A 230,974-nucleotide genomic window follows, 5' to 3' on the forward strand; every position below is an offset into this window, starting at 1 on the left:
AATCCTGTGTTAATTATCTATGGTTTTTACCTTCAGTTTATTTCTCCAGCACAGAGACTCTGGAGAAGCATTAGCATTAGCCGCTAAACGCACTTTTGTCGTTCAGAGGTAAGTATATTATTGGCCTGTAGCCTGCTGTTAACCCTGGCTAGCACCAGAGGCATCGCCTGGCCTGGACTTCCGGGGCTTTAGCCCCGAATCATTTTCTAGCAGCCCCGAATCATTTCGCTTAGCTCGGCTGTATTATTAATGAGGACACAGGCCATTGGCCGTGTGTGAATAAAAAAATCTCTAAATGCCAATCATAGAGCCAGTTCAAGGATCAAGTTCTGCCTTTCAGGAGAAACAGCCAATCAGCTTGCTTGTTTTGCGGAGTGTAGTGGAGAGGATTTTTGAGTTCGTACAGCGGGATCAGCGCTGATGTTACAACTAATCTGCATATACGTCAGTTTTTAACGGAGCTAACAGAGGTAATGTAGCTTACCATGTAAACTATGATGAGATTGTTTCTGATAGGTGGTTAAAAAGACATGAATCAAAACACACAGATGAAAACCCACTGTGTGATTAATAAATTACATCCTGTGACAGTCAGTTAGCATTAGAATTAGCTAGCTTAGATAGATAGTCAAGGTTTGACCAAAACAAACGATATATTTTTAACTTGCCCTGATGTGCCTGATCAGCCAATAACCATTTAATTTTTAAAATTGTTTTTATTAAATATATCATATAGCTATAATTTCGAAAATTAATTTAGCTAACCTGTTAGCTAGAAGCTGGATGTTGTGGATTTAGTACTGATTAACTGGGCTGAGCCCCAGATCTTTACATACCCAGGCAACTCCCCTGGCTAGCACTGCTGGAGCAGCATTAGCACTAGCTTTTTCACTGTGATCTGCACCTTTACCATGTAGATTTTTGAACAATTATCAAAATGTATAATCAATAAGAGGTTATTTAATTTACCATATACTGAATAATGGGTCCATTTTATCTACTTTCTACAAGTATCTATTTTTTTATATGAGCCATTATGCAACAGAGTACAATGTGTTTTTAAAAAATATTCTAAACTGATCAGAGGGACCCTCAAAATAGGCAAAATTTTTTTTTTTTTTTGTCCACTGTGAAAAGGGGTTAAAGAATCATTGCACACTTTCTGTCCTATACAATCCTATAAACTTAATTTTACTTCTCAGATATCACTGTGTTTACCTGCTATGTAATATATATATATATATATATATATATATATATATATATATATATATATATATATATATATATATATATATATATATTTTTTTTTTTTTTTTTTATAACTAAAATGGCTGATCTGGACACTGATTGAATGAATGAATTGTAGTTAATAAACTTTAATCCAGTCTGTAAAAGTATTATAAATGTTTATAATAAATAATCTAAAGATTGTAAATCATAGACACGTGCATAAATGATGAAGCTTTATTTAAAAGTATAAAATGGACACTGCATACTATATACAGGAATAATTTACCTCCATATTTTCAGCCAGAGTGGAAAATAGAGAATCATTTTATTTGTACATGAGGGTAGTTCATTGAAAAAAAAGAAGAAAATAGTAAATAAACGTAAATAAAATAATTTAGAAATTGAAAATAAAACAAAAAAAAACAAAAAACTCAAAATAAATATCAAAGTTCAAATGTAATACATACAAACAGATTAATGATGCAAATCATGATAGTTTGATTAATCTAAGCCTAGGTTTGCTGCCTTTCTTGTCTGTATTTACAATCACTATTGAATATAGAGCAGTTTAGATTTACGCCTCAAACTTACCAGAACTAAACTTTTGTCTGCGCTTGCCCATTAAAAAACAAACGAATCTCATCACTAACTCCTCCTCATCCTCGTTCCTACAGTACGAATAAACAATGCCAAGCTCTAGCTCCTTATAGACACTACTGTAACTACAGTTAATATAACTAAGATTCTTCCACCATTCGACCAGTTAAACCAGTTCACTCAACCTTAACATCCACAATTTACAATTAACACGTTTAAATCATTTGGAGCAGCAAATCTCATCCAGACTCTTCTCTCGGTTTATTATAGGCAAGTGTGTTCAAGAGCATTGGGTAAAATTCCTATGTGCGTTCATGGTAAATAGCTTTAAGGACTGTCTGAGCGCTTATAATATATAATATATACTTTCAATAGATCAAAATAGATATATATTTATATTTATATAGTCATGTGTAAAATATAGAGAATAATTTAACCTGTTCAGCCCAGAAGGCCGCATACAGCATACACAGAATACAACAACCAAAAAGTACCCACTTAGTCAAGATGCTATGCTCACTGGGTTTGGACGGTGTGTTTGGACAGAAATGGGAAATGGAAAGGGACCAGGAGACAATACTATTGTCCTACAGACAATAAGGATGTCCTCTTTTGTTTTTTTTGTTTTTTTGTGTGTGCAGGGACATGATAAGAGGGGATTCACAGGTGGCGCTAATATCCTCGGTGTGTGATACAGAAAGTAGTAGCCTAAAGACTGTGAAAGCTGTGTTCAGACTGCAGGTAAATCAAATCAGATTTGTTTCTGAAAATAGTCTAAAATTTGGATTCAATCTAGATTTAACCAAAAAAAAAAATGGATTTATGGAGCTATGAGTGGCTTAATAGAAAAAGACACACACATTTTTATAGCCCAAAAATTGCTTGTTGTTCGAATTCTGGATCATGCTGCCTTAGCATCAGCAGCCAGAGTCAGAGAGAGAGAGAGAGAGAGAGAGAGGGCACAATTGGTGCGCTCTCCACTCATCACTACTAGTGTGGTTTTGGTCAGTAAAGGCATCTGGTAAAGGCATCTGGTCCACAAAAAATATATAAAAAATAACAGCTTTCATGTGTTTTTATCCTGTCCAGATTATTTAAAAATAATTAAAAATAAATCTGAATAAAATTAAGCATATAAAATTGATGTTGCTGCTGTCCAATGAAAAACAGGTATCTCATGTTTTGTTATTATTTAGTTTTTAGCATTAATTAAACCATGTAGCTGCTCAGTATACTGTGTAAATAGTTCTGGAATAATAAAAATAATATTAATTTTGAAAAACATCAACCTTCTCTGTTTCTTTTTGGAGATGCATGTTTTTCATTGGGCAGCGATGGTATGGACTTGGACTGGCAGTCTGAACATAGCCTATTCAGATTGCATAGGGCTGTAATACAGTATAATATGTATGATTATATAAAATATAAAAAATAAAGAAGCCTATCAGTTTTTGGCAGGTGCTAAGATTTGTATAAAAACACTGGGCCTCAATTCGCCGCTATAGTTTTAAGAATGTTCCTAAATTTGTTCTTGAGAAATAATAAAATAATAAAAAAGTTTCTCAGCTCTTATTTATCTGCTCCAAAAATGATGGATCCCTTTGTAAACTGAACAAATCCCAAATAAGAAAACGTATTTGTTAAGTGTCAGAATCTTTGTTAAAAACTGCATAAATGGGGGTTAAGTAGGGATGCATGGCTGAAATCGAACTAAATTAAACATTTAGCCCAATAATGAATAGGTTTTCATTCATTTTACCACTTTTTTTCACCACTGTCACCAATAAAACTAGCCTAAATGTTAGCAGTCTTCCTTTTTAAGGAAAAGGCAATTATAAAATTACAATAAAATAAAATGTAGTCTACGGAATTCTTAACCTTTTTAATATCCTTTTTATATTTTTAATATGTCTTTTTAACAGACATACCGACATTGGGCCTCATTTATTAAGTATCTCATGATAAAAGTACTGATCAAAGATCACCTCTTATTAGCTATCTAGTAGAATTCAGACTTTAATTTTTCCAAAAATCAACAGTGTGCCTTATAATAAATCCTATAAATCCTTATGTATGAATTTTACCAGTCAGGTACAGCGTTATAAAGAAGTTTTAGTGAAGTTTCTCCAGGCTGGAGCAGTATTAGCATTAGCCGCTAACCGTGCTAAGCTGCTAATGCTAATGCTGCTGCACCCAGCCTTAGTGTAAATCTGGAAATCTAAGCTTACTGTAAATAAACAGAAGGGCTTTACTTGCTCAAATAAACAGTCTTCAGGAATTAAAATCTGTGTAGATTAACATCCAGCTCTCAATTGACTTTAAAAGAAAATGTTTTTTCTTGTAAGAATCACAGTTTTGTTTACTTAGCTTAGCTTTACTTTAGTTAACTGAATTAGAATTACAAGGAAAACTAGTGTAGCATAATAAGATTTATAATCTGTTGCGTCTTAAAATAGACCAGAAAATTGATAGTGTTTCTTATAATGTAAAAAAAAAAATATGGTACTCCTGGATCAGCGTTCTTACTCAGAGAAGTTTGATAAATATGTGCCAATGTTCAGTACAAGTTGTTTAGCCTATCCAGTCGAATGGCAGGCTTTTCTGGTGATTATCTACATTTAGTTTAAATTAAAACTTTAACTGCACTAAGCTTCTAATGCTAATGCTGCTGCACCTGAATCTGGAAATCAAATTTTACTGTAAATAAATGGTAGGGCTTTACTCGCTCAAATAAACAGTTTTCAGGAGAGAAATCTGTGTAGATTAACATCCAGCGCTCGTTTGACTTTAAAAGAAAATGTTTTTTTTATAAGCGTTACAGTTTTGCTTACTTAGCTAAGCTCTAATTTGATTAAGCCCCCCCCCCCCCCAACCCAGAGGTGAGACCTGCTGAATTAGAAGGAAAACATGGCAACACCTCTGTTCCTTACTATAGTGTGTAAAATAAGGTAATCCTGGATCAGCATTCTTACGCCGAGAATTTGATAAATATGGGCCAATGTAATATTTAGCCTAGCAAAAAAAAATGGCATAATTATTTGGTGATTATCTACATTTAGATTAAAATAAAAAAACAATTCTATAAAATAGCTGGTGAATGAGGCTCAGTGCTTTTTAGTCAAAGTAAGAAAAGGCAACAGCTTGGATTCAACAGCATTTGTTCACAGCATTTTGAAAGATCACCACTAGATGTCAGAATAAAGCACAAAAGAGCTGTTTTTGTCAGTTTTCTTAAAATATCTGAAGCAAACGGAAACAATGAAATTAAAGCCGAATCCCTAATGAGGAACTGAAAGTATGTGGGGAAGTTGTGGGGAAGCAATGAATGGCTTCCTCTTAACAGGAAGTGAGAAATGTGGGCACAAGGCTGGGAGTTTTGGGGTTTTTCAGAATGCCTCTGAAATTTATTAAAAAAAAAAAGCACACTGAGGTTACGACATATGGCAAACAGAGCATCTGTGACATTTGCAGTCAGTTGTGAGGATTTTTTTTTCCTCACCCACACACACACACACACACACACACACACACACACACACACACACACACACACACATACTGTCTAAAATCCATTGAAATATAGTCAGTTTATAACCAATAACCAATCACGACCAAGCCAGACGTACAACCCTGTGAATACTGATATATTACACATATGCTTTTACAATCCATACGACAATATTACCACAATATTAGCAACATTAGCATCTGTGTGAGCCAACAAAAATAGCACTGGTTCACCATGAACACTGCTAACCAGCGGAGCTGACAAACTGACTGACTGACGGACTGACTGATTAATTGATGAATTAATCAAATAAGCAAAATGGCGAATCATCTCAATCAGACTCTGATAGCTGATTACATAGTTGAAAAAGAAATCTTTGAGTAAAACTGAGCTGAAACAGACTCATCACAAGGTCACTACTCCCAAGATATGTACGTCATGCCCTAAAACCGTGTAAAACACAGAGATAAAGTCGCACACAAACAATAGAAAACTACAAACGGACACGTAAGAAGGACATGTATAAAACAACGTGAAAGGATATACAAAAAATTAAAATTAAAATAAAACAAAAGTATGCTAAAAGCACAGCAGTAGCCCACCGAGCCCAGGCTAGGCTAGGCTAGGCTAGCAGCGAGCTACACAGCAGCACAGTCGTCCCCCAGCGCTCTACACTACCGAGTACTGGAGGAGAAGGAACAGTCATAGCCACTTGGGTAAAAGACAATCCTGACCACAAGTATTACATTTCTACAAAAGCTACGTTTAAACAGCAGGTAAAACCTAGAATTTGTGGAGGAAACCAGCAAGTAATAAGGGTTTAAGGTGGTAAGTAAAAGTGGTAGGATAATGAATTAAATGAGAAAAGGCACATCATTTGACAATAGTTCAGCATTTCCTTTAAGAAATGTCTGGACATGGCTGCAGCTTCAAGAGTATAAATATGAATATGTTCAGCTTAAAATATAATTTAAATTAGATTATTAGTAGTTGATTATAGTAAAATGGCAAACAATGTGTCAGTTTTACAGTGAGCTGAAAAGGCATTCTCAGTGATGAGCCCAGCTGTCAGTCACTGAAGCTCCTGCGATAATTGAGAAGATGAAACTGAAACTTCATGTGAAGCTCTGCTCAAAGGATTTGGTGTAAAAAAAATTAAAAATTAAAAAAATGATTTAGATCTTTTATTATCAGATTTAGGTCACTTTACCTGCTGTTTGAACATAACATAAAACCCTGTTTACACCTGGTCACTTCATGTGTATTGTCTTAAAACAAGCCAAATTATGAGGATTTCTATTCAAGCATTACATAAAAAGCTTTCATGTTTGATAAGGAACATTACTAAAAAGCATAATTGTAATTGTAACGGAAGTATATAAAAATATTGTCAAAATATAATGAATAAAATCATAAAATTGGCATAAAATTTTCCTGAACTTCATTTTAAAATCAGTATTTTCCTGAATACAAATCAAACAGTTTATGTTCTACAAACTTTTAGTTTCGTAATGTTTTTGTCTAGTTTTTTAGGCATGCAGATTATTAAGTGGAGTAGAGAGAAAGTGAACAGGCAGCTTCTCCAAGTTTCCTGTAGGAGATTTAAAAGAAAGCCCTCAAAATTACAGTATGTAAATAAAGTTATTTTACTGCAGACAAAAAGGGTTTTGTATCACCTACACCTGCAGCCTGTATACAGGACAAGACAGTTTAAGGGGTTAAAGAAGATCATTTAAAACGGATACAAATCTGATCACTCAAACCACTTCTAACAGTGTAAACGCATCCGTCTCTCCAAGATGCAGTGCACACTGAAACTCCTTAAAGTAAAGGTTTGCTGTGCAATGAGCAAATTTACATAATTCATCACTTTTCAGTCTGACTAACTGGAGACGCATTTGATTACAATGTGTAAATGCATTTGGCTTCAGTCTTATCAAATCCAGATTCTTATCACATGATGTGAACAGGTGTAAACAGAGTCTAAAACTAATAATAGTCACAAAACAAAAGCTTTTAAATCAGCTTATTTTTTGGACGTTCTTTGTCGGTTTAGAAGTTTAGGACTGAACATTGGATTTGGTAAAAAAAAAATTAAATGTAAAAAAAATCAGATTTAGGCCTCTTCACCTGCTGTGTGAACATAACGTAACATAAGACCCTGTTCACATCTGGTCACTTCATGTGTCTTGTCTTAAGATGATCATTTAAATCGAATACAAATCTTTTCAGTCTGATTGAATAGAGACGCATTTAACTACAAGTTGTAAATGCATGCGGCTTCAGTCTTATCAGATCCAGATACAATTCACATGATGTGAACAGGTGTAAACGGAGTCTAAAACTAATACAAATGTTTTAAATCAGCTTTTTTTTTTTTTTTGGACGTGATTAAAAGAAACGCCTCAGCTCAAGTCAAGTCAGGACGGTCAGGATTGTCTTCACCCAAGAGTCTGCGTCGAAATTTCAAAGTATTTATTGGTGATTATAAACATTTAATCGGGGGGTTCCCAACACCGGCAGTGCCAGCTCTCGTGACGTAGCAGTAGGAATGCTTTCTAAACGGACGGAATTCTCAGAAATTGTGAAACTGTTGTCGGATGGTGTTTTCTCATTCGTGAGGCCGTAGCTTAGGTTCTGTAATATACAGGTAATAATGGACTTGCATTACTTTGCCAAGGCAGCTTCCATAATCTCTATATCCAATATGGATTACCTACCATTCATTATGGCGCTGGTGAGGAAAAACTGGGAAAGGCGTATCTTTTATTCAAGATATCTGAACTCAATGTACCCTTGAACTCTTGCTATCGGTGGATAACACTGGATGAAGGGTTAGTCTTATTGGGAGCTGCGTTTGTTCCATAGCCTGGGCTGCAGTCCTCAGTATGACTTACAGGGGTTGGACAATGAGACTCAAAGACCTGTTGTCATTTTAGTGTGGGAGGTTTCATGGGTTAATTGCACATTGCACCAGTAAGAGCAGAGTGTGAAGGTTCAATTAGCAGGGTAAGAGCACAGTTCTGCTCAAAATATTGCAATGCACACAACATTATTTGTCCTATGTCTTTATTTATCTCAACAAGTGCTTCTGTAGTATTGAACTGTTGTTAATAAACAGCTATTTAAAAGTAAGTGCTATTCAAAAAAGTTCCTGTTGAAATTGCTGAGCAAAGGCCGTCGCACGCCGGATGCACCGTGCCATGAAGCACGCCAAAGTGCGAACACCATTATGTCTAACCATTCGATTATATTAAAGGTAGTATTTTTGTAAAGTAATCAAACAACATGTTATGGTGAAAGGCTGTGAAGACTTTTCATGAACACGTGAACAAGTTAGGAGTTAAGTCCTTTACTTTATATAAAGTACGTATTTTTCGGACTATAAAGTGCATTTAAAGCCACTCCGCTGAAGTAGCTAGAGCGTTATAAGGGTGAGTTTTCAGTGAAGTTTCTCCAGCACTAGGGCTGGGAGCAGCAGCATTAGCATTAGCCACTAACCACAGCACTAGCTCTGTCACTCACCTCTTTCGCTGTTTAGAGGTGAGCATATTGGACTGTAGTCTGCATCAAATATCACTCAAAGTATCCTGTCTATTCATTTACTTGTGCTAACCACAGCTAGCTAAGCGCTTGCTATCCGCGGCTAGCACTCACCCTTGGACAAAATATTGGAAATCTAAGCTTACTGTAAATAAAAGGAAGCGCTTGACTCACCCAAATAAACAGTTTTTTTTAGGAGAGAAATCTGTGTAGATTAACTGTAGATAAACCAGCGCTCGTTTGAGTTTAAAAGTAAAAAAATACAGTTTTGTTCACTTAGACGCTTCCCCATTAGAAGGGAAACATGGCGACACCCTTGCTCACTTCTATGTAGGCATCCTTGCTAGTGTCGCTTAACGCGCCTTATAATTCAGTGGACCTTATAGTCCAAAAATTCGGTACTTCAAATATTTAGCAAATGATAATATTCGTTTAGAATTGGCAAAAAAGTACTTGCAGGGTTTGGTCAAATAAGTTAAAAGACTGAATAATTAATTATTCAAAACAGTACTTTGCAACTTTTATGTTTTGGTATGTCTTTGTCCAACACAAATATGGTAAACATGGATGAATGGTTGTCTTATCTTGTCTTTTCTTGCCCCACTTCCATTAAAATCAATGGATGTGAATTTTACTGCTGCACAGTGCACCCGTAATGCGACGGCCTTAAAAAAAGCTACTAGGCTTTGTTGACTCAGTTGTGTAAACTGGGTAAAGTAAAGGACGTGTCCTTTAAGGTGGCTAGAAGGCATCTAAAACTCCCCTGCTGCTGTAGTTTCTACTCTTCACCAGTTCATGAACAGTTTCTTATGTCCCTTAAGTATTAAAGAAGGAGATTACGGGACCTAATCTCAGTGCTGAAACCGTGTTTCGTCTCTGTACGAGGCTGCCGGTATATAAAAGTTCAAATGAAAAGCTAGCTGATAGAGTTTGTGCTTATTAAGCTGTTGCAGACAGAGCAACAGAAGACGTAGAAAAAACATACGCATAATATAATATAACAAGAATATAGAATAGTCAATGATCTATAATGATAATATATATATATCTATATCTATATAAAGTTACTCTCTGATGTAAAACGTTAAGATACCACAGGCATCAGAGCTATCACAGACTGCCATGGCAGGTTCAATCAAGTACTTATAATAATCCCACTTTCAGCAAGTCTCGTCTCTGCTAAGTCTCAGTCTGGGCGGAGCGAGAACGAAGATGCCAGCATGCCCTGCCGGTGCCGGAGGTGTTTAGAGCACAGTGCACGGACGACGTAGAAAGGTGTGTGCTTTCGTGTTTGTGTGTGTGTGTGTGTTTTTTTGTGTGTTTGTGTCTTAGGGCATTTTCACACTAGCCATTTTTTTTTTTTATCTTTGGTCCTCCTGAAACCGGTGGTCTGTCGGTTCAATTCAAGAGGACTCTCAAACTCAGGTTTGATAGCTATCCGCTCCCTGTGCAGAGTGTAGGGTTGCGGGATTGGTTCTTTTTGTAATGTGACTGCTGCTGACTGTGTCTGATTCATCATGTTACTCCCCGTTCTATCAGTATATCCTAATAAAGCCACACTTTGATTGGACTAGAGGGTACTGCAATAAGCTTAGCATGGTGATAAATGCTTGTCTTGCTTTGGTCTGCATGGACACAAATCTTCTCTTATCAGAATGGTGCAATTGGTTTGCTGCATGTTTGGAAGCTGTCTGCTCCCTTTGCAGAGTGTAGGGTTGCGTGATTGGTTCATTTTTTAAATGTGGCTGCTGCTGACTATGTCTGACTGTGTCTGACTTATCATGTTACTTCTTTTTCCATCAGTATATCCTAATAAAGCCACACTGTGATTGGATTAGAGCAAGGGTACTGTAATAAGCTCGGCTTTGTGGAGCTTTGTGAATGCGGGTACAGACAGCATGGTGATAAAATGGTGTGTAAATGCTCGTGAAAATCGCTCTGGCCTGCATGGATACAAATCTTCTCTTATTAGAATGGTGCAATTGGTTCGATGCTGGTGTGGAATCTATCTGCTCCCTGTGCAGAGTGTAGGGTTGCATAATTGTTTTTTTTTTTTTGTAATGTGACCATGCTCCTGCATGGTGAAATGCAAGGCATCTAGTGTGAAAATACCCTTTTTTTTATGTGTGTGTGTGTGTTAAGGTGTGTATGTGTGAACGAGAGACATAGAAACAAAGAGAGGGAGAGAGAGAGAGAGAACGAGAGAGGGAGAGAGAGAAATAGTGAGAAGATTCAACACAGTCTACAGTCACAAAGAGTCAGCCTCCCTCCTCCCACCCCACCCCCTCGAGTCCGATCTCTGAGGTCCTCCTCAGTCGTGGGTCTGGCGGACGCCTCTACGACGCGGCGGAGAACGGCGGGGATGCCGGGCTGTGGTTGTTGGACTTGACTATGGTGATGACGCTGGTGGCGGCGGCGGCCACCTTGCCGGGCGAGAGCGGCCCACGGGCCACAGTCCGGGCGAAGCACTGCAGGGCCTCGTATTTGGCGCGCAGGGCGTCCAGCTCCAGCCGCATGCTGGCGTTCTCTCTCGCCAGCTTGTCTACCTCATGCTGCAGCTCCGTCTTCTGCCTCTCCAGCTCCTCCTTCTGCGTGACGCGCTTGATGCGGCAGCTGGCGGCGTAGCCCCGGTTCTTCAGCGTGCGCCGCCGCTGCTTCAGCCGCACCATGTCCTCCTTGGTGAGGCCGCGCAGGTGCTGGTTCAGCTCCCGCACCGACATGGCCACCAGCTCATCGTCGCTGAGCGCTGGCGCATTCTCACCCGCCTCCTTCTTTACCTGCAGACGGAGAGGCAGAGAGTGTGGGTACGAACTGCATGTGGGGACTATATAATATATCAATATGTATGTGTATAGCTTTGGGAAAAAAAAAAACCCTTAAAAATTATGAGTTTCTTTGATCTTACCAAATTTTAACCTGGAATTTAATCTAGAGGAAGATGGAAGATCACAAGCCATCAAACCAAACTGAACTGCTTGACTTTTTGCACCAGGAGTAAAGGCATAAAGTTATCCAAAAGCAGTGTGTAAGACTGGTGGAGGAGAACATGATGCCAAGATGCAAGAAAACTGTGATTAAAAACCAACCAGGGTTATTCCACCAAATATTGATTTCTGAACTCTTAAAACTTTATGAATATGAACTTGTTTGTTTCCTTTGCATTATTTGAGGTCTGAAAGCTCTGCATCTTTTTTGTTATTTTTAGCAATTTCTCATTTTCTGCAAATAAATGCTCTAAATGACAGAGAAACTGATTCAGAAACTGAAGTGTTCTCTTATTTTTTTCCCAGAGCTGTATATTGATATATTGAAGTATTGCAATATTATTTTTTTGCAGTATTGTACCGATTCTTACAAATACAAATTCTTACATACTCAATTTGTCTCTCTCTCTCACACTATTGCTGTCTGTGTCACACTCTCTCTACCCTGAGATATTATAATACAGTAAAAAAGATTCAGACTGCCTGACCTAAACAACACTACACTATTATTACTGTGCCCCTCTTAAAAATACAGGGAACTAGCACGATTAATGATTGAGTGACTGACACAACCAATATAAATATAAGTAAATTTTGCCAATTTAATATGATATTTCTTAAAACAACTGTTAACAGTTGTTGAATAAATACTGCATATTGTGTAAGAATAATTATTGTTTTTTTTGTATGTATAAAAAAGGTATCGAAAAAAGTACTGTTTAGGTATCGGTATCTAATTCAAAGTATTAAACCCATTCCGATATAAAAAAAATGTAAACAATACCCAGGCGTAGACCCAATATATTGCAAACTGTAAACATGGATCAAATTTGGGGAAAACTGTAATTTTATTTAAAAAAAAAAATAGAGCAGTGCTATCTATCAACACTGTGTTTTTGAGAAGCGTAATCGTAAATCGTAATATTGCGATACTTCATTCTATGGCTATTTTCTAACACCCCTAGCTGCGTGTGGAGGCAGGTTCTCAGACAGGGCTTAAGCTTGGCTTTAGAGCTTAAATAGTATTATTGCGTGAGTGTTTATGTTTTTGCTTTTTTTAGGAAAATCCTTTTTATGCTTAAGCTTAATCTGGGCCTGGGAAAGTGTGGAACGGCACTGAAAGAGCACTGGGAACAAAACGCTTACCTTTAAAGCTTTGCTCGGTTTGAAATGAGTCGTCATACCCTGCATACAGGCAGCTGGTCAGAAACTCTTAAGAAATGCCTGCAGAGAGAAAACGAGGGAGAATGAGGAGAGACAGGAGGACACAACGCAAACATGCAAACATGCTGATTCATTTACTTATGGTTACTTCTGGTGTTAATTTCTGTATTTTTTTTAATATTGCAACTAGATGTGAGAATCACAGGGCATCTCACAATATGCTGCTCATAATAACAATATTTTCACTTTAATACTGGTATTCTGCAATACTCGATATCAATATAACATACTTCACCGCACGTTTATCCTATTCATTTGATTAGCTTCACAACATGATATACAGGGGTTGGACAATGAAACCGAAACACCTGGTTTTAGACCACAATAATTTATTGTGGCGACGGACAGTTCTGTTTTTTTTTTTCATACAATCCGGGTTAGCACCCGAACATCCCTTTCAGACAGCTTCCTCTTACAGCATCCACAGTTAATCCTGTTGGATGTGGTTGGTCCTTCTTGGTGGTATGCTGACATTACCCTGGATACCGTGGCTCTTGACACATCACAAAGACTTGCTGTCTTGGTCACAGATGCTCCAGCAAGACGTGCACCAACAATTTGTCCTCTTTTGAACTCTGGTATGTCACACATAATGTTGTGTGCATTGCAATATTTAGAGCAGAACTGTGCTCTTACCCTGCTAATTGAACCTTCACAGTCTGCTCTTACTGGTGCAATGTGCAATTAATGAAGATTGGCCACTAAGCTGCTCCAATTTAGCCATGAAACCTCCCACACTAAAATGACAGGTGTTTCAATTTCATTGTCCAACCGCTGTAATGCAGCAGGAACTTTAGCAAGACAAACTGAGGCGTGACTCTTAAGGAGTTTAGAGCTCCTATGTTTAAAAAAAAAAATCATATTTGACGCTTTGATATGATATAAAGATATGATACGATCAAAATGATACAATATATATTGTAATATTGATATACCTAATTGCAATACGCATGTCAAGAAAAATATACATATATACAGTACCAGACAAAAGTTTGCACACACCATAAATTCAGCATTTTACGGAAATTATAATGTGTTGAATACTAAAGTCATCCAAACTATAAAAGAAAAACTATGTGGAATTATTTAGGAAACATATTATTGCATATTATGCCAATAACTGCTCAACTTTACTCAAGTAAAGAAAAAAAATATTAAAAAAAATTAAGGTCAGTCAATCCAAAACTGAAACATTTCAAGTGCAGTCACAAAGACCATCAAAAACGTTATGATGATGAAACTGGCCCTCATCAGGACCATTCCAGGAGAGCAAGAATAAGCACAGAATAAGTTCATCAGAGTTACCGGCCTCAGAAACTGCAAGTTAACAGTTACCATACAAATATTTATTTTTTATGAGTAATATTTAAAAGACCATCATCAAGATTTAGTGCGGCATCATGCTCTTAATTACCATTAGGAATAAAGGTTAGTAGGTAAAACGTGATGTTGGTTTAAGATCACACACCTGGATTTATTAGTGGTTACATCATACAGTTTGGATAGTGAACGGAGTGATGATACTGTACCACAGTGCTACTACTACAGTAGCAGTCAAAAGTTTGGACACACCTTCTCGTTCAATGTTTTTATTTTTGTATTTTTCTTCTTACATTGTAAATGAATACTGAAGTGATCCAGACTATGAAGGAACACATAAGGAATCATGTAGTAACTTAAAAAAAAAAACAAGAGCTGTTAACTTGCGGCAACTTATTCTGTACCACAGTGGGCACTCTTGCTATTCCGTTCCTGGAGCGGTCCTGATGAGTGCCAGTTTCATCATTGTTATGTCATTTTTTTGTCTTTACATATTTGAGTAGTTCTTGCTTCTCGTAATATATGGATTAGAACATTACTCAAATAGAGATATTCACTGTATTTTACCAACTCTACCTCTTCACTACTTTACATCTGATGCTCTCAAACCTTAATAAAGAGACAAGAAATTCAAGTAATTAACTCTTGAGGAGTTCAGCACAGCTTTTAACTTAAAGCCTGGATTCAAGTTGACTCTACCTCATAAAGCTGACTGAGAAAACTTTTTCTTCATAGTTTGGATTACTTTTTTAGTGTTAATCTACAATGCAACACTGAATTTAATGTCAAAAGTTTTGCTTGGTACTGTATAAATCAAATAATGCACAATGCCACATACTGTACATGAATTAAACCTGGATTAAACACAACTGTCTCATTAAGGCCACAGTAACAGAGATCAATGTAATCCAGTGTTTTAGATGAAAGAAACAGTCCTAAATAAAGTAAAGTAAAATCAGCCCACACTTCTTCACACATTCCACCAGAGGTCCCCACTACTCCACAAATAACCGAGCTCCCGAGCTCCCCAGACAAGGGCAGCCCTGTTTACTTGCTGAGGGAAGCGTTCCCACAATGTAGTTCACTAGACCATTGCGAGGACAATAATAGAAGCAGGTCAGCCTCAACACAGGGCTTTGTCTGATCTCTGCGCTCAAGCTCCCCGCGCCAGCTTATTTTTACTCAGGCTAGCTTTAAAAATGCCTTTCTAAACCGAGGACCTCGTGCTCCCCACTGCCAAAACAAGAGAAAAGGTGACGAGCAAACAAAACAAACAAAAAAAAAAAACACAGCCTGTGTTTCAGAGGAGATCTCACCCAGCATCAGAATGTGCTGGGAAGCAGGAGGGCTGGCACACTGCTGCCCTGGAGACGCCCTGGGTGATGGGTGTGGGAGTGCTTGCTGGTCACATGAGCAGGCCAATGGTAAACAAGCTTCATTCATAAGGCCCAGCACACACACACACACACACACACACACACACACACACACACACACACGGTGGGCGACCTCCTCAATAACCCCAGTATACGACTCCCCGATGAGGGGAAATATGCGGGGGATACTCACGCAATGCCAGAGTTTACGCAAACAGTTCAGCAGAAATGCCACCGATTATTTTTAGGACCCAGTTTGAGTTTGTGAGAGTCGGAATGATGCATATCTCATTCATGTAGATCAGGGGTATTTAATTACAATTCACTACGGCCCACTACGGTGATTTAGTGCTATATCCTGTATTCTTAAGAAGCCTAGTAGTGCTGTCATTATGTCAGTGTTTTATGTCATCAACAAATTACAAATACTGTTCAGTATAATTCAACAATATGTATTGTTTTAAATATACATGTCACAATAATCACATTATCGACTTATCATACAATAAATGGAAACACCCTCAATAATTTAACTTATCGAGTCTATTAATGTGAATCTGTATGTCAACTTCTATTCAAAATGCTTTATTTATTCTATTTGATTTTATTTATATTAGATTTAGGCCTGCCTGTCATGATAATTATATTAAAATGACAAATCGTACAGTATATAAAGAAACGTTCGCTGAACAGAATATCAGCTTTGTTTAAAAACAGCAGTTTAATATTATTTAATATTATTACTGTTATGCTTTGCCTGTGTGAGCTCCTCTGTGCTCCTGAATCTGCACAGATCTGATTGGCAGAGGAGAGCGTTTGGTGATCTTACAGCACACGTGATTGGTCTGTTTGTGAGTTTACTGCGCCGCATTAAAGCATGTTTACCGTAAAGACAAGAAAAGTTCTGCCGCTTTAAATAAACACTGTCAGAATTAAATCATTCTCAGTAGTTTATCGGTTTGGGTCCGGACCCGGACTGCAGTCTTCTGCATCGCCTAAACCTGCAGACCAACTGCAGCATTAACACCAGATCATTTATTTACTTAAATCCAGGTAGAGACTTCTTTTTTTGGCCAGGCAGTGTATTATTTTAACTTTTAAGCAATATCAGTCAGTCTAGGAAAAGTTACTCAGCATTCACAATGGCAGAGCAATAGGCGTCCATTCTGATTTTGGACATAGCAAATAGGTCGATTTCTGATCTTTATGTTTTAAATGATACATTCTTGAACAAATACAGATACTATTTTACAAAAACGTAAGCTTGGAAGAAAGTAGCGGATGGCTCAATAGGTAGCTTGCTAGCATGCTAACCGGCCACGCCAGTACAACTCCCACTTTCAACAATGCAAACAGCCTGCAACACACCCACAACAGACAAACCTGGGGCGACACAAGCGACGTATCCCCTGCCAGTGTGAATGCAGGGTTACAAGAACATATCAAAGCATTTTCAGGTTGCCATTCCCTCAGTTCCCCAGTTCCTAAGATATAAAATACCAAGAAACATTTCAGAGAGCTGCTCATAGGATTGCCAGAAAGTCAAATCCCCTGCTTGACCCAAAAAGACCTTGGGGAAGATTTAGCAGACTCGGTATACTGCTAAAGTATCAATATTCATTTCTAACACCAAAAACATAGCATTAAAATATCCTCAAAAGTATTGGATTGAGCTACATCATTTCAGTGCTTAAAGGTTCATGTTTATCTGCTCCAGACGGTCTTATTCTATTGGCAATCTATTTGTGTGGATGCATCTGCACATCTGTCTGAGCAATGGAAGCAGCAACTTAAGGAAGCTGAATAAAGCAGTCCTTTTAGGGAGTTTCCACAAACATTTGGCCATATAGAGTTTTTTGAATTTGTATTTATTAGGTTTTTATTGGACGGACCCTTGACGTTTTGTCCACAATATTAATTTCTAATACTAATACGTATCCCTGCACATCAAACGTAAGCTACAGCAAACAGTGCGATATGCAGAATAGATCATTGGCTGTCGGCAAACCACGCTTGAAGATCTCTACTCTTCTAGAATAAAGAAGAGGGCAACAAAGATTATAGCTGACCCATCACACCATGGTTACTCTCTCTTTCAGCGGCTTCCATCTTTGCGGAAACCAAAATTGAGGGCTCTAAAGTCTCGGACCAACCGCCACCTTCATAGCTTCTTTCCCCAGGCCATTACTCTCTTAAATAAGGACCCGTCTCACATCGCATTACTTTTACTGCACTTTATTATACCATTTTATAGTATACTACATTGTATCATATAATTTGTATAAACTACTGTATAATTTACTGTCTTTTACAGCGTTACTGTATTCAGCGCATAATACACTTTATCATATATTTTTTATACATTTTGTATACTTAAATTGTATTGTATATTTTATTTTATTTTAATGTTTATATATGCACCAGGAAAAAATCCTTGTAATTTTGGTACTTGGCGAATAAAGATTCTGATTCTGATTCTAAGACAGCAGTCTCAGAAAATGATTTTTTTTTTCTTATAAAATAACAAAATGTTCCAAATGCTATTCCCCAGTTTCCCTATTGGGCCTGACCAATCAGAGAGTCCCTGGCCTCCCCAGGCCCACTCGCGGCGAAGCGCCTGCACATTACGCGTTAAAACCACGGATGACCTCGTTCTGCTAACGAACAAACATTACCTCACCCTGAAAAAGGAGAAGAGAGAAGTGCAGAAGTCAGGAGACGCAGGTCACGCAGCTTTTTTTGGAGCGTGTTGGGATCCGTCTGCGCCGAGCCCAGACCATACTGTACTTTTCTGTGCGGGAGATACGCGGAACATTCCTGAAGGCATTGTCACCCGCGAATAGTTTCCCTTACACAGTCACTGGTATATTTTTGTTTTCAGACAATGTAGTTTATCAGCTTTAGAAGAGAGAGAGCTGCTGACTGCAGACTGGATTCTGTTACACCGGGCTTTCCTGGCTCGCTTCATGCCCTTATTTAACTCTGCGGGATATATTTAGCTGCGTGTGCTGACCATCAAATTCTGCCAACAATGCAATTTAGGTGGAAATGTGATGAGTGATCCTTCATTAACAGGGAAAAGACTGCAGGTCCAGCCGTGGCCACGCTCTCACCAGTGACTATCAGGAGGAAGAGAGCGATTATTCCCCCAGGTTGTTAATCCTCTATTCGGGGGAAAACATCCGTTCCTGAGCCGCCTCGTATCTCTTCCTCGTAATGCGAGTTATCTGCCATTCTGCTGGTGTCCCAACATTCCTCAGTCCTTATTCACATCTTCCGAACCCTTTTCAAAAGGCCAGGCTGTTTAGGATGTGTCTCTATGGGCTGAAGTTTCGTTGCTGGTTGCCAGAGTTCAACCTTGCCTAACACTTAGGCTGATTAGCCTAGGCCTGCCACGATAAAAAAAAATTGTGACCAATATATTTTGTCCCAGAAATGATTGCGATAAACAATATTGTTGGAATTTTTAGACCACTAATTTGGCATTAATAAAGTGATAATATAATATCATAACAAAGGAATTAACCCTTTTAAGACAATAAACTTTCCGTTCCTGTTCACGCACCTAATTTTGCGAAGTGCGGAGGCAGGGAAACCGTGAGTCCGCCCCGCCCCGCCCCACACCATGACGTGCAGCCCCAGTCTGTCCCAGCTGGCCCGTCTTGAACAGACATAAAGACCCTCTCTCAGCCTTCACTCCAGATACACTACTGCTGAATGGAAGGCTGAGGCAACACGAGCCTAAGACACTACAATTAAGCAACTAGAGCCGCACTGGGCCGTTATTATGTTTTTATTATGTATTATTTGCACTGATTAGCATGGTAGTGGTGTGTGAGGTGTTACTGTGGGTTGTGCTGGTACAGTGATTGGATCAGAGGCAGCAGTAAAGCTGGAGTTCTTAAACACCTCAGATTACTGGTGTGCCAGTTATCGTATCGTATGCAATAATATCGCAAAAAATCTCTCAATATTCTTTCAATTTTGTATTTTTATTTACTGTATTTACTTTATATGGTTTGTTTGCAGTTAATATACATGCACTAAATGTGCTGCACATTTGTGGTAGATATATGTTGTTGTTTTACTTTGTTATTTTTTTGTTGTTTTACTTCATTTATATAAAATCAGGGTATTGGTGAGTTACTTTTAAGGAAGTAGACAAACTTTATATATATATATATATATATATATATATATATATATATATATATATATATATATATTTTTTTTTTTTTTTTTTTTTACTAAAATGAAATCTTCTTAAAATTATATCGATATTGCCTCCACCCCTACCTCAGGGTCACTGCTGGACTGAGAGTAGTCCACCAACCAGCAGTGTCCCATGGGCAGCTTCCTATGACCACTGATGTGAAGGACCAAAGGATGACCACCACTGTAAACTGTGCAGCAACAGATTCAGATCTTCTCTCTTTTTTCTGACTTTATTTTATCTACAGGGTGTTTCAGCTGTAGGTAGGAGTGTGTAATAGGAGAGTGGAGGACAGTGAGTGATGATTAAACACAGTGTTTAAAAACTCCAGCAGCACTGCTGCACTGGGGCTGATCCACATATACAAGCATAACGCACACCGATAGTGGGTTTTCGAGCTGGATGGGACATTTACTGGAACATGTGTGTCCCAGGAATACATCATAGAAGGCTTTACCACCCACAGTGGACAGCACAGTTATCTTGGAATGGGAATTGTCCATGAAAACAGGAAAGTGACTCTGGCAGAAATCACATCCACATTCAACACAGGAGACCCCACACACACATCCCACTGATCAAGCTTTCCTTTTTTTCTAAGACATGACAAAAATCAGCGAAATATCCAGGTCTTTTTTGCTTTTTTACAGTAAACCGGATCCCACAAGGAATGTAAAGGAAATGTGCAGCTATTAAACTGTGACACTGAAGGTTTTTTATGTGACAAGTGATTCTACACTGAGTAGCCCGCAGACGCGCAGGTTTGGGCCATGATTGTAAGCTCTTAGTCAGTGGTGTGGTTAGTTTTAGTGAGGCTCACCTGCCATGCATTATCCGGTGGTCTGAATGGTTTGGCCATGACGGGATCAAAGCCAGTAGTTTGGGGATCCTCGGTCAGGTTCAGCATAGATAATGAACCGCACTGTTGAAACTTTACGCCACATGAGAGGTCCGCTTAGTCTTGATTCATACCACCTGGCCTAGTGCTCAGCGTAAGGTCCCGCAGGGGGCAGGAGACACTTTTCATTCAGATAATGGAAACAGAAAAGCATAAAGCTAGAGACGAGACAATATGGCCCAATCCCATTTCATTTCTTGCCCCTAGCACTTAGTCCTGCCTCTCAGTTTTATGCATTCATGCCTAGGGATCTTGATTCTTGTTGGGATAGAGGGGTAGGCAAGACAGTGGAACAAGTGACCGAAGAAACCAAAATCTCTATATACAAATCAGAACAGCCTTTCATCTGTTTGAATGGGAATCAAACAAAATAGAACATCATTTAAGTTACCAATAAAATCTAACCAAAACTTTTTGAAAACATTTTGAAGCATTCAGCTCAATTATCCACACAAAAAGCCTGATTTTTCAGTTAGGTATGGCTGCTGCTCTTGCGCAGATCTCCGTATCAAGGGGAGCTTTCCCCACTTGCACACGACCCTTCTCCACTCACAGCTTAAACAGCATTTTGTGCATTGTTTATCAATAGCTCTTTTCCCTAAAGAAACTGTACTTTTTCCTGAAACGGATGCTGGGCTGAGCATTGCGAGAACTCCCAATTGTTAATGTTGTGTTGTGTATTATGGCACTTTTTTCATAACAAGAACAAATGGCTTGTAGTGAAGTCTATGCTATGTTCTTGCTAAATTTTCTGTTCCTCCTTAAATGGTGCAGTAACAGACAACATGATTTAAGGTGGAACAGAAAAAAATTGACATAAGATAACTTCAGCTGAGGTAGCTGAACTTTACAGCTCCTCCGCAACAGTTTCCCACCCATCTACTGTTTCAGAACATGGAAAAAAGTTAGTAAAATTTTACAACTGTCTTTAAGGGTTAATGCCTTGTGGACATGTTTTTTTGGCGTTTGTATGGGCAAAACTATGCAAACTTTTGAACTTTTATCGCTAACAGTGCTAACCTGGACTAAGAAATGTAATTGATCCTAAAAATATCAGCAAAACGATGCAGCTTTCAGAGATTTATATAGCTAAACTGAAGTTTCAACAGTCAGTAATGGTCTAGAGAGACCAAAGTGGCGAGACCTGCTGAATTAGAAGGAAAACATGGCAACACCCCTGTTCCTTACTAGTATAGCATAATGGGCCTTATAATCCGGTGCACCTTAAGTATGAAAAATAGACCAGAAAATAGACAATTGTTAATAGTGAGCCTTGTAAACTGGTCCACCTTATAGTGCGAAAAATATGGTAAAATCATGGTGGATTAGACAGCTGTAAAGTAAGTATTTATGTCTCTCTATTATATCTATTTGTGGACATGATTTTATGGAGTTTGTATGTGCAAAACACTGCAAAAATGGGTTGTTATTAACTTTAATCGCCAACAATGCTAACCTGGACTAAGACATGTAATCTGGCCTAAAAATATCAGCAAAACGATACAGCTTTTAGAGCCTTATATAGCTAAACTGCGAATATTAGCGGTGGTATGCGTGCACGAGATGACGACATTCCCTTGTGCTTTGCGTTTCCCACCCATCTCCTGTTTCGGATCATGAAAAACGCAGGAAAATGGGACAGCTGCACCGTCCCCAAGGGTTAATGCCACAAAGACGAAGTTATGTGACAAATGACGCAAAGCCGAAGAGCAGCGACGAGAAGAGCATTCCTAGACAGCATGCAGGCTCGCAGTGGCTGCTTTTAAAAGGGCTGCGTCAAGGGGGGAGCCCCTGCTTTTCTTTCCAGGGAAGACCATGGAATCAAATGGAAAAGACGGACCCCCCGCAACCTCCCCCAGCCCCCTCCGTAAGGCCTCCGCGGGGCCTCTACCCTTTCAGCTCTCACTCTCACACACATCCAGAGTGAATTTCCTTCAAATTCCAGCGGCGTGTGGTCGCCCCAGCGTTTCCATTTGCAGTGGGAAGTGAAGTGACCTGACCGATCGGAGCGGGGCCCCCTCTTCCTCCTCAGCTCGGCTAAATAGGAAAAGCCCTGGCATCCCAAGGCCACGTTTTCATCATCTCTACAGCAGAACAACGGGCGCATTTTCACCCCCCGCCCCTCCGGCCTTGCCGCTGCCTTTGGCGACGCACGTTCTGCGGGCTGAGGAAACACTGGAGCTCTTATTCTGGCTATCAAGAGCCGGGCTAGCAAAACAGAAAAACATGTCACAGGGAAAAAGCCCTGGGAGGGAAGCCACGGAGAGAGAGAGAGAGCATAAAGTGGGGATAACAGAGCCACATTCCTCACTATACACACACACACACACATACTGCACCAGGTTTAAGGGGCCCCCGCTTTCCATTTGGAAAAGCTGCATACTTAATGTCTTTCCTGCAAAAAGGTTCTCACTTTCAGATGTATTGTTGATGAAAAGTTACTTCATTTCAGTAATTTAGTACAAAATGTGAAAACTATATATTATATAGATGTATTACACACAGACTGATCTACTATAAGTGTTTATTTATTTTTTTATGTAGATGATTATGGCTTACAGCCAATGAAAACCCAAAAATCAGTGTCTCAGAATATTATATTCTAATAATAGACCAATTGGTACTTTTGGCAGTATGGGCAGTGTGCCCAGTCCTGCTGGAAAATGAACTCCACATGGTTGGGAAGCATGAAGTGTAATGCAATGTAAGAATTTTGTGGGAAACCTCTGCACTCACTTTAGACTTGATGATAAAACACAGTGGATCAACACCAGCAGATGACATGTCTCTCCAAACCATCACTGATCATCAGTAAATTTTACATTTCATTTGTAAATCAAGGGAGCAGAGTCTGGAGGAAGAGTGGAGAGACATACAGTCCAAACTGCTCGAGGTCTAGAGTGAAGTTTCCACCAATCAGTGATGGTTTGGAGAGACCAAAGCGGTAAGACCTGCTGAATTAGAAGGAAAACATGGCGACACCCCTGTTCCTTACTAGTGTCGCAAATGCGCCTTATAATCCAGTGAGCCTTATGTATGAGAATTCAGCTTCCTGCCAAAAAACATCCCCCCCTGTAACTTTCTTTCTTCTGTTGACCCAAAAATTAAATTTACTTTTAAGTTAAGTTAAAGTGGATCATCTCCACTTTTATCAAGTATACGATGCATACGCGCTCCCAACAAGGGTGCTTTTTTTTAGTATTTTATAGTATTTTTTATATTGCAGGTTTCAGCACTACTATGGTGCCGAATTAAGCACCCCTGCCAGGAAAAGCACCCCCTCAAAGGAGAGGATACTAAAAAAAAAAAAAAAAAAAATTTTACGAGTCAGTGTAGCTTAGAAAAGTATCTTAGGTATTTCCATTTTCTAAGTAAAGTCAAAGCCGAGAGAGGGTGCTTTTCCTGGCGGGGGTGCTGAATTTGGCACAACACCGGTTACACAATGGAGGAAAATCGCCATATATACATATAAACCAAAATAGAACTTTTATGTACTCCATTTCATGTTATATTAGGTACCAATCCTATCATATTGTAATCCAATAGTCATTTTAAATGCAAGTCTGCTTAGAAAGATATAGCTTTTTGTATAGTTTTGTTATAAAGTTAGTAAAGACACAAGTTTAATATCACTTTATATCTATTCACATGCATCAACCAGTGTTTCATCCGGCTACGTCTAAAGCCCCGGGCGTGCTGCCGAACTCTGATATCATGCAAAAGTGAGTCAGTCAGTGAGTTATCACCCTGATTACAGCATGAGGTGTTCATCATTGCATTCATCAATCCGTCGGGTCATCATGATCACGGCTTTCGTCAGGAATGTCAAATTCTAAACAACATTTTTCTAGAATTCATATTATTTATCTATCACTCCTGTAGCAGACAGATGTTTATCAGAGTTTGTAATAATCACATTACTGTGGACTGTAAATATGTTATGACACTCTTGCGCAAAGTGAAATGACATACGTTACTTTGAACCCCTGAGGAGACAACAGCTTATTGCACCACATGCTAATGGCTGCGGTAGATCTGCTCGTTGCCCATCGTGATAACAGATACAGTATCATGATATCCATCATGTAATAGCAGTCGTACTGATTAAATCTGACAAAGAAATCAACAGAGCAGAAGACAAACTGTGGGTAAAGTTAGATATAATCAGTGCTGTTTCCCAAAATCACAAACAGCGTTTTAGACAGTACGACATTTTAGCGACACTGCAAAAATCAACCAATTAATTAATTAGCAGTACTAACAACATAATGTCTCAAATAATTAAGACGTTATTAATCATTATAATGTGTTTAACTATAATGCACACCTGATTATAAGGCACACTATAAATAAATGTCACTATAAATAAATAAATTTTCTGGTCTATTTTCATACATAAGGCGCACTGAATTTTAAGGTGCATTATGCAACACTAGTAAGGAACAGGGGTGTCACCATGTTTTCCTTCTAATTCAGCAGGTCTCGCCACCCAATGGCTAAAATGTAACGGCAATGGTAAAGCTAAGCTAATTTACGTAAACAAAACTGTAATTAAAAAAATATATATATATTTATATATATATATATATATATATATATATATATATATATATATATATATATATATATATATATTTTAAAGACAAATGTGTGCTGGATGTACTGGCTTTACAACTGGTAAAATTCATACAAAAGGTGAACCAGATTATAAGGTGCCCTGATAATTTTTGGGTAAAATTAAAGGATTTTAAGTGCGCCTTATAATGCCGAAAAAGTAGTAATGTCTCAATTCATTATGATTAGTAATAAACATCAAAGTAAATCAAAGAAACATTGTATTTTCAACACAACTTCCAACTTTTATAGACTGTAGATTCTCTGCTGTGTAAAAGTAAAAGCTAAATGAATATCAGGGCTGCTGCTAAAGGATAAAACAGAAGTGAAAGTTTTCAGGAATCACAAGGTTAAGATGATCATCCCCCTGTGTTTAATCTGTAGGTGGTGTCATGAGGATATTAGTCACTGGATCATCAGAAACAGCCGATCACAGTCATTAATGCAGTTGTTGTGAAGATGTCTGAGCAGTGCTGAGTTTCACAAAAAGGAAAAATCCCTTCTGTGAGCAAGTTCCCCACCAGTTCCTCAACACTTTCCATTATTTACGGCGATGTGAAGCGCTACAGGACTCTGCGTCATGCTCACTGGCATGACTTCATTTGATCCCTATAAAACAAAGCAGTAGAATTGTTTACGACTAAATCTCCGTCCAGCAGTAATAATATTTACCAAGCGTTACATGGTTCTGCTTTAATGGCTGTACAATAGTTTTTTTTTTTTTCGTTTTTTTTTTGGGCAAAATTAAATCGGCCAATTCATCATTTAATTTGGACATACTCTAAATTAAAATAGTCAAAAATTAAAAACAAGCCAAATTGGAGTCTCATCCAGCTGCAAATTAAAAACAGAAAAAGTTGGAACCGTGAGAAAAAAGCTAACAATTTTTTTGTGTGTGTTTCTTATATATTTACTCAGGCTTTAATTTGTTTGCAGACAGTATAAAGCCAAGATCTAAGATCTCAATGTGCTTTTTTTGCATTAATGCTGCATCACAGCAATATACAGTAGTTGGTTAGCTGCACTACTTATGGTTTAAAGCTCCCGTGGCAGGGCTGGGTGATATTGTAAAAATAAATAAATAAAATCTAGATTTTTTTCAAAGATATGAGCAAATCTTTACAGGTTTGTGATAGAAACATAAATGTATCTGGCATGATGATGATGGTGTATAAGGTGTTAATGTGTGTTGTGCTGATATAATTGGATCAGATACAGATGCAGCAGTGCTGCTGGAGTTTTTAAACATATCAGTGTCACTGCTGGACTGAGAATGGTTCACTAATCAGAAAATTCAGCCAACAGCAGGATCCTATGGCCCTGTGAGCAGCATCTTATGGGCAGTGCACTGTGAGCACTGATGAAGGACCGGAGGAATATGTGTTGTGCCACCACATATTCAGAGCTTTTGTCTCTGACTTTTCTGTCTCTGACATCAAATGAATCCCCTAGCACTACTGTTTAGTTGACAGTGTTGGAGTGTTTTGGTGTTTATTAGTTCTGGTATACTGATGGGGGTATTCAGTTTTCACATACCACCATACCACTACAGGCACTGCAGAGCGCCGTGTAGAACAGCACTGCCAAAGAGCATACTGGCACAGCTTGCTATCTAATGCTAGCCAGTTATCATAACACACTGAAGTAAAGGTAGCTCTGCTCTGTGGAGTAAAACACTCGTCCTGCTGCTCTGTCCTACCTAGGGAGAAATGAGAACAGCACTTTATCTGAGGAGCTCCTGCTACTGTTCCTTGCAATATAAGTGTTTATATCCGTGTAAAATAGAAAAATAATAGCAAACAGCAATTATTCACTCAATGGAATGGAATTGCACAATCGATCAACAGCTCGGAGTACAGAATCATTTATTCAGCATAAGAGATAAAACTAATGCTAATGAAGTCTGATTTCTTCCATATATTGTTATTTTTTTCTTTCCTGATGGCACAGGCTTATTCCAAGATGACAATTCCAGGATTCATGGGACTGGAATTGTGAAAGAGTGATACAGGGAGCATGAGATCATCATTTTCACACATGGATTGAGAGAGAGAGTTCACCACAGAGTCCAGACCTTAACCTCATTGAGAATCTTTGGGATGTGCTGGATGGAGAAGAGCTGCTTTGTGCAGCGGTTGGTCAGACTCTACCATCATCAATGCTGCAAGATCTTGGTGAAAAATTAATTCAGCAACACTAGATTGAAATAAATCTTGTGACATTGCAGAAGCTTACTGAAACAATGCCACAGTGAGTGTGTTCCGCAATCAAAGCTAAAGATGTTTCAATCAAATAGAGTGTGTGAACTTTTTTTTTGGTGGCGACGTTTTTTTTTGGAAAGTCAGTGTATATAAAAGCCATAAAGTAATGCAAAAATAAATAAATAATTTATTTAAATACATTAATAAATAATAATAATTAAATATAATTATTAAAAATACTGTGAAACCGTCCGTATCTTGAAAAATACAGTGATAAACATGTTTGGTCATACCGCCCAGGACTAGTGTTTATGTTGTTGTGAACTGTTGTGAATCTGTCGTGTTTCAGCAAAGAGAGTTCAACTCAAGTCAACTCAACTCAAGTTCAAAGCCTCTGAGCTTTCAGAGCTGCAGTTGTGAAAGGTAACTTATTAGAGTAGACCCGGGGCGATGTCAAACAGCACTTCAAAGCACCTGCTTCAACCCCGACGTGATAAACGGCACGCCGGCCTGCCCTCTCTCTGTTTGTTTTGCTATCTCTCTCTACCCTCTAGTTAACTGTGCAGACTCGGCATGCCGGCGGTGCTGAGAGGACCGGTTTCAGACGGTTCTGGCTCCTCCCTGCTCCGGAGTCTGGGCTGTGTTTTTCACAGGGAGGTGAAGAGGCCCGTCTGCTCCGGACCCTGCCCACCGTGCTCCACAGCGCTGCAGCGGCGGGGTATTATGTAAAGGAAACGGAGAGCATAGCTGAGTGGTGAGTCACGCTGTTTACTGGTAAGAGCGAGGACGAGCGGCAGGGAATCACACCCTCCCAAACTGACGTTTCCTGGAAAATCCCGTTGTTTCGTGGGGCGGAAGGAAAAGTATGAGGGAACGGGGCTGGCGTGACCGCCGGAACTTTCTGCGGATAGGGAGGAGAGGTGGATATCTGAGCAAAGCTCATTTTTTCCCAACTTTGGGACGCAGGGATTTGGAGAAATGCGAAGCACGCACAAAACAAAGACCAGCCCGTCCAGTATGTGCGGCAGGAAGCTATTACGGCGTGGGTAAACCAGTAGAAAGCGAGGAACACAATCCCTAAAGGAAGGAACATGTGGAGCCCAACTATTTTCAGCTGTCCTGCAGACCCAGCACATTGTACAGGTGTTTGAGATGGGCTGGTTAAATAACTGCAGGCAGGCAATCTGAGAGCTACTTGAATATGCAGGCCTCTATTTTGTGGAGAGATTGACAGTTGTTTGAGCTGTATTTTTTCACAAAACAGCAGGATTTCTTTTCTCAATTAGCCAGATAAATATAAGCTTTAAACGTTTACCTTTAAAGACATTTGGCTTACAACCTTATCAAAAGTGACACAGGGAGTTTTTACCTCCACAACACTTTTAAGCTTGCCCTGATCTGAGTCAGTTAGTTAGTGAGTTTGTGTATTTGGTGAGTTTTCCCCTTGCCTGGGATTGGTTTGGTTTAGTTGGGTTTGGATTCACACAGTGTAAAAAACCCCAAACTCACACAGCTGCATTACAACAAACAGCATAATAAGCATGTTCTCTTTGCTACTTTGTCAGATACAGAGTAGAAGAGACAGCAAGAAAGTAAATACAAAAGCAAGGTCCTATATTCTAGGCTAAAGCACTCATTTCAGTGCAATTTAGCCTGCTGCAAGAGCACATTTTAACACTTTACTCATAGCTGAAGTAATTTTATGACTAATATACCAGTTTTAACAACACCTGCAGAGCTGAAAGTTGGTTAAGATCGAGGTCACATCATGTTCTCACCACAAAAAAAAGAAACGATTCTAGAGTTCATTCAGGACAAGAATGCGATTGCCGTGCTTAAGCAGTGGTAAAAAAAATAAACACTTACAGTTTATTTGAATCTTGTTGCAAATATTTATAAGAATATAGAGATGTGAGTCTTGGCCAAGACTGTAACAGATTTCTCAGATTCCTTTCATTTCTGTATATAAATTAGGGTTAATCTACAGTTACAGTAGATACAGGAATCAACAATGTAATCTGTTAGACTGGTTCTTTTTCTTCTTCTATTGTTTAATAGGTGATGGTAGCCTGCATCAACTTCCTGTATTTTTTTCCTGAAAAAGGCTGAGCCATCAAAAAAGTTTTTCACACTGCAAATGAACCCGACAATGGTTTTGTTGAGCTGGACCGAGTCTACCTGTTCGGACCACGTTTTGGACTTTGGTCTTGCTTTTTGGGTTTGGTTTGGACCAAATTGAAAAGTCACAAGGTCCAGAGCAAAGAAAGTGTGTTTTTGCTCACTACGCTACACCAACCACAACCACAGTCATGTTTATCCACATTTGCATTTATGGCATTTGTCTGATGCTTTTCTCCAGAGCAACTTGGATAATGTTGGAAAATGTTAGGAGACTTTCCCAGGTTCTCATATTAGTTTAGTAGTGTTTTAGTAGTGGGTTTTTCCAGACAGGGTATCAAAACCTATTCTGCCACAGGTTGAGCACTGTTATCCACTATGCTACACATTTACACATCTACAGCATCGTTTGTGTTCCTCATGTGCTTATCCAGAGTAACGAACTTGTGAATCACAAGTTACACATGTATGAAAGGACAACCCACAACGCTGTCGTCAATAACTCGGTGCTCTACCTGCTGAGCCACTACTGTTCCTGTCAGTGTGCCACAGGGTGGGTGGTGTTAACCACTACACTGCGCTACATTTACGTTGAGTGACGGAAATGCTTATCCAGAGTGGCATACTGTAATTTTGAATCATGTTCACACACAGGTAGGAGAATGTAGAGTTTTTTTAACTACAGGTGTAGCCAAGGAACTGAACCCTAGCCTACCACATGGAAGTCAGTGTTGTTATCCACTTCACTCCACCAACCACCAACCATTTATTTATCCAGCAGGATGATGAGGTGTAACAGCCATTCTCATTGCACAATCCTCACATTAGCTTTATATTGTCCAGTTTTCTGAGAAACAGTGCTTTGTGAAATCCATCAGCACTTCTTACAGGCATAAACATCGAATCACCCAAATGGGTTCTGAGCTCCAGACAGCATATCCACAGCCCAAAACCACAGTGTGGCGTGCTCTCTCCTCTCAGATCCAGGAACTGGTGCGAGTAACTGGAAAAGGGCAGGGAGCAGTTCGCACATTGTGGCTCAAAAACACCCCCACAGCGCTCTCAGTGGGACCTGGAAAGATCTAATGCACACCCTGCCCACTTTAATCGAGAGACATTATCAGGCTAATACTACACCCATGCTGACTGACTGTCTAAGCTCTTGTTTACTGAACGAAGTTGTCAGATATTGGTCAGCCTGATGACTGTATTTATAATCTTGTACAGCCCAACCCCTCTTTAAAAAGTGAAATCAGCTCTGGAAAAAAATAAGAGAACACTTAAAAATGATGAGTTTCCTTGATTTTATCAAATTGAAAACTTCTGGAATATAATAATCAAGAGGAAGATGGATGATCACAAGCCATCAAACCAAACTGAACTGCTTGAATTTTTTTGGACCAGGAGTAAAGCAGCATAAAGTTATCCAAAAGCAGTGTGTAAGACTGGTGGAGGACAATATGCCAAGATGCATGAAACTGTGATTAAAAACAGGATTATTCCACCAAATATTGATTTCTTGGAATCATTTCTCATTTTCTGCAAATAAATGCTCTAAATGACAATATTTTTATTTGTAATTTGGGAGAAATGTTGTCTGTAGTTTATAAAATAAAACAACAATGTTCATTTTACTCAAGATATACATAAATAGCAAAATCAGAAAAACTGATTCAGAAATTGAAGTGGTCTCTTTATTTTTTACAGAGCTGTATATACCTCTGCCCATCTCCATTTATCACTGACAAAACTAGTCTAGTTTATACACTTATAGTTTGCTATATCGTAAGGAGACAGGGCTACACTTAGAAATTAACCACCAGTCTGACTCCGCCTCGGTTTTCCATTGCACAGACTCTGGTTGCGAATCTGACAACATTCTAAACATTTTTGGCTTCATTTTTGTAGATCAGAAAGGAATGGATCTTGTATGGGTTGAATACTGTATGTTTGTATGTTCAGACTGCAGGTTGAAATGACTATTTGCGTGGGTTGCTGTAGTATGAAAGTCGACGCTCTTTTTGGACCCCCACACATTCGTCACTCTGGATTTAATGATGTCATGGTCGCATTGTGACTCAAAGGCACCCTGAAATCTGATTAGAGAGTGCAGACTGAGTACCATGTACACATATGTACAAATCAGGTTGTGATCACAAGTGCTGCCTCTATTATCGGGAGATCGCTGGTTCGAATCCTGGTTATGCAGCTTGCCATCAGCTGCCAGAGCCCCGAGAGAGCACAATTGTCCCTAGTCTCTCTGGGTGGGTACAGTAGTAGATGGCACTCTTTACCCTCATCACTCCTAGGGTGATGTCGATCAGCACAAGGCTGCATCTGTGAGCTGATGTATCAGAACCGAGTCGCTGCGCTTTCCTCCGCGTACGCTCTGATGCTGCTCGGCAGAGATGCATCAGCAGCAGTTGGAAAAGAGGCGGTAGCTGACTTCACATGTGTCCGAGGAGGCATGTGCTTGTCTTTACCCTCAGCTGAATGGTTGAGACAATACTCTCAATTTGAGAACCGCTGATCTAGATATGCCAAAAATCTGATTTTGGCTGCCAGTCTGAACACTAAGCTTGATCAAATCGTGCTTATCAATAATTGGCAGGATTCTGCAAGAACAAATCTGACCCCTGACCAGATGGAAGCAAAATGAACCATCATTTCATGATGACTTGGGCTAATATTGACCCGTTACTCATTTAGAAAGTTTCAGGCTTTTGGAGTTCCCAGTGTTTCGCTCTGAGTCATTAATCTACCAGCCGCCACTGTTTCATTCACTTTCACAGTCTGCTCTGCAAAACCACAAAGAGTACAGTAAGCATCCGCTACCCTTTTACACAGATGCATCGCCAGCTCTCACCACAGCCCTTTGTCAGCCTTCCTGCGCCCTATTTGGCACGCACTTATCTGCTGTTGACAAATATCACGCCTCTGATTTTCCCCTGACCTCCAGCAAAGCGCAGCGAGGCATGGCCGAGGCGAGTCATGTGACCCGACCCCTGGCCATCCACAGGGCTGCGTGAGTGCAGGCCGCCGCCACTAACGGCAAATAGGGGAGCGGGTCGCATGCGTGGGCCTCGCTGGTGACCGACCCACGTGTGCATCTTATGATTGAGACGAGCACGCGCTTCCTCTCAGCTTCTAAAACAGGCAGGCATGCGACGCAATAGGTGTGGGAGGTCAGCGCCACAAACACCTCAGCCTGTGTGAGTCAGACAAACCCTCAGACGAGGTCACGCTGCCTGCCTGCTGCCTGCCTGCGTACAGTATGACATAAAGAGGAGCAGCGGGTGGACCTCCTCCAAGCTTTTCCACATAAATCACCAGGCCAAAGGTCAACCATGAGCTAATGAGCTCAGTTCCTTCTCTGAGACGTTTGCACTTGGCAGCGAAATAGGAAGTGTGCTGTAGGTCTGAGCAATATATCGTAAATTATACGGTAAATATATCGTTATAGTCTAGAGGTAATAAACACAATGAATGAATACCCTATTCTGCCTCGCCCTGTCTCGCTCTACCTCACTCTAACTTTCACTACCTCGCTCTATCTTATTCTACCTTTTGCTGCCTCTTTCTACCTCACTCAACTTCATTCTACCTCACTTATCCTTGCTCTGCCTCTCTCTATCTCTCTATACTTCCTTCTACTCTACCTTTTGCACCTCTCTCTATCTTGTTCTGCCTCTCTCTACTTCATTCTACCTCTCGCTGCCTCTATCTACCTCACTTTGCTACTGTCTACCTCTCTCTGCCTGTCTACCTTGTTCTACCTCTCTCTCCACCTCACTCTACTATATTCTGTTTCTCTCTTCTTCATTCTACCTCACTCTTCCTCGCTCTGCCTCTCTCCACCTCTCGCTACTTCATTCTACCTTACTCTACCTGTTGTCGCCTCTCTCTACCTTGCTCTACCTCTGTCTACCTCGTATTGACTCTATCTACCTCCTTCTACCTCCTTCTGCCTTCATCTACCACTTTGCTTTGCTCTGCCTCTGTCTATCTCACTCTCCCTTACTCTGCCTGTCTACCTCTCTCTGCCTCTCTCCACCTCTCTCTACTTCATTCTACCTAAGTCTACCTCTCTTTACCTCACTCTGCCTCTGTCTATCTCAATCTTTCTACTTCGCTCTCCCTCTTTCTGCCTCTATCCACCTCACTCTGCTTCATTCTACCTTACTCTAAATCACTTTACCTCTCACTACCTGCGTAATATCAGAGGCATTATTATTTTAGCTGCTAATTCTTGATTAGAACTTAGAACCATTTGTTAGATGTTTCTAGAATCAAGAATATATATATATATATATATATATATATATATATATATATATATATATATATATATATATATATTTAAAATGCTTGAATTCTTAAGCTTTATTTAACTTTTTTAAATTACATATCAGCATCATATCAATGAGATTATGTGTCAGCTTTTAAGTATTTTGTTACTCATAGGTGCCTAATGTCAAGTCGTGAGCGTAATCTCAGCCCCGCAACTGTTTCCTTTTAGTGTTTGTGTGGAAAAATTAATGAAGTCATCATTGCTAAAGCTCATCACTGCTATCACTACCATCACTGCTACACAGGCCAGGCCAGCAGACAGCATTACATCAGGGTCTCATAGGAGGTAGAGCTCCTAATTCATAGCAGCAGAACTCGTAGAGAACTTACGCCGAGAGTCTCAGTGCAATGATTTTACCTCAAGAGCCAAAGCCAAAGTATTACGATACTGACTAAACACCAAAGCTGGAGAGAAGAGCAGCCCTCCACTGAATGTAAGTGAATGCAAGTGAATAGTGACCCTTTTTAAATTCTCCATAAATGATCATGTTTCAGACATAACATACCCAGTCTGTTCCTGACACTCGGCATTAGAGAGTAACAGAAAGAAAGAACTCCCTTTGAAGGTTCTAATGACAACTCTCCTTTTTTTAATATAATCACATGTGGAAATGAATCACATTATCCACTCATGACTCACTTTTCCTACGAGGGCGTAGCTCTAGTACTCTCGCCACCCCACAAAATGGACTATTGTCCAATGTTCCTGAATGTGAACAGTCTGCAGATTAACTGACTGCACACTCAGGAACATTCTAGCAGGGCTCAATGAGATACAGTAAAATAAGGGGACACATATAGAACAGAAACAGCACCATATTAATACAGTATTAATAATATTAATACTGATATTAATAGCACAATTTACAGAGAATGTTATGGGTTAGACTAAACAATTAATGCAAAAAGGTCAAACCCTCCAATTCCCTACTGTGGCTATAATATAACTAGTATTTTAATAATACTGCTTCCGTGATATGAGTTTTTTTATGAATAATTAATTAAATCAAACAAGCTGTGATATCGTCATGAATAACAGCAACCTCAAACTGTGTTTATCCACATGCAGCAACAGAGGGAGCTCTACAGGCGGCAGACTGTGTTCATGTGACATAACGAGGCTGGAGGTAGAGTGAGGCTGAGCAAGGCGGAGCAAGGTACATTAGGGTAGTGTAAAAGAGTGAGGCAGAGCAAAGTAAAGTGAGGTAGAGCGAGGTGTAGTGCGATGCAGATTGAGGCAGTTTAATATAGAGCAAAGTAGAATGAAGTCAGAGTGAGGTATAATTAGGAGTAGAGTGAGGAGTAGAGCAGAGGCAGAGCAAAGTGGATTGAGGTAGAGCAGGTAGCAAGACTTAGAGCAAAGTAGAGTAAGGAGAATGAGAAAGAGTGGGGTAAAGTGATGCAGTTTGAGGCAGAGCAAGGTAGAATGAGGCAGAGTAAAGTACAGTGAGGTAGAGTAAGGTAGAATGAGGCAAAGTAAAGTATAGGGGAATGAGAGAGTGGGGTGAAGTGATGCAGATTGAGGCAGTTTGAGGTACAGCAAGGCAAAATGAGGCAGAGTGAAGTACAGTGAGGTAGAGCAAGGTAGAATGAGGCAAAGTAGAGTAAGGAGAATGAGAAAGAGTGGGGTGAAGTGATGCAGATTGAGGCAGTTTGAGGTACAGCAAGGCAGAATAAGGCAGAGAGTTAAGTACAGTGAGGTAGAGCAAGGTAGAATGAGGCAAAGTAAAGGAAGGAGAAAGAGGCAGGCAAAGTTTGAGGCAGACAAAGTGAGGTGTAAAATTAGGCAGTTACAGGTAGCGTGAGGCAGAACAAAGTGGAGTAAGAAAGAGGGAAAAAGAGCAAGGTAAAGTGATGCAGAGTGAGGTAGAATGAGGCAAAGTGATCTTCAGAGTGATGCAGTTTAAGGTAGAGTTAGGCAGAGTAGGTAAAGTGAGGTAGAGTCAGGTAGAAAAACATAATCAGTAATATCGAGATCAGGAAAAATGATTGAGGTAATTTTAATATATTGTACTTCTAGTCATTAATACAATTGTCATAACTGGCCAACCTCCAATCGCATTAATTTTTCTTATGCAATTAAATAATGGTAAGAATAATTTGAGGTAATATTGCTTAGCACTAGAATGTTCAGCGATGTGTTTAAAAAGTTCTGTTAAGGTTAGACTGAAATGTTATAGAAATAATGTTCCAGGAATTTTCTTTAAAAAAGTGTGATGTAATAATTAATTGTAATAATTAATGGTCTGCATCATGCTATAAAATGTTATTGAATGTTATTAAAATGTTATTACAACATTCCTCACACATTGTTCCCTGTCCAAATGTCTTTCTAAACGTTATGGCTAAAAACTTTCAGTTTGTGAATCAACTTATTTCTACCTCACTCTACCTCTCTCTACTTTATTCTGCCTCTCTTTCATTATTACCTCACTCTACCTCTCTCTACTTTATTGTACCTCACTCTACCTCATTCTACCTCTTTCTACTTCATTCTACCTTGCTCTGCCTCACTCTACAATGATTTACTAAATGTTATAACAAAAAAGTTACATTTGTATTTTCCAGATGTTCAGAATGGTCTTATTTCTTTTCAGATTTCATACGCATATTTCAAAAAATAACGGAAGATAACAAGTTATATATATATATATATATATATATATATATATATATATATATATATATATATATATATATATATATATATATATATATATTTTTTTTTTTTTTTTTTTTTATAAACAGGGTTTATATGACTGTGTTAATGCCACATTTATTACATTGTATTGGGACGCTTTTGTGTGGGAAACGTTCTAACAATGTTGGAAAGTGATGGACACTTTTACTATTACGTCACACGACTTCAAAGCATTCCTGGAACGTTATTTCTGTAGCTTTACAGATTTACTAACCCTTCCTGGAAGCCTCTTCTTCTTAAAGGCGCTGTTCTAACGTTTCCCTGTGATAGCTTTGGGAAACGCGGGGCTGCGTTAATGACCTTTTTTTTCGTAAGCGAGCGAAAAACACGCGCTCACTCCCACATCTCTGGCATGACGTCACCCTGAACTCTGCCCAGCGTCTGGCCACTACAGAGCGCAGCGCAGCGTAGCTACGCAAACAGCGTGGAGGAATAACGCGGTGTTTACCTCGCGCTAGCGCGCGCTTTAATGTGTCACACTGTGTGATGTTAGATGTGCCCGGAGGAGCGGGGTAAGATCAGGAGCTGACCACAGCGCCCTTTGTCCCACAAATCCTACAGGACACACACCACGTGCTCTGTTTCTCCTCATGTCGTAACGTTAGATAAGTAATTTACTTAACGTTACAGAGAATAGTTACGTATAAAAGAGATAAATAACAAAAACACGCAGCTAAAATGTTAGGTCAAAAACGTGTTTAAAAGAGATAAAAAAAAACAATTAAACAATATATTACGAGCTTTTATTAAGACTAAATATGAATTCTAAAGAGAAATATCAAAATATGACGTGCTATAATACGAGATAACTGCCAAAACAGTCAATTAGAACCTTATATTAGGCTAAATACACATTTTAAGAAGAAAACACAACTTACATCACGTCAAAAACATGCTCAAAAGGTGATATAACGATTAAATAATACAATACTCATAACAAATACAGTAAATACAATAATACAAACTCCAAACAAGAAAATGCAAACTATGCAACATCTAAAATCGCGATCAAATATGAGATAACAATAAATTACGACCTCCAATTAGAGTAAATGTGGATTTTAAAGAGAAATACATATTATTTGACGTCGGAATCATGCTACAATTTTAGATAACTGTCAAAACACTTAAAAACAACCTTATAGTAGGCTACTTTTTATATTTTAACAAGAAAATCGCCTCACATCACGTCAAAACCATGCTTAAAAAGTGAGATAACGAATAAATAATACAATATTAATAATAAATACAGTAATACAAACTACAAACAATAAAATGCAACTATGCAACATCTAAAATCGTGATCAAATATGAGATAATAACAAATTACGACCTCCAATTAGACTAAAATGAATTTTAAAGCCAAAAAACTTGCTTAAATGTAAACTTACGATTAAATAATACAAATAAGAACGTGTAAACTATATTTATAGAAATCATGCTTAAATGTCATAATCGTGCTATAATATAAGTCCATTACAACTTTATATTAGGATAAATACACACTTAAAAAACGAATTACAATCGGTACACTGAAATAAATACAAAATAAATACTCCATTACGTCAACATAGTGCTTACACGTGGGATACTAATCGAACTACGACCTCTCTTTTTTTGACTAAGTACGGATTTTAAACAGTAAACGCATGATAAAACAGGTCAACATCGTGATAAACACTCAATTACAACCTTATTTTAGACTACATAAAGAATTTTAACCAGTAAATGCGAAGTACATTGAGTCAAAACATGCTCAAACATGACACTAGATTAAATTGTGTATTTTTTTAAACAAGAAAACACTATATTAAAAATTGTATTAGCTCCATAATCATGATGTCAAGAAGACATTAAAACCTAAAACCTTTTTTTTATTTAATAAAGTAAAAAATAAAAACAAAAGTAAACTATATATGCTAGTCTGTATAACGCTTTGCTTGCTTGTTTTATTGCTTGCTTGTCGTTTACACACATACACACACCACACACACACACACACAGACGCACGTGTCCACATTACTATTATAATACCTTATTATTGTTGTTAGTTAGTTTTATACTAATATAACAGCTATAAACCTATAATAAATCTAAATATACCCGTGTTAAAATGTTGGAAGTGATGATAAAAGGAATAAAAACAATATATAAAGGTGTGGGATACTTTATAAAAGGTTAATACAGCTGTTTTGCGCTGTATTAGTTATATGTTGGTAATCCAGGTTCAGAAAGTGTATGATTCGCACCGTGATTTCGTTTCGACCGCCTGGGCGGCTCCGCTGCAGCCGAGCTACAGCGCAGTCGCCCAGGCGGTCGAAACGAAACCCCGAAGCGAATCTTCCACTTTCTGAACCTGGATCGCACGCATCTAGTAATAAGGCGCAGATTCCTCCGCGATTCCAGCAGGAATTTTTAAAGCGTGTCCCCGAGCTCGTGCGGGCAACGCGCGTTCACCGCCTCTTACCTCGTGAGCGCGGAATTCCTCGCCGGGAGCGCGCACTCCCAAACACCGGGTTTTTTTATTATCCAGCAGCAGCAGGCGCGCGTCTCCGTGGCCGGTCGCGGACCTGGGGGCTCCGAGCGTGTGTCCCGCAGCCGAGCCGAGAAACGGAGCCGCCAACTACACAACGCTAAACTACAAAAACAACAACAGTGTAACCAACATTCCACTCCGCGCTTCCGCAAGCACGCGCGTCACCAGCTCCTCGTGACCGCCCCCTCCATTCATGAAAATAACTTTCTGCTGACGTCAGACAGGCGGGAAAAAAACGGACGACGGCGAGGGGAGGCCAGAAATAGACGCAGCTGGTGAATTCTTTCAGAGAGAGAGCGGGAGAGATAGAGAGAGCTGACCAATGAGATTACATAGCTTATAATAATTACATAGCTTATAATAAGACTTATAATAATAAAAAGCACAGAAAACTATGTAGAAACACATAAGGATTCATATAGAAAACTTTCTCCCAGGGCGGTCCTGATGAGTGCCACTTCCATCATTACATTTATTTAACTTTGGTCTGTACAAATTTACTTGAGAGTACTTTAGTTCCAGCCATAGTATGGATTAGAACATATACACTCAAATAGGGTTATTCACTGTATACCTGTAACTCTATCTCTTCACAACTTTACAACTAATGCTCTCAAACACATTAAGAGACAAGAAATTCAAGTGATTAACTCTTGACAAGTTCTGCACAGCTGATTGAGAAAATGAGAATCTATAATATAAAACATATTCTGGTTTGTTTAACACTTCTTTTGTTTTTGCCATCAAGCTGCCAGCGCTCAGAGGGAGCACAATTGGCCTTGCTTCCCCCCGGGTGAGTAGATGGCGCTCTCTCCCCGCATCACTAAAACGGTGATGTCTGCAGCACAGGGCGTCTGTGAGCTGATGTAGCGGAACCTAGTTGCTGCGCTTTTCTCCGAGCGTGCTGTGGTGCTACTCGGTAATGCTGCATCAGCAGCAGCTCGAAAAGAAGCGGTGGCTGACTTCACACGTATGGGAGGAGGCATGTGCTGGTCTTTACCCTCCTGGTGAGTTGGGGCATTACTAGTGATAGCAGGAGTCCTAATAAATGGGATGGGTAATTGGCTGTGCAAAATTGGGGAGAAAATGGGAAAAATAATGTTTGCTAAATAATAATTCCATATGTTTTTCTTCATAGTTTGGATGATATTAGTATTAATCTACAATGCAGAACATTTTAAATAATGAAAAAAACTTTAAAAAATTTAAATTTATAGTCTATAGCCTTTATTAATAAGACGTAAACTTCATATTATAGTAAAATTCTCATCACTTACCAATTGGCGATGAGTCAGGAATCGTGGAGATTAGTTCAGTGAAGGTTCATGTTGAAAAGTTATTAAAATTGTAACATTTTAGGCATAATGCCATTATTATAAAGGAGTATAATCAAATGGTCTGATCAACTGAGGGTGTAGGCGATTTAACCACCGGCGGCTGTGCAGCATCATGAAGGTGGAAAGCATCAAGACATTTTAATAATGTGTCTTAATAATACCCATCTATGCGTTTCCTTCTGCCCTTTCAGTAGAAAATGGTACAGAAAATAGGATGACAATGGGATGCTGCCCTGAATAGGGTTTTCCTAGGTGCCACACCAGTGGATTAAATATTATGCGGTGCCGAATAGGAGCCCTCACAATGGGATAAAGTCTATTGGTACCACTTTAAAATAAGACTACCTTTATAAAGGGTTTATAAATGGTTTACAATTAGTTTATTGATGGTTACTAATTAGTTTGTAAATGCCTTAAAATCATTAATAATCAGTTATAACACATACATAGAAAGGGCAACAATGACCTGTTGTTTGTTAAATAGTGAACCCACAGCTATCTATTTTGTTGGCCCTTCGACGTATGTGTTATTACTGATTATTAATGATTTTAAGGCACTTACAACCTAAGAAGTAACTGTTTATAAACTATTAGTAAACCATTTATAAACCCTTTATAAAGGTAGTATTATTTTAAAGTGGGACCAGTCTATTTGATGATACAAGACAAAATGCTTCGTTGTGATGGAACAAAGTTTAAAGCATCTGGGGGGCAATTTCTTTAATTCATTTCTTCCCCTCCTTCCCTCCTCTATCACAGTATTTCCATTTGGCCTTCTTTATGCCCGGTCTTAATTTTTCTTTGTTACCTTGAACTTCTATGTCATTTATTACTAAATGTACATAATTATTGTAAGTCGCTTTGGACAAAAGCATCTGCCAAATGTAATGTAATGGGCCTTTGAATTTAGTCCACAAGTTCCATGTTTGCCCCACATATAGATAGATGCCCACAAGGGTCAATGATTAGACCAGCCATTGGCCTCAACTGGGTTGTACACTGCATGTGGGCTTAGATGGACCCATATAAGATTAAGGTGGGGTCCAATGATGGGGTCCAATGGGAAGCCCAACTAGGTTCCAGTAGGATCACACTTACAAACCCTTCTTTCAGAGTCCATGCCCACCTGAAACCCACACATGAGCATATAGGCTGATTCATTAACGTCTAAACTGCTCTGTCTCTGCTTTGTCTAAATCATTACTGATAGTTATATGTCTTAAAAGTGCCAAGTTCTCCAGTCCTCACATCTTACTCAACTCCCAAGCTCCACTCTGTAGTGTGTGTACCGATAGTAGCAGTGTGTGGTCTGATGTTTGAGTGGAAAGAAAAAGGGAGGCAACAGCTCCCTCTGTCTGTAGTTACCAGCATCAGGGCTGTAATAACATGGCTGTTGGAAATGCTTGCCATATTTCTGAGGCCTCTGCATTCCACAGTTCCAACCAGCTGCGTATTACAAGGCAGGGGAATCCAGCCTGTAACTATGTCTAACATCAGCAAACCACCAAAGTCTATCTGCACTGTTTACATAGTGTTGTTTATGGCATTAAAGTGCTATATATAAATGTATGTCCTTATAAAGTTATGATCCTTATGTCATTATACTCATGACCTTTTGGTATAATGTAAAGGTTGTAGCTTATCTTTACATTTTGTCATCATTTCATGGTGAGTGGATCAATTGAAATGCTTGAAAAACCATGTAATAAAATATAGCTATGGAAAAAAAAATAAGAGACCACTTAAAAATTATGGATTTCTTTGATTTTGCCAAATTGAAAACCTCTGGAATATAATCAAGAGGAAGATGGATGATCACAAACCATCAAACCAAACTGAACTGCTTGAATTTTTGCACTAGGAGTAAATGCATAAAGTTATCAAAAAGCAGTGTGTAAGACTGGTGGAGGAGAACATGATGCCAAGATGCATGAAAATTGTGATTAAAAACCAGGGTTATCCCACCAAATACTGATTGTCATTTAGAACATTTATTTGCAGAAAAATGGCTGAAATAACAAAAAAGATGCAGAGCTTTCAGGCCTCAAATAATGCAAAGAAAACAAGTTCGTATTTATCAAGTTTTAAGAGTTCAGAAATCAACAGTTTTATGCATTTTGGCATGTTCTCCTCCATCAGTCTTACACACTGCTTTTGGATAACTTTATGCCTTTACTTCTGGTGCAAAAATTCAAGCAGTTCAGCTTGGTTTGATGGCTTGTGAACATCAATCTTCCTCTTGATTATATTCCAGAGGTTTTCAATTTGGTAAAATCAAAGAAACTCATCATTTTCCAGAGCTGAATGTATAAAGAGTTCTACATGGTGTATCTTACAAATAGTCATGACATTTAATATAACTTACAAGCAAATATACTTATTTATATTTACACTCTTTTATTTAACTGTAGTATTCTTATTACATCCTTATTACACACTAGGATTTTTATACATTATGAACTGAATGAGGCTCCTGACCCCTTATAGGGTTAAAGCAATACATTTCCTCAAGCAAATCCTGGATCTGAACCCATTAGCAAATATATACCAAACTGCCATCTCACTTCCCTCCAGAGGAACTGAGTAAGTGTACGCTGGATCCTCTGTGGCTGAGGGCATCATGCCAAGTCCGCTGGCTCATACTCTTCTCCTGCTGAACAGTCCTGCCACTGAGTGACTCAACACACGTGCATTCTCCTCCGAGGAGACATATGGATCCAATCTCTCGCTGGTGTGCTGGGTTGCTTCATGCACATCCTATGTGGAGAGCTGGTTGGCGGAGTAATCTGATGAGCAATCATGCTAGCATTTTGGGTGGCTTTATGCTGCAGAATGATCGGAAACACTTGCAGATATGGGTCTGAGAGAGAGAACAGTTCAGCAGGAAGCTTCTGGAACTTTTCTGAAATAGGAGTTTTCTTGTTCGGGCCTAGAAAATGCATTAGCATACAGCTAAACCAGGTAACCTGATTGGTATCAACAGAAAATGCAGCTTTGGAATAGTTGAAAGGGATAAATTAACCATATCAAATTTTGCACAGAACATTTCTGGAGTTGTATAACCTGAAGTGTGAGAAAAATATTTTCTGAGTTTATTCTCTAAGACAGACTACAGCTTGAGTTTACAGGCACTCCTGGTGGGCGAAGGGCGCCGGTAGGAGGGCCAGCAAAGCACAGTGCTTCCTATCCCATGGTACATTGCAAGTTTTATCTGTAATTAATGTTCTGAATATAATAAGAGTAATGTATTTTTCGCACTATAGGCACACTTAAAATCATTATAATCCTTATAAACATTATGTATGAATTCTACCAGTCAGGTATTAAGAAGCAGTAAAGCCACTCCACTGAAGTACAGTGATATGCAGGAGTTTCAGTTTAGTTCTCCAGCAGTATTAGCATTAGCCGCTAAGCACGCTATGTACTACCTCTTTGGCTGTCCAGAGGTGAGTATTATTGGCCTGTACCCTGCTGCTAACCCTGGCTAGCACTGTTGGAGCAGCATTAGCCTAAGCTGCTAACCACGCTAAGCACTCTTTGGCTGTTCAAATGCGAGTATATCTGATGGAAGCCTGCGTGTTTACCATGTTAAAACAAGCTACGTGGGATGAACCGCTAGCTGATAATGCCCTGGCTTACTGGAAAACACTCAGTGGGTTCCTCAGTGTAGCTCTGTCGGGTGGCATTAGCCACTAACCGCTAGCAAAACCAGCTGAATTGGATGAAAAACTTGGTGACACTCCGTTCCTACTACTAGTTACTATATTTTTACTAGTTACTTATAATCTGGTGTGCCTTATGTTTGAAAATAGACCAGAAAATAGACATTGCAATTAATAGTGCGCCTTATAATCTGATGCGCCTTATAGAGTGAAAAATAAGAAATGTTGGTATGTATGGTTTTGGATGTTGGGTGTTGTGTTGTGGGAATGTTTAAGTACCTAAGCTAATTCACATCGGTTTCAGGTTTTGCACTGTTTGGTTCATCATGTGCTTTTATGATAAGTAACTGTGCGATAAACACAATATCAATCTCAAGATCAAGGGAGTGTGTTTTAACTCTTTTTGTGCAGTAGCCAAAACAAGCTGAAACATTGTGTTTTTTGTGAATTGTTGAGTCAAAAGTTACAAAATGTTTCCCAGCAGTTCCTAGTATTTTGGTGTGCCCCAAACTAGATAGGAGGCTTGTCTCATATGACTGGAGATAACTGCCTGACATTGTTGCAGGGACGACCGCAGACTTGCCTATAAAATGTTAAGTGCTTTATTTATCAGCTAGTGAGTAAGGTTTCAGTATTGCTATTCTGTTTATTCTCTAACTGTCTGTCATTCCCAAACCCTGAAACTGCATTACTAATCCTGAAACCTACTGCTGCCTGAAACCACAGCAGTCCACAGCGCACCATTATCCCCCCTCAACCAAACTTTACAGTTGGCACAATGCAGTCTGGCAAGTACTGTTCTTCTGGAAACCGGCAAACCCAGACTTGGGTTTTAGTCCTCATATACAGCCAACATGCATCCATACATCCATAAGTCAACGTCTTTAAATCCTAGATGAATTGTGCATGCTAAATTGCTACGGTTAATGCTACATACACATTAGTTAAAGCCACATTGGTCAAATCCGATTTTTTTTTTAAAATCAGATTTGGCTATATTGACACATTCACATTCACAAATATAAGTGAAGTGACCTGTTTCTATGTGTAATGTGAACGAATCTGAATCCCTTAAATGCCACAGGTGGCACATTGATATGTGTATAAACGACACCTTCTTCACCAACAAACAAAAAAACTCATATTTGAGAGACGACTTGTAGCTTTATAAAGGGAAATGGATGCGTTTGTTAGCAGCTCATATGTGGAGCATCTTTTGCTGGAGTGGAGAGTAAGGTGGTGAGGACGTGAAAAAAGGTCAAGCGGTTTGCTTTTGCTGTTTTTTTTTTCAAGCTATAGCTGCACAGCTGCACCAAGAGATGTGTGGGTATGGGAGAGAAGCACCTAGCGCTAATGCTAATGCGTAAAAGCAAAAAAACAACAAAAAAAAACACATGAATTCCAATTTGACCATTCACATTCATGTCGCATGTTCATGGATCCGGTGCGTATTCGATTTAGGAACACATATGGAAGTGAATCAAATCTGATTTAAAAAAAAAAATGGCCAAAATAGCCATGAAAAAATCATATCTGAGCCACTTTGAGCAAAAAAAAAATCATATCTGAGCCACTTCAGCCTGGTAATGTAAACGCAATCTAAGTGTATGAGTGAATTGGTATGTGTGGTTCCCTGTAATGGACTGGCATCCTGTTCAAGGGGTATTCCTGCATTGGTCTCTGACCCACCACAAACCTATAAGCAGCTAAAAAAATGAAAAGAAAAATGGCATCACAGAGCTCTGCTTTGGTGTGGTGCCATCTCAGTAGCGCTCTTACTAATTCCCTAAACTAGCGCTATCATTCCCTAAAGCTGTGACATTTGGCCGTCACATGGTATCCAGATCAACAGCTCATTTCAGCGCTATCCACAGGGAAAGCTTGCAAAACGAGGGAAAAAACAACAGAAATGTAAATCACAGTGAAACCCTAACGTTCAGAGGGAGAGATTCCGATGTTTTGGAAGTTTTCTTCCTCAAAAACACTGAGTCATAACCGCATGAGAGCGGTTTGGGGAGAAACGGCTTATTTGCAAAATATTCCTGCAGGTTTATGGACTTCCCTCGTAACACGGCCTTTAAATCTGGAGCCTTGACTAAGCATTCCACTGACCTCATCGAAAAATGCTTAATATGAAAAACACTTTATGTAACGAGTTGGTGTGGCGCAGACAGATGGCGGAGTGCTCTTTTCTCGCATGGCTGCTTTTAGTTACACTCAGTTACCAAAAGTGGGGTGGGGTGAAGGGGGGGGGGGTGTTAATGCTTACTTTAGGACGCTATTTAAAAGCAGGCCTTCATCTGAAGCACATGATACATTTTGCTTTTAACTTCTTAACCTTAACCTCCTTACAAACCTTACTCCAAAAACCTTGATTTTTCAGATTTCATTTGAATATTCATGTAGTATATATGTACAGTCATATTCCCGAGTTTGCAGGAAACAAACTATTCAAACTAATGGGAATGGTGTCCTGTAACATCTAATGTATTTATTCTAAAAACAAAAGAGGTCTGGTAGGTTTGTTGGATGTAATTGCTGTACATTTAATATTTGGTATTTTAAAAATGGACACAACCAATGAATGTTGGACCCTTAAGCAAAGCCCTTAACCCACACTGCACCGTAGGGATGGCTGCTCATCACTTTGGACATGTCTGCTCACTGTAAGTCGCTGAGGATGTGTACTCACTAGTGTGTGTGTGTGTGTGTGTGTGTGTGTGTGTGTTTACTGCACGGATAAGTTAAAGGTGGAGGACACATTCCACAAGTATGATGAACATGTCTGTCTTGTCTTGCCTCACTGAAAGTCAGACAGTTCACTCTGCCTTGTCATGAGCACACTGGCCAGTGTTCAACCTCTCTCACAAGATAACACCTCACAACTTATACAGAAAAGCACATGAATAAGGCCTCTTCTGAGATATCCTAACACATTTCATAGTGTTTAATCAGTGCAGCAATGCAAACATAGCAACTTCTTAACTTACACTGGAAGTCAATGTACACTGTAAAAAGTGTAGCCCTGCTCAAATTAAAAAAATTGATGTCCATTTGTTGCATCTAAACTATTTGACTTCACTCAATCTAAATAAAGTCAATTGTTACAACCTGATTATTTTATTTTGACATAAACCATATTACTTCACTCGACCCAATATTAATTATTCACCTTGATCCAAGTTAAATTCTTTACATTTCAGTTTCGGAACCAAACTAATACATTTAAATTGAACCGAACTTAAAAAAAAAAACATGGCAGCATATTCAGAAGTTCCAGAAGTTACTGTGGCGTGGAAGAGGACGGATTACCAGCGAGATTCGTTTCAGTGCTCTCTTGCTCTTTTTATTTTGCTCTGAGGAGGACACTAAGAGCTGGATTTACATGGGATTCCACTTTTGAAAGTGAAACTAACTACAGCTCCAACGCAGCTAACCCCACTCCCACACACAGAAAACACACAAAGGGTGAGGCACTTACACAAAACAACAACATAACTGATAACTACATGAATAATACTAGAACAGTGATAATAAAACATGACATGAAACTCTGGGATAAACAGTAACATAAACATGCAGAAATACACCCACTTCCCCCAACAGGGTGAGCTCCCATAATTCCTTCCGCCCCCCCTCCAGTCCCGACGCCACAATACCATAAGCATGCGTTGCTATCTCGCGAGCGCGTTCAGGCACTTTCTCCCTCTCTCATTCTCTCTCTCGCGAGCGCGTTCAGGCACTTTCTCCCTCTCTCCCTCAGTGCTCTGAAGCACTTCTCTACAACTTCTCCCGTGCTCCACAGTGCGCATGCGCATGTTTGATTCAAATTAAAAATATTACATCCTTATCTCTTTTCTTCGAGTATGATTTCAGTGGAACCAAAACATTTGGTTTATTTCCTTCAGAATTGTAATTAATTTAGTCTGAATCAAAATTGACACATCAAAATTCAAAAAGGTTGAGTTTCACAATAAAGTCAATAATTGTACTATGTGTTCAATCATATTTATTAGCTTGAATGAACAGCTCCATGCTTCACTTTTTACAGTGTAAACTGATTGAAAAGGGTAAAGTAAATGTAATTTTAGTTTACATCAAAAAGTAAAAATTGGGGACCAGTGAAGTCAAGCAGATTAGAGCTTAGATCGGGCCAAAAAATCCAGAACAGCCCTACCCAAGCCTGCGCAGGTTCTGTTCGCGCCCAACCCGACCCTCCACATAAACTGTTATTAAGAGCCCAACATTTGTTTTAGCAATTAGAGCATTAAAAACTGAGCTTTTTAGCTACAATTCCTAGTTGTTTTAATGAGAAAAATCTGTGTAGTATGATGTCAGTGAACAGCGCAACATGGAAGAACAGGCCTATTGGTGTGGCACAGTGGCTAACACCACTACCTGCTTGTGAGCTACTAAATTACATGAGAGACTGGGGTTCAATTCCTGGTCTGGGTGACTTAATGCTTTGCTACACCAATAGGTGTCCTTGGGCAAGACTCCTAACACTACATTGGTCCACCTCTGTAATAGGAATAACCTTGTAAATCAGCTAAATGCCATATATGCAATGTAAATTTAAGAATTCTGTTCATTAAGAATTCCGGTATAATGCTATATTGTTATTATCACGCCATAACTTTATATAAAATAAAAAAACAAAACAAAATCTCAGACTATTTTCTTGAGCCTGATCCATTCAGGGCCCGAGGAAAGTGCTGGGGCTCAGGCAGAGAACCTGAATTGTATACCTCTCTATTATCCAAGGATTGCCTGTTTGAATCCCTGATGCTTCGACATCAGCAGCCTGAGTTCGAGAGAGCACAGTTAGCCATGCTTTATCTGGGTGGGTATAGTAGATGGCGCTCTCTCCAACAACGATTTGGGAAGCCGTGTTTTTTTGTGTTTTTTGGATACAATCCGAGTTAGCACCTGAACAGCCCTTTCAGACAGCTTCCTCTTACAGCGTCCACAGTTAATCCTGTTGGATGTGGTTGGTCCTTCTTGGTGGTATGCTGACATTACCCTGGATACCGTGGCTCTTGATGCATCACAAAGACTTGCTGTCTTGGTCACAGATGCTCCAGCAAGACGTGCACCAACAATTTGTCCTCTTTTGAACTCTGGTATGTCACCCATAATGTTGTGTGCATTGCAATATTTTCAGTAAAAATGTGCTCTTACCCTGCTAACTGAACCTTCACACTCTGCTCTTACTGGTGCAATGTGCAATTAATGAAGATTGGCCACCAGGCTGCTCCAATTTTGCCATGGAACCTTCTACACTAAATTGACAGGTGTTTTTTAGTTTCATTGTCCAACCCCTTGTATGTATGTCTATGTTATTTTTTAGTTCAGTGATGGCGGCGCTCGGAGCTGAAGCTCACGTTATAGGATGGGAAAATCGATTTATCGGGGCAGATTAGGCCCCATGTCAACTAGTCTAAAGGGTGTTGGGACAAACTGTTACAATTTCTGGATCTCTGAACGCTGTGGGAGAACAGAGCTGTTTTACTACATCAAAAGTCCATTTTACACCGGAGTTTTCCTTTAATCCCTCTCAGTGAAACTTCTCCACAGAGTTTTAAGGGTTAATATCTCCTCCTCATTGATAGAATAGGCCTACAAGGAGTGGGAAACTGTGCTGTGGTCATCTCTTGGTAATGTAGTGTAACGGGAGACCGGACGCACAGTATGGTGATGTTATTGGGGGGCTTTTATTAAGGCTGTCACTGAAAAGGCCAAAAGGATAGTCCCATTCTCTGTGCTTTTGCAGGACAGAGGGATACATTACCGCTATATAGTATACATGCCACTGTAGCCAGGCCTGTGTGTGTATGTGTGTGTAAGTGTGTGTGTGAGTGTGTGTGTGTTTTCACACCAGGGATCAGGTTACAGCACATGTTGTTTTGAGCAGCAGGGCCTTTACTGTGTATGTGTGTTCTGTGGTGTTCTCTTCTGGGTGAAAGTTCTGTTTTCTTTTGTCTGGCAGGCACATGTAATGTCTGTTTCCATGCCTGACATCATTTTGTAATGTGAGGATTCTTGGAAGCCGCGTTCCTCGCAGCTCTCAGAGTGTTCCAGTGTGGCAACAGTGCCACCCAGCCCTGCTCCGTTTACCAGAAACACTGGCGTATGAGGCTGCTGTACGTAATTTTCTTAGTGTGTTGTTAATTATATAAAAAATAGAAGAATCCAGAGTAAACGTGACTTTTTTTGTGACTCTTCGGCTTCTCGAGAAAACAGCCTAATTCAGTGTCTCCAGAAGAGCTCCAGTCATGGTTTATTCAGCAGGAGGTTAAGCTGATCAACTGGAATCAGAGCACTGCTGACTAACGTTTGGTAAAAACAGCAGTAGGGAACAGTTAGTTCAGGGGGGCAGCAATACACACCACTGTTTACTGAGGAGATGGGGTGTGGTGGGGTGTTTAGGGTGGGGTTTATGGGTTTTCTCAGTAATCCTCCTCTGGAAACAGCATGAAAATATATTGTAATCAAGCCATCCCTTGTGAAAAGGAAGTATACTTAAGAGCATTAAAAATATGTTTAAATCAGGTAAAGAATACTAAAAGTACATGTTTTAATTTAATATACTTTCTCTGTTTAATATAAATTCTGCTGTGTTTATGTAAGTTTCTAGATGTATGTTAGTTTCTGCACCTCTAATAGCACCCAAATGACCAGGGCCCAAATAAATAGTAAAATATCAAGCCAACCCTTGTAAAAAGGAATTATAGTTAAGAGTATTAAAAGTACTTTTAATACTCTTAATATAATTCCTGTTTACAAGGGTTGGCTTTATTTAGGTAAAGAATATTAAAAGTATTTTTTTATTTCATATACTTTACGAAAAAACACATATGTACTCTCTCTGTATTTCTGTAAAATGTATTTTTAAGCAATATGCTTTCAATTATATGCTGTGTTGACTGAAAACATATTGGCATTAAATACTGCTTAAAGTGCAATTTAGTGTATTTTCCCCAATTGTTTCCCAATGTCATTAAGGTATACACAATATGTGCATCAATATGCAAATTAGTACATTTACCATATACTTCAAGTGCATTAAAAAGGTGTTAAAAACACATACTTCAATCTACTTAAGTTTGCAGAAGTTATATAAAAAAAGCCGCACTCAAAAGCACAATCTAATGCTTTCATGTTGTATTTAAATATAGCTTAATTACAACTGAAATATACTTAAGTTGCAATAATTTGTTTCAAAATAGTCCATTTAGTATTTAATTTTAAACAGTATGTACTTTTTCATGTTAAGGATACTTTTAAAAAATATACTTAATACACTTATATTTTACAAGGGCATGTATAGTATAGTTATGTTGCTTGATTTTAGCAGTTTTTAATTAAAAAGTAAAAACTGGGGCTTTGACTGTCCAGCAAAATTACTATATTTCAGTAATTCAGTTCAAAATGTGAAACTCATATATTATATAGATGTATTACACAGTGTGATCTATTTTAAGCGTGTATTTCCTATAGTGTTGATGATTTAAAAAAAACTGTGTCTCAGAAAATTTTTATATTATATAAGACCAATTGGTACTTTTGGCAGTGTGGGCAGTGTGCCAAGTCCTGCTGGAAAATGAAATCCACATCTCCTCACATGGTCCCTTGATTTCCAAATGAAATATGAAATGTAAAATTTACTGATGGTCACTGATGGTTTGGAGAGCCATGTCATCTGCTGGTCAACTTTTTTTATGGAGATGCAGATTTCATTTTCCAGCAGGACTTGGCACACTGCCAAACGTATCAGTTGGTCTCCTATAATATTATAATTTTCTGAGACACTGATTTTTGGGTTTTCATTGGCTCTAAGGCTTAAAATAGATTACTCAGTGTGTAATACATCTGTTTAATATAGGAGTTTCACATTTCGATCTGAATTACTGAAATAATGCAACTTTTCACTGATAATTATTTATTTTTTGAGATGCACCTGTATACGGTAGTGTGGGGAGCTCCTGATCAGCAGGGGGAGGTAGTTGGTAGCCGGTAGCCGGTAGCTGCTCGCTGCTCTCAGGCTCTGGATTAAAGACAGCGCTGTTGTTATGATGGAGGAGCGGCTCTGAGACAGAGTGAGTTATTATTATTAAAATTACTGATTATTTCATATTAACTGCAGCTCTGAATCTGTATTGAGTTATTAATAAGTGGAGCAGGGCTGTAATGTGGGAATTTAGCTGTGTTACGGGCTCTTATTCTACAGTATTGTGCTGGAAACTCCTGCTAATGCTAATGCTAGTGCTAACCTAGCTAACGTCTCAATGAACTAACCTACTACAGTGAAGCTAGGTTAGCTAAGCTAAGCTAAGCTGCGTTAGCATGATTATTCTACAGACTTAAACACTTAATATAAGCCATATGATTAATTATTAGCTAATATATCTATGTTTCAACACCCAGACTATTAACTAGCTGCACATTATTGTTAAAATTGTATTATAGCCAAATATCCCAGCAAACACACAGCAAAACGGGCTAAGCTAACTAAGCTAGCTAAACTCTTAACCTACCTAATGTAAACATGCCACAAAAAGCAAGGGCTTTTGAGTTTGTTAGTTAGATTTGGTACTTCCTTGTTGTAACTGCTCCTTTATATAATACATCTTATACATTTTTAAAGCCTGTTAATTTCTATTTGAAATAAAACAACATTTGTAAGGAACATTAATTTGTAAGATGAGCAGCAGAGCTAAATATGTGGGTTATGCCCATGAAAAAAACTGCCAAATCTGCTTTGCCAGATCTAATATAAGTTAATATAAATTCTGCTGTGTTTATGTAAGTTTTTAGATGTATGTTAGTTTCTGCACCTCTAAAAACTCTCCTTAATAAAGAGGAGGTCTAGAACTTAGGACTGTATATTCGTCATCTTTGTCATCTCTAAATATGTAATATATCAAGTCACCTCTTGTAAAAAGGATTTATACTTAGGAGTATTAAAAGTATGTTCAAATTGGGTAAACAATACTAAAAGTATTTTTTTTATTTCATTTACTTTATGAAAACACATATGTACTTTTTAAATATTTCCATAAAATGTATTTTTAAGTAATAAGCTTTGAATTATACGTTGTGTTGATGGAAAAATAAGAAGTGACATTAAATACTGCTGAAGGATAAATAAGGTTGTCCACAACTCTTGGATTAACGGATTAAAATGTCATGCAAGTAAAGTGTCCTGTATTAAGTAACATTTTCTAGATGTTTTTGAATCTCTAAAATCTTCCTCATAGTAAGAGTTATTACACTGTTACAAAGTTATGAATACTCTGCCTCCTATCCGAGACACATTTTTATTATAGTTTTGAGAAGAATTTGGGTCTGAAACCTCTTCTTAAAATCAAATATAATTTAAATATTGGACTAACACCTGCAGAGCTTATTGCAACAATTTAATAAGGGTCTGCAAAGACAAGGTATTTGTTCATGCATGTCCACATTAATCCAAAGAAGAGTGTCTGGCATCCCCTCTCAGCTTATTATTTTCTGATGTAACTTCTGATTCTCCAGTTTTATTGCTTTAAACTCTCCAGAGTCGTTCAGATAATCATCGTGTTCGGGTGATCAGTGCTCTGAAGGGTGCTTCATGTACTATTCCTAGTGTTGTAGTATTCTCCATTTTAATGTTACGAAACTATATTGTCATGTAATACATGTTTATTTGTATTTCAGTTCTTAGAAGTTGAGCATCATACTGAAGTCATGAATCGACCAAAGCCAACCGGCATCAGGCGCCCGAGCGGGGCCAAAACATCAGGTACGTGATATGAGTTAGTTATGCAAATACAGTAAGAAGTAGTGAGTGTTTTGAGTCTGTATGTTATACATTTATACTGAATGATCTCCTCTGCTGCTCTTTAGGTCATCCTCCTCCAGGAGACTTCATAGCTCTGGGGGCTAAGAGCCAGGCCAGTGAGGCCAAGGCGAATCCAGCACTGCTGAAACCAGCTGCTGCGGGTTTACCGGCAGACCGCAAGAGAGAGGCTTCCTCAGCTCTGCCGTCCTCCTCAGGCCTGTCCAGCCTGGCTAAACGGCCGAAACACTCCTCCACCCCTCCCAGCGCTCTCTCACGACTGGCTGAAGTAGCTGCTGTTGACAAACGGGCAATATCTCCCTCCATCAAGGAGCCGTCTGTTGTGCCTATTGAGGGTGAGGCATTCTAGCATTTGCATTATTGCATTTTATTGCATTCAATGAGTCTAAAACTGAAATATCCACCTCATTCCACATGAACTGTCTGAACTGTAGTCTGAACTGCAAGTAGCTAAACTATCCCAGAATTCCAACAGAATATTCATTATTTAAAAAAAAAAAAAAAAAAAAAAAAAAAAAAATCATGACTACATAATTAGCTTTACAACACAGCACAGCAACATAACACAGAGTGCTGGATATAATATATTGAATATATCGAAGGAGTGATAAAATAAGCAGTGAATTTTTTTTGTAGATTGACATTAGGATAATATAATTTAATTGATGTAAATAGTTTGGCTGTATGTTTTAATTTTTTAATTATTGGGTGGTGATTCCACAACCTCAGTTATGTTAAATGCAGTAAAATAATGTAAAAAAATAAATGGTGCATAATGATGTTATACTAGACATTTCACATTAATTCATTGAGATCACATTAATCAAACCACGTCTTTGTACCATTTGTGAATGCTTGGATATCTCTGTTGCCATAGGCATTTGGAGATGCACTGTATGTCCAAATGTCTATGCACACCTCTTTAAATAAAGATAATTAAATAGATACTGGCACATGACACATAGAGTACCAGTCAAAAGTTTGGATCCATCACTCATACTCAGTGTATTGTAGATTAATACTTAAGTCGTATGAAGAAAAACACATAGAATTTTTTAGAAACTAAAAATGTTAAAAAAACAGAATATGTTTTATACTTTACGTTCTTCAAAGTAGCACCTTGTCCGTAGATACAGACAGTTTTGCACATCTTGGCTGGATTTTCTCAGTCAGCTTTATGAGGTAGAGTCACCTGGAATTCAGGCTGTCAGCTAAACTCATCAAGAGTTAATTACTTGAATTTCTTGTGTTTTAATGTGTTTGAGCGCATTAAGTGTAAAGTTGTGAAGAGGTAGAGTTGGTATACAGGGAAAAGCTCTATTTGAGTAATGTTCTAATCCAGATTATGACAAAATCTACTCAACCAAGTAAGAGAAATAAGGGTCAGTCAATCTGAAATTTCTGAAATAAAAAATTTAAAAGGATCCTCAAGTGCAGTCCCAGAGCACATCAAAAACGTTATGGTGAAACTGGTTCTCATCAGGACTGCCACAGGAAAGGAAGAACAAGAGTTTCCTCTGTTGTAAAGGATAAGTTCTTTTTTTTTTAATTACCAGCCTCAGAAACAACAAATTAACAGCTCTCCATATAAAAGCACCTAAATGCTTCACAGAGTATAGTTTTGGTTTGTTCAACACTTTAAAGTTACTACAAAGTTTAGATTGCTACTTTAAGTGCAAATGCACACACACACATCTTGTCTAGTCCCTGTAGAGAAGTGCTGCCACTAGAATAGGCCTCTGTATTTGTACTAAGCTCTGTGATCTTACTGCAGTTCCTCCTGCTGTGCTCCTGGATGAGATCGAAGCAGCAGAGTCTGAAGGCAACGATGATCGCATTGAGGGAGTTCTCTGTGGGGCCGTCAAGCAGCTGAAGATGAACCGGGCCAAGCCTGACGTCACCCTGTACCTCAGCCTGATGTTCCTGGCTAAGATTAAGCCCAACTTGTTTGCTACAGAAGGAGTGATTGAGGTTTGTTTTGTGTTTGTAGCGTTACTGTTTATCTGTTCTCTGGATCAACCAGTTTATTTATTTAATGTTTCTTTTTTGGTGTATTGGGACAGGCCCTGTGCAGCCTTCTTCGCCGGGATGCCTCCATTAACTTTAAAGCAAAGGGTAACAGCCTGGTGTCCGTTCTGGCCTGTAACCTTCTCATGGCAGCTTATGAAGAGGATGAGAACTGGCCTGAGATCTTTGTAAAAGTGAGAATCCAAACATTGTTCATTTAGTGATCTTACTAGTGCGTTTTGAAAAGTTTCTTTACTTCAGTAATTCAGTTCAAAATGTGAAACTCATATTTGATACAATGAAAACCCAAAAAATCAATGTCAGACAATTTGAACATTATATAAGACTTTTACGTACTTTTGGCAGTGTGGGCAGTGTGCCAAGTCCTGCTGGAAAATGAAACCCGCATCTTCATAAAAGTTGTCAGCAGAGAGAAGCATGAAGTTATCATTAGATGCACTTGTATTTGTAGTGTAAATTTTAAATGACTATGCCAAAAATGTCTAATTAATGTTTTTCCTATGCCAGTATCTGTAATAATATTGGTTTGATTTCAGGTATATATCGAAGATTCTCTTGGGGAGCGAATCTGGGTGGATAGTTCACACTGTAAAACCTTCGTAGACAACATTCAGACAGCTTTCACCACCAAGATGCCCCCGAAGAGTATGCTGCTTCAGACTGAGACTGGACGCCCTGGAGGGGATCTCAGTGCTGGTATGTTTTAAAGACTTAAGGAGTATTTAAAGCAGCACTAGGAAGGATTTCCTTGATTTTTTATCTTTTTAAAGAAGTAAAATTACAGCTTGAAACTCACTGCAGCGCTGCATTGAGGTGTAATAGGAGGAATAGCGGTGCTCTCGTGTCTGTGCCGGAGCTCCTCTGAGCTCAAACCAGACTCTGTAAGTTTTCCGAGGCGGCCGCGACCAACGCTCGTGAGAACTGCGACCTGCTTTCAGACCTTTAGTTCTAACAGTTCTAAAAGGACTACTGGTTCATTCTTTACAAACTAACATGCAGACACTGGCAGAAGCTGAAAAGAGACCGAATATGTCTGTGAAAGCCAGAAAACGAGAAAGAGAAACGAATCCGCCTGAAACATTTATTACACTCTGCAACTGTAGGGGGAGCCCCCGAGCACAAAATCTCAATCCTACCTAGTGGAGCTTTAAATATGTATTTGATTCAAAGAGTAATGTTTAAAAATACGAATGTACACAGAAACTGTTTTCGTTTTTAGGTAACAGCCCTCATCCTTCCACTCCTGATGAAGATGATAATCAGACTGAACTTCTGATCGCTGAGGAGAAACTCAGTCCAGAGGAAGAAGAGCAGGTCATGCCCAGGTACTGAATTATCGTGTGATCCAAACTAGCTCATCATAGTTTGTTTTATATGTAATATGACACATAAACAGTTCTATAGGTGTTTATATCCCTTAAAAAGACATATTATACCTCTTTTTACACAAGTTAGAATAGGGCTATAGGCTCTACCAAATATGTTCATTAAGGTCTTTGCACAAAATTACTCTTACACAGAAATCACCAGCTTCTTTCCAGCTTTAGTCCCTTTCAGAATGAGCTGAAGCAGAAGGGCTCTGACACTTTTATGCAAATAAGCTGTTGCTGGCCACGTCTCATGTGTGACTTTCCTTTGCCTGTAGCCATAGTGCTCAGCTCTTATGCACAGTGCTTTAAAATCATTAGACCGAAGTGGTAGTTCTTCAACTAATAAAGTGGGAGGGGCTTTGGTGGGTGGGAGGGGCTTAGGTGGGTGGGAGGGGCTTAGGTGGGTGGGAGGGACTCTGATGTTAGAATAAGCTCGCCTTCCAAATGGCTCATAGAAGCACATGATTCCTGACACAAAAGTTTTTCAGCTGATTCACAAAAAATAGGTGGCTGCAAAAAGTGAGTTTTGCATAAAATGTTCCCTTTAAATCAATATTTTTTTTTACATTTGCATTTTTTTTTCTTTGCCACAACCATAGTCTAATTAAGACAAGTAACTAACAGTAAGAGACAAGTGTTCCAGATATTTTTAAATGTGAAAGATTTTTTGAGATATTTTATGATGGGTTATTAATATCTAAGAAAGTAAATGTTTGACTAACTATATAAAATGGGGAGGGGGAAGAAATTGACTTGAGTATGATACGCAATAGTTTGGCAGTCACAAAACAAAATTATATATATATATATATATATATATATATATATATATATATATACATATATATAAGAACCCTAGAATCTGTCACCACATAGTACAGTAAATGGAGTATAACCTTACTAAGCATAAAAATCTAAGGATATACTTTGTATCAAATAAGTAATGGAGCTGATCATTGAGTTTGTTAGAAAATGGTCTGGTTTTTGGTAAATTTCTATTTTTATCAAAAACTTAATTAACTAATCTAACTAAAACTCCATTAACTAATCAGGCAGCTTTCAGGCAGCTCCTTTAATTGACTCTGTTCACTGTGTGTGTTCAGGTATGATGAGCTGGCGGAGAGCGTGGAGGACTATGTGCTGGACATGTTGAAGGACCAGCTGAACCGCAGACAGCCAATGGACAACGTGTCCAGGAACCTGCTGCGTCTGCTCACGGCCACCTGCGGCTACAAGGAGGTGCGGCTGATGGCCGTGCAGAGGCTGGAGATGTGGCTGCAGAATCCTAAGGTAAGAGACCGGAGTGGGCGGGGTCTGTTTTTTTTTTTTTTTTTTTTTTTTTTTTTTTTTTTTTGATGTGCATATTGTCATATTTCTGTTCACACACAATCACACACACACATACAGTAGTGTTGTCTACATTAACGCGTTAATGCAGTAAAATATGCAATTAATCTCCAAACTTTAAAATTTTAATCATGTGACTAAGTGTAAAGGGCCTGGGAAAGCATTATTGGTTTTATTTATTGATGTAAAAACACAGCATCCCTATTGTTGAGTACTGTTGAGAAAGTAGATTACTTTTTATTTATGCTGAAATCTATGCTTTAGTGGTTTTATTTGTCAATATTTATCGATATAAGCATTTAAAATCTATGCTCTCCCTTGGACCTCCCTCTCTTTCTTTCTGTTTCATCTTTTCAAGACGTTGAATGTGGAATATGGAGCTAAACTAGCGTACATTTCCTCTGTTAAAGATCTCTGTTAAATTCTGTAACTCAGCGCATTAAAATATAGTAAATTAAAAAGCATCAAAACTACCCTGAGATATATTAACAGTTAAAAAGGATAAAAAAAGACCAGAGATACAGAGAACTAACAATTATTAAAAGCTTGATCAAAAGAAGAAAAAAAATAATTAATTATAAATAATAACAGAATTCTGTTTTTTTTTTTTTTTATCGATTGACACCACAAAAAAAGGTTATTTTTTGGTTGAGATTTTATTATGTTTCAGATCATAACCTTTAGGATCAGTAGAAAAAATGAAAATTTATTATCAAATAAAAGTAAATTGCCTTTTTCTCTCCTCTCTGTATAATATTACCAAAGTTGACGAGACCAGCGCAGGACCTCCTCATGTCTCTGTGTATGAACTGCAGAACTCACGGATCCGACGACATGGAGGTGATCTCCAACCTCATCAAGATCCGTCTGAAGCCCAAAGTGCTGCTGAACCACTACATGCTGTGTGTCAGGTCTGCTGTGCTCCTCCTGCTGCTCTGTGTTTGTGTGTTTCTGTAGCTGTGTTCAGATCTTATATCTGGTATTGTCTGTTATTATTCTTCTCACAGGGAGCTCCTGAATGCGCACAGAGACAACCTGGGCACCATGGTTAAATTTGTGATATTTAACGAACTGTCCAATGCCAGAAATCCTAACAACATGCAGGTGCTTCATACAGTCCTGCAGCACAGCCCAGAGCAAGCGCCCAAGGTCAGCTTCTTACATTTCACACTGTCGCAGATTTGTTGTAGCTAATTATGATGTACAGGTGCATCTCAAAAAATTTGAATATGATTGAAAAATTACTTAATTTAAGTTATTTAAGTTCAAAATGTGAAACTCATATTATATAGATGTATTAAACACAGAGTGATCTATTTTAAGTGTTTTTCTTTCTTTAATTGTTGATGATTATGGCTTACAGCCAATAAAAACCCAAAAATCAGTTAGAATATTATATAGGAAGACCGATTATTACTTTTGGCAGTGTGGGCAGTGTGCCAAGTCCTGCTGGAAAATGAAATCTGTATCTTCATAAAAGGTGTGATAAAACACAGTGGACCAACACCAGCAGATGACATGTCTCTCCAAACCATCACTGATTGGTGGAAACTTCAAACAAGACCTCAAGCAGCTTGAACAGCTTGAACTCCACTCTTCCTCCAGACTCTGCTCCCTTGATTTACAAATGAAATGTAAAATTTACTGATGATCAGTGATGGTTTGGAGAGACATGTCATCTGCTGGTGTTGATCCACTGTGTTTTATTATCAAGTCCAAAGTCAGTGCAGTTTTGTTTTCCCGCAAAATCTTACAGCACTTCATGCTTCCCTCTGCTACTGACAACTTTTATGGAGATGCGGATTTCATTTTCCAGCAGGACTTGGCACACTGCCCACACTGCCAAAAGTACCAATTGGCCGTATATAATATTCTAATTTTCTGAGACACTGATTTTTGGGTTTTTGTTGGCTGTAAGCCATAATCATTAACAATAAAAGAATTAATCTCTTAAAATAGATCACTCTGTGTGTAATACATCTATACAATATGAGTTTCACATTTTAAACTGAATTACTGAAATAAAGTAACTTTCCAATGATATTCTCATTTTTGAGATGCATATTTTACTATATTTACGTGTAACTTATGATTTTAGGGTCTGTGTGTGTTAAAATATTGCAAAGATGGCGGTACACAAAACAAGGGCTGTGTCCTAAATCACACAGAATCACACTAAATAATGTGATTAAAATAGTGCACCATCATTAGATATGTAGGAAGCAAAGCAAAGAAGTGGGAATTAGGACACAGGAATGAATTTTGCCAAACAAAATATATACCAGTATTTTTAAAAGCAGTACCAGTTACAATTTTGGACACAGCCCTTTTCATTTAATCTGTTTTCTTTTTTTTTATGATTTTATTTTTACATTGTAAATGTAATATTGAAGACTAAATTAAAGCTATACAGGAACACATGCTGAATTATTTTTTAGTAAACAAAAAGTGTTAAATAAATCAGAATATGTTTTATATTTTAGATTCTTCTAAGTAGGCCATTTATATTGAGGACAGATCTGCACACTCTTGGTATTTTAATCTCAGTGTCTTCATGAGGGAGATTCACTTGGAATAGTTTTCTCAGCGTCTTGAAGGAAGGAGTTCCTGGAGGTGCTGAACAATAGTTGCTGCTTTTCCTTCACGCTGTGAAGCTCCAGCTCATCCCAATTAAATCACCTCAAATCACCATCCCAGTTCATCAGGTTTAGATCAGGGATTTTTTTGTTTTACTGTTTACTATATAATTCCATATGTGTCACTTTATTGTTTTTATGTCTTTAATGTTAATCTAAAATGTAGAAAATAAATTAAACATTGAATGAGAAGGTGTGTACATTGAGCGCATCAAGTAGTACAGAATTGAATTAAAATTCTAGGTCAAAACTGTGAAATCTCTACTCGTTTCTCTTTCTCTGTCCAGTTCCTGGCCATGGTGTTCCAGGACCTGCTGACCAATAAGGATGATTATCTGCGAGCATCACGTGCCCTGCTGAGGGAGATCATCAAGCAGACCAAGCACGAGATCAACTTCCAGTCCTTCTGCCTGGGACTCATGCAGGAGAGGAAGGAGGCCACCTATGTGGACATGGAGTTTAAAGTAAGCAGCTTTCTGCTCCAACCATTCATCAAACCCATAGCCCTCACAGAGCAACTGCTCAAAATAATATACAGTATTATTAAAAAGGTTTGGCACCCTTGATAATTTTCATGATTTTCCTTTATAAATCATTGGTTGTTCAGATCAGCAATTTTAGTTAAATACAGTTTATCATATAGCAGATGAACACAGTGATATTTGAGAAGTGAAATGAAGTTTATAGGATTTACAGAAAGTGTGCAATAATTCATGCTGGATACTTCAACAAGACAACGACCCTAAACACTGCTCAAAATCTACTAAAGCATTTATTCATGCAGAGAAACAAATACAATGTTTTGGAATGATCAACTCAATCCCAAAACCTGAATATTATTGAAGTATAATCTGTGGTGTGATTTAAATCGGGCTGTTCATGATCAGAAATCATCAAACCTGACTGAACTGGAGATGTTGGAGTTTTGTAAAGAAGAATGGTCCAAAATACCTTCAACCAGAAGCAAAATCAGACTCTAATTGGAAGCTATAGGAAGAGTTTAGAGGCTGTTATTTCTGCAAAAGGAGGATCTACTAAATATAGATGTAATTTTTCTGTTGGGGTGCTCAAAATTTATGCACCTGCCTAATTTTATCTAAATAATCCACTATATAAACTTTATTCCACTTCTTAAATATCACTGTGTTCATCTGCTATATGATATATTTAACTGAAATTGCTGATCTGAACAACCAATGATTTATAAAGGAAAAACATGAAAATGAAAATTATCAGGGGTGCCAAAACTTTTTCATACCACTGTAGTACCTGACGAGCAACCATTAAGCAACACCAAAGCAACCACTTAGCATTTAGCAACTACATAGCAACCAATCAGCAATGAAGAATTACCTTGAAATTATGGCATGGCAAGATAAAAGGTGAAACAAATGCATGCATAGGACTACTGGCATTTAATAATTTTAATTTTTATATATTTTAATTGCAGTATGGTTCTTTTCTTTTACACAGGAGCGATTTGTTATCCAGGTAACAGATCTGCTGACCGTGTCCATGATGCTGGGCATCACAGCACAGGTCAAAGAAGCTGGCATTGCCTGGGACAAAGGAGAGAAGAAGAGTAAGAGGGCTATTATCTAAAAAAAATATATATATATAATAATAACAAAATGGATTTCCTAACCATTCTAATGTTTCTCATCTTGACACGACTGTGTGTGTTTTTGCTTTTGGAACAGATCTGGAGGTTCTCAGATCCTTTCAGAACCAGATCGCTGCCATCCAGAGAGATGCTGTGTGGTGGCTGCACACTGTGGTTCCTACCATCAGCAAACTGGGGCCTAAAGACTATGTGCACTGGTAAGTGATTGGCAGAAGCAGACATTTATCAACAATTAGTATAGCGTTGTTTCTATGGCTGAGCGATTCGGTGCTTGGGCAGTTTCTCTATGTCAGAGCTCCAGAATCTGCTCTATATCAATGGCACATGCTTTGACCGGTGTTCTGTCGATTTGTGCTACCTTGTCAAACCATGCTTCCCTAGTGTATATTTAAGGTCTTGTTAAAAAAAAAAACAGAGTCAACTGGAGATCCGATTTAAACCTACAGTTTACAAGATAGCTAAACAGAGCTGTAAGCTCTTTAGATGACGAGAGACGGTGTCAGCTCTGCTGCAGCCTGAGTTCAGCGCTGTCTGGTGGGCGAGGCTATGAATTCACGAGTTGACGTAGACACAGTGCTTTTCCTGATCGACTTGTTTTTCTGAACATTTTCTTTTCTTAGCTACTACAGACAATGGAGTCTAAAAAACAAGAACTAGTGGATTTTAGCTGAAGGAGACATTTAAAATAAATCACTCTGTTTGTAATACTTCCAAATAATATGAGTTTAACATTTTGAACTGAATTTTTAAGATGCACCTGCATTAGTGTAAACAACACAAATGACACTATTTAGTGTAAACAGTACTAATTGCATGTTCATTCTAATTTCACAGAGGATTAAACCTTTTACAGCACAGTACTATAAATAAAAATGAAAATTCTGTTTAATTTTAAATATTTTGGATTGTATTGTATGTTTGTCTGCTCTCCTCAGCCTCCACAAAGTGCTGTTCACAGAGCAGCCTGAGACATACTACAAGTGGGATAACTGGCCTCCTGAAAGCGACAGGAAGTAAGCGCTCATTCTTTTGGGTTTATATTATTGTCACTGTGTTAAAATGAATGTATCTGATAAAAATAAAAATCTCTCTCTCTTTTTTTTTTTCTCTTTCTCTGCTTAGTTTCTTCCTGCGTCTGTGCTCGGAGGTTCCTCTGCTGGAGGACACACTGATGCGCATTTTGGTGATCGGCCTGTCGAGAGACCTGCCTCTGGGCCCGGCTGATGCCATGGAGCTGGCTGATCACTTGGTAAAAAGAGCTGCAGGGGTCCAGTCTGATGGTAGGATGCTGTTTTTTACTCAGTGGTTTGGGGTCTTCAGATTTGGTACTGGAACGACAGAGTAGAGGTCTATAGACCCATGAGAATTATTTGCGAGGCGGGACAGAATAGTTTGAAGTGTTATTGGTGGAAGCGGGAGTTTAATCAATCCAGGCGATGCAAGAGGACCACATATACATGTAGAAAAATTCATTCATAGGTACATAAATAAATTTCAAGCACAACATTTATTTTTTGCAATTTATATTAGGACTGCGGGCAGGAGCAGCAGAAATGTGTATGTGACGGGCAATATAAAACAAGCGTTTTTTGGCGGGAGGGGGTGGTAACAGGACTAAAACAAGAGTTTTTTGGCTGGAGCGGGCGGTAACAGGACTAAAACAAGCGATTTTTGGGTGGGAGCAGGCGATAACGACTAAAACAAGTGATTTTTAGTAAGAGCGGACGGTAACAGGACTAAATCAAGTGATTTTTGGCAGGAGCAGGCGGTAACAGGACTAAAACAAGTGATTTTTAGTGGGAGCGGGCGGTAATTTTTTTTTTTTTTTAAAGCAGTCCCATGCAGACTGGACTCCCATGTCAGAGTCCAGTATTTCCCTGCACAAATACACCTGATCCAGTTGATTAGCTATAATTACTTTGTTTAATAGTGTCTCATTATTATGGCAGTGTGAGATTGTGAGCTGTATCTCTGATTGTGTTTAGATCTGAACGTGTTGCGTGTGGAGAGGATTCAGCTGATTGATGCTGTGCTGAACTTGTGTACATACCATCATCCAGAGAACATCCAGCTTCCTGCAGGGTAACAGCCATCCTTACCTGTTCTTTCCCTTTGCTCTTTACTTTGTAATCTTACTTTATTACGTTTATTAATGAGTTCTGCTTGCTCAAAATTCTTCTTTATCCTGTTCTTGAAGTAGTGTGACTGTCTTCTGCTCCATTCACTGACTATTATGCTAAAATGTGACTGTTGTTGATTGTGGAGAGCAGCTCATTACCTCCAGACTTTGCAAGTAATAGAAATACTGGTTACTACATGATCTGGGCCTTGATAATGGCTTTTCTGGTTCCATTGTCCTCCGAAGAGGCCATGGGAACAAGGCCCACTATAAAGATAAAGCGGGGAAAGCAAACAGGCATTTGTATTAGGCTAAAAGCTAACATTGATCTATTTCTCCCCCAGAAACAAACTGAACTACTTGAGTTGAACCAAACTGGAGCTAAACACACTAAACACCAACTAGCTGTTATACCAGTAAGACTTGAAATGTCAGAATTAGAGATAGGCTAGGCTAAAAGCTAACAGGCTACTATCTCTTGAGTTGCTAACAGCACATTGCTATTAGAGAACACAAGAGGCACCAGTGTAACAGTTATAAAAATGTGCTATAATATGTGATTTTTAAAAGCTGTTGACAGTCATCTAAACCAGCCAATAAAATGTTTTCATAATAACAGACTTGCTGAAGTCTGAAATCTGATCATTTTTTCACTCCAACCAAAGTCAAACTCAATAAATTAATTCTGTGCCACGGTAAAGCTGAATCAGGCAGGTTAGGAGAGGGAAAACACTCTAAAAAGCTCTACAGTGGACAGGGTTGTGAAACTATTGTCAGCTAGTTTGTGGGAATAACACAGCCTCCATGTTCTTTTGTGGTCTGTCTGGCTGGCAGTGTTGCTCAGTACCCACACTACGGTCAGATTGTGTTGACTGAGGTTGTACTAAAATAATACTGCCCATTCCATTACAGATACCAGCCTCCAAATCTGGCCATATCTACTCTTTACTGGAAGGCCTGGCTGCTGTTGCTTGTGGTAGCCGCCTTCAACCCGCAGAAAATCGGTGAGAGTTTTACAGTTCTTCAGTTCTCATAATTTATAAACACCTCAGAACTCTGACTCACGTAAATCTGCTGTTGATTTGCAGGTCTTGCTGCCTGGGATGGATATCCCACTCTCAAAATGCTGATGGAGATGGTCATGACCAAGTAAGGAAATATATATATATATATATATATATATATATATATATATATATATATATATATATATGTGTGTGTGTGTGTAAAATAGGGACTTTGGGCACACTGTTGTAAAATAATATTGTACATACATTTTATTTCAAGTAATAAAAAGTAATAAATAAATAAATAAATAAAGTAATAAGTAAACTATTAAACTATGCAGAGGTTTAACATAAATAATGTTCTCTTTTCTATTAGCAACTACTCCTACCCTCCGTGCACGGTGGCTGATGAGGAAACTAAGACGGAGATGATCAGCCGTGAGCTGCAGGTCTCTCAGAAGGAGCGTCAGGAGATCCTGGCCTTCGAGAGCCACCTGGCAGCGGCCTCCACCAAGCAGACCATCACAGAGAGCAATAGCCTCCTGCTCTCTCAGCTCACGAGCCTGGAGCCAAAGTATGAGTCTGGGTGCAAATGCATGAGATTTCATTCACAATGGTGGTAACAGGACTAAAACAAGCGATTTTTGGTGGGAACGGGCGGTAACAGGACCAAAATAAGTGATTTTTGGTGGGAACAGGTGGTAACAGGACTAAAACAAGCGCTTTTTGGCGGAAACGGGCGGTAACAGGACTAAAACAAGTGATTTTTAGCAAGAGCGGGCGGTAACAGGACTAAAACAAGTGATTTTTGGTGGGAATGGGCGGTAACAGGACTAAAACAAGCAATTTTTGGTGGGAACAGGTGGTAACAGGACTAAAACAAGCGATTTTTGGTGGGAATGTCCGGTAACCGGATTAAAACAAGCGATTATTGGTGGGAACGGGTGGTAACAGGACTAAACAAGCGATTTTTAGCGGGAACAGGTGGTAACAGGACTAAAACAAGCGATTTTTAGTGGGAGCGGGCAGTAACAGGAATACAACAAGCGATTTTTGGCGGGAGCAGGCAGTAACAGGACTAAAACAAGCGATTTTTAGTGGGAACAGGTGGTAACAGGACTAAAACAAGCAATTTTCGGCGGGAACGGGCAGTAACAGGTCTAAAACAAGCGATTCTTGGCGGGAGCAGGCGGTAACAGGACTAAAACAAGCGATTTTTGGCGGGAACAGGTGGTAACAGGACTAAAACAGGCGATTTTTGGCGGGAACAGGTGGTAACAGGATTAAAACAAGCGATTTTTGGCGGGAGCGGGCGGTAACAGGACTAAAACAAGCGATTTTTGGCGGGAGCGGGCGAGCCTGGAGCCAAAGTACGAGTCTGGGTGCAAATGCATGAGATTTCATTCACAATTAAAAGTTTTAACAGCGCTAGCAATTTTGATGGCTTAAGTAAACTCACCAAATCATTGCTATAGTCTTATGCCTAAATTAGTAGAGCTTATGTTGTGCTTGTGTTTCCGCTCATCTCAGAGGGCCTCCACGCAGACCCCCGCCCCACGTTCAGGAGCAGGTGAAGAGTCTGAACCAGTCCCTGCGCCTGGGCCACCTGCTGTGCCGCAGCCGCAACCCGGACTTCCTGCTCAACATCATCCAGAGACAGGTAGGCCACCTCCCACATGTTCACTATTAGTGATAAAAATGATAATATTAATACTATACAGGAATATTCACATAAGGCATCTTTACTTGTAATTAATCATTTATTTATTTAGTTAGTTAATTACAGTATCAGTCAAAAGTCTGCACTGATTCATTGTGTTTTCTATCTCTTAATGATTGTTAACATTGTAAATTTAAAATTGAAGCTTTACAGTGGGGGTGTGCGATTTATGGCCCTAAAAAAATCACAATATTTCTTGGTATTTTCGCGATAACGATGACAAAACACTGAATTTAAAAAATGATTTCAAGAATACATTACTGCAACAAAATATAAATTAAATTTTATTATTGCATACAGTATGATATGGCACATGTCTAACTGAGATATTAAAACATACAAGGATTTTATCAGATTTGTAACAGAAGTCAATGATCCAGAATGTCATGATACTAATAATGCACTTTAAATATCTCCATATATCCAGGATTAAAGTAAAATAAATAATACTGGAGAGATATAATCTGTCTTTAGTAGATAAATAATTGGAAATGAGAACAGTGTGATTCTTTTTGCTAAAAAAAAAAAAAAAAAAAAAGAGTATCCTGATGTGAAAATTAGGGGTGGCTGATATGGCACAATATTTCAGGATATCCTTCACGATATTCAAAAATATTGGCGATATTATTGCATACGATGCGATATGATACACTCCTGCTATACAGAAACAGATGTAAAATTATTCTGTAAACAAAAAGGTGTTAAATAATCCAGAATATGTTTTATACTTTTAAATTTTCTGAGTAGCACATTTATCTTTGAGGACAGATCTGCCCACTCTCTTGGTATTTTAATCTCAGTGTCTTCATGAGGGAGAGTAACCTGGAATAGTTTTCCCAGCATCTTGAAGGAAGGAGATTCTGGAGGTGCTGAACAATAGTTGCTGCTTTTAAATCACCTTAAATCACCATCTCAGTTCATCAGGTTTAGATCAGGGGATTAATGTGGAGAACATATTATTAATTCCATATTATTAATGAATCTACAATGTAGAAAATAAATGAAATAAAGAGATAAAGAAAAACATTTAGAGAAAAGGTGTGCCCAAACCTTTGACTGGTACAGTATTTATTAATTACTTATTTTTAATTGTTTTGTTTGTGCTTGGCTTCATTGGTTTATTAGTTAAAACACTGTTTCTCTGCATTTTTTCAGGCATCCTCCCAGTCCATGCCATGGCTGGCTGACCTGGTACAGTCCAGTGAGGGGTCTTTGGATGTGTTGCCAGTTCAGTGCCTGTGTGAATTCCTCCTCCATGATGCAGCTGATGAAACTCCCTCTGCTGATGATGAAGAAGAAGGAGAGAGCAAAGAGCAGAGGGCAAAGAAAAGACAGGTACAGTCATTTTAGTTCTGTTTTAAAATAAAAAAGGTATAAATACAAAAATCAATACAATCTAATCAGTAAATGCATCAAGGTTGTAATAGTTTTGAATTTTTCCTTATAGTTTAATTTTATTTTGTCTTTGTTTTATTTAGTTTTTGGAATGGGCTTGCTAGTTTTTATTGTTTTTTATTTTTTTTATTAGTGCTTAGTTTTAGTTACTTATTATTAATTCTAGTATTGGTTCTAGCTTTTTTCTTATTAAAAATGTTCAGTTACTGTCAAACAACCAACTGTCCACAAAAACTGTAACAAAACACCGCCCGCTGTAAAACTGATGGAGGGGAAATAAATTAACAAACACGAAAACGAAGGGTATTTTTTATGTAGTTCATTCATTTTAGTTAGTTTTATAAACTCTCAATACAGTTCCAGTTCATTACCATTCTTTATTTTAAATACCGTTTCTATTGGTTTAAGTTAACAAATGTTTTTTCACTTTCAGTTTTCGTTATTTTGTTCATTTTTTTAACAATAATAACCTTGATTTGCATCATCGTACATCTACAATGGTCTGCATGGTTTCATAAGATGAACTGTACTTTCCTGGTTAAATTCAACCACATTTATAACGCTATAAAACAAGCTCCAACTCTGAGAACCATGAATTTCTCTGTAAAACTGCACTGTGAAGTTCTGTGTCGTAAGCAGTGTTTGTTAGCTCTGCTGAAATTCACTTTACTGGCCTGACTCTCAAGAGGGGTATACAGTTAGTAAAGTAAAAAGGCCCTGGTACAGTCCAGTGAGGGGTCTTTTGGATGTGTTGCCAGTTCAGTGCCTGTGTGAATTCCTCCTCCATGATGCAGCTGATGAAATTCCCTCTGCTGAGGATGAAGAAGAGGGATGATGCTGAAGTTCACTTTACTGGCCGGACTCTCAAAAGGGATATACAGTTAGTAAAGTAAAAAGGCCCACTTTTCCTCCCTGAGGCATGTTAGTCTTACACTTTCTACAAATGTATATGTTCAAGTCAGTCAGTAACTGTAAAAAAGATTCAGCTCTCGATAACATTTATTTCCATCTTGGCTTTAATGTTGTTCTGTGCGCGTTCCTTAGATTTGTGTAAACAAGTCAATTCTTTTCTCCCTTTTCTGAAAAAAACAGAGGCAGCAGAAGCAGAGGCAGCTCCTGGGCCGGCTTCAGGACCTGCTGTTGGGGCCTAAGGCAGATGAGCAGACCACCCATGAAGTGCTGGACTACTTCTTGCGTCGACTTAGCTCCTCTCAGGTGGCATCCAGAGTTCTCGCTATGAAGGTACAGAAGAAACAACCCAGACAGACTGTAGATGTCTGTAGATATGTCTTGAAATTCATATTTTTCCTGAATTTTCCTAATTTTTAAAACACAACTGATGATATACACTAAATGGGTGAAAGTATTGGGTCACCTGCTCATGTAGAGTTTATTATAAAATCATGGATATTAAAAAGGGGGCTATCTTGCTTTTGTTGGAGTAACTGTCTGTACTCTCTAGGCAAGGCATTTTCTACCAGGTTTTAGTAAATTGCTGTGAGGATTTAATTGTCCCACCTCATCTCCAACATCATAAAGTATTGGGTGGAGCTTAATCATTCCAGAGAACACAGCTGCACTGCTCCACAGCTAAATACTGGGCGGCTTTATAACCCTCTTGCCCACATCTGGCATTAGGCAAAGTGCCGATATGTCCATTTAAAATGGCTAAATGCTTTATTACAAGGGGTGTCCACAAACATTTGGACATATAGTGTATTTGCATGTATTTTACATACTTAAATGAAAGCGTTATAATCCCTTTCTGTACTGGATTAGTTTCTCACGGGGGGTCTATGAAAAATATTTCACACTTATACTTATTGATAAAAGTCTTGCAATTGAAAAAACAGTCACATGACATCGCGTTCAGTAGCTCCTCCATTTCCACTCGCTGTTGTCTTTACGTAGATCTCTGTGGAAACGCTTGCCCAAAGTGTAATTACGGTGCGTGGCAGTGGACAAATAGCTATTTTATTAAACTCAAGGTGACAAAACTTGGAGAGAATCATCAGCAGCAGTTCAAAAAGAGCCGGTGGCTGACTTCACATGTATTGGAGGAGGCATGTGCTAGTCCTCACCGTCTTGTTGTTACTAGTGGCCATTACTAGTGATAGGGGTGAGTCCTAATGAGTGGGTTGGGCAGTTGGCCTTGTAAGTTTGGGAGAAAATAGGATAAAAAAAAAGTTACGATAAAAAATAAAAAGTGTCGTGATTATTTGAAAATATCAAGCTCATGCATTAAACATTTGTCTTTGTTGTTGTTGTTGTTGTCTTTGGGCATTAGGCAATAGTTTATTGTCTCGCTTTGTTGTTTCACTAACCAGACAGACAGTTTTGCCTCATACACTGTTATGTTAACACCAGTTGATCTTGTAAATATTTAATATCACGCCCACACGGTATTCATGAAACTAAGGTTTTATTAAAAACGTGCTGTACTCGTACTTAAACTGTGCTCTCTGATGTTAATTGGCGTAGGGCTATGAGCTAATGTAGTCGTGTTGTGGTTGCCTCTGCGTTGCATCAGTGTGTGTTATTGCTGGGCTTGCAGGGTCTGTCTCTGGTGCTGACTGAAGGTGGGCTGAAGGACGGAGAGGAGCGGGATCAGCCCATGGAGGAGGATTCCAGGGATGCTGAGTTGCTGCCAGCTTACCAGTGGCTCCTGCAGGACATGCCCAAACTGCCACTGTTCGACAGTGTGAGGAGCATGACGGCCAGCGCCCTGCAGCAGGTCAGTCGTCCTGTCTTGAGTGTAGGCCTGTCATTGTCATGGTAGGGGTGTAGGAGGAGCCAAGTGCAGAGATATAACGAAAAGGGTTTTACTATAATTGTGTGTGCATAAAAGAAAAAGGGGAAAATAAACAAGAGAATGCCCTTTCGGTGCAAAAAAAGCTAACTAAATAATGCCTCTGTTTGAAATAAAATAAAGACAGAAATAGAAACAGAAATCAAGAAAATAGAATTATTTTCTTTTCCCCTCAGCCTTGCAGGCTTTCCCTTATCTTTTCTTTCTTGCCTGGCAAGCTTTCTTTTATTTTCTCTTATTTTGTTTTCTTTTCTTCCTTTTCTTTTCCCCTTTTCAGCCTTGCAAGCTTTCTTTTATTTCTTTTCAGCCTTGCAGGCTTTCTTCTTTTATATATTTATTTATTCTCTCTTTTCAGCTTTGCAAGCTTTCTTTTATTTCTTTTCTTTTCAGCCTTGCAGGCTTTCTTTTCTTTTTTTCTTTTCAGCCTTGCAGGCTTTCTTTTCTTTTTTTCTTTTCAGCCTTGCAGGCTTTCTTTTCTTTTTTTCTTTTCAGCCTTGCAGGCTTTCTTTTATTTTTTCTTTTCAGCTTTGCTCCGTGGATCTACCGTTTACCGGTCACAGGGCATGAAGTCTGCGACATCAGTCTGCTGGAAGCTCGCCTTTTTAAAGACGGTGCCACAGCTGAGGCTGATGACGCGTTGTTGGCTTCAGGTGGCCTTAATGATCCCTGTTCTAATGAACTCTCGGCCGGTTCCCTTCTTACCACCTTGGTGGGTTTATGGCAGCCTCTGGTGGCCGCTGCGGGAACTGGCTGAGCCCTAACAGTCATGATGCTAAAATTTTCGGGACGATATATTGTTTCATAAATTATTGCGATAAACGATAATATTGTCATTTTAAAGCGCCACTATAGATTTTTTTTTCCCTGCTTCTGGCCTCCCCAGACAATGTGCCACAGTGATGATATACTAGCATTATACTACTACACCCTTTAAAAGTGAAACAAAAAAAATTCTAATCATTGGTATATCGTGCATCCTATGCAGGGCTCCAGACATACTTTTTCACAACCGTCCCATCCCAAAGTTGTTGTTTTTTCTGTTGTATTTATTTTTGTATTTTTTTTTTTACAACCAAAAAATAAAGTCTTGCCGTGTTGTAAGCAGTGTTTGTTAGCTCTGCTGATTCTCACTATACCCGACTGACTCTGGGGTATCCAGTTAGTGGTGTAAAAAATGCTTCACTCTGTTTCCTCCATAAGGCATGTTAGTCTTACACATTCTACGAACATATCAGTAAGCCAGAAACTGTAAAAAACATTCTGCTTTTGACAGATTTAATAGGGTCTAGCAGTCATGCAAAAATCATGATATATAAACTGCTTTCTTCCTGTTCTGGAACAGAGGCAGCAGAAGCAGAGTCCTGAAGCTTCCCGAAGCCTTTTTTTTGTAATTAATTGTGTATTTTTCTATTTTTCTACAACCAAAGTGTCATCAGTTGTTTGTAATATCTTGACTATATTAGACTTCTCCTCTTTCTGCACAGATTCACCATCCCAAAAGCATCCCAAAAGACCTTTAATATCATCCCATTAGCTATTTTTACTGTCCCTGGGACGGTGGGATCATGTTAGTCTGGAGCCCTGCCCTATATAATAATTCATTCAATGTAATGGTGTTTTTTTATTATTATTATTTTTTTTTTTTTAAGGCCGTTCACATGGAGACAGATCCTCAGACCATCAGCGCTTATCTCATCTACCTCTCCCAGCATGCACCAGTGGAGGAGCAGAGCTTGCATAACGATTTGGCACTTGTAAGGAAATTTGTATTTATTTATTTTAATTATTTAATTATGTGGTATTTTTTTTTTATTGATTTTTCATTCTAACATCTAAACTAAGTCCAAACTTATCCTGTGTGGTGTGTGTTTTTGGTATATTAGGACGTGGCCAGGCTGATCGTGGAGCGCTCCACCATCATGAACAGTCTGTTCTCTAAGCACTCCTTCAGGCCGGAGTCCGACGCCGTGCTCGCCGCCCTCATCTCCATTTTCTCCACCTACATTCGCCGCATGAGGAAGACGAAGGAGGGCGAGGACCTGTACAGCTGGGTCAGCACGCTGCAGCTCCTCTCGGTTCCTGATACGCTCCTGCTGTAATTCTGTAGGATTTAAGCTGATTCTTCTGTTTTATGTTGATCTTCACAGTCGGAGTCTCAGGACCAGGTGTTTCTGCGCTGGACCTCGGGTGAAACGGCTACTATGCACATTTTGGTGGTTCATGCTATGGTCATTCTGCTCACACTGGGGCCACCCAAAGGTATGAAGCAGAGTCCTGCTGCCCCCTGCCTCAGGCCATTAAATTCTACAGTCATGGTACTAATTTATGTGTCAGTCTGGGTGATCTTTGATGAAGCTGTAGTGTTTATTTGAGATGTCAAGATTTCTTTCTTTCTTTCTTTCTTTTAGCAGATAATCTTGTTTCAACAGAATAATATAACAAAAAGAGTTCAAAAGTTAATGTAAAAAAAATATTTTAATTAATTTTTGGATCATTTGTAATTGTAAGGACAAACACTCCGTGTTAAAACAAGATACGTGGGACAAATCACTAGCTGATAGCGTAACACTGAGTGTTTCTCAGTCTAGAGCTATCTGTAATCTGTGTAGATTAACATCCAGCGCTCTTTTGACTTTGAACTAATTATTTTTTTTTTTTTAAGAATTACAGTTTCCCCCAGGAAACATGGCATCCTTACTAGTGTCTCTTAATGCGCCTTTCTTGTGTTCAGGTGAAAGTGACTTCTTCACCCTGCTGGATATCTGGTTCCCAGATAAGAAGCCCCTTCCCACTGCTTTCTTGGTGGACACATCTGAAGAGGCGCTTCTGTTGCCTGATTGGCTGAAGCTACGGATGATTCGCTCTGAGGTCTCCCGATTGGTTGATGCAGGTAAGTAGATAGTATATCTATTTTTACTTTAATAATATCATTAATAAAAATTATTAATAATAAAACTATTATTACTATAGAAACATTGTTAATATATCACATTTTTTGCATAAAATGCAACTGAAAGTGCTTCTTACAGGTAATAAAACAGCAATTAATAATAAAAACAGCAGAAGAAAAGGTCTATAACGTGTAAAATTGAATAAGAAGCAAATATAAGAGTAAAATTATGATAAAAATATTAGGGGTGCGAATCTCTGTGTCTGGCGATTCGATTCGTTTCCGATTTTTGGGGTCACGATTCGATTCAGAAACGATTTTCGATTCTAGAACGATTTTTCAATTCAAATGGCCTATAAATTTTGTTTAAATTATGTGAGAAGACAAAAAGATTAAAGGACAATTTAAACAAATAGAACATTTATTTAAAACAATAAACTTGGGTTCTTTACTGTATTAAATCTTTTTGCAACATACTGTACCGCGGAGCTCGCATACTGTCGCACGAAGCTTATACTGTCCTGCAGAGCTGTGTAACAGTTAAAGAGCTCCGCAGGACAGTTAGAGTTCCACGGTACAGTAGCTTCACCCAAAAAAAAATGTTTTTGAAAATGAGAATTGATTCTGAATCGTTCAATGTTAGAATCGCGATTCGAGCTCGAATCGATTTTTTTCCTGCACCCCTAAACAATATTATAGAAAATAGAGCTAGAAAATAAATAAAAAATAGATAAGACAAGGATAAAAGCAAGTACATCTAAAATAATCAATTTCTTAAAAAAAAAAAAAAAAACACAGAATTAAATAAATAAATTCTTCTCTCTCTGTGGTTGCAGCACTGCAGGATCTGGAGCCGCAGCAGCTGCTGCTGTTTGTGCAGTCGTTCGGCATCCCTGTGTCCAGCATGAGCAAACTGCTGCAGTACCTGGACCAGGCCGTCTCCCACGACCCGCAGACGCTGGAGCAGAACATCATGGACAAGAGTGAGGAACCTTTTTGGCTCCTGTCTGATAGTTTATTCATGAACCAATGAAATCAAAATCCCTCTCTCTCTATCTCTCTCTGTCTCTCTCTCTGTCTCTCTCTCTGTCTCAGGGAAATGCATTTAATTTTTGAATTAAATAAATATTTAAAATGAGCGATGGCTTAAGAGGATAGTTTATCACAAGCAACCAAGCGACAGAATTAACCAGAAAAAAATCCTAATTCAATATTTATTAAAAAATTGATTAAAAGGTGGAAAACTTAAAGAGAGAATGTTAATATTTTAACATTTTAACAGCCACACATTGTACAGAATTTCTAGCAAACGCTAACTTTATAGACTTAAAATGCAGACTAAAAATGCATACTAATAAAACTCAATAACACTTAAAGAAGCCGATAGCCTTTATTAATGAGAAGTAAACTTTTTATAATAGTAAAAAGCTCATCACTTCCTGATTGGGGACGAGCCCTGTATGGTAGAGATTAGTTCAGTGAGGGTAGTTCACCTGGGAATGTTATTAAATTTGCCTTAAAAATAAAAAGTCACATTTTATTTTGATTAGGAGTAAGGCCAATATCCTAAAGCAGTAGATTATGAATGATCTGATCAGCTGATATTGTAAAAGATGAGATTATTTGTGATTAACACAGAATATTGTTGTAATTGGTCTTGATTGTTATTTGAATTAGCAATTGACACTGCTGGTAAATAATGTTAAAAAATAAAATAAAAAAAAGGTTAATTTTTAAGAAACTAATCATTGGTTAAAAATTATAGTTGAGCTAAAGCAATAAAAGTAATTGCTCAGACAATATGTATTATTTTTGTTACCATGGATATTATCAGTGCTTAAAGAACACTGGCTCAATTGCAGTATATTTTGAAAAATAGTATGAATAGTGATTTCTTGAATAGTGTTTTCTAAGGCTGTGTCATTACTAGTACAATATAACTTGATCACATGTCTAATAATAAATATTTTGTATGGAGGAAGTTTCTTTGTGTTTTTTTTTTGTCTCTCACTGCTGTGTCTCTGTGTTTAGACTACATGGCTCATCTTGTGGAGGTGCAGCATGAGAGAGGAGCCACCGGAGGGCACACTTTCCACAGCTTACTCAGCGCCTCACTTCCTCCCCGCAGAGGTGAGTTACCTAGAGTTCCTACACAAGTATGGGAAGCATGGGAAGCATGGGAAAGTATAGAATTTGATTTGGTCTGGAAAACTATGTAGGAAATTGGAAAAATATTTATGTTTCAAAGACTAGACTTGATAACAGTCCTGTTCTAAATTCGAAAACATTAAGAATATATTAAAAAAAAAAAAAACATATATAATAATTGATTTTTCAAAGTGTTTGGCAGTACAGTTCTAGGTGAATTGACCAGCCCTCTGGCTCTTAGCTTCCTCAAACACTCTTTAAGTCCTGCCCAGATGTCATCAAGTTTCACTGCTGCTTAGACAGGCAGCTGATGTTTATATATATATATATGAAGAGTTTGATTCCAAAACGCGATAAACGCCATTTTAAAAAAAAAATGAGTTAGAGCCAGAATCAGAATGTTATGTGGCCACTCTAGAAAAGCCAAGGGGGGGGGGGGGGGGGTTATGCCGGCTGTCATCTGCAGTTCACACACACACACACACACACACACACTATAGCACATGAATGTAATGTGATTTTGGGGATTTTATAGTCTTAATGTCTTGTTCTTTAATGGAATTTTGCACTTTTTCGAAAAGAAATGTTTTGAAATTTGTGTTTTTAGGCCCAATGGTCAAACTATTATATTCAGATGTACAGTTTACTGTTATTTATTATTGTATTTTGCACATTTTTAGTAAAAAAAAAAAAATTCGATTGATGCCAAAGGATATATAAGACATTTTGGAAAAAAAAAACATGGCATGGATTTATTGCGTTTTGCGGAAAAACTAATTATTTTTTTAAATAAATCTTTAAATATTAAAATCTTGATTTGATTTTTTTGTGTTATTTTAACCTTAGTAAGGTATTTGATAGTTTGAAACAGAAAACGGTGGTTTTCAGCCTACCACTTTCTTGCTAAAGAAAACCCTTTTTTTAAATTGATAAAAAATTGATTTATAGCGTTTTGGAACCAAACTCTTCATATATATATATATATATATATATAAAATGGCATGTAATACATTACATTACATTTCTTGATTAATTCGAAATCTGTAACGCAGTATTTTTTAATTACGCCACCAAGTTTGACCCTAACTTCTGCTGCAATCTGCCCCACCCCCACGCCCACCCAACACAGATTTTTTTTTCTGGCTGTGTCTATTTATAACGATCTGGAGCCAGTCTCGGTTTTGACTTCCTGCTCCGACCCTGATAAACAGATATGGAGCAAATTGGACAGTCTGACTTGCTCTGGCAGTATCCCACTTACTTTTTAGTTCAAACATTAACTAATCAACACCAAAACACATTTATGGCGTTACTGACTTGCATCTTAAGAAGAACACGTGCGATTAATTGCAGTTAATCACAGAATTAACTGCAATTGCAACTGCACAGAATTGTTGTTTTTAATCTGATAAACTTTTTTAATCGATTGACACCACTTATATTTACTGCAAAGGCACAAATTATTGAATTTTCTTCAATAATTCCAGAAATATGGAAATTAAGCTTTGGAAAATGTATGGAATTTAGAAATGTGGATTAAAGACCTGAACACTTATTAATTATTGTATATCCAGCCTGCTGGACGGATTGATTCTGTATTTATAGTGCTGTTCTGGTCTGGTTTGATGTCCTGCAGACAGTGCAGAGGTGAGCAGGGCTAAAGTCACAGTGGAGACGCCCCACGGCTCAGTGAAGATGAGGAGCTTGGGTCAGGTGCCCGTCATTGGACCTGAAGATGACCTCGCTGGTGTCCTGCTACAGGTGTGTATTATCCATTATTGAACTGAGAGGCTGTCGGCCTTGTAACACTGAAGATCTTATTAAATTAATTTAAATCAGCCTTTTATTCAACCCTTTTTTCCAGTTGTGATTCAGCAGAGAAAGCACACAACAGTGAGGGCCGGATTTGGTTTTAGCTTTAAAATCTGAAAAACATAGATCATCCTCTGCTTACATTACCCACAAATAAAACCCTATAATGTACTGCTTTGTAGTGATATTAGTGATATTAAATCTCCACAAGTCAAATTATCAAAATGTGTTGACCTCAGGTGGTACTTTCTGTTACATTGTATGGGCTTTCAGGGTAATAATAAATAAAAATATGTACCAAAATGTAATAGTACAATACAATTTTATTTCTATTAGCTCTTTTTACAACAAAAGTTGTCACAAAGCCGCTTTACAGAGAAAAACAGGTCCATGCCTCTTATAAGCAGAACCACAGAGATGCCAATTATTGTGGTGACAAGAGTGGCAAGGTAAAACTCCCTTTAAGAGGTAGAAACCTTGGAATGAACCAAGACTTAGTCCGAGGAACCCATCCTACTCGGGTTGACCCGCTCAGTACAAACAAACAAATAACAAACAACAAACAAATAACAGAACAAAATAACAGTACAGAGAGATAATTTGAACTAGGGGTGGGCGATATGGCTCTAAAATAATATCACGATATTTCAGGGTATTTTTGCGATAACGTTATACTTGGCGATATAGGAAAACAGAAAAATAATTTGTTAATATCAGGAATATAGTATAATAGTATAACAGTATAATCATAATGTGGCAAAATAAATAATATAGCATAAAATAATATAATGCAGCAAAAAATATTGCAGAAGATTTAGTGCATGCATATAAACTGCAAACTAAAACAATTATACAATAAATTATACACCTAAAGCTTCACAGTAAATAATAGACTACTTTTAGACAGAACAGCCCTATTATCACAATATGGATATTTAATATCATGATATTTCTGTGCCACGATATATTGTATACGATATAATATTGCCCACCCCTAATTTGAACTCTAGCTAACATAACAGGTACTGATTTATAAACATAAAAAATGTGATGGACACATAATGGAGAGATATGGATAATGTAGAAACGGGTTCTGAGTTATGAGTGTAAAAAGGTGATGAGCACGCAATTGATAATGAAGAGCTATGGCTAATATAGAAACAGATTCTGAGTGTGTTAATGTTAATCAGTGCAGGGTTGAGCCGGAGTACAACACAGCGGGCAGTGGAGAGCCAGGCTGGACAACAATCAGGAAAAGGGCATCTCCATACATGTAAAAGAGATAGATAGAGAAAACAGAAAGGCAGAGAGATTAAATTATTTTTAACTGGATTAAAAAAAAACTGAGAATATAAAACATTATCAGAGTGTGGCTAATGACTGGTCGATTTGAATAAAACAGTAATACAAATGCTTGTTTAGAGATTAGCTTTAAAAATTGATGCAAACATTTACAGTGTTCACAATAAACTGTCTCAATGCAGTTTTAGATCAGACTATGTTACTGCATTCTTTCTTTTAGATAAATTACAGGTAAGCTAACAGTTAAGTACAGTCTTCCACACCATCACAACGTTTGTTATACAGCACAAGTCAAACATTTGGATACACCTTCTTATTCAATGATTTTATTTTTATTTATTTCCTACACTGTAAATGAATAGTAAAGTGATCCAGACTATGAAGGAAAACATAATGAATCATGTAGTAACTTAAAAGTGTTAAACAAACCAAAATACTCTCTGAAGCATTTAGGTGCTCTTGTTTGGGGTGCTGTTTCTGAGGGTGGTAACTCTAGTGAACTCTAGTGAACCTCTCCTGGGGCGGTCCTAATGAGAGCCAGTTTCATCATAACATTTTTTAAAGGTCTTAGCAGTGACTGCACTTAAGGATACTTTTAAAGTCTTTATAATGTTTTATATTGATTGACCTTCATTTCTTAAGGTATTGTTTTTTTTCTTTACTGAGTTGAGTATATCTTGCTTTTCATAATATGGATTAGAACATTACTCAAATAGAGCTATTATTCACTGTATACCAACTCTATGCTGATGCTCTCAAACATATTAAGAGGCAAGAAATTCAAGTAATTATGTCTTGTAGCTCAGTTTTATACTTGACCTGGTTTCAGCCACACATAAAAGACTTGTAGCTGCAATTTGGCGATTCAAGTTATTAAAGTTAACACAAGTTTTTGATTCCTCTGTGTGCAGCTGTTCCCTCTGAAGGTGGACCCGCGCTGGCCCACACCCCCTGCCCGTCCTCTGGCTCTGGCCCTGCAACAGACTCTGGCTCAGGAGGTCCTGCGTGCTCGGCAGGGACACGGCCAGCAGGGCGGCGTTGCTGCGCGCCTCCTCCAGGCCCTGGCTGCCCTGCTGAGCTCCTCCCATGCTGGACCTCTGCTCTTGGCAATGCACCAGAGCCACGCCATCTCCTGTCCTCTGCTGCGCCAGCTGCACCTGTACCAGGTAAATAAGCTCCACATACAGACACTGTATTCTGCTATACTTTATCTTTTCTTAATATCGTATAGTGCTTTTTTTTTTTACTGTTTTAAACACGTTTTTTACACTGAGGTCATTGGAATTAGTATATTTTTACATATATGACCTGTCAGACAATCAACTCTCAAGCCTGAAAGTGTAGATACACTTAGCTGTCTTTCAGAAACCTGTAAACATGTGTCAGTGATTCTCATATTTTACACTTTTCCTTAATTAACATGTATAGCAGCTTCTTATAATGTTTAAGGAAGCTCTGTGCAATTCTTTAAATATAGAAACCTGCGTAGAACCTTCCTGACACCACCCCTCACCTGCCAACCAGTGTTGGGCACGTTACTTTGAAAAAGTAATTAGTTATAGTTACTCGTTACTTCTCCAAAAAAGTAACTGAGTTACTAACGGAGTTACTCCACTATAAAAGTAATTAGTTACCAGTAAAAGTAACTATCCCGTTACTTTTTATTATTCGCCCCTCAAAAAAAGGAAATCAATTATGCATTTACTATTATTATTAGAAAAATAACAAAAAATAACTAACGAAAATAAACCCAAAATGTTGACAAAAATATAATCTAACGAATTTCAAAAAAATAAAACGAAATTCTCCACACAACCAAAGAAATTTACTAAAACTTGTAATACTGAAAAAAGCGGAAAAACGCGTCTGGGGATGAAATTTAACAAACCAAGCCACACTCAAAAGAAATATGTATATATAAAACAAAATAATGGACAAAAACAACAATTTAATGCCCGTTAAAATGGTATTAATATAACAGCTTCACCAAAAGAGAATAGAGCTTAGATCGTGCCCAAAAAATCCGACCCAGCCGGAGCCCGTGCACATTCTGCCCAAGCCCGAACCATGAACTGTCATTATGAGCCTGACCCGATCCGCCCCATAAACTGTTTTCGGGCTGATTGAATGAGCGAAATATAATCAGAATTATGTTAATTAACACTGTAACATAGAAGCATAGAACTATTATTTAATTTAAATGATTTTTTAAGAACAGCTACACACAATGCTGCAAGTCAAACGCGGAGGCGTTCACGTGCGCCCAGAGCTACGTGATTACAGTTTTCATTTTTATTACAGTTTAATTTTATTTTGTTTTTATTTTTTCTGTTCATTTTAGGGTGGGCTTGCTAGCGCGAGCGCTTTACACAAGAACTAACGGACCACGAGTGCCGCGCGCTCGGCACAACAACTCCCGCTGTACAACTCCGCTGTACAACAGCGCTTATAAATAAATTAAACACAAAAATGAGGGTATTCTATCAGTAATTTCAGTTCGTTTTAGTTAGTTTTATAAACACAAAATACAGTTCGAGATAGTTATGTATTTCCTTTTAATTACCGTTTTTATTAGATTCAGTTAACACAAATGTTTTTCACTTTCAATTTTCGCTATTTCGTTCGCTTTAGTGAACAATAATAATTGGTTACTTAGCAACATTGTGATTATCACACCAGAGCTTTATATAAAATAAAAATAGGAGCCTGATTTCGGGTCGGTCCTCAGGTCAGGTGTGATTCGGGCAGAGAATCTAAGCTCTAAAATAGAAAGCAGCAGCACCACAAAAACCGGAGCAGCTAAAAAGAGCTTAACGTCCTTAATTCGGAACTTGGCCTGTCCACGGCAATCACTGAATTGATTAGAGCACGCAAATCGTCACAATTGTGCCTCACTTCACCACGCCAAACCACAGGCACAGCGGCCAGAATCTCAAGTTCACCGGACAGAGGAGGGGTTAACCAGGGCAAAGCGAAATAAAAAAAAAAAAGTTCATAGAGCTGCTAAAGTAACGTGCAGTAACGGGGTGTCGGAAATGGTAACGGCGTTATAGTTACAGTCATAGTAATTAGTTAGATTACTCGTTACTGAAAAAAAGTAACGGCGTTAGTAACGCCGTTAGTTTTAACGCCGTTACTCCCAACACTGCTGCCAACCCCCATCAGAGCCCCACCCACAAGATCAATTGAAGAAAATAATTTCGATCACCTCAGACAGTACACAGCAGGATTAGCCAGCAGACTTTGTCTGAGTGAGGGATCTGTACCTAATGTTTGCCATTTAGCACAAGCTAACACTATTGTGTAAAAAATGCTTAGAATAAACAAGGCATGTGGTCAGCAACAGCTTATGTGCTTAAAAGTGACAGAGCCCTTAAATGGCTCATTCTGAAAGGGACTGAAAATTACAAGAATAGAGCTGGAGGGATCTCTTTATGTGAGAGTAATTTTGTGCAAAGAACCTCATGAACATAATTTGTTGTATAGTCCAAAGACCTGTTTTAACCTGTGTAAAAGAGGTATAATATGTTCCTTTAAAAAAATGCTACATCAAAGTTTTTTATATTGATATCATACAAGTTTAATTGTGCATGCATTGTTTTTTTTCCCTAAAAAAGTAAATAAATAGATAAATGAATACATTATATAAATAAATAAACAAATACACACAGCTCTAGACAAAAATAAGAGACCAACTAAAAATGGTGAGTTTCTTTGATTTCACCAAATTGAAAACCTCTGGAAAATAATCAAGAGGAAGATGGATGATCACAAGCCATCAAACCAAACTGAACTGCTTGAATTTTTGCACCAGGAGTAAAGGCATAACGTATTCCAAAAGCAGTGTGTAAGACTGGTGGAGGAGAACATGCAATGATGCTTTAAACTGTGAATAAAAACCAAGGTTATTCCAGCAAATATTGATTTCTGAACTATGAATATGAACTTGTTTTCTTTGCATTATTTAAGGTCTGAAAGCTCTGCATCTTTTTTGTTATTTCAGCCATTTTTCATTTTCTGCAAATAAATGCTCTAAATGAGAATATTTTTATTTGGAATTTGGGAGAAATGTTGTCTGTAGTTTATAGAATAAAACAACAATGTTCATTTTACTCAAACATAAACCTATAAATAGCAAAATCAGAGAAACTGATTCAGAAACTGATTGAGAAACTGATTCAGAAACTAAAGTGTTTTCTTTGCTTTATATATAGTCTGACTAATATTTTACAATGGCACCCAGCCCTGGTATCATTTATTTTTTTTTTTTACTTTTCTGTGGCTCTCTCTTCCTCTAGCGGCTGATGTCTCAGGACGTGGCGTTCGCCTCGCTCTTCTTTAAGGTGCTGATGCAGATGTTGACCTGGTTGGAGAGCTCGACGGTGGAGCCGGGACCCCTCAACACCCTGCTGAAGTCTCTGGCTGCCCAGTACTCTCACAAGCACCGCATCACTGACGGTGATTACTCCAGATTAATAGCTCACGTCTGTGCACATACTGTACACTTTACTATACTGTACTGTACACACTATTCTGTGTTTCCACATGCTTGTGGACACCCTTTCTAATACCTGCAGATTCAGCTACTTTAAGTTGCACCTGTTGCAACTGACAAAGATGTGAATAAGCAGACTTCATTTATGAACACTCCCTTCCCTTGTCCGTGTTTTCTGCTGTGATTGTTTCAGTGCGTTCAGGCTTCCTGCACCTGGCTGAGGCTCTGGCGTACAGACGGGACTCAGAAGTGCCGGTGAGGGGAGTCATCGCCTCGCTGAAGGCTGGAGAGAGATGCAACGCTGAGCCTGAGCTCATCATTAAAGGTAGATTACCCATAATGTGTTGTCTGTGGCAACTTGTATATGTTGGTAAACTTTGAAAACGTGCTACGTCCCTCATCGTAGCAAAAAAAACACAATAATTACAAATGAAATAAAGAAAGTATAGAATTTGAAGGTTTTTTTTTTTCTTGTTGAATGTGTCTTGGAGAGACAGATTTGTTCAGACTGCTGGAACGTGGCTCAGTTGCAACTCACCTCCCCTCCTGACTTTGTCAAATAGCCCACCTCCATTCACTCCCAGAATTATAGCTGAAATATACAGCACTTTTAGCCGATAGTCCCAACATGTTTTCAATACTAACGATGGGGGCATAGCCATAGCCATGCAAATAATAAACTAATTCAGTTGAAATCCGTGGATTGCAGATGTTGCTGATATCTCCATAATATGCATTTCCACAGAATTAATTATGTAATCTGTTTCTTTTTTTTTTCTTTTTTTAACACCTTCATTTAAGGAGAATTCACAAATACAAAAATTACACTATATTTAAAGCACAAGATTCACTTAATCCAAAAAAAACGAAAAAGTTCAAGTTTTAGGGGGAGTTGAATCCATTTATATGTTTAAAGTAGTCTATATTTCTTTGTCTTTGAAAAGAGTATTTAAAGTCTGTTGTTGTTTCAGTTCTGTCATGATACTTGAAACATTTTCACTCGACACAAAGACAAAAAAACTTTCTTTCTTAGTAATCTTCTCTTTAAAAAAAAACATAGAAAACAGAATTAGTTCATTTTAAGACCTAATTTATGTTCCATTAATTCCCATACTTCTTTGGCCCTATAACAATCTAATAAAAAGTGATCTAAAGATTCAGTGGCATTACAGGACATACATTCTTAACTAAACAGCTCCACTTTACTACTGCTCTAACTGGCAGTGTGTGCATCACTATTAACCAGGAATATTTTTCAGATACATTTTCATTTAATAAATGAATAAAACATTCTTCACTCTCAGTATACGTTAAGTATTTAAAATCAACTTTGTTCTCATAGATTTTATCTAATATTTTATTATATATATCTTTGTTAGATTCATCAGCGCAATCTATATTTTTATATTAACTTATCACTATCACTTAGTCACTATAAATTAATTTATGATATGGAACTGTAGATCTTGCCCTATATTTTTTGCAATCTGGTTCCCTATTCTACCTATGTGTTTGTGCTCATCAATAGACTAGTAGCCCGGGAAACTACCTGAAGGCACTGTGTGTATAAACAGTGTTTTTAATAAACTATCTGTAAACTTTCTCAGTGCCTAATTTTAAATGTCAGGGCTCTCAGAATTCTACATATGAAGTGTGTTTTGAAATTTTGCTTATTAATGGTGTAAAGAAATAGCCATGTCTTTGCATGGGCAACACTGTTAATATAACTATTTCTATACTATCGCTACCACTATAAAATATAAGCCTGTTGGGAGCTTTGGATAAATAATGCTGTATTTTGGAATGCCAAAGGTAAATGAAGGAGGGGTATTTGACAAAAGTTTGTACTAGTTATCATATTTCACTCAAACTAAAGTCCATTTCACACCAGATTTTCTACTTTAAGTGCGTCTCAGATCACCTCCTAGAGACACGGCATGAGACAATGCAATAACAGTGCTGTACACACATAGAATTTGGCTTCCGCTTTTAACCCAGATCACCTCCTAAAGTGGTTTGAGTGATTTAGATTTGTATCTTCTTTAAATGCGCCTTCGGTGTGATTTACACTGGGTGCCGTTTTTATGTCTTTTCTCTAGGGGTGTGCCATATCGTATCGTTGGTGATGAGATCGCCAAAACTTTCAAATATCATGAACGATATTATACCCTGAAATATCGTGCCACATCACCCACCCCTAGTTATCACATCAGGGTGCTACTTTTTTTGCAGTTTTTAGCAAAAGAAAAATTCACACTGTTCATTTCCCATTATATATCTACTAGAGATAGATTATATCTGTCCAGTATCATTTATTTTACTTTAATCCTGGATATATGGAGATATTTGGAGTGCATTATTATTATTATCATGACATTCTGGATCATTCAGTTCTGTTACAAATCTGATAAAATATATATTTTTAATATCTCAGTTAGCTATATCATATTGCATGCAATAATAAAATTCTAAATAATTTTTCTAATTCAGTGTTTAGTCATATCGCCTAAAGTATCATTATTGTGAAAATACCATGAAATATCATGATATTATTTTGGAGCCATATTGCCCATCCCTACTTTTCGCCTTGTACAGATATAATGCTAATATTCATGATGCACAGGTGTAAAAAAAAAAGACCAGGTGTAAACAGGGTCTAAATATTTGTGTTGTAATATTTGGGTCAGGGCAGCGTTTAATCATTTCTTTAAAGACGAAGAATCTCTGGTGGCTAAATTAAACCATATTCTGTGTGGACTGCCTAAAGACTGTGTTGAGAAAAGCTGTGTCGACAGTTAAGGCTTATTGAGAAGAAAGTTTCCCAGAATTCTGCAGCTTCAAGTTTCTGAAATTCCTCAAAAGATGGAACTGTGAGTACCAGTCTTTTAGCTGACCTGACCCTGACACGACACTGTTTCTGGGAAGCCTGCTCTATATTCATTAAGCTTATTAGATCTGACATCGGTAGTGCTAGTTAGGCATGCCTGGGGTTCCTGCAATTCTTGGGAGGCGGAGTCTGCCACATGTGTGGTTTTGGTACCAGTTTCTTTGGAACAGCTTGTGCTTAGCGAGGCAAGTTTTAGCCTCTCCAGCTAAACCTTCTGAAGAAGAGCCTCCGCAGACTGTGCAGGGTCTTCACAGAAAACAGCTTCGCTCCATGTGTTTGTGCTGGAGCTGCTGAGCGTTACTCAGCTCCTCCAGACTGCTGTGTTTATCTGTTTCATGACTTTAGTGTGTGTCATCTGAAACACAACCAGAGCAGAGATCAAAGCAGCCGCACGCGGGGAAACGGCCGACCTCCTCAGACCAGTTCAGACTTGTTTACGTCCAGCGGGAGCCGCGTTGGCCTTTGATACAGACCGAGATCTCCGCTTTAAAAGTGGCGTTGTGGAAAGGCTGGGGGCCGTGCGAGGTTTACTGGAGAACACAATTATGGCGGTTTCTGCTTTTATTATGTGGGATTGGCATTGGCTTGTGTTTTTTCGCTGGATTGTTTTTCAGTCTGGAGCGCAGAACTCACTGTTTCACAAGAGGAGATTGAGAAACAGCAGAACGTTTGATGGTGTTATATACTACCAGTCAAAAGTTTTAGAACATCAGGCCAAGTAAAAAAAAAACAAAAGTTTAAACATCTCAAACTTAAACTGACAGAGTTTTTAAGAAAGAAAAATGAACTGAAAACTAAAAAATAACGTAAATTGTAAAACAAACAATGGCCTTTTAAGGGACAATGCCTCTAATAGGCGGCATACATTCATAGGGCGCACTGTATTATAATATACACTGTCGATTTTTGAGAAAATTTAAATCTTATTGTCCAAAAATACAGTATTGTGTTTTTTCTATAGTGAGGGACCTAGCACATATGCTTCTCACTCACCTCTCTCGCACTTTCTCTCCTTCTCTCAAGCTGTCTTTATCTCTTGTGCTGTCTTTCCCTCTCTCGCACTGTCTTTCCCTCTTTCACCCTGTCTCTCCCTCTCTCAAGCTGTCTCCATCTCTCACACTTTTTCGCCCCCTCTCTTACTGTTTCTCCCTCTCTCGCACTGTCTATCCCTCTCTCAAGCTGTCTTCATGTCTTGCACTTTCTCTCCCCCTATTGCACCTTCTCTCCCCCTCTTGCACTGTCTCTCTCGCACTGTCTCTCCTTCTCTCACACTTTCTCCTACTTACTAGCGAGAACGAAGTATCGACCTGGATGAGGTGTTAGACACTCTCGTGCTTGTTCATTTGCACTGTCTCTCCCTCTCTTAAGCTGTCTCAATCTCTCGCACTGTCTCACACTCTCTGAAGCTGTCTCTATCTCTTGCACTTTCTCTCTTCCTCTCTAGCACTGTCTCTCCCTCCCTCTCGCACTGTCTCTCACTCTCTCAAGCTGTCTCTATCTCTTGCACTTTCTCTCTCCCTCTCTCGCACTGTCTCTCCCTCTCTCAAGCTGTCTCTATCTTCTGCACTTTCTCTCTCCCTCTCTCGCACTGTCTCTCCCTCTCTCAAGCTGTCTCTATCTTCTGCACTTTCTCTCTCCCTCTCTCGCACTGTCTCTCCCTCTCTCAAGCTGTCTCTATCTTCTGCACTTTCTCTCTCCCTCTCTTGCACTGTCTCTCCCTCTCTCAAGCTGTCTCTATCTTTTGCACTTTCTCTCTCCCTCTCTCGCACTGTCTCTCCCTCTCTCTCGCACTGTCTCTCTCCCTCTCTCGCAGTCTCTCCTGGTCTCACGCTCACTCCACTTTTCTTATTGAAGCTCCATATGCTCATTGATATTGAAAAAAGTATTGTTTTGTAATGGTAAAATAAGAAAATATAAGTATCCGCAATTTGTATATATATATGTGTGTGTGTGTGTGTGTGTGACCTCACCAGTTCTGCAGGGTCTGATGGAGATGAAGTCTCCATATCTGGAGGAGCTGCTGTCTCTGCTGATGACCGCGGGCACAGAGACGGGGGCGCCCGGCAGCACCGCCAGCCTGGTAGCCATGCTGATCTCTCTGCTGCTGCAGGAGACGGAGGAGAGGGGGGTGAAGGTGGAGGCGGAGTCTAAAGTGTAAGAGATACTGAGTGAAATCACACTGATAGGTTTCCTTCCAGGTGTTCTCTAAGCAGGTGACCCCTGTGTTGAACTGGATGAGCTGGTTTATCTCTTTTAACACTCTCACTGTGTTTGTTTGATTGTTTAATAATCGATTAGATAGATATTGGGAAACCTATTCATTCAGTTTCTTCAGAAAACAGTGCTGTTAAAAGGTGTTTAACCTCTTTTTGTTGGGGTGCTCACTAACTCACTAACTCATCCCAACAGTTTTAGATGGAGCGCCATCATTCCAGGCAACACAGTTAGTTCCACTGCTCCACAGCTCAAACCTACGCAAGGCATTTGTAATGGTGCCAATAGGTTCATTTTTATTTGCTTCAGAGAGTCCTTATTCTACAGCTCTGGAAAAATTAAGAGATCACTTCAGTTTCTGAATCAGTTTCTCTGATTTTGCTATTTATAGATATATCTTTGAGTAAAATGAACATTGTTGTTTTATTCTACAGAATACAGACAACATTTCTCCCAAATTCAAAATAAAAATATTGTCATTTAGAGCATTTGAAAGAGAGCATGAGAAATGGCTAAAATATCAAAAAATAGGCTGAGCTTTCAGACCTCAAATAATGCAGGGAAAACAAGTTCATATTTATAAAAAGTTTTAAGAGTTCAGAAATCAATATTTGGTGGAATAACCCTGGATTTTAATCACAGGTTTCATTAGTCATGACATGACTCCTCCACCAGTCTTTCACACTGCTTTTGGATAACTTTATGCCGCCACTCCTGGTGCAAAAATTCAAGCAGTTCAGTTTGGTTTGATGGTTTGTGATCATCCATCTTCCTCTTAATTATATTCCAGAGGATTTCAATTTGGTAAAATCAAAGAAACTCATAATTTTAGGTGGTGTCATATTTGTTTTTCAGAGCTGTATTGGCAGTACTTCTCTACAGGGGCTAGACAAGCTGGGTGTGTGTGTTTGCACATCTGTGTCACTTTGCTCTGCACAAAAATATGCATTTAGTCCAAAACTAAAAAGAGTTTATCCTGCTTTTGTGGGGGTACCTCTTTCTAATGCCCATGTAAATCTTTTGTACTGTATTTTGGACTATTGTGCACTGACTGTATTAGTGAAGTTGGGAAGATCATATAATATATTTTACACTTCACACCACTAGGTGGCATACTTATAAAACTATGGTGCGTGTTTGTGTGTTTTCCCTACCAATAGAGTTTAACCTCAGTATTAAACCACTTATGACAAAGGTATTAAAGTGTGCTGAGTTACATAGAGCTTATCTGCTTTATAATGGATAATGTTTTTGTCTGTGTGTGTATGCAACAGGAGTTCCGAGGGTAAAAGAACCGGTTCTAGTTCAGGGCTGTTGGTGGACTGGCTTGAGCTGCTCGACCCTGAGGTGACCTCTGTCTGCTCAGACCTCCAGCAAAAGCTGCTCTTCTCTTTAAATAAGGTACAGTGCCTCTGTCAGGGTTTACCTGTCAGACATCACATGTGGTTTTATAATATTTAATATTTTATTTAGCATTAGGGCTGAGCCATATGACTAAAAACCTCATATCGCAGTTTTCTTTGACATCACTTAATTGACAACTCATTCTTTTTTTTTTAATTATCATTTGATAATTTAGTTTCTTTTAAGAGCCCATACCCACTTTTGAATATTGATACCAAATTCAAAATTCAGTGAGCAACTTATTCATGTTGATTTCTTATTATTCTTATTTTTCTTATTTTAAGGTTAAAATCCTGATGTAACACAAACAAACACAACAACAATTTCATTTGTATTTTAAAATGTTGTTCTAGAGCAGGTGTTAGACCTAGTTCTAGGTAACTTAAAAGCTTTAATTAAAGTGCTTGAATGATTAATTGGTTGGAACAGACCTGTAAAAGCAAAAAAGACACTTTTAAAGGCAGCTAGAACTAGAAAACTAAGGTTAACGGAGAGCTAACTCATGTTATCAGCGAGCTAGCTAACATAATAACATTAGCTGCAAGTTAGCTAGCTACGTTAGTGAGGAGAGAACTAAGGTTAGCGAAGCGCTAACTAACATAGTAACATTAGCGGCGAGCTAGCTATATGCTAACATAATAATGTTAGTGGCAATTACTACATTACCAGGGAGAGAACTAAGGTTAGGTGAGAGCTAGCTAACGTAGTAATATTAGCGGTAAGCTAGCTACATGCTAACATATTAATGTTAGCGGCAATTATCTACATTACCAGGGAGAGAACTAAGGATAGGTGAGAGCTAGCTAACGTAGTAATATTAGCGGTAAGCTAGCTACATGCTAACATATTAATGTTAGCGGCAATTATCTACATTACCAGGGAGAGAACTAAGGATAGGTGAGAGCAAGCTAATATAGTAACATTAGCGGTGAGCTAGCTATTTGCTAACATAATAATGTTAGCGGCAATTATCTACATTACCAGGGAGAGAACTAAGGTTAGGTGAGAGCTAGCTAACATAGTAACATTAGCGACAAGCTAGCTTACATGAAAACAGCGGCGAGTTAGCTACGTTACCGGGGAGAGAACTAAGGTTAGGTGAGAGCTAGCTAACATAGTAACATTAGCGACAAGCTAGCTTACATGAAAACAGCGGCGAGTTAGCTACGTTACCGGGGAGAGAACTAAGGTTAGCAGAGAGCTAGCTAACATACTAATGTACTGGGGCGAGAACTAAGGTTAGTGGCAAGCTAGCTAACATAGTTACAGTAGCAGCGAGTTAGCTACGTTAAGTTTTGATTTCTAATAAAAACAAATTATTTTCTACTAAAGAAATTATGACTGCATTTTTGGGTCTTATGTTATATTAATTGTCTTTAGTTTTATCTCCAGGACTAACCATAAAGCACTCTTACATTGCGTTAATAAGCTGTAATGCTCTCAGGATGTTCAGTATATGTCACTTTTGGGCTGCATGAGTTAAAGTAAAGAGAACCAAGTACTGCAAGGAACATTCTACATCTTTTATAGTATCAGTGAAGGTTTAAATCATTTGCTGTACAATCTGACTTAATCAATAAGCAGCATTGTTTATCTTATTTTACAACCTCTTTCAGTCAGTCTTGAGTTTTTCTTAATGTTTATTTTGGAATAAAATCATCTGTGTTACTGATTATTCAGAACAGTTTGCTTATGTTATCTCAGGAGGAATGCTATTATATGATATGATATCATATATTAAAACCATAAGAGCATAATGTTAATGTATTAATATTTATTTATTTGATTATAACATCAAATAAATGTATTTGTTTATAGCACCCTGTATTTTTAAATGCTGAATATTTAACTGTATATTTCATATATTTCCTTTTTTATTAAAACGTAAGACACTTTCACTCCTTTAATACATTATATTGTTTTTTTTAATTATTTATTTATCCTATAAAAAGTTTTAAATATGTATAGATATTTATGATATATTTCCCAGCCCTGCTTATTATACATTTTTATTTTTATTTTGTGTGTGAATGTGTGTGTGTGTTCCAGCAGAGTAAAGCTGGAGGAGTGTGTGTAGCCCCCTCATACAGACCCTACCTGCTGGCCCTGCTCACTCACCAGTCTAACTGGAGCACTTTACACCAGTGCATCAGCTCACTGCTCAACAGACCCAGAGAGCACAGGTGAGAGAGCTGAGTGCTCAACATCCACCTGAACCCACCTGAACCCCACCTTAATGCTTTATATCAGACACTGAGTGACGTGATTGATCTTTGATCCACAGGGTGGACCCCTCCTCAGCTCTGGACTTCCTGTGGGCCTGCAGTCACATTCCTCGTATCTGGCAGGGCAGAGACCAGAAAACTCCACAGGTAAGACTTAGATAAAACACTTAAGAGCACAAAACCCATATAGCAAAAAGTTAAAGAAATCATTAGGTTGGAACTATGTATGCAAAAGTTTGATATGTTGAAGGCAGTAGTAATAATCAATAATACTATGGTTATAATAAGGTTTATAGTAGGAATATTATTTTGTCACAAAGCAGCTTTACAGAAATGTGGTAGCAGAACAGAATCTGACAAAACATTAAACCTACAACACTAAACCTCCAGTGAGCAACAGAGGCCAGAAAAAAACACTCTCAGACAGGATTCCTGCGGGTCATTACATTTTTTTTTAAATGTCTTAAATTGTCTTAAATTTACTGAAAGTATTTGTTGTAAGTAATACATTTTCAGACGGTGAGTTTAAAGCCGGTGGGAAAGCACATGCTAACTTTAGCGGTGAGCTAATTAATGTTTCCAGGGAAAGAACTAAGGTTAACAGAGAGCTAACGCACATTACAAGCGAGCTAGCTAACCGGCTGCTAATGTTATGTTAGCTAGCTCGCTTTTAACGTGCGTTAGCTCTACGTTAACCTTAGTTCTCTGCTTGGTAACATTAACTACGTTAGTGAGGAGAGAACTAAGGTTAGGTGAGAGCTAGCTAACATAGTAACATTAGCGACAAGCTAGCTTACGTGCTTACATGATAACAGCGGCGAGTTAGCTACGTAACCGGGGAGAGAACTAAGGTTAGCAGAGAGCTAGCTAACATAGTAATGTACTAGGGTGAGAACTAAGGCTAGTGGCAAGCTTGCTTACATAGTTACAGTAGCAGCGAGTTAGCTACGTTAAGTTTTGATTTCTAATAAAACAAATTATTTTCTACTAAAGTTATGACTACATTTTTGGGTCTTATGTTATATTAATTGCGCTCAGAAAAAGGTCTTAAAAAGCATTAAATTTGACTTTTAAAATGATGCAAGAACCCTGTCAGAGCTGGAGGAGGACAAAACCTTAGGAGGAACCAAGGCTCACATATACCTTCTACTATTAAATGTACCATCAAGGCGAATGTCTAAGGGCGGACCCATCCTCCTTTGGTCAGACAGCTTATAAATGAAAAGTAAATTCTTAAGTAAATAAGTAAGTAAATCATTTATTAATTCTTCTATCCTCACAGAAGCGCACAGAGAAGTTTGTGTTGAAGCTCTCCGCTGATGAGCTGATCAGTCTGGTGGATCTGATTCTGTGCGAGTCAGAGCTGAGCTGGAGGGACACGGGTCAGGCTAAAGACACTCTGGACCAGGCCTCGTGCTCCCTAATCCAGTCTCGCTTACCCCTGCTCCAGAGCTGCTGCCATGGGGACCTGCAGAGCGTCCGCAAGGTCTCCGAGTACCTCATCAACTGCGTCAAGAAGTGGGGAGACAGGTATGTCTGATTGGGTGGCATTTATTAGGACTTGCCCTGTAACTAGCAATGCCCTCTGCAATAGGAGGGTGAAGACTAGCGCATGCCTCTTTTGATACATACAGTATGAAGGCAGCCCCTTTTTTCCAGCTGCCATTAATGCTGCATCACTAGGCAATTGGTTGTTCTCTCTCGGATTCCAGCAGCTGATGCGAAACGAAAATGTCTCCTTTAATGAAAATGAGTTTAAGTACATAAAGCACAATGACCATTCAGGGCTGAAGAAGACACTTGGGACAAAATTGGTACATTGTATTCTGGATTATTTAGGTTCCATATGAAAACATCAAATTCAGAAGAAAATGTAAATGTTAATGTAACAATAAAATAAATAACGCCTGTTATTTTTGGAGTTTAAAATATGAGTATGGATGTTGGTGATAGGCCTGTGCCATATCGTATCGTACTCAAACTTTTTGATATTACAGTCTGAAATATTGTGCCATATTACCAACCCTTAATTATCACATCAGGGTACTACTTTTTTTTTGCTGTTTTTAGCAAAAGAAAAATTCACACTGTCCTCATTTCCCATTATATATCTACTAGAGCCAGATTATATCTGTCCACTATCATTTATTTTACTTTAATATGGAGTGCATTATTAATATTGTTAGTATCATGAGTATCATTCTGGATCATTGACCTCTGTTACAAATCTGATAAAATTCTTGTATTTTTTAATATCTTAGTTAGGGGTGTGCCATATCATATCGTATTCAATAATAAAATAAAATTTTTCATTTTGTTGCAGTAGTGTATTCTAAATATATATATATATATATATATATATATATATATATATATATATATATATATATATATATCAATGTTTTGTCATATTGCCAAGATATACCATGAAATATTGTGATAATATTTAAGGGCCATATCGCACACGCCTACTGGGGTAGTTGGTCGTTCTCTCTCGGACTCTGGCTACTGATGCCAACAAAAATGTCTCCTTTAATGAAAATGGAGTTTTTTTTTTCTCTCCATATTAAGAGCAGCTTCATCTGTGTAACACACATTAAACCTTAATACTATTGCAGACCATACGTCTACAGAGACTCACACCAGAGACTCACTCCCTTGCCCTCCTTTAACATAGCAGCTACAACTCACACGCCTCCGTTCTCCTCGTTTGTGAACGCCCAGCTCTGCGTAATTAGCTCTTGTGGTGTGAATTGAGAATGCAGAACAGTTGCCCCTCGCTCTGATCTTGGGGGGCCAGCTTGCTCACTGCAGGCTGATGAAGGCGCGGTGGTGGTGTGGGGTGGGGGGGTGGATGTGGGGGCTCGAGCTTGTGCTGTGTTGGTTCTGGAAGGCGGCCTGTCGGAGATCACAGGCCGGCCCCTCTTTGCGAAGGCCGGCCCCTCTTTCATCATCGTGTCTTTGGTCCTTAAAGCTTCTTAACGAGGAAAAGACTTCGGCCAAGGTCGACTGGAGGAAATTAACGCAGAGCGCCGCGGTGTTTTAAGTCAGGCTAAGCTGTCTGGAAGCTAGCGGTGAAAATGAGGGTGGGTGTAAGAAGCAGGGCACAGAGCGAGGGTTCGGCCTTGTGTTGTATAAACGCTTCTCTGTCGGATTGGCACTCGTGCTCTTTCTCTCTCTGTGTGTGTGGAGCTGCTTGTGAGAACAATACTAGATTAGGACGGGTAAGCCACAATTAGCCTGGGAAGCGTGGTAAAGGAGCTCGGACTCGGGGTCCGGACTTGGGGCCAGCTGCTGCTGTTGGTGTGTGTTCTTTTAAATAAGTAATAACACGCAGGCTTTGTTGGGACTACATTGTCGGATCTGTTTGGTATTTATTGGCTCCCTCCTTCTTGAGTAGGGCTTTTCTGTCCCATCTGTGTTTGTTGGCATTATCGTTTGTCCCTGTGGGCTCTTTAGTTTGTCTGTCCTGGCTTCGGTGTGACCCACTTAGAAAAAGTCTAGTAGGGTGACGTGCTTTCTTTATGGACTTAATAGTTGCTTTGTTTTGTTTTGTTTTATGTACTTCCAAGTTTGGGGACATGGAGGCCCATTCAGTAGTGGTTCTCTAATTTAGACAACCAATACTTTGAACATTCAACTGGTCAGATAATCATAAACTGTATTTTTCGCACTATAAGGTGCACTTGAATTTTCTATAACCCAGTGTGCCTCATGTATAAATTCTACCAGTCAGGTTGTAAGGAGCAGTAAAGCCACTCTGCTGAAGTCAGAGTCAGCTATATACAGTTTCATTTTAGTTCTCCAGCACCGATGCTGGAGCAGTATTAGCATTAGCCGCTAACCATGCTAAGCGCTAGCTCTTTCGCCTTTCAGAGCTGAGAATATCAAACTATATTCTGTGTGTTTACCATGTTAAAACAACCTAAGTGGGACAAACCACTAGCTAATATCACCCCAGCTTACTGGAACACTCAGGGTTCCTCAGTGTGACTCTGTCGAGCGACATTACTGGCTAACCGCTACCAGGTATTGGCTAATGCTAATGCTTCAGCCTTAGTGCTGGAGAAATTAGAAAATCAAGGCTTACTGTAAATAAACAGAAGCATTTCACTCACCCAGAAAACACTGTACCAAACAGATCAACACATGGTTTAGATTCTGGTCTAGGCTTTCAGGCCTGTACTTAATTTTTAGATCCTTCTCATCCCTGTTTTAAAGTTGCTGGTTCTCCTCTTTTTCAGTGTGATGAGCAAGAGGTGTGAGAACCTGCTGCTGCAGATCTACCTGCAGTTCCCTGAGGTCATCCAGCATGTCCCCATGCCTGACGCTACCCTGAGCGGCGAGGCTGCTGGTGATGGAAGCACCTGCAAGGTAAGAACCGTGAAGAGTGTCAATCGTGTGTTGGTAAATTAAAGGCGCACCTGATTATAAGGAACATTAAGCAACACTAGTTGGGCTGCAGCTATCGATTATTTTAGTAATCGAGTACTCTACTGAAAAACCGTTTCGATTAATCGAGTAATCGGATAAAACATATGTTTGCTTAAAGAATAAATAAAAATAAACAGGAGAAAACAAGACATTTCACTTAATAATGAATGACCAATTAATTTCCTTTTCTTAGACAAGTTATATTTTTAAATTCACAACATACATTTCCAAACCAAACTACAAACACAAATAGAAATAAATAAAGGAATAATAATAGTTTAACAATTAGTACTTTAATAAATTAAGTTAAATTATTTTCAACAAGGATTTCTTGTAAGTGTCAAAACTATAGGGAATTATTCAATAAAAAAGGCAGAAACATTTGCATTATGTTGTGCATCTTAGCTTCTGAACAGCAGAGACGTTGCCAGTTTGTCTCACCAAGCCGGTGACAAAGTTTATAAACTCCTCAGCGCTTTGTTCACTTACATAAAGCCTGTATTAAGTCCAGAATTGTCTGTTTTTATAAACTAACCACACACATTAGACAGTATTCCTATTAATCAGCACTCCACAGGGCTGTCGTTATGTTATTAAGGTACATTAATGTTAATCTCACTGATTAGTTATGAGTTAAATTATCTTTCTCTCGGCTCCACCGCTAACGTAAGTTGTCGCTGTTTTCCCTTGCGGCCTATCTAAACTGAGAGAAAAATTAGAATTTTTAGAAATTAGAAATAAATGAATAAAAAAAGACTGTCTTTAGAAGTAATGTGTCTGGGTTTGTGTTTCTCTTCCAGCTGGATGTTCTGGTGCATCGTCTCATCACTCTTCTAGCTGATACAGGAGAGTCCAAATCAACAGAGAACCGAGCTTCCGACGCCAACCTGGCCTGCAGGAAGTTAGCAGTGTCACACCCTGTACTTCTGCTTCGGTACACAATACAGTTCTTCACCCTTTTCATCATTAATTACTCAATCCTGTTTTGTGGATGACAGACAGTGTGATATCTCTCCTCAGGCACCTCCCCATGATCGCTGCTCTACTGCACGGCCGGACCCACCTCAACCTTCAGGAGTTAAAGAGGCAGCAGCACCACCTGACCTTCTTCAGCGACGTTCTGGCCATCCTGGAGCTGCTGCAGCCAATGGTCTTCCAGTCAGACCACCAGAGGGCGCTGCAGGACTGTCTTCTGTCCTTCATTAAAGTCTTGCAGGTGGGATTTACTAAAGGCTGTTTATGGTGTTTCTGTGCATTTAATCAGTAGGGCGAGAAGGGTTAATCTTTAATATCATATAATATCATATAATAGCCCTGAAAATGACAATGATATAATAATATATTATAATATACAGGTATATCTCAAATTAGAATATCATTGATAAGCACTGCATTGACTTTAGACTTGATAATAAAACACAGTGGATCAACACCAGCAGATGACATGTCTCTCCAAACCATCACTGATCATCAGTAAATTTTACATTTCATTTTAAACAAATCAAGGGATCAGAGTCTGGAGGAAGAGTGGAGAGACACACAGTCCAAACTGCTCGAGGTCTAGTGTGAAGTTTCCACCAATCAGTGATGGTTTGGAGAGACATGTCATCTGCTGGTGTTGATCCACTGTGTTTTATTATCAAGTCTAAAGTCAGTGCAGTTTTTTTTCCCACAAAATCTTACAGCACTTCATGCTTCACTCTGCTACTGACAACTTTTATGAAGATTTCATTTTCCAGCAGGACTTGGCACACTGCCCACACTGCCAAAAGTACCAATTTGTCTTATACAATATTCAAATTTTCTGAGACACTGATTTTTGAGTTTTTATTGGCTGTAAGCCATAATCAACAACAATAAAAGAAATAAACGCTTAAAATAGATCACTCTGTGTGAAATACATCTATATAATATAAAAGTTACATATTTTGAAATGATTTACTGAAATAAGGAAACTTTTTAGTGATATTCATTTTTTTGAGATTCACCTGTATTCTGCTTTATATGAAAAAATATATTATTATTTTAAACAATTTTTAAATTTCTGGATTGTTACACGTTGTTTTACCTTACAAAATTAGTGTAATCAAACATTTCATCTATTGCAGATCATGGCTTAATAATGATCATTTTGGCCTAACTATAAAAAAAAAAAAAAAAAAAATATATATATATATATATATATATATATATATATATATATATATATATATATATATATATATATATATATATATATTTTTTTTTTTTTTTTTTATTGACATACATAATATAAAACAAAAAAATTGGTTTATGCCCCATGAAGTATTTTTTATGTATTTTTATACTTTGGTATAGCTTAACAGAAGAGTTGTATAGGGAGAACATAATGGAGGTAATGGAATTGAACATACTGCATATATAGTACCAGTCAAAAGTTTGGACACACCATCTCATTCAGTGCTTTTCTTTATTTCTTTATTTAATAGATTTTCTACATTGTAGATTAATATTAAAAAACATGAAAACTCTTGAGGGACTTTGGAATTATGTTAAATATATATATAGCACTAATACTGATGTGGAATTTTTGTTTCTCTTGCAGAACTTCAGGAGATTGTCCCGTATCCCAATCATCAGCAAATTTGTGCAGTTCATTCAGAAATACATTACCCATGATGCAGCTGCTGCTGTACCTTATCTTCAGAAGCATTCAGATATTCTACAGTAAGTCTTAGGGCACGTCACAATGCTTATTGCTATCTTACACCTTGTCAACAGTCTATTTTCATGCCTTGTGCCCACACTGTTAAAATAGTGTCAGAGTTTAGGAATAAATCTACACTGATGGGTGTGGTGGTCTGTAAGTGAGATGTGTTCAGGTAAATTTCTGGCTTATTGCTATCTAGGCAGCAGAAAACACAGGAGCTCCACTGACTGATTAAAACCCTGACAATAGTCAATCATCAGAGTCCATTCCTATAGGTCTCTGATCGCTCCTGTAGAGCGCAAACCCGACTTTTAACTCAACAATAAACAGAATAAAGAATAAAATATCATTGCTGTTCCCTTAAATGAGCTGCTGGTGTATCTTCACAGCGTGAACGAGCAGGTCAGTATCTGTCTCTGCTGAGACGCAAAAAAAGCACCACACTGTTAAGATACGAACGTGCCAAAGTCAGAGCTCACCTGCCTCTTAAAGGGAATGACGACTGACACACTGATTGGTTTATTTTACATTACGCCGAAAACACACCTATTAATTTAGATTAATTAAGAGAATTAGTTTATGCCTTTTATGCATTTTGAGCTGCGCAAGGTGTATTTTTTTTTTTGCACTTTCACGATACGAAAGACACACCGACATGCCCTAAATCCAGCTGCATGACACACAATTGACTGGTTTGCTATAAATCATTATAAAATAGGTCTCTTAATGTTATATCTAAATTATATAATAGTTTTTTTGTAGTTTTCAGATTAGATTCTACTTAGTATATTTAGAGTTTTATCTCTAACTTTCACAGGGTTCATACAGTCATTAAAAACCTGGAAAAGTCATTGAGTTTGAAAATAGCAATTTCCAGACCTGGATAAGTTTTGGACAAATGGAAAAGTCATGGAAATTTGCTCTAAAAATCGTTGTGTTTCAGTTTATTGATGGAGAAATTTTGAGCTACTTTGAGCTAACAAATACATCCATCAGCTTAGAGTTAATTCAGTAATTTAGTACTTTATTCCTACACAATAAAGCTTACAGGATCTGACACACATTGTATTATTAAAGATTGTGTGTCAACATTTTATCTTGTTTATTTTAATTGAACGTCTGTTTTATTAAAGATTTTTTGGCACATACACTACCTTTTAACCCCCTCCCTTTAGACCTGCAAGAAAAAAATAAATAAATAAAAAATCCCTTTACAAAGATATTAAATATAAGCATGTGAAAAAGAAAGGATCAATAGGGAATACATAAAAATGAATATGTATAAAAAATTGATTTATACACATTGAAATGGTAAAGAATAGAAAAAATATTGCTGTAAAGGCAAGAAAAAGTCATGAAAATATCATGGAAATTTATTGGTAAAAATCTGTATAAACCCTTTTTTTTTTACTTTTGTTTTAGGGGTCTCTCCTCAGAGAACCCAGACCTGGTGCAGCTGAAGTCTCTGCTGGCTGGTCTGACTCTGCCTGTGAAGACGGGATCCTCAGAGATCTCCACAGAGGACAAAGACACGGGTACTTTATTTCAGAAAAAAACATTTTTTTAATATACAGTACAGGCCAAAAGTTTGGACACTCCTCTTTTTCAGTGTGTTTTCTTTATTTTCATGACTATTTACATTGTAGATTCTCACTGAAGGCATCAAAATTATGAATGAACACATGTGGAGGTTTATGTACTTAACAAAAAAAAAGCGAAATAATTGAAAACATTCTTGCACACTCTTGGCATCATTCTCTCAATGAGCTTCAAGAGGTGGCCACCTGAAATGGTTTTCCAACAGTCTTGAAGAAAGGAAGGAGTTCCCAGAGGTGTTTATTAGCACTTGTTGGCTCTTTGTCTTCTTCACTCTGTGCTCCAGCTCACCCCAAACCATCTGGATTGGGTTCAGGTCCGGTGACTGTGGAGGTTCAGCTCATTTTTTGTTAAGTAAATAAAACTCCACATGTGTTCATTCATAGTTTTGATGCTTCAGTGAGAATCTACAATGTAAATAGTCATGAAAATAAAGAAAACACATTGAAAAAGAGAAGGTGTGTTTAAACTTTTGGCCTGTACTGTGTATATATTATTTGTGTACTTATCATCACCCTCACTCTCTCACATGTTCAGCTGAAGAATCGTCTGCTGGCTCTCTGCCACTGGTCAGTATTTCAGCCTCCACGCCGCTCACTTCAGCAGACATGACCAAATACCTGAAGAAGATCTCCAGAGGGGAAGCCATTGAAGGTGAGACCTGTGTAAAGACTCTTGTGTAACATAAATAATAAATAAGGAAAAAATAGTTAGAAAAAGTAATAATAATTCGCGTCCACTAATTAAATATTTGTTTTATAACATGGAACAAAAATAACCTGTATGATTAACTCTTATGATGTTGCTCTTATAGATGTGCTGGAGGTCTTAACTGAAGTGGATGAGAAGTCCAAGAGGAATCCTGAAATAATCCAGTATTTTGTTGTAAGCCTGAACAATTAAATCTCTCAGAGGGGGTTTGATTTGAGTTGGTAGATAATATACTAGTGCATCTCATAAAATTTGAATATCATTGAAAAGTTACTTTATTTCAGTAAAATGTGAAACTCCTGTATTATATAGATGTATTACACACACAGTGATCTGTTTTAAGTGTTTATTTATTTTATTGTTGAAGATTATGGCTTACAGCCAAAGAAAACCCAAAAATCAGTGTCTCAGAAAATTACAATATTAAATAAGACCAATTGGCACTTTTGGCAGTGTGGGCAGTGTGCCAAATCCTGCTGGAAAATGAAATCCCGGAGTGTTTTCCTCTTCAGGATTCCCTCTGCTGACAGCTTTTATGGAGCTGTGGATTTCATTTACCAGCTGTTCCAGTTGGTTTTATATAATATTCTAATTTTCTGAGACACCGATTGTTGGGATTTTATTGGCTGTAAGCCATAATCATCAACAATAAAATAAATAAACTGGATATAAATAAAATATCTCACTCTATGTTTAATACATCTATATAGTGTATATATATATATATATATATATATATATATATATATATATATACAGTGCTGCTTGAAAGTATGTGAACTAGTTGAGGAGTTTACATTTTGCTTTTGTTTTACCACGATTCTTTTATTTTATCATCACCGTTTTTTGTATATGAAATGTTAGGTTTATGTCCATCGATTCCATTTACTTATTTTGAGGGAAATGTGTGAGTTGCAAGCAGACTACATAAAACATGGAATCTGAGCATGTGCAAAAGTAAATGAACCACATCTGCACTAGTAAAGTCAGTTAGGTAAAAGACTCAAGTGAAACACATGTAAGTGCTCAAGTAATCAATTAAGCAGACCTAACAAATGAAACATCCTTGGGAAAGGTTTTGAGCCACACTAGTTAAAAGGGAGAGGAAACCAACCAAACCACTGTTGTGTCAAGGTATAAGAAAAAGATAAACAATGCCGAAAGGAAAGGAGACATCAGGAAGAACATGGTGACAGTCCATCAGTCTGGGGAAAACTACAAGACAGTCTCCAAAAGATTCCAGCTTCATCCATCCACTGTAAGACAAATCATTTACAAATGGAGGGCACTCAGCATCACCGCAACTCTGCCCAGAAGTGGACGGGCATCAAAACTTACACTAAGAAGCACCAGAAAAATAATAATGCAGGTAAAGGCCAACCCACGCATCACCTCCAGAGAGTTGCAGACCTCTCTGTCAGCATCTGGGATAAATGTACCTGAGTCTACAATCAGGTGAAATATCAATAAACATGGCATTAATGGGAGAGTTGCTAGAAGGAAGCCTCTGCTCTCAAAAAAGAACAAAGTTGCCCGTTTAAACTTTGCCAGAGAGCACTTGGACAAACTAGAGGCTTTCTGGAAGTCCATTCTCTGCATGGATGAGTCCAAACTTGAACTATTTGGCCACAATCACAGATGCCATGTTTGGAGAAAAGTCAACACTGCATTTAAAGAGAAGAACCTCCTCCCAAGAGTGAAGCTTGGTGGTGGAAATGTTAAAGTCTGGGCCTGCTTTTCTGCCTCCTGACCTGGATGACTTCATATTATCCAGGGAATCTTCAATTCCCAGGGCTATCAACAAATTATTGACCAGAATCTCCTGCCATTGGTCAGGGTGTTGAAGCTTGGATTGAAATGAACTATGCAACAAGACAACGACCCAAAGCATTCCAGCAAAAATACCAAGGAATGGCTTAAGAGAAAGAAGATTTGCACTCTGGATTGGCCCGGTCAATGTCCGGACCTCAATCCCATAGAAATGCTGTGGCAAGATCTGAAGCGGGCGCTATATGCCAGATGACCTTCGAGACTTTCTTAACTGGCAGAGTGTTGCAAGGAAGAGTGGACAAAAATCCCAAAAAGCAGATGTGAGACTCGTTTGTGGTTACAGAAGACGTTTTGTTGAAGTAATAAAATACTTTTGTTGAACAAATAATGAAATTATATAGATATTTTTTCTTTGTGTCCCTTTTTTGAAAGGTCTGCTTTACATTTTGTGATTTACATGTTCATGTCATATGATTATTATAATTTTTCTTTAGAAAACAATGACTATGTTGACTTTCAAGCAGCACTGTATATATATAGTGTATATATATTTATGTTTCACATTTTTAAATGAAATACTGAAATAAATTACCTTTTCAATTTTTCTGTAAATAAAAAGATACTGAAATCAATGACGTTACTGATTAAAATAATAAAATATCAATTTTTTTTATTTTATTTGGATTATTTTATTATATTAGTAAAAGTTTGATGAAAATATGGTCAAATATGTAATAACCATCTTATTAAGTTCTATTATTTACATCAACTAATCACAGAGCGTGTAATAAATTAAATACTGTGTTTTCTATTCTTTCAGAATGACCTGCAGAGGCTGATGAGCTCACCTGAGGAGCTGTGTCGCAATATGGTCTTCAGTCTGGCGCTGCGCTGCATTCAGAACACGCCCAGGTGTGTGATCTGTGTTTCTGCACTTCTGTTTATGTGGTGGAGTTTAATTAATCAATTGCTTTATATTTGTACTCAATAATCTAATCTAATCTTATATATAGCAGCACTGTAATCTCCCTGAACAGTCCGTAGACGTCCTTAAATATACACTGTATGGGGCTCCGAGTGAGTCACTATACTGTCACTATAATCGGGAGATTGCTAGTTGGAATCCCGGTCATGCAGCTTGCCATCAACTGCCGTAGCCCTGAGAGAGTATATATATATAATTGGTCTTGCTCTCTCTGTAATTATCTTTGATAATGTAATTATCCTTAATTTCAATAAACATTGAAATTATCCCAAATTGTAAAATGAAAAAATCTTATTTCATTTTCATGATTCTGCTTAGCAGGCGTCCCTCTCATTCGGTAATATAATGTTTCTGAAGAATCATGATCTCAGATCCAGGGACTTTTTATTAAATATTTTTCTGTTTCCCGCATGATTTAGTCTGGCATCAGACTTCCTGCCTACCTTCATGTATTGTCTGGGCAGTGGGAACTTTGACGTTGTCCAAACAGCCCTGAGGAACCTTCCAGAATACGTGCTGCTCTGCCAAGGTACCGAATCTGAAGAGTTAGCTCTGTTTATTCAGGCTTATTGCTTTCTTGGCTGGAATTCACACGATAAAGAGTAGAAAATCTTCACGGACCGCAATACTTAAACACTTATCGAAGTCTGTGCTGTTGTGTTTCCTCCTTTTCTCCAGAGCACGCTGACATTCTGCTCCATAAGGCCTTCTTAGTGGGGATCTACGGCCAGATTGACACCAGCTCCATGATCTCAGAGTCAATGAAGGTCCTGCACATGGAGGCCACCACTTAGAACTCCTGTTCCTGTTCTATTCAGTCTTAATATACTAGTGCATCTCAAAAAAAGTTCAAATAATATCATTAAAAAGTTAATTTATTTCAGTAATTCAGTTCAGAATGTGAAACTCATATACTATATAGATGTATTACACACAGAGTCTTCCAGCCAATGAAAACCCAAACATTAGTGTCTCAGAAAATTAGAATATTATATAAGACCAATTGGTACTTTTGGCAGTGTGCCAAGTCCTGCTGGAAAAGGAAATCCACAGCTTTATAAAAATGGCCAGCAGTGGGAAGCATAATGGTTTGGAGAGACATGTCATCTGCTGGTGTTGATCCACTGCGTTTTATTATCAAGTCTAAAGTCAGTGCAGTTTTGTTTTCCCACAAACGTTTACAGCACTTCATGCTTCCCTCTGCTACTGACAACTTTTATAGAGATGTGGATTTCATTTTCCAGCAGGACTTGGCACACTGCCCACACTGCCAATAGTACCAATTGTTCTTATATAATATTCTAATTTTCTAAGATACTGATTTTTGGGTTTTCATTGGCTGTAAGCCATAATCATCAACAATAAAATAAATAAAAATAAATAAAAATAGATCATCTTTGTGTAATACACCTATATAGTATATTCATTTCATATTTTGAACTGAATTACTGAAATAAAGCAACTATTCAATGATATTTTAATTTTTTAAGATGCACTAGTAGATCAGTTACTGTTTTCCCCAGATGTTTAGCTGCATCAGACCTGCATGTCCAGGTCATGCATAAATCAAATTCTCTTTTTTAAATCCTATGTTTAACATCAGTTTATTAAATGTGCTTTTAAGTGGATTTTGATTTAATTGTAGAAGACTGAAGAAATGGCAAAGATATTCTGAAACATTTTATTTCTGATTTTGGAGTCATTTAGGAGCAACATTCATCATAACGCTTTTTTTTCTAGAGTGCTTTACATAATAAAAAATGTGTCTGAAAGTGTACGTTTCTGAGTGCAGTTCTGATTTTGTTTTATTTTATTTTATTTTTCCTCAATTTAGCTTAACCTGAATGCAAATTACAGAGTATTTACCCTGATTTTTGATCATGATGTTTCCACATATTTTCATGCATGTGCTGACTCTCATTGGTGTGTCAATCAGATATTCGAGAACTGAAACTAGGGGCCCTGTTTTAATGATCTGTAGGCTAACCATCAAGCAATGCACCATGCATCTTAATTTAAGGAGTGACAGTGTGTCTTTGCTATCGTAATGACGGGAAAAGTACATCTTACACGACTCGAAACGTGACGCACCTGTGAGTAGGGAACACTGCACAGACTGCGCGTTCATTGACACAGCGTTTGTTCATAGCTGTGGTACTTAGCGTTATCTGGCTAATATATCAGTTTAAACTGCATCTTATCAGCAGTTTAGCTTAAATAAATGGACTATATTTGATAGCTGGGTCGGATCTAGACCAGATTACGTTCTCACCACAATCGAACCGCTCCAGAGTTTGTTTGGGACCGAAACGAGACCACCTCCTCTAATTCTTTTGATCTGCACCTGAGTGCAATTACTGTTTTCACACCTGCTCAATCGAATCGCACTAAAGTTACAAACGGACCAGAGTTCGTTTTTATTTTAAATATAATTTTATTTAATTTTTTTCCCCATTTTCTTCCCAAGTAGAAAATGGTTGCCAGCATGCTTGGAGGAAAGCGCAGCGACTCGGTTCCGATACATCAGCTCACAAGCACAGCCTGTGATGTGGGGAGAGAGCGCCATCTACCCACCCGGAGGAAGCAGGGCCAATTGTGCTCTCTCTGAGCGCCGGCAGCTTGATGGCAAATCTGCATGAGCAGGGGTTCAAACTCGGCACCCAGACAGAGTTCGTTTTAACCGAACCAAATTGTGCTGGTGTGAAAACACCCTTAGAGCCCTGAGCTCTGCTTATGTTTAGACCCGGCTTTTTCAGACTCATCTTTCCTTCATCTTCTCATCAATCGTATCTCACTTTCTTTCAGCCTGCTGTTTTTAGGACAGCTCCTCACTTTGGGGACTGTTGAGGAGGTGATGAACTCTTTCTGCTTGGCTGCAAATGAGTGAAGCCATTTTCTTTCTGTCTGCTTTCACGTTTATGCCCCTGACGAGTTCCCCGCTTTGCTACAGCCGCCATGATGGAAGCAAATTTGGCGTGAAAGTGAGTTGTGTTTTTGTCCGGTGTCACTGGCTTCATCCCGCAAACCTCTCCGCGGCGTCAGACAGAGCGAGGGAACAGAGTGCCCGCATGCTGGTGATCGTTCCCCCGCTGGGTCCCGGCTAAATTAACCGCGTCAGTAATTGTTCAGTCACTCAGAACCATGGGCCCCCAGACTCCAGAGTCCAGAGCATAGGGCCCGCGTGTTGAATGGGGCCTGTATACAGCTCTGGAAAACATTAAGAGACCACTTCAGTTTCTGAATCAGTTTCTCTGATTTTGCTATTTATAGGTTTATATTTGAGTCAAATGAACATTGTTGTTTTATTCTATAAACTACAGACAACATTTCTCCCAATTCCAAATTTGCAGAAAATGAGAAATGGCTGAAATAACAAAAAAGATGCAGAGCTTTCAGACCTCAAATAATGCAAAGATTAAAAACAAGTTCATATTCATAAAGTTTTAAGAGTTCAAAAATAAATATTTGGTGGAATAACCCTGATTTTAAATTAAAGTTTTCATGCATCTTGGTATGTTCTCTTCCACCAGTCTTACACACTGCTTTTGGATAACTTTATGCCCTATACTTCTGGTGCAAAAATCTAAGCAGTTCAGCTTGCTTTGATGGCTTGTAATCATCCATCTTCCTTTTGATTATATTTCAGAGGGTTTTTTTTTACTTGGTAAAATTACGCAAAGAAACTCATCATTTTTAAGTGGGAAAACACCTAAAAATATGAGATCTCCTTCCTCAAAAGTGTCCACAGAAAAAGTGTGAAACTACCTGCACTCTGCACTAAAGCTAGGTATGTGTGCACTCCTTTATATAGTTTTTATTTTACTCGCACATTTTTACTAAATAGTTATTTTGCACTAAACATTTTTATTTATTTAGACTAAAAAGTTTACATTTTTGTATATAGTAATCTTTGTGCGTCCTGATTAAAATACTGAAAGGCATAGGCTGCTCTGAGTGTCAGGTGTCTACATGTATCCTAGAGGTGTGATTATTGATTATCAAGAAAAATAAAACCGCCTGATGCTCTTTCTCCATGTATTTTATCAAAGTAATAATTAATAAACCATGAAATTAACTATCATCAATATTCTTATGCTTTTACCTCATACACTCTAGTCTAACCATTTTTGAAAAAATATATCTTAGGTGTGAATATATTTAAAGTCTAGACAAAACAGGCGATTGGTTAATTTTTGACTAAAACATGATCAGTTCCAGGAAAATATAACAATTCTGCTTCCTTTTACATTTTAAATGATTATATTTTTGAGCAGCCGTATGTCTTCTGGAGTAAAAGAGATCGGGGCATGTGTCTGTCTGATATAATTACTGTGTTATAAGATCTGAAAGAGGAACTGACAAAAACGATGAAACATACACCAAAACAGCCCAGAGTTTAAAGGGTTAAGGCAATCAGTTTTTCTCAAATCGTTTGATTTAATTTAGCTGGTCAGGTTTTACAGTGTAGAGTGGGCAGTGAGGTGAATGTAGATGGTAAAGGGCGAGGCGTGTCCGTACTGGTAGTCGGGGGGAAGCTGTTCTGTACTGAGAGACTGACGGGCTCTCAGAGAGCGGCTGCATTTTTCTAAATGATGAAAGCCCCGTCCTCCTCCTCCGCTGGGTTTCATACACAGCCACGCTCCCCTGCACCTCCTCCACTCGTCCTTTTAACGTGTCAGAAGTGATGATGAGCGTCTGAGGGAGGAATTTAGGAAACCTCATCTCTCAGTGGACTCAGTGGCTGCAGATTTGCTGCGTCTGATTGCTGTACACTGATACAGTTGTCAGCCTGCTTCCGACCTTTACTCTTAGTAAACTGAAAACGAGAACAGAGCAGTGGTCTGGTGGTGCATTCTTGAGTTTTTCCTGAACAGAAATGTTGGGCTGTGCTGAAATTAGATTTTTTTTTGTAATTTGGTAATATTAATATTCCATATTGGTTGTTGTGTTGTGTTTGTGTAGATGCGTATTTAACTTTTATATGGGCTGCAGATCATGTGGTGGGTGAAATGGGCACCGAGATGCAAGAGGTTGGGAACACCTGGTTCAAAGTTCCTGTAGTCCTTGTAGTACAGCCCTATACATGAGCCCTAATAGTCCAGAGATTTGGTCTACTCATACGAGTGCATCTCAAAAAAATATAGAATATCAGTGAAAAGTTTCTTTATTTCAGTAATTCAGTTCAAAATGTGAAACTCCTATGTTATATAGATGTATTACACACAGAGTGATCTATTTTAAGCACTTATTTGTTTTATTGTTGATGATTATGGTTTACAGCCAATGAAAACCCAAAAATCAGTGTCTCAGAAAATGATAATATTATATAAGATCAATTGGTCTTTTGGCAGTGTGGGCAGTGTGCCAAGTCCTGCTGGTAAATAAAATCCACATCTCCATTAAAGTTGTCAGTAGCAGAGGGAAGCATGAAGTGCTGTAAGATTTACTGAGAAAACAAAACTGCACTGACTTTAGACTTGATAAGAAAACACAGTGGATCAACACCAGCAGATGACATGTCTCTCTAAACCATCACTGATTGGTGGAAACTTCACACTAGACCTCAAGCAGATTGGACTGTGTGTCTCTCCACTCTTCCTCCAGACTCTGCTCCCTTGATTTACAAATGAAATGTAAAATTTAACTGATGATCAGTGATGGTTTGGAGAGACATGTCATCTGCTGGTGTTGATCCACTGTGTTTTATTATCAAGTCTAAAGTCAGTGCAGTTTTGTTTTTTCCACAAAATCTTACAGCACTTCATGCTTCCCTCTGCTGACAACTTTTATAAAGATGCAGATTTCATTTTCCAGCAGGACATGAGATACTGCCCACACTGCCAAAAGTACCAACTGGTCTTATATAATATTGTAATTTTCTGAGACACAGATTTTTAGGTTTTCATTGGCTGTAACAGGGTTTCCATGTGTCCTTAAAAAGTCTTAAATTTTCTCAAATTAAGGTGAGCATAGAGCTAGCTAACATTAGCTGCAAGCTAGCTAACCGTTCTGGGGAGAGAACTAAGGTTAGCATAGAGCTAGTTTACATTAGCGGAGAGCTAGACAACATTACCAGGGAAAGAACTAAGGTTAGCAGAGTTAACATCAGAGGTGAGCTAGCTAACGTTACTGGGAGAGAACTAAGGTTAGCATAGAGCTAGCTAACATTATCAGGGAGAGAACTAAGGTTAGTAGTGGGCTAGCTAACATGCTAACACGTCCTTCATCACAATGGAACAAAATTGATAATGAAAATTGCTAACAAATGGGAAACGTTTCAAGTTTAAAATTTCAATACAATAAACTATTTTTTATTTAAGATGTTATGACTACATTTTTGGGCCTTAAATTATAATTATTAAGGTCTCAAAAAGGTTTTAATAAAAAAAATGTATTACTTTTGTCAGTGTCTCATGTCCTGCTGGAAAATGAAATCTGTGTCTCCATAAAAGTTGTCAGTAGCAGAGAGAAGCATGAAGTGCTGTAAGATTTTGTGGGAAAACAAAACTGCACTGACTTAAGACTTGATAATAAAACACAGTGGATTAAAAAGCATTACATTAGACTTTTAAAATAGAGCAAGAACCCTGTGTGAGCCATAATCATCACCAAAAAAAAAAAATAACGCTTAATAAAGATCATTCCGTGTGTAATACAACTAATATAAAAAATTAATTTCACATTTTGAACTGAAATACTGAAATAAACTAGCTTTTCAATGATATTCAATTTTTTTTTTTTTTTGAGATGCACCTGTATTTTTTCTTAGGGACAGTGTCACTACAGAAAATCTACGTATGCTATTCCGCTATTCCAATCACACTCTACACTCAGTCTTGATTAGGCTAGGAGTTCTTGCCTGATTTCAGAAGTGTCTGGATGGCACATGAACAGCTAAACAGCAGCTGCTATACTGGGCACCACAGGCCCTGCAGATGAAAAGCAGAGTGTCAGTGGATCATCACAGTGCTCAGTAACACTCCCTCTTCTCCAGGTCCAGAAGACCTGTCACTCAGCTCCGTTCCGCCCCAGTGCCGGCCGGGCTATGGGAGAGTGGCGTCTGTGGAAGAGCGCAGGCACTGAAGGCATATCTGAGGCAGGCTGATGAAACGCTGCCACTTAAAGGGCTGCTGAAACAGAGACGTACGCGTTACATGACACCTTACAGGTGCAATTAGCGCTGATCAAGCTCATCATCTGCCTCGCGGACGATAGAGAAGAATGATGACACCATCACCGGCGCTGTTCACTTCAGCTATTCCAGCTGTCACAACGCAGCAGTGAGGAGAACAATTAACAGCACTGCTCTGATTCAGGAATTCCCATCCCAATACACACGTACGTCATGGAGCTCCTGAAGGAACTGATGCACAGTAAGATCTTGGTTGATCACGGTTGGTTCAGGAAAGAGCTGAAATAAAGACGTCAAGGAATCAATGAACAATGAATTAAGGTTCCAATGTGAAGACTGGTTTGGATAGTAGTTGGCCTGGAGCCATACCATTTCTCTACAGCACCCTGTAGCACATTTACCCACAGATGTTGCAGCCCGGCCTGTAGATCCTGCTCTACAGGTGGTCTTATAAATACTCTATTCTGATAAATCTGGAAAATGTGCAGGCCAAAGGGAGTGTTGTAATCTGGTGGAGGCATTCCTGCACTGCAAAAAAACTAAATTAAACTAAAAAATTCTGATTTAAGGCAATAAATCTTATTTTCTTCTCTGGTAAGACTTCTTGTCTTACTAAGCTTCGTGTGTACGTGTTAGAAATAATTACGTCAATCAGTCTTACCTAGAATTCTTACCATTGCTTTTTTTGAAGAAATCTAACTAAGAACAAATTGCTTACCCCATTGGCAGATTTTTTGTTTTTTGCTTAATATAAGCATATATGTCCAAACTGCTCGAGGTCTAGTGTGAAGTTTCCACCAATCAGTGATGGTTTGGAGAGACATGTCATCTGCTGGTGTTGATCCACTGTGTTTTATTATCTAGTCTAAAGTCAGTGCAGTTTTGTTTTCCCACAAAATCTTACAGCACTTCATGCATCTATATAATATGAGTTTTACATTTTAAACTGAATTACTGAAATAAAGTAACCTTTCATTTATATGATTGTTTTTTTTTTGGGATGCAACTGTATCTCTGCGCTTTTAGTGTCCGTCATATTTGTATCGCTACTAAGGGTTTGGGGCAGGGTGGCACTCTAAAACAAATGCAGGATTAAAGTGTTCACCACAAGATCTCCATACTGGAACCATTATATTTGTCCCATAGCCCCCTAGCAGTACCACTGTGACCCCCAGGTACAAAACCCCAGGTTCATTGAAAGCTATGATGATAAAATTCTTCAATTGTTAGCTCATTTTGAGCCCTGTTGTGGTTTGAAACACAGTAATGAATGGAAGGTAAGCACTATATGTGGGGCTTATACCTCTTTTTTGTGTTTTCTGGGGCCCATTAGACTCACTGGAAAAAGGAATAAAGGGGTCTGAAGATTCTCGTACCTAAAAGCCGAACAGAACCCTGATCTGTCCCTCTGCTAATGGGCAAACCCCTACTTAAGCAGAAGAGCGAAGTGACATGAGGGGAGATTTTACCTGTGTCTCCTTCACCTTTGGGAGGGTCAGAGATGTGCCGCTACCTGCCCGCCGCACACCTGTCGGCTCTGTCTTCTCCTCAACGGCACCTCCGTCTTAGATCATCTCCTCGTCCTCCACGCATGAGTGGGTGCCTGGCTAGCGTGGAAAGGGAAGAGAAAGGAAAAAAACCTCCGCCGACTCTCGCCTTCCTCTCCCCCTCCGCTGCTTTGAAGTGTAAAGTGTGATTGCTTTTGGATCGCGAACGCTTTCCTTGAAGGATTTGACATGAAAAGCGGCCCGGGCTCTCGAGTTTAGCCCAGTGCCAGTGATCCAGGACTAAACCAATCAGCCCGCTGACTGGGAAGATACAATTACCACAGAGAGAGTGAAGGAGTGAAGAAACGGGGAATCCACAGACGCTCTCCTGAGCCAAAGCTCAATGCCCACATTGTGTTCGAGTCCATTTAATGTCGGCAGTAATTGACGAAAGCAATCGGGTGTTAATGGATGACTTACGTGTCGTTACAGTGTCTTCTTCTTTAAGCAAAACCTGTAGCATGGAGATCAGTATCATCAGTGCTATCAGTCGAGAAGAAGCTGCTGGTGTAAACAGACAAAGACCAAAGTGTTGCTGGTCATGCTGGTCCACCAACCTGGCCCCAGTGGTTATTCTAAAGTCTGTTGGGGCCCAAGGCAAAAATCCTCCACTATTATAGGTGCGAATCTTTAGGCACCTTATGAATAGATTAGATTAGATTTTGATTCACAATGCGATTATAATTTTTTTTGCTAGAATGATTCATATATAGATAATATCTAAGTAATGTGAATGTCATAATGACGTAACCAGATTTAAGAAAGGGCGCATTTCCTTGGAGGCTGACTGAATGTTATTGAGAAACTAATAAATACAATTTCACAATTGCATCATAACTTAAACTTGATATGGTTTACGCATATAAAACACAAAGTCATCCTGCATCAGTAAAATGTTTATTTCCTTTTTACAAGACTGGAATTCACTGTATATAACACTAAAGCATTAATAAGCAGCAGGTTTTAAATGTATCTAACTGATGATAATCACAGCAGCCCTGTAACAGATCAAGAGTGGAAAATGCACCTTTACCTCAGAGTTTCTTGTTGTAGTGTGCATACAAATTGAATAAAAAAAAATCGTGAGCACGAATTGCGAATCGTTCACTTAAATTAAAGAAAAAGTGAGCACAAACTGCTATATCGTTCACTCTATTTAATTTTTTTTATTCACTGCCCCTCCAAGGCTCTGTTGTATTGTTTAAGTAGTTTATTGCAAAATGTACTGAAAGTAAAAGTACAGTACTGTGTTATTAGTGTACTTATTACAGAAATCAGTGCAAAGTTAGTAGTGCTAAAGGCAGAACGGGAGCAGCGAGATCTACTTATAAGATCAGCTAAGATCTCTTGATTCAGTCAATGATGAGCAGCTTCATCAAACCTGATGAAAACAGTGGTGCTGAACATCTACCACTCTGACTTTAGTGATAATGTGGGTTTGGAATGAGTCCTAATATTTTTATAACTGTAACCAGTAACGGTGCAGCACTTAATCAATATTTGTTGGAGTAACCCTGGTTTTAATCACAGTTTTCATGCATCTTGGCATCATGTTTTCCTCCACCAGTCTTACACACTGCTTTTGGATAACTTTATGCCTTTACTCCTGGTGCAAAAATTCAAGTGATTACCCCTCTTCCTCTTGATTTTATTTTAGAGTTTTTCAATTTTGTAAAATCAAAGAAACTCTTTTTTTTCAGAGCTGTATGTCTAAAATCTTTCCAAAAATAAATAAAAAAAACCAGCATCAGTGAGAAGACGCTACTAATGTACTAGTGTAAACTGAGAAAGAGCAAAGGTCTGGATCTGAAGTCACCTGACCTGTTCTAATGCTGTTTTCCAATGATAGATCATTACTCTTCACTTTACGCTTGTACTTGCACTTTGAATTCACTTGAGCTCGGCCTTATCTTTTCCTGCAACATTCAGGCACAGTTTCCCATGACTCAACCGTGGCTCATCATCTGGTTTTGTGCCTGTAGAGGCGTTTTGTTTGCTTAAATGTCACTCTGGCGGATGAGTATTAATGGTATTATGCATTACTAACGCTGTGTGTCATCTCTGTCCTGTGCTGGCACAGCTGACCTGGAATCTGATAGCTCCTGAGCTTTGTGTGAGAGAGAAAAAAAACATCATTTTAAAAATAATATAGCCTAATGGCTTCTGCATTTTTTAATGCTCTGAGATGCTGTTCAGCAGTTTGGGAGAGTATTTTAGGAATAAACCGGTGTTTTGTTTGCTTTAGATTAGCAGAGGAGGGCTGGTTTTCGGGGCTCTTTGGTGTCGCTCGCGGCGGATTAGCCCTTTCCTCTTTGAGTCTTAGCCTCGGCGTTTAAGCCCGCCTGTAACAGTCGGCCGATAATGCATGAATCATTTCCTAGCGCCGCAGAAAGCAATTAGCCCTTCTAAATTATGATCCGGCTTCACAAATAGATCAATCAAGAGAATCCATGCCACACTAAGACACAGCCGCAAGCTCATTCGAGATGGTTAATGGTGCCACGAATGAAAGAGCATAACAAATAGTGTGCCACGTTTATTGTTTGCCGCTGTCGCCGACCCATTTAGGCAGCCTATTTACAATCTTATATTTCAATGATTTGCTTTAATTGTGATTTTGTAGGAAAACAATTGAGATTAGTGTGTTAGCATGAGGGGAATTTATATAAGCGTGTCTCGGTTCTCCTCCTGCATCGCCTAGCAACTCGTACCCTGCTTTAAAGCTGCAGTTAAATCAGACGTGAAGCTTTGATGGTGCTTAAAACCGTCTGAGGAAAGTGGAGAGGAAAGGCCCTCTTCCTATGTTGGGTTGAGATGCTCTTTGCTATCTTACACCCCGTCAACAGTCTATTTTCACGCCTTGCGTCTGTGCCGTAAAATAGCTTTGGAATAAATAGTTTAGGAATAAATAAATCTACACTGATGGTTTGGTGTAGTGGTCTGGAAATGAGGTGTGTTCAGGTAATTTCTGCCGTGTTTCTGTATTATTTTGGCGATGAAAAAAACAGGAGCTCCACTGACTGATTAAAACCCTGACAACACTCAACAGTCAGTCATCAGAGTCCATTTCTATAGGTGAGCTGCAAACCCGACTTTTAACTCAACAATAAACAGAATAAAGAATAAAATAACATTGCTGTTCCCTTAAATGAGCTGCTGGTGTATCTTCACAGGTCAATATCCTCTGCTGAGACAGTTTATTATACACTGATTGGTTTATTTTATGTTACGCCCCGAAAACACACAAACACACCATGATTAAGATGATTAAGAGAATTCGTACATGCCTTTTGCATGTTTTTGTGCCACGCAAGATGCATTTTTTTGTGCCCTCACAATACCAAAGACAGAATTTTAGAATGGATGATATGGAGCATATTTCAACCCTGCAGATAAATAGCTTGTAAACAGAGTCTTTTTAATAAACTTATTCTGTACTTCTAAAATTATTAATGCCTCATTTTAAAGGTCAGAGCTCTCCAGATTCTACCAATGAGGTGTGGAGCTACTCTTAGCCTGAATAACAGTGTAAAAAGTGACTTATCTGCAGGGGCAAAATCATCTATTGCATATCTATATCATCCATTTTAAAGCATGTTTGGACTAACTAAAAAAATACTGGGTCTCGGAAAGTTGTGGGAGAACGGAGGTGGGTATTTAACAAAGGTTAGTACTCTTTATCATGTTTAACTACACCCAAAGTCAATTTTACACTGGAGTTCTCCTTTAAAATAGATGAATCTGTGTGTAATACAGTGCAGGCCAAATGTTTGGACACACGACTATTTTCATGACTATTTACATTGTAGATTCTCACTGAAAACATCAAAACTATGAATGATCACATGGAGTTTAATGTACCTAACAAAAAAAAGGTGAAATAACAAAAAAAAAAAAACATTTATATTCTAGTTTCTTCAAAACAGCCCCCATTTGCTCTGATTACTGCTTTGCACACTCTTGGCATCATTCTCTCAATGAGCTTCAAGAGTTGGTCACCTGAAATGGTTTTCTAACAGTCTTGAAGGAAGGAGTTCCCAGAGGTGTTTATTAGCACTTGTTGCTCCTTTGCCTTCTTCACTCTGTGCTCCAGCTCACCCCAAACCATCTGGATTGGGTTCAGGTCTGGTGACTGTGGAGGACAGCTCATTTTTTGTTAAATACATAAAACTCCACATGTGTTCATTCATAGTTTTGATGCCTTCAGTGAGAATCTACAATGTAAATAGTCATGAAAATAAAGAAAATGCATTGAAAAAGAGAAGGCGTGTCCAAACTTTTGGCCTGTACTGTATATCTATATAATATATAAGGTATATCTAGAAATATTTATATGTAGCGAGTCCTGTTATTAACTTGGCGCAGCAGCTGAAGCGAGTGTGGAGGGAGTGTGGATGATATTTAGTGTTTGGACAGGTGTTTGAAGAGAAATGTCTTGTCCTTCTTGCTCCTTCGTGACTCAGTGTGTTCAGCTCTTCTCAGGGATGATCAAAGCCCCGGTGGTTAGCGGCAGCGCCGGTGACAGCTCTGCGTGATCTGATCAGCCGCCAGGGCGCGCAGGGGTGACTACAAGGTAATACGCTTTCAGTGGATTAATTGACGCACCTGGGTTTGGTTTCCAGACAGCCGAACATGCCGCACTCATCGCCTGTCCATCAACGCCTGCCAGGCAGCTGCATCAAATGGATTGCTGTCCTCTTTGAATGGTGCCCAGATGTACAGGCAGATGTTTGAGAGGGTTTCCTGTTTTCACAAGCTTCCAAATTGTTATTGATCCTTTTATAATGATGGAGGGTGAGATTGGGATGAAGTGATGAATGTGAAAGAAATACGCTGATAAATTAATTTATGGTTTTTATGTTTATATCTGCAGCCAATGTTACAAGGCAGCTCGTTCCAGGATTATTAAGTTATTCAAATTATAAAAAAAATGTGTGGGGGACAAATGTTTAAAAGCTCTCATTCTATCAGCTTTTAAATTCATTTTAAACTGTCTAGATGTGGTCTGAATGCCATATAAGCTAATTTTATTTTTTATGGAAAAATAAAGGTGCCCAGGTGATCCTGTATAACGCTGCTTTAGTCCCGTAGAGGAGTGGACATGGGGAAGAAACTATAGGATTTCGGCTCTTGCTCATGAATATTCATACATGCAAACATATCGCCTCTGATTGGCTAACAGCACTGCAAGTGAGCGAGATGGACAACAGTTAAAAACGTTTTAAAATAAAGACATTTTTACTCTAATAACACTCTTTCCAATGTCATATGTTACTGTACAACGTGTGTAATGCCCTGCTTTGTGCAGTTCAGCCACTGACCTATAGTCTTAGAGTCTCTGTGAAATGCAAAATCCACCGGAGATCCTATGTAAACCTACAGTTACTCACACACAGAGGTGGGAAGTTCAGGTCCAGAAGACTGTGCTGGAGTGGCCAGCATGGTCATTGGATCTGAACCCTATTTAGCTGTTGTGGGAAGAGCTCGACCATATGGTGCAGAGAAAGACTGCATTAAGCCAATCCATGTTGCGGGAGATGCTACAGAAGGGTGTCTGCATGTCCTGTTTATTTGCTTTATTTCACAATTTTAAGTGTGTTTCCATTGAAAACAAGAAAATTAATTGTATCAGTTAAGATTAATGAGTCCACCTCAGAAGAAGACATGCAAGCTCAAGCCATGACAATACCTTCACTGTGTTGTCACCTATCAGTTGTTTTAGGGTCTTTCTTTACATCACTCACAATGTCTAAGTCATCAACTGCTATGGTTTTCCTTGATCTACCTGTTTCACACCTTTTACCTAGTACACCAGTGATGACCTTCTTCTTCAGGACATTCCAAATGGTTTTACTGGCTATGACCAATTTTTTATTTCCATCTTCTCTCAGCTTCTTAGCAATTGCTTGTTTTTCACCCATAGACAGCTCTCTAATTTGGTTAATCTCTCAAGTTGGTGACTCCTCCAACTATAACTAAAACTATAAACCCAAATCTGAAATGTGCCTATAAGTTACATGTTCCCATACTTTTGCTCAGAAGAAAAAAAGTGATATCTTCTATTTCAGTCTGTGTAAGTGGAAGGAAGGCTAATTCAGTTTGAGTGTTGGCTGAGAAAGTTCTCATCTTTCAAAGGACAGAGCGATCAGTGACCCGCGGCCATCGTCGGTGAACTCTGTCCTGAGCTGATCTCTGAAACAATGGCTGCTGTTTGGACAGGTGATCATCTCCTCATTGTGGAGACGGGCTCGTGTGAGATAACCCACTCAGACGCTTCCTGGATCAAAGGCGTCAGCTTTAATCATTTTCATCTGGTGACAGAATTCCCAGCTGCTCTGACACATTCTGCATTTCAGCCGCAACCGGCTCTGTAAATTTCATTTTTGAGTCACATTTGATTATAGAAACTCATCAACACCTTCCCAATGGACGGGCCGCGCTGTTTTTTTTCTCCGCGCCGGACGTGCGGAGGAGCAAATGAGCGTGATGCAAACAGCCATATGCCGTAAATGGGCTAGTAAATGAATGTCAATTATGTGGGCCAATTAGTGGGATGTGTTTACTGTGAAAACAGAGGCTGTTTGTTTGTGCTCTCGCTGAAGATTTGATCTAAATCTCTGTGTGGATTGGGGGGTGCTTACTGAAAAGCTTCTCAGCTGTGAACCCCTGATCCTGTCTCTCTGATTTAATATCCGTGTTTTACCAGAATGTGCTTTTCTAGAACTAAGCCTCACAAACGACTGCGGAAACGACGGCTCCCTGTCCGACAATCCAGGCAGCGACTGCGTACACCCATCAAGCATAACATTATGACCACCTCCATGTTTGTAGTCCACTGGATTTTTTTTCCATCTTCTCTCAGCTTCTCAGAAATTGCTTGTTTTTCACCCAAAGACAGCTCTCTGTTTTTCATGCTGGTTACTCCTCTAACTAGAACTACGTACTGTATATCTAAAACCATATTTTTTGGTTCATCATATATTCTTTGTAGTTCTATAATATAATTACTCCTGTTATAGTCTGTACATTCATAGCCTCTATATACCTATACATAGCTACAACACATTCAACAGTTTACTGTACATTTGTAATATACATATTTAGTTATCTTCTGTTAAGCACTTCTGGATGGATGCAAACTGCGTTTCGTTGCTCTGTACTTGTGACATGTGCAATGACAATAATGTTGAATTCTATTCTATTCTATATTTTATTATTGTCCTACTATTACCCTTTTGTCCTGTTCCTTAATACTCAGGACCCCACAGGAGAGAAAACCACCACAGAGCAGCTTCTACTTAACTAACGGGGAACATTAAAAGAATGATCTATCCATCCATCCATCCATCCATCCATCCATCTATCCATCTATCCATCTATCTATCTATCTATCTATCTATCTATCTAAATAATTATAGAGCTACAGTACACAGTGCCCTTATAATATAATCAGTAATTATAGTGTGTAGAAACAGGGAGGTGGTCATAATGTTATGCCCAGAGGTGGAAAAAGTACCTTTACTTTGCTAAAATTCTACTCAAGTAAAAGTAAAAGTACCCATCTAAAAATCTACTCGAGTAAAAGTAAAAAATTACTAAAAAAAAAAAGTTAACCGTATTTTGATAGCAGCTTTAACTGGTATTACCATTACATCCCCGCCAAAATTCAGACAATTTTTTTTCCACAGCATTTTATTTTTTTACTCAGTAATAAAATGGAGTTTTCCAGTGTAGTGAAGTAAATTACTTGTGTCAAAATGTAGTTGAGTAAAAGTAAAATTACCTATTTTAAAAACTACTTAAAAAATTACAAATTACTCATAAAATCTACTCAATTACAGTAATGTGAGTAAATGTAATTCATTACTTTCCACCTCTGGTTATGCCTGATCAGTGAACGTGCCTGTAAAAGTGTTGGCGTCTCAGGAACAGCACTTATTATTATTTCTTTTCCCAGCTTCTTCTTCTTCTTTTCTCGTTCAACTCGGCTGCATTGTGTCTGGTTTGTCACATTAATAGAGAGTACAGAAGCAGAACCAGTGCCTGAACTTGCCTGAGGAGCCCAGCAGAACAAACAAGGCCTCCTGAAATGGGAGCGTAGGAACGGTGTTCCCCCTCTCTTATCAGGCCGGGGTGGAACATGAAGGAATTAGGTGTCACGGTGGAGCACTGATGAAGAGCGATGCTCTCGGAGTCGGCTTTTAACTCAAGCGTGGGGTGAATTCCTGCCCTGGCTGTGATTGGACGCTTTTGGCTTTTAAACCCGGCCCTGTTCCAGGGGGATTAGTGGTCACAGGTGGGTCATGTGACCAGAGGAGTGGGTGGGGGCGGTATGAAAGTGGGCGGTAAGAAATCACACCTGACTCAGGTAACTTAGAGCTTGGAGAACAACTATACTGGAGATGAACGACTATAACAGATCAGGCAGATCTTCTAGATCTTCATCATCATCCAACCGAACTTAGACCTGCTTATAGCCACCAGAATGAAGGTTTTCCACTGATTGGATGAAGACCTGCATTGTGCATTAGATTAGATCAGATTATCAGATCTGATAATCCTAGATCCTAGACTGATGATCCAGGTCCAGACGTCTACAGCTCTGGATCATCATCTGAGAATCTAAAGATCTGAGGATCTAAGGAATTAAATATCTTCTCCAGAAGGAGGACATCTCCACCATGTTCGGCCCAGGGCAGCTCCTCTCCTCTCTGGGCGCCGGCATCCTCCACTCCCCAGCAGCTCACTTCTTCCCAGCGTTTCCCAGCAGACTGGCTCCTCCTCAGCTCCTGATCCCAACTCCACTGCTCAGCTACGAGCTCCTGCGCTCCTACCTGCACCCCGAGCCCTGCAAACAGGCCCTGCTGCTGGCGACACAGGCGGCGGGCATGGTCCACCTCTCTGAGAGCATCGGTAAGAGCTGTGTATTTACCCTTTACTGTTCATGCATCAGTTGTTTTACCAGTGTCTAACAGTGTTTAACAGTGGATCAACACCAGCAGATGACATGTCTCTCCAAACCATCACTGACCATCAGTAAATTTTACATTTCATTTGTAAATCAAGGGAGCAGAGTCTGGAGGAAGAGTGGAGAGACACACAGTCCAAACTGCTTGAGGTCTAGTGTGAAGTTTCCACCAATCAGTGATGGTTTGGAGAGACATGTCATCTGCTGGTGTTGATCCACTGTGTTTTATTATCAAATCTAAAGTCAGTGCAGTTTTGTTTTCCCACAAAATCTTACAGCACATGCTTCTTCCCTCTGCTACTGACAACTTTTATAGAGATGAAAATTTCATTTTCCAGCAGGACTTGGCACACTGCCCACACTGCCAAAAGTACTAATTGGTCTTTTATAATATTCTAATTTTCTGAGGCACTGATTTGTGTGTTTTCATTGGCTGTAAGCCATAATCATCAACAATAAAAGAAATAAACGCTTAAAATAGATCACTCTGTGTGTAACACAGCTAAAGTTTTTAAGACTTTTTAAAATAATTAAATATTATAAAATAATATTGTAAAATAATGTGTAATTTAAAATGATATTAAAATAATAAAAGGTACAATAATAAAAAAAAATACAAAATGATGTAATAAGAAATACAATAAAGTCAACAACACATATATATATATATATATATATATATATATATATATATATATATATATATATATATATATATATATATATATAATGTTTAAGGGAATACATAAATAAGGAAATAAAGTCATCAGTTACAAGTCTCGTTTGTTTGTTTGCAGAAAATTTAAGATTAATCAAATATAATATAATACCCAATTAAAAATGACTTAACCAGGGTCAATTAATAATTAGTTGTTAATTAGATGTTCTGTTGTAAGACCTATTAATGAATGTTCCTTCATCGTAAGGTGTTACTCGTAAATTAAATACTTTCGTTAAAGAAAAAAATATATATATATATTATTAATAATAATAATAATAATAATAATTGTTTGGCAACTATTTGATAATTCAAACTCTAAAGGGTAAATAAATGCAAAAATATCTCAAATGTTTTTTTTTTTATTCATTATAATACTACAGTGGTATGAAAATTACTGATTATCAGGCTGTATATATATGATTAAATAGTTATTTAATAAATTTATTGGATTTAAACAGGTTTGGTTTTCAGATTTTACAAAAAATAATTAATTTATTAAATGCGAATGTAATAACTGTGAATTACAGAGTTATATAGAAACCTCACATGCAGCTTTAATTAAAAGTTATCAAAGTTCCATATATTTTCTTGTAAAGTTTCTGTTTTGGAAATACATGTTTTTAGTTGCTGGTCACCCAGGCAAAAGTATTCTCTACTAGTGTATTTTAAAAAAAAATAATATTATTGAAAAGTTACTTTATTTCAGTAATTTAGTAGAAAAATATAAAACTCATATATTAGAGGGATCTTTTTAAGCGTTTTAAGAATTTTTTTTTTATGATTATGGCTTGAAAACCCAAAAATCAGTGTCTCAGAAAAAAAATAATTCTCAAAACAGAATTTTAAAGAATATTATATAAGAACAATTGGTATTTTTGGCAGTGTGGGTTTGGTGCCAAGTCCTGCTGGAAAATGAAATCCTCATCTCCATAAAAGTTGTCAGTAGCAGAGGGAAGCATGAAGTGCTGTAAACGTTTGTGGGAAAACAAAACTGCACTGACTTTAGACTTGATAATAAAACACAGTGGATCAACACCAGCAGATGACATGTCTCTCCAAACCAGGATTATTATGATTGTAGAGCATCCAATTTATTAATCTCGCACAAAAACATATAAGCCCTATATTGGTCAAAATCTAAGCATGCCGGCCTTTATGAGCCGGCCTAAGAATAATTTTTTCTAAAGCCAGTGAAGCTCTAAAGCGCAGCGTTTAGCATTGTTTATTTAGGCAATAGATTTTTAATAATGTACACGGATTTGACTGTATGAGGGGTAATTTGAGGACTGTGGTCTGGCTCTGATATTGCCCACCCTCTGCATTTTAATGGGACTCGGAGTGTTTACACAGGACCGCCTAACAGCTCGTAACTAACAATCAATTACGCGCCTCTGCTGAGGAGAGTTTAATGAAGGCCGCCGCTAATTAGCCAATCTAGCGCCGTTAGTTGCCCGTCAGCGTTTGTCTAATTGGCCGCTGTGATGCGCTTCCAGATGAACCGCGGCCAGTGAAGCAGCGGCGGGCCCGGGCCAACTACAGCAGCTGGCAGCTGGAGGAGCTGGAGAAGGCCTTCGAGAGCACACACTACCCCGACGTCTTCATGCGGGAGGCCCTGGCCCTCCGACTGGACCTGATTGAGGCCAGGGTGCAGGTATAACCTCCAGAACTTGGATCAGTAAACCACTAAAACCTTTAAGATGCTGGCTGGTGCAGAGAGCCACTGGTTTCATCCTGCAGTACTAATTTACAAGCTAATTTACATGCTAAGCTAAACTGGTCTGAATCTGAATCGCCTTTATTGTCATTATAATTTGCATTACAATGAAATTGGATTTGCTTCTCCAAAATGCCTTTGTTGTATAAATTAAAAAAAAAAAAAAATTAAATTAAAAGCAACAAATTTAAAATAAACAGAATTAAATGTAATAAAAACAAGATATACACTGTACAATCTATCTACAAAATATTGCACTTCAAATATATTACACACGTTATATTACTCCTGGGGTTTAAAATTGTACGTTTTTGTTTGCCATTGTTTTTTTATTGTTCAGTGCAGTGATGGCTCTTGGGAAAAAACTGTCCCTGAGCCTACTTGTCCGAATTTTATGTGACCTGTACCGCCGGCCTGAGGGTAGCAGGTCAAACAAATAGTTGCTGGGGTGGGATGTATCCTTGGTGATACTGTCAGCTCTGCTAATGTAACGTGAGGTGGCAATATCCTCAAGGCTAACAGCTAACAATTTTTGGTTAGTGGAACGTTTTGTCTGAACGTTCAATATGTCAAGTTTTCTGATATCCTTTTATTCATTTAACATTTTAAAACCATTGTTACTTTTATTAAGAGATGTATGGTAATGAAGTAGAACTACTTTACTACTTTACTTAAGTACTACGGGTCACTTTTGTCCTGCAAGACAACACAAGGGTTAAGAGTCACAGATCATTTATCATCAAAATATATAAAATAATATCTCAATTGAATCGTACTCTTAGCTTACCGTGCAAACAATGGGAAGAAGATTTATCATTAACTCCTTATGCCCATTTCTGGGTTCAGGTGTGTAATAATAAATCACAACATGATCAGAAACACTAATTTACAACTCATCCAGTATAAATTTATCCACCGAGTACACTACACCACACACACAATGTATAAAATGGGATTCACAAACTCACCAATTTGTACACACTGCAATCAAAACACAGTCGATAATTATATCCACACAATGTGGCACTGCACACCCGTTAACCAGTTCTGGAAAGAAGTCATCACCCTCCTATCTCAGGCCCTCACCATCCAAATCCACCCAACACCATCACTCTGCCTATTAGGAGACACATTAACCACTAACACAACACCAGACAACAATAGAATAATCTTAATGTCACTGGTCAAGAAAATCATCCTCATGAACTGGAAAACAAAAAATAACATTAACATCAAATACTGGAAAACTCTAATAACAGACTATCTCCCTCTAGACACTCACTCAGAACTCACCAAAACCCCGGATTCAGACCCAGTTTGGATACAAGGAATTCAAACATTACAGAAAATCACATAATAATCCAACACAAGATAAACAAAATAAACCATAGCAAAATCATTAGTTAAAATTGCACATAATTTCATGATTCTGTTTTCTGTTTAGCTATATCCTGGTATATATGTATATATATATATATATATATATATATATATATATATATATATATATATATATAGGTATGTGTCTGTACCACTTTAAAATAAGACTACCTTTATAAATGATTTATAAATGTTTTACAATTAGTTTATTAATGGCTGCTAATTAGGTTGTAAATGCTTTAAAAAACATTAATAATCAGTTATAACACATACGTAGAAGTGCAACAATATAGATGGCTGTGTAATATAGTTCACTATTTGGCAACAACAGGTCAGTGTTGTCCTTTCTACATATGTGTTATAACTGATTATTAATGATTTTAAGGCATTTACAACCTAATTAATAACCATTAATAAATTAGTTGTAAACCATTTATAAACTCTTTATAAAGGTAGTCTTATTTTAAAGTGGTACCTATGTGTCTTTTTTTTTATATATTTATTTTTCTCTCTCTCTTTGTTTCTTTGTTTTGTTCAGTTTTTTTTCCCTATCCCATTCTACCCCCTTCTACATCTCACTCCCTCCAACACTGAACCCCCAACTGTCTATGCTTATATATATATATATATATATCAGTGGCGATTGCTCTAAGACTGCAAGGGAAGCTCAGCTTCCCCTAAAATGTAAAAAAATAAGTGATTAAATATATACTGTTCATGTGTACATGTCACTGATTAAATATGCGCTACAACGCACTGAACTTAGTTCAGAATCAGCTTCTTATCACTGGTAACGCCGCAGCTTTCCTCTCACTCATTCCCGCAGCTTCACAGTGCTGCTTTAAACAGTGCACAGACTTCAATAGCGGAGCAAAGCATGCAGCGCAACGAGACGAGTCATTGGATAAATGCTGGGCTTTGTCCCGCCCGTCGGACGCTCAGCGTCTCTGGGGGTCTATGGAGCAGAGGGCTGGCCTCGGCCGGCTCGGACTCTCAGCTTCTGCATTATGATTGAATGATCTGTCTGAGGCGGAGTCCCTTTTTGATTGACAGTGAAATGAGCGAATCAGCGATCTTTTAGTGTACAAATCCATGATAGGAGCATTTTCGTTCTGTTCTGAGTTGAACCGGAGACTTTCCTAATCCTTATAGCGGCATTTTCTTTATTAAAAACGACAAGGGTGGGGAAAAGTAACAGGTATTTTCAGCTGTTCTGGTGTGATAAACTGAGCTGGCTGACTAAAAGTGCTGTAACAAATAAAATGTACTGATGGCCATTCCTCTTGATGAAACTATCTCAGGACATAAATGAACAGGGGCCAGTAGTAAGTATTGTGTTATTATTAAAAATAATTTTAATAATTTAAATTAATAAAGGGATTAATAAAGGAAATTAAAACTGTCCAAAAAGGAAATAAATTTACCTGCATTTTTTCCTTTACCAACTTTAAAGATTTTGCGTAATGTTTTTTATTTTACTGATCATTTTATGTTTATTCGTGTCATAGTGTCTTTTTTATGTAATTGTTCAGTGTAAAGAATGGGTACCTTTTTGTTGTGTAGTGAAAACTTGAAAATAATGCCTTTTGTTTACAAAAAAAAAAAAAAACATCTCAGGGAGAGTAAATTGAGCTTCCCCTCCTTGAAAGGCCAGCATATATATATATATATATATATATATATATATATATATATATATATATTAAACAAATAAATGAATAAATAATAAAGTATTAACAGTCCTCCGAAGAAGGGGGGTTGGTGGAGGGCAAAAAAAAAAAAAGAGTCACAGATCATAAGGGGTTAAATTCTTTGTGTTTGTTGGCAGGTATGGTTCCAGAATCGCAGGGCGAAGATGCGCAGGCAGATGAAGCTGCAGGGCCAGACTGGAGAGCTGTGTTCTGGCAGGGAGGCTGAGTCCAGGCAGCCGGTGTCGTCCAGCAGGGGCCCGGAGAAGGACAGCATCCAGGTTTCATGCTGGGACAGGAAGCAGGAGAAGAGCAGCCCCTCGTGGCCGAAGCCGCCCCCATCCGCCGTGAGCAGCGGCCCCGCGCCCCTGTCCGAGCGCCCCAGCCCGGAGGACTTCCGCTCCTGCAGCATCGCCGAGCTGAGGGCCAAGGCCAGGGACTACGAGGCCGAGATCCACAGCGGCGTGGCCAAGGCCAGCAGGGAGCATCTCACAGCACACACCCCACAGGTGTTCTCCGCGGACACCGACAGCGACTGATGAAGAGCTGCCAGCTGCGGAAACGTCTGAATTCCTCCAATACCCTCTTATTTATTATCACCTCATTATCACATCGTGCGGATGTTCACTCACGGGGATTAAATAATGCCAGGGTGAGACTCAAAACAAGAACACACGCCTGTAAATCACCGGCTCTCATTAACTCCCAACATCCCTGATCCAACTGTAGCTACTGACACTTATGATTTTATTACGACTTTCATCAGTAAATGTGGATATTCTCTGTGTTATTTTTGTCAGTATTTAATGATAGCGTCTTCCTGTTGTGCTTTAATGATGTTTGACATGTTAGTAAGGTAAAAACCTGAGCTGTCACCAATGATGATCAAAGAAATATACCAATTATATGTGAGCAATCATAAAATAATAACAATTGAGTATTCAGAAATCTCAAAATTGGACAGAGTTGTCTATAAAAGTCCACTGTTTTATTGTGGACAGGGGTCCAAAATTAGCCAAAAAAACAACGTATTTAGCAAGCTGTATGTCCCCCATCACTAGTGATGCAACAACACAAGGAGGATGAAGACTAAGACTAGCACATGCCTCCTCCGATACCTGTGAAGTCAGCCACCGCCTCTTTTTTTTTTTTAAACTGCTGATGATGCAGCTTTACCGAGTAGCATCACAGCGCTAACGCTCGGAGGAAAGTGCAGCGACTCGGTTCTGATACATTAGCTCACAGACGCAGCCTTGTGCTGATCCATATCACCCTAGGAGTGATGAAGGGGAAAGAGCACCATCTACTGTACCCACCCAGACAGAGCAAGGCCAATTGTGCTCTCTCAGGGCTCCGGCAGCTGATGGCAAGCTGCATGACCGGGATTCGAACCAGCGATCTCCCGATTGTAGTGGCAGTGCCTTAGTCTGCTGGATCACTTGGAGCCAAAATATGGGGATACATATGGATGAGGTTATGGATTAACTATTTGAGGTTTAAATAAGACAGACCTTTCCCAAATCCTTTCAAACCTCGTTCTAATGATCTGCAGCAGATATACTCAATCAGATGTACCTCATTCTAATGCTAGTAATACATGTGGGTGTTTCTTAAAGTTTTCCTCACAAGAAAGTTCCTGTTCTATTCATTACATTTAATAAATTATGCCTAAAAGACAATTATTCAGTACAAGTCAAAAGTTTGCCTTTTTTTTCCCTACATAGTAAATGAATGCTAAAGTGATCCAGACTATAAAGGAACACATAAGGAATCATGTAGTAACTTAAAAATGTAAAAAAAAACACACACTAACCACACTAAATACTTAGTATTTAGTACTCTTATCTGGAGAGCTGTTAACTTACAGTTTCTGAGGCTGGTAACTCTGATGAGAGCCAGTTTCATCATAACGGTTTTGATGGTCTTTGCGTTGACTGCACTTAAGGATACATTCATTACTTACAGTAATGAATACTTCAGAAAAAAATACTTCATTACTTACAGTATTTCTTCTTTACTTAGTTGAGTAGTTCTTGCTTCTCATAAAATGGATTAGAACATTACTCAAAAAGAAGGAAAGAAATTCCAGTAATTAACTCTTGATGAGTTCAGCACAGCTGTTAACTGAAAGCCTGAATTCCAGTTGACTCTACCTCATTAAGCTGGATGAGAAAATCCAGCTAAGATGTGTTGAGTTGTCTCTATCTAAGTGAGAGGTGCCTAATTTAACGAATCTAAAATATAAAACATATTCTGGTTCTTTTAACACTTGTTTTTCTTTATAGTTGGATGACTTTAGTATTAATCTACATTGCAGAACGTTTTAAAATAATGAACAAACTCTGAATGTAAGATGTGTCCAAACGTTTGACCCTAAATAACTAACTTACACACAATTTCTATTAGGGGTGTGAATCGCAGGGCATCATACTATACGATTCAATATTATCACGATACATTGCCAATGATATTGATGATATCATGATATAATTATTCTGTGATGCTCTATATATCACAGGATGATTCTCTATGATACTTTACAGCAGGGGTGTCCAAACTTTTCTTGTTGGGGGCCAGAAGGAGAAATATATTTGAAGTCACGGGCAACAGACTCTGTAATAAAACAAATAATGAAATATACCACTTTAAATAATACTTTTTTCCTGATTATTTAATTTACACACCATTTTACTTGACTTACTATCTTTATCTTTGACAGTGTTGTGTAAACTAAATTTTTTTACAATAGATGTTTAATTTCATGATGTCTCTTAATATTAAACTGCTTAATTATGGCAACTTTTAGACTCTTTTACCTGTTACCTCCGCTTTTAGACTCTTTGGCCCGTTTTTCTGCGCTAGAAATGCGCACCCTCTCCGCTTTTAGACTCTTTGGCCCGTTTTTCTGCGCTAGAAATGCGCACCCTCTCCGCTTTTAGACTCTTTGGCCCGTTTTTCTGCGCTAGAAATGCGCACCCTCTCCGCTTTTAGACTCTTTGGCCCGTTTTTCTGCGCTAGAAATGCGCACTCTCACCGCTTTTAGACTCTTTGGCCCGTTTTTCTGCGCTAGAAATGCGCACCCTCTCCGCTTTTAGACTCTTTGGCCCGTTTTTCTGCGCTAGAAATGCGCACCCTCTCCACTTTTAGACTCTTTTGCCCGTTTCTGACACCTAGCGTTCAAACTTTGAATCTCATATTATAAAAACCTGCTTAACAGCTGGCCAACTTTCATTCTATTTCTAAAATACCTTGCGGGCCGCTCCAAAAAAGGAAACGGGCCGCAAATGGCCCGCGGGCCGTAGTTTAGACACCCCTGCTCTACAGCATCTGTGTTACTAAAGGATAACACGGATAAAATACTCTTAAATAAGTAAATAGCGGGTATTATGGATTTATTGGGTGACAGTTTTACATAATTTAGCAACGAATATCCTTCACCGCAGGATTATTAGCCCTATTCATTGGATTATAAATAATGAAGCGGCAACTTTAGTAAGTTAGATAGTCAATAATGTATCGCTAATCAAAAAATCATATGATATATCGCGGTATTGATACTATGTTCCTCCAGATCGGTTGGCTGCTGGCTGTGTTGTTTTGGGGAAACCCTATCAGAGCTAATAAAAGACGACGGTTAAAAGCTTTATTTGCAGAGGAAAAAGCGGTGAGCTCATCGATGGCCGCACCTTCCGTCAGCTATCCTGTTACACTGACACAGGATGTCTGCAAGCTGCCACAAGCTCCTGCTGAACACAATGGAGTCGGCTGAGAAATGACCGGCCTCTCTGACAGAGGGGTGAACGACCAGAGTTACACTCACAAAAACACTTGTCATGTTTTTCCTTCCCCTTTCAGACACTTGTTTGGTTTATGCTACCGTGTGTTTGAGTCTTTCTGCTGGATTAAGGGAGTTTGGACCACAGTCAAAAGCAAACTTAACCCTTTCAGACCCTGCATCCATTACAATGGACATTACTGGGTGGCATGGTGGCTTAGTGGTTAGCACATTTGCCTCCCAGTGCTGGGGTCTTGGGTTCAAGTCCCTAATTGGGGTTAAGTTTCCATGTTCTCCCTGTGTCTGCATGGGTTTCCTCTGGGGACACTAGAGGAAGTTAAAAAACATTAAGATCAGGTAAATTGGATAGTCTAAATTGCCCCCCAAAAAAATTAAATACTCTTAATTGATCTGGTATGTGTGTGATGGTTGTTTCCGGTTAAGAGTAGCATCATAGTTTATTAAATCAGACTATACAACATTTTTCACACGTGCTACAGTATATATATATTTTTTTTCTGACCAAATTGCTCCCCTTGTGAAAAAGAAGTGTACTTAAATTATGCTGAAATAGGTCTCTACTTAAGTTATGTTATTTTAACCAATATTAACCAATATTTGTACTTAATTACTACTTACTTGTCATAAAAATGATATATATTTGCACCAAATTCATACTGAGTATACTAGCCGTATGTTATTTTCGTCACTTTTTAAAATAATTTAAGTATATTTGTGTGAGCTGTCCGACTGAACATTAAAAATCTATTAAAAATGTAATTAAAATATAGATTTAACATCACATTCATTTTGAGGAGTGTATAAAAACTGGGGAAAACAAAAGTAATTTATCTCATTGCTACAAGTTTTTTTTTTTTCTTTTACCGACACTAAAGTAACTAAAGTAAACTTTTTTAGGTATAAATTTAACATTTTAGGTATAAAGTTCATTATCATAGTTTTAATGATTGAAAATGATTGATTTGTAGCAAATTTGACTGAAGTAGAGTTTTATTGCAGAAATATCGACTCCTTTAGACTCGTTTAGTAAAAGTATAGTTTTATCATAAAAAGCAGTTTCATAAAATAATACTAAGCATATTTTTATTAAGTACATCACCAGTATAAAATCAGCACAGCCAAATAAAGTATACTTTTTCAAAGTAGACTAAAATACAGATTAATAGGTAAAAATGTAAGTATAAATAGAAAAAGTATACTTGAATTATTGTGCATATAGTTCAAGTACACTATTATTATATTTAAAAAACACAACTTTTTTTTTTTACAAGGGTCCAGACCAGGAAACACTAAAAGCATCCTAAATGACTGCAATCAGAGAAAGACACAATTCTGTTCTAGTTATTAAAGGAGAACTCCGGGATGTAAAATTGACTTTTGTTGTAGTAAAACATGATAAAAAGTACTTACCTTTGATGAATAGCCCACCTCTGTTCTCCCACAGCGTTCAGAGATCCAGAAGTTTTAACAGTTTGTCCAAACACCCTTCAGACTGGGTGACACAGGGCCTAATTTGCTCTGATAAATCGCTTTTTCTACTGTTATTTAGCTCAAAGTAGATCCACACCTCCTTGCTAGAATCCGGAGAGCCCTGACATTTAAAATGAGGCATTAATAACTTTAAAAAAGTGCACAAGAAGCTTATTAAAAACTTCAGTTTACTTTCCACAACATGAGCTTCAGCTCAGAGTGCTGCCATCATTGTACTGATAATGACATAGACATATATATACATAGACTCCGCATAGCCTGACTCCTGTCACCGACTGCTAAGCTAGGCCGTTTCTATGTGTATATATGTCTATGACATTATCAGTACAATGATGGCGGCGCACAGAGCTGAAGCTAGTGGCACAGGATGTACACAGTGATTTTTAATAAGCTTCTTTTTATCATGTTTTACTACACCAAAAGTCCATTTCACACCAAAATTCTCCTTTAAGTTGTGTGGTTTGTTGTTTTGTTCCAGTCCACTAAAAGTATTAGCATCGTTTCTGAGCTGCAGAGCCTCCGGTGGGGTCTTCACCATCCAACCCCCAGCTGTTCCATATCAAATGAATTTTAGAGCCTCTCTGCAGGAGAATTTCCTGTGGGATCAGCAGAACTCCTGCAGTTCGGGGCTCGATTGGCCTTAATTCTAAATGTCGTCGCTGTCCTATGAAAAACACTTATCTCCATTTTTGTTGATTTTTTGAGTTTACTACATAATTTGAACAGACAAACTGTCTCTTACACTGTGCCAAAATTTATTGATGAATGGATAAATAGAAACTCTTCAAAATGACCTGAAATAAACTCTTTTTACATTGACTTTCATTGAAAGTTTACATGTTTTTTTCTCTCTCCTGTAAAGTTGCTGTTTTGGAGATAAGCGTTTTTCATTGGACAGCGACGATATGAGCCACAGTACAGCACTAATCTAATACTATTGATCTGTACTTTGTGGAATACACATTTAGAGACTCAGATTAAATAATGCCAGTGATAAAGTTAATTTACTGTATAAATATCACTGTGTATACTGTGTCACTCTACTACTACTGTAAAACAAAAACAGTGCAATATAAAACTTCTATGGTGCTGAAGGGCTGTGATGTGAGGGCGCCCCCTTCTGGTCTTGGTTGGATCTGCAGAGGCATTGTGAATTTATTTTGACCATGCATTAATTTATTCACTTTTGCAATTAAATAAATAAAAATCACAATGATCATTTAAACACCAGTTTGAGACTCTGATTTTGCTATTTATAGGTATATGTTTGAGTAAAATTAACATTGTTGTTTTTTTCTATAAACTACAGAAAACATTTCTCCCAAATTCCAAACAGAAATATTGTCATTTAGAGCATTTATTTGCATAAAGTGAAAAATGGCTGTAATAACCGAAAAAAAGATGCAGAGCTTTCAGACCTCAAATAATACAAAGAAAACAACAAGTTCATATTCATAAAGTTTTAAGAGTTCAGAAATCAATATTTGGTGGAATAACCCTGGTTGGTTTTTAATCACAGTTTTCATGCATCTTGGCATCATGTTCTCCTCCACCAGTCTTACACACTGCTTTTGGATAACTTTATGCTGCTTTACTCCTGGTGCAAAAATTCAAGCAGTTTAGTTTGGTTTGATGGTTTGTGATCATCCATCTTCCTCTTGATTATATTCCAGAGGTTTTCAATTTAATAAAATCAAAGAAACTCAACATTTCTAAGTGCTCTCTTATTTTTTTCTGAGTTGTATATCAATTATATTTGAGCAATAATAACATACTAACAATAAAATAAAACAAATAAAACAAAAGACAACAACACAAAAAACCCTCCCTTTTTTATTAAAAATATCTGGATATACTGTATATGGATGTGGCCTGTTTGAGCTTTAAATAAAATACTCATCCAAAATCCGTTCAAAGTGTTTTCTAATCATCTGCACCTCAGTCTAATCCTGGTAGTAAATGTGGGGGTATCCTAAAGTTTTCTTTATAATTTTCAGCCTAATCACTTTTATTTTTACTCTTTGTTTCCTGTCCTTTATGTGTTCATCCTTTATAGCAAGCTGCACAATAACAGGATGGACAATTTCAGCAAAAATTGCCATTTGATGGAAACATGGTTGATCTAGAGCTGCAGAATCTTCTTGTTTTGTTTCAAAGATACATTTACATCTTTAAGCTAAGCATAGAAAGAATATGAACAAATAAGAACAAAATACTTCCCACTAAAATAAAAACAGCATTAACTGTTAGCATATTTTTTTTATGTTTTTGAGTTTTGAGTTTTATGTATGGTCCTCTAATAGAGGTGTATCTAAAAAAATAATACTGTAAAGTAACTTTATTTCAGTAATTCAGTTAAAAAATGTAAAACTCATATATTATCTAGATGTATTAAACACAGAGTGATCTATTTTAAGTGTTGTTTTTTTTTTTTCTTTTATTGTTGATGATTATTGTGGCTTACAGCCAATAAAAACCCAAAAATCAGTGTCTCATAAAATAAGAGTATTATATAAGTAAGACCAATTGGTACTTTTGGCAGTGTGGGCAGTGTGCCAAGTCCTGCTGGAAAATGAAATCTGCATGTCCATTAAAGTTGTCAGCAGAGGGAAGCATGAAGTGCTGTAAGATTTTGTGGGAAAACAAAACTGCACTGACTTTAGACTTGATAATAAAACACAGTGGATCAACACCAGCAGATGACATGTCTCTTTATCCAAACCATCACTGATCATCAGTAAATTTCTCCATAGAAAACAGTGGGAGGTTTAATTTTTAACAGTGACAGAATGTTTACCAGGGTGTTTCAACTTTGACATGCCACTCTACACATAATGGAATGTAATATTTTTATGGCTTGTTATTTAATAAGTTAGAAGTTAGCCGAGCAGCTATCCAACTGCAGTAATGAGCAGAAGAGCCGTTCAGGCTAATTTGCTCATTTCCAGACTTCACGTTCTGAAACACTGATAATTCTCCGAGCTGAAATGTTGACCGTATTCTCTCATGTTTAATGTCTGTCCTGCAGCGTGTCGTTTTCATGCTTCAGCTTTTTAATTGCCTACAAGCGCTGTTCAAAATGTCCAGCGTCTTCAGTAAATAAAGAAGCAATTATCCCTCACTTTCACATCGTTTCCTACTTCAGCACGACACACAGTCACTCTGCTTATGTTCATAATGAGGAGAGAAATGCAGAATAAACTTGCAGTGCTGTTTTTCTGTGTGTACGGGTAAACAGGTAAACACAGCTCTCTGATTTGTTGAGTTGTCATGTGGGAGTGTATAACCAGCACAGGCTGCATTTCTTTTCTCAGTGAGTATCACAGGCCTTACCAATATAGAGTATAAAAACATGTATTGTGTAGATTCTATAGTTTGTATTTTTTCAGTCTATAATTTATTTAACAGCATGGTGCTGACGTCTTGTTTTCTCCATCCAAAAAAGTAAAATTTATGTGGGCAGAGTTTAAATAAATAAGTATTTATTTATTTGGGGTAGCACTGAAATATTCGACTCTGTCAAAAACTCCAACAATAAACATCATTGAATTTTAAATGAGTTAACCCTTGTGTTGTCTTGCGGGTCAAAAGTGACACACTACCTTGTTTAGCTGTAGAAAAAATAAAACTATCTTAAACTAGCATTGTTTTTACCTTGGAACTCTCCCATGGAGACCATTTTCACCCAGTCTCTTTCTTATTATTGAATCATTAACACTGATCTTAACTGAGGCGAGTGATACCTGCAGTTCTTTAAATGTTGTTCTGGGTTCTTTTGTGACCTCCTGGATGAGTTGTTCATGCCCTTTTGGAGTAATTTTGGTCGACCGGTCACTCCTGGGAAGGTTCCCCAGTGTTCCATGTTTTCTCCATTAGTGAATAATAGTGAATCACTGTGGTTCTCTGGAGTCCCAAAGCTTTAGAAATTATTTTGTAATATTTTCCACACTGATAGATGATAAATGACTTAGTTTTCTCAACTGTTCTTGAATTTCTTCGAATTGACAATTTGAAGGAGTTGGGCAGTATTTATTGGGTTTATTTGGGTTAGCACTGAAATATTCAACTCTGTCAAATAACTCCAACAACATCATTGAAATCTAAATGAGTTAACCCGTGTGTTGTCTTGCGGGTCAAAAGTGACCGACCACCTTGTTTAGCTGTAGAAAAAATATAACTATCTTAAACTAGCAGTGTTTTTACCTTGGAACTCTCCCATGGAGACCATTTTCACCCAGTCTCTTTCTTATTATTGAGTCATTAACACTGATCTTAACTGAGGCGAGTGAGACCCGCAGTTCTTTAAATGTTGTTCTGGGTTCTTTAGGGACCTCCTGGATGAGTTGTTCATGCCCTTTTGGAGTCATTTCGGTTGGCCGGTCACTCCTGGGAAGGTTCACCAGTGTTCCATGTTTTCTTCATTAGTGAATAATAGTGAATCACTGTGGTTCTCTGGAGTCCCAAAGCTTTAGAAATGATTTTGTAACCTTTTCCAGACTGATAGATGATCAATGTTCTTGAATTTGTTCTTGAACTCTCTCTATTACACACAGCATCAAACATCATAAGGATGACTCCAGGGCCAACAGTGTATTCAGATGCCCACATCCAGCACATTTCATCCCATCCACCTTTCTCCTGTTCATCACACCAACCATCCAAAACAAATTTGGAGGATTAAAAATTTAATTAGGCTGTTTTTTTGGGGGGCTTTAGTAGGACGGGTCATTTTTGACACAAGTGGAGTAAACAGAATGTTAAGATCGTACAAAGGTTTAGATTACACTGTGAGAGTGAAAAATTTTCTCCAGTTTTCTCCTGTTTTTGCTGTGTAAAGCTCTGAACAGGATTGAATCTTCGCTTTATGTTCCTCGATGCAGCCGCACTGTCCGATAGACAGCTTATATAGGTCACAGCAACAAGCACTCTTTGTTTTCTGACAGCGGCCTAAAACGAGTATCAGTGCAGGCCTATGCAAATTAGGCTCTGTTGATGCCTCCGTTCATTTTCATTATGAACAAAGATGAAGTGTTCATTAATGCATTCAGATCGAACATCAGTCAAACAAAAGACTATAAATATTCACCAGACGCTCAGGAGGAGCTCTACTGTAGGTCTTTATGCTCTGGTGGACGTGGTCTGTTGCGTTTGGCCTGAAATGAGAAAGCAGTGATGATCTCAGGGACTCTAGATCTACTTTCATCATATATTTAACAGTAGCTTTGCCAGACTGCTGAATGAGCTCTTTTGAAATTGATCAAAAGTCCCACAAAATATACAGTGGTGAAAAAAAAGTTTTTGCCCTTCAACAGTATTCACTTTTTTTTTTTGTCAAACTGATATTTTTCAGATTATCAAAGAACTTTAGTATCAGACAAAAACATAAAAATAACTTTTTAAACAATAATTTTAGTTATTAAAGGAAAAAAACTACCAGACCAGTCTAGCCTGTGTGAAAAACTCAATAACTTGGTTGTGTTAGTTTTGTATTTTTGTGTCAACAGTCCAAAGAATATTTACCCAAAGTTCTGGGGATCATCAAGACATTTGTTGGTAAATATGAGACGGGTTGTTGTGTTCTCTTTGGTTAGCAGTGTTTGATTTTTATTTTGGAACTCTCCCATAGAGACCATTTTCACCCAGTCTCTTTCTTATTTTTCTTTTTACTTATTTCTCTTTTATATTTCTCTTTTTAATGAATCATTAACACTGATCTTAACTGAGGCGAGTGAGACCTGCAGCTCTTTAAATGTAGTTCTGGGTTCTTTTGGGACCTCCTGGATGAGTTGTCCATGCCCTTTTGGAGTAATTTCGGTCAGTTGGCGGGCCACTCCTGGGAAGGTTCACCAGTGTTCCATGTTTTCTCCATTAGTGAACAATAGCTCTCACTGTGGTTCTCTTGATTCCCAAAGCTTTAGAAATGATTTTGATTTAACCTTTTCCAGACTGATAGATGATCAATGACTTGAATTTCTTCAGCTTGACAATTAATGGCAAGAAAAACTGCCTCAACCACCCTTTAATTTACTGTATATTTTTGGCTTCTACTGAAAGTTTTCTTTCTGTTTTAAAGAGATTTGCTTTTATTTATTTTTATATATCCTATTTCATTACTTTAGATTGTCTTACCTATGAATTTATGATTCCTACTAAATTCTTATTTTTACCACATTTGTTTTATATCTTATTTTAAATTATCTTATGTCTAATTAAAATGCTGTGTTTTTTATTTATTTATTATTTTTCTTGACGATGTATTGGCTCGGCTAGACTGTATATTAAGGCCACCCTCAATGTACTCCAAGTTTAAATAAAGGTTGATTAATTGATTGTTTGACTGATTGATTGATTTAAGTCTTACTTCACTCATTTTGAGACTTTGTGATTGCTTATTTTAAGAAACCGTACTAAAAATAATTAGATTACAGTGTTGGCCAATATGTTTTGCTTAATATAGGCAAATATATATATATATGCATATATTATATTGTTTTTTTTTTGCAGTGTGGTCAGTGATCAGTGAAAAGAATCAGTCTTTACACTGCAAAAAAAAAAAAAAATATATATATGTAAATTGAAATGTTTAGGTTAATATTACGCAACAAAAAGTTCAGATTACTTAAAATTAGGTGAAATTCTAGGTAAAGCTTACCTATTACCTATTATTAATAAAATAAGGAAAATAATCTTACACTTACACAGTGCTTATTAATTAAAAAAATGAATAAATCTTATCAGAGGAAAAAAATAGATTATTGCCATTAAATTAAGATTTAATGATGACGAGTAAGAAGCCAATTAACGCTGAGCACATAAGTGTAAGCCCCGCCCCCTCGCTCATTATCGCGCGCAGGTGTGTGAAGAGTGAAGCATCAGGTTCAGTCCTCTTTCTCCTCTTTAGAGTTTCAGTCTCTCAGCTCTTCAGAAGCTGTTCTCTGCTGCACTGCTGTTTCTGTTTCTGCTGCTGGAGGTAAACAGAGCGCCTGGTGGTGGTGCTTTCCCAGTTTTGACTATCTGGAGGAAGGAGGAGAAGGAGGGACAACACAGCCTCCTCCCACTGCTCCCAGTCCGGGATACAGAGCCACAGAGAACCGCAGACACCCACAGGAGCACCCAGAGATCCACAGGAGCTCACAGAGATCCACAGAGACCCACATAAACCTACAGAGAACCACAGAGATCTGCAGAGATCCACAGGAGCCCTAAGGGGGGACCATGGCTGCTATCAAAGCCCTGCAGCAGTGGTGTAAGCTCCAGTGTGATGGGTATAGGGATGTGTCCATCATTAATATGACCACATCCTTCAGAGATGGACTGGCTTTCTGCGCTCTGATCCACAAGTTCAGACCGGACCTCATGTAAGAACTTTTACACAACTTTTATTCACACTAACAAACTTTCTTTTACACTTTATTGTTAAAATCTGGAACAAATATGTGTAAATTAAGAGACAATATATACTTATATCAAGCAAAAACCAATAGGGTAAGCAGATTTCTTAAAATAAGTAATCTCAGAGCTTCAAAATCAGTGTTAAGTTAGATTTGAATTAAGCAAAATATTAGACATAATCAGAATAACTGAATATCTGGTGACTTTGTGTACTGAATTTGATTCAAATTACTTAAAAAAGGTGATGAAGTAAGGCTGTTTAAGATCATTTAGGAGAAACTCCAGTTTTACATTAGTTTTGCATGGTTTAAGCTGGTATGTGATGATTAAAGTCTGGTTTGCATGGTTTTGCTGGTTTGCATGGTCATGCCAGTCAGCCACTCTTGACTTACTGTTCATGGTGGTCATGTTGGTCTACCAGCTTGGTATTTTTGGTCATGCTGGTCAAATAGCTTGACCAGGCTGGCCACCATTGTGGTCAGGTTTGGTTTTATTGGTTATCTAGCTTGGTCATGGTGGTCAATGTTTGGTTGACCAGCTTGGTTATATTGGTCAAGCAGCGTGGTAATGCTTGGTTATAAGGGTTGTCTAGTTAAGGCTGAAATTGCTTGTAGACTTACTACTCTGGGCATGAGACTAAATATCTATATATCAATATATTGTATTGTTTTCATTTTTGATGTTATTATTGACATGTGGCATCAAATATGGATATTTATATTGAAACATGGGCGCTCTAAACTTCTGAAAACTTACTCTCCAATCTGTTACTGCTTCATTACTCAACACCACATGGTGTGGAGACCAGCTAATCCATTGAACTCAAACCAACATAAACCCTGTACTGTTACGGACCTGAGCTGGCCAATCAGCATGACTACTGTTCGCTTAAGGTTACGATCATATAAGGCCACTATATTCTATTTCATTACCTCAGACTCTCAAACAAGTTTCGTTTGGCTTCCAAAACTCGTAGTGAGCAGAAATCTGAATATATTTATGGATATATTAACTGTAAATTTAGTGTAAATGTCCTTCATAGAGCTTAATAATTGTGGGTAATTGTAGTATGAGAGTTTAAAGTGATAAACACTTTGTTCTCGGTTTTTACTCAGTTTACATTACATCACATTATACTTCTGTCTGAAACTGATACTGGCAGTGTTGAAATCCTACACTACCTAACCGTAGAGTGGCTTATATTAAACACATCTTACTGCCCTGCGTGAACCACAAAGCATTTTAATACATTTTGAATGATTTCGGAATAAAAAAAGAATAAAAAAAATTAACTAAATGCAATAATTTCCCTCTTATATAATGCTTGATGTGTATTTTAAGCCTAATTAATTCACAAAATAGTAACAAAAATTCTCTGATTTTGTTATTTATAGGTTTGTTTGAGTAAAATGAACATTGTTGTTTTATTTTATAAACTACAGCCAACATTTCTCCCAAATTCCAAATAAAAAATTTGTCATTTAGAGCATTTATTTATTAGCAGAGAATAAGAAATGGCTAAAATAAAAATTTAAACAGATGCAGAGCTTTCAGACCTCAAATAATGCAAAGAGTTAAGTTTTAAGAGTTCAGAAATCAATATTTGGTGCAATAACCCTGGTTTTTAATCACAGTTTTTATGCATCTATCATGTTCTCCTCCACCAGTCTTACACACTGCTTTTGGATAACTTTATGCCTTTACTCCTGGTGCAAACATTCAAGCAGTTCAGTTTGGTTTGATGGCTTGTGATCATCCATCTTCCTCTTGATTATATTCCAGAGGTTTTTAATTTGGTAAAATCAAAGAAATTCCTAATTTTTAAGTGGTCTCTTATTTTTTTCCAGAGCTGTATATCTTGTGTAATAGTATTTTATTTAATTTTATTTTTGCAATGTTATAAAATTAGTAGCACAGATTGTGTAATTGCAGTATTTAAAAAAAACATGTCTCCTCTGTGTTATGGTCAATTATGTTGCCTGTGACTAAAAAAAACTGCACAAAATTTGCAAACATTAGTGGTGGAAATGACAGGGTGAGTCTTAGAAAGTTTAAAAGCGCTTATGTTTCAATAAAAGTATTGATATTTGGAGTGCTGTGTTGTCCAGTGGTATAAAGCTCTGCCACTATAATCGGGAAATTGCTTGTTTGAATCCTGGTTATGCAGCTTGCCATCAGCTGCTGGAGCCCTGAGAGAGCACAACTGGTCTTGCTCTCTCTGGGTGGGTACAGTAGATGGCGCTTTTTCCCCCAATCACTCCTTGGGTGATGTCGATCCGCACAAGGCTGCATCTGTGAGCTGATGTATCAGAACAGAGTCGCTGCGTTTTCCTCCGAGTGCGCTGTGATGCTACTCGGGAATGCCGCATCAGCAGCAGTTTAAAAAGAGGCGGAGTCTGACTTCACATGTATCGGAGGAGGCATGTGCTAATCTTCACCTTCCTTCTGTTGTAGCATCATTTGCAATATTGATGTATTGTCCCACCCGTAATCCAGAGGGCATTTTTAAAAGGACATAACTATTAAAATAACACTGCGTTCTACTTTATAGAGTTAATTGTTCTAAAGGAGTAAACAAACACTGCTTATATTTATACAGTGAGTGTTTTATACAGTGACAGATTTACTAATGAGTTTAGTTAATTAGCCTTTTAACTTTGACGTGAAGTGAGCTGCTGGAATAATGGAAGTGGGAAATAATTACACATTTGTGCATCAGTTCAAGACCTTTGTGTGCAGCGTTTCTCACTTATCCAATATTCTACTTGTTTATGTGTCGTTTGGCTCCACAAATCAACTGTACATTTAAAGATAGTTCAGTAAATCTGTGTTAATTAATGTAGAAATCTAGCAGTGTTGTGTAAAAGCTGAATATGTCTGAGTGTGAACAGTTAATTATACACTGTGGTATACGTACAAATGTTTGTAGACACCCCTTTTATTGAATGTGTTTAGCTATTTGAAGTTGTACATATTGCTGACACAAATGTTCAAATGCAAACAGAGGAATACATGTGCATCTAAAAAATTAGAATATCATTGAAAAGTTACTTTATTTCAGTAATTTAGTTCAAAATGTGAAACTCATATATTATATAGATCTGTTTTAAACGTTTATTAATTTTATTGTTGATGATTACGGCTAAGAAATTTAGAATATTATATAAGACCAATCGGTACTTTTGGGAGTGTGAGCAGTGTACAAAGTCCTGCTGGAAAATGAAATCTACATCTCCATAAAATTTCACACTAGACCTCAAGAAGCTTGGACTGTGTGTCTCTCCACTCTTCCTCCAGACTCTGATCCCTTGATTTACAAATGAAATGTAAAATGTACTGAAGATCAGTGATGGTTTGGAGAGACATGTCATCTGCTGGTGTTGATCCACTGTGTTTTATTATCAAGTCTAAAGTCAGTGCAGTTTTGTTTTCCCACAAAATCTTACAGCACTTCATGCTTCCCTCTGCTACTGACAACTTTTATGGAGATGCGGATTTCATTTTCCAGCAGGACTTGGCACACTGCCCACACTGCTAAAAGTATTTGCTCTTATATAATATTCAAACTTTCTGAATTTTCTGAGTCACTGATTTTTGATGGCTGTAAGCCATAATCATCTGAAATAAAGTAACTTTTCAATGATATTCTATTTTTTTTGAGATGCAGCTGTATTTAATTTTAAAAGTTACAATGAGAAGGTTTAGTTTCTGGGGTAAACCCATGAATAATGATCTGTTATCTCTATTTACTGTGTTCTCTTCCTGTGCCGTCATTTGTATTGAATTGAGTTATGAATCCTTTTATCCTAATGTTACTCACATCCGTTTGTTTTCTTACAGAAAATTCGAGACCCTCAGTAAAGACAATGTGTATGACAACAACCACTTGGTAAGATTTCCTACCACAGCTTTGATTAACAGGAAATGACAGCAGCAGCAGCAGCAGGAGCAGTGTTTATTTATGACTAATTCCTGTGGGCAGTGTTGAAGCCCTGGTTTTGCACCCCTGGTTTTTACTTCTGTCGCTGTGAACAGTTTAGTGAGTAGAAGATTAACTGATGATGATAACCAAAGTGATAAAATCAATGCAGATGCTCTTTACACTAAAACCCTATCTGGACGGTATTAGTTTCTCAGGGAGACGTCTATCAAAAATATTTCACACTTTTACTCAGTGATAAAACTGCTGCATCTAGACTAAAATTAAAAACAAAAATTGGGCTTTCTCGATCATGACATTGTGTTCAGTAGCTCCTTCATTTCCACTCGCTGTTGTGTTTTTAATGTGTATCTCCATGTAAACATGCGCCCAAAGTGTAATTACGGTGTGCGGCAGTGGACAAATAGCTATTTTATTAAACGTGAGGAGACGAAACTCAGAGGTGTGAGTCTGGACAGGACTAAAATTACCACGGAGTTCAGCGAAAAACAGTAGATAATTCAGCCTGTAATTTTAGAGTACTCTTAGGGAACATCTGAGAAAAACACAAACATGGTCATTCTGGACAGGAATAAAATCACAGAGGACCCACCTTTTATATAAGGTGAACCCCCTGAGAAACTAATTCCATCCGGATAGGGCTTAAGATTCTATAATAATAATACCAAACAATCAAACAAAGTATCATGGTGTTACTAAGTATAGTACCAGTAAAAAGTTTGGACACACCTTAAGTTCAGTGTGTTTTCATTATTTTAAAATGGTCTGCATTGTAGATGAATACTAAAATCATCAAAAGAAGCACCTCTTGCTTAGATAGACAATTTTGCACATCTTGGCTGGATTTTCTCAGTCAGCTTTATGATATAAAGTCACCTGGAATTCAGGCTTTCGGTTAACAGCTGTGCTGAACTCATCAAGAGTTATTTAATATTTTTTATGTGTTTGAGAGCATCAGTTGTAAAGTAGTGTAGAGGTAGAGTTACAGGTATTCAGTGAATAGACCTATTTGATTAATCTTCTAATCCATATTATGAGAAGCAAGAACTACTCAACTAAGCAAAAGAGAAAAAATCCTTTAGGAAGTCAAAAATGTAATGAAGAAACTGGCACTCATCAGGGCTACCCCAGGAAAGGAAGAGCAAGAGTTTCCTCTGTTGTACAGGATAAGTTTATCAGAGTTAACAGCTCCCAAGAGAGGAACACCTCAATGCTTCACATTTGAGTTTTTTGGTTTGTTTAACACTATTTTTAAGTTACTACATGATTTCTTATGTGTTTCTCCATAGTCTGGATCTGGATCACTTCAATATTCATTTAATATGGAGGAAAAAAGTAATTCAACATTTTTGTAAGCTGGAGTCCCGCTGTGGTTTAGGGTTGGCATTGTCTTGTGTTAAATGTATGCTGCTCTTTAAGGCAGCCTGTGTTCATGTCTTCAGTTCGTCCCACTTTCCATGTGGAATTGTTCTCTGGCTGATCTCAGGCCTTTTCTCCTCCTCTCCAGCTATTTCTGTGTTTCCTTTCTGAAAGGCCGTGGCTGTTATGAACAGGGTTGAGTGTTGAGGTCCATAAACAGATTGTTTATCTGCCACAGGAACAGCTATATTCAGCAGTATTTAAACAGTATGGTGAATGTGGTCTGAGTCTCAGTGTTGAAAAGTCTGTGCTTGATTTTAAATGGAGAATAGAAATTTAGCTTGGGTTTGCCACCTACCACCACTTTTGTTACAGCTCAAACTCCTTCGTTTTTTATATAACCCCAAATCAGAAACTGATGGAACAGTACGGAAAAAGCAAATAAAGCAAAAGAAAAGCAAATACATTTTGTTCTGTTTTATTTTATATTTATTGGATTGCAGACAGTAAGATCCCAAAATATTTCATGTTTAATCAGCTCAGCTTCATTTAATTTACTAAAGCATCTGTTTTTAAAAGCATCCATATTAAAGCATCCATTATTAAAGCGTCCATACGCTAGACTTTATAAACTCTACAAGTTGGGTGATGCAACAGGACAATGACCCAAAACCCTTGAGCAACAGCATGGCTAAGGGAAAAAAGTTTCTGAATCAGTTTCTCTGATTTTGCTATTTATAGATATATGTTTGAGTAAAATGAACATTGTTGTTTTATTCTATAAACTACAGACAACATTCCTCCCAAATTCCAAATAAAAATATTGTCATTTAGAGCATTTATTTGCAGAAAATAACCAAAAAAAGAGCTTTCAGACCTCAAGTAATGCAAAGAAAACAAGTTCATATTCATAAAGTTTCAGTTCAATAATTGATATTTGGTGGAATAACCCTGGTTTTTAATCACAGTTTCCTTCATGCGTCTAGGAAACTTTTTTTCTCCACCAGTCTTACACACTGCTTTTGGATCATTTTATGCTGCTTTACTCCTGATGCAAAAATTCAAGCAGTTCAGTTTGGTTTGATGGCTTGTGATCATCCATCTTCCTCTTGATTAAATTCCAGAGGTTTTCTATTTGTTAAAATCAAAGAAACTCAAACTAAGTGGTTACAATTTGCATGTAGTTCATTATTTGTGGTCATAAATTAAGTATGAAAGTATGTAGTGCACTACACAGCGGCTGTTCAGCAATTGGAAATTCACCCACTGCTGTGTTCTAGTAGGCACCTCAGCTGTGGATGTTGAGGAAGGAGAAAGCACTGTTCCTCCACTTCCCTCACCACTTCCTGCAGACCCTTTGTTCCCAAAGATCATTCCTCTAACCTATAGGCCTCAGCTGTCCCTCCATGACCTACATATGCAGTATATTGTGAAATACTGTTATGTGGAGTACCAAAAGTAAAGTCAGAAGTTTGGACACATCTTCTCATTCAATTTAATTTATTTTCTACATTGTAGATTAATATTAAAGACGTGAAAACAATTAAAGGACACATATTGAATGGAATTATTTAGTAAACAGTCAAAAAAGTGTTAGTCCTCCACATTAATCTTCTGATCTAAACCTGATGAACTGAGATGGTGATTTGAGGTGATTTAATTGGGATGAGCTGGACTTTCACAGCGTGAAGGAAAAACAGCAACTATTGTTCAGCACCTCCAGAAACTCCTTCCTTCAAGACGCTGAGAAAACTATTCCAGGTGACTCTCCCTCATGAAGACACTGAGATTAAAATACTAAGAGTGTGCAGATCTCTCCTCAAAGATAAATATGCTACTTTTTAGAAGAATCTAAAGTATAAAACATCATATTCTGGTTTATTATTAAAAATAATTCTGCATTTGTTCCTGTATAGCAAGTATGAAACATCTAGCCTTTGAGGTTGTCTGAAATATAATGAACGTTAGTGGGGGAAAAAGTAAATAAATAAAATACTTCTCCGGCTAGCTTTTATTTACATTCCTCCCCTTTCTCTCTCTGTCGCGCTCGGTGTGACATTAGATTTCGCCCATTTTCGTTTTTCCTCCTGTTCTTGGCCTACGATCTCCTTATAAGGGCATTTTTCCATGGATGTGTCCCATTTCAATAGCCAGTGCATTGGACCGCCAGTGCATTCCGCGTGATTAGCGGGGTGTTTATTTATTTATTTATTTATTTTTTGAGGGGGATAAACTGTTCTGCAATTGGGTTCAACAACCCTCTGGGCTGGAGAGCTACTAGTCTATAGCATTCCATCCCATTGCATTACCTTCATTTTCCAAAACAGATTTTTTTTTTGTGGCCCTCCACGTAGTGGCTTAGAAAATATCTGGACCACAGCCAAACTTGATTGCCGACCCCTGCTGTATAGGTTTAATATAGTCCTCAATATTAAATTTACAATGTAAAAAAAATATATAAAAAGAAAGAAAACACATTTCAATAAGAAGAGATGCATCCAAACTTTTGACTGGTACTATAACACAACACATTTTATGGCCCCAGTGTAAAGACTGATATCCTACAGTGGAGGGCTACTGTGGCCCAGTGACCTAATTATTTCTCATTTCTCCTTCCTGTCATTGTCAGAGTGTGTGTTATGAGTGTTCAAGGCTCAGTAAGTCCCCAACACTCCCTATACTCTCTATAGCTGGGACTTTTCCATTCTGAAGAGCTTTATTTCCCTCCTGCTTCCTCCGGGAGCCCAGATTATGGGCCCCTGCGGTGGGCTGACGCTCGCTGATCTGCTGGCCGCTCTGAAACACTAGTTGCTCCCTCGTTCTTCTGCAGGAACCTGAACCGTGAGGAGTCACTCTAGCTCATCCATTATAAAGCGTGCACTCGGTCACCCAACACAACACCTGATCCTTCCCGTCTGGATGAGTTTACATGTGATCTACTACTGTCATGACAAATGTTCATTCATTGGTGCATTAAAACACTAAACAATGCATGGCTCTTCGCTGCTAGGCCTGAAGGTGCAGATCTTCATGGAACTGCTGAACTTCTGCATTTAATCCAGATATTTGTGGACAGTAATGAATTAATTCAACTGTATTCATTGACCAAACCTTAATCCACCCCAGATTGCTAAAACACTCCTCTTTAAGGCTGCACAATATATTGTTTAAGCATCGTTATAGACACAAGAAGTAGGTACACAGTGCTGTCTCTGTGTCTGTGTGAGTGCCAGGCTGCTGCTGCCTGTGCAAGAAGTGCGAGGGGGAGGGGCAGGGGCTGGGCACATGCTTGTTGTAAACGCACGTGTTGAAAGCTGTGCACCATTAAATGTTTTTAGTCGATGAGTGTATAAATATAATGAACACAAATAATTAATCAAAATATACATATTTATTTAGAGCAGGGGTCGGCAACTAAGTTTGGCCATGGGCCAGATATTTTCCAAACCATTATGTGGCGGGCCACAAAAAAAAAAAAAAATCAGACTAGTAGCTCTCCAGCCCAGAGGGTTGTTGAACCCAATTGCAGAACAGTTGATCTCAAAGCAGGTTAAAAAAATGAATAAACACATTGCTCCTCACAGGGGATCGAAACCGTGTCATCAGGGGCGCGGCCCAATACACTATCGCTAACCTGGCTAGTGAATTGAGACACGGCTGGAAATACAAATGCCCTTATAAGGAGATGGGGAGCCTGAGAACAGGCGGAAACTAAAGTCACGCCGAGTGTGACAGAGAGAGACAGGGGAGGAATCTAAACAAAAGCTCACCAGAGAAGCTTTTTTTTTTTTTTTTTTTTCCCCATTATCATTAACTATAGTTCAAACAACCTCACTGCCGACCCCTGATTTAGAGATTCCCAACCCTAGTGGGGAGGTGTCCCAATACTTTTATCGAGATTATATATTAACTTTTGTTCATGTTCTGTTAGAAACAGGACACTAGAAGGAAGTGGATGTGCTGTTTGGGGTAGAAACGCACCCTCTGATTTTTGTTTTTGTGTATTTTGTATAGTAGCAGCAGCTGCAGTACGGGAGGATGTGCAGCCCGTCCTCGACTGTCCTGTAAAATTTAATGAGCGTGTCCAGGTCAATCCCAAACAAAGCCCTGGCCCTTCCCCCTCCAGCGCTCCCCCCGGTTCCTCTTTCCCAGGGCCTGCAGTGTGCACGGGAAACCTGCTATTCATTATGCGCTCCCCGTCCGGCCCCCACGCAGCAAGAGGGCCCGACTCCGCTGCTTACTGCACTCTTTTTCCTTCTATTTAGGGAAACTCCTCTTTTCTCTCTCGTCTGGACTGTGTTTATAGTTAATTGGCCGGCTGCCTCGGCCTCAGAAAACTTTGCCAAAGTGCCACGCTGCTGGTCTGAAGCAGTGGAAGGAGGTCATGTGGAGTGAACTTTGTAAGATGTTCTGGAGTGGAAGTACTTTGCTTGCTTTTGCTGCTTTTTTTAATGTTGTACGTTGCTTACCAAGCTGATTAAAACAGCCTGTCTGCTTATTTTTTCTCATTTTCTTGTTTTCCTGCTTTTTTTGGACTTTAAAAAGTTTCTCATATTGGCCTGTCATGATAAGTTATAATAAATAATAATAAATTATTTTTTAAAGCTCTATATATTGTATCAGAAATTACTTGGCAAAAATGTAGCACATGCAAAATATTTAGCTGAAAATGGCAAATAAAACAGTTTCTATCTTCGGCTGACTAAATAAAGAGCCCAAATAATTTATACCATGCAGAATCAATTTATTTTATTTTATTTTTGTAATATTACTGTGCAACACTTCGCTTGCATGCTTCTCTTTCCGCTGCTCTTTAGAATGCCAGCAAACAGCCAACAAACGACATGTTTAAGTTCATTTTTCTGCTTTATTTGTATTCATTTATAAAGTAAATGAAAGAGTGTTCAACATCAGTTAAAACTTTGTATTCACACTTGACACACTGGCTGAAAAGATACGAGCTGTACAGGACTAGGATAGTGATGTAAGCAGCGTTAACAAGTGCTTAAATCAATTTTGGCTCTTGTGCCGGAGAAATTATTAAGCCTGTATAACTTGACTCCATTATGATCAAATATATATCAAACATATTTGTGCATAACTCCATCATTTATTTATGTGGGTTTTTTTGTGTTGGGTTTTTTTGCTTCATAATACTTTTTCAACGATTCAAGGAGACTGTACTATCATTCGCATTATTTACCTGTGGTACATGAGGTGGAACAAAGTTGTAATCTTACAGTCCAGTTCCACCAAAAAGAGAAATTGTTATGTAAGATAAATAAAAATAAAACTAAAATAAAAATAAGAATGAAATAGATAATCAAGATAAATAGCAGTGTGAATGAGATTTAAAAAAATTGTAACAGAATAAAGTGTATTAGTAAAATGTCTGTGTTTTAAATATGTAATTGTCCTCTTACATGAGGTGAATTCCTCGTTAATGAGGTCAATTCATGATTGAAGTAGGTAAATATATTGGTCAGTTTGCTGAGATGTTGTATATTATGTTTGGTGATGCAGTGATGGAAAAATACAAGAATGCTGTTTTCCGCCTGTTATGAACACAAAAGAAGACTCCAATATGCTAATATAAACTCCTATGTAAAAAAAACCCAAAATATTAATAATAATAATAATAAAACAAACATTTAATTACTTTTTTTAAATGTCCATTGCATTGGAGGCCTGTGCTTGACATTTTTATTTTATATTTTATATTGATATACATGTTTTACTTCAAAAACCATCCCTAATTATGATAAAGCTTGTTCTTTATCACATAAAATTAGTAAATAATTAGCTCCTTCTTTGCCTCATTGGCTCTAGTGCTGCCATGCCCTTATGTCTGGATTGAGTGTTGTTTTTTTCCAATGCAGTGAGTGGGGCTAAGCTACTGTTTAGTCGTTTTATTGATATAGGCTATTTAGTTAATTCATTGTTGAAAAAAGTGGCAAAATGTATTGAATTAATTGTTTTCTTCCGTTATTTAATTTTGTTCAGTGTCTGTTTCAGTAAAAGTCTATAATTATAATGCATCCATTTAATGGAGTTCTAGTATAATTAAGAATATTCAGTGAGTGAAACAGGAATATATAATAAAAACGTAATGGGTAGTACACTGTATGATAAATCTATAGTGTAATTATTGTGACAGAACTAGAATTGTATCTGTCTGGTTTGTATCTTTGGTTGACTGTGCTTTTATGCGTTTGTGTGTGTTTAAGGCATTTCGTGTGGCAGAGGATCATCTGGGGATTCCAGCTCTTCTGGATGCGGAGGACATGGTGGCGCTGCCGGTTCCAGACCGGCTCAGCATTCTCACCTACGTCTCCCAGTACTACAACTACTTCAGTGGGCGCTCACCCAGTAAGATGATAGCACTGTTAATGATGAATAATTAATCCTGATCTTATATCATGGCTGTTGCACGCATGCAAGCATTTGACACATGTAGCAGCTGCTGAATTACGCAGGTCTGTCCTTTACAGCTTCTGCAAGTTGAATTACACAAACACTGGAATTATTATTTTTACGCCATTTAAAACTCCTTATGTTATAGATATACTGTGGACCCACCTTAAATTCAGTGTTTTTTCATTATTAAAAATTAAAGTGTTCTGCATTGTAGATTTAATACTAAAGTCATCCAAACTATGCAGTAAAAAAATGGAATTGTGTTAAACAAACCAAAATATGTTTTTATTTTACATTATTGCTTAGATAAACACCTTTGCACATCTTGGCTGGATTTTCTCAGTCAGCTTTATGAGGTAGAATCACCTGGAATTCAGGCTTTCAGTTAACAGCTGTGCTGAACTCATCAAGAGTTAATTACTTGAATTTCTTGTCTCATAATAAAGTGTTTGAGAGCATCAGTTAAAGTAAAGTAGTGAAGAGGTAGAGTTACAGGTATACAGTGAATAGTGAATATTTGAGTAATGTTCTAATCCAGATTATGAGAAGCACAAACTACTTAACTAAGTAAAGAAATAATACTTTAAGAAAACAAGAACTTTGAAAGTATCCTTAAGTGCAGTTGCAAAGACTATCAGAAACGCTATGATGAAACTGGCACTCATCAGAAGCGACCCAGGAGAGGAAGAGCAAGAGTACCTTCGTTGCACAGGAGAAGTTTATCAGAGCTACCAGCCTCAAAAATTGCAAGTTAACAGCTCCCCAGATACGAGCACCTAAATGCTTCACAGAGTATTTTGGTTTGTTTAAGTTACTTTTAAATTACTACTTGATTCATTATGTGTTCCTTTATAGACCTTCATTTTACGCTGATATGTGTTTCTTCCCACTACGACATTTAACTTCTTAATGGAGAAAGTAAAAGCTTGTAATGATTAGCTGCCATAAGAACAAATGAGTGTGTTCCCATGTGTTTATCAGTCACTACCTGTGTTAGTGGTTAGCATTGTTAGCTGCAGCTGAGCAGTATTTACATGTATTTCCACTTATAGTGTTGCAGCAATATGCAGTGCCTATTTTAGTTTTTTGTCAATGAATGTATACCTATAATTAACATAATTAAATAATCAGAATACATGAACTGATTTAGAGTATCTAAATTCGGTTATTCCAACTTTCCCCTTAAATATCAAAAAGCATCTATTTAAAGCCCTTTAATGCTCTGTCTTCTTACTCTAGTATAAGATAATTGTGTTGCATGCTGATGGTGTTATATTCCTCTTCAGCAGGAGGAGTGGGAGGTGTTAAAAGGCCAGCAGAGGGCTCGAAGGAGGAGCCATCAGAGAAGAAGAATCTCCCAGTGGTTGCCAAAACCTTTAACCCACAAGCACTTCCCGAGAACCGGCCACCATCTTCCTCTGCCTCCTCTAAAGCTCCCAGAGAACTACATCGTCCAGCTATCCTCATTCAGAACAGCAGCAGCTCTGAGAAACACACCTCCACCCCCCTGACCCAGAAACCTGCTGTAGAGAACAGACCAGCATCCACCCACATCCAGAAACACTCTGCACCCAGTGTCTCACCCTCCAGAATCAGAGTGTCTCCTAAACCAGACCGAGCCTCTGAGAAGGTACGGCTCTTATCCTTTACAGCAGGGGTCGGTAATAGGCCCGCAAGCATGAAACATCTGGCTCGTGAGGTTGTTTATACTGTAATGAATGCTTCTCTGGTGAGCTTTTGTTTACATGCCTCCCCTTTCTCTCTCTCTGTTGCGCTCGACATGACTTAAGTTTCCACCCGTTCTCATTTTTCTGCTCGTTCTTGGGCTCCCTATCTCCTTATAAGGGCTTTTTTTTCCTGGCTGGATCCCAATTCACTAGCCGGGGCAGTGGTAGTGTATTGGACTGCGACCCTGATGTCAAGGATCCGTGTGGGGCAGTGATCACTGAAATACAGTTATATGTTTTATGACTAATCATGGGTGATTTAAAAGTAATGCACAAACTTCAGTTAAATCAAAGCCAATATTTATTAATGTCTTGTTTTAACAGGGCAGTACATCACAGTATTCTTTGTGGGTTTTAGCCTCTAAATATGCACAACACCAATCCCCCACTCCCATTTCCACACCCTGGTTTGCCAGGTATAGAACACAACAGCATGCAAACATTGTTCCGTAGTCATGGAAACGGGTGAGCTGGCAATTTCTCTGCTGAACAGGTAATCACTGAGCTTCACTAAGGTTGCTAAACATAGCTGACTGATTTACCACCGCCACTAGCTTAGTAGACACGGATATTTTGGACAAAGAAACGTACTTGTGTATCTCAAAACATTTAAAAAATATTGAAAAGTAACTTTTTATATCAGTAATTCAGTTCAAAATGTGAAACTCATATAGATGTATTAAACACAGAGTGATCGATTTTAAGCGTTTATTTCTTTTATTGTTGATGATTATGGCTTACAGCCAATGAAAACCCAAAAATCAGTGTCTCAAAAAAAATCAATATTATATAAGAGCAGTTGGTACTTTTGAGAGTCTGCTGGTGTTGATCCACTGTGTTTTATTATCAAGTCTAAAGTCAGTGCAGTTTTGTTTTCCTGGAAAAATCTTACAACACTTCATGCTTCCCTCTGCTGCTGACAACTTTTATGGAGATGCAGATTTCATTTTCCAGCAGGATTTGGCACACTGCCCACACTGCCAAAAGTACCAATTGGTCTTATATAATATTCTAATTTTCTGAGTCACTGATTTTTGGGTTTTTTATTGGCTGTAAGCAATACTAATCAACAATAAAATGAATAAACACTTAAAATAGATCACTCTGTGTGTAATACATCTATATAATAAATGAGTTTCACATTTTGAACTGAATTACTGAAATAAAGTAACCTTTCAATAATTATAAGATTTTTTGAGATGCATTTTCACACACTTCCTGTTATTCATCACTGATTTGTTCTTTTAAAGAAAACTTTTTTTAAAAATCTGACTTGTTTTTATTGTGGTATTTTTTTATTGGGTGCAGCACACACTGAGAAAAAAACTATTTGGAATAATTATTATCAAAATCTATTTCTCGACTGTTATCAAAGGTCGATAATTACATCCTAATAACAGCTCAACTCTAACCTAAATATTGTTTTAAAATGTTTACCATATTTCCAGATTGTCCAGCAATAAACTTGTAATTAAGTTAGTTAATGCTAGTGGCATGAATAATCATTTTTTGTGCATGTTTTCAGCATTTATCCAGTGATGTAAACATACTGTTTTATTGTATAGTGAACTGTAGTAGAGTACAGCAGTGTTGTGGTGGGATTTGTTTGTACCGTGGTACAGCATGCTTTGAGCCCCCTCTAGTGTGTAACTGGTAGGAGTAGGGGGGCTAAGGACACTACTGTGCTCTGACCCTCAGTTTACAGCATGTAAAAAATATGCGGAATAATATGCTGATATTTGGTATTAAGTTGATGCAGAAGATTTTATTGCTAATTAAAGTATTTTCTGTATTTGTCTGTTGCAGAACACCGTACTGGTGGAGAGCTCTAATAAAACTGGGACTCTGAACAGTAAGTGTGCTGTGTGCAGGAGTCACGTTCACCTGGTCCAGAGACACCTAGTGGATGGGAAACTCTACCACAGGAGCTGCTTCAAGTAAGACGTTTGTTTTAACTTACTTTTCTACTTCTTTGTTGATGAGAGGAGATGATTTAAATTACAGTGTATCTGCCTGTGGACCACAAGAGGGTCTTGAAGCAGCATCTGGTGGTCCACAGGCCAATCCTCAGAGGAAGGGAGTAGTCCATAATGGGCCTGAACATAATAAAACGATAAATAACAAATTTAAATCAGTATAATTAAGAAACAAGCTTAATTATGTAAAGAATTGAATAGAAATACTAACATTAATAGAAACACACACATTTAAATTATATTGCGAAAATACATAAACATGTACGGTATTCTTTAAACTATCTTACACCTTCATCAACAGTCTATTTTCATGCCTTGCGCCCGCGCTGTTAAAATAGTGTCAGAGTTTATGAATAAATCTACACTGATGGATGTGGTGGTCTGGAAGTGAGGTGTGTTCTGGTAAATTTCTGGTGTGTTTCTATATATTTTGGTAGTGGAAAACACAGGAGCTCCATTGACTGATTAAAACCCTGACAACAGTCAATCATCGTCAGAGTCCATTCGTATAGGTGCTCCCAGCGCTGCGTACACCACTGCTCATTAAACACACCCAAACACAGGCTCTGCAGTGTGCAAACCCAAATTTGACCAACAATAAACTAAATAAAGAATAAAATAACACTACTGTTCCTTTAAATGAGCTGCTGTTGTATCTTCACAGCCTGAACACGCAAAAGCTCTGTGCTGTTAAGATACGAATGCGCCAAAGTCAGAGCTCCCCTGACTCTTAAAGGGAATGACAACTGACACACTGATTGGTTTATTTCTCAGTACACCCAAAACACAACAATGAATACTTAGGAGAATTAGTACATGCTTATTACTACATGCTTTATATATTTTTTTGCTTTTTCTGAGAAATATTTGGCACTTTTTTTTAGCGATCTATAGGTGAGACGTCAATTGCACATTGTGCAGCTGGATTTAGGGCGTGTCTGTGTGCCTTTGCTATTGTAGACGGTTGCATGCATGATGAAGGTATTTGTGTTTAATCTAAACCTGATGCAAATAGAGTTCCTGCTTCTCTGCTGGAACCTGTTGATTCTTTCTTTTAAAAATAGGAAGATATGCAAATTGTAGGTAAATTTAGGTTGATCTTGTCAGTATTTTAAAACCACCATGAATACATATTCTATATGTGCAAGTGTTTGCGGACACACCTTATAATAAAAGCATTTAACCACAGATATAAAGATGAGCTTATTGGCATTTACTCGCCCAATGAGAGGCATGTTTCCTAACGCTCCTTTCCTGGACAGTAGAGACAGTTACTCCACTAAAAGCAGCCTTTTATCTGATTAGACTGAATTATACAGGTTGTTTTAGCCTTTTTAAGTATACTGTATGAAGGCAGTGCAGACATTCTGCTCATAGTTTCTCTGAAGCCTCGAGGCATTTTCACTATAAAAAATAAAAAGTCCTGTAACATGCAGTCCTGCTGTGACTCGCGGGATAACTCACTGCTGTGTGTGATGAAGTACAACCAGGACTGCGGTTTCGGATCACGGGTTTCAGCACCCAGGTATGCAGAAACGAAAGTAATAATGAGTAAATTCCACTTGTTAATGTAATAAATAAATAAGTCAATTAAATTAATTAGCCATACATTATTTGTATTGGAGTTTTCGGACATCAGATCTAAATTGTTATTTACAATAGTGATTTACAAGCAATTGACAGCAATAATATACATAAATAAAAAATGTATGAAAGAAAGATAGAAAGAAAGAAAGAAAAAGAAAAAAGAGAAAGAAAGAAACAAAGAAAGAGAAAGAAAAGAAAGAAAAAGAGGTAGAAATGGCAAAGTAAAATATATGTAAACGCTACAAATAGAATTAAAATAAAATAAGTAAAAAAAAGAAAAGAAGTAAAGAAAAAATAAAATTGGGTTTAGTGAATAAAAATATCTTAACATTCAATTAACTAATCAAGTATTAATTATATATTTCATATTCATTATTTATATATATCAGATATTAAATATCGGATTCAAAAATCTCTACTTAAACCACAGATGCATATAATATTAAAATAAAGGAAATCCTAGTAAATGATGCATGCAAAAAATATATATATATATATATCAAACTTAATTACTAGGAAAAATACAAATTATAAATGCTTCAAATGCTACAAAATAATTACATTAAAATAAATAATAAAAATAAGTATAGTGGATGAAATAGCTTAAATTAAAATAATTAATTAAGCATTATTTATTGTATAATGTATATGTTATAACAAACATTATTAAATTAATCTCTAGCAGTTTAAACAATAAATGAATTGTACACAAAAAAATGAATAATAGAAAGTAGATCATAGAAAATGATGCATGCAATAATATTAAAAATGTATTAAGATTTTTATTAATATTAAAATAAAGATGTGCAAAGTAAAACATTTATAAATCGTACAGATGGAATGAAATTAAATTATAAACTAAAAATAATAATAAAATAAGTGTACTAAGAATGTAAAAAGAAAATGTAATGTTTTTTTTATTAAATCAATACTTTTTTTTGGTATGAACATTCTGTACGTTGATTGACTGATGATCTCATTAGCGTAATCAGATCATGATTATTGTGTATCTTGTAGTTAAACGATATAAAGCTGATTATAAACCTATTGAATACTGTGTTTCAGGTGTTCTGAGTGTTCGGCTCCTCTGAAGTCGGGCTCTTTTAAAGCGGGTCAGGAGCCGGGAACCCTGCTCTGCTCCTCCCATCACTCCACCCGCAATGGCTTCATGTCTTCACTGAAGAATCCGGGCTCTGAATCTGCTGTGGTCGGACCCAAACCTGAGACAGGAAGTGATCCAGCTCCTCCTCAGCACGTCTCGGTTCTCTCCAGCCCAGTTAAGGCCGTGCCCAGGCCGGTGGAGCCCCGCCCGGCCCCGCAGCCATGGACTGCGTCTGCGCAGAGAACGCAGGAGGCCAGACAGAGGTTCTTCCTGTCTGTAGACCCATCTCCACTTCCTTCAGTCAGTGCCAAGAGTCCATCTGATCCACCTGTAGCCCAGAACAACGTTCTGACATCTGAAGAGGAGAAGAACCGGGCCCGGGCCCTCATCACTAAGAAGCTAGCTGAAGGAAACTGCAACAATAACAACAGGGCTTACAGCTGTGGCCTCAGAACCACAGCCAGCAGCAGGTAAGACCTTTATTGCTATATACAGGGGTTGGACAATGAAACTGAAACACCTGGTTTTAGACCACAATAATTTATTGTGGCGACGGACAGTTCAAAGTTGAGGTGCACATTGAATTCTGCCGTGATTTGATCAGCCGTTTTATGTTTTTTGGATACAATCCGGGTTAGCACCCGAACATCCCTTTCAGACAGCTTCCTCTTACAGCGTCCACAGTTAATCCTGTTGGATGTGGTTGGTCCTTCTTGGTGGTATGCTGACATTTCATACATCACAAAGACTTACTGTCTTGGTCACAGATGCTCCAGCAAGACGTGCACCAACAATTTGTCCTCTTTTGAACTCTGGTATGTCACCCATAATGTTATAGTGTGCATTGCAATATTTTGAGCAGAACTGTGCTCTTACCCTGCTAATTGAACCTTCACACTCTTCTCGTACTGGTGCAATAATGTGCAATTAATGAAGATTGGCCACCAGGCTGCTCCAATTTAGCCGTGAAACCTCCCACACTAAAATGACAGGAGTTTCAGTTTTACTGTTCAACCCCTGTATAATATACTAGTGCATGTTAAAAAATTAGAATATCATTGAAAAGTTACTTTATTTCAGTAATTCATTTAAAATTGTGAAACTCATATATTATATAGATGTAGATTTATTTGAAGTGTTTATTTCTTTTTCTATAAAAACCCAAAAATCAGTGTCTCAAAATTTTTAAATATTATATAGGACCAATTGGTACTTTTGCCAGTGTGGGCAGTTTGCCAAGTCCTGCTGGAAAATGAAATCTACATCTCCATAAAAGTTGTCAGCAGACAGAAGCGTGAAGTGCTGTAAGATTTTCCAGGAAAGACTAGCACATGCCCATGCCTCCTCAATCATGTGTAAAGTCAGCCACCGCCTATTTTTGAACTGCTGCTGATGCAGCATTACCGAGTAGAATCACAGAGCACTCTGAGGAAAGCGCAGCGACTCAGTTCTGATACATCAGCTCACAGACGCAGCCTTGTGCTGATCAACATCACCCTTTAGAGTGATAAGGGGGAAAAGCCCAATCTACTGTACCCACCCACAGAAAGCAAGGCCAGTTGTGCTCTCTCGGGGCTTTGGCAGCTGATGACGAGCTACATGACCAGGATTCGAACCAGCGATCTCTCAACCATAGTTGCAGCCCTTTAGACCGCTGTGTCTTTCTGCGACAGGGTGTAAGATTTGGTTCAGTTCACCACAATTTTGTGTCTTTTCAGATTACACATGAACATTTCAAAATGTATCACATCCACCCCCCAATATACAGGTTTATCTACAATCTGTATCTATCCATATTCATTCTAACAGGCTGCTGCACTCTCAGGCTGGTGCTATACAGTAGATAGCCTGTACACCTGATAAGCTGTCCTGTTAGTTTATACAGCTCTGGAAATAAAGTAAGAGAAATTAAGAGACCACTTCAGTTTCTGAATCAGTTTGTATGATTTTACTATTTATAGGTTTATGTTTGAGTAAAATGAAAGTTGTTGTTTTATTCTATAAACTACAGACAACATTTCTCCCAAATTCCAAATAAAAATATTTAGTCGTTAAGAGCATTTATTTGCAGAAATTGAGAAATGGCTGCAATAACAAAAAAGATGCTGAGCTTTCAGACCAGAGTTCAGAAATCAATATTTGGTGGAATAACCCTGGTTTTTAATCAAAGTTTTTATGCATCTTTGCATGTTCTCCTCCACCAGTCTTACACACTGCTTTTGGATAACTTTATGCTGCCACTCCTGTTGCAAAGATTCAAGCAGTTCAGTTTGGTTTGATGGCTTTTGATCATCCATCTTCCTCTTGATTATATTCCAGAGCTTTTCAATGTGGTAAAATCAAAGAAACTCCTCATTCTTATGTGGTCTCTTATTTTTTTTTTTTTTTCTCGAGCTGTATGTGTACGGAGAGTCTTTTGGAGCAGTTAATTTCCATCAGGCTGGTGATTATGCTGAGTGGGATTATGTGACTAATTCTGCTGTCATGCGTTGAGTTGAACAGACAGACGGCATCATGCAGCGTAATGCTACTGTAAACAGTAAATAATGCAGAAGACATGCTTTCCCTCAGCTCGGCAAGCAGACGCTCGGCTGATGAAGCCCCCAGCTGGAGGCAGGAGAAGCCTGGCTCAGCCGCGGCAGAGCGACGGACCAGCCGGCTTCCAGCCACCCCCTCCCCCACCGACACCAGCAGCAGCATCATCAGCGGCAGCATCAGCGGCAGCGGCACCAAGGAGTCCCTCTGGCTTAGCGCCATCAGCAAGGAGTGCACCAGACCTCCCTCGGCTCACCTCGCCGTCGCCGGAGGTACCGCCGGTGAGCGGGTGACCTTTGCTTATGTAGACCGCGGTCCGATTTTAAATGCTTTCTAAAGGTCGCAGGGGAAATATTATCATAAACATTGGCTATAAACACAGCAGACGAGTGTAGAGACACCGAACCAGCAATATAGAAAAGCGCATGCAATATTCTGCGAGGGCTTGTCCCAACCTTAGGCGTGTGTTTCATTTAGTCCATCAGAATGAGGCGGAGGAGCTCGAGATGCCGCCTGGGTTTTATTCAATACCAGCTCGACCTGTAGAGTTCAGTGTTTTGTTTATTGTTTTATAGTTTTATAGTTTTATGGTTTTTATTAAACAACACCTCAGCATCCAATCTCTATACCACAGCAACCCCTAGCAACCAGAGGTGGGCCTACAATAATAGCACAAAAAAAATGTTTTAAACAAACTAGTGTATGTTTTTTTTTTAATATATATTTTAGATTTTTCAAAGTAGCACCTTTTGCTTGGGTACAAACAGCATTGCACATCTAGGCAGGAAATCTGATGCCAGGCTAAATAATTCAGGAGAACACAAAATAAAATAGTTAATAAATAGTCTCTGGATCTGAGCTCATGATTATTCAGAAACATTATATTATAGAAGGAGAGGGACGCCTGCTAATTCAGTGTTTTTGTCAAGCAGAATCACGAAAATTTAAATAAGATTTTTTTTAAGTCATTTCATAATTTGGGATAATTTTAATGTTTATTTAGATTGAGTATAATTACATTTGACATTTGTACACAACTTAAATTCAGTGGTTTTTGATTGCACTTTTTCAGTGCACTTTAGATTAAAACTAAAATCATGCAAACTATAAAAAAAATCATATTAAATTACTTGGCAAACAAAAAAAAAGTGTTAAACAAACCAGAATATGTTTTATATTTTACATTCCTCAAATTGTGATTTTCTCAGTCAGCTTTGAGGTAGAGTCACCTGGAATTCAGGCTTTCAGTTAACAGCTGTGCTGAACTCCTCAAATGTTAGTAACTTAAATTTCTTGTCTCTTAATAAAGTGTTTGAGAGCATCAGTTGTAAAGTAGTGAAGAGGTAGAGTTACAGGTATACAGTAAATAGCTATATTTGAGTTATGCTCTAAGAGCAAGTGCAAGAGTTCCCTCTGTTGCACAGGATAAGTTTATCAGCTTATGCCCATGCTTTCTGAGTATTTTGGTTTGTTTAACACTTTTAAAGGTGTCCTTGCACTAAAATCCACTTTTTTTGTTTTTTGTGAAATACAATAGGTCATTGCTCGTAAAAGAAAGTGTTTGGTAAAACGAGTCGATCAGGAAAAGCACCGTGTCTACGTCAACCCGTGAATTAGTCCCCGCCCACCTCGGCTCATGACAGCCCACAGGCAGAGCTGAATCCATGCAGTGACATTGTCTTGTCAGATAGGAGCTAACAGCCTTAGGAACCACATGGCAGTTTGTTCATGTGTTATTTGTGCGAATATCACATCAGTGTTATACTGTATGCTTTACCCAGTAATTCAAAGCTAAAGAACGAATATTTAGAATTTGTCTATGGAACACCACCAGTGAAGAAGTACAATTGAGATAGTTAGGTAGTTGTGTATGTTTAAATATTTATAATTGTTGTGCATATGTCCCAATGGTCTTTTAAATGATGTACCTAGAATTCAAGCCATAACTCAGTGAGTAAATTAACAAATTAATGGGTATTTAGAGCTTCCCATTATTCCAGTGTTTTATTAATATTTAGTCATGAAATCAATAATAATAAAAAAATTCTGTTTATGCTAGTTAATTAGATAGCTAGCTATCTTGTGTAAGCTGAGGTGGGTAGTCTTCCAGGTCCAGAAAGTTCAAAAACAAAAAAAATTCACCCCAGGTTTTTTTTTTTTTTTGTTCCAAATGCCTGGGTGGCTCTGATGTGGCCCAGCCATCGAAACTGTGGGGTGGATATTTTTTTTTTTACTTTCTGGACCTGGACTACCCACCTTTGTTGTAAGTAAGTATAGGTTTACATAGGATCTCCGGTGGATTTTTTGATTAACAGAGACTCTAAGACTAGACACTTAGCAGGGTATTACACATGTTGTAAAGTAACATATATGACATGTATGATATGATTTCAAAGACCGTTATTAGTGTAAAAATGTCTTTATTTTAAAACATTTCTAACTGTTGTTAGTCTCGCTGGTGTCACAGTGCTGTTAGCCAATCAGAACAATATGTTAGCATGTATAAATATTCATATGCTTACTCAGTTGCTATGTGTGAACTGTTTTGTAATGTGAAGCTGGCTTTTCTTTTGATTTAAAAAGCATTATTTGATCATATGTGACTCACGCTTATTACTTTGGTCCCATTTTCTCAACTTTTTGTCCTCCGTCTGCTCTTTCCAGCCAAAAACAGCGGGAGCAGTAAGGAGCCGGCTGAGTGGCAGCCGAAGCTGAATGCCGCTCCAAATGGACCAGGACTGAGGTAGGTTTGATCTTTCCTCGTTTATCCCTAATTCTCTCTAATCCACATGAGGGGAGAGGCAGGCGCGCGTCACCCGGGGTGAACACCACCACGACACTTCAGAGCAGAGTGCTGACAGCAGGGCCTTCTCATGTATGTCTCCTCCCAGCCGACGCCGCCTCCCTCCAGCCCCCAGAATCTCAGTAGTGATGGACTGCCTGCGAGTGCAGCCGCTCACTCTGTCCCCCGTCCTCACCAGCCCCAAGGAGTGCTGCGCCTGACCGTGCGCCTAGTTCTGACTTTACTCTTACCTCTGCTGCTTTTATAATGTTGGAAAAAAGGTGAGGTGCTTCATTTAAAATGATAGACACTGAGTTTAGGCCTGTCACAATAATGATGTTATTGATTTAGTGTACAGTGCTGGTATATAAATTTAACCTCAGTTTTGCCCATTAAAACAAATACAAATTAACTGGTATAGAAACTTTGTGTAAAAACATAAAATAGTTTATTTTATATATTTAATTTATATATTGTATTTTTAATCATTTTAATAATTTCTAGCCCTTTATCAGGCTTTAGGAGTGTCAACTAGAGTAAATAAATGCAGTATTTGTTATACAGTAACTGCAATTAAATTTTTTTTGTCCTTTATTGGGCTTTAGGAGTGCCAGGTAGAGGGATGCCTACAGTGTTTTAAAAACTCTGTAAAAACTCAATTCCAAACGTTTAGGTCTTTATTGGCCTTCAGGAGTGCCTACTAGGAGTGCCTAATACAGAAGAGCCTTGTAGAGGAGTGCCTGATGGAGTCTACAGTGTGTTAAAAACTGAAATTCTAATTATTTAGGTTTAATTAGCCTTCAGAAATCCCTGGTAGAGGATCTACAGTGCAATTCCAACTTTTTAGGTCTAGGACTAGGAGTGCCTACTAGGAGTGTCCGGTAGAAGAGTGCCTACTAGGAGTGTCCGGTAGAAGAGTGCCTACTAGGAGTGTCCGGTAGAAGAGTGCCTACTAGGAGTGTCCGGTAGAAGAGTGCCTACTAGGAGTGTCCGGTAGAAGAGTGCCTACTAGGAGTGTCCGGTAGAAGAGTGTCTACTAGGAGTGTCCGGTAGAAGAGTGTCTACTAGGAGTGTCCGGTAGAAGAGTGTCTACTAGGAGTGTCCGTTAGAAGAGTGTCTACTAGGAGTGTCCGGTAGAAGAGTGTCTACTAGGAGTGTCCGGTAGAAGAGTGCCTACTAGGAGTGTCCGGTAGAAGAGTGCCTACTAGGAGTGTCCGGTAGAAGAGTGCCTACTAGGAGTGTCCGGTAGAAGAGTGCCTACTAGGAGTGTCCGGTAGAAGAGTGCCTACTAGGAGTGTCCGGTAGAAGAGTGCCTACTAGGAGTGTCCGGTAGAAGAGTGCCTACTAGGAGTGTCCGGTAGAAGAGTGCCTACTAGGAGTGTCCGGTAGAAGAGTGCCTACTAGGAGTGTCCGGTAGAAGAGTGCCTACTAGGAGTGTCCGGTAGAAGAGTGCCTACTAGGAGTGTCCGGTAGAAGAGTGCCTATTAGGAGTGCCCGGTAGGGGAGTGCCTATTAGGAGTGCCTGGTAGATGAGTGCCTATTAGGAGTGCCTACTAGGAGTGCCCAAAAGAGCAGTTCCTACTAGGAATGCCCAGTAGAGCAGTGCCTGATGTTGTCTACAGTGTTTTTAAAACCGCATGTCCAACTTTTTAGGAGTGCCCGCTAGGAGTGCCCGCTAGGAGTGCCCGCTAGGAGTGCCCGCTAGGAGTGCCCGCTAGGAGTGCCCGGTAGTGTCTACAGTGTTTTAAAACTGCAAAACCACATTCTTAGGTCTTTATTGACCTTCAGGAGTGCCCACTATGAGCTCCTTGGTGTGTGTTTTTGCAGTTCTTCCATTCTACTAACACCTCATACACCACCACCATACTAATCAGTGATAACTGCAGTGCTGAGCATAATAACTCACCAACCTAATAATAATAATAATAATAATAATAATAATAATAATAATAATAATAATAATAATAATAATCAACTACACTGTAATTGTAGAAGCAGTGAGGTGGTTTTAATGTTATGGCTCAGCTGTGTATTGTCCACAGTCCGTTGTTATGGTGACAGGCCTAACTGGGTGAATGTTAAGGGTTAAGTGGGTAGTTGATGGTTTGTAAAGGGTTTGTTTGTTTGTAGTGAGTAAGTGAGCATTCTTTCTCCAGAATCTGCAGCGCTGCTGAGATTAACACCGTAACTCCAGAGAAAAACAAGATCTGCAACCATCTGAATGACCAGAACACTCCTCCTGCACCAGTCCTCCCAGTATCAACCCCTACTCGCCCAGTATCTGACCAGAACACTGACAAATCTCCACTCCCAGATCAACCACTGCATAGCCCTGCTGGCCGGGGTACGTCCATGCTCATACGACATACAACAATCATACACTCTTATAGATACATGAACAATTAATAAATACTGATTTGGGAGATTCATTCATTCATTCATTTGCACCTCATCTAAAAATCAGTTGAATTGTACATTTAAAAAATCATTCTTAGCAAAAAGTGATGAATGTGATTTAAATGTGTTGAATTTACATGAATTAATCACAGAACATAAAATTATATCTTTTTTTATTATTGCCTGACAACCATAATTAATATTCAAAAACAGTAGTTCCGTATTTTTCAGACTAGATTTCCCAAAAATCGTTAGTGCTCCTTACAATCCTGTGCTCCTTATGTATGAATTTTACCAGTCAGGTTGTAAGAAGCACTTTATAAGTACAGCCTTATACAGGAGTTTTATTGAAGTTCACCACTGAAACTGGAGTAGTATTAGCATTAGCCGTTTAGAGGTGAGTGTGTTTTATTGGCCTGTAGCCTGCTGCTAATCCCGGCTAGCACTGCATTATCATTAGCATCAAAAGCAAGTATCTTGTACTGTATCTTGTGTTGAGTGGCATTTTCTGGAAATCTAAGCTTACTGTAAGTAAACATTAGCTATTTACTCACCCAAATAAACAGTTTTCAGGAGAGAACATACGGTGCTTTTTTTTTTTTTTTTTTTTTTTTTTTTTTTTACTTATTTTCCTTTTGAAAATTACAGTTTTGTTTACTTAGCTTAGCTTTACCTGTTGAATTAGAAGGAAAACATGGTGACACTCCTGTTTCTTACTAGTGTTGCATAATGCGCCTTATAATCCAGTGCGCCTTATGTATGAAAATAGACCAGAAAATAGATGTTTGTAGCCTTTGAGTATTGAAAATTAATAGTGTCATCTCTACAGATAATTAGTATTATTAACTGAATTGAGGAAATAATATATTATCCAACACTTATTTAGTCAACACTATTGGCGGTATAAAGTTCACCAATAATTAGGCTGATTATGTCCATATACAGTACCATAAAAAAAAAAAAAGCTTATCTTACATTTTTTTTCTCCCTACATTGTAAATGAATAGTGAAGTGATCCAGACTATGAAGAAACACATAATGAATCATGGAGTAACTTAAAAGTGTTAAACAAACCAAAATATCTGGGGAGCTGTTAACTTGCAGTTTCTGAGGCTGGTAACTCTGATGAACTTATCCTGTTCAACAGAGGGAACTCTTGCTCTTCCTTCTTGGGGTGGTCCTGATGAGAACCAGTTTAATCATAACATTTTTTTTGGGTTTACTGAATAATTCCATATGTTTTTCTTCATAGTTCTTCATGGATAACTTTGTAATTAATCTACAATGCAGAACATTTTAAAAACATTGGACACACCTAAAATTTAGTCATCCATTCATCAATTTTTAACTGGTACAATATAGTTTTTGTTTCTTTGTTTGTTTTTTGGTGTAATATCATTATAGTCACAGGCCTGGATTCTGTATTTATTTAATTTTTTATCTTTTCAGGCTTTAAGAGTGAACCTCACACACCAGCTTCCTCTCAGAGTGGTAACACTTGGTCAGCCAACTCTTCCCCCACCAAGCCACCAAACCCAGTATATCCTGCTTCTGCAGAGTCTCGCCGTGGGTCTGCTGGACGGGGTATTACTAAGCTTCACTCCATTAAAACAGTAGTTGGATTTAGTTGGTTATTTCTTGCTGTAGTGTTTCATTTAGTTCTTCTTCTACCTGCAGCCTCTAAATGTGAGATTCCTATTGGATCATCACCCAACTGGAAAGTTCCAACTGCAGAGAAACAGCCAGGACTGTTTATTGAATCCAGTAAGACCCTGTCATTTGACTTTTTCTGTGGTTTAAAAAGTTCCAGAAGCCTCTGTTTATCAAAGATATGTTTTTTTTATCTCTTTAAAGGTTATAGATCTGGAAATTCCAAAGAAGTCCCATCTCACCAGCTTCCACAGGAAGTCAGCTCCTCCCAGAGTGAATCACTCAAACCCAAACCACCTTCTCCTAAACGGACCAAGAACGGTGTTTCTACAGAGCCAGGTGAGCCTTCAAACAACCCAAAACCAGAACTGGATTTTTCAGTACTGTACAATATATGCATAATTTGGATTACTTATTTGGTCTTACATAAACATGATTAGTAATCCTGCTGATTATCAATTGAGTCAAGTTACATTTTATGAGTTTGAGCAGGGAAATCATAAGTCAATGATTTTAAATGCGTTTTTTATCCATTAGTAGGGATGTCTTGATCAGATTTTCCCCCATTCCGATCTGATTATCTTAATGCTGAGTTTCAGTGCTGCTGTGCTGCTGATTTAATAATAATAATAATTCACTTTTTTATTTAGTTACAGTGAATATATAATGAGACTGTCTTGGACATACTGAATGTATATCATATAGTTTGTGTTTTCATGCTTCCCCTGTAAAATATTTCCACTTCAGACTCTTTTAATTTACAGGCACATCTCAAATAATTAGAATATCACTGAAAAAGTTTTACTTTATTTCAGTAATTCAGTTCAAATCACAGAGTGATCTTTTTTTAAGCATTTGTTTCTTTTATTGTTGATGATTATGGCTTAAAGCCAATAAAAACCCAAAAATCAGTGTCTCAGAAAATTAGAATATTATGTAGCACCAATTGGTACTTTTGGCAGTGTGGGCAGTGTGCCAAGTCCTGCTGGAAAATGAAATCTGCATCTCTATAAAAGTTGTCAGTAGCAGAGGGAAGCATGAAGTGCTGTAAGATTTTGTGGGAAAACAAAACTGCACTGACTTTAGACTTGATAATTAAACACAGTAGTTTTATAGTCAGTAATTATATTTTTATTATTCCTTAGGTTCTGAAAATGGAAATGTGTTCTTCACAAGCAGCCTCCCACCTGAAACATTATCACCATCAGTAAGTGTGCACATACAGTACCAGTTAAAAAGTTTGGACACACCTTCTCATTCAGTGTTTTTCTTTCTTTATTTCTTTATTTAATTCATTTTCTTAATTGGAGGTTAATATTAAAGACATAAAAACAAATAAGGGACACACATGGAATTATGTAGTAAAAGGTAAAAAAAAGGGGTTAGTCAGGTTAGTCCAGGTGACTACCTCATGAAGAAACTGAGAAAATACTTTACTTAGTAAAAATATGTTTACTAAATATAATTGATTACACTTATATAGCGCATTTCTAGAAACTCAACTTTCAACTCTTTACAATCACGTTTTTACACACAACCATTCATTCTCAGCACTCATCCACACACTGGTAAGAAGCGGCAGCCAATAGCGCACAGCATGCTCTCAACCGGAAACAACCGTCCACCTGAAGGGCTGCATTAGGCATTACAGCATTTACCCAGGACAGAGTGCCAATCCATATTTGGGCACAGTTATACATACATTTACACACACACACAGACACAGGGAGAACACGGAAACTCCACCCAGATAGGGATTTGAACCCAAGACCCCAGTGCTGGGAGGAAAATGTGCTAACCACTTAGCCGCCATGCCGCTCACATAATTCTGCATGTGTATAGTCTTCAATATTAAATTTACAATGTAAAAAAAAAATCATGAAAAGAAAGAAAAAACACATTGAATGAGAAGAGGTGTGTCCACTGTATTAATTGTATGCGTCTTGTTTTATTCCTTCTGTTTCCTGTTCAGTATAAGGGCTGCATGATATATATTTAAGCTTCATCAACGCGATGTTGCAATGTTTTAATTCTTGACATAAGAAGTAGATACACAGCGCTGTCTCTGTGTCTGTGTGAATGACAGGCTCCTGCTGCCTGAGAAGCATGTGGGGGAGGGGGCCTCCATCCACATGGTTGGGCACGTGCTTGTAAACTGTGCACGTGTGGAAAGCTGTGCACCTCAGTCCAGCACAGTTTTGCAGCGCAGATATTTCCAGTTACAGCTGAATTCAGGCTTTTAATCCAAGAAAAACAAACGCTCTTATTTACCTTTTAAGCAGCCATTTAAATGCTTGAATAAAGGGCAGATTATTGTTGTTTTGCTGTTTTGCTCGGGTTTTGAGAGCTCTGCGCTGACTCAGACTCAGCTCTTGATCGGTTCGGATGCGAGAAAGCTCGTGGGTGTGGGCGGAGCTAAAATTCGCTAAATTTTTCCAATATTGTACAGCCCTATTCAGTATGACTTAAAATTAGCTCATGGTCTTAAAATTGCTGTATTATAACTGATCATCTCGATCACACACACTCTTTCTCCATATCTGTGCAGATGAAGTCTCACCATATCCCGATGGAGCAGATCAGTCAGGAGCTGCAGGAAATTGAGGAGCGGCTGGGTGATTTGGAGAAGGAAGGGATAGATCTGGAGGGGAGACTCCGGCGCTGTGAGGAGGGTAAGAGGAGTGAGGGGGGGGGGGGTCCTCCTGCGGCTGATTATTACCTTCCTGATTCAACAGATTTTTATCAAGGCCTTATTCTGCTGTGCTGCTGTACCAAATGCTTCACACTAGCGCTGGGTGATTATGGCCTAGAAAAATAATCTTACATTTTTTTCACAGAAAATGAGATTTTTTATTATAATTATTATTTTTTCCCTTCTACTAAAAATCAAACTACAGATGACTAAGGAATGGTTTAAAACTAGGTTAACCTGTAAAAAATAAATAAATAAATAAAATAAATAAATAAATAAATAAAAGAATAACTAAAAATTGAGAAATAATGCTCTAAACGAGTCACAGAAGAAACTTTGAAGGAGTGATTATTATTATTTTCCACAATGAATCACGGATCGTTACCAGAGAGCGATGACACTGCAGTTTTTAGAAACTGTAACTTTATTTATTGATTATTTATTTATTTATTTATTATTGAGCGGAACGGTTAGAAAATGTGTTGGTGTTGGTGACTGTTAGTCTGTGTGAGGCGCCAGTAACCAAAGTGAGACAAATAAACACTTCAGAAATGAGTAGCGTTTTTGGATATTTTAGATTAAAAAGCAATTACGCCATTAAAAAAAAATCGCATTTAAACTGTGATTCTAATTAACCGAATTAATCATAAAAAAAAGCCCAGCACTACACTACACTGCTGATATTTGCTCCTCAGTGATGATGTAGAGTGCTGACTATGGTTTATCCAAGTTAGCAAAGTTAGTAGAAAGTTTTCTGAACGTGACCGCTAACACTAGACAACTCCTTTTAACTATAAATGCACAGATAAAACCTAAATCTGAAACTGAGCACTGTTTATTGTTTGAATAATTCATGTATCAGAAAACACCAGGGCATCAAAACACTTCTGATTGTAACGTGTTTCAATACTTTTGCTCACAAGAACAATGAGTGGGTTCAGACAGAAGGGTCTATCTTCTGAACTGTGTATCAGATATAACATTTTAGCTTTTTAGATGGAAATAAAGGCTAAAATGTGTTTCTTTTGTCTCTTATTCATCTTTTAATGTCAAATTCAAATGTTTTCAGTATTTCTACAATAGAAATTGGGGATCGGCCTCACTGTTTCAATACTTTTGGAGGGGACTGCAGTATAAATATTTGTCACGCTTGTGTAAAACTAAATAATCAGAATATATATAAATATATAAATCTATACAGGATGATTCCAATACAGAAAAGTGCTTTTGCTCTCGGAGTTGCAGAGCATCAGCCGTGTGTGTGTGTGTGTGTGTGTGTGTGTGTGTGTGTGTGTGTGTGTGTGTGTGTGTGTGTGTGTGTGTGTGTGTATATAAGATCACCTGCCGGAGAGTTCCGGCCTCATTCGGAACCCGTTATCCGAACTCGTCCACCTGGGAGGCGGAATTCCTCCGCAGCCTGGAGGGCCGGGTGGGGGCCAATAAAGGGCCGCTCACATCCAGCGGCCGAGGCCAAATGAGGCGAGGTGCGGGGGTAGCTTCCTCTCCTCCTGCGGGATTCTGGCAAGGAAATGGAAAGAGGCAGGCGGCGTGTTGTAGTCGGGAGTGGAGGCTGAGCGGGGACGGGGACACCTGATTGGCTGGTTTCAAGGTCACTGTGGCAATATCTGCTGCACACCGCCAGCCTCACCTGTCCTGCTGCTGCAGCCAGCGGGATTTGACGGGGCCCTGTTGCCTCTCGGCCCAGGCCAAATCTAGCCCAGCACTTGATCGAATTACAAAAAGCGTGTGCGTGTGTGTGTATGAGTGAGCCATACCTCACCTGAAGGCAATGTCAGTGGCACAACAGATATTTTGGACTGCGTTACCGGGTTATATTAAATGTATTTCAAACACATACACAGCAAAGCATTTTGCTAGAAAAATGGCTGCTTCCTCCAGAGGATATGTAACCATGATTCTGGCTTGGCTTGGCATCTCTGAAAGTCTCTAATGATTTAAAAAAACTGAGCACAGTCTTCTCCTTTCATAACCTTGGTTTGTTTTACAGAGGGGAGCGGGGACATTCTGATGGATCCGTTGATTGTGGACTGGTTTAACCTGATCCGAAAGAAGCAGAGTTTCATACGGAGGGAATCTGAGCTCATGTACATGTAGGTGGTGCTTCTATTATTTTATTATTGGGGCCTGATTTTATTAAAATCCATTTTTTCTTATATTTGCTTTGCTTTTTATTTGATTGCAGGCAGTGTGAATCCAGGATATTTCATGTTTTGTCTGTGTAACTGCAACACATTCCAAAAATGTTGAGACAGGTGAAAATGGGGGCTAGTACTGTATTTTTGGCACTATAAGGTTCACTTAAAATCCTTTCATTCTCCCAAAAATCATCAGTGCACCTTATAATCTGGTACGTTTTATGTATGAATTCTACCAGTCAGGTTTTAAGGAGCAGTAAAGCCACGCCGCTGAAGTACAGCATTATACAGCATTAGACGCTAAACACTAGCTTTTTTCGTCGTTCAGAGGCGAGTATTATTGGCCATTAGATGCTAACCACGCTAAGAGCTAGCTCTTTCACCATTCAGATGCAAGTATATTTGACTGTAGCCTGCGTCAGGGTTCCTCAGTGTATCGCTGTTGGGCGGCAATAACTAGCGCTAGCGGTTAGCCACTAAGGCTAATGCTGCAGCACCCAGCAGGAAATCTAAGCTTGCTGTAAATAAACAAAAGTGCTTCACTTACCCAAATAAACAGTTTATATATATATATATATATATATTTTTTTTTTTATTTGTTTTATTTTTTAAGGGATTACAGTTTTGTTTACCTGGCTTAGCTTAGCTTTTTTTAGGAATGTGTTTCAGGCTTGAATGAATGTTTGTTTATTCATAAATTAAATAAAGTTAAGCAGACAAAACATCACATAATGTAATAAGCACTTGCATTTTTTTATACTGTCCCAAAATTTGGAAGATTTAGGATTGCAATCAACTTGATTATCATTATTCCATGTACTAATTGGTGTCTTTCACCATTCAGATCAGATAAAACTTGATGTTGTGTTTTTTTTAATGATTTCTTAATTGTTATACAGAGTGATTAATTTAATTACGGTGTTCGTTTTCATTAATAGAGCAAAAACCCAAGATTTAGAGGAGCAGCAGCCTGGAGTGGAGGGAGAGCTCAGGAGACTGATAAATAAACCAGGTAAAAGTTACTGAACAGTGAGTGTTGGGGCTGCAGTGACAAGATACAACATTTCTATCCATGTAACTCTAATTACTGCTGTATTTGTGTTTTAGAGCATCTGAAAAGCACTGCAGAGAGAAAGAGGGAGGCGTATCTGATGAACCGGCTGGTAGAGATTGTGAACGACAGGAACGCCATTGTGGAGGGACTGGAGGAAGACCGCCTGAGGTCAGGACTACTTACCAAAACTCTGCTTTAATGACCAGATTCCTCATTTAGTACATATAATCACATGGTATTTTAGTGGTATAACTGGTATTGCTCATCTGTAGTCTAAGCAAGGCTGTGCAATTATAAATATGTGTATATTAAAAACTGTTACTATGTGTAATATAGAAAAGATAAAACAATTTACATATTAAAATACTGTGTCTGCTGCACAGGTTATAATCTGTGTCCACAAACTAAATTTAAGCTATAGGAGAACGGTGTAAAATGGACTTTTGGTGTAGTAAAACATGATAAAAAGTACTTACCTTTGATGAATAGCACAACTCCGTTCTCCCACAGCGTTCAGAGATCCAGAAATTTTAACAGTTTGTCCCAAACACCCTTCAGACTGGGTGACACGGGCATAATCTGCTCCGATAAGTCGCTTTTTAAACTGTTATCCAGCTCAAAGTACCTCCTTGTTAGAATCTGGAGAGCCCTGCCATTTAAAATGAGGCATTAATAACTTAAAAAGTGCACAACAAGCTTATTAAAAAACACTGTTTACCACCTATAATGCAAGCTTCAGCTCAGAGCGCCACCATTACTGAACTGATAATAACATAGACATATATACATAGACTCTGCCTCCCGGCACCGGCTGCTACGCAATGTGGAGCCTATGTGTGTATATATATATATATATATATGTGTGTGTGTATATGTTATACAAACAGAGGTGGACTGGCATCAGATTCTCAACATCAGATCATGTCTTTAAAAAACGTTTAAAGACTTATTTTTATTCACTTGCTCTTTGTAGTGTATGAACACTGTGATTATGTTGATCATGTTGACAGTTTGTTACATAGATTCGTCTCTGTTTTGTTCATTTTATCTATTTTTAGATATTTATATTTATTTTTTATTTTCTTTTCGTCTGTAAAGCACTTTGAGAGTTGTTCTGGAAAAGTACTATATAAAATAAAGATTTCTTATCCTAATTATTCTTCATTCTTACTACGCCTCTTTCTCTCTCTCTTTCTCTTTTTCTCTTTAATTCTTGCTATATTTCTATTTCTATCTTTCTTTTTCTCTCACTCTCTCTCTCTCTCTCTCTCTCTCTCTCTCTCACACACACACACTCTCTCGCATATAAATACTTTTATCCCCTATTTCCAAATTTAAGAACTATTACTATTTACTATTTACTACTACTATTTAAGCTAACAATGAAATTTAGATAGCACTGGATTTAGTTGTTTAGAATTACTTTTGCAGTTTTCTAACGTTTTTTATTTATTAACAAGCTTTTCCAAGCCAACTTAAAGCTAGTCATCAAACTTTCATTTTAAGTAAGTTTACTTTCTTACAATTTTAATAATAAAAAAAAATACAGCACCACTTTGGACACACATTTAAATTATGTTTTTTATTATTTTTAAAATGCTCTACGTTGTAGACTTATACACATCAGCTTAAACAGCAGAACTTTATGTAGTCTGTACAGTAATATTATTGTTTTGTCAACAGAATTAACAAAAAATAAAACAACATTTAATTAAAGATGTTTAATACCCTATGTAATAATAAGAACTGATTACACTGAAGTGTGCGCTTACATACAAAGTCTACAGGGTGAATAATTATTGAGGGAAAAATAAACCTAACAAGAAATGTCTTCTGTTTGCGTTGAAAGGGAGGAGGAAGAGGATCAGCAGCTGAATGAAATGATGCAGAGACTGGGTGAGTGTTAGCTGTGCTGTTTAACTCTGTTTTAAACTTAATAAACAAGAACACACATCAGAAACATGTCTGACTTTATTTACTGTATTTAGTATCAGTGAACGTCTATTTTATGGTCTATTTTTTAAAACATAAGGCACACCGGATTCTAAAGTGCATTTTAAGCGACACTAATAAGGAACAGTGGTGTCAGCCTATTTTTCATTCTAATTCGGCAGGTCTTGCTGCTGGGTGGTGGTGGGGGTTAAGTTAAGTGAAGTTAACCTAAGCTAAGTAAACAAAATTGGAATTGTTTAAAAAAAGACTTCCTTTTAAAGTCAAACGAGTCATAGATGTTAATTCCTCTTAAAAAACTGTTTGGGTGAGTAAAGCACTTCCGTTTATTTACAGTGAGCTTAGATTCCCAAATTTCTGCAGCACTAAGGCTGGAGCATTAGCATTGGTGGCTAACTGCTAGTGGTTAACGGCTAATGCCGCCCAACATTGCTACACTGGGGAGTAGCCTGAGTGTTCCAGTACGCCAGGGCGATATTAGCTAGCAGTTCGTCCCATGAAGCTTATTTTAACACAGTAAACCCTCTGACTACAGTCTAATAGTATTCTCCCTCTGAACGGCAAAAGAACTAGCGCTTAGTGCTATTAGCGGCTAATGCTTATATTGCTCTAGCAGTGCTAGCCAGGGTTAGGAACAGGCTACAGGCCAATAATACTCACTCACCTCTGAACAGCAAAAGAGCTAGCTTAGCTTAGCACGGTTAGTGGCTAATGCTAATGCTGCTTCAGTCTCTGTGCTGGAGAAACTTTACTGAAACTCCTGTGTAACTCTGTACTTCAGCAAATGCTTTTACTGATCCTTAATACCTGACTGGTTGAGTTTATACTGGTACATATAAGTGCACCTTATAGTGTGAGAAATACAGTATTTATGTATGTATGTATTTATTTATTTATGTTGGTTTAGGTCTGAAGAAACTAAAAAACAAGAGGAAGTCCTCCTTCTCCAAGCTGTTCAGACGCAGGAGTAAAAAGGTCCTGGTGGAGAAGTCTTCAGGGTGATCTTCAGGAGGGCAGATGGTTGGTGATCTTGTGGATCCTGCTTCAAACGACAGTCAGGAGTCAAACTCGCGGTCTTGGCGTTACTCAAACAGCCGTGTGAGGTGGAGGTGAGGTGGAGGTGAGGTAGGCTCAGGCCAGTGCTGAGAAGCTGTGGTGAGTTCAGGGCTCTATAGCACTATAGCATTCTTCACAGAACAGTCACGGGACACTCAACGTCTTCAGGAAACACTAGCTTTAGATTTTTATTTACAGGTTTTTATATATATATACATATATATACATATATATGTATATATATGTATATATATGTATATATAATTTTTTGTTTTAGATTAGCTTGTTGCGTGTTTGTGCACTATTGCTTCATTTATTTACGTATTTATTTTCTGTTTCCTCAGTTTTTAGCCACATAATTCACTGTTCATAATTAAAAACGTTCTTCTGCACTGTGGTTTGTAAAAAATGGGTTAAATAAGAGTGTCGTTTGATGTTGTGTTTAAAAATATTATCTAGATATGTTTAGTTATTCAGTCTTTTTTCCCCAACATTTCACAATGTCTTCAAATAAGAAACACATTAAATCCTTTCACTATATGTATATATATATATATATATATATATATATAGTAATACACTGACATGCCAAAATATACCAGAATCTGTCCCATGACTTTTGCCATGTCCTGTGGAAGCTAAAAAAATTTCTTACATTTACAGCAGTTATATACCAAAAGTCCTCAGTTTTTAGCCACATAATTTACTGTTCATAATTTAATAATGTTCTTCTGCACTATGTGTTGTAAAATGGGTTTAATAAGAGTTTTGTTTAAAGTTGTGTTCAGAAATATTATTTAAATATATTTAGTTATATCCACTATATGTAGTCTTTTTCCTACATTTTCACAAAGTCATCAAATAAAAACACATTAAACACCCTCACGAAAATACATACATAAAAATACATCAAATACAGCAGGTCTTACAATTACAGTAATACACTGCACTGACATGCCAAAAGTCATGGGACAGGTTCTGGTATCGTGTCCAAACACTGCAGTAAGCAAACTTCTTCTTACATTTACAGCAGTTATACACCAACAGTTACACTCCGACATGCCAAAAGTCATGGGACACAAACCAGTATCACGTCCCTTGGTTTTGCCATGAACATTAAAACATTAAAGAATGCTCTATAATATAATATAAACTATTGATAAAAAGCCAAGCAGAACAAATTCCAGTCAGCGGCAGACTGCACTTCCACCACTCTCCTGAAGGTGGCACTATAGGCTCACACGCATCACACATGTAGGGAACTCAAAAAAAAAAATTAAAAAAAGGAGTGAAGAGAGAGAGAGAGAGAGAAAAAAGAAAAGAGAAAAGCTTCACACACACTTTCTCTCTTTCTGAAGCGCCCAACTCTAATTTTGAATGAAACGGTAAATTGAGCTGAAGATTTGGCATCAGTGAAAGCCTGTATGCTCCAGAGAGGAGTAATTAGTCATATTTGAACTTTTTAAATACATTAATCACTTTTAATTAAGTGCGGACCATGCTAATGTGCTGTAAAAGGTGGCGTCTTGGTTCCAGAACGAGGTGTTTAAACCAGTGTATGAGTAATATCTGGAGGAGTATTGTGAGAGTTCTGGTCGGTGATGAAGTCTCGGTGATGTTTTTATAATGTTTTAAACCGTGTGTTTCTCTTTTGGGAGACGATTGGAGTGTAAATATGTTTGTTTTTATTTAAATTATTGCAAATAATGTGACTTTTGAATTAAATTCTATATAATAAATTGCAGAAATGTATGTTTTAACTGGTGCGTGATGGTTTTATTTATTTATGTTGTTATTTCTGTTTATAGTCTGAGGAATACATCCATATACATTGTATTGGATTGTATTGAGAGGTTTTGGACACACCTTTTCTCATTCTATGTGTTTTTTTTTATATATATTTATATATATATATATATATATATATATATATATATATATATATATATATATATATATATATATATATATATATATATATATTGTAATTTTTTAAGATAATAAAAAATTACAAAAAATATATAAATATATATATAAATATATATATAAAAAAACACATAGAATGAGAAAAGGTGTGTCCAAAACCTCTCAATACAATCCAATACAATGTATATGGATGTATTCCTCAGACTATTTTTATTTTTTTTATTGTAATTTTTTAAGATAATAAAAGCTATATTACATGCAGAATTAGATGTTTTCTACTTTAGATTCTTCTAAGTATCACACTTATCTTTGAGGACAGATCTGCACACTCTTGGTATTTTAATCTCAGTGTCTTCATGAAGGAGAATCACCTGGAATAGTTTTCTCAGCGTCTTGAAGGAAGGAGTTCCTGGAGGTGCTGAACAATAGCTGCTGCTAAATCACCTCAAATCACCATCTCAGTTCATCAGGTTTAGATCAGGGGATTGTTTTATACTGTTTAATGCGTAATTCCATATGTGTCCCTTAATTGTTTTTTATGTCTTTAATATTAATCTACAATGTATAAAATTAATTAAATAAAGAAATTAAGAAAGAAAAACATTGCATAAGAAGGTGTGTCCAAACTTTTAACCGGTACTGTACATGCTTTTTATTCTACAATATATGAACATGGCTCCATTGATCTATTTTCAAGAAATGTATAAAAAGTGTGTTTATTTATTTTTTGGATATTATATTCTTTTTTATATTTCATATATTTCAGTATCCGAATGTCCGAACATATAAATTGTAGTTTTTTTTTTTTGTTTTGTTGTTTGTTTAACCCTTTCAAATCATGTTATCCATTGGAATAGATCATGAACCAGCCAATGAACAAGTTTATAAACCAATGAAACAGTAATTATTTAATTATTTCCATTGCATCAAATATATAAATATATATATATATATATATATATATATATATATATATATATATATATATATATATATATATATATATATATATATATATATATATTAGTTAATTGTTTGTTTGCTATATAGATTTAATATTAGTATATTAGAGTCTCCTTTTTTGTGCATTATGGACAGAAAACAGTTAGTTAAAACTAATATTTGAATGCGTTATTGTGCTACATTACAGCATATAAATTGTCTTAACCCTTTCAGACCCTGCATCCATTACAGTGAACATCATGTATTTTTATTTTTATTTAAAAAATTTTGTTGCACATAACACTATTTGAGAGCTGTTTTCCATCAGAATAGATCATGAACCAGCCAATAAACAAGCTTATAAACCAATGAAACAGTAACTTGGCTCTGCCCACTGCACTGAAAAACAAAATAGTACTAGAGCCATTTAGAGAAAGTTATAGCTAATTTAATGTTTAGAATACATTTTAATCAGGTTTTTAGTGTATATGGATGGTTTTTGAAATAAAAAGTCAAAATGAAATCTAAAATGTAACACACACAGGCTTTTAATGCAATGGAAAAAAAGTGTGTGTATATATATAAACATATAAACATATATATATATATATATATATATATATATATTTTTTTTTTTTTTTTTTAATTCATTGGATTTGTTATAGTTTTTTATTATATATAATAATAAGAGTCTTCTTTTTCTGCATTAAATATAGAAAACTGGCCTGAAATGGTAAAAACTAATATAAATAAAGCATATAAATGGTCTTAACCCTTTCAGACCCTGCATCCATTACAATTGACATAATGTATTTTTATTTTTATGGAGAAAGTAACAGCTAATTATACTAATTCAATGTGATTTAGAACACTTTTTTACTGTATAGGGAGAGTTTTTTTAAATAAAAAAAATCAATATGAAATATTACATACAGGCATTTAATACAATGGAAAGTAAAAATACATATGTTATTTGCTTTAAAGATTTTATATTCGAATGTTAGAGTCTTTTCTGTTCATTATAGATAGAAAACAGGTCTGAAAGGGTTAAAACTAATATTATGCTACATTATGGCTTATAAATTGTCTTAAAATGACTAAAGTTTAGTTGTCTGAACAGTAATTAGATCTAGTCCTGGCCTGCATTTTTCTTTCGATGCAAAATTAAAATCTGTCCCAATATAGTTTATTGGCGTTATTTATTGGACAGTATGTAATATAGTCTAAAACAAACTGAGTCCTTAAGATGAGTCTCTGTACTAGCTTAGTCTACAGAGATTTGGATATAGAACAGTTGCAGTAGGAAAGTAGTCTTGGTCCCCACAGAGACGTATTGGAACATGCTAGAACTGCCAGTGTTCGGTTTCCAACTGAAAATATCCTGCAATTTTTGGGCAACAGAAGTACACTCTAAAAAGTTTCTTCTACACAGGAATACATTATTCCTCATTTTTGAAGAAAAAACCTCCTTAGAAACCTTAGAAAAGCTTTCGCTGTCTTACAACTGTTACATTTCAATTGTTTTACTATTATTCATTCATTTATATTTTATATTTATTTATAAATCTCATTCCATCATATTTTATACATTTTAAAATGTCTAGTTGTGGTCTCTAGTATGAATGAATGCCATGTGAGCTATTTTTGTGAAAAAAAATGCTCCAGTGATCCAGTATAATGCTGCTTTAGTCCGGTGGAGGAGTGGGTGTGGAGAAACGATATGATTTCGGCTCTTGCTCATGAATATTCATACATGCAATCACGTCATATATCGCCTCTGATTGGCTAACAGCACTGCGACACCAGGAGGCCGAGAGACGGACAACAATTAGAAACGTTTTAAAATTAAAGACATTTTTATACTAATAACAGTCTTTGCAATGTCATATGTTACTTTATAACAATGTAATAATGCCCTTCTAAGTGCAGTTCAGCCACTGACCTATAGTCTTAGAAACTCTGTAATACGCCAAATCCACCAGAGATCCTATTTAAACATAGTTACTCACACACAGAGGTGGGTAGTGCAGGTCCAGAAAGTAAAAATCCATTTTTACCTCAAACTTGTGTAAACAGAACTGTTCTAAACATACACCTACCTATCTCAACTGTACTTAACAGGTGGTGTTTTCCTCCATAGACAAATTCTAACCATTTGTTCCTTAGCTCTGAATTACTGGGAAAAGCATATAAACACTGATGTGTTATTTGCACAAACAACACAGGAACGAACTGCCATGCTGTTTCTAGCGCTGTTATTTACCTCCTATCTGACGAGACTGTGTCACTGCCGAGGTGGGTGGGGCCATGAATACTAATTCCCTGGTTGATGTCGACACGGTGCTTTTCCTGATCGACTTGTTTTTCTGAATATTTTCTTTTTACTAACTACTGCAGACAATGGAGGTTGAGGAAGAGTTTCATGTTCAGCATCATAAACAGCTCAGAGAGACCTACTGTATTTCACAAACAACAAGATTTTTTTTTTTCTCGTCTATGTATCTTGTCCCATGATTTTTGCCATTATCCCATTAAAAAGCTAAATAATGTTCATATAATGCTAATATGCGAATGTGCCAAAAAGTTATGGGACATATTTAAGTATTTTAATATTAATATTTAATATTAATTATCACATGACTGTTTCCATGTCCCGCACTGCAGGATATATGCCTGCGGAATCTCCTGCATTGAATGATTGATTAGGATGTGTTTCTGTCAGAGTTACTTGTCTGGACAATTCTAGCCAGACACCGCTGGTCACAATCATTATCACCCACTGCACTGCTCTGTGAGTAGTAATTTATTGTAGTAAATTTATTTCCAGTACACGTGTAAGACATAGTCCCATGACTTTTGGCCTTTGTCAATATAATCCACAATAGTATTGTGTATTGATAATGGCTCATAAATAGCATTAATCACAATGTTACACAATGAACAGACAGTACATAGCATATTAATTTAATGTTATGCTACGTTTGCTGTAATTACACTGACAAACACCAAAAGTCATGAGACAGCATGATGTAATATAAAAATTTATTTACCTTTGGGGACAGCATGGGAACACTCATGCCACCACACCTATACAAGGTGAAATATTGCCAATGTGCTCATGGCAAGGCAATGTGAAATTATGATCATAGTTTAAATTAATATCAAGGCCCAATATTGAATGACTGCCAAATAGATGGGAATCCAAAATAAGATAAGAAATAAGAACAGTGTGTGGTAATGATCGTGACCGGCAGTGTCTGGCTAGCACTGTCCATATGCAAAACCTCAGGCAAGTTGGAGATTGATGGGTATGGGTGTTTGGGCAGTGGTGCACCTGTCACTATTACACAATGCACAGTGACATTACTTTAGCACATTCACACTAATCTGCAATTACTGTAATTACACTGACAAATGCCAAAAGTCATGGGATAGCAGCATGTAAAAAAAAAAACAACAACAAAAAAACATGCATCATTAAGTGTTATCTCAGGAAAGAGGTTGGGGGTTGGGGTTTTTTCTGTACATGCACACACACTCTTACCCCACTTACCCCAGAAAATGGAAAGCACTAAAAACCCTACTACCTCACTGGACTCTATTGCACACTGTGTAATGGAGTAATTACTACCTCACCTGGTCTTTTTTGCACACTGCAAAATTTGCACACTGTCTTGTTATTTATTATTCTTTGTCTGTATGGTGTTGTATTGTCTGTCTGCACTTTTGTACTGTTGCACTATTGTTCTGTCTACACTGTGTTTATGTGCACCATGGTCCTTGGAGGAATGTTGTTTCGTTTCACTGTGTACTCTGTATATAGCTGAAATGACAATAAAAAACACTTTGACTTTTGACTTTGGGATGTTCACATCTGTATCAGTTGAAAGGTTGCCAGTGTCTCACATATGGACCAGAAACCCATGGTTTAGAATTGGACAATCACCACCACCTACAGCAGACAGAGCAGTGAATGGTAATGATCGTGACCGGCTGTGTCTGGCTAGAAGTGTCAAATACAGAAACACATTCAGTGTAAAAAGAAAAAAAAAAAAACTCCACAGGCATATTCCTCAGTAGTGGGTTCTATGTGGGAAATGGCAGATAGACAGGGATAAAGATAAAGGGAGGGAAATGCATACCTCAGGCAGGTTGGGTATATAGTATAAGGGTATAGTACATATTATATATATAGGATAGTGGTGCATCTGTAATTATTACACAATAAACATACAACATAGCAAAAGTTACATACACGCACAAAGTATTTCCGTTTATTACTCTGTAAGTAAAAGTATAGATACTAGTGTTTAAAATACGTCCGTAGAAGTTAAGATATCAACTCAAGCTTTTTGCTCATAAAGTATAAAGTGTTATAAATTAATATATTGAAATATAATAAAGAAGCTTAGTTGGACTGGAGTTTGTCTGGAGTTCTCTTGAGTCTCTGCACAGATCACCTTCATACTAGACTACATATGTCTGCTATGTTCTTGCTGTAGTTTGGTCGTGACGTGTGCGGAGGAGTGGGTGCCGGGGGGTATGCAAACATAGGACATAAAACATAAGAAACTTTTTTAAATAAAGATTTTTTTTTACACTTATAACAGTCTTTGCAATGTCATATATGTTACTTTACAACATGTGTAATAATGCCCTGCTAAGTACAGTTCAGCCACTGACCTATAGCCTTAGAGTCTCTGTAAAACCCAAAATCCACCGGAGATCCTATTTAAACCTATAGTTACTTACACACAGAGAGGGTAGTCTTTGTGTCTCTGCACGGATCGTCTTCGTACTAGGCTCCGTGCATCTGCTATGTTCTTGCTGCCGTGTGCAGGTGTGATGGATAGGGGTTTTAGTGAACGATGAATGATTTTTGTTTGTTTTTTGGGATTTGTAATTGTGATTACAGTAACAGATTACTATGCATATGCTATGTACCGTCACTGTGCATTGTGTAACAGTCACCACAGGTGCACCACTGTCCGAATACCCATCCCCGTCTAGCCCCAACTTGCCTGAGGATTACTTTGCTTCCCCACCCCACCACTACCCTTCATCCCTCCACACCACCACTCATTCCAAATTAAAATGGGATGGCGGTGTCTGGGGGGCCTCCAGCATCCCTCACCACGCTTTAAAACCCCCCATTCATATAGGCCGTCATTTAATATGGGTTTTAGTGAAACGCGTTCCGATAATTTACTCACATTTAATATGGCGCCTACTACTTATAGGCCACCCATCCCCGATTTTTAAGACGCATGAAATTGTGCTCATGAACTTGGAACACCATCTTTCTAGCTGAGAGGAGCCGGGATATGATATTGGGGCGCCGAACGCCAGGCGTTGATGCGGGTGACAGTCGAGACTGAATACGTGCGATATTAGAGTTAATTAAAGCTTTGCGCCCCATCTCCCGCAAATGCTCACGCTTCTGCAATTAAGAATCAAAGGCGGGGGCTTAGTGTCAGGGGGGTGTCTAATACACGGCTTTAACAGGAAGGGGACCTGATTTGCCAGGCTCCTAGCGACAAGCATTAACAACAGGCTCAAATTAGAGGGGCATTAATATTCATAAGTTAAAAACAATTCGGCCTGCCAAAAGGCTGGCGAGATGAAAATCCGGAGGTGAGCTCCTCGCGCCCCGCTCCGCCCGTGCCCATCAAAAGATGCCATTACGGATGGAGTGCTTAATGTATATGGGGGCGCCGATAAGGAGGGGGGGGCAAAGCCCGTAATGAAGGAATTAGCATGGCGGCGAGGGTGCGTCTCGACCTCAACTGGACCGTTGTTCAACAAAGTAGCCTTTACTACTATATATAAAGGCGTAGCGAAAGGTTATTGGAGGGATATCATAGTAGAACCATGTCATTAGCTCCATAAATAACCACTTTTTAAAATATAGATGTGTGAGTGTACCTTTTGTGTACAATTTTTTATAATTTTATACTCTAATATATTCAAACTCTCCATATCACTAGTGATGCCCAAAAACAACAGAAGACTAGCACATGCCTCCTCCGATACACGTGAAGTCAGACTCCGCCTCTTTTTTTTTTTAACTGCTGCTAATGCAGTATTGTCGAGTAGCATCACAGCGCACTCGGAGGAAAGCACAGTGAATTGGTTCTGATACATCAGCTCACAGATGCAGCCTTGTGCTGATCGACATCACCCTTTCAAATGATGTGGACAAAGAGCACCATCTACTGACCCAGAGAGAGAGCAAGACAAATATACTTCAGTTTCTGAATCAGTTTCTCTGATTTTGCTATTTATAGAAATATGTTTGAGTAAAATGAACATTGTTGTTTTATTCTATAAACTTTGGACATTTCTCCCAAATTCAGGATAAATAGTCATTTAGAGCATTTAGTTCAGAAATCAATATTTGGTGGAATAACCCTGTTTTTTAATCACAGTTTTCATGCATCTTGGCATGTTCTCCTCCACCAGTCTTACACGCTGCTTTTGGATAACTTTCTGTAGCTCCTGGTGCAAAAATTCAAGCAGTTCAGTTTGGTTTGATGTTTTTTTCCAGAGCTGTGTATATAAGAAGTTGCTCAAAAAAACGTGATCTTAGAGTTCTAGGAATGGAAGAAAATACGGATAGAGCAAATATTGTGATTTATATATACATACAACTGTTAAATGTGAACTTTATATATATATATTATATATGTAAAGTATATATATATATATATATATATATATATATATATATATATATATATATATATATATATGTATAAATTCACATTTAACAGTTGCTCAATAAATTGTGAATAAATTGTGATCTTATAGTTCTATGTTCTTAGAGTTTTAATGATGTAAGAAAATACCGATATATTTGTACATATGTAGGTAGGCGTATGGATAGATGTAATGACGAATGGATGGACAGATGGATAGATGGAGGGTTTGACAGAAAGATGTATGAAACGATAGTGGATGTAACGATAGGTGGATAGAAAGAGAGCGCACAATATTTTAATATATATATATATATCTGTATTTTCTTACATCTCTAGAGTTCTCTTAAGAAGTTCACTCTAGCAGTTGCTCAGAGAAACGTGATCAGTCATGTGACTGATCTGTGTCTCCATCACTGAGAGGCATTATAGCGGCCCGTGTTCTAATTATACAGTTATGACTCAGTTATGATGAGTGTGGTTTAATCATGGTTTTTGGTAATGATCTGTTTCGGTGCTGCTGCGGTGCTTCTTGGTGGCTTGCTGTGGTGAAGATGCTGTGTGTAGTCATGCTTCGTGACGAGGTGGGTTATTGGGGTGGTCTGAACCTGCCCACCAGTTTAAAACGGGCCCACGTGCAGCGTGCTGTACTGTTTGTATGCGCGCCTGTGTGTGTGTGTGAGCGAGCGAGCGGCATGCAGTGAGTGCCAGTGTCTCTGCCACTAGCCTGTAATTATGATCCTCGAGGTAATTTTATCAGGCTCATTAGCTCTGATGAGTAAACGAGAAGCGTGCCTCTAATTTATTGGCCATCCAGACTGGAGACTGGGCCCTCATCAGGCCGATCATAATATTTGTACAGAGAGGCTGACATATTCCGCGCGTGGTGAGCGTCTCGGAGCCAGGCTGGGCAGGAGGAAGGACTTTGTTGCTTTAATCATTAATTGCATTCCAGGCGAAAGACTGGCAGAAGGCCTGTTCTGATAATTAAGCATGACTACAGTTACTAGACATGCTGTTTGATCTGCGGCTAAATGCTGGATCACGGCTCAGCACTCGCCTTACATTCCAGCTCTGCGAAATCCACTTCCCCTACGCTCCCCCCCTCCCTCTCCATACACCCCTCCCCTCCTCCTGTACACCCCTCCCTCCACCCCCGTACACACCCGCCCCTCCAACACATACTTTAATAAGGCTACGTATGCCATGGAAAGAACTTATGATATTATATACTGTACATTTTTTCTTTTTTTTTTATCCTACACTGTAAATGAATAGTGAAGTGATCCAGACTATGAAGGAACACATAAGGAATCATGTAGTAACTTGTGTTAAAAAAAGTGTTAAAACCATACTCTGTGAAGCATTTAGGTGCTCTTATCTGGGGAGCTGTTAACTTGTGGTTTCTAAGGCTGGGAACTCCTTTTCTAGGGCGATCCTGATGAGTGCCAGTTTCAACATCACAACGTTTTTGATGGTCTTTGCCTCTGCACTTGTGGTTCTTGAGGCCATTTTTTTTTTACATAAGCCGTTATATGGATTAAAACATTACTCAAATATTCACTATTCACTGTATACCTGTAACTCTACCTCTTCACTACTTTACAACTGATGCTCTCAAACACTTTATAAAGAGACAAGAAATCCAAGTAATTAACGGACTGAGAAAATGAGTATATATCAATTCCTATATATAAAACATAACACAGACATGTGTGAGTGTACTTTTCATACAAAGACATGCCTATTTAAACCTTTAATAGAGTGTACAGGGCTTGCGATTTTTTATTATTGTCATTATTTGTAATACATTAAAGCATCCATCCATTATTTTTTTCCTTTATATTATAAGCAGCACTATTCCTATGTTGGGAGGAGCTGGACATTCAAGTTTATTGTGTCAGTGTGCTGACACACTCAGCTCTGCAACATCTAATATATTTATTCTAAAAACAGAAGAGTGGTCTGGTCAGGATGTAATTGCTCTCTGTGTTTCAACTTTATTTCTTAAATGAACACAGAATAAGAATTTCACACAGCTATTTATTTTCTTGAATCTGCATTAAAAGCACACTTCCACATGTTTTATGCAATTACACATTTAGACCAGAGAGTGCTATATATATATATATATATATATAAATTTTATTCACACTTTAGGGAATACTCTAAAAATCACAAAATGATTCATAAAAAGTCTGAAAAGAAGTTAGACATAGCTGGATATTTTGTCCATCTTTCCATTTATAAAATCTAAATGATGATTTTAGTAAAAACAAATACATAATTTATACACAATTAATGAAACACACACTATTACATGTGAAAATCCACACACACATTGAAACAGTCACTCTATCAAAATAGATAATGCCACCCCTGTAATTACATACAATTTCATAACTGTAATAAATCTGCACCAAAGTGTAATTCATTAGTAGTTACACTGTTATTATATGATCATTAATGTGTAACTAGTAAATTAGCTCTTACACATACTTACTTTAAAGTGGGACGTGGGATTCCAGTGTTCCCAATTGTCCCATAAAGACACAAAAGGAAAAAGAGACAAAGGGAGCAAAAACAAATAAGTGTAATGTTGTAGTTGTAGAGTTAAAACTCAAATAAGTAATTTAAATAATGAAATTCAACACTTTTTTCCCACTGTTTCCTTATGTATTTACAGTATTTTATTTATTACAATTACTTTTCCATGCGTTTTTTTGTTTTTTTCAGTTCAATATTATTTTATTTATTTATTTATTTTTTTACAAAAAAGAAAAAAGTGTTAGAGGGAGCGTAAAAAAAAGAGAAGCATAGAAACATAGAAACTGAGTAAAATATATTATATATGCATGCTTGCTATATTGTACGATTAATTGATAAAGTAATTATCATGGAGTAAAATTCAAACAATTAAACACCTCCCAATTACACTGTTTATTTATTTTATTTATCACATTTACTTTCTCATGCTTACTTCAGTTCAGTAAGTTTTTTTTTTTTTTTACAAAAACAAAATGTAGAAATTGAGTAAAAATGTAAGGTATGTGTTTTTGATATATTGTGCGATTAATCGGTAATGTAATTATCATCAGGGCCTAGTTATGGAGTGAAACTTAAATAAGTGATTAATTTGATTGAAACAGACGGACACTGTTTAATTATGTATTTATTTATTTATTTATTTATTTATTACATTTACTCTCTCCTGGTTACTTCAGTTCAGGCTAGAGAGAAAAAGGGTTAGGGGGAGCGTAAAAATGATCATTGAGTGAAAGTGTAAAATATGCGTGCTGGCTAGCGGGGATGAAATGGATAAAGTGCATGACTGGGAGACTTGACAAGTGCAGCTTTTCATCCATCTCAAATGAATAATTTTCCCTTCCCTTAAACATCCGTAATCCAGCGGCGTTATCAGCGCCACTGCAGGACCGGGCCGCGCTCCGCTCAGCCGTGCAGCAGCTTCCCCTCCGCCCGGCTCGGCTCGGGATACGGCAGGACGCGTCCCAAATACCACCGCCGCGTCTTCCTCACTTCCTCTCCCACAATCTGGACCGACTCGCTTCACACCGGAGCCAAAACCCACTCCGGAGACGCTTCTCCTCTCTGCTGAATAGAAGTGTAATCTCATCTCTCCGTTCTGTTCCGTCCTCAACAAACGCACCGGCTCTGCCGTCCAAATCCCTCCAATACGGGCCTCTCACAAACCCAGATTCTCCTGCATTTGTTGTAAAAATCTGGTGCTATTCACATAAAGAGGGAGTGGAAGTGCTTAATTGAACATATTGGGTGGGAATACAAAAATTAAGACACAAAAGTACGAAAATACAAAGTTTTGTAGCACATTTTATTTTCCTGAATAAGATAAATTCGGGATTCAAGGTATTTTATTTTATTTTATTTGCATGATTGGGCTTTAATATATACGTTTGTAACTTCCTGCACTGTCACGAGTATATATAAAGTATTTGGGTACCACTTTAAAATAAGACTACCTTTATGAAGGATTTATGAATGGTTTATAATTAGCTTATTAATGGCTACTTTAATTAGGTTGTAAATGCCTTAAAAATCATTAATAATCAGTTATAACACATACGTAGAAAGGGCAACAATATAGATGGCTGTGGGTTGACTATTTGACAAACAACAGATCATTGTTGCCCTTTATACAAGTGTTATAACTGATTAATAATGATTTTTAAGGCATTTACAACCTAATTAGTAACCAGTTTTCCCACAAAATCTAACAGCACTTCGTGCTTCCCTCTGCTACTGACAACTTTTATGGAGATGTGGATTTTATTTTCCAGCAGGACTTTGCACACTGCCCACACTGCCAAAAGTACCAATTGGTCTTATATAATATTCTAATTTTCTGAGATACTGATTATTGGGTTTTCATTGGCTGTAAACCATAATCATAAATAAAAAGAGTGATGCACTTTTACACTTATATTATGTACATCTGTACTGCATGTTATCTAAGCTGTAAATGTTGTTTGCATTGTAAAAACAGTGTAGAATTTTAAGACACACATGCAGTTAGAAAATCCACTGTTTAAAAATAGTAGTTCTGTTTGGAGCTGGAGTTCGGTTCTAGATATCTCCTTGATGCCTCCAGCCATCATATAGATCTGATCACATCAAGCATCAGCTAATCTGATTTAACTTAATTAAGCACTGATTAACCAAAGCAGATATTCAGAGATGATTAAAATAATGCTTTAATGAGAAGCATGAAGCTTATACATATGTTTAAACATATGATCAGAAAAATACATCATTATTTATTGAATGTACAAGATATATGTACATAAATATGTGTATAAACACACAGTACTATTCTGTAGTAGTCCTATTCTGTAGCAGTGCTGCCTGACCCAGACTATAGCTGCATTATTATTTTCTCATCTTATTAATGACTGTATTACTGCAGATCCTCACCTGTCAGACCTTTCCTTAATTCTTCTCTTCACTGCTGAAACTGATACTCAGTTCGATCATGTTAAGCTAAAAAGCTGAAGTCTAAAGCTGTTGTTTCCATGTGGGTCAGCCCGACGTGACTCTTCCTGTAGAAGTTTTCTCCAGTTTCTAAGAGTCTTTATTTGAAGGTGTAGGAAACAGTACTCACTGCTCTCTGTCTTCATCTGTAATTTCTCTAAAGTTAATAGTTACTCTGTGTTTTATCTGTGTCTTTTTCTAGTTATTATGATGTACTAAAGTGTGAATGTGCTGTAAGTGTGTAAGTGTGTAAATGCTGCAGTATACAACAGAATAACAACAGTAACACCGTCTGTTCCACCACTGCTTTACTACAGACAAAAGACTTTGGTAATTTGAATTTAGTAAAATTAATTTCTAAATCTCAGTTTATTTCCATTGCTACTTTACAGCTGTAAGCTGTTAACCAATGACTTGTTCGCATAAAATCACTCCAATTTTTTAAAACAATAAATGATTTTTTTTTTTTTTTCCGATTTACTTGTATGATGCACTATTCTTTTTACAATGCTAAAAATACTTTTTTTTGTTGTTTTTAGTTATTTTTTTTCCTTAAAGGCCCTGGCAGTTTACTAGTTCACTGCTCAATTTTGTACACTGGCTTTTATACCATTTCCAGTTATATACTGAACCTGAAGAGCTTAAATTGCAAAAATTTGGGGAACAAAAGGATAAAACCTTTGAAACATGTGTGTGTGTGTGTGTGTGTGTGTGTGTGTGTGTGTGTGTGTGTGTGTGTGTGTGTGTGTGTGTGTGTGTGTGTATACAGCTTTGGGAAAAAATAAGAGAGCTCTTAAAAATGGTGAGTTTCTTTGATTTTACTAAATTTTACTAAACCTCTGGAATAGAATCAAGAGGAAGATGGATGATCACAAGCCATCAAACCAAACTGAACTGCTTGAATTTTTGCACCAGGAGTAAAGGCATAAAGTTATCCAAAAGCAGTGTGTAAGACTGGTGGAGGAGAACATGCCAAGATGCATGAGGGCAAACTGTGATTAAAAACCAGGGTTATTCCTCCAAATATTTATTTCTGAACTCTTAAAACTTTATGAATATGAACTTGTTTTCTTTGCATTATTTGAGGTCTGAAAGCTCTGCATCCTTTTTTTTTTTGTTATTTCAGCCATTTCTCATTTTCTGCAAATAAATGCTCTAAATGACAATGTTTTAATTTGGAATTTGGGAGAAATGTCTGTAGTTTATAGAATAAAACAACAATGTTCATTTTACTCAAACATAAACCTATAAATAGCAAAATCAGAGAAACTGATTCAGAAACTGAAGTGGTCTCTTAATTTTTTTAGAGCTGTATATGTATATATCAGTGGACCTTTTGTGATGTAGAATATCTAGTCAAATATCAATTGAAATATTACACTGCAACTTTAATAATACAGAAATACATTAAAATAAGTGTTTATATACAAAATTCAGGTAAGTATATATATATATATATATATATATATATATACTGTATATATATATATATATATAGCTAATTACCATGCAGCCCTATGTGTTGTCCCTATGTATTACTTTATATACACATATATTCATATACACATCGATTTTAATTGATTATCAATTATCAATGATTCTCACAGTGTCTTTTAGGACTCTTTTTTTTGTTTGTTTAAATTCTGCGCTGTACTGAAACTCTAAGCTGCTGCTGCTGAAGCTTTTTACGAGTTTAGTTGCGATTCTTTCAGTACGTCAGCCTCTTCTCCCTCCACACTTTGGCGTTTTATTGCAGTGTTTAAATGCTTTGATGATAAACAATTAAAGCGGTAATTGGCGTTGGCAGCTCGGCGCGAGCCGTGTGATGCTGTGTAATGTGAGGGAGCGTGCTGCAGACTACATATTCAATAAGCACCTCTCTGCTGCACCTCGCGTTTGTGATAAGAATATTAACCTCATCAGTTTCAGGTAGCTCTCGGATGCTTTAACATCTTGTCTTAAAGACCTACAAGTCGGCGGGAGTTTATGATTTGGCATTTAGTGACATTTTAAGCCTTTTAGACAGAATCCACACTGGGATTTCCGAGTTCCCGGCGCAGAAAAATAATTTCTCCCTCTTTATAGGGAAATGTGGGGGGGAGATTAGGCGGGAGCGCGGTGTGTGTTAAGTAAAACAACCTCCAGATGGATCCGAATAGACACTTTTTACTTTTTTTCCTCTCTTTTTCTTCGTTATTCGGGGCCTTTTGAGTGTAAATTTGATAGATGGTTTGAGGCAGTCTGTGTGGGGTCTCTCATCATTTTGTGCAGCGAGCGCCGCTGCTTTATTCTACCAAATTGTGGATGGGGAATGAACATTAGCGTCAGTGTGGGTGAATGGGAGAGTGGTTGAGTGGATGTTTCTGTGAATGTCTATTACAAGATGAAAATAGTCCTCCCAAACTCTGCTATAAAAATCAATTTAGCATGACGGATGAACTTCATGCGTTTAGGCGGAAGAGCCACGCTGACTTTATCGGTGCTGGACTGGCTCGTATAGTCAGTAGTACGGTATTCCTCAGTATTCTCTGCAGGACCATTCAGGGTGGAATGGGCTGGTTGGCTGATTCAGTAATAAAAGGCACACAGGAGGCCTGGGCTGACTGACTGACTGGTTGAATAAACTGGAGAGGACTCTTTGGCCCAATCCCATTTCACCCCTTGGCCCTACCACTTACCCCTACCCCTTGTTTTCAAGTATAACCCTTCCCCTTGGAACAGAGTTACAAGGGTAAGGGGTGAAATCCTCCACCCTAAGAATTGGGAAACCCTTCCAGCACCAGATACGTCATCAGGAGCTCTAAAGTTCAGTAACCTAGATTCTGCTGGTTGAAGGAGAACTCCTTTGCCATTGTAAAATATGGTAAAATGTACTCAATTTTGCTAAATAGCCCACCTCTGTTCTCCCTCAGTTTTCCGAGATCCAGAAATTTTAACAGTTTTAACAGTTTGTCCAAACACTCTACAGACTAGGTGACACGGTGCATTACCCCCCGTAAATCTGTGTGGTTCTGAGTATTGAAGAACAGGGTGAAAGGAGGAAAATGATAAAATAATATAGAATACAGAGAAACAGACACAGAACTACAGTCTGTAATTATAGAACTACATAGTTCTTAAATATGTTCAGCTATTTAGCTTCAGTCTCTTTTACTATTTATAGGTTTGTGTTTGATTAAAATGAACATTGTTGTTTTATTCTATAAACTACAGACAACACTTCAAATAAAAATAGTCATTTAGAGCAGAGAGGTTTCCAATTTCGTCTCTTATTTTTTATATTTTACCGTATGTATATCTCAATCAGTTTCAGGACCAGTAGAAATGCTGGGTGGTTGGTTGAGCTGAAGAGGGGGCTTTTATAATGTGTTGCATGTACTATATGTATGTGTATGTGGATATGTGACTGTGTGTGTGTGTGTGTGTGTGGTCGGTGGTGCTGGTGTGTGTTTGATGGCCACTGTGCAGCAGAGACAGTCAGTAGAGCGCTGTGCGTCTCTCTGTAGGCCGAGCGCTTTGATACTCTAGCTCTCTTATCTCCAGCCTGGCAGGGTTAATGAAGTGCTAGCACTCTTGGAGGAAGTAAAAATGGGCTGACTAGCAGAGACCAGAGAAAGCCCGGAGATGAAACGCACAACTCGGAGCCACTCTAAGTGGCAATTTTGGTGAATTACTGAGACAATGAGAGGAGGGACGGCGTCCTCTTAGACACAACGGCAGCAGGTATCAGGAATGGTCGATTGGATCTCTTTAAACCCGGCTCATGTGGAATTGCATTAACATTTCAGCCCTGCTTGTAATATGATCTGTCACACCTCTCCGAGCCGACGCTCCGGCCTTGTTTAGTCATTTCCTAATCCGAATGCCATGCAAAAAAAAAAATAAATAAATAAATAAAAAAGTAAATGGTAACACTTTACTTGGATGGTCCATTTTATGGCCTTGTTGATGCTCAACTGACATTCAACTAACACTGAATTGAATGCCCATTAAATTTAACCTAACCCTATGTTGAATGTAAATTATTCAAAATAATTCTAAATTCAAAATCATTCAAAATGATTCTAACCGTATACCTAACCCTAACCTTAACCCTTAATCAACCCTAAAATCTAACCCTACACCTAACCCTAACCTTAACCCTTACTCAACCATAAAATCTAACCCTACACCAAACCCTAACCTTAACCCTTAATCAACCCTAAAATCTAACCCTACACCTAACCCTAACCTTAACCCTTACTCAACCATAAAATCTAACCCTACACCAAACCCTAACCTTAACCCTTAATCAACCCTAAAATCTAACCCTACACCTAACCCTAACCTTAACCCTTAATCAACCCTAAAATCTAACCCTACACCAAACCCTAACCTTAACCCTTAATCAACCCTAAAATCTAACCCTACACCAAACCCTAACCTTACCCCTTAATCAACCCTACACCTAACCCTAACCTTAACCCTTAATCAACCCTAAAATCTAACCCTACACCAAACCCTAACCTTACCCCTTAATCAACCCTAAAATCTAACCCTACACCTAACCCTACCCTTAACCCTTAATCAACCCTAAAATCTAACCCTACACCAAACCCTAACCTTACCCCTTAATCAACCCTAAAATCTAACCCTACACCTAACCCTACCCTTAACCCTTAATCAACCCTAAAATCTAACCCTACACCAAACCCTAACCTTACCCCTTAATCAACCCTAAAATCTAACCCTACACCTAACCCTAACCTTAACCCTTACTCAACCATAAAATCTAACCCTACACCTAACCCTAACATTAACCCTTAATCAACCCTAAAATCTAACCCTACACCTAACCCTAACATTAACCCTTAATCAACCATAAAATCAAACCCTACACCTAACCCTAACATTAACCCTTAATCAACCATAAAATCAAACCCTACACCTAACCCTAACCTTTACCCTTAATCTAAGTCTAAAATCTAACCCTAAACCCAATCCTAAAATATTAAGATAAGCGTTTGGGTTAGAGTTGAATGTAGGGTTATATTCAATAGAGAATCATTTACTGTCACCTTTTAGTTCATTTGCATTTAATAGACATGTAGTTGAATGTCAGTTGAGCAACAAAGAGGCCATCAAATGGACCATCCAAGTAAAGTGTTACCAAATAAATAAATAAATATTGGTAACACTTTAAAAGGTACCACTTTAAAATTAGACTACCCTTATGAAGGATTTCTAAATGGTTTATAAATTTGATTATTCATGATTATTGATTAAGTTGTGAATGCCTTAAAATCCATTGTTTACTTTTTAGTCATTTAATTTATAATTAATAGTTCAACATAATTATAAATATGTTAATATGACTGGTTTAATGCTGATTGATGGAAAACACAAAGTGAAATCAGTATCTAGATTGATAAAAGAGGTTTGACAGTATAAATGAGTGTGCAATCACTATTTTGCTAAATTCTGTTCACTGTTGCCATTTCTATTTATGTGTTATATATTTATGAACTGCTTATTAATGGGTTTTAAAGTATTTGCAACCTAATTAATAACCATTAATAAACACCTTTATAAACCCTTTATAAACCCTTTATAAAGGTAGTCTTATTTTAAAGTGGTGCCCTTTAAAATAAGGCTGCTTTATAAAGGAGTTTATTAATGGTTAAGTAGGTTGTAAATACTTTAAAACTAGGGCTGTCAAATTAACGCTTAAAATTACCCATAAAAAATGACCATATCTAACCAGCACAGTAAAATCATCCTGATATCAGAAATTATCCATATGATTTATTCACCTACGTCACCATTGTCTACCAAAACTTCCTCGTAATGTAAGGGAGTTTTTCCTTGCCACTGTTTTTCTCTGTAAAGCTGCTTTGTGACAACATTTATTGTAAAAAGTGCCATATAAATAAAATTGAATTAAATTGAATTGAAAACGAGGCTGTGGGGGATGGAAGTTCACAAATGCATTTTTTTAAAAAGAAAGAAATCTTACAGAGTTCAAACCTTCCATAGTTTCCCCAAAGATCCAGTATTTCACCTTGAATAAATTCACTAAATCAGTAGAGATCAGCATTTCAATTTACGATGTATGTTACTGTGCTAGCTAGTTTTGGCTATGGCTAGCCATATTTATATTACCCAGCCAGCCACTCTAGCCGGATGAACGTTAGCAGAGAGAGAGCAACCTAGCTAATCCCGGTTCTCCGGCATTATATCTGTCCAATATCATTTATTTTACTTTAATCCTGGATATATGGAAATATTTAAAGTGCAATATTTTTAGTATCATAAATTTGATAAAATTCTTGTATTTTTTTTATATCTCAGTTAGGGGTGTGCCATATCATATCATGTATAATAATAATGAAGTTAAATTTTCATTTTGTTGCAGTAGCGTATTCTTGAAATATCTTTTTTTTATTTTTTAATTCATTGTTATTTCATATCCCCAAAATTATCATTATTGAAAAAATACAATTAAATTAAATGGGGATATGATTTTAGGGCCATATTGCCCACCCCTACTATATTAATATAAGTTATTCATTCCTTTATTCATTAATTTGCTGCTCAGCTAAACTTCATTTGAATTGTACAGTATAAAATGCTTTTGTAGCAAAAAGTGCTGAATGTGATTTAATTTAGATTAATTAATCACAGTGCAGGTTATCCATTAGATTTTAGATTAGATTTTAATTGACAGCACTATTATAGACCAGTAATAAGCAGTTATAACACAATTACTGTAGACAAGGCAACAGCAGCCTGTTATTTGCCAAATAGTGATTCCCAATTTACTAATGCTGACAAAGTAAGATCAAGTAAGTATCCAGTATAAATAAATGTGGAATCATTATTTATTATTTGGCAAAATTCAGGGCACTGTTATTAGTCTTTGTTGTTTGTGTTGTAGTAGCTGCTTCTAATTAATGTTTTTTTTTCTTTCAAATCGAATTAATAACGATTAATTAACTTAATTTAAAGTGCTGCCTCTATAAATAAATAAATAAATCAAACACGCACAGTTTTCTTTTGGAAGTTTTCATAGTTTTTGTGTTCAGTAAGATTTTTTTTTTTATGTATATATAGACTAAACTCAGCCCATTTGAATACGTTTCTGTTTCATGCTTTGTGAAAAAGAAAAGATGTGGGGAGAAAAAAAAGAATTTAATTGGGTGCTTGCTTTCTTTCTTTCTTTCTTTCTTTTTTTATTTAATTATTTATATTGTTTTTCATTATTTTCTTTTCTCTAATTGCTTCTGATCTCTGCACTGCTGATCTCTCCTCTGCTGTTAACTGGACAAAGTTTCTTTTTATTTTTTGTATTATATATATATATATATATATATATATATATATATATATATATATATATAATATTTTATTTATTTAATTATTTATTTAGTTTATTTAGCTTTAAGAACACAATGTATGCTGACCTCAAGGAAGTGGATTTTTTCCTCCAAAACAAAAAGAAGGTAAAAGAAAACGTTAAATGACCAGCACTTGCCTCTTCTGACACGTGTGAAGTCAGACTCCGCCTCTTTTCCAACTGCTGCTGATGCAGAAGTGGCTCCGATACATCAGCTCACAGATGCAGCCTTGTGCTGATCCACATCACCCTAGGAGTGATGAGGTGGAGAGAGCGCCATCTATTGTACCCACAGAGAGAGAGCAAGGCCAATTGTGCTCTCTCAGGGCTCTGGCTGCTGATGGCAAGCTGCATGACCGGGATTCGAACCAGCGATCTTCTGATCATAGTGGCAGCGCTTTCGACCTCTGGACCACTGATTATCCTCTTTAGACACAAAGATGCTGTGAAGTATCGTAGAGAATCGTCTTGTGATTATTCTATCGAGTATCACAGAATCACAGTTCTATCGCGATATCATCATTATCATGATATCATTCCCACCAAATACTATACAACCTGTAAAAGCCACTTGTACAAGCTCTTGGCAGCACTTGGCTGCTCCCTAAATACAAAGGAAAAAAGGCCCATAATATGAATATAATAGATTAATAGCATTTGAATATACTCCTAATGCTTCATGTTTGCCCTGAGCTCTGCTTCATTCGTTATTATTTATTTTATTAGTTTTTTTACTCATTTGTTTGTTTTTTGTTTCGATATTCTAATGCTCCTTTGCACGTCCGTCTATACGCGCTAATAGGTAAACACGACTGAGTGTAAGAAATGAATCTGGAAAAAAAGTCTACTTCTCAATGAATTAGCATATAAATGACTTCATCTTATACAAATAGCGCCCTATTGCCCACAACTCCCAGCGCTAAGCAAAAGATTGTGTATGTAAAATATGTCAGGAGAAAAATGTAAATTAATCTGTCCAACTCATCGCTCAGTCTAATGAGAAAATGGTTTTACCTTTAACCCTACTTTTCTATTTCCAACAGCTCCCCGAAATCACTTTCCGAGATACGCCGCATAATTGTTTCAGCCCGGTCCGGAGCAGCGGGATTTTTTTTTTTTTTTTAGCTTTATTTCTGGGAGGGAAAACAGGAAAACCATTTGCGATTTGAAGCCTGGCCTTCAAATTCATTAATGAAATCAAAGCTAAAACAAACAGAATCACCTCACAGAGATAGCAGGAAGAGATCAATAAATCATTAAATCACTCCTGTTGCTTAAGGCTCATAATCTATTTCATATTTCTGGAGGCCAAATAAAGGAGACAGTCACAGGCGCGCTCCATTATTCCACTCATAAATAAATGGGATTCTAATAGTCTCACAGTACAGGCTGCTGCAGGTTAGTTACATGTAGTTTAGATAAAACCAATGCATAAAATGCATCAAGGAAAAAATTTATTTAGCTACTTTTTTCAATCATTTGTGATCATTGAATCGATTCGATTAATCGATTTGATTCATCTTCTCAGCATTATGGCCGACTATAGTAAAGCTTGTAAAAGCTACTTGACCCTGGGTGCTTGGGACTCGATCTCCTTTACACGGTTTTGAAAATAAATAATCAATAAGTCATTGATTCAATTAACTAAAGCAGTTAACAACTGTTAATCTTGAACTAGCTACTTGGCTTTCATTCTACTATCGATCATCTCGATTATCCTGTTTTGAACATATTAAATCAATAAATCATTAAATCACTCCTGTTGGTTAAGGCTCGTCCACAATATATTTTATATTTCTGGAGGCCAAATAAACGGGACAGGTTTAGTTGAAACCAATGCATTAAGAAAAAAATCACTTAGCTAAAAGCAAGAACTGCTTGTGTATTAAACAAGGTGGAAATCTTTTTTTTTATTATATATTCCATTTAAGGAAAAATACAAAATATGAAAAATTAGTTCTTTACATCTGTCTGACAGAAGCTTAAGCTCAAATCTATCTACTAAGATTCCCTCTGGCAGCTTCTATATGTAAAGATGCAAGTGCAATCTCTATTATCCTAGTTTTGAAAATTGCATTAAAGTGTTAATTTAATTGACTTGATTAATCAAATCGATTTGTTTAACCTACAAGCACTTTGGACACCTACTGGAAAACTTGATCAGATCAATCTGAGTAATCGAATACAGGTAATTAATCAGAATGATTAAATTTATCTCAGAGCTTTATGTCCAACTTCTGTACAAGTTGTTTAAGCCTTTTGGCTCATGGCTACTTGGCTCTCGATCTCAATTATCCTGTTTTGAAAATAAATATCCAATAAATCATCAAATCAATTTGATTGCTCCTTCAAGCACTATTGCCAACTATTGTCAAACTTGTACTAGATACTTGACTCATTGCTACTTCAATCTCATACTTAACTATCTCATACTTAATTGAATCGATTCGATTATTCCTCCTAGCACTGCAGCCAACCACTGTAAAACTTGCACAAGCCATGTGACCCATGGGTGCTTGGGATTCAATCTTAAAGTGTTTTGAAAATAAATAATTAATAAATAATTGATTTCATTAACCGATTAAGCGGTTTAATTAAACTTCTTGCAACTATAGTCAAAAATTGTAAAACTTCTACAAGCAACTTGGCTCAATCTCCATAATCCAGTTTTGAAAATAAATGATCAAAATCTATTGAAAAGATCTATTGCCAACTAATATAAAACTTGTACTAGCTACTTGAATTACGGCTATTTGGATCTCAAATTTAATTATCCCTTTTTGAAAATAATTAATCAATAAATCATTGAATGGATGTGATTAATCGATCCGATTAATTGATTCAAAAGATCAAGAATCCATTCAATGAAATTGATTAATCGATTCGATTAGTCAATTCAAATAATCAATAAATCATTTAATGGATTTGATTAATCAATTCGATTAATCTTCCCAGCATTGTGGCTGACTACTGTAAAACTTGTACAAGATACTTGGCTCTCAATCTTGATTTTCCTGTTTTGAAAATAAATCATTTGTGATCATTGAATTGATTCGATTAATCGTTTTGATTCATCTTCTTAGCATTACAGCTAACTATTGTAAAACTTGTAAAAGCTACACAACCATGGGTGCTTGGGACTCAATCTAAATTACACAATTAATTAAATAAATTAAATAATCTATAAATCATCGATTCGATTAGCTGAAGTGAATCAATTAATTTTCCTTCACTTTAGACAAAAACTGTGAATCTTGTACAAGCTGTTTGGCTCTCATTCTTCTACTATTCGATAATCTTGATTATGCTCTTTTGAAAATACAGTATATAATCAATAAATCTCTAAATCACTCCTGTTGTTTAAAGCCCATCCATAACATATTTCATATTTCTGGAGACCAAATAAAGGAAACAGTCACAGTCGCTCCATTATTCCAATAAATGGGATTCTAATGGTCTCTTCTACAACAATGCATGCTGCTGCAGTTGGGTTGCGCTGGTCTTCTCATTTAGCCGTTTACTATTTTACACTCATATGATTGTAATTAAACCCATAGTATTATTTTTTTTTTCCCATGAATCCCGGCTATTTGTTACATAGCTGGAGTGTTAATATGGTAGAAGAGGCTTATCGAATTGGGTCAGCTAATTAAGCAATTAGCTTATTTCAGCTCAGCGCTGACACTGTGCTAATCTAGGCCATTGTGTGCAGTGATAGGCCCAACAGCGAGGCAGTGTTCCTCTCCCCCACAGCAGGGCTCTCTCGGCCTCTCGGAGGGAAGGGCTTTGGAGGCTTTCCCCCCCTCCGCTCGCCGGCGCAGACACCGCGAGTGACTGCACACATCCCTCCTTCGCTAATGCTCGCATTTCCCATGCAAATCCCCGCCATTGAATACGTTGTTTATTGTGCAGTTAATATATTGAGACATTCACGCAGCGTTGTTGGAGTGTTTGCCTTCCTGCATTTTAGCTGTGTTAACACACGCACAATCCTAGACAGATTAGAGTGTGATAGCAGGGAATCCACGACGAACAGAGGCCTGTCTTCTCCTTCATCTTCTTTTTCTTCTCTTTCTTCTTCTTCTTCTTCTTCAGCTTCTTCAGAGCAGACGTCATGCAGGAATCAGTCTGCTGTGCTGCTACTCGTAAAGTTTATCAATTCAGAAGTTTTCTTTAAGTTATTTAGTTTATGCACACCTTCTTTTTCGTTAGTTTTTTATTATTTATTATTTATTGGGTTTTTAAAGTGTAAAAATTAATACTGACATCATCCAGACTATGAAGGAACCCATAAAGAATCATGTGGTAACATAAAAGTGCCTCTTATCTGCAGAGCTGTTAACTTATTTAACTGATTTCTGAGACTGGTAACTCTGACGAACTTATCTTGTACAACAGAGTTAACTCTTTCTCTTTCTTTTTCAGTTGTGATCCTGATGAGTGCCAGTTTCATCATAATGTTTTTGATGGTCTTCGTGACTGCACCTGAGTTCTTGAAATATTTCAGATAGATAGATAGATAGATAGATAGATAGATAGATAGATAGATAGATAGATAGATAGATAGATAGATAGATAGATAGATAGATAGATAGATAGATAGATAGATAGATAGATAGATAGATAGATAGATAGATAGATAGATACTTTTTTTATCCCAAAGGAAATGTAGGAAAAGCTGCTGGAAGGCTGCCGCTCTCGTCAGCGCCGGAAACACGAATGTGACTCAAGTATTTATTTTTTCTTTACTTAGTTGAGTAGTTCTTGCTTCTCATAATATGATATATTAGAACATTACTCAAATATTCACTATTCACTGTAAACCTGTAACTCTACCTCTTCACTACTTTACAACTGATGCTCTCAAACACATTATTAAGAGGCAATAAATTCAAGGGATTAACTCTTGATGAGTTCAGCACAGCTGTTAACTGAAAACTTCTCCTCTTTGTCTGTTTTAGGTGAGATGTAGCATTTGGTGCAGCTAATCATCCATTTTGCATCCAAACTTCGATTTTTATTGATTTTTCTAGACATGGAATGATCTCCGCTTGTCTGTTTGCATAGACTACTCTAGATGCAATTGGTCAATCAATTGGATAGCGCTAGACTGAGGAACCCTGAGTGTTCCCGTAACTCAGGGTGCTTTTAACTAGGGCTGCAGCTATCGATTATTTTGGAAATCGAGTATTCTACTGAAAAATTGATTCGATTAATCGAGTAATCAGATAAAACATATTTGTTTGCTTAAAGAGTACTTAAAAAACACAAGGGAAGACAAGACATTTCACTTAATAATGAATGACCAATTTATTTCCTTTTTTAGATATATTTTTAGATTATAGTTATATATTTAAATTCACAACATACATTTAAAAAAGCAGCAAACAAATAGAAATAAATAAAGGAATAATAATAGTTTAATAATTAGTATTTTAATAAATTAAGTTAAATTATTTTATTGCTCGAGGCACAGAAAATGACTTGATAAATTTTTTAACTCGAGTAACTCGAATTAGTCGAGTGATCGTTTCACCCCTACTTTTAACTCAGTAAACACGCAGACTACAGTCCAATGTACTCAACTCAGTGAACAGTGAAGAAAAGCTAGCTCTGTGGTTAGCGGCTAATGCTAATGCTGCTGCATCCAGCCTTAGTTCTGGAGAAACTTCACAAAAAAAAAACTCAACCTTATAACCCTTGACTTCAGCATAGTGGCTTAACTGCTCCTTAGTACCTGACTGGTAGGATTCATACATAAGGCGCACTGTAGATTTTTGGGAAAATTAAAGAATTTTAATGCACCTTCTAGTCCAAAAAAAAAAAAAAAATGGTACTCTAGTAATAAAAATAGGTTTCACTGTCTTTAAAACAATGAATATGCAGGTGTCCCAATACTTTAGTCATATAGTGCATGCCCATGGATTGTTTTTTGTGATTTTAAAAGAACAATGATTTGCACACTGGATGATTTTGCAGCATATTGTCCATAAATGTGGATTTTTCATACTAAGTACTCCACAAAACAAGAACGTAAATTGGTTTTCTTTGATCCAGTCCATTTAAAATCACTTTCCTCACATCACACCATCTCTCTGCCCCCGGTTTCCCCACTACAGGAGTTTTATGTAGGCAAACAAACAGTCAGGATGCAGCTTAAAACCTCGTAACCCGCCTTCAGGACCGGGGCTGGTAGCGGTCTGATTTGAATACGCTACCCAGTGCGCTGGTGCTGATTTTTGATTTAGTCTAATTGGCTATGGCTGGCTGGTGAATGTGCTCTTTTCAGATGCTCATCATGAAGAGAATGCGGTGGAGCGGTGTTTGTTTAATGAAGAACGTAGCCCACAATTGGGGCTTATTGGTTCAATTGCGTTGGAAAAAAAAGATTAATCTTGAACCTATTATTTCTGACTGGCTTTTTGGATCAAGTGCAGTAAACGTGTGCTGCTCGTTCTTTACAGGCAGATTCGGCTCATGGGAGAATACACCAGCCATCATAGTAGACTGTATATCAGGTTATAAAGCTGTTGTGGTGAGCATATAAATATGAGTATGTTTATGACTGTGACTATGTTATGTAGAAGTGTTTAGTGCTACAGGCTGCTGGGAGTCTTACTTTTTACAATGTATATTTATTTCATGTGTGTTAACAGTTGAAGAGTTTGGTTCCAAAACGCTATAAATCCATTTTTATCAATTTGAGTAAAAAAGGGTTTTCTTTAGCAAGAAAGTGGTAGGCTGAAAACCACCGTTTTCTGTTTCAAACTATCAAATACCAAACTAAGGTTAAAATAACACAAAAAAATCAAATCAAGATTTTTAATATTTAAAGATTTATTTTTAAAAAAAATTAGTTTTTTTCGCAAAATGCATTAAATCCATGCCATGTTTTTTTTTTTTTTCAAAATGTCTTGTATATCCTTTGGCATCAATAGAACATTTTTTTTTACTGAAAATTTGCAAAATACAATAATAAATAACAGTAAACTGTACATCTGAATATAATAGTTTAACCATTGGGCCTAAAAACACAAATTTCAAAACATTTCTTTTCGAAAAAGTGCAAAATTTCATTAACGAACAAGACATTAAGACTATAAAATCCCCAAAATCACGTTACATTCATGTGCTGTAGTGTAGTGTAGTGTAGTGTAGTGTAGTGTAGTGTGTTGTGATGTAGTATAGTGTAGTGTAGTTTAGTGTAGTGTAGTGTAGTGTAGTGTGGTGTGGTGTAGTATAGTGTAGTGTAGTATAGTGTGGTGTAGTATAGTGTGTTGTGTGTGTGTGTGTGTGTGAACTGCAGATGACAGCCGGCATTTTCCCCCCTCCCGAATGCCTCATTTTCTTTACGTTTTCACGTACATGAGACTTTTTTGATGGCTTTCTCTTTTTTTCCAATAACTGCTACACGAACAGGCTCCTCTATACCATCAAAACCGCTCATTTTCGCGGACTTTGAGAGTGAAAAACGAAAGTGAAAGTAGGCTACACGAAATACCGGCGCTCAACAGGGCGCGTGCTATGATGTTTACAGTAGATAGCTCGTAGAATGCTGCACTGTGATTGGATGAGGGGAGATGTGGCGTTCTGCGGGAAATCAAGACTGGCGTTTGTTGCATTTTGGAAAGAAAGAGAGAAAGCAGGGCAGTATTACACGGCGGATGTGGCGTTTTGATGAAAATTGAATATTGGCTTTTCGAGAGGGGTCACATAACATTCTGATTCTGGCTCTAAATCATTTTTTTTAAAAATGGCGTTTATCGCGTTTTGAAATCAAACTCTTCAGTTGTTTTCATAGTAATATAGCTCTCCCAGTGCAGTCATATCATCTCAAAATAGTAACAAAACATGTGTCAAACCAAACAAACATTTTATTTAACTTTTATTCAGTCTTCAAGTCATTGCAAACTTGCTATATTTGAATAAACAAAAAATATATTCTTTACTTTTTGCAATATATCTATCATGTATTGACAGGCAGGAAATAATATCTATGCAGTTAAATATGTATTTCAAAAGTATTTATATTGAAAATTAATGACTCTGAGCTGCTGTGAGGATTCATTCCAAAAGTATTGGATAGACCACCAACGTTTCAGAGAATATAGTTCCATTACTCCACAGTTTAATGATGGGGGGGTGGCTTTATACTCCCACTGTGGGGGAGAACTGAGAGTCCCTACCTGGGTGGAGTTTTCATGTTTTCCCAGTGTCCGTGTGGGTTTATCCCACCTCCCCAAAAACATAGAGATCAGGTAAATTACTTTAAAATTACCCAGAAAAAAATGAATTCTCTAAATCCATAGGTTATGTAAGTAAATTGTTGTATGTGTAAATGTATGTATGACTGTGTGGATATGAGATATGGATTGGCACTCTGTTCTGGGTAAAATGCTATAGTGCCTGATGCAGTCCCTCAGGTGGACGGTTGTTTCCGGTTGAGAGTACGCTGTGCACTATTGGCTACAAATGAGTGCTGGGTAGAAATTTTTATTTATAAAAACGTTATTTTAAAGTGTTCTTGGGTTTCTTTAAAAATATACCTTCATTCATACCCCTCTAGCTCATGCCTGGTTTACAGGTTCATGTTTGTCTGCCCCAGATATATATATACGTCATCTATATACATTTACATATGTATATAGTTAACTTTGAATGCATTGCTGTAAGTAAAAATCATGCTTTATGGCCTCAGCTCTACACATGCATTTCTGGACAAGCTGATAAACAAGATACAGAAGCAGCATCTGAAGTGAAAGAGGCACGGGCATTGAAGTGATGTAGTAATATTACAGGTTTTTACACAAATAAGACATGACTTTTCATGTGACATGAGTTAAATGCATTTATTTTGAGAGCATCAGTTGTAAAGTTGTGAAGATTGGCTGAATTGGTACACAGTGTATATATAGTATATATATATATAGTATATATTGAGCAATGTTCTAATTCATATTATGGCAAGAACTACTCAACTTTTTCAAGAACTTTGAAAGTATCCTTAAGTGCGGTCGCAAAAACCATCAAAAACGTTATGATGAAACTGGCTCTCATCAGGACTGTGCCAGGAAAGGAAGGGCAAGAGTTATCTCTGTTGAACAGAATACGTTACCATCAAAGTTACCATCCTCAGAGACCTCAGTAAGTTAGCCCACCCACCTAAATGCTTCACAGGGTATGGTTTTGGTTTGTTTAACTTTTAATTTACTACATGATTCTTCATGTGTTCCTTCATAGTTTACAATGCATTGCATTAGAAGGTGTTTTCAGATTTTTGACTGGCTCTGTACATTATGAGCGCTTGTAATATCAGCAGTATGTACGGTTGTACGGTTTTGAGTTTCGCTGAATGCGGTCGCCACAGGTTTGAAGTCCGTCCGGCGCGTTCGTGTTAATATGGAAAGTAGCGAGTTGGAGAGGCGAACACCGGCCTTCTCATCTGCGAAGGTCATTAAAGTCTGGCGTACATTAGAGAGCTAATTACAAAAGAGCTTAAACTATTTATTCAGACGGATTATATTTGCCGGGTTGGTGTATGTATATCACATGACTTGTCCATCAGAGGCTGCTGAAGTAATCACCTCATGAATGCTGATGTTTCTTGGCCTGTCATCCACGGCGAGCCTGTTCTGGAGGCCTGTCCTCGTGAGGAGAACAAACCCAGACGTCTAGCGGCTAAAGCAAACACCCCCCTCCACCACCCCAATATTATTACACACACCCCCTCCACTCACCCTTTTTTTTTTCTTTTTTTTTTCTCCTAGCGTTAGCGACTTAGCAGGCATAATTCTCTGTTTGAGCGGTGGAGTGAGGGGACTCAGCCAGGACTGACCACAGCTGATGGCGGAGGTGAGGGAGAGGAAGCCACGGGCTCCTGTAGAAAAGCTAATGCATAATGTGGATCATTGCTCTGAGGTGACATTTCTCACACGCTGCGCAATAATCTCCTTTTTGAATATGAGAGAGAGAGAGAGAGAGAGAGCGAAAGAGGGGGGGGGGCAAGTCAGACTCAGCCACGCAAGTATGGTAATGCGTCCAATATGATCGACTTATTCCCCAATGCAGAACCGAATCCAACATGGCCGCCTCGCGCTTGCCTCGAAAGCATTGATTTGACATGGGCGAGCGGCGCGGGGGAAAGGGTGTTACTGGCCTTGCCTCCCAGCCTACTGTACAAAGCCCACGAGGCTCAGTGCTCATTCTTTTCCTCGTTTTTCTCACTGTATATATGGAGATTTTCCTGTTAAGCAACAGTCAGAGTTTACAAATCCTCTACGCCGGTTAGAAGTGGATTACATTAGAAGGGTACTGGCGCCGTTTTGTTATGGTGTGCTATAGGCACTCGGCGATTAGAGTTTGGACACAGATGCACTAATACTGTATGTACAGGACTAGTCAAAAGTTTGGAGCATGCACACCTTCTCATTCAGTGTTTAAAATGTTTTAATTATATATTTTTTACCTTACTGTCATGGTGGGGCCAGAATACAGACAGACCCTCGCAAAACCAGTTTTAAGATTTTATTAAAACCGAGCTTAGATCAGGGTTTGTCTGATACAAAGAACAGATATTGCCAGCAAACAAGTACCATGAGGAAATACCATACCAGAAACTGGAGACAGTACAGAGTTCGTACACAGGGAAGCCAGTATAATAAGCCAGAGATAATCCAAAAATCAGAAACGTAAACACTCCAGGTAATACACGATAATCCACAATAGAGGCAAAGGCAAAAATCGGCGTTGAGAAAACAAATGGCAAGGTCGTACACGAGAAAACAATCACAGAAAATAACGCTTTGTAAAGTGGATGAAACCAGGCAATAAGCCTGAGGTGAGGTGTGCGGGTGGTGCGTTCTGGGAAATGTAGTTGTTTAACTGGTATCCTCCATTGGAGTTAAATGTGGGAGGAACAGAAGCGCCTACAGCACCAGACGTGACACCTACATTGCAAATGAATACTGTCATAAGTCATCCAGACTATGAAGGAACACATAAGGAATCACACTAAGTACATAGTGTAAAAGTGTTGAACAAATGTGTATCCTGTGCAATAGAAATGACTCTTGCTCTTCCTTTCATGGGGCGGTCCTGATGAGAGCCAGTTTCATCATCAGCACTTAAGAATACTTTTTGAGGACAGTTCTTGAAAGTTTTTCAGATTAATTGACCTTCATTTCTTAAAGTATTTGAGTAGTTCCTGCTTCTCATAATATGTATTAATAAATTACTCAAATATTCACTATTCACTGTATACCTGTAACTCTACCTCTTCACTACTTTACACCTGATGCTCTTAAACACATTAAGAGACAAGAAATATAAAGACTATAAAATGCACCAGATTATAAGGCGCATTAAAGAAGAACTCCAATGTAAAATGGATGTTTGATGTTGTAAAACATGATGAAGGTTACTAATCTTTGTTGCTTTGTTGAATAGCCCACCTCCGTTCTCCCGCAGCGTTCCAAGATCCAGTCATTTTTGTGCAGTTTGTCCAAACAGTCTAGAATGTGTTTTAACAGGGCATATTTTACCCCTGCAGTTAAATCGCTTTTTACAGTGTTTTTTTGACTAAATGTCTTGTGCACTTTTAATGTTCTCAATGTCTCGTTTTTAAATGTCAGGACTCTCCAACTTCTACCAATGAGGTGTGGAGTTACTTTGAGCCTGGATAACGGTGTAAAAAGCAGTGTTGGGAGTAACGGTGTTGAAATAAACAGCATTGCTAACCCCTTTTTTCAGTAACAAGTAATCTAGCTAATTACTCTGACTGCAACTATAACGCTGTTACCATTTCCGACACCCCGTTACTGCATGTGACTTTAGCCGCTCAATGAACTTTTTTTACTTCATGCATACAGACAAAGGCGCAAGTGTGTGTGTGTGTGCATTGTGTGTGTGAGTCACAAGGAAGGGGAGGATGAAATAATTGTGCGCACTCTATTTATTTGGCTTATGAAACACACTCTGAGAAGGTGGGGGCCGAGGGCTGGGGGGGTGGGGGCCGAGGGCTGGGGGTTTGGGGGTTACGGGGGCGAGTAACAAAAGTAACGCAATAGTTACTTTTACTGGTAACTAGTTACTTTTATAATGGTTATAATGGAGTAACTCAGTTACTTTTTTGGAGAAGTAACTAGTAACTATAACAAATTACTTTTTCAAAGTAACGTGCCCAACACTGTTAAAAAGCGATTTATCTTCATGGGAAAAATATGCCTCGTTAAAACCCATTCTAGCCTGTTTGAACAAACTGCACAAAATTGCTGGTTATCGGAAAGCTGCAGGAGAAAGGAGGTGGGCTGTTCAACAAAATTTAGTACTCTTTATCATGTTTTACTTACACCCAAAATAAATTTATTTTATTTTAATTTCGTTTATTTACAGTAAGCTTGCATTCCCAATCTTAAATCTTCTCCAGCACTAAGGCTGGGTGCAGCAGCATTAGCATTAGCCGCTAATCGCAGCTCTAATGGGGAACAAATGCTAGTGATTCTTCTCACGTAGCTTGTTTTAACATGGTAAACATGCAGACTACATAATATACTTACCAACACACCTTTGAACGATGAAAGAGCTAGTGCTGCGGTTAGCAGCTAATGCTAATGCTGCTGCTCCCAGCCTTAGTGCTGGAGAATCTTTACTGAAACTCACCCTTATAACTCTGTACTTCAGCAGAATGGTTTTACTGCTCCATAATACCTGACTGGTAGAATGAACACATAAGGAGCACCGGATTATAAGGCGCACTCTTGATAAGTTCAGCACAGCTGTTAACTGAAAGCCATTCCAGGTGACTCTGCTTCACATTTTGGTTTGTTTTCTTTGTTTTGTTTAACACTTTTAAGTTACTACATGATTCCTTATGTGTTCCTTCAGAAAAGTCATAGTGTCATAGTATTTGTTTTTACAAAAAAAATAATAAATACAAACATTTAATAAGAAAATGTCTTGATAAAGAAAGATGTGTCCAGAAATTATTCGGAAAAAATATTTGCATTACGTATTTGCAAGGTAACAGCATTTCTTGTTTTTTCTGTAAAAATTCTATTTTGTCGAAATGAGGTTTTGCAGCATCCGAGACGATAGGAGTAAATAAAAAGTGTGAAAATCATTAGAATAAGAGGGAAAATGCGCCGAAACCTGCAGACACCGTGTCATTATTAGTCATCACCTGCGCTTATACCCGTACCCGGCCTCCGTCAGTCACGTTCACTGGAAGCACAATGCTAAAGATGATTCATTTGACACATTTAGGCCAGCGTGTCCCGGAGCCTAAGTGTGATAATGAGACTTCGCCAACTAACCTGTGTGCTGTAGATATGAGATGTTCAATCATCGTAAAGTTGCTCTATTTAATAATCCATCTGCCAATTAAGCTAGTCAGCAGTGTTCAGGTCTACAAAAGGTTAATAAGGCTCAGCTGCGGCGTGGTTATCCTGGGTAAATGTCACTTAGATGAGGGGCACACATGGGTCAAGATCTCCCTCCAGATCTAAATTTAATCACACCGCGCGTCCGCTGGCCTCCTCTTCACCCTAATTAGTGCTGGCCGGAGCAGGAGTGTGATCTGCCCTGCGTACGCCCCAGATCCCCTCTCTCCCCACCTCACACACACACACACACACACACACCAGCTCACCCTCCAAACCCCCTCCCTACCCCTCACTTCCTCACCAATGTGAACGGCTAACAAATAAGCCCTGAAAATCAGACCTGCTGCTGCTAAAAGCTCTAATGAGCAGATCAGTAGATCAGGAGAGAACCAGGAGAGATCTTTAAGAGGGTTTTCACACCTTAAAGTAGATAGATCTGGTCCGAATTAGTTGATGAGTTTGTTTAATTGAAGCGTTTCTCCCTGACGGCGCTCAGAGGGAGCAAAATTGGCCCTGCTCCCTCCAGGTGGGTAGATGGCACTATCTCCACACATCATCATAGGGTGATGTTCACAGCACAGGGCATCTGTGAGCTGATGTATCGAAACCAAGTTGCTGTGCTTTCCTCTAAGCGAGCTGTGATGCTACTCGGCAATGCTACAGCATCAGCAGCAGCTCGAAAAGAAGCGGTGGCTGACTTCACATGTATCGGAAGAAGCATGTGTTATTCTTCACCCTCCTGGTGTGTTGGGGCATTACTGGTGATAGGGGGAGTCCTAATCAGTGGGTTGGGTAATTGTCCGTCTAAATTGGGGAGAAAATGGGAAAAATTAGAAATGAAATTATATTTAAAAAAAATGGTTTATATGTTTCTTAATCAATTATTATTGATTAAGTTGTAAATGCCTTAAAAACCTTTAATAAACAGTTACAACACATCAGTTGAAAAGGCAACAGTGTCAAATCTGTGGTTTGGTTAGTCATTTAATTTAAAGTCAATTTAAAATTAAACGTACTTACAAATATATTACTATGACAGGTTTAATGCTGATTAATGGAAAACACTAAGTAATATCAGTTTCTAGAAAGACTTGAGGTTTGAGAGTATAAATAAGTGTAGAATCACTATTTTCAGCTCACTGTTGCCATTTCTATTAATGCTTTATGCGTCATATATTTATTAACTGCTTATTTTAGGTTTTAAAGTATTTCCAACCTAATTGATAACCAATAATAAACGCCTTTATAAACCATTTATAAACCATTTATAAAGTTAGTCTTATTTTAAAGAGGTACCACCTAAACGCATCAAAATGCGCACCAATAAACCACGTGAGCAGGCTGTGCCCTCTGATTGGTCAGAGCTGTCTGGCGTGGGAGTAAATATAAATATGGGGAAAAAGTAAATATAGCGAGATTCTAAGATTCTGTGTCCTAACGCGTAAACCCCTGTAAGCCCCTGTTTGAATTACGTCACATTGTTCACCGAAGCAATGAAAACATTTGTCATGAGGCTAAATTCAAATGTAATTTGTGCCTTCTAAAAAAGAATTAAAAAATTATGCAAAGTACCAGTCAAAAGTTTGGACATGCCTCTTCTCATTTAAATGTATTTTCTTTTTTTATGCTTTTTTTCATTGTATATTTAATATTGAAGACTATATTAAAGCTCTACAGGAATTCATGCTAAATTATTCCGTCAATAAAAAGTGTTAAACAAATTAGAATATATTTATTACATTTATCTTTGAGGACAGATCTGCACACTCTTGGTCTCATGAGGGAGAGACACCTGGAATAGTTTTCTCAGCGTCTTGAAGGAAGGAGTTCCTGGAGGTGCTGAACAATAGTTGCTGCTTTTCCTTCACGCTGTGAAGCTCCAGCTTATGCCAATTAAATCACCTCAAATCACCATCTCAGTTCATCAGGTTTAGATCAGGGGATTAATGTGAAGGATAAACACTTTTTTATGGTTGACTACAAAATTCCATTTAATATGTGTCCATTAACTGTTTTGATGTCTTTAATATGAATATACTAATTGTAGAAAATAAATAAATTAAATAAATTAAATTTGAATTGAATGAGAACTTTTTTTTCTCAAACTTTTGACTGGTACTGTATAAATATGTATTAAATATATATTTATCTGAGCATGTGTTTTTTATTCAAAATGTACTTGGGGAAAAATTAAGTTGATTTAAATATCTATTAGAACAGTATAATATTAGGTGATTAATACATGCATTATTAGATAGATATAGATTTATAATTAGCTATAATAGGGTGGTTATTTTTGACCGAGAGCATAAATCTATTTAACCTGAAATTAACCCAACAGGAGTCAGGATTTTTTTTTAATTATTTAAATAAGATGCAAAAAATAACGTGAAAAACATTTAATTTAAAGAATTGCAGCATGCATTGTATGTGATGTAAAGTTTCTATAGCAATTAAAGCACTGCGGTACCTTCCGCTCAGGTCAAGAAGCATTTATACAGTAAGCCACCCTTTATTTTTAGACGTGTAGGCGGAGTTCATTTAACAATTGCTTGGGTAATGAGTGTAATATTCACTCCACACTGTGAGACCTGTTGTGGCTGCCTTCATTAAGTCGACTGTACGGCTGTTTAATCCGCGGGTCGGGGGTTAATGCCGCCGTATTGTTTGTAAATGTGAGATACAGTATTGCCGTATTAGTGTACGTGGGTGTTTTGCGATATGTATACACTCTGGGTTGCGTGACGAGGTCAAGCCAGATGGACCGACCGCATTGGCGAATGATGTAACTCTGAATATTAATATAAATTAGACAGAAAAATGGCTAATAATTCTGCTGCCCTGCAGAAACGATTAACATAATTCTGATAAATAAGCAGATGGCTGGATCTCAGAATTGAGGTAGATTTATCTTAATTAATATCTTGAATCTACTTGGAGAAAGGTAAATGGCTCCACTGGGGCCAGAGATGGGCCTGTGTCTCTGTGTTTATCTGTGAACCGCTCTCAAAGCGTGCCATGGAGTGGCAGCTCCCACAAATTAAGGAGCTCTCAGGGTCTGCGTCAGGCTCAGAAACACCCACCACCACCACCAACACCACCACTACTACCACCACCACCACCAACAACACCACTACCACCACCACCACCACCAACAACAACACCACTACCACCACCACCAACAACACCACTACCACCACCACCACCAGCACCAGCACCACTACCACCACCCCCACCACCACCAACAACACCACCACCACTACTACCACCACCACCACCAACACCACCACCACCACTACTACCACCACCACCACCAACAACACCACTACCACCACCACCACCACCACCAACAACACCACTACCACCACCACCACCAACAGCACCACCACCACCAGCACCACTACCACCACCCCCACCACCAACAACAACACCACTACCACCACCAACAGCACCACCACCAGCACCACCACCACCAGCAGCACCAGCACCACTACCACCACCACCACCACCAACAGCACCAGCACCACCACCACCAGCAGCACCAGCACCACTACCACCAACACCACCACTACTACCACCACCACCAACAACACCACTACCACCACCACCACCAACAGCACCACCACCAGCAGCAGCAGCAGCTCTTTCACACACTTTCACTCTTTTTATTTTAAAGTGGTACCACCTAAACGCACCAAAATGCGCACCAATAAACCCCACAAGCAGGCTGTGCCCTCTGATTGGTCAGAGCTGTCTGGCGTGAGAGTAAATATAAATATAGGACTTTTCTCTCTTTTGCTCACTCTCATTCTCCATTGCACTCACTCTCTTTTGCAGGGATGCACCTATGTACTGTTCAGTGAAGGAAATATTGAATTATTTGATCCCTTGCTGTTTTTGTAAGTCTAGAATTTTAAGCATAGGTTAATATGGAGTGAATTTACGTTAAAAAAAAAAATTAAATCTGCAGCCAAAATGTAAAAAAAATCTAAAGGGCAAATTGTATGTTGCAAATTCAAAGGGAAAAATACATATTTCTAAATATACTTGGTTACTTTATTATTCTTTGCAGTTATCTAAAACTTATTTCAGTTGGATTTTGCCAGTCTTTGCTTTTATTTTTGTGTTTTTGCTAATAATGGAGTGAAACACGTGCTTAGACAGTAAATATAACATTAAACATAACGTTTGTATAAAATTTAATAGGAAAAAATATCTACTGCTGCTGTTGTGCACTGGAAGCTGTTCAGAAGTCCAGAACCAGCTGACCAATGGAAATTCAAGGGGAACGCCTTCTTCTAAGCCCCGCCCACCCGTGAAAAGTGTGCCAAAACTCAGAAGCAAAAAACTGAAGCAAAAGCAAACGAGTAATTCCAGAAGCAAAAGTCTTTAACAGAAAAATTACTTAAAAAATCCACAGAAAACACAAAAATAAAAGCAAAGACTGGCAAAATTCAAACAGTAATATATTTTTAAATAACTGCAAAGGATAACAAATATATTTTATAAAATATACTTGGTTACTTTGTTATATATTTTTTCTTTTTTGAATTTGCAACATACAAGTTTTCCTTTTCATTCTGAAAATTTTAATTACGGATTTTATTTTTTTGTGTAAAACTTTTGGCACAAAATTCACTCCATAGATTAATGTTAACACTAAGAGATAAAATATCAAAAATAAAATCCAGAAAATCACCTTGTATAAATTATATACATTTATTTGCATTTTGTAGAGAGAAATAAGTATTTGATCCCCCACCATACCACATTAAGAGTTCTGCATCCTACAGACCAGTTAGATGCTTCTAATCAATTTGTTACCTGCATCAAATACAGCTGCAAAGTATGTGTTTAGTTTATAATTTTACTCTGAACCTAAATAAAACCTCTTTGTAGTCGTGCACAACCCATGCGGTAAGCGCCCGCAAAAGCGCCGAGTTATCCGAAATTTGTGCACGCAGGTACAGGCGTGAAGTGCGTGCTACGATGGATTCACGTGTCCGTGTAAAGGTCCTGGCCGGACTGGATGTGAAAGACGCCGTTCATCTACATGCGTTCATTTTCAAATTCTGACGTGCCTGTTTTATATATTTTAAAACCAGACTCGGTGTGAAAGCCTTAAAATAGAAATCTCTATTGTGAGGATCATGTCAGAAATAAATCCCCTCTTTCTGCAGTATCTGGTTATATACCAACTTGGCAGTAAAACTGACGTTTACAAGAGTTGTTGATCAGACACTGACCCAGGCTCAGTTTATCAGATATTAAATAATTTAAACTTAAATAATTGTACTGAATATTTTAAATACATACTTTACTTCTTAGAGGACATGTAATGTGTGTAACGTGTGTGTGTGTATATATTTATATATATATATACATTTTTTTTATATACACTCTTAATGCCCTTAAGAGTAGTGCAAAAACCTGGTTTCCTTCACCTGATGGTGTACAGCTTTTTTTTTTTATGGAGACATTAAAATTATAATTGTTCCAGGTTTCTACAATAAATAGTTAATTGAACAAAAAACCTTTGTTGTAATTTCTTTAAGGGTCAGTTTAATAATATATGTAACAAACTGTGATACCGTGATAACCGTGATACCGCTGTATTTTCTGAGACGGTTATCATACCGTGAAAATCTCATACCGTTGCAACCCTATAACACATTACGCCGTAATGGATTTAAATCCTGCAGTGCCCACAGGGTCCCCCTGCTTAAGGAATCACATGTGCAGACCCTTCAGAAGTTTGCCAATGAACTCCTGGGTGATTCTAAAAGTCATTGTGAGAAGTTGCTGTTTTCAGAAGAGACAAAAAATGAGCTCTTTGGCATTAACTCAACTCACCTTGTTTGGAGAAATAGAAAAGCTGACCTAAAATGACCCAAAGAACACCTTTCCCTCTGTCGAGCATGGAGGAGGGAACATTATGTTTTTGGGTGTGTTTCTCTGCTAATTGTGCACAAAATATATTTTTCTAATTGTATAATTGTATTATATGTGCTCCTAGCAGTAGAGTAACCTACCTAACAAACCTATATTAAAGCCCAGTCATGCAAAAACTAAAAATAATAATAAAATAAAATAAGATTTTAACATATTTTGGTCATACTGCCCAGCACTAATCCATACTGTCTTGCTCTTAATCACTCTTTTTTTTCTTGTTTCTCCTTTTACAGCTCTAAATTTAACTTAAAGCGACACTTTCTCGTCTGTCTGCCGTTCCGGATTCCACCTTGGGGACTTGGCTAAATATAGCGCAGCGCTAATATTCTTTAGGAAGAACAATGGTGTTATTTACATTTAAGCTTATACAAGCTTCTGTACAAAGCCTCGCTGGCATTGTTGTTGAGGCGTGAGCAGTTTTAGTGTACTGCAAATGAAGCGTTAATCGTCAGAAACAGGAAACAGGAAACAAACAATGGATGAGCGAGAAAGAAACCAACGTATTGACATTTTTTTATTTTTTATTTTAATTAATTCATTTGGATCCGAGCTGCACTGTATAATTACGCTTAAGTGCTTAATTACATATTTAAATGGGCTCTTCAATTACTGGGGCTTAATAAAATATCATTAGCCTGTCTCCCAAGTTATAAGCTGGAGAGACATATTAGTCTATCTACTTAAGAAATATTAGATTATGGACAGGCTGGGGGTTTGCCAGGAGCCCGGGCGCAATCTACGGCAAATCTCCGCTAACTCAGAAGCCGCCACTCACGTCAAAAAATGTGACAACGGCTCTAACAAACAATGTGAAATTTACATATTAATTAGCGGCGGGCATGGCGGGCTGCATTTCAATGACCGGCCGCTCTCTCCGTGCCGCGGGGAGGTTCCTCTGGCCGAGGGCGCTTCCACAGTGCCGCCACGCGGAGGTGAACACGCCGTCCTAATGGAGGACCGACGCCAACCTTTTCCACCACAGCAGCCATTACCAGGCCTCTTGGCCTAAACTGCGTTCAAAACAGCCCAGCACTTCATCCACTCAGCACAGCAGCTAGAGTGTGTTTGTCTGTGGTGAACAACAGTTAGTGAGCATAAGTGAGTCGCACAGTGTAATTTGTTTGTCTTTCAAATGACCACTTAATACCATTCAGTTGTAATGGCATATTAATCAGTTTTCTAATGCACTTAAAAGGGAAAGTTTGGCAAAAAAGTCTCATTTATTTGACTATTTTTTTATTTTTAATCGTGCAAAGTAAAGACAAAAGTGCAAAAAAAGTTTGCAATTCCTTTATCTGTTTAACTTTTACTATGCTTTTAATATACAGAAAAAATAAGAGACCACGTCAGTTTCTGAATCAGTTTCTCTGATTCTGCTATTCATAGTTATATAGTTATGTATTTGAGTAAAATGAATATTGTTGTTCTATTCTGTAAACTACAGATAACATTTCTCCTGAATTCCAAAATATTGTTATTTAGAGCATTTAATTGCAGAAAATGAGAAATGGCTGAAATAACAAAAAAAAAGATGCAAAGCTTTCAAAGATTCAAGGATTCGCATCACATGTGATACTTGAGGTGAAACGAAATTGTATTCTCACGAACCAGTTTACACCCAAAGAGCAATTAAAAATAGATCAATATGAAGACAAAATAAAATAGATAAAAAAAAACACAATAATAAAATAGACAAGATAAATACACAGAATAATATAAAGGATTTAGTAAGTAGCAGCAACATGAAGTCCAAAGTGCAAATGCTATAGCAGCGTGATTGAATGGATATCAGTGACATGAAATTGAAAAGTAATAAAGTGTGATGAAGAAGCAAAGAAAACAAGTTCATATTCATACATTTTTAAGAGTTCAGAATATATTAATATTTGGTGGAAAAACCCTGGTTTGTAATCACAGTTTTAATCATGCATCTTGGCATCATTTTCTCCTCCTCCACCAGTCTTACACACTGCTTTTGGATAACTTTATGCCTTTACTCCTGGTGCAAAAATTCATTCAGTTCGGCTTATGTGTCTAGATCACTCAAAAAACATCTCCATCTTATTTCATCATACCTATTTTACAAATGTATCATAACATTGTATAAGCTGTTTTATCGTTTTATAACATCAGTGTAAAATTCAAGAGGCAAAACCTGAGATTCCACTTGGTCTTCTGATGGACTGCATGCAGTATTTTATGTGCATTTGATTTTTCTATTAACATTTTCTTTAATTGGAATTTGTGCTGTGTGCACGTTGGTGTTTAAATCGCGGTTTTTAACGACGCCCCTGTCTCACATAATGCTGGAGTCAAAGCACAAATAAACGCAAGATTGGCGTCGGACTCCTGAGACTTCACAGCCGCTGATATTTATTTAATTCCTAGCTTTCAAGGCGGCAAAAAACGCTGTTGATTAATTCCTCCAATTACGGCGGCGAATGCATGTGAAACTGATTACAGCGGTTCACATATATCTACATGTATTTTAACTTGTTTTACATCTAGTAGCAGAGGACTGGGAAGCTCTGGCAATGGCTCAGAGGCAGAAATCTATAATTAGAATGCAGATCAATTGGGTAGCAGGTAATTTACCTTAAGGGAGGGAAGTCTAATTATTGTCTTTGAAAACCTAATTTAGCATTAAACACTTCAGGTGTCTCCTCTCCTCTCAGCGGAGAATCGGAGAGGCTATCCTGGAGCAGTGATCCTGCTTCACTTCCTGCTTCACTTCCTGCTCCTGTTCTGCTCCTGCCGACAAACTCCTGCTCCTGTTGATGTTCCTGCTCCTTTTCCAGGTCTTGTTCCTCCCCCGGCTTATGCTGATTTTTAGCGCTTACTTCTCATTCAGTGTGTTTTCTTTATTTTCATGACTATTTACATTGTAGATTCTCACTGAAGCATTGGCGTAGGAACCGGGGGGGATGGGTGGGACATGTCCCACCCAATATTAGAAACAGGTGGATTTGTCCCCCCCAAAAATGAAATAGTTTCGCTCAGCTCAGTCGTACTGTTAATGAAGAGACCGACCGCTAAGCGCTGGGAAACCAATCACAGTGCCGGTTCAGGGAGAAAGTCCCGCCTTTCAGGAGAAACAGCCAATCAGCTGGCTGGTCTTGCGAGAAGAGTTAGCGTGCTGGTGGAGGAGAAGCCCCTCCCCCTCGCTGTGAGATTTAGAAGCGGTGTCCAGCATCAGCTGGTGTTGAAGTAAATCTGGATATACGGCGATTTTTCTAAGAGGTAACGGAGTTTACCATGTGGCCTGTGTTGAGATTATTTCTGATAGCTGGTTAAAAAGACTCCTCTCCAAATCAAAACACACAGATTAAACCCACCGTGTGATAATAAACTGCAGCTGTGTTAGTCAGTTAGCTTAACTTTGGAATTAGCTAGACAGGGAGTCAAGGCTTAAAAAAAAACATATATGTTATGTTCAGCTTGCCCTGATCAGCTAATCACTATTTCATTTTCAAATTGTGTTTATTAATTTAGGATTGCAGGACTTACTGTAAGCTATAGTAAACGAAAAAAATAGTTAGCTAGAAGCCAGATGTAGTGGATAGTCAGAATTTAGTACAGTACTTTATGTTGGTAGTTTAAAGCAGTTTATTAACCCTGATCTCTGCCCTAAAATTGTGTGTTTTCCACCAGATCCAACTGATTAGCTAATAAACAGTCCTTTACTGAGTTTACCTGTTTAAATCCTTTTCATTATGTATGTCAGCAGTGTATTAGACACATCATACCTCCACTTACTTTATTAAGTGACTTTAAAGCAGAGTAGGCAGTGGGGATATGCAGTAGAATGTGTAGGAACAGGGTTGAGAAACACTGCTCTAACCTGACTTCTGTTTATTTGTAGTTCACAGTAAGACTAAATCCTGAGTAAATAGAGGGATTCCAGGTGAATCCAAATGTTTTTTTCTTTAGTCTAATATTTATATTAACTTCTGTCAAAAATCTCTATGAAACGTAAAGTTACATTCTTTTTTCAAAAAAGGACACCATCATAAGAAGTGCTTTCAGTAGAAACAACTAAAAGCGCAGATAACTGATCATTTGTTGTCATATATGTATATTATTCAGACATTTCACGCATATTTGTTTAAATGTAATGTGGAGTAACATGGTGGTTGGAAAGTCACCTTTACTTGGATGTAACTAATAATAAACAGAGTACAGAAAAAAGGGATTATTTGTGATTAAAAGTAATTCCTATTTTGTTCTAAGAAACTATATGGGCTTTGGTGCATTAGCAAAAGTGTCCCCCCCCAATATCAAACCCGCTCCTATGCCCTTGCACTGAAGCATCAAAACTATGAATGAACACATGTGGAGTTTTATGTACTTAACAAAAAATGAGCTGTCCTCCACAGTCACCGGACCTGAACCCAATCCAGATGGTTTGGGGTGAGCTGGAGCACAGAGTGAAGAAGGCAAAGGGCCAATAAACACCTCTGGGAACTCCTTCCGTCAATACTGTTGGAAAACCATTTCAGGTGGCCACCTCTTGAAGCTCATTGAGAGAAGGATGTCAAGAGTGTGCAAAGCAGTAATCAGAGCAAAGGGTGGCTATTTTGAAAAAACTAGAATATTTTTTCTTCTTTTTTTTTTAGTTATTTCACCTTTTTTTGTTAATTACATAAAACTCCACATGTGTTCATTCGTAGTTTTGATGCTTCAGTGAGACTCTACAATGTAAATAGTCATGAAAATAAAGAAAACGCATTGAAAAAGAGAAGGTGTGTCCAAACTTTTGGCCTGTACTGTACCTGCTCCAGCTTCTGCTCCAGGGACCTACATTTTCTCATGGTCATTAAGTCGCGACCCACTTTTATAAAATACAAACCAAACCATTTCTTTTTGAAAAATATCCTTTAGAAACCCATTTGAACATACAAATGCAAGCAACGTGAATTTAGGAGCAATATTTTCTTAAGAAACTAAGGAGGAACATGACGCATATAAAATTGACTTCAATAAAATTAAATATCAAAACTGTACAATAATAAATACAAAATCAATAAGGCCACAAAATTAGATTTCACGTCTCTGCATATCTCTCTGCATACATCTCCCAATATGAAAGACAAGTACAAAACCAGATGAGCATTAATTGTTTTTAAAAGCTATTTTTTTTTTTTTCACTTTATTATTTTTTTATTTTTCATTTTATTTTATTTATTTTTCACAAGCTGTCCGTGACCTGCCCAGAAAATCTCTGTTACAGACAACCGGTATGACCAAGTTGGTTTACCAGCATTACCAAACTGATTGAACAAAATTACCATCCAAAACCAGCTCCCAGCTAACACTGGTCTTGGGTTACATTTTTTTTTTTCATTCATTTACAGCTTCTAATTTTTAAATAAGCGAACCTTGCATTTTTTTTTTCACTTACTTAAATCCAGGTGGCCACTTTTGTTTTGGCCAGGCAGTGTATAACTGAATACACTAAATACAGAATTGCATTTATTAAAACACAACAAATAAACAGTATAGACATATGATTACAGTTTGTTTATTTATTTATTTATATATATATATATATATATATATATATATATATATATATATATATATATATATATATATATATATATATATATATATATTATTTATATTAATCCCAGGCCACTATTGGCATCAACACCACCACCTTATGGGGACCATATCTTTTTTTATTTACACATTTTGTGCATTTATATGTATATATATATATTTTTTTTTTTTGCATGTCTTATCATGTTTCCATTTATAGCAAAAAAGAAAAAGGAGAAAGGGAAAAAAAAGAATGCAAGTAGGTCCCCATTACTCCCCCCCCCCCCCCGCCACCCATATTCCCAAAACTTAAGCTACATATGGAGGATTACCTAAACTTACATTAACAGTGGTACATAGACAGGATCGACAAAGATCAACACTACAAAATATATATGGGAACTATAGTTCACACTGTAATAAGAAAAATGCCTAGTTATATAGCACACAAAATAAAGAGGGAGTTAGCTGTTAATATATTGTTGAAAGTATGACCAAGTTTCATTAAGTAGTTTTGTACTGTTTTTTTTTTTTATTTGCAGTCATTCTCTTCAATTTACAATGATCTGTAGGAAGGTTAAGCTAATGATTTATGGAAATTTAAGTTCTGTTTTTACAGTTAAGTAGAATTGGGTTTTTTTTAGCAATGGTAAAATATATATCCTTAAAAAGCATTTAATATGTTTGGGTGCTGTTAATGAGGTGGTATCATTAAGTAGGGTTTAAGGAAACTGCTGAAGCCTAAATACCTAAATGCAGCTTCTGTAGAATCATAATACATCCCGTTCACGTTCAAACCAACTATGTACATAATTGCCTAATTACCTCATTACCTTTAAACAGCATAACAAAACGTCAATAACCACTCCAGCTTTCGAAGGGTTAAATGTTCCTAGCAGGTGAGGCTGTTGCTGACAGATGGTGTTTGTGAGTGACGCTTGTTCCCAGTTGATCGGAGCGCCGGGAAGCACCGGGGACTGTGTTCTCTGCGGAGTGTCTGATGGCATATGTCATGCAGTGGCCTACACTTGCTGAAGGATGGCGCTCACACCAGCTTCCCTCAGTGGCCCTGCTGAGTGGAGGGCGTTAATCATCACTAACACACACACACACAAGTACGGACAAATACACCCCCACACTGTAACAGAGTCTCTAGCAGAGTCTCTAACAGAGTCTCTACCCGGCACTGGCAAAACTCTCTCTATGTTCACCATAGTCGCGTGGCAGGAAAAGAACCCAGCTCCTCGACTGCTGGCTGGTGATGAAGTCGTAAGGCGAGAGGATGGCCCATAAGTGGAGCTGTGCCTTGGCCAGGGTGGACCGGAGGGGGGGTCACGATGAGGCCTGGCGAAATGCAGAGAGAGAGGAGGTGGAGGAAGGGGGCGAATCCAACTGTCTATGCTCAGCCGTGTCCAACTGGAAAGCGGCAAGGCGATAACACGGGGAAACGGCGATTAGGCCACGCTGATCCCGGGCAAAGCCAATTCAGATGGCTATGAAACCTCGGGGCTGGGGAGTGTAAGCTGGCACGAAGGCCGGGGGCCGGGGCCACACCGCTTCCAGCTGGAGCGGAGAGAACCCACTCCCACACAGAACTGTCCTGGCCCGCCTTGGCCGTCTCCGGTCCCTGCTGGCCATCGGGGACATAATATATTTTGTGTGCAAGTGTGTGTGTTTTTCTTTCTTTTTTTTTTCCTTTTCTTTCCCACCCCGGCCCCCCTCTTCCCGTATTTCCCGAAGACAAATACAGTCTGCCTTCATGCTATAACAGCCATTACTTAATTGTGCCGGATTTTCCGAGCAGAGTGTTGCTTTAATTAAGCAGCTAATTGCAATGTAGCTCTTGATTAGCTTTGGGGGATGGGAATGTTCAGGCAGGCTGATATGTTGTGCACACTTCAGAATCATTTACAGAAATTGAAGCTAATTTCGCTCTCTGTGTCTATGGCTGCATTAATTTAATTTGGGTTGCTTTTAGCTCATTAACACTTCTAATTAATACGTTGACATCACTATTAAGATGTCTCTTTGAAATTGGCGTCTCCAGATAATCAGGATGGAGAGAAAGCTGACGGATGGAAGGGAGATGGCGACTGGAGAGGGAGAGCGAGGGAGAGAGAGGGAGAGAGAGAGGGAGAGAGAAAAGCACTCAGTAGGAGAATAAGGGACTGTGCCATCCTCATTTGTAAATCACCAGCGGTGTATGATCATGAACACTAATAGGGCTTTGTGGCAGGCTGGTAAATTGGAAATGAAAGGCAAGTTGATTGTTTTAGATTTGATGGAGGTTATGGCGTGTCTAGGTGTGTGTGTAAGTGTGAGAGTGTGAGTGTTTGAGTGTGTATGTTTGTGCTAAAGTGTGTGTGCTCATGCTGGGGGGATGCTGGTGCTAGGGTTGCTGGTACGGGCCAGATGCAGTACACAGCTGAATCCCACGCTCCACTGCCTCGATGTTTGGGTTTGTCACTTTAATGAGCAGAATTTAGTGACTATGGGAGCATAATCCTCAGGGTGAGGCTGCTATCCAGTTCATCACACTGTCACCGCTCTAGGCTCCTTTCCCCTTAGCCGCGGCAGGGCCAGGGACGCCCCTCCCGTGGCCCCGCAATCAAATAAATTTAGCCGCATATTTGTATTTAATTTTCAATGCTCAGATATCCGTAAATGTTTGCTGAGTAAAGAGGCCTCACTTTCTTTTTATTTTTTTTCCTTAACAGGGTGGAAGGGAGGAGGCCCATCTGTTCCGTTGCTTCTGAGGAGAGCTTGGCCTTCAGAGGCATTATCTATGCTATGATAATAACTGCATAATTAAAACCAGCCAGGGGTGACATTATAAAAGCCTGAACTTGTCACCTCGGATATTAAAACAAAAGGCAGTTGTCAAAAAGATCAGGTTTGAGCTGGAGCTGAGGGATGAAAGAGTACAGAGAGTAAGGTGTGCTTAAATCAGGGTTTGGTATTATGTGTTTATATGTATATATGTATCCAGTATATGAGCTCTGTGTGCTGGGTGTGTGCATTATGCAGTATTCCTGACACCTCAGTGCAGCAACAGCAGGTTGTTACAGTAAATCGTGTCGTGACGCGAGGTAGCAGCTGTCACTTTCAAACAGGTTAGCATCCACGCAGAACTAATATTGTCAATTCGCGCTGTGATAATGCATCATAAATCTGGCCAATACATACATCTCCTTCTATGTTACGTCACCCAAAAAAGTATTTTATGTGATTTGGGTGGGGCTCATAGCTGTCGAAATGAAGCAATGCCATAAACTAGGGGCACTACGAATTACTAAGAACGCCATTTGGCTTAATATATTCTCCAGCAAATCAGCAGGGATTTGAAGGTGTGGTAAAACGCTGCTTATTTAACAGATAAATCAATGGTCATCTCCAGCACTTTCCCGCACTAAAAGCTCTGTTTTTTTTTTTGTTTTGTTTCGGAGAACAGGAGGGGGGGAGGAGGTGGAGTTTGGAGCATTCTCTTGGATACAATCCTGCTGTAAAAAGCCTTCTGTTTAGCACTTCATTAAAAAGTGCCTTGGAATAAGAGTCACCAGGGACGTGATCCCAGCGTCATGTGGAAAAGCCATCAACAGCTGCATCAATTAACCCCCTGGCCCCCTGGGGGCCCATTAGCAGGAGAAACACCCTTTAAAATTGCATATGCTTCCGATTACGCTAGAAAACGACTCGGGCTGGTAAACGGCCTTATTTGCTTTAACTATAGGATTACGTTTGTAAAACAGTCTGGCAGGGACGCACCTCTTTTGTCGCAGCTTCGGTGTGCGGATGCACGCGGCACAGCCGATTTCAGACAACCTGTTCCAGGCTTGGTCTCGGGTACAAAGGGCAGTGTTTTACTGCGAGAAAAAAGCTAAGCAGACACAGAGGCCGCGGACAAGTACAGTGGTTACAGCAGACCTCCCTGACCTCTCAGCTCCCTCATTACCATCAAAGACGGTTTAGGAGGCTTACACAATTTAGAAAAAAAAGATGGTAGAAAATAGGCCACTGGTTAAAAATATCACCACTGTATTAAACTGAACCTTATCTTTGATATTTTGCATTTTGTGTACACTTTAGGGTTTGTTTAGGGTTTTTTAGTGAAGACAAGATCTATATACCTTGTTACTAAAGTATATGAATCTTTTTTTAAAGAAATATAATATAATAACAATTAGTTTCTTTGATTACCTAATTTTCCTAATTAAAATCCTCTGGAATAGAATCAAGAGGAAGATAGGTGATCACAAGCCATCGAGCCAAGCTGAACTGCTTGAATTTTTGCGGCATAAAGTTATCCAAAAGCAGTGTGTAAGACATGTGGAGGAGAACATGCCAAGATGTGTGAAAACTGTGACTTACAAAAAACGGAAAACAAATATTGATTTCTGTAAATTTCAGAGCATTTCATAAGAGGAGGAACATGAAAAGTACATGTATAAAAGTTATTACAACAAAATTAATTTTTCAAAACTGCACAAAATAAATAAAGCCACAAAATTAGATATTTCACTTCTTTTTATATGTCTCTCTTTTAGAGTACATTATCAAGAAACTATTTCTCTGTCTCTTTTTTGTTCCCAAAATAAAAAAAAACAAGTACAAAATTAGATGAGCATTGACTCTTTTTAAAATGTACTTTTTTTATGTATTTATTTTTGACCCACCCAGAATGTGTCTGCGACCCCCCAGTGGAGAATCGCTGTTATAGACAACCAGTATGACCAAGTTGGTTGACCAGCATAACCAAACTGGTTGACCACAATGACCACCAAGATCCCGCTGGTTGACCAGCATGATCATCTGAAACCAGCTCACATCTTAAACTGGTCTTGGGTTGGATTTTTCTGTTCTTTTACATATTCTCATTTGTAAATAAGTGAAGATTGCATTGATAGATACTTTATTGATCCCAGAGGGAAAATTCTAGAATTTTGTGAGTGTGAACATTTAAAAAAAATAAAAATAAAGTTTTTTTTTTTTTTTAACTTTAAATGGCCTTCTGAAAGGTCCTATACCTACCAAAAACAATCTAATATCCAATAACCATTAGACAATCTGAATTAGTTAAAGGCAACTAGCCTTTCTTTGGTTCAAAAACAAAAAAAAGTTCAAATGTTAATATTTTTCATGTCCTATTTTTTTATTTTGTAGCTGTTTCAGTACTTTTATTTATTTCAGGTTTGTTTTCCATATAAATTTGGATAATTTAATAGGCAACTTGCCTTTTTTTGGTTCAATAACAGAAAAAAGTTAAAATGTTAATATTTTTCATGTCTTATTTCTTAGTTTAATGGATGTTCTTGATAATTTCATGATGCCTTCTAGTTCTTAAACTTGAAACATCATACAGTATCAAAGGACCAGTCAAAAAACCCTTCCTTACAGGTAGTGATGAGTGATGTAGAGGGTTGGGAGTGTTGTAATCACTGCAGGCGAGGCTAAAGGAAGGTGTTTAGTTTAAGTTATTACGGTACAGTGTGCTGATCGGCCAGAGTTTCAGCTTGTTGTTATTGAAATAGTAAATAGTGTGGTGGTGTAGGGATTCAGCTCTGAGGGGGAATAGAGTATTTACAGCCTTACTACAACTCCACTTCCCCTGGATACACACAAATACACACAGACACACACAGAGAGAGAGAGAGAGAGACACTAGAACAGATATAAATTGTTTAAAACGATTTCTTCCACCTTCCAGTTATCCACTTTAGAAACTGGCACTAGCGACTGTGATCATGTAGTTCAAACGTGCTCCATATTTTGCATGTAATTAATAGGCAGCTATTCTGTTTAATCCAAGGTGAAGCTCATTAATTCAATTTTTTTCCCTCTTTTTTTTTGCGCAGCAAGTGATTTGTTGAGCAAAGGTATTTTGAACGTTAATACTGTGACTTGCTCTAATGCAACCAGACATTTTGAGGACACCTCCGAGTTTGCAGGGTGGGGAAAAACCTCAGAAGCACTCAGACCATTTGTGATGCGGAATTAAAATGACATGCCTCCATCTCGGAATTTTCCGCCTAATCCCAGCTATTTTGTTTTGTGGTGTATTTGTGGTAATATTAC

General features: G+C 37.9%; 5 protein-coding genes across 8 annotated transcripts in view; 3 read left to right on the forward strand and 2 right to left on the reverse strand.

The window, feature by feature from the left end:
• Window positions 1-5,358: 5,358 nt before the first annotated feature.
• mafk (v-maf avian musculoaponeurotic fibrosarcoma oncogene homolog K) lies at window positions 5,359-39,568 on the reverse strand. The gene is made up of 3 exons (XM_022683372.2): window positions 39,348-39,568; window positions 13,012-13,089; window positions 5,359-11,658 (listed from the first exon to the last, which is right to left on the reverse strand). The coding sequence occupies exons 2-3, from the start codon at window positions 13,054-13,056 to the stop codon at window positions 11,218-11,220; spliced, it is 486 nt and encodes a 161-aa protein (XP_022539093.2). The 5' UTR covers window positions 13,057-13,089; window positions 39,348-39,568; the 3' UTR covers window positions 5,359-11,217.
• A 12,833-nt stretch (window positions 39,569-52,401) lies between these two features.
• On the forward strand, window positions 52,402-107,514 carry ints1 (integrator complex subunit 1). 2 transcript variants are annotated; one of them, XM_049475530.1, is made up of 48 exons: window positions 52,402-52,514; window positions 54,115-54,199; window positions 54,304-54,591; window positions 56,031-56,227; window positions 56,320-56,457; window positions 56,821-56,980; window positions 57,504-57,609; window positions 58,758-58,944; window positions 59,767-59,912; window positions 60,009-60,150; window positions 61,925-62,101; window positions 63,111-63,219; window positions 63,338-63,458; window positions 64,197-64,274; window positions 64,384-64,541; window positions 65,247-65,343; window positions 66,293-66,384; window positions 66,469-66,529; window positions 66,764-66,961; window positions 67,918-68,047; window positions 69,263-69,442; window positions 70,595-70,744; window positions 72,057-72,236; window positions 73,961-74,065; window positions 74,195-74,362; window positions 74,459-74,570; window positions 75,043-75,201; window positions 76,038-76,184; window positions 77,233-77,331; window positions 78,986-79,110; window positions 81,375-81,629; window positions 84,762-84,921; window positions 85,152-85,283; window positions 89,819-89,999; window positions 91,334-91,460; window positions 93,513-93,646; window positions 93,748-93,835; window positions 94,971-95,218; window positions 97,933-98,062; window positions 98,923-99,056; window positions 99,143-99,338; window positions 100,707-100,828; window positions 102,234-102,346; window positions 102,945-103,061; window positions 103,222-103,292; window positions 105,709-105,800; window positions 106,293-106,402; window positions 106,552-107,514. In XM_049475530.1, the coding sequence occupies exons 2-48, from the start codon at window positions 54,145-54,147 to the stop codon at window positions 106,665-106,667; spliced, it is 6,591 nt and encodes a 2,196-aa protein (XP_049331487.1). In that variant the 5' UTR covers window positions 52,402-52,514; window positions 54,115-54,144; the 3' UTR covers window positions 106,668-107,514. The 2 variants fall into 2 exon arrangements, with proteins under 2 accessions (XP_049331487.1, XP_049331488.1); XM_049475531.1 differs by having other exon boundaries at window positions 93,516-93,646.
• Window positions 107,515-122,932: 15,418 nt separating this feature from the next.
• Window positions 122,933-129,953, forward strand: si:dkey-43p13.5 (paired mesoderm homeobox protein 2). The gene is made up of 3 exons (XM_022683373.2): window positions 122,933-123,465; window positions 125,735-125,892; window positions 129,164-129,953. Exons 1-3 carry the CDS (start codon window positions 123,234-123,236, stop codon window positions 129,560-129,562), a joined length of 789 nt encoding a protein of 262 aa, XP_022539094.2. The 5' UTR covers window positions 122,933-123,233; the 3' UTR covers window positions 129,563-129,953.
• An 11,210-nt stretch (window positions 129,954-141,163) lies between these two features.
• Window positions 141,164-179,842, forward strand: micall2a (mical-like 2a). Of its 3 annotated transcripts, XM_049475532.1 has the most exons (19): window positions 141,164-141,668; window positions 145,543-145,591; window positions 153,229-153,370; window positions 154,705-155,048; window positions 156,952-157,082; window positions 159,774-160,280; window positions 162,382-162,626; window positions 165,010-165,088; window positions 167,284-167,471; window positions 168,974-169,108; window positions 169,202-169,288; window positions 169,379-169,513; window positions 170,320-170,381; window positions 171,723-171,846; window positions 173,875-173,977; window positions 174,961-175,034; window positions 175,130-175,244; window positions 176,926-176,972; window positions 177,934-179,842. In XM_049475532.1, the coding sequence occupies exons 1-19, from the start codon at window positions 141,526-141,528 to the stop codon at window positions 178,026-178,028; spliced, it is 2,805 nt and encodes a 934-aa protein (XP_049331489.1). In that variant the 5' UTR covers window positions 141,164-141,525; the 3' UTR covers window positions 178,029-179,842. The 3 variants fall into 3 exon arrangements, with proteins under 3 accessions (XP_049331489.1, XP_049331490.1, XP_049331491.1); XM_049475533.1 differs by lacking the exon at window positions 168,974-169,108; XM_049475534.1 differs by lacking the exons at window positions 168,974-169,108; window positions 169,202-169,288.
• Window positions 179,843-223,722: 43,880 nt separating this feature from the next.
• LOC103043027 (interleukin-4 receptor subunit alpha) overlaps window positions 223,723-230,974 on the reverse strand; it is a 679,179-nt gene continuing 671,927 nt past the window's right edge. The window contains exon 11 of the transcript XR_007438094.1: window positions 223,723-223,746. The gene's annotated coding sequence lies outside the window, so the exon portion shown is untranslated. The remainder of the gene's footprint in view (window positions 223,747-230,974) is intronic.

This window comes from Astyanax mexicanus, chromosome 3 (genome assembly GCF_023375975.1).
Source record: "Astyanax mexicanus isolate ESR-SI-001 chromosome 3, AstMex3_surface, whole genome shotgun sequence".
Lineage (NCBI taxonomy): Eukaryota > Metazoa > Chordata > Actinopteri > Characiformes > Acestrorhamphidae > Astyanax > Astyanax mexicanus.

Bases quoted from the DNA above. Each gene is read 5' to 3' on its own strand.
- mafk (XM_022683372.2), bottom strand. From the start codon at position 13,056: ATGCAGGGTATGACGACTCATTTCAAACCGAGCAAAGCTTTAAAG. The intron at 11,659-13,011 runs GTAAGCGTTTTG...CTCCGTCTGCAG, and splicing joins AACCGAGCAAAGCTTTAAAG to GTAAAGAAGGAGGCGGGTGA.
- ints1 (XM_049475530.1), top strand. From the start codon at position 54,145: ATGAATCGACCAAAGCCAACCGGCATCAGGCGCCCGAGCGGGGCCAAA. The intron at 63,220-63,337 runs GTAAGAGGGCTA...CTTTTGGAACAG, and splicing joins GGACAAAGGAGAGAAGAAGA to ATCTGGAGGTTCTCAGATCC. The intron at 81,630-84,761 runs GTAAATAAGCTC...CTCTTCCTCTAG, and splicing joins GCCAGCTGCACCTGTACCAG to CGGCTGATGTCTCAGGACGT.
- si:dkey-43p13.5 (XM_022683373.2), top strand. From the start codon at position 123,234: ATGTTCGGCCCAGGGCAGCTCCTCTCCTCTCTGGGCGCCGGCATCCTC. The intron at 123,466-125,734 runs GTAAGAGCTGTG...ATGCGCTTCCAG, and splicing joins CCACCTCTCTGAGAGCATCG to ATGAACCGCGGCCAGTGAAG. The intron at 125,893-129,163 runs GTATAACCTCCA...GTTTGTTGGCAG, and splicing joins TGATTGAGGCCAGGGTGCAG to GTATGGTTCCAGAATCGCAG.
- micall2a (XM_049475532.1), top strand. From the start codon at position 141,526: ATGGCTGCTATCAAAGCCCTGCAGCAGTGGTGTAAGCTCCAGTGTGAT. The intron at 169,109-169,201 runs GTATTACTAAGC...TTCTACCTGCAG, and splicing joins CCGTGGGTCTGCTGGACGGG to CCTCTAAATGTGAGATTCCT. The intron at 175,245-176,925 runs GTCAGGACTACT...TTGCGTTGAAAG, and splicing joins CTGGAGGAAGACCGCCTGAG to GGAGGAGGAAGAGGATCAGC.